We start from the raw sequence: 235622 nt of genomic DNA on the forward strand, positions 1-235622 counted from the left end.
GTCGTTCGAGCTGACATGTTGCTGCGGTGGTTGGTATGTGTGCTTGTCCTTCACGTTCGTATGAACAGCATGGGAGTTGGTATAATGAAATTTCCCTCACAGGCCAAACAAGTGCAGCTGCACAGTGCGAGCATGCAGACATTTATTATTGAGCAGCAGGCTTTCATTATTCATACCAGTGGGTTTCGGTGCATTCAGCAGATAAACTTCTTTGAGTCTGTTTGTTCATCAGACACTCTACTCATTGATGTTGGCACACAGACGTCTATGAATATTTAGTTGTGCACGTCTACAGTGGGATAAAGCATGTTTGCTAAATGAATGTCTAAAGCAATCTAAGCTTGGTAACAAAATACAATGTGGGCTGTGTCCCACTACTCACTCAGTATAAGGTTCATCATTGATCATGCTCTGAATGTAAAGTATCGTGCTGGACAGAGAGCCACTGTCGAGTCAGGGATTTCTTTTCATACACACAGAAAATATTTGATGAATGGAAAGCTTAGGTTCTCATCTTCTCCAAAGAGCTGTAGGAAGGAAAACAAGACAACAATGGTGTGTTTTATGGCTGCACGGAGACAAACACTTCTATAGCTGTTTAATTTCATGCATTAAGAATATTGCAATGGCGATATAAATTGTGATACATACGGGCACAGTTTTTGCTGCATTGTTAATTTTAATGAGAGAGAGAGAGAGAGAGAGAGAGAGAGAGAGAGAGTGTGTCTCCAACCGATAACCAAGGGATTGTGATTTTGCATTTTTTTGTCAGTATTGCAGTTGGTATTTGTTTTCCCGTAGCCTGAAGCAACTCCTGAAACTTGTTTACAGCTGCCAGGCAACATTATAACAGCCCAGAAGGCTAGCCAGCCAATGGATCCGTGCCATCTGAGTACCTGCGAAACATCTGAGTGCCAGCGTGCCAGGATGCTCACTTTGATCACTGCTGGCTGTGTGAAGAGGAGAGGCAGGGCATAGTGCTAAATGGCAGCCTTGCTTCACACCCCTGACACACTCTCATTGAGACTGCTTACTGTCCAACATGTGCATGAAAAATGGCCATGGACAGATTCGAGGGCCTAAACCACAGAGCTCAGGTGGGGAAAACTAAGCAGAAGTGAAAAAAATCAGCGTGAAAAAAGCTTATAACGCCACACAGGACAGCCTTTGTTTATGCGCAAGTTAGACAGAGTGACAGTGCAGTCAAAAATTCAGACTTATTGAGGCAGAGAAATAAGTTTATTATGTACCCGTATCCCTTGCCACAAGCACTCTGTAAGTTTCCCACTACCGGCAAACCTAGTTAGCATAGCTGTCTGAGCCCAACCTGACAGCACTAGTGCTGCAGGTGTATTTTTAGCCCGACAACAAGAGGTGTGTGTGTGTGTGTGTGTGTGTGTGTGTGTGTTTATAGCACCTCTCTGGTGAGGGCCTGCAAGGTGTCATCTCACCGCTGAAGGGTTGCCGGCTGGTACAGAATTTTAATTGGCAGGAAGACACACTGGCACATGCCATGATATGTTCTGCCAACGTGATCTGCTGTGATGGGTGGGGAGGACGGGTGAACACGGATGTTGTAGTCTCAAATGGAGGGGTGTGTGTGTGTGTGTGGTTATTTGTAGTGATACTGGCCTACTATTTGCATAGAGCTTTGGTAAGAACTTCTTCCGTCCTCATAGGTTGGTGTCAGAGAATTGTAACATGTTTGGTGTGTTCGTGCATGTTATTTTGTTCTGCACATGTGCACCAGGGACACTTGTACTGTGCAGAGACACCAGTTCTCCTCTCCTGTCAAATTTGACAGTCTGTTCCCACCAACAACAGCAAAGCATTGAGACTGAGGTAAGTTCAAAATGAAGTAGTTCGTACGACATGTCGTCTGACTGTTCTGAACAGCCACTCTCGAAGGTGGGGCAGAAAGCCTGCCATTGAAGAGAGACAAGATCCAATAATTAATCAAATGTGGATAACAGTGCACACTTTTGGACAATCTTTCCTCGAAGGAATTCACACCTTTGCACATACAAAAGTGACCAAAATAGTTGTGTGAAGAATTTTAAAAGAATGAGAGCTTAAGAGAGAAATTCCTATAATAATAATAATAATTATAATAATAAGTGGGCATACTTGTTGGATTGTAGTCAGAAGCAAAATTTCCAACATCAAAAAGGCATGGGGTTAAGAGGTTTTAGACGCTGTTGGAGGATCTGACCAGTGCTTCAGTTAAAGCATGCTGGCCCTCTATGCCCTGCGCAGCCGAGATGAAGGGAGGTTCCTGAGTGAGGTGGCATGACATCTGATAAAGCTTGAGTGATCTTCGGTTCAGCATTAGGCCGCCTTCCTATCAGTATTTTATCAATGAGTCCAAAAAAGTATTTTCTAACTTTCCAAGGACATCTGATTCAGGTTTAGCCACAGGAAGACAGCAAATTCAGCAATTTATTATCTTAATATGTGTGAAAAAAGTGTCTGTCCATTTGAGCTGTTTTTAAAGGGAATACAGATAAAATTCTAGCCTTATGTGCTAATGAGAGAGAAAATGAAAGAACAAATAGCATTTAAAAATTCATAGCTGCCTCATTAGAATAACAAAAATGATGAGCCAGACATATTATTCTTTTCCTGTTGAGCCTCAGCGGTTGCATAGAAAAGTCTTCTTAACCAGCTAAAGGAAACAGCAGTCTCCTCGATACATTTTGAATTAATTTTTTTCTCCTCCCTTGTTTTCTTTGGAAAGTGAGCTGCAGTAGCTGTCCTGCGCTGCATATCTGCATTACTGATTTAAACCAGCTGCTGGTAAGCTTTGCCAGTTTGATCTCTGCTCCCTCTGCCATTGGCTGCTGTGGCTCTGCCAGTTTCCCTGATTAGATGCCTGTGTTTTTATGTTTGCAGCTGTTCATGATGTAGGAAGAAACCAAGTCCACAGTTGCAGTGCACAAGTTCCCTGAATCACTGGAAAAAGGACAGAATGTTCAGGCCAATTTGACATGGAGAATGCAGCCATCTTCAAGCTTTGAGTTGGCTTTGAGCAAGGGTTTCAGGGAGAGAACAGCACATTATTGTGAATTTATTTTGTTTTAAGGCTTTGTTTCAAGTCCTAGAGCAACTTCCTTTTGAGTGAGTGTGTTACTCATGACATGTAATTCATGGCTTTTGATGCACACATTGGTCTTTTGCGGCTATTTCGTTTTTGACCCTTACAGGATACAGGATGTCAGTAACTAAAGAACAAACCTCCTGCAGTCGTGCTTATTATATTTGTGACAGCACTCAAAGGGTTTCTGCAGACCTTGAAAGTCTGGAAAAAGCATTGAATGCAGTTTCCTCAAAAAAAGACCTTAGAAAGTATTAAAAAGCCTTTTCTCTTGTCTTCCACAGGCAGTATTATTAGCTATAAAATATTTTGTTATCTGACTGCAGGCTGTTGGGAAGTGTTTTTCATTCATAAACTAGAAGATTACATCTAACGGAGTCTGCTAGGGTGCGCAATGTGTTGATTTTAGCATAACATTTAATTAACTTTAAATTATCTATCCATCCATTAGATGGTCTAGGTCAAGGTCACATTCACTTCATTAATTATATCATTAGGAATTATTGTTATATATTGCCCAGAAGTACTGAAAATAATTTGATATAATGATAAATAACGAAAGACAACGTCCTTATTGGTTTTTCATCACTGTCATAATGTGGACGGTACTATTGTGAAACCGGTATTAAATAGCATTCTATATGATATTTAAAAGGTCTTTTAAAAAGTTAAAAATTTGACTTTGTGAACCCTGCAGAATTCCTGCACTCAGTCTGTGAGCCTTCGGTTAGAACTCTTAATCTGTGCCTTGTGTTGGATTCTGTTTCATGGTGATCCAGAGAGAAAATCTGCTTGACTTAACTGCTCAGACCATGAATTTTACATCACTTAATGATGAGATCGCTCTTGTTTCACAAGGCAGAGGCCATCTCATTTCAATTCCAACCAGCTCCTTTGCTGGTTTGCTGCTAGTTGCTTTCTCTATTCCCCCTCTCTTCTTGTGATTTTCCAGTTTCACAGAACCAGCGACTGTGATGGCAAACTGGGACTAAAAATTGCATCGCTGCTGGATATTAGTAGTTCATATTCATGTCTGATAGGATCGTCTATTTGCTAGTTTTTTCAATTAATCACTCTTTCTTTCCATAATTTGTAAAAATGGATGTGTGTGTGTGTATCAAGTCTGGAGTCTCTACCAAGCCCTCCAAATAAAAAGCCCTTGACCTGCTCCATATTGAGGGGTCCTCGGCTATATTGTGTGTCAGTGTGAGTGAGTAAATGCTCCATTAGGATTCATTAGAGCCTCTAGTTGGACATATTGTCCTGAGTGCTATGACCCGCACCAGTGGAGGCCCCCTACTCTCAACTGGCACGTGCCGTCCCTCACCCTGCTTTGTACTCATACACAATGGATGAGCAATCCCTGCTCTCCCTCTTATTCTCTCCCTCCTATTGCATTCATTCATCAATTGCTATCACTGTTTTGACACATCACCCAGATCTTAGCCCTGTTCACCCGCTCCTCTTTTTGTCCACCGTCGTTGCCTTTGCCTCTGCCTCTCGTGGGACATTTATAAAATGACCAATGACATCCCACTGCAGCCGTTGCCATGGTGATAGGTGACAGCGGGAAGCACCACCCAAGATGTATGGACTGTAAACGTAGGAGGACAGTGGTAAGGGTTGTACAGAGAGAAATAATGCTGGTTAGCCCGTAGACTGGATGGAAAGATAAAAGAAGGAAAAGGACGGGAAACGGCAGGTATGTGAAAAAAAATTTGCGCAGTGATCATCCCTGATCATTTGATACTTATATATATATAAGTATCATAAATGCCCCATACAATTTCAGCCCATTGTGGATTATCAGCTGGATACCATAGAGGTCACTGACCACGATTGACCATTATGTAAAACTGCTTGTTATTCTGGCAAGAATAATTATAAAATAGCCAAGTTGAAAAGGTTTCCACTCACCCAGTTGTATATTTAACCTCCTAAGACCTGGCATCCACATGCGTGGACATCACATTTTGGGTTATACCATAATACTTAATTCTGCTTATATGGAAATTCAAAATTGTCCCCGTATGCGGAACCACATCATGTCAAAAGATGATGCTTAGTTTTTATACTTATCAGGTCCTCATAAGCCCAAATAGCAAAGAGAAATTAAGATAGAGCTTGGGTCTTAGGAGGTTAACTCTAATATGGTCTTTAAAAGTGAGCACAGTGCATATGGAGAGTTTTGGAAAGTGATGTGTTGGCAAAGTTACACCTGCTGTGTAAGACCGGTCAGAGAAAGTGAACAAATCGGCTGCACTACATGTGTGAAAAAAGGCTGTGTGTGAAAAATATTTGGTGAATATTGCGGTGGTGCTAAAATTTTAAATGTAAGTGTCAGATTTTACACTTTTTAGGCATTACTACAAACACACAGATTTTTGGGAGAACATTGTGTTGTAAAAATAATCTGAAATATTTGAACTTGACATGCTTGATTTAAGCTAATGATTCATGTCAAACACACATCGCTGCATCTCCTGAAAGGGACTCCTGACAGGCTGCACATTCCTGCTCAGACTCGGTTTGTGCCGTGTCGTTTGTTGTGTGCAAAGAGTTTCAAGTGGGATCAAATGGCCACTTTATATGCAAACTCTGTCTGCTATCCGGGATGATCTGAAAGGCCTCTGTCTATGTAAAACGCGTTCACCAGATAATTCACACAGCCTGAGTCAAAGGGTATCAGCTTGCTAGATGGCTACTTATTAGTAGATTGTTGTGTGTTACCCTCATATCAGCATCTTAGTCATGGCAGTAGTGGACTGCTCTTATAATCATCTCTTTTCCTATTTAGTTACCTATAGGTAATTGATTCCTCTGCAACACTGACATTTCTGCAGTCTGTGAAAAGTCCTGACACGTCAAAAACATAATGCCTTTATAATTTACTGTCTTGTCACACTACACCTGCTACACCATCTATTCGGCTGGATTTAGTCTCCTAAATCTCTTTCACTTCAGCTCATATTGAAGTACTTCAATGAGGCACATCATCCCACTTGTGCTAATATTTTTTTTCTTACTTAATCAGATAAGTATTATTGTGGATCTGAATGTGTTGGGGAAAAAAGCCTTGACATTAACTAGTCATGATGAACATCGTGTATTTATCTTAAAACCTTTTGTTTGGTGATTTCTTTGTGCTGCTGGGAAAGTGTTGCTTATTAAGCCCCTTTGCTCATGCAGCAGACCGTTGTCTAGTAATTCTACCTTGTTGTGCTGTCACGTTGTTATGGGTTTGTACATTTAAATGGGTTTGAGTTTAGTGTCCTCCAGTTTGTCTCTTTCTCTTGCTGTCTCTTTCGTTGTCTTCTTCTCTCTCTGTCAGAACCAAGATGATGTGTAAGCGATTTCTCATGGGAACCCATGAGAAATGACAGCACTATTCTCGCGGGAGCGGCGCTGTCATATGTCATCATGTCATATGGAAACCTCAGTGGACAAATGCAGCATGTATGTCTGTGTGTGTGCATGCGGTAGTGAGCGCTCGTGTGTGCCTCTGCGTAGAGAAAATCTTCCCTCCTGTGGACAGCAGTCCAGAGTTAACTTATGTCCAATCAGCGAGACAGCAAGTGTATGCTGCAGCCATTAATCACACACACAAACGTGTATGCATTGTGGCGAGGCAGTCTGCGGAAGCAAGGCAAGTTAACTGCGTTTACTCACTAATGATGTGTCAACAAATATCAAGAAAATGTAATTGAGCCTATGATACAGTAAAGGAAAAAAGATATGTGAATGTTTTTTCTGATACATTATGCAAAGAAACAATCTTGTAACCTTGCTTGCACGCACTAGATCCACAACAGGGACCAAAACAGGAATGGAAGAATTACCCCATAGCACAATTGTTGAGAATACAATACTCTTCCTGTCTCCTTTTTGTATGTGTGATGATAAACAAGAATTAAGCCAGATAACAGAAGTGAATTTTATGACTGATTATATAATCTGATTATATATATGTCTTTGAAACACAGAACCTCTTAACTGCTCAAAGCCTCTGAGCAAGGTGTTTTTGGTCACTCTTAAATCTCTATTTGAAACCAAAGGAAAGCCCACCCTGAGGAGCTTGGGCTGGCAGAATCAATATAATCACTCAACACCTATTTCTATGTACTTTTTATGTTATAGGGTTTAGAGGGTAGGAGTGAATGATGATTCTCTTTCATCTACCGCTGCTTTGTTTCTGACGCCATCATTTTTTCCTGTTATGTCTGAGGAAGTATTTGTTTTTTAAAAAGTCATGTATAAATAAAGGTATTAATCTGTGCAGCCTGTTTGACTCCCACCTCTGCTTAAAATGGTTGTTTCTCTGTCTGTGTCATCTTTCTTTCACTGCCCTCTGAAAGCCTAATTTTCCATCATTGTTTTTTCTTCCCCCCTTTAGATAAACCTGTCCTCCGTCACTCTCAGAAATAACTCTTATGACCCTGTAGGTAGGAGGAAGGTTGTTAAGAGGACAGCACATTCCTTTATGGGGGGATGAGAGAGGAGAGAAGCCTTGAAGAAGGAGGGGTGGGGCGATGGGTACAAAAACAGCGAGAACTTGCCTGGCAGATACATTTGTCATCATCTGTGTGTGTGTGTGTTGAATAAGCTAGTGTGCATGCATGGTAGAGAAATAAAGTTGTGACTGACTGATTTAAATTTTATTTGCTCTTCTATTAATCTGTCTGTTTCTCTCTGTACCCCAGAGAGATACTGAATGCGCAAAGTATAGGGAACACTTACTGTTCTCATAAAGTAACTCGATGAGCTGAATAAAGGTAAATAAATGCATTATTGATTTCAGATATTAAATCCACATTAATCCCAAAGGAGGGGATTGTTTACAGTGGAGCAGAATGCTTGTGCTATGAGGGAGTTGGGACGAAGATTGTGCAAAGGGATATGCAACTCAACTTTATTAGTTTATTATTGAATTAGTGATATTTTTATTGTTGATGTTTTGTACTTTAAAGGAGATTTTGTGAAATGCACTTATTTGCTTTCTTGCCGAGAGTTGGATGACAATATTGAAACGGCTAGCAGACGGCTAATTTAGCTTAGCACCAGCCATTTTTTAATTTGAGATTGTGGTTTGATAGCCTTTTTCTTTCTATCCTCCTGTTTTTAAGACTCTCCTGGACATACAGTAGATGTTACATTAAGTAGTGTTGGGCCTGTATGTTAAAGGTCAACACATTAACAATTGAGTTTACACCTCCGCCTTGGCAAGTGGTAGCTCAGGGTTAGCCCTCCATTACTAAGACTTCCGGAGGCTGTGGAAAATGTCAGCGCACTTTGGGTCAAGAGGTGTTCACAATCAGGAGGGGATGTGTTGCTCCATGTGTGTGGGTGATGGAGAGACTGTGGGAGGAATTAAAAGAGTAAGAGTAGAGAGGATGTGAGGGATTTGGTGCTGTGTTTGGGTTTGTGCAGTAACATCGCCCGCACATCTCATTCAAACCACTTTTAACAACAGCTTAGAGAGGTGCGAGTTCTCATTCTTTCCTTTTATGGGCATTTTTGCCCCCATTTAAGACGCTTCCAAGATGAATCACCTCAACAAAGCTTTTTACTGGGCTCCCTCTCTCTCCCCTCTAACCATCCATAGCTGGGCCACTTCCTAGAATAGCCTTCCTTGCCCTACATTTTTATGGATACGGTCAATAATCATGTTTATTCCTCAGTTACAGTAACACCGCTAAGAATACAGCAGGATATTAAAAGTACCAGACGTCAGTTAAAGTTTAATCAGTGCTTTAACAAGGCCTTACCGCTGTCAAGCCCGGTCAATCAGTCAGTCCATCTGATCTCTAGCACCTGATCTCCACATCACTGCACACACTCGCTCTAATTGAAAACAAGCCAGCAGCAGAGAGACATGGTGTTGTTAGCATGATTAACTGGTGTTGTCACAGAGGGAGTTGTGTTGGTAGATGGTGTTTTTGCTCTCTGTCCTATAATCACTCCATCTTCTTATTTTAACAACATATAGAAGTAACAAGATACCAAACAAGCTTGTTTTAATAAGCTAGAAGAAAGTTTCATGATATAACTGAATATTTTGGTATCTAGTAATAACGAGAAAATATGTCATAATAACTAACAACAACTAACTTGTGATAACATAAACTGTGCAAATATCTTTTGTCATGTTGGCAGAAATACGCTGCATTACACCATGAAATACACCATGAAATTTAGTGCAGATATTATTTATGTCCACTTCAGGATGTATTGTAATCACTTTGGTGATTCCTTAACGTTTGTTAAGGTGCTTATTAGCAAACGTTAGCATGCTAATATGCTAAACTAAGATGGTGAACATGGCAGAATGTTAGCATTGTCATTGTGAGCCTCATAACAGAGCTGCTAGCTTAGTTGACTGTTTAACAGTTTCTTGGCTTTTTAAGGTATAAAGGTGTTTTAACTGCAAGTAGACGCATTGAGTGCACCTAGTATTATTTCTGTAAATATATTCTGCTTCTGGATCATTGCAGCCTCTGTGTATTCTGTCTTTTTGGTGTTGGTTTGAATGGAGGAGAATTCGGCCTAAGCAGCCCAACACTGCAGCCTTAATGCCATTAGCATGGCTGAGTGGGCAGACAAAGTGCTGAGGTTTGTTAGCCTGGCTATGCATGATGAATAAGGACAAGACAGTGCTAAGTCAGTGAAACAGATGAGGCAACATGGCTGTTAGCAATGTCAAAACATCACTTCCCTGCTATTCTGTTGAATTTTACTGAACGCTCTGTCGTCTCGCTCTCTACCATGCTAATGTTTTTTCTCCTATTGCTCTGTTGTAATAACAGCTGCTAACACAGTTTTGTGTTCATGCTAATGCGGTTTTCTCTTCTATACCCTCCCCCCCCCCCCCACATGTCCTGTCCCCCTCCATCTGACCCCTGTAGGTAGTGGTGTCGCAGCAGAAGGATGCCGCTGGTGAAGCGCACCATCGAGCCCAGGCACCTGTGCCACACGGTGCTGCCAAGGAACATCAAGAATGAGCTGGAATGTGTGACTAACATCTCCTTGGCCAACGTCATACGCCAGCTCAGCAGCCTCAGTCAGTAGCACAAGGACACACACACACACACACACATACACACATATTCTGTCATACAGTTATTGGACGCACACAGCCCACATACTGTTCATACACACCTCTCCTCCCTGTAAGTCGATTAGCTGTCCATTCAGCTATTAGAGTCAGCTAATGCCTACTTCTCAGTTTTCATTCTTTTCTGCTTATTTCCTGGAAATGTTAAATACATTGCATCGGAACATTAGGGTATTCAGAACTACCTGACAAATCTGATGATCCTTAACATTCAGTCTTGCAGAGTAAGTTTGTGAGGAAACTGTGTAGGACTGTCCCGGATCAGGATTTCCAGAGTTGACTCAAAGTCGGGACTAGTGTAGGCTCACTCCTATATCTACCTGTGAGACCCACGTTTTAATGCTTCAGATTTCCACACTGTCAGTGAAAGTAGAAATGTGCATCCTAGTCATAGTTCAGTTATGAAATCCTAACGCACCACGTAGCATCTCTCCCTCCGGGGCTTCTGACAGCGCTGTCAGTTGAAGAGTCAGCCACACTGGGCGGCAGTAGAGGAGGTTGTACCCGCGTTGGGATCAAAAGCAGTTTAGCCGGTGCTGAGAGCGTCAGGAGCAGCCAACAGACACGAGTCACGCTGCCCTGCCTCGTGCTGTTGACGTCGCGCTGCCCTCCGTTTCCATTACCCTTCCCTACTTCCGTCACAGTTTTGTGGTTAGGCCATTTCAGAAAGGACTCGGTTTGGACTAAAGTTCGCAGCCTCCCATGCTATTTCTCCCGCATTGCTCTGAGTTCAATAAGCAGCCAAAAAAGAAGTGGAGTGATTTGACTGCCATAATGCAAGTCGACTCTGGAGGCTTCTCGATTGATGACTCGAATCATTGACTTTTAGGGGGCAGCCCTAAAACTTTTTACTATATTATTTCCCCAATTTATAACGATTGATCTGCTGAACTCAGGCCCTCATTACTGCGGCAGAAGATATTTGGATAAAAAATGTATAAAATAGTAAATGATTAAAGATACTGCAAATAATAGTAATAGTTCTTTTGGTATTGTGACAAATCATGCAAATGAACTAATGACTGATTTAAAAGATTTGCAGTTTACAGATTTCTAAAATCCACAGTAAAAAGCATTTATGTAGGTTTTACATGGTATTCTTGACAAAATTAATCTTTAAATATGCTCCATTGTTAATCACTTAATTTGGAGTATGTTTTGGTTGGCATTGTTCTAATGTAAAGCTTCGTGCTGGGAGGGGTAAGAAAACACAGTGCATACTGCTCCATATGGTCATGACTCGTGCTATGACATGAATCAACTCAGATTTATAGAGGCTAAGAAGCATGAAGGAAATGGTGGCCGATAATGGAAGTCATTGTCTACATTTAGCCCCACAGCAGTTTACACATTGAAGTAGGACAAAATGAAATGTGTTACTGTTGAAGCAAAAGTAACAGTTTTCCTTTTCAGTTTAATCTTTCCTGTTTTTCGAACTCACACAGCTGTCTTTGGTAAAACATCTCTGCACTCACATCTCCATCAGAGCAGTCAGCCTCCAACGTTAGCTTCCCTACGGATTCCAGTCACCACTGACACAGCGTTTCTCCAACTCAGTATCAGTAATTGCACTTCTGTAAAACTGTGATGCTTCACACAAAGGAAGAACAGCACCTTGCTGTGATTGCATCTGAGAGAAGAAGTTCAATTTTTTAAAACAAAATGACGTAAGTGTTGTAGTCAGTCCCCAGAGGCCGTTGATGTAAAACAGAACTAACAGCCACGTTAAAGTGAAAATGTTCTACCAAAGAGAAATGACACTTTGAATAAATTGAATGAATACAGTGTTTTTATCATTATTGCTGCACATATAATTCTTAATGACTTTGAAATACATATATTTAATCATACTTTCCACACTTTCCATTTTAACACTTGATTGGTGATTTTTGTTGAGTACTTCTTCATAAGTGTAAAAAACTTATTCTATACCTGTGTTTGCCTCTCTGTGTGTGTGTGTGCAGGTAAATATGCAGAAGACCTGTTTGGAGAGCTGTTCAATGAGGCCCACTCCTTCTCTTTCCGGGTCAACTCCCTGCAGGAGCGTGTGGACCGCCTCTCCATCAGTGTCACACAGCTGGACCCCAAAGAAGAGGAATGTGAGTACTGTAACCACACACACACACATTTACTCATTCACTCTCCCTCTTTCTTTAATTCAGTCACCTCTTTAGTTTAATCTGTGTATCTGTTACTGCACCAAATTGGATGTGCAATTGCCTTTGAGTGTGTGTGTATCACCCCCCTTTAATAATAATGGCTATTATTAAGGGAACAGGCAACTATGAAACAGTGTCATATTTCACAACCCAATAGTACAAACCCTCTATTAGAAACATTCAGCCAGACTTTCACTTTGGCTGGATGCTCATTTATCCACTAAAGGCTGTGTCTTTGTGAGGAGAAATTGGATCTGTGGTCAGGCTATATCTGTGGCGAGCAACAACAAAAAGGAATGCGATAATCGGCAGGACTGTCAGGTAAGCCAGGTTATCCTGAGAGAGGGGAGGCGGGATGACAGGATAGCGTAGCTAGAGGAGAGTGCAGTGGGTGCAAAGTAAAAAGCGAGAGAATCACAGCGGTGTAATACCATGCTCCAAGGCGCCGTATCGATTTCCCGTGGGCCAGCAGTGTGTTTACGGCTTTGCACAATGCTACTCTAACTGCTTCCTTGTCACTGACACAGAGTCAGTAAAATGCTCACTGGGCTGTACTAGCTGCTTATGGCTTTTCTGTAAATGCAGGCACAGGCTTTGGTACCTCTTTACAAGGCATTGAATTGTTTCTTCGTTTTTGCAGAATCATGGGTTTGTGTTTTAAACACAGTCTCAGACTCTTCCAGGTCCAGATTAGAGTGTTCAACCTAATCTTCCTTTTGGTTCTATCCTCCATTTCTTTCTCTTCCCCCTTCAGAGGTTTCCCTTCTTTTTGAATTGCTTTGCAGCCTTTTTTCATATTACCTGTCTTCTTCCTCCACCTGTCATTCTCGCACCATTCCCTGCTTCTTCTTCCTCCTCTCACCACCCTTTCTCCTCACCCTTTCCACATACTGCATCCATGCTAATTGAATAATTGTGTGTGTATGTGTGTGTGTGTGTGTGTGATCTAATTGTGGAGGTCTGTTGTGCAGGATGCCTCAGCTGGTAAGTGAGTCCATATTATCCTTGAGAGGTTGAAGGGCAAACACACACACACACACACACTGACGTACTCTTCCTCTCACGCACACAAGGCTCACTATCTTACCCTGCAGAGGATTAGATATTAACATTTATCTTATTAGATAGACATCTACAGATTTACTTGGGGAAATACCAAAGTAACAACAAAGCCGATCTTTGTACCGTTCTGGCATAAGGCTACTTGTTCATATTCATGTGATGTTTCTGTGTTCGGACACAGATTGTGAGTGAGTCTGTGTGCGCTTGTGTCTGCTGCATCTGTGCATGTGGTCCTGGGCTTTATCTCCCTTCATAAATAAGCCCGACTTCCCCCCCTTTAGCCCGAAGTATTAGCTTGAGAGACAGTGGATAAGGATCAGCTCAGTTGCAGTTTAAGTGAGTGGTGGTGGGGGGTCGGAGGGGAGGAGGAGAGTAAGAAAGATGGAAGGATAGAGGGATGGGTGCGTAATACAGGGCACTGCAGCAAAAGCAGTGGAGTGTAAAAGGATTGTACCGCAGAATTTTCTGGGCCAGGTTGAAATGGCCTCCTCTGCAGGTTACAGAGATTCCCCACTCAGTTCAACTCCTCCACACTCATGTATAACCAAATGAAGTTGTCTCTACTTCCCTTTCCTGACTACTATTCACTACTATTCATATGTTCATGTTCATATTCATGTAAAATCAAATGACTAGGTAGTGTAGTAGTGTGTGTCGACTGCCAAAACTTCAAGGGGAGAAGTCAGATGCATGTGACAGAAAGATGGACAGTTGTGGGAGGGGTTAAGCAAGGGGTTTGTTTCCCGTAAATGCCACCGTTCATCCCCACCCCCACACTCCTTTCTTACCCTCACTCTCTCAAACGTGCACTGCTGTACACAGTTTAAAGTGTATGCTTTTAGCACAAGCATATGACTTGCCTTGTAATTGTCAGTGTGGGTCTGTGGTTGGCATGAGAGGAGGAGTGAAGGAGAGGGGAACGAGTGCAGGCAGGGATGGAGCCATAAATCAGGACTGTAGAGGGATAAAGATAGGAGGACGGGGGTCGGGTAGGATGGAGGAGAGTGGGGCACACGAGTATTTTGCAGATACTATTCACAAAACCGCTCGCTAGCTTCTTTGAAGTTCTTTAAAAGCCTTAATGACCTGAGACCAACAGATTCCACTCTATCCAACTACTAAAATGTAGATCAAAACAAAATGTCCTGGAAGCATTATTTTTATATTATTGTTCATATTTGCTGAAATATTCAAACCCATGTTTAAACCTCACATTCTTTGTTGTAACATGAATTTAAAATTTAGTTTTATGTAAAAATGTGTTGTGATTGTGATTTCCAAAATAAAAATAATTAATACAGTATAGGGTTTAATTTTCTTAATTTTCTTGATGATTAATTTTATGTAACTTGTCCTTCAACATGGACTTAAATAAAACAGTGAACCAAGATGAGAATTGTCAAAAAACACTTGACAGTATATGCCAAACCTCAAAAACACAGCTGAGATTTCCAACACTATACATAATTAACTTTTAGTCAACGATTACTGTATTTCCAAATAATGCAGTTTGTATTCCACAGTTTACACTTGCCTTTCTCCTAATATGACAGCTGCACAGGGTTTTCTAAGTTTAAGCCTCCCTTCGCAGTTCAGACAGACTGTGAGGTGATGAATAGCAGTTGTGACTTCAGTATTGGGTATAAAGATTGGTCACAATCTTGGAATCTCTGTAAACTGCGCCTCCTTATCATCAGACAAGCACTGTGCAGCTTACATATATATCAGTCCAGAGCATACGGACACAAAGTGTAAGATGGTGGACGGCATGAAAGATGTTTAGCTGAAGGTCGTGGAGATGTGAGATGGGGAGATGTGAGATGGAGAGATGGTCAGAGTGATGTATGCAGTGTCACTGATGGTGCAGTGGCTGAGGTCAAAAGTGCCTTATCACATGAATTTATGCACTTTTGACCTGATAAACACGCATGAAAGCACGCACACACCTTGCCCACACCTATGTATCCTCAAGCCTTTAAAGAGTATCGTCCCTCGCTTTGCCCTTTAGGCCTTCACCCCCCCCCCCATACAGACACACACACACCTTCACTGTCTTTGTTGTCCTCCCCAGCCCTCTCCCATCTGTCTGATTGATCTCTGCTCTCCCTCCATCTTGCGTAGATGCTATTTGTGTGCTGTCAGGCTCTCTTTCCCCTATCACTCTAGCCAGCCAAACTAATGGCCTGTATCCCCTATTTAATGGCACCATTATATCAATGCACTGGCTGCAAGCCATTATGGATGGCCACAAAGCCACCCCCAGTCCCTCTGGACCCTAACAGTTTCTTTATGTACTCCTTAGTTTCTAACTGTTTCCCTCTTTTTCTATTAATCCTTCTGTGTCGCTGTTTCCATACTCCATGAGAGGTTTCTTCTTCCTCTTCTTCTATTGCCAATTTTCCTTTCTTCTGTGTGTGTGTGTCTCTCACGTGATATTTTGATCTCTCAGTATTTACTTTTCCTTCAAGTTTTTGTTTTTGTCTTCTACTGCTTGTTAACCCTCCTTGACTCCTGGTTTCTCCAGCACTTAGTACAAAACTCTACTTCTCTCCCATTCATCTCCATCTGTCTCCTGTCTATCTATTAAGGTTTATTCAAATAAGCTTTACTGGCATGACTGTTGAAACACTTACAAACACCTAAAGCAGTACCTCTACATACGGTATATATAATAGGTATTTTCTAAAACTACAAAAGGGCTGAAGTCTCTCATTTTCTCTAAAACTCCTATTTGTTATTTAGTATCTATGTTTTCCTCCGTGACTGGAAAGACTGTAGTCTGGAGATGTGAGATGAGTCATTTGCTTAAAGGCATTTAGAATTTCAAATGATCAGGTTTACAGATGTATACACATTCCCAGACACTGCAGAAAAGTATGTTCAAATGAGATTCAGTGCTTTCTTTTTCTCACACAACCTTTTATGGTAATATTGGATTTTTATGCTATTTTGTATCAACATAATAAAGTACCCTGATTTGTCAGGTATTTCATTTGTTGGATTTGACAAAAGCAGGCACTTCTGTCTGGTTATTTATCCATAAATTATTCTCTACTGTAATAGAAAATTGGCTATATCACACTGTGTATTGATATCATGATATGAAATTACATATACCCCTATTTATATACATCAGATATATCTTTCTGGCTCGTCTCACTATTTGGCAACCACAGGGACATTGGTATGACAAAATGTACGTCGTGCAGACTCCAGCGATTATGCAGAAGCAGAAAGTTATATTATCCACCCACGATGGGTGATGACCAGCAAGCAGATGTTAGAAACACTGCGATAAACCTTCTTAAGTCAAAACCAAAGAGATGAGGAGATGCATGCAGTTAATCTACTCACTTCTTAGCACACAGTAACTTATAACACAATTGCATACACTAATACAACAGCCTCATACTTATTGCAGGAGGAGGGCATGTGCTTTATGTATTTCAAGTCTTTCTTACTTTCTAACATTCAGTCTTACTCACAGCACAGGATTACAATGTTTATTCTCACACTGTGCACAACAAGGGAGAGGGAGAACATTCAGATAGATTCCAGGAGAGGACACAATGAAAGACAGAGAAAAAACAATACACAAGAGAAAGAAGAGAAGGATGGAAAAAGATGGAGCCTGAGAGAGGAAAGAGTGATTCAGGGCTGCAGGAGGAAGCATGCGGGAAGGCAACATTTGCATTGAAGTACAGCAGAAGAGAGAGCCGTGCCTGCATGTTAAAAACAGCTTGGCCTATGCCTTTTCTTATCTTCATTGGTTGTGTGTAGGACTGCATCTCTGTGGCCTAGTTTACACCTGGCATTAACATGCGTCTTGGGTGATCCGATCCGGTGGACAGCTCTAAGCCCCGTGCCTGGCCGGAAATCAAAAGAAGGAGAAGTTTGCAAAGACCTTGGCGCGCGAATCAAAGCAATACAGACTGAGTTTATTCCTTGGAGGGTTATAGGCAAACCAAATCGCCCAAAATGTTTGACGCACTCGTAATATATCTTGCACTAATGAGTATGTACTTCCGCTTGCGCAGAGGACGTAAGTTGAGTAGTAACACATTCGCGTACACACTACTAAAAGATTGTGGCCATATGTGGCCCAGACCACCTCCAAATGTGGTCTGAGCGATCCTCAATGAGCCGTGGGTGCATTCATACCTGTACTTACAACTGTTCACGTGTGATCAGGTCACCCAAGACGCATGTTGATGCTGGATGTACAGGATCAATAAGTGAGGGGATGAGAAGTGAGGGGAGAGGAAACACAATATCCATGAAACTTACTGAAGCTGAAGAAGGTGTGTGTGTGTGTGTGTGTGTGTGTGTGTGTGTGTGTGTGTGTGTGTGTGTGTGTGTGTGTGTGAGAAGTTCCTCACCTCTCTTTGGTTGAGGGTGTTTTAGCGAGATGCTATCTGTCTTCGAGAAAGATATGAGAGAGGGAGAGAGAGAGAGAAACTATCCACCACTCCCTTGCTGATAAGGAGCTTCACAGGCTGAGATCAGAGGCTTCTGCTGCACCTGCTGCTGCTCGACCTGACACACACACACACACACACACACACACACACACACACACACACACACACACACACACACACACACACACACACACACACATACTTACAACCACTCACTAACTCACTCATTCACTCACAAACACGTACACTCACATTTTTCTCATTAGCTGAATGTCTTCACTAAATGGGTGTAATTGGTAGTTCAGCTGAATAAGTGACATTTTGTAATTAGGATGTAGAACATCACGTTAAGATATCATCTGCGTGTGTGTTTGACTGATCCAGTGTGTGTGTGTGTGTGTGTGTGTGTGTGTGTGTGTGTGTGTGTGTGCCTTCTGTGTTTCTGCCCACATTGATTAGTGCAGTGTGCCTCTCTCAGTGCTCAGTGTTGCTTGGCAGAGGTTTATAGCCACCTCACTCTGCATCAAATTCATCCTGACACACACTCTGCACTGCCGCTCTCTTGTTTGTCGCTTTTGCGCGTACTTGTCACAGCATCTGACAGCCCCTCTGTTCTCCCTAAATGCTTTGGGGCAGCAGGACACAGTGCTCCTGCATAACATACAGCACTCAGCAACACCAAATTGTGACTCACCGGTCGGCCAGTGGCAACCTCTGGACCCGGCAGGGTGTTATGTGTCTACAGCAGTCCACTGTGTAGATCTTTTCTGTACATTTACAAGCAGTGAGAAGAGTGTTGGTGTCAGCTCCAGGTGCACTCTCCTGACCTTCACTCTGACCTCTCTGTGGGAAGGGGTCATGGCAAAAAGTGAATTGCCCTACAGGGATCACCAAAGCACCAAAAAAAAAAGCATCACTTTAATGTTCACATCTCCCACATCTTTATCCCTCACCCTCTCTAATCTTCTCAACTTGGAAAAAATCTTCAACTTCTTAGATCTCACCATTACTCCTACTTATCCCTGGCATTTCTCTCCTCTGTGATCACCGTGGGCAGAGTAATTGTCATGCCACTGCGGCTATGGCTTTGATTTTTTGCCCCTCATTGGTCACCTCTTACGTCGTTGATCTTTATTGTGCTGCACTCCCTGATACAAGCAAGAGTAAAACTTTGTCGTAGCAGTGTCACCATGCTCCCCAGAGCTCAGTACTTTTTTCCAATGAAATATCTTGTTTTAGTAAATAATGCATATGTCAATGTCATTGAGGAGTACACTAAGCAAGTATTTATAACTCTACAACAGTAAGTCCCAGGATTAAATAGAAAATGGAACGCTAATTTTGATAAACCACAACCTTTGAGGCAGGAGGACACAAGAAGACAGAGCGACCGCCCTCAGTTATAAGTACTGTACATAGTATGTGTTTGTCTGTGTGTGTAAGTTGCTGTTTAAATGGCTGCTAGAGTTTCTCCCCCATGTTGTGTTCGAGGATTTAACCACCCTCTGGTTCCTCTCAGGTTACTGCACGTCTCTCATGAGATACTTTGCTCATACCTTTCTGTTTTTCTCATAGAAGACTCTGTTTTTGTTGTCTCTCTTGCACTCATCTGCACCTCTCCTTCCTCTTTATTTGCATGTTTCCATGTTAGTTTTATTGTCTCTATATCTGTCTCTTCCTCGACTCCTCAATTCCCTTCTTCTCGCCATTTACTTGTCTGTATTTCTTGTGAATGTTTCCTTTATGTCATCTCCTGCCCTTTGTTTTACTGTGAGTGCCTCCCCTCTCTGTCTCTGTCTGTCCCGTTTCCATGACCTCCGCCTCTGTTGTGTCCGTGCAGTTTTATTATCTCCCTCTTGCATTCCCTGGCCTCCTTTCTCTCTCCCAGAGAGTTACTTACCAAACTCTGGCTCACTAATAGTGATAATAACGATACTTCAGTGCCTCAGGTTAGGTGGCTGGTCCTTTACTACAGTGAGAGTCTGTGGAAGTTATTAACCAGCTGTACTGCTGCAACGTAGAAGATCGGATTGGGGTAGTTTGTCCTTTTGTATAGTGAAATGACTTTGTTTGATTAAGTCAAGCATTCAATGACGGTCTTGATACCTCAGTCGTTCCATTTGTTTGGCTTAAAAGAGATCTACTTACTGTCATTTTGTTGTGTGTGTGTGGTAGAAAGGCTAAACAGAGAACTGTAACAATACTTTTTCTGTATGCCACATGACTTTGTCAGTCTTCCCCGGGGCAGCAGTAAAGTGTATCCATTTGTCATTCCCTCATGTATAATTCAGATCTGGTTGCAACGCTCTGGATTTCTTTCCAAGACTTGTCGTTTTCTCTTGGCCTGACCAGATTGAGGGATAGCATTAGTGTGGTTGTGTTTCTTCTTCCCCTCAGCTATTTCTCCAACCTGTTTTACAGAAGGCTTCAGCTGTGCTGCATTGATTTTCCTCTGTTATTCTTTTGCCCTCCGAAAATGTCAGCTGTTCCTGTATGAAAGCAGGACAATTACTCCCACAGCCTCTGTCTGACAGGCAACTTTAGCCTAGCCTAGCCTAGCCCAGCTTAGCTTTGGCGTCATGTGTGGTTTTGCTTTAGGGGGAATTGAAATTAGCCAATTAGGACAACAGTGTGACATTAGCCCAAGGGAGGATGATTAGTGGTTTCTTATAGGTTTAGTACTCCGTAATGTTGATTGTGACTGTCGGAGTGATGATGTCAATGTTGAGTTTGATGATAATAATGATGAGATGGAGCCAAATGATAATTATTGTGTTCATCGGAGACATGAGAGAGACAGAGAGTCTGTTGGTTGGTGTTGGTGTGTTTATCTGAACATTGTTGGGGAAGTACAGCCAAAGAGCTACAAGCATAAGTCTTAAATCAATTTGTCATTTTCTGTCTCTCACACACTTATGTGTATTGAATAAACAACCTGATTTAATAAGCCCCCCTCTCTCTTTTCTTTCTTCTCCATGCTTCCATTCCTTCCGCAGTGTCTCTTCAGGACATCACCATGAGGAAGGCTTTCAGGAGTTCCACTATTCAGGACCAGCAGCTGTTTGACCGCAAGTCGCTGCCCATCCCGCTGCAGGAGACCTTCCAGACATGCGAGCAGCCGCCACCCCTCAACATCCTCACGCCCTACAGGTCTGAATCCAGCCTATTTCACTATCTTCATGAAAAGTGTTTTTCTGGGTTTGATGGTTTTAAAAAAAAAGCAAATTGAGCTAAAATGTGCCTTTTAAAACAACCGCATTTTGTATGTGAAATGATGACACTTCAATAGAGATGATGGAGGAGCTGTTCCATTCTTTAAGAAAAACCTGATGTTACCGACAACTGGAGCCTAGCATGACGCTAACTACATGGACCTTTACATATATTTGTTGGTCTTAATCCTCCTCAGTCTGGAGAATGAGAAAACATAAAGAGGGACTGATTATATCCCACTGTGCAAAGCGACCTTGAACTGTGGCTGTTATTTGTGATGCATCACACCAAGAACATAGAAAAGACACCCTGAGCTTGCTGTAACCTCAAATGGATACAAATTTTGATTTTGCATGTACTGAAACACTTGCTTGTGCACCTTGGTTGGCTGGTATATTATTATTGGCAGGCTTGTGACTCTTTTACACCAGGCATCTCCCTTTGCTCTTGAGGTTGAGCCGAGCGAGCAGAATGATAGAGGGAGTCATCTGAAGATGAATAATCTATAAAAAGCTCTGCTGGCCAGCACTCCCTACCTTTTATTTCTCGGCCTTCTCACCCTCCTGCTTTCTCGCTTATTTTTTCCCCCCTCTCACTCCATTTTTCTCCTCTAGCATCTTACATGACCCATCTCTGTGCAATAATACCACCCTGACCAAGACAGTTTGAGAAGGTTACATGCCAAAAACAATCTTTTTATTTTGTGTGTGTATAGACACGTGTATATGCACTGTAGGGAAACCGGTGCAGGTGTTGGCTGTGGTATTTGTATCTGTCTGTGGGTGTTTTTTTAACCTCTGGGCCCTGACATGGCCTAGACCAAGTGAAAGGAAGGTGTGTGTTTCTGCCTCGCTGACGTTATTTACAAATCTTACTCTAAATGTCTTGTTTTGTGCTGGCTGAAGTCTACTTGTCAGTTTTTATTCAGACAAAGAAGTTTAATGGTGATTGTTGAATTAGACATGAAAACATGCACGTTGTAAGCTTAACAGTCAGTTTCCCAGCTGAACATACAAGCACAGCAAACCATCCCTGGATAAATAAAGGTTCAAATGTGACTGAATGTATTTATTTATTTATTTAGTTAGTGAGATTTTCATGTCCATTCAAGCCATAGCCGTGCTGGAACTGTGAGTCACGTAACATCGTCTATGGGAAAAATGAATGGGATTTGTACTTCTTTCCTTCCTTCCTTACGTACTTTTGCTCTCTTATCCTCATATCGTTCTCCTCTCCTCATGCTCTCCTCATTTGGTTCTTCTCTCCTTTCCTTTGCTCTCCTCCTTCTCTTCATTTTGTACTCTCTTCTCCTCGATCATTTTGCTCTCTTCTCCTCTCACCTCCCCTCCTCTCCACACATAACACCAGGAGGCTCCCTGGGACACCTCCCCAGGCTGTTATTTTCTCAGATCCACCCTGAGCACAGCTGCTGTGCTCTCTCTCTCCTTCCATCTCTCTCTCATACACACAAGCAAACACACACACACAAACACACGCCTCAAATATACACAGAGCGAATACCATGCATAATGATTTACACAAACACTCAGATACTACCCGCAGTGCACACGCACTACAGTGGCTCTCTCTCCACCCTTGCCTTATCCCACTGTTGAATTCTATTTTCTTCCCTTTGTGTGTTGCATATCATTAAACTTTCCACTCTTGCCTTTTTGAAGCTTTTCCTCTTCATGTTCTGTGTTCTTGCCCCTATCGGTGTCATCATCAAGTAATTGCCTCCCAGAGCACAGTGGCCGACACTGGGTGAAGGCGGCTACGCATAAGTTCAAGTTAGGACCACTGAATGGTCAGGATACACCAGATATTTCTTTTTTATTCCTTTTTAGTGTCAAAGGAAACCTGAAATACCCTTTTTATTTTTTTGTTTTTGTATGAGATGGCATTACTGAGTTGATTTGCATTACATGTTTGAATTTATCTGTGCTTTGCAGAATATAAAGGGTAAGGACAGGGGTCATTTAGATTCTAGTTTTCAAGTGCTTGAAGAACTATTGAGCGGAGTTTGCGAGGCTGAATGTTGCTACAAATTGTGTTTTGAATTAAACTTTACAATTGAAGGTGTAATTGAAGATGGCTGCAGTCTTTGACTGCCTTTTCACACATTACACAAACTAATCAGTTAATAATATACATAATATACACGGAAACACAACATGGAATCCGCCAAGAGAGAGAAAGTCATCAGCAAGGCAATTTACAAGGCTCATCCCCATATTGATATGAAATGACATTTCCAGACAGCTTGTGTATGATAATTTCCTTGTCTTTTTTCGTTTCCCTCCCTGTCATCATGATACTGTTAACCCCCTGTGACCACCAACCACAAAGGCTTCTGTAATGTGAGTGAAGTGAGTCTGCGGAGGCAAGGACAGGAAACAAGAAAAGAAAAACGATTATTATCAAACATTTCCCTCACTGTCCATTTTTTGAGGTTGTCTGAATTCGATTATTTTCTTGATTAATTAACCATTTTGTCCATAAAATGTCAGAAAATAGTGTAAAATGCCTGTTTTCCTGAAAACACTTGTTCGACTAACATTCCAAAATTATATTCAAATATTTTGTTTATTATCTTCTATGACAAAGAATATTCACATCTGAGAATCTGAGACAACAAATGATTGGAATTAAACAAGACTAAAACAATTATTTGACTGTCAAAATAGTTGCAGCTCTAGCATCTCCCAAAGGTCCAGACATTTTTTCACAAGATCTATGTGATGTTTTTATTTAACCTCTTAAAAGAAAGAAAACTACTCCTCCAGCATGCCAATCAAAATGTAACGAGATGTCTTGGTTTATTTTGGCCATCTGCAGGGATGATGGGAAGGAGGGTCTGAAGTTCTACACCAATCCATCCTACTTCTTTGACCTGTGGAGAGAGAAGATGCTGCAGGACACTGAGGACAAGAGGAAGGAGAGACGGAAACAGAAGGTATGAATAATTACAAGCTGATGGTCCCAGCGATGCACGGTACATTTTACTCTGGTTACTGCAGTAGATGGAGGGGCTTGTGATGAGCGGCGGGCTGTGAGTACATGAACGCCGAGGTTAGTAGGAAGACACAAAGTTGGAGTGAACAAGAGGCTTCCTGTGTTCTCCACAGATACAGATTGATGTGCCCTGCTTGAATAAACAGGGTGATTCACTGATAGATTCACAGGCCTGACTTCATGTAGTAATGTATTAATTAGCCACCACTCATAGATGAATCAACTCTCCCTCCAGTCAGCCTTCTAAGTTATTACTTGTGTGATCATTACATCTAATTAATGGGAGCATCTGCTGTTCACTTGCCCCCGCACTGTGCGTCACCTCTTTGCACAAACAAACACACCTCATGAGGAAGTACACACACGCAATCTGATGCTGCACAGAAGCACACAAATTAAATAAAACAGCTCTTGCACATCCATCCCTCTCCCGTATCAAATGCAGAGCTACTCAAAATAGAGGGGTTTCCCACCCTCAGCATCAGGAGCTCTAATCAGCACCAGCTTGCGTTTCCCTGCGTTGGAAGCAGGGCGTGCTCCACATTTTGCCCCCTCACAATCAATCAAAGCCTGTTACAGTCATGTCAATGAGGAATAAGGAGAGTGATTTAGAACGCAGGGTTCATGTGAATGAAGAGGATATAATTTGTTGGTTGTGAGGATTTTAATGACTGTGGGAACGCTGCAGAGAGGACAGAGGGCAAGTTTAGCCAAGAATTAGTTTTCTGGCTTAGTATTCATCACCTTTATGATAGCTTAATACACACACATGGATTTAAAATGAAACACTAAGCTCATTTGCAACAGCAGACAGGCCTTATTTGCTTCAGAAGTTTAGGTTGTTGCCGAAGCTCATGCCAATGATTTCATTCTAATTAAAGCCTCCGGTGGGCTCAGCTTGTAAAGCCATGCTCATTTCCCTCTTCACCACACTGGCGGTTAGACAGACCCCATGGAAAGGTCCAGAGGACATTCACAGGGAAAGCAGGATGGATTAGAGGAAGTACGCACACATATTTGTTGGTTTGTGTAACCATGATGGCAGATAAATGGTCTGAATGAGGATCAGGGCAAATACAGTGCAGAGAGGATAAGTGTGTGTCTATGGAAAGCATGTAGAATCAGCCACTGGAAGGGTGAGGGGTGGAAAATTAGAGTTATGCACACTCACATACATATATACATATATATATATACACTCAAATGGGTGAAATTTTGTGTGTAAATCATTGATGGATTTACATTTCATCACATAGCTCATTGAGTGGTTCTGCCACATCATCTTAATGTGCCTCTCAGTCATGGTGGTTGTCATGAAGTTTGTGTGTGTGTGTTTGTTGCAGTAATTATATACACCCTTTATACTCCACCTTTATTATTTCACCAGAAAGATTTCTTTCCTTCCAAACTTCTAAATATTTTTCATGATGACAGTTTCACCATTGTTAACTCACACACAGAGATATACACACAGGCATGGATATACACAGACAAATGCTTAAAAAAGATCTAAATCAACCACAATCTACCATGCAGCTGCAGCATCAAGGACCTGACAGGCCACGCCACCTGTCAGTCAGTGTGACGCTATCTGAGATTGGCTGCCAACACATTTTGTTCCAGCTCTCCCTCTCTTCCTCTCCTCCCTAATGTCAGTCTACACTCTGACTCTTGCAACTTCATGTTATATTATAATTATAGTTAATATTACAATAATTACAAATACAAATGGAATATGTATGCAAAACACATGTAAAAATATGACATGTGTTTTCTACAATGAAATTTGTTCCAGACAAGACTAATGTAAACAATAATTGAGTTCTCCACCAGCCTTATCATCAAGGATTTTTGAACATAGAAAATGCGTGATTGTTTTATATACTGTACTTTTTGTTGGACACACTGAATGGCAGTAAAGGTAAAAATCTTCTCCACCCTCCCATCTTATTAACACATTTAAAAAAGTCAACAATGAAAAGAAAAGGAAGGAGAGGAGGAAGAAAGAATATTAAAAGGGTAACCTTTTAAGAAAATGTAGATGAACATACATGACAGGCAGGATTGTAATGTAGAAGATCAATAATCAAAGGAGAATTCAGATAAAGAGATCTGTTTTTTTCTTAAAGGAATTCTAGCTTTGTGGTACTGACTCTTTGAAAGTTTTTCTAAATACATCACTCAGTGTATCCATAGAACCAGGGAAAGAAAGGGGGTTGGATGCCTTCCAGTGAGAAGCAAAACCAATTGACTTCAGCTGGTGTACAGGGAGACACGGTTCATGGGTTCAGGTCAAAGTTTCCTCTTACACCACAGAGGAGAGACAGCAAATCAAATATTTTAGCCCAGGGTGTCGAAGGACCAGATTGAATGACTCAGTGAGCAAAGTGATGACGAGGGCAGTCATGATACGCGGTTATAAATTAGACTGTTTTAACAGTACAAGTGTATAGATGTTTAATACCTCTTTTTGAGAGATTTATTCACCTACAGTAGGTCCAGTTTTCAAGCAACCTTGACCTTTCCTCATGCTAAGTGCCAGTGTTCTGGTTTGTATAATACGTCACAGAAAAACATCATGTTATGAGGATTAAAATTCATAATGTAATGTAATGTATCTCCTCGTGGAGGCTTGGGGTTACATGTAGAAGTGAACAGTAAAAATGTTCCTTACAGTGTCAAACATGTAAAAGTGGAGAAAAACTGTGAATTTGTGTGTGAATGTTGAAAGAGAGAAACTACTTGAATGTTTAAAACCAAAATGTCACCTGCAGTGAGACTACATTGTAATTGAATTCTCCACTACCAAAATTGAAATCTGGAAACCTGACAACAAGAGTAGAAATATTTAGTACAGTGTTACACATTGCACGTTATCCCCTACTTCATGATATTCATGGTATTCAATCACCAGGCATTTTCTTACTGAGTCACATCACTAATAGTTAGTCTAAATCCCCTTTTCACTCACTACGTTACACACAAGCACACACAGATTAGCAGCCAGTGATAAATGAAAAGCAGCACAGGGGAGAGAGAAGGGAAAAGAAGCCTACAGTGTCCTAATCTCATTAGCTCCTGTGTTAGCCTCGCCCTCAGTGGATTAGCAGTAGACTATGTGCTGAGCAGAGGGAGAGCGAGAGGAAAGTCCCAGGGAGAAAAAGAAGCAAAAGAGACGCAGAGAGAAAGTTGGCAAGAGAGCATTGCTGCCTCTCTTTGAAATCAGTGTTTGAGTCCACACTACATCGAGGTTTGTCTCTAGTGCCTGGATCCCCTGTGGAGACGCCCCTTTGGCTCTGCCTCTCCAACTCCTGTCTCATTATAGCACCCACAGGCTCAGGCAGCTGGAAATGCCTTATCGTCACAATGGAATATATTGACATTTAAATTTCAGTCTTTTTTTTCCTGTTTCATTTACTTGTCCAGAAGTAGGGAAATATTTTCTGAATTCCAAATACGGCTGCCCGTCCTCATTAAAACCAGGGGGTGTCCATTGTTGCAAGTTAATGAGATGGCTTTATTAATTAACCAACCGGCATAAAATGTTTTTCCCACGTTGTCACAGGTGGCTGTTGAAGAAATCTCCACCGATTTAAATGTCAAAGTACCAAATGGCTACAAGGCCTTAAATTTACAATGCCAATATCTGGTTTACAGTATCAGTAGGGATGAAGCTGTTTGTGTGGGTCAATAAAACCAGAATTTGTGTTTACAAGGAGATAATTAAGGTCTACACCCCAATAAATACAAAAAGCCTTTTTGTTACTTTTACTTGCTATGTTCATGGGATACCCACATAATCCTTGTGTGTGTGTGTGTGTGTGTGTGTGTGTGTGTGTGTGTGTGTGTGTGTGTTTGTGCTTAAATGAATAAAGCTGTCTTCATGCTGTATGTGTCCTCTGAGCATGAAAATAAAAATAACAAAAGAACTTTGTTTTGAGGGCCGTTTTGATCTCATCAATGTGAAAGACCAGCTCTTGAATTCAGATTGTTGAGTTTAGCTTCGCATGATGGTCACGAGTGGAGTTACAGTTTCAGATTAGATTCGATTCGATTTCAGATCTGTAGAAATATCAACTGTGTGCGCGTTTGTGGAGCTGTTTTCGTCATTATTTGATGACAACAGCTGAGAAAAAAATGGATATGCTCTACTCCTTTGATAATATATATGAATATTTTTGAGTTTTTTCTCGGCACACCAGAGCAGATAGATATGTCAATAGCAATAAGCAAAGAGCATTATGTCCAGGTCATTACTGCTTTCTGATACAAATTTCTAATGTTAAGGTGCCACAATCCTTTAACCCCCCCTTACCCCCCAGCGAGACGCAGAGATGGACCGAGGCTGACACCCTGAACAGTGCCACAGCAGCTGCATACATCCAAGGCTGCTCCACTGTCAACACACACACACACACACACACACACTTTTGTGTGTCTCTAGACTATGGTGGAGGTTCAGAGTATCGGAGCTGATCGTGCAGGTTCTTTATTCCTCAGATACCGTAGCACTTGAAGATAGAGAAATGGATTTCATGTTGACCTTTCAACATGATGCTTTGGCAACAGTGGCCTCAACTATCATTAGTAAAGCACAGTGGACAAATATCATTATCTTCCTGCAACAGAATATGCATGTTAATTATTCCACAACAGGCAGCCCTAATGATGGTTTGTTTCTGACCAGAAAGAAGCTCTCTAATGGCTGATTTCAAGGGCCGATTTTTTTGCTTCAACAGCACCTTTTTACACATGAGGATTGAGAAATGTGCTAAACGTGATTTAGACTATCAAACACCTCATTAAAGCAGCAATTTGCATGCAAGCAAAGACATGTATTCCCTAAATTAACTTTTGGTATGTACTCTACATTTTCTACTGGTCAACTTGTAATGCAGCGAGTTGAATTTGTGCCCAGTCAGTGAGAGGACATGCTCTGCCATGACATTGCAATCACTGTTGCATACACACTAAAGGGCCTGCACCATTTGGACACTTTGCTCAAAGAGACAGGCATCAAAAAGTGGTGACTTCAAACTGGATCACTTTAGCACACCTAATTGTGTTCTCCGTGTAGCTTGTTGGATGCTAGCGCCACTGTTTCAGTGTTTGTTAGTCATTACAGGTGCAAGAGCAGCCAATGAAAGTGAGGCAGGACAGTGGTTTTCTAACTTTGGATTAGAACACGTGTGCCAGTGCTGAAACCTATATTTGTGAACTCAGCCTGACAAGACTTTTTTAAGCCACACATGAATACAATTGAACATGTGTGTGATATTTTGTACTGTTTCAGTGGTATATAGGATCTCGTTAGTGCCCCAGGTGGAAAAAAGTTGTAGAAATAATGCTGGATTCTGGTCTAACTCTGTCTAACTCTATGCAGCTGGAAATCCCTTATCTTGTGTGTCCCAATGGACTCATAAGAGTCCTCTCTGAAACTCCTCCTCCCTTCCACACTCCCCCAGAGGTAAGACCCCCCCCACCCTGCCCGAGCATCTGCTCCCCATGAGGTAGCCTGCAGCCCTCCCTCATTCTCCCTCCTCTATCCACTCACCCTCTGGTTTGCTCTGGACTAGTGAGCCCCCCGACACCTCCACCCTGTTACTAACAACCCTCCAATATTTACCTGCCCTGACTGCATCCCAGTTCTACTCTTGGGATAGGAGCCGCTGAATATGTTTTTTATCCTCCTAGTCTGACTAGTTCTTGAGTGCATTTTTGCTCAATTACAGAATAAGGTGCTGAGTTTTAAACGCAACATGGCCTTACGCTACGTTCACGTCATATGAGATGGATAGTAGAGATGGGAGACACTCCCTTCTTTATGACTTGCGAGTGTTCACGTAATAGGACAACTGTATGATTACAGACTTGGTCGAGTGAGGGTATACTGCACATTTACAATATAACAATATCTCCATTAAATTTGAGTTTTATCGCCTTGAACATCAGACCTTTGCTGACATGGGGCATCGCCATTTACATGACGTTCAGGCACTTCTGTATTATGAAGCGTCAAGTCAGATACATTGGAGTTTCCCAGTCCTAATTACAACTTGGATGTTGACGGTTAAATGCTTTAAACGTTCACAATGTGTTTTGGCCACACTACATGTTAGTGTCTATGAAGTAGGAAAGGATACTATGAAAGTAGGGAATTTGGGACGCAGCCATGGAGTAGACTCTTCACTAACAACAACTCTGTGATTGTGGTTTTGAGTTTAACTGCACGTTGGCGTTGGTTTAGTGGTCAAACTAACACCTTCTGACACACGTTTGAACAGAGATGTCTTCCTCTTTGTTGCAGATATCAAATCAAATAGCTTCACATACACATTTGCTTTTCTGCTAATGAAGGTATCCGTGACTGCATTCAACATACTGTTCTTGATTAGAGCTTTTTTCCTTAGCTTGCTCGCTAAGCATATTCGATATATCCATGAGGCTTCATGATAATGCATAATACCAGAATGTTGCAATCCGAGTGACTGCACACCCAGTATTTTCTAAATTTAAATGTTTTAATTGCACACTGATTATTTTATTACATTCATCTGTAAAATCCATAGCTGTAGATAATTACTGTACAATTCTGTACAAAAATCCAATAGAGCAGCAGCAGCAGTGGTGGTGTGTGTATTGTGTGAGGGGTTTGTGTTGTTGTCAGGGTGGTCCAGTGGCCCTCTGTGTGCCTCCCTGTGGGGGTTATTTACCCAATAACATAACTGCAGTTCTGCTGAGTCTGTCACATTGAACATTCACACAAACATACAGAGACACACACACACAAAAAATTGCAAGTACAAGTGAGTATGAATATGTGCACAGACAGACACATGAGAATGCATTCTGCATATAACATAAATCTATAACTGCTGTATTACACACACTCACACACGCGCACAGTGCTTACACAGCGACACTTCCTCTGCCAGTACCAGTCCGCTCAGATGAAGGATGGCGACCCAGCAGAGGCTCACAGCCCTGTTAAATTAGCTACATTTATAGTGCTGTGACAAACACACACACACAGATATGCACTGTTTCTCATTTTCTCTCATACAAACACAGTGTACCTCCCTCCCTTGTTTACTCTGCTTTTTTTCCAGACTGTTTTCACGTTCACGTTGCTGCATTGAAACCTTCACTCTGTCGGACAGATGGTGGCGTTATGTGTTTGACTACTTTACCTGTTTCCTTGACCTTTCTATCTGTCTACCACCTGTCCTTCCTGCCATCCCATAACAATAGTCTATAAACCTCTGAGTAGTATGGCACGATGCACCTTTTGCAAATGTGCTCTGTAATGCTTCTTTAAATATTGCCAAGGCATGATGACCGCAAACCTTTCAGGAAGTCAGAGGTCAGGCAGACTAAAATTAATCCTCCAAATTATCTGGCAGAAATTGCTGAATTTTAGAGGCTCGGCACAGTTTGGAAAATGGCAGAGGACGATGAGTTAAAATATTTGACCTTCTGCTGCAGCTCCTTCAGCCTCAGCAGACAGTGTTGTCAGGGTGCTTTGCTGTCTCATGTTTGGAATAAATGATATTCAGTTTGTCAGCACAGATATATTAAATGTGCAGGAACAGAGTGGGAGGAGGTCGGATGTCTGAATGTGTGTGCATGTGTGTGTGTGTTTGAGCACGGAGGCTACCACTCAGCCAATACCTCCTCAGGGGTAATGGGCCATGATGAAGAACCTAATCAATGTGCATTACCATTAGTATTTATTCCCACGCTTGCTCTCAGCGGTGGCCGGGCAGGATCAACATCATTTAGCCAAACCAGAGGAGATGCTGTCCACAACCCACGTTGTGTTGAATCAGCCGCCTGTCAGCCAGCATGTTTCATTTGAAGACCAGCGTACACACACACACACACACACACACACACACACACAGAGTTATTGAATAAGCAGGGTAGGCCATCCTGGAGCATGTAAGTGACATAAAAGAAATGGATTAGTATTGGGCCACAGGCTGGAAATTATGTTTCAGAAGCCTTTTCTTTTTTTTTTGCCTCACCTTGAAACATTTCTGAGTGAAATGATTCACTACCACATACCACACGAATGTGTACACTCACAAACAAACTGCATGGTCTTTTCGCTACTAGAAATAGGATTGCAATAATTGTTTGATTCCTCAGAAGCTATAAAGCCAACAGGGGGAAAATGTTATGTTTTGTGTAAAGGCAGTTTGTAGATTGTATTAAATTTCTCCCATACTGTACTACTACTACTACTTGCTTAATACCTGATTTTATAATGACCTACACTTTAAGGATAAGTCTGGCAATATTCTGTAATTTTCTTATTATCAACAAATCCCATGAAAAGACTAAAACCAACAATGAATTGAATTGAAATAAGTGTTGTCTGTGTAGCCAAAGCCTGTTGTATCTTATTCCTCTGCGTCATAGAGCTCGTATGTTTTTAAATTTACATCTTCAGTATGAAACCAGAGTGCCACGGGCAGGCTAGGGAAGCTAACGTATTGCTAACACAATGCTGGATTTAGTCTTTTCATGGGATTTGTTGACAATAAGAAAAATATATATAACGAAATCAGCCTAATGCTTAAAGAAATGTGCTTTTAATTGAATTGTATATGTTAGAATTGCATATTCATTTCTATAATGAATGTATAAAGTGGCTCAGGATAACTAAGCTGATTGAGAAAGTCATTTCATGCATATCAGTATTTAGTTGAACTGTGAAATGCTCCCCTCTTCATTTTAGTGTTCTTGTGCTTGAACCTGTTGTGTGTTATTTTGATTTGACTCCAGCATGTGTGTGTGTTTGTTATGCATGTCATTCATCAGTGTGAGCTGTTGTTGTTGGTTTAACAGTTTTCCCTCACATGTAGAAACACACCTTTGTAGTTTGTCCTCCCATTCCAGTGAGATCTCTCTCTTTCTACCTCCGTTTTCTTTCTGTTTGCGCTGAAGCTTGCCTCTGTTATTTCCCAGTGTGTGTGTGTGTGCGTATGTTTGCACTGGACTGTGTGTGTGTCCTACCTGCATTGTGACGTCCCCCGAGCTGCGCACGTTGTCATTTTCTGTTTAACAGCACTTTTCTTTTCCCCTCTTTCCCCTTTGTCCCACCTCCTCTCACTGCCCGCTCTGTTTTTGTCCCGTTGACTGTGCAGCGGTGTTGTGCTCAATCCTGTGCAGAGTTGATTTTTTTGGAACCCCCTCCCCTCACCCCTGGTGCTTCTCTTGTGGTTTTTGTTCTTATAGTTGCAGGACCCCCGCATGTATGATCAGGTCTATAGGTACTTAGACCTTCCAGGGCAGGTATGTGGAAATACAGCGATTTATTTCAACACTGTGTGTGATTTCTGCTACAGCAGCTCGCTGCTCAGTTTCTTTACAATCGTGTGTGATGAAAGTCAGTCATGCTGCAGTCTGGGAGGCAGGGAGTGCTGTTTGTCGATGGACCTGAGTAAATATGTAAAAACTTTTTTTCAAATTGTCCCTTTTATTACTACTTTCTGAGTTCCATGCGTCAGTAAAAATATATGCTTTTATAATCAGTTTGATGTGGTCCAAGACAGTCAACAAGCACTCCCTGTTCCCAAACCTGTTCGACAGTATTTTTGTTAAACATCTGTGTGATTTGCCGCTTCAGAGAGCTAATTCAGTACACTGTCTATTAAGTCCTCATCACCTAGTTTATCACACGAAGACGCTTTGACAGTAGCTGCTATGTAAAATGAAGTTGAATTGTGGAGGCTTTGGTATATAGGTATTTATATACCACATGTACAGTTAAACAAACAGGGTGTAGCAAAGTGTAAATGGCCAGAGGGGCCAACTTAGATCCATGTTTAAATTAGAATTTAATTGTGTGTGAACAGTCATAAAATGCTTCTTTTTACTTAAAAATCTCCCTCACCTTTGCCTGTTGATATAGTGTAACAGGCAGTCACTGTTTGTTTTGTCTTAGAAGATGACAAATACAATTTATTTAACAGCAACTGATCTGTTATCTTTTCTCTCTCCCTCTCGTCTCCTCTCACCGTCCCACACCATCACTTCCACCATCCCATTCTGCCCCTCCTCACCCCCCCCCTACCAAAGCTGAAGGCGATAGACCGTCCACAGGAGCCGGAGAAGATACCACGGGCACCCCACGATCGTAAAAAGGAGTGGCAGAAACTGGCACTGGGTGCAGAGCTCGCCCAAGACATACCTGACGACAAACACAGAGAGGCCAACGGATCTGCAGGTTACCACGACAACAGGTATGTGAAGGAGTTGGAAATTGGGAGCAGCTGGGCTGAAATTCTCAGAGACGAACATTCAGGTCTTACTTTTAGGTCTTAAAGTGCTACTTAGCCTGTTATGATTTACCAGCAGGTGTCAAATGATGGGACTAACATGAACAGACATCCTTATAACCATGGAAATACAGAATGTACAGTATAACTTTTATTTTAAAGTATCAATGAGCTTCAGAAATACTGATTGGATAAACACAGATTTGACAGCAGGATGTAATCACTCGATCTACAAAAATTAATTGTGCCCACTCCACTGAGAACGAGTTCTTGCAATTTAGCGACAACGGCAATGATGAAGGTTCCTCACAGTGGTGATTGCATTTATTGTGCCTCAAAGCTCCAATGCCGCTCATATTCAATCATTTCCCTGCCAGTCAATGTGATTAGTATGAAAAGATTTTATGCAAATTGGTGGTTGTCTTGGATTTGTCAGTGCCATGAATGGGACTTAAAGTAAATTGATACCACAGTGAATGCCTGCTCCTAGATGTTATGACCAAATAGCCACTAGCTGCACCATGTTGGCGGCCCAGCAGTACTATATGATGCCACTTTCTGTATTTCATTAAATTTTCTGTGTTAAAATATCTAAATCACATCATGTCATCTCTAATTGTAAATAACAGGTCGAAGTGTTTCAAGCTTGTTTCCTAGTTACCTCCCATCTTCAACTAAAAAATACAGCAATTCTTTTTACACATGTAAAATGAATCTATATGTATTTAAAGTAAGCAGAGGGCTGTACCTGTGTGCACCACATTAACTTCTAGACCACCTCTGTGTAATGGCTAGGAACATTTACATCCATGACCTTGTGATACATTGTCAGTATTGTTGTCATTTACAATAGCTCCCAACCTGGGGGTAAATCATCTTCATCCTGTAGGATTTACAGGATAAGAAAGAAGAAAAAACACAGCCTGCTACACAAAATCATATTCATATTTTTATTACTTATCTTGCATTTTTGCTTTTTGCTTTTGAAATAGTGAATGTTTTACCTTTTCAAGCCTCTGAAACATTATTCAGATGAATCTGGGAGAAGGTTATAAGGGTATTTGTCTGTGCTCACCACTTAACATGTACAGTAAAATGTGTGATGCGGCTCACAAGTAGACATCACATTAATGTTGGGGGCCGTGGGGTAACAATTACGTAGAAGTTCTTGCACATCGTAAAGTCTTATAGACATGTGTCGGATCAGAAACTCAGAATCACAGTCACTCAGACCTTCATCAGGTGAAATTCATGATGAATGTGAATGAATTTTACGTGAAGACGAGGAGGACCGAAGCGCTGTAAATAATGTGAGTACAAGCTATCAACGGTGGTTCTCTCACAAGGGGCCATAAGGTTGAACAGCTGGGAGCCATGGGTACAATTGAACAACAGACAATAGTGACAATAGACTCTAAATAAAAACAAAAACCAGCAAGGGAACACGTGAGAAAATGAAAACGTATCTCTCTGCTCAGGGCTCCCTCGTACATGGAACATTTGGACGGGCCCTTCTCGCTGGCGGCGCTGCCCTACAGCCAGATGAACGAGCTGCTGAACCGTACCGGGGACAGAATGTATTCGCGGCCCCACGACCCTCCACCGCCTCCACCTCTCATGCACCCACTGGGAGAGATCAAGCCACCCTCTGTGATCAGGTGGGACAGGAGACAACTCATGACCTCAGTTTTATGCCCCCTCTGAAACCTTTTAGAAATACTTTATCGTTTTAATAATAGCAGTAGGTGCTCGCCCACATTGCCAGAAAGTTGCTGTAGCTCTGTTTTCCAACTTACCGCGCTGAAAAACAGATTTGAGTGTGAAGAATCGTTTGTAAATACTGTTTCACCTTGTGTCTGATTCACAAGCAGCACTCATCCCTTCCCCATCTCTTTGATTTGTTTGGGGGGGTTTTTATCTCCTTTTTTTCCTCTTATGGATCAATTGGTCGTTGTGAGTGGCATTCCATTACTTTTCTTTTTTTGGGAGTAGTTTTTTCGCTCTGTTAGAGCTCAGCAGGAAAACGCAGAGAGGAAGAAGGGATGGATGGAGTGCTAGATGGATGGGTAGATTGAGGTTTTGTGGACCAAAGAGCTGAAGGGGGAAAAAAAAGGACGAGGCTCAGAGAAGGGCAGGATCAATAAAGTGTTAAGGCCACTGAGCGTATTACAGGTTGTTTTTCTGCTGCGCACTTTTGCCGCATATGTCACTGTTAGAAGGGATGGAGAGATCAGAGGGAATGATTAAGGCTGTGGCTGCAGCACCAGAGAAATATCTCATTGATTTTTGCAGAAGTCCTTGCAGCCATCTTCTCCTTTTGCTCACTAACTCTTTCATCCCCACCTTCCTCTGTCGCCTGCTTTTATTTACTTCTACTTTTCAGTCTTTTGGTTCTGGTGTTTTGCTGTTTCTTCCCTTGTATAAGTTACTATCATTGTGTTCCATTTCTAATTTTCTGACTTTACGCCTTCACAACATTTAAAGAAGCACATCAAGGAGCTATTGGTACCGATACAGCCTCAAGTGTGTTTGGAGGAAATACTTATTATTTCCTCCCTCTCTCTCTCTCTCTCTCTCTCTCTCTCTCTCTCTCTCTCTCTGTGCTTTTTGTCTGCAGTAATTTTCTCCGTAGGAAGAAAATTGATTGTGAACATGTCGGTCTTTGTGTTGCAACGTCCTAGTTAGTAGCTCAATCCACCCACATAGCTTGACAATCAGTTAATGGCCAATACCGAGAACATTCTATCTTTAATGTACGAGTTACAGTAAGATCTAGATGCTTCTGCTTTCAATGCTCTCTCTGACACACAGCGTCCTTTACTCTCATATTGATATTCAGGTAGACTATCTTTGATTCTTTGTGATTTCCAGTATTTTGTAAGGGCTGGTGGGAGAGTTAAAGACCCCCTACAGGCGCATCATTACTCCATCCAAACATCTAAACCTCTCTGACGACAGTCATTTGAAAAGGCTACTGTATGTATGATTACTTATATCAGTGTCAGTCTTTCTAAACATGAAATTTAAGGTGTGCAGTGGGCTGAGCATGAAGACTTGCTGCACATTGTTCCACTGAAAAGAAAGAAATCATTTGTCTTATGAACCAATGTTGTCTGTTGAACAAATCAGAGCAAAACAAACTTTGATCTTCACATGAACTTTTTCAGCAATGCTTGAGCAATGCTGAAGGTGACTTTGTTTTAATGTTTCCAGCTGACTTGTTTTAAAAACAAGAATCTTGTTAAAGGGGTCTTAAATATTCACTTTATGGCTACATACATGATATGGCTTCCTCACCCGCTGATGGTCCATGTAGATGACATGGAAATAAAGAAACCGCATTGTTCTTGTATCGCAGTGTAGAGCTAGTTGGTCCTACTGTAGCATCTTAAGTACAATAAGGAAGAAAGATCACACTTGTTTAACTTTGCCTCGCTCACTTCCCGCTTCAGCAGTGCATTTCCCCGGGATGACCTCCTTTTCTTTCTTTCTCTCTCCTTCCCTCCAGTTCCAGTTCGGGTTTTTCAGACAGCAGACCCCAGTCTCCAGCCCGGACAGCAGGCCTCAACTCCAACACTCCTCCTCCACCGCCTCCCCCTCTTCCCCCTCCACCTCCCCCTTTACCCTCCACAGGCCTGCGGGGCACCCCTCCTCCTCCCATTCCTCCTCTACCAGTCCAGCAGCATCCCCCAGCCATCCCGCCTCCCCCTGCTCCTCTCCAGATCGCCCCAGGGGTGCTCCACCCGGCCCCTCCACCCGTTGCACCTCCCCTCCACTCCTCCTCCCCGGCCCGTCTCCAACAGGTCCTGGACAGGGGCCAACCCATGGGCTCCGGGACCCACTCGGACGGCTCCATCCTGCCTCCTCCCCCACCGCCTCCTCCTCTGCCCCTCTCCGGAGCACGGAGCTCCTCGCCCTGTCTGTCAGGCCCGCCACCTCTGCCGGCCTTCCCCTCAGCAGGAGCCATGGCCTCCCCGCCGCCCCACATCATGCACGATGTGGGGACCAAGAGGCACCATCCAGCCAATCTGCCACCCATCAGCGATGCACGCAGTGTTCTGCTGGAAGCCATCAGGAAAGGTGGGTCAGCTTCTCGAATTTGTATATTTACTTAATTGTCTATGATAGTGAATTGAATATATTTGGGTTTTGGACTACTGGTCAGGCAAAACAAGCAATTTGAAGACATCGCATTACATTATCGTAAACTAAAGTCTTTCCCTGCCTGTTACTGCTTCTTCCCACTCCAGGCATACAGCTGCGGAAAGTGGAGGAGCAACGAGAGCAAGAGGCTAAGCACGAGCGTGTTGGCAATGACGTGGCCACCATCCTGTCACGCCGCATCGCTGTGGAGTACTCCGACTCCGAGGACGAGTCTGAGTTTGACGAAGGAGACTGGATGGAGTGATAGCGACCAGAGGGATGGAGAAAAAGAAAAAAAGCAGCGTTGGCGGCAGAGGACAAACGTGTTCAGGTGCCCCCCCAACCCACACCTCGCCATCCTTTGTACTCTGGAAAGAAGCGAAATATCATTGTTGCCCACTTTTCCTCTGTCAAGCTTTTTTATCTCGTCATATCTCTGTCTCATTGTGGTTTGTGTTCGGAGGAGAATCTCCACGTCGCCCTCGTCTGTCTCTTTAGTGTTCCAAGAGAAATTTTTGCATTCATTCTTTTCTGCACTACCACATGACCTTGTTTCTGCTGGATTTCTTGTTATGAAATCCCCCATGTTTACTATTGTTATACATGAAATAACTTTTTTGAGGAACCATTTGTTTTTGTTTCTTATCTGTACGTCGATGTAAAAAAAAACAACAAAAAAAACTCAAGAAAATAGAAAAGGAAAAAATGAAGGCATGTTGCATTTATCCTTAGTTCTCAGCACCATTTTGCCACCTGGTGGCTGAACATGGCATTGAATGAATGCTGTTTTATTTTATCGTCTTTTATTTACCTTTTTTCTGAAGAAACATTAGTGGTTTTAACAGGCCAGTAGTTGCTGATATTGACCACTACATGAACAGTCACTCAGTGTGAACACCAGCTGGGCTGTCTTTTGTTTCCTCTCTTGTTATCAGGACTGACTTTACCACTTAGAACAAGCAAAAGATTGTGTTGGTATGTCATGTGATGATTGCTGTATGGTTGAAAATGAAGGAGAAGAAGCGCATGGCTGCTTTGGCCATGCGTGTGCATATCCATCCACTTACTAACTTTAACTTTTACCCCAGGGAAATGTATGCCAAGAGATTGAGCTTTTTTGTCTGTCCAGGTTCTAAGGAGCCACGTGTGCTCATGTTGACATCAGCCAATGTCAAAGACAAACACTGAGCCATTGGTTTTTACTATATTGAGCTCCCATCCTTTTCTCAAGTTCTTTGCCATAGAAATGGACACTGGAAGTGATTAGATGCTGTAGATGTACATCAGATTTCCTGCCTCTCTTTTTGTCCCTGATGAATATTCAGTGTGCCGAGGAAAACTAATGAGAGTCTGACCGACACCAGGTACAAACCACTCAACACCACTGAAGGCAGCTTTCCCCTCAGATCCTCCTTTACTGTGTACCTGCCCACTAACGAGAAGCCTTACCTCGTTTGGTTCTACAGCAGCAACTGTTGTTCAAAAGAATACATTTTGTGTGATACTGCCTTTCAGGCCTGGAAGAGAAGGATACATTATGCCTTGTTTTAGCTCATTTCAAAGAAAATGTCTGCCATCCTTTTCCGTTCGTTCGTTTGGTCTTTCTTCTACTTGCCTTATTGTTCGTACAAAACGTATCGTTGAGTTGATGAATGTATTGTGCTGTTACTACTTACTTGCCTGCGCTTGTATGGATTTGCTGTTTCTATGTTTGGGGGGAGGGGATGGACGGGGGGGACTGAAACCCTGGTTTAAAAAAAGAAAAAGATTAGATCAATACTGTATACCATGTAACTTATGTAACTGTTGACTGTAACAGTTTGCTTGAATTAATAAAAATCTAATGTTATGTTCATCTCCTCAGCTGAGTCCTGTTCTTCATATGCAGATAACTGAGCAACAAGTCGTTAAGCTCAAAACTGCTAAAGGCCAGGCTTGTACACCGTTAGCTGGATCATAGTCATGATTAAGAGGATCATTTTATCTGGATGAGCAGGTTAGCCTGGAGTAGTTTAGCCATGTTGGAAGAACAGAGTCCCGTCTGTATTTATGATGCAAGAACGTTTCATAAAATGTGGTGTTCAAAAGACAAATCATCATCATGTCAGTTAAATGTTTTCTGGCCCCATTCGTCTTTTAACAGTCAAACTTACCGTAGGCATTTATCTCTTTTGTGAAAGTTATTTTGTGATAATTGCACCAAGAGATTGTACTGTTGTCTGATATATTTTAAAGAAAAGAAGTCATTTTTATCTGAAAATGAGTTCATACCTTAAAATGTCTTTCCCATGATCCACCTAACTGAACAGCTCAACATATATTTTAAGGCAGCTTTGAAAAATCCAGGCTCATGCCAAATCATTAACAATCAAATCAAGCTAACTCACTTCCATGTATGAAGAACAGAGCCCTGGAGTTTATCGGAGGGGTTTTCCCAAATGATCCACATCTGGACCTGCGGAAGAGAAGAACCATTCTGACAGAAAATGCCTCCGTTTGTCAGATGTAGATAGAGAACTGGGGTTAAAATGAAAAGTTCACAGTTTCATGTGCCGTCACACTTTCACTCTCGCCTCCTTCTATTTCTGTTTCCCTCTTGTCTCATTCTCTCTTAAACTCATCTTTCTCCAGTTTCTTTCCACTTCTCACCCTGCTCGTCTTCTCACCTCCCCTCTCTCTCTTCCTCACTTCATGTTTATTATCTTGTCACTCTCGTTATTAATCTTACTTTTTGTCCTGTCACTCTTTATCCTCTAAGCCTGCAGTTTCAAAAGACGTTTTGGGCATTTCAGCTTTCACGTCAGGGCGGCACATGACATCTGCGTCTCAAAAACACGTCAGCTTTGGACTGCGTGGATTATAACTTCAATACATTGTGCAGAGCTCTCATCGCAGTTTGCAGCACGCTGGTAGGAGGAGGCTGATTAAAGGTGTGTTCAACTTTTTCACCTTGGAGGAAATGGCCGGATTTGTTTTCCTCCAACATTAAACTGTAGTCAACAGACCTGAAATAGCTGTTGCAAGTCATCATCAGCTGGTGTACTTTAGTATCACGCTGATGGCTTTTGCCACATTGGACAATCAGTTTTTACGGCTCCCTGCTTGAATAATGCTCACACAGAATACTCCGCCTGCCAGCTGCTCCAAATAATTTACTGTGAAACAAAAGCTAAATATTAGACTTAGAAGTGTTTTTGTATGTGTTCCTCTTTACTGTAATCTACACAGCAGCAGACTTATTGGAACTATTCCCCGTAATGGAAGTAGTTTGTATAGAAAGCAATAAACTATATATGAATCATTTATTTTTAGGAGGGACAGTGTGCAACCAGAGGGGACTCCACAATGTTTTTAATTACCTAATGACACCAAGTTTCCACTAATTTCTTTTCTGGAACAGACTCATACAGAAAGAGATATATATTTGCACATCATCTGTTTATTTTAAAGTAATATTGACACCATTTTCTACTGAGACTATTCTATCAAGGCGTTTGAAAGATTTGTAATGCGTGACCAAAAAAAACAAAAGAAAAGGTGATAACAGATACAGAATACATCAAAATGTATATAAATACTATATAAACATGGCTGCATCCAAAGCACTAAGAGAGAGAAGGCATGGCATGAGCAGCGAGTACTGAAATGTATTTACAGCAGAATACATGTAGGACTACTTCAGTCAGAAAGCCTTTGTATACACAAGACTGTTGACTATGAAAGTGGAAATAAAATAAGTTAACAGTTAGTTAACATTACCCAACTTTTGTGTAATTTCATAGTCAATCAAAACTACTTATTGCCAGGGTTATTTACACATTAATAATGTGCTTTAAATTCAAGCATCATACAAGTATTTGCAGCTTCAGAGAGTCCTATAAGACATTTAATGCTACCAAGCTCTATTTAAAAACAAAAATATACAAACAATGCTAGGAAAAAACTATTTATTTCCTAGTTTAAGTAACTACTAGGAGTAAGAAATACCAAAATCATTCTATTACTATAGTTATTCTTTTAGAATTTAGGAGTTTAAAACAGGATTAGCCCAGCTAATACAAATGAGCATGCAGCATCTAGTAACCCATTGATCAAGTAAAATGTCTAATAACTGCAATAAGTCATAATGTTTAAGGCTGTGGACTTGCCAGTCTTTTAAAAATGGCCCACATACTCTATCAAACAAAAATAACACATTTGCAGACATGGATCTGGAGGGATACCCCTCAAATCAGTTCTGTTGGAATCTCTGATAAAAGGATCTACCACGGCACCTGCAAAGGATGAAATCTCTTTCTCCGTCTCATCACTTAACTTTGAGGGTGTTGTTCTTCCTTCTGGGTAGCTCCTTCTGGACCTGACGGGCCCGCGTGCCCAAGCCCAGAGACTGCAGAGACTCGGTGATGAAGCGCTGAGTGGGAGAGACGCACAGCATTACCAGCAGCTTGGCGTCGCCACCTGGTGGAGAAGATGGAGAAGGGCAAGAGGAGATTCAAGATTGAGATGTTAAGCAACAATGGAAAGATTAGATTTAATTACATGCATTGTACATTTTGTATTGTTGCTTTTCCTTATTTTGAGTGATTCAGTGTTTGTCTTAGTTGGATGAAGACATCGTGGGGTTGAATCGTGAGTCTTTCCCAGAGGCAGGAGACACGGCAAGCATGAGTCATGGGTCATAAGAGAGAGAGAGTGTGTGTGTGTGTGTGTGTGTGCCTCACCTATGGCATCCTGCAGCAGATGAGTGAGTTTGCTGTTCCTGTAGGGGACGTGTGGTCTCTTCTCAGCCAGAGCTCCCAGGACGTCAGACAGAGCAGAGAGACTGCGGTTTATACAGGACACCTCCCACAGAGCAGCACCCGAAACTCCAGACATGCCTGGTACACACATACAAACACACATTTATTCATGTGCCCTACAGCTAACTGAACTGCTCAGTGAACAGTCAGTGGTTGTACTGGGTTCAGTGAACTCTTTCCTGCGTAAAGAAAGTTAATAAATAGGTCATTACAAAGGCCTCAGCTGTGGCTGTACTGTGAACCTTCATGTGTAGAGTAATCATTTGATATTTCATGGTTCAGATGGTTACAGAGAACAGACACAACACATCTGAGCAGGTTTAAATCTGCACGAAGCAGCATATTCAGCTCAAAGTAACTGGCAACTATTCTAATTGAAATATCAAACACTTACATAGCAATTATGTCATGTCATCAATCTCTTGTTTATCAGTACTGCCCGTCAGATTTATGATGCTTTATGTAAAACAACGCAAAAGGAATGAGCAAAGAGAAAGACGTAATTTTCCAGCTTGCTTTGAATGGAGCACTCACTGCTGTCTCTTAAGAATTACCTCATCAGAGTAAAGACGTGTACCCACTTGACACTTCACTTCAATGTTTAGCAGTAGTTTAACCAATCTACAGCATCTCAATTGGGCATATGCCTAAAGGCGTCTTTTGCAGTTTTGCATGTTAATATGGATATATCTTCCAGTACAAATATTGCCAGGTGCATCTTAAAACATTAGGGATACATTTTCTCATATCCCACATTCCTAAGTATTGAGCCCTTCTTACCGACACACTCGCTCCCCGCCAAGTCCACCAGCTGCAGCTTGGTCCTGAACGGAGCCTCTGAGATGCTGGGCCTGGGGGAAGGACATGGGGAAAGGGAAGGGGAGCGGCAGGGAGAGGAGGCGGAGCTTGCAAAGAGCTCATCAGATGAGTGGCGGGCGGCAGGGTTGGCACGGCGACAGCGTGGACTCCACCACTCCTTCTGGGTGGAGCGCTGCATGTCCTTCTTGGCACTCTGTAGCCTGCGAGCTGAATGGAGGGGTAATAAAGTCACAATGTGGGAATGTGTGGCCACTGGGTGTCATTTATGCTGACATGTGTGGGTCTGTGAGTGTGTGTGTATGAATGCGTCTCACCCAGGGCCAGTGCGTTGGGGCTCTTGGAGGAAATGGTGAGGGTGACGATGAGGTGAGAGCGTGAGGAGTCGGTGTGGATGAGGGTGGGACAGTGAGCCCTGAGCTTCAAAACGCTGCTGATGATCTGCATCACCTCAGAGGCGTTACACACAGGCCTGTAAAACATGTGAAACACATACACCATTACCTGGCATTTCATTTCTTAAAGCCGCTATAAATCTTATCATCATATAAATCATAACTAAGTAACTACTCACTCGTATGTGAGGGAGGGGACCTGGCTGGTACCAGAGGAGGTGGTGATGACGTCCCGGCGCTGGCCAGTGGCGTTGCCCCGCTCATCTCTGGCCAGAAGGTCAAACACCTCGTTGTTGTACACCTCCATCACTGACACCTCCACCGTGTGGCTCTCTGTAGGCTTCTCAGAAATCAGCCTGGGTCACAAACACACACAGGAACAGATACACAACCATGATAAAGAAAATAAGTTCATAACAATTATATTATTACAATAATTTACATTATTCCTGATGGATTGAAGGACTGAATTAGAGTATATTAAGTTAGACCAGATCTGTGGTTTTCAGCACGGCATAAAAACATTCCTGCAGAATTGAGTCATTACATATTGTAAATATCACAAATACAAAGGAATAAAAAAAAATCCTTTCTGTCTCACCGAAAGAGCTCAGCAGCGGCCTTGGGGATGATACCCTGCTGCGTCTCTTGCTGTGTCCCTGAGTGCTCCTCCAACGGCTGGGATCCCATCATGGTGTGAGTCTTCCCGCTGCCTGTCTGCCCGTACGCCATGATACACACATTATAGCTGCAGGGCAGGGAGAGGGAGAGATGGCATTCAATTCATGCTGCAGCTGTGTGTCGTGTATATCATTCAGTCTGTTCTTCATTCACGCAGGGTAGTGTTTCATAAAGAAAACTGAGTGACATGGGATTTATATAGTCACACTGTATACTATATATTCACACTCACCCGTCCAGCAGAGATGTGAGGAGCGGCTTGACTTCCTCAAACACGGCATCCTGGGAATCCTCTGGTCCATGCACTCTGGAAGAAACAAAGTCACCACAGTGAGTAATCATTAATTAAATGAAAATTGAACAGAATAAATGCACATTGCATCATGTTAGTGTTTGATTTTACCTCTCAAACTCAAACATTTTGTTGTGCACTGGAACACCTGTTTTTATGCAATTCACCATCACCGTGTCCTTAAAACAACAAACACACAAAAAAGTGAGGACACTGAGGCAGTAATAAAATAAATAAATAAATAAATAAACACGAGTCTGTGAAGCTCACGTCACTGATTGCAGAGACCACTTCTTCTGATGACGTAGAGCTGATAGAGAAAAGTATAGAATTGGATTATTTTTAGCTTTATCTCACCACAGTATTTCATGTTGTTAGTGACAAATCATGTGTTGACCTACCGCAATCCAGGGGTGGAGGACTGGACGTGGTCAAAGGGTAGAACTGGTCGCACCCTGCAGTGGACCCTGATGTTCCCTCTCATCTCCTGTAGCAAAACAAGAAGCTCAAACATCAGACCTTAGCAGATATGCTGTATTTCTTCATGAACCTCCTGTATTACCCATTATCTTCTGACACTTAACACTAAACATCTGTCCTCACCACCACTGTGTTATGGAGTTCTTTCCTCCTCTGCCTCTCTGCCCTGCACCTCTCCCCCTCCTCCTCCAGAGAGCGCTCCAGAGCTGCAACACGAGCTTGCAAGTCTGGGCAGGGAGAGCAGAAAGATAGTTACAGGAAAATAATCCAATCAAAGTTTAAATGTGAAGAATGATCCTATCGTTGTGTGTTAACAAACGAGATGAACACTGAAAAGCCTCCAGTGGCTGCATCTGCACTGCACTGGGCACCGCGTGCCACCGGGTCAGGTTTGTAGTGTAAAGTGAATAAATGGCTGTCTGTGCAACAATCGACTCCAAAGCCAGGGGCTTCTGTTCTGAATCTTTGAATTCAGGCCAAGTCCTTAATCCTGGAGCACACACCTGGCACCAAACACCTCCATTCACACAGGACAGGCTGAGACATTCAATAATAGACTGGATTGAACATAAATAGAACAGAACAGCGTACAATGACCAAGATTTTTGCTCTGTGTTTAAAAATTATTTGAAGTGTAAATTATTCTTAATGATTTCACATGACAGTAAAAATGGCTCAAATATCTTCTCTCCTTGTAAAATATTTCTGTACTTGCTTGGCTGTGTGGACATGTAAGATATTTATTATCTGTTCCCAGCAAATGTAGTTTAATGCATTAAATAAGAACACAAAAGAGTATCTGGGTGCTGCTGCTGCATCCAAAATAATAGTTTCCTAATCATGTAACTGAAAGCAGAAAAACAGCGCCAGGATGTGTCTCTGGGTTTGACACAATTATTCTACCAATGAGATTCTTGTTACTTGATGATGTAAAAAAAAATTTAAAAATGTACTGACTTCGCAAAGCTTTTGGAATGATGCATATTATATCTAATTTAGAAAAGATTTTTACTTTAACAGCCCAACAGAAGGTTAACCAACCCACCACACCAGCACAGCTCTGTAAATCATGAACTATACAAAGCTCATGTGACGTATGAAGTTCAAAATCAATTAACAGCCCTACAATGCAAAGTAGGAAATAAAATGCAACATAAGAAAAATCTCCCAGTAGTATAAATTATAACTTGGAGGTGTTGATAGTAATGTGAACTCACTTAACTAACATCAACAATAAAAAGCCATTTTGTTTGGAGCAGCTTGTAGCAGGCTTGTGTGGGCCAAAGTATTTGACAAGATCAGTTTTCACCAATCATCAGAGCCATGGTGACCAGCTGACTTATGGAACTGCATAGAACAGGACAGTCAACCTTGGACAACCTTGAAGGGCGGGGTGAGAGCGAAGAGGGGAGGGACAGTGTGAGAGGATTAGCAGCAAACACCTAATCAAGATACGACCAGCACGTAACCTGTAAACCACTTTTGAATGGAGAGACACACAGAGAGGGTGAAGCAGAACACATGATTAACAGGAGTGAGAGGTAGAAAATGTGAGACCAGAAGGGAGGGATCAAAAATAACGTTTAAATAACCTTGAATAATCATTCAAATAACTCAGGTACAATGCGCTGCAGAGTAGACAACTGATCCTTCAGAATCCTGACCTAAGGGCGATGTCAAAGATGCTACATCTATGTTCACCTAATGTGCCACGCCCTCAGATACTTACTCTGAACCTCGTCTCCACGGCGACCATTTAGAGAACAGCTGGCTTGCTCCACTTTTTCCAGTAGCTGCTTGCTCTGCTCCTCCAGCTCAGTGGCAAAACTCAAATATACTGCAAAAACTTCACTCAAGTCCTGCTTCACAGCCTGCCACCAACACAGAGAGGACAAATGAATTGTGTAGGGCTCTGTCTGTGTGTGTGTGTGTGTGTGTGTGTGTGTGTGTGTGTGTGTGTGTGTCTTTCTGAGTTTCCGTTCTAGTTTGCTCTTTGTTATTTTGGACGCTATTTAGCGAAACATCTCAACAAAACAGATGCAAATACAACTCACAACTAACATGTGCACACACACTCATATTCATGTCAGTGCATTTGTACCTGGACCTCAGACAGGAGGTTGGCAAGGGCTGACCGGGTTATCTTCTGCGCATTCCTCTGGTGCTGATGGTTCAGGGCCTTGGTCTCCTCGTCGTGGTCCCGACGGAGTTTCCCCAGACACTGAAAAGGACAGAACATCAACATACTTATTCTGCACCACTGTGCCACTTCATTCTTACTTTAGGCCGACAGTACTACAGACTAGCAGCTGAAATATGATTATCTCCCACTCGTGTCATGTGACGCTTCATTGCGAAATTGAATTTTAACACAATACACAAGTTTTTGTGAGGCTGGTTTGTTTGTCGACTGTTGAGTAGAACATAGAAACCAACACATCTCCCTAATAGATGGTTCGCTCCAATGTGCCACACAGCATGCAACATGTTGAGAGATAGCAGGGAACATTTCACATTACATTTTTACACACCACGCAATAGACCTTTCTCGTAGGTTATTTGATTGCCATTGCATGAAAAGCACAGGTGTGATCAATAACATTTATGATGTTCACTTTATCATAAATAAAGCCATGAGCAAACAAGCACAATAAACCCTGGACCTGGCAAACAATTAAATCATACTAATTACACCTGTGCTTTTTCTGCTATGACATGTCAAAATGTTAAAAAACCCAGTTAGACAAATTAATTTGTTTAATACTAGTTGCCTGCTTAAACGTAGTCTGCATATAACAGAGACATACTGTACAGCATAAGGAACATTTGGCCAATCAACTATAAACTTGGAAGATGTGGTGAGTAAAGCATGTAGGTGAAATTAGTAAACATCTGCTCTCTGATGGCATCTTTATCAGACAGTATCAACTATCTGTCCGATGCAATGCAAGCCTGTGGGTAAACAAAAGATGGGAGCCAGCGTTTTATAGGCGACTCGTTATTAAACTCATTATATAAATTGAAAGGCTTGGTTGATCTCCACTGTCCACCAGAATGCGTGGCTCCATACAGCGAATATAAACATAGAGTGGGCATCTTGGATACACATTCAAGTCGCATTAAATCACATGATCCAACTCCTAGAGAAGCAGAATAATCAGAGAGGCATAATAGCTTTGAGCCTGTAAGTAATGAATGGCAGAAATCTTCTTACCTCAGCAAGTCTTAAATGAAGAATAGCATTCTCTGTCTCCAGTTCCAGTATTCGCTCCTCTTTACTCTGCAAACAGAGAGAAACATGTTCCCACAGGACATTACAAATAGTCCGGGTTTTAATAATAATACTAATGTGTGTAGAGTTGTTAGGAAAACATCTCTAATAAACTAATCTCACATGTGGCATTCACTGAACTAGTTTACCCTCAGTTTATGCTCCAGCAGGTGCACCTGATGCGCAAATATTTGGTCCCGGTTTATAAAGAGAGGCATTTTTCCTCGAAGAAAAGAAGCTGGTGGAGAAGAGAGTGGATGGCCTCGTCCCTTTCCTTCTCAACTGATCAAGTCGTGTCCTCTCAGGTCTTATAATCCGATTAACGGCGGTCAACAACAGCTCTCTCGACTCTGCTCACCTCCTTCTCTTCCAGGAGGAAGGATGACAGCGTCCTACCTGGAAGATAAAAAAGGACGCTCAGGCAGGTTATTGCTATAATTTAGCAGTATTTTCATATATAACGCAAGGCCATATGATCATTTTTCTAACTTCTGAGAGTCCTATCCTGGTATTTCTGATTCAAAGTACCAGCTCAATGTGGCTGCTGTTGTTGTTGGGACTCCATAACTCACATGTCCTAATGAGATACAGCATGGCCGTTTGACTTCAGCACACATATGTTGTTAATTGTTGCGCTATTTGTGACTCTGAGAAGTAATTGGTGACACAGGTAGAGGGCAGCAAAGCCTCTGGAAGAAATGAAACATTACGAAGAAGAGAAACACTTCCGCACAGTCACAGTTTGTCCGTTTCATTTAAGCTGTCAACAGCAGGTTCTGTCCCAAAATGGCTAAATTGAAAGACAAAAGACGAGAGAAAATCAGTGTCGCCACTGAGGTAAGACGTCGGAACGTTGCCTTTAGCTAGCTAGCCAGTAGCTTAGCTCTTTAGTTTGCGCTTGCTACTGCATGTTAACATTGTCTCACGTTAAACTTACGCACATTTCGTTCATTCACTGTCCAGTCTAGTAACTCTTAATGTTGTCCAAGCTAGCTAAACTGCTGTCACCTGTAAATATTGTAGATTGACCGTTTGGAGGAGCGACGAGCGCGTTGCCAAGACAACCTGGAGAGGGCAGAGTTCAGGAGCAGAAAACAGGAGCTCTCCGACAAGGAAAGGTGAGCAAGATGAAGACTGTGATGGAGGTTGTGACAGTTAAAAAGACCACTTTCCGTCAACACCTCTACTTTCAAAGATAAGACCTAATGACTGACTTTCTCACTTGTCCAGAGAGTGACTACCCTCCTGATGTTACCTCTTGTCCTTGTCTCATCCTTTCTGCTCCACAGGCAGGAACTGGAAGATGAAATGGCAATCATGAATGAGAGGGTGCAAAAGTTAGGTAAGTCTATATCGATATTATTCATACTGTACAAATCACTGTAGGCCTTATATACAACAATATATAAAATACAGTATGATAATCCTCTGCTGTGGCTTGTGGGTTGGCGGTTTAATTCCCAGCCCCTCTGTCCACGTGTCCTGGACCAGATCAGAGTCTTGTGTGTGTGTGTGTGTGTGTGTGTGTGCGTGTGTGTGTGTTAATCAGTGAATGAGTGGAAAAATTGTTGCCATAATGGAAACCCTGTGAAGTCTGTCATTACTGCAATACGTCACCAGCAGAGCAATTGCAGGTTTTGTTCCTTTGTGAGGTTTCTGATGTAATTTTGTTTTTTTTCATTTCTAGACAAGGAACTGGAGACGTTAAGAGGAGAGAATCGGAAGAACATGCTGCTGTCAGTCGCCCTGCTGGTTATCAGCGCTTTCTTCTACTACGTCTTTTTTTACAATGAAGAGGACTCATGATGCCACTTGGTATCTTTTTAAAGGGAGCTAATGCTCTTAAAAGAACACCAACCTCTGGACAGTGTTGTCATGAGATAAAATATGGGGCCAGGAACTGTTGTGTTGATGAAGTACCTCCGTTCTGCCTCTAGATGGCATCATTGTCATTTCTTGATCTCCTCTGGTCATCATACTGGCTTCATCCTGCACAGTCCACGGCCTCTTGGCATCCAAAGTTGTTGTTTTATGCATGTTTGAACCTCAATTATGGCCTTTGCTTCATTTCTCATTGAAATCTCATGCATATCCACACATATTGTTTCTGTACTCTGTTAGTCAAATGTTCCTTTTCCCTCTCTGCCTCTCTTCCTCCTCAGACAGTTTTCTGTTCCCTCACTTTCTGAAGCTTTTTGCAAATGTCAGTGCAAGCAGGACTCTGTGTCATTACACAGGCTCATGTGAACAGACAAAAGGAAAGAAGGCTGCTGTCTCGTCTTAACAGCACTGAATTTGGATAGTTTGTGGTTATACTGAACTATCAAGTGACAAAATTGAATATTCATCAGTGTGTTTGACTTGCCTGTTGATTATCCCATGATAATCCCAACCCACATACTGGACATCAATACACTACTGCAGGTGACACTTATACAGTCATATTTTCATTGCTGTATAAACACCTGGCTATGTATTATGACTTTCAACATGAACAGGAATTAATATACAACAGTTTTTTTTTACTGAAATAACTGATTAAATATAAAGTTTGCCAGTGTAAGTGTATTTTATGGAATATATCGAAGAGATATGAATAAATCTGTGTGACAGTGCATGTCACATGTGCAGTTAAATGGATGAAACTATTTGATACACATGGTTTTCTTTTTAAGTGAGAGTTGTGCTGTATGTTTTGTCATTACAGCAAATGCAGAACCTGAAGAATGTATTTTTTGTTTTGATACTCATGCTGGCCATGCACTCATCTGCTAATAAAAGCTGAAAGATGCCAAACATGTTCACAAATGTCTTTTTAATACAGGTGAAAAATGAGGGAATGAGAATTGGGTTTGTTGCTTATAACTGAATCTGATCTGTTTGTCTGTTATTTGGTCTTATGTGTGGGTTTTTTTCTTCATGAATACATTAAACACTTAATATCAATTTTGGAAGCATATTTATTGTATTGTTTCTCTGTAATTCATAGGTTCATCATCTGCAGTGCATATAAAATCTATTTTGCGAGTAGAGTTCATTACATGACTCAGAGCTTTAACAGAAGCCCACATTTGTCATAATTGGATGTGTCATTTTTTAATGAAATTCGTTATTCTTCCTAAAACAAACTAGACCAACAGATACACAGCAGAACATTTAACATGTTGAGGGACCACACTGCTCAACGACACAGTCATGGTGTGAATAGTGTGGCACTAGGGGGCAGTCAGAGGACAAGACTGGAAGAAAGTCTTTTCTATTCTGAGAGGATTAAGAAAGATAATCCCTGATATTGATTCTCATCACTCTGTCTATAATGACTATCTTAAAGACCCAAGACTTAGAATCAGTTTTCTCTTCATTAGCCATGTTCCCGTTCAGGACTGAAATAGATTTAATGAGAGAAATAATGCTTTCACCTAGATTCTTCTGGTCAATCTGTGTCATGCAATTACAGGCAGAAAAAGTGTGTGAACTTCAAGACATTTTTAAAACATAATAATTTTATAACTGGCTCAGATTCCTATATTATAATTAACGGTAAGGCTGGCAAAATGTTTATTGTTAAGACTAAAACAAATGATGAGTTTGTTCGTCAACTTTCTCAGGCTGTCTGTGGTATTCAGCTCATTGGTTCCTACTGAAACTCTTTAAAAACAGTTGTGAATAAATAGTCTTTCTAAAAAAAAAAAAAGACAATTATTTCCTAAAACAGCTGGTCACTGTAGTTTTTAGCTAATGTTATTCAAATGGGAGGAAATGGTGAATTTGTTGGGGACTATTTTCATTCGCGGATTAATACACATTTGGCCTACTACAATAGTGGTGAGTATTTCTGGCAGCAGGACATTGTATGTGGGATTGACTCAAAATAAACTACAGTGCCCATGTTCATCATAATAAAGGAACATGTCACCCAGTGCAATGATGTGCACAGAGGAATAAACTATATCAGGCTTTTCCCACACAGAGAATACTTGTTAGTATGGATCAATTAATTGTTGGCCTTTTGTCTTTTCATGGGATGTGTTGACAATAAAAACAATATAGAATATAACCAGACTTATCATTTAATCAAAATGATTCCAGACTTTTTGCTTTGGATGCACAGGGGAGATCTTTGGTAGTAGTGGTAATTCAGTTAAATGAATGACAGGACAGCCCAGCAAATAATTGTTTGTTTGCCCTCCCTCCTACACACTCTTTTATCACCAACACAGTCCACGGCACGCCTATGCAATCTCAATCTCCCATCCCCAGAAGTGTAAACAAGCCCATTTTGTGATACTTCTGCAGGATTTAAAACCTGATTATGGCCACGTTGTGGTTGATATTATTGCTCGTTTAAACATATTTAAAATGTGCCCTTCAAAGTTGGTAACCTAGTCACATTTTAGTCTGAATATTTTGGTAAGTAACACTGTTGATTAGTGCTGTTTTTATTAGTGCTGTTGTTAAATTTTGGACTTGACTTTTGATTACTTTTATAAGTATTTACTCTTAAATGTATGTCATTTTGCTTGAGTATGTACTCCTGCACAGTCAGATGCTGACCTTGTGTGCAGTTTTGCTTCTCATGACACGGCGTGTTAAGTGGCCTCAAGTTATGAAAGTACATGACTCACAAAAAAATATTTTAGAACATGTCTGTCTGAACACCAAAATGCCAGATGTCACTTTGAATTCTTATGGTCCTGAAGCAGAATGATGTTTGAGCTCATCCGCTGCAGGTGAAGGTTCAGGATCTACACTCAGGTCAGATGGCATTATGTAAGTTTTTCAACAGTTGTTTGGTCATCTTTTAAAAACGTGTTGAACCTTCCTTGCTGCCCTTCTTGACATCATAAAGGTTTTAAATCAAACATTTGATCATATTTCACTTATATTTAATATTTGTGTCTTGTATGCCGTATATACATCTCTACACATGCCTGTCCGGCTACATGTGTATGCAGTGCCAACGCATTATGTACAGTTATTGTCCATCAGGGATCGAAGGAGTCAGATCTTATAAAATATACAAGTACGAGTACAAGCCCTGTATTCAAATATGGAAGAATTATCGGCAAAATGTACTTGTATCACAATTAAAATGACACATTATGCAGGAGAATGGCCTCTGTCAGTGTTATTTTATTATATGATTTATTACTGCATTAATTAATAATGCATCATGTTTTATAAGATGATCATATATTTTGTGTCTAAAATTTGCAAAGAGACCAGTGACTATACTAAAAAGTATTATAAAAAGTACAATATTTCCCTCTGAGATGTGGTGGAGTAGAAGTGTAAAGTAGCATAAAATAGAAAGTACTCAAGTAAAGAAACCTCAACATTGTACAATATTTGAGTAATGAGTAATCGTGTAGTCACATGGCCTTGTGTCACAGATGTGAATATTTTGTATATTTTTGTCCTTTCCAGTACCTGCTTTTTGAGATTTGGGTTTGACTTTACTTGTTCAGTGACTATGAACATTTCTTTTACCTTAGATAACTCTTACACACTCTCACACGTACAGCATTAAAAAATTATGTAGTGAACAATTTATTCTCATAAAACCATGACACATCGTTTTAGCTCGGTACATCTATATTTTTGGATTTAAAGCACTTCTGCGATCGTGCTCTTACAGCATTTACATAACTGCATTTTATGCATGAACCCAGCTGTCATCCTGAGTGACGTGTAAAAGTATCTTAAGCTTAATTCTTTGAAATTGCCAGTATTAAAAGCAGCTAATAGTAAGGAGTTAGGTCATCATGCCCAGATAATAATACAAGTTGTATTCCTGAGTCCATGGCTGGTCATGGCTGAATATATCCCATCTGCACCTAATTTCTACATTAGTCATCACAGCTGTAGTCAGAGTGGTGATGAATCTCTTGATAAGTAAATTTAGTAGGAGTTTCTCTTGAACAGAAGATGAGAGCAGAGTCAAATAGAGGGGGAAGATAGGAGAGTGACGGGTGGCAGTGTATCAAACAAGGTGAGCTGATGGTAGCTAATGAGGCTGAATGAAGGTGTGAGTAATGGAGAGCCAGGCCTGTGGAAGTATCAGACAGTAAGTGAACTGTGCACCAGAACTTTACAAAACTGACACGCTCAACTTCAGCAGTTTTATCAGCCTTCTTAAGCTTCTTATTATCTTCCAGGTCAAATTGACCTGTTTCACTCGGGGAAGTATTAAAGACATTTCATTCAGTATGCTACTTTCTCTCCTCGCCTGAGTTGTTGTAATGAACTTGTTAGACAAATTCACTTTTAAGCATAGCTGGGCCCCTGGCATGTTTAAATAATTGAAATCATGTTTCGGTCAATTTGACCTGGTTGCAAAAATTGGGGCTAAATAGGGGATAAAAGGGTCCAAATGAAGCCAGAATGTGTTCGATCTTTGATTGGCCACTTCTTACTGTGTTTTTCTCTCAAATATCTCTCCACACAAGCTCAGCCACATACAGTTTTTCTAGTAACGTGTAATCCCAAAGCCTCTCCTCTCTTTCAGTAATGAAACATGGCAAATTACAAATAATCATTGTGCAGTATGACAGGAGACTTTCATTTCCTCCCTCTTTTACCCTTTAAAGTGTGAGAAACAATAAAATAGTCACCTATAGTCTGTGAGGACCCTTCAGAAGGACATGGAGTTAATCCACTGATGGTAATCTCCTGTTGACCCTCGTCCATTCACCTGGCAATACAGTACGTCCTATACGGAGATGACAGGTCACATTGTATGATGTTTTAATTCATGTCATGATACACTGTGAATGTTTCCAACTTTGTGTTAAAATGTAAGCTTTTATGCTCAAGGCACCTAATACAATAGAGTACCTCTCACTCTACACAGGTATTTTATTTGTTTCTTTGTCACTAATTCCCTAGTTGATTTGACTCACGTTTCAGTTACTAACAGTAACCCTCACCCTGTTTACTTATTCACCCTTGCATCCATGTAGCTGTATATTCATTATGAGTCTTTAGACCCTACCTGACACCTGGCAATGTTTATGGTTCATGGATTTCAGACAACAATGTACAGTGATATTCCATATTGAAACACTTTGATCAAAACCTTGAATTAATTTGAATCTGCCAAGAAATTTTAATCACTTTGAAATAGTGGTAAAACAGCTTTTTACTTTCCATAAATACATCCATTAAGAGGGGTCATTCTTCCCTTTTTAACAACTAAAGTAAACACAATTAGTGCAAATACAAAGCACAAACCTTTAAACAGTGTATTGCTGTCAACATCACTTATTAAGTTCATTGTACCTTGAAAAATGTCCCTCACGCACAGTCACCACATCACACAGTGTTTTTCTGAGAGGCCAGGGGGAGAGGAGTTAATGTCCTCTGGGCCTGGTTTAGCTGGTCTCTCTCTCTCTCTCTCTCTCTCCTAGACACACTCACATACACACACACCTTCACAGAACTTCCCACAGCATTCAGGCAGCATATACAGTGCACAATACAGACAGCATACAGGCAGCACATGCACTGCACACCCACCCACAATCTGGTAAATTACCCATGACAAGTCCTGGTAGGTGCCAGGCTACTAACAAGCACACTCATACAGTACAATCCTGTGCCAACACGTGCACACACACACACACACACACACACGCACACACACACACACACACACACACACACACTCACCAGTGTTTAAACAGGCCACAGGCAGAGAGACGAAGGCAAATGACGATAACTTTCATTGCAAAGCAGATTTTATGTAGCCGGTGTGGGTTTGTCTCTGCTTTTCCAAGAGATAAAGCGTGTGTTTGTAGTGCTTGTCTGTGTGTGTGTGTGTGTGTGTGTGTGTGTGTGTGTGTGTGTGTGTGTGTGTGTGTGTGTGGACACCCCATACTGCTGCACTCTCTATGGGGAACAAAGATCTAACATGAATACCACTATATTGATATTTTTGCTTTTTTGTCTTTTCTTCTACCATCTGTAATTTATGAGATTACACAATCAATAACACCAAAACCTTTTCCATTGAGCTGATGGCTAGCTGAGTATGTAATGTTCCTATGGAGAGCATTTGCTACACCGCTGTAATTAATGTTATTAATGAGGGAATCATTCGACTGTGTACTTTGGTAATTGCCTGGAAAGCTGCTCAGGTCTGCACAGATCAAGTGTTACATAATTCAAACACTGCTACCAGCCCCTATTCAGTCTAATGGATGTAATATCAAAGTGAAGGACTACAGGCGAATGTCAGCGTTGTTGATATCAACCTCTGCAGGTTAGTTGTTGTAAATATATTTAATGACTTTTTCTTTATGAAATAAGCTGTTGCTATTGTTTGGGCTTTTAGCTGCATATCAGATTTCTGAAATATAAATCTGCTGCCCTGAAGTGGCCAAAAATCAGTTATTGCAGGTGTAAGTTGAAGAATAAACTTGAAGCCCAACTTTTAAGTGAACATGTACAGGAGCCCCTTAAAGTGCAATGAAAATACTGAAATCTTAACATCTACAATTCCACGCTAACAGGGAAAGCTCCATCTGCTGATGAAGATTATGCAATATGATCAAAAGCTCCAGAATAGCTACTAAATGGACCTTGAGGCAGGTTTGTTTTTTCAACGTCTGCTTCCCAGGTCAAGAATGAACTTTGACGATCAGGAATGTTTTTGTTGAAAGCACCCATCCCCATTCAAGAGTACTGCTGGAGTGCAAAGTTCAGGTGTGCTTTGGCATCAAAAGGAGAATCTACAGGTGTACCTAGTGTATGCCGCTGGACGGCAACCAAACCTAAAATCTCCCCAACTGGCTTGTATAGATTTGTATAAGTTTATTGTCACAGTAGTGCAATAAGAACTAGGGTTCATCAACATTTTTCCAATCAAGGGTTGAGCTGTCTTTGAGTTTCTATTTTCTGATCACTGTGTGACCATGAAGCAGGGTGTTTCTGCAAAAGACTTTTTCTTGAAGTGAAGTGCCTTCACCAGAAAATAAAAAAATCTTGTGTTGTGATTGTGATTGAGGTGAACATCTCCAAAGAAAAAAACAAATACCTTTTGTACAACCAGGTTGTAGGCACAATAAACTGAGACTGAAACTCATAGCTTTACCCTTCTAGTGCAGTTATATATCTAAAACATAGTCAATACAATAAGCCTTAAGCCTATTGCCGCAAGTTAAATCTATTAGCCCTGTGTACAAACGCATGGTTGCCTGCTCTGGTGGCTGACAAACAACATCTTTTGAGGTGGAGAAAAAAAAACGTGAACAAACACCTGCTCTCACAGCGGCCCGGCTTCAATGTGCCGTCCATTAGTGACCTCCAGCATCCCTCACCTTTCCCCCACTTTGTGATCAGCCTTAAACTGAATGAGGGCTTCACAGCTTTCACACTGGAGATTATTACAGTTGATAGTCCACACGAGGAGCAAGTGCAGTGACCCTATTTTGCTGTTGTGTGAGAGCTGTTGTGAGCTGTCAACAGAGACAAAACAAGAGTTCCACTTTGAAGCCATCATGAAAAGAGCCCACCTGAAGCGCACACACAACACAACAGAAAATGACAAGGGGGGCTCTGCATCATTATCTTCAGTAAAGGTGCTTTTGTGTTCTGGGCCAAAATCAAAGTCTTACCAACCTTTATTAATTATAGTTTGGGGGATCTCCATTTACAATGCATTCAACTGTACATGTGATTTTTTTTTTCCTGGGCGCTCAATCCAATAATTCACTTGAGTTTTAATTTTCAGAAGTTACATAACCATGCTAATGAAGCAATGGCATCGTCAGTATACGTAGGCCACGTTCAAAGTAGGATTCACCAAAGTTGATACAGTTTCAGCAGGTTGTGCTGCACAATGCAAATATGAAATCATGACTCAGAGGTAATGCAAAGTGTTGTGTGGGAACATAATCACAAGGGAATGTCAGACAGTGTGCGAGGGAGTAGAAAAGTTATTACAAGGAAGAGAAGGACAGAATACACACAAAACATTTCCACTGTGTCCTTGTAGGGAGTGTGTAGTTGATGCATGAATGTCTGTGCTAACAGATTTAAAGTTCACTAACAAATAGACCTTTTATTACAGCAGACATTTGGACTTGGTAGGAAAAGCGTTGTGTTACTGATAACATGAACAATGATTCTGTCGTATTCAAGTGCCCCAGTAAGCCATGACAGTGTGACAGTGAGCCTGCTTGCACAATACCAGGACATTTGAAACTGAAGCAGCTAAATGAAATTAAGCCATCATTATTTGTGCTTTTCCTACTGTGACAAAATATCTTCGCCTATCAAGCACATGAAGCTTGTTTTCACATCCACAGTGGATGTCCCTCAAAATCCAAGAATCAAGTAACTATTTTCCTGGCATTTCATTTAAAATGTTAATCAATACATAATAGTAAACATGTATTAATCATGGACATGTTGGTCAATATAATGTTGTATTCTGAAAATAAAAACATTTATTGAAAATTTAGGGCGGTGTGCTGATGTTAGTTTATAAAAGCTTGCCGTGTACTAAAACGTTTTACAAGGAGAAGATATCTGTCTGTGCATCCAGACACACCTGCGGGGATCCTGATCTGCGACAGTCTTCGCGTTCCTGTGTGGCACTCTGATGCCCTCAACCGCTACCTGTTTAAACAGCCTGGCAGATAAACTGCTGTGTTTGTAGCTGCCAGGTTCATTCTGTCTGTGCAGCGCAGCAGACAGGGAGAGCAGACAGACTTATCATCGCTCTTCTCACTCTGTCACACACACATACACGTGCCTGCGGCTGCTTCACTCTTGAATCATAATTGTAGATGCTGAGAGAGATTAGAAAACCTCGTCCAAACAACCTTTTCATGTTTAGTGCTTACACAGTAGAGTGCATTATATCTTATCAATGCAACCATAAACCGAGACTAGTAAGGTGTAACTTGCAAGACTGACTAGCCTTAATAGTTGGATGTACATTAGGTTACATTAAGAGGCAATCAAAACTGCTAAGCACAATGTGCTGTCTGTCTCTTTCTCTTTCACACACACACACACATACAGTGAGCAAACAGGATTCAAATGTGTCTAGGTATAAATTGAAGCTATTTTCAGGGGGAGAAGGAAAGCACTTGCTTTCTCAATGTGCCATTAGTCTCTTCAAACAGACCCACCTGCGCTCCGGAGGCTGGAACGAGGTGAAGAGGATGTAACAAACAAAAGCCAGTCAGGTGTGATGCGAGGACTCCTTCAGAGAAACGTGCTATTGTAAAGACATGTGATGGAGCCACAGCTGGATTTCTATTCCTTTATTCCTCATGTAGAAAATGTACATCAAAGACAATACCATACAAAATAGAAAAATGGCACACGGTACTCACAAGTTCAAACGTTTAAACACAATAAGGGCTATACAATACTGCTTTGGCATTTCAAAAAACACGGACCAAAGTGCAAGATTTTCCATTCCTTTTCTTATTTAAATACATTCACAGGTTTGTTTTGTCTTTTTCACAGAAGTTTCTTGTTCACAGCATGTCCAAAATCTCCTCCTAACTTGTGTTGAGACATAGTAAAGTGCAGATACAGTATGCATGAGAGACACGTTTGTAGCATCACACCCGCTTCGAGTTTGTAAAGCATTCACTGTCAGTTGTAAGCAGATTGTCGACAGTCACCGGATGGTTTGTCTTTTTGGTCTCTCTTTCGTCACACACTCACACAAAAAGAGCCCTAGCGCCTTGTTAGACTTCACTTGGTGACCTGGACCTGTAGGCCTTGTTGGTCTGAAAGCAGCCACAGAGAAGCATGTAGATGGAGCGCTGGATCTCTGTGTTTCTGTAGGCGTAGATGATGGGGTTGATCATGGAGTTGTAAGTGGCTGGCAGCAGTGTGGCATAGGTGTACACTGATGGATCGTCCCTCTCGCCTACCAGGCAGTAGATGGCAAAGGGCAGCCAGCTGGCGCCAAATGTCCCCAAGATGATGGCCAAAGTGGAGACCCCCTTCTTAGTGGCCACGTAGTGCGATGTGGCAAAAAAGTGCTGCTGGAGGGCGATCTGGTGGGCGTGGTGGCACACGATCTTAGAAATCTTGAAGTAGAGGGTCAGCATGAGCAGGAAGATGGCGAAGAAGGAGGTGGCCAGGAGCGTGAGGTTGCTCCGGGTCAAAGGGCGAACGATGCTGCAGGAGGCCGGCTCGTCCAGGCAGTTCCAGCCGAGCACCGGCAGCAGGCCCAGGAACAGAGACACCCCCCAGGTCCCCAATAACATCAGGTGTACGTACTGCAGCGTCTTCTCTGAGAAGTATGTCAGAGCGTTGTAGAGGGAGAAGTATCGGTCCACTGTTATGGCCAAAAGGCTGCTGATGGACGCAGTGAAGGACGCCACCAGGAAGCCTACAGTGATAAGGCTGATAGTCTCAGAGGAGATCACGTACTGAAACACAAAGTTCAGGATTAATCCCATGCCGGCCAGCAGGTCCGCCGTAGCCAGACTCCCAATCAGCACAAACATGGGAGTCCTTAGTGTGGGCATGTAGAAGATGATTGCTACCACTATGGCGTTTTCACACGCGATGACAGTGCCTGACATACAGAGCATAATGTCCCACGGGTTGATGGGGAAATCTAACGGGGCGGTGGAGAAGTCCAGGCTGCCGTTGTGATCTGGAGAGTCAGCCTCCATCCATGCGAGAGCTTCCCCAGCCACAGGGGTTGCCGAGGAATCGTTCACCACCAACGACTCGTTCATGTCTCCACGTTGTCGTCCTTTTGTCCTGTAGGCAGCAGGAGAAGTAGATTGGTTTGTTAATGACAACGTGAAGGTGAATTCTCTTTTCACTAGACTCCAGTGGAGTTGCCAAGGTTTCAGTGTCAATGCTTGCCCAATGACTCTTACAGCATTTGCTTGCCATTGCCTGTAAGTGAAGCTTAAACTGGGTCTATACTTGCTCTCTGAAATACACAAGTACTCAAAACTTGCAAAAGTTCAATTGAAAATGAAGCAGTTGTTGGCTCAGACTATAGTCATTTGTAGAAAAAGAAATGCTGTAAGGGTCATGCAAAAGTTACAAGGGAAAAAAATTATTTTTGTAATATCTATAGTATTTACTCAGCTCACTTTTAATTTGTGATTTTGAGTTGCACAGCAGAGACTGTAGTGATGGGTGATGGATTCATCTACAAATTTGGGGCAACTCCATTCTCCATACTTGTATTTGACATACGAAAGCCTTGCATTCGTCTAAAAACTCATTTAGATATCTCAAACAAAACACGAATTCAACCTTTAATGCTCCAATTTTGAGCTTACACAAACAACTGCCTGTTAGATGTTGGCTTTACCGTATAAAACCAACGGCATGGCACAATTTAAATTTTTCCCTTTAAAAGTTATTGTAATAACTGCAGCAGCGGCAGCAAAAGGCACAGGAGCTGTCCGTGGTCCTGAATCACAGCAACTCCATAGAAAACTAAATACCGACAAACACAACATCATTTATATCATCACTCTCCAAGTTTAACTTCTTCTTTACATGGTTTTAAATACTTTATAAAGACAGTGTGATTGTGGTGCTTAATAACTGTATAATTATTAGTATTTTTGTCCACTAAGGAATAGAAAAGTCTTGCTGTATTCCTCTAGATTATATCATAGGATTACTGCAATAGGCTTTTATTGCAAGGAACTATCTCTCTGCTATTTTGGAGGGTAAAGTCAAACAAACGTAATTGTTTATGCAAACGACATAAACAATTATTTGTTATATAATTGTCATACCGGAACACGGTTTCTGAAAAGTTAAGAATGCCTACCTCCGTGACAAAACGGTATGAGCTGAGATTCTCGCTGAAGTCAGAGCCCCTCGTCCGATGGGAGAGTGTCAAATGAAAAGGATGCAACGACTGTCCCCCTTTTCTCTCTCGCTCCTTTGGACCCTCTCAAGTGAAGCCCTTGATTTTGTTGTGCTTCCCGCGCAGGGGAGAGACACCCAGGGCAGGGGTGGTGTGAAGCATTGGCCGGTGTTCAGCTCGGTGAGGAAGGTGAATGTGAAGAGGAGGAGGGCGAGGAGAAGGAGGAGAGGGGACAGACCAGAGACTCGCGTGGAGAGCTTTAAAGCCGACTGACGTCACGGCAGAGAGAGAGAGAGAGAGAGAGAGAGAGAGAGAGAGAGAGAGAGAGAGAGAGAGAGAGACTTGATGCCAGTCTCTCTCTCTCTCTCTCTCTCTCCTGCATATTTCAGCGCTTTTTCACTAAGAAAACTGAAACTACAGCTTTTTGCACGCTCCTCTGACCTCTGCCAACCCGGTTCACCTCTCTCCCGAAACGCCTGATGCATTTTAATCTCAGGCAAACTGTTGAGGAACGTGTTCAAAAGCCAACACACGAGGTCCCAGGTGCAAGCATCATGGATATTTCACAATTCAATACAAAATCAGAGTTAAAATCAGCAGCCTTCAAAAAATGTATTAGCACCATAAATGTTAACAAGGTTTGCTGTAAAGTCAGCCGTGTGTTTTGTAAACCAACACATTAAAGGTAGAGTTTCACACTGAACAGGAGTGAGTCATCTTGTGAGTCAACTCCTAATTTCACTCCGTTTCAAGGGTGTGGCTTCAGTGGAGTGTCACACTGCCTTAATCTCAGAAACCTAAACATGGTGTTTATCTGTGGGATTCCCGCATTCCCATTTGTTTCAGTTCTTTTCTTTTTTATCATGTTAGCAAACTAAGACACTAAACTACAATGACGAACTTGATGGATGTATGCTTGACAGTTAGGTCTGCGTCATTGTGAGCATGTCAGCAAACGCCTAACAATGTAGTGAATTTACTGTTGTGCTACTGGCTGCACAGTGGCGCACCTGCACATCTAGTGAGGGCAGAAGATTATCACACCAAATGTCGTAGTGACTGTTCATTTGCTTCAACTGCTGTTTCAGCAGCCATTTTGACTTGTCATACAGCAGAAGATGCACAGATGCCACTAATATCATTAACAATAGCTCGCCTAAAAAGAAGGCAGCCATAATTACTGCAACAAGTTGCACCTGTGTTTAACAGGTCAAGAGGGAGAAACGCTTTGAGCCACTGTAAACACGTCGAGGGAGCTTATGTAGGCGTGCCAGCTGGTCTGGACCAAAAGGCTGGCTAACAAGCTAATGCGCTCTGGGAGAAGGTTTGCTCAACAATCCTATACACTATGCAGAAACCTGCGATCCTTCTCTCTGGGGAAGATTAACCGCCTCAGCTCAGCACCATGTACAGTGTGTGTGTGTGTGTGTGTGTGTGTGTGTCCAGCAGAAACAGATCCTGCTCAGTTTGATCACTTTCTAAGCACTGTGTGTTCTGCATACCTGCAACAAGTTACAGTATCTCTGTACACACCAGGCTCACGGTGTGATTCAGTGTGTAAATGTTCATCTAATGTTGGAACAAACATCTCGTTATACCCCGAGGGTACTGACAGTACTGCTGTTACTCTTTATGTCTTTGGCTACAGTCGTCTCTTCTTTTCCTCCGTCTGAAACATTCTGAATGTTCTGATCTTTTTCTTCTCATGTTCCTTTGATAGATTAACTCACCTTTATCTTCATCTATGCTCAGATTTGCCGAAAATTTGCTGATTGAGCAATTGAGTCTTGTTGGACTTTCTTTTTTGCTCTTTATTGTTTATGCCTCAGACGAGTTAATGTGCAGAGTTTTACTTTTATTATAAACCGAATCAACTGCTCAATGATGTGTGAAGCACACACGTTCAATCGGTGTGTGGAATTATTTCAAACCTCGTTGGATAAAAATAAATCTTCCACAACCCCTTTTCCCCCCTTTTCCATTAAATCATCTGTTTTGATTAAGGTCTGCTTCTTGCTTGGGTTGTGGCTGATATTGTGATAAGGCTGAGGATACTGTGATAAGTATGTTTAAGTTTGAAGGTGCATTGGGGCTGTACAGTAGAAAGAATACAGGAAGAATGAGTCCCATTATTGATCAGCTGGAGGGGCACGGACGTTATACAGTCAGTCACCAGGGGTTAAATTGGGATGTGTGTGTGTGTGTGTGTGTGTATATATATATATGGGGGGCGAAGGGTGAAGCAGGATGTAGGCTATATATACCCTCACTGGGTCTGTCCGGTACCCCACACACACACACACACACACACACACACACACACACATACATACACACACACACACACACACACACACACACACACACACTTCACGAGATGAAACAATAAGGGCTCCATGCGTAATAGCGCACAGAACTCCAGATTCGCCCCGGCGGCACCGCACAGTGGAATACCTGGCATTCCCCGTGAGGGCACGAAGGCTGGGAACAAAATAAAGAGGAGACGAAGGTTACGCACTGAAACAATACAACTAGGAGCAGAGGCGGGAAAAGGCAGCTCTCCATGCGCCGACAGGCAGGAGGGAGAGCGCATAAAACCATCAGCTGAACGAGACAAATAGTATGTTGTTATAACACTAAACGTATCACGCTATAACGTGAAAAATATCTTGTTAAAACAATAAACTTATCAAGTTATAACGTTTTTCGTTTTGGCGTGGCAGCAATATGCTTCAGTAATTTTGACTTATACTTTTGTCTCATAGCTGCTTTAAATTAAATGAGAAGTAAAGAACTGGTTGAGGACAGTTGTGATTCATATGAACATAAACAAATCTGAAGAAAATGACTTAATGACCAGTGAATGTGAAACTTATTAGGAGGCCTTTATTGTCAAAATGTCTTAATAGAGCTCCATTAATGGTGCAATGATTGATTTCTTATATAATATAATATTTATGGTTACCAAAACTCTTGTACTATGTCAGTGGATGACATGTTGAGAGACAGTGGGAGGTAGGGGGAGATTCAAAGCAGCATAGCAATATGGTAACCAGTTTTTGGTTTCCAGGCAACAGCTGTTTGGCCACCTTTTGTCAGTGGGCCGAGGGCTGGAGAGGGGGTTGTCTTCATTCATAAGCTAAGCGGTCACATGAAGTGCCTAGTGACTCATGTCAAAGACCTAGGCAGATACCCAACCACACACACAGGACTGAAATACATCTTAAAACCATTTCTAATTGTTTTCTATGATGGACTAAACGAAACAAATTGAATTTCCACCAAAATAGAAAAAATGCACCACTGGCGCCACACACACACACAAACATTCAATCTTTACTCTATTTTTGTGAGGACTACCAAGAACAAGCTGCCCCAAAAATATCAGTGACCAGATGCATTTATTCATCCATACCCATGTGTCCTGAGAGGTTTCAGCGTAATGAGACACCTGCCATTAGGGACATAAAAACATGAGAAAAACAGGGCCTTATATAAAAGACCTCTTTTCCCTTCAAAACAGCCCCCTTTGGGAGACAAATCCTGACCACCTACAGTCCCCCTTCCTGCAAACACAGACAGCAGGGCTCTCAAGAGTGCACACATGCTCTCATGTGCTTGTACACAAACATACCCTTTACCTTAATACCCTCATGGAGATATTTGATATATTAGATGTCTCCAATTAGACAGAGAAAAGACCATTAATGAAGCAGCAGAGACAAAGAAAATTCAAATTATGGAAGATAGTAAAGTGTAGGGGGCGCATATAGATTTTAGAGGAGGTTGAGAGTAAAAATGATAAAACACTGGGTGGTAGGAGACAAGTGGAGGTAGGAGGGGAGGCGTTTATGGGGACACATTTACTGTAAAGATGAACACCTCAATTTACCCACAAACGTCTACTTCTTACAACTGTATTCACTCTGGAACACTAACACACTTTATACACACACACACACACACACACACTATCTGATAAGTGGATCGCTCACAAAAGAAATGGTCATATAATCTGATAAATGATGTGACTGACCCTCTGTACTGTGCCCGCCACACTACAGATGTCATTGTGACCTTGATTTATTGATAATTACATGTGCTAAAAACTTTCTGATTGCTAATGGCCCAAATCAAATTAGTTTTAAACAGTGTTTAGAAATGAAGCACTGGTTGTAAACACAGGTAATGGATCTGAACAGAACAGAAAGGTCTGCAGCAGTACATGTCATCCTAAAAGGCCTTTCTAAAAACTACTTACACCGGGTGACTTCAACTGATTTTTTGTTTATGTCTACAAGCAGCCAAAAGAATGGTACTCTTTTGGGGAATTTGGGGATTTTAACAACCTGTTGGAGGAGTTTATGTTCAACAATTACAGTAATATCTTAGACAGAATCAGTGTTATCAATCACCATAATATCTATATTGGACAACAATCAATAGAGACAGGCACATTCATTAAAATACTCATATCTATAGAACTAAATCTAAGTGAATCATCATGTCAGAACCCACCCATAACGAGTCTGTGAGCCATTTCGGGTCAGGACCCAAAGATTAAGTTACAATAAGAAAAATGTTATTGTTGTTTGGGAAAATCGTATAAAAAGGGTTAGGGTTAGGGTTAGATAAAAAGATTAATGCCGGGTTCAGACGGCTGCCCGCAGATCTGAGAGGACCTTTATTATGAGATATGAATTGATAGAGTTATAAGGAGTTATAAACCTACATGTTAGGGTGATGGGACACCAATATGGTGGAGATAAATGAAAACATTGTCGCCCTTATATATGCTCTCTGCATTGAGTTCACTTCCAGGGACAGGACACCCCTGAGGGTCCTCAGAACCTCAGTGACAAGTTTATTGCTCTTCTGACGTGAAAATCTTGTGAGAAAATCCCTCCTGAGAAAACCACTTCAGAGAGCCTTATATGAGACCTGTAGTTTGCTGCTGAGTTTAATTTATTGTTAAAAAACAAGGATTTGGAGAAAGTAGGATCTTCTCTACTCACTGTGGAGTCACCTGAGAGGCTTCCAAGGGAAAAAAGGGGGACTGGAGCACGCTGAGAGGTGAGAGCTTCTCTTCACTTTAGGGGAGATGTGTTATTACTGGATTGTATTCTAGGTATCTGTAGTGCTCTCTTAACATCTCGCAGCACAGTAATGATAGTGCCGCAAGGTTTTAAAATATAGAAGATGGACGAAACACGTTCCTTCTTCTACATCCTCTCGAGTTAATCGGGTTTTAAATACAGAGGAGCAGTTATTTTTCTTTAATTCCCCTGCTGTTCTCTAACACATCACATGCTGAAGCACCACCCCCAACCCCCCCCCCCCCCCCGTCCTCAAGCTCACGAGGCACAGATGCAGAAACCAGTGGTCAATCAGTAGCCTGACTGAACGTGGATGTGCATTACAGGAAAGGCAGTCTTTATCACATTTCACATTTTCTGACACCTGCGGTTGAAAGTGGACTACTAAAAGAATGAATAAGAGGAGAGAGAAAAGTGTGATGGACAGAACAAAAGTGAATAGGGTGCATAATGGGTGAACAGGGTAAGAGAAAGACAGCAGAGGAGAGTGGGAGAGATGAAGAACATTACAGAAGCCGCGTGAAAGGACTAATATTCAATACCTGTAGAAAACAGTGGAGAACAACAGAGCAAAGACATAAAAGAAAAAACTGCAGTGTAGAAAACTGCTTACAAGCAACAGCAATCAAATCTGTCACATCATGTTAATAAATAAATGTTTAATTTAGAACTATTGTACACAATAATCAGCTAACATGTCATAAATGCAAATACAAAACAAAATCAGTGTGCAGTGAAGATCAAGGTATCAGTGTCCGCAGAAATTCTGGTTTAATCAAATCGCATAATGCAGTGTTCAAAATGTGACGACAAAAAGCCACTGACCTTAACTAAAAGACAAACAGGTCAAATTACCTGTTTATACCTTTACAGTACATGTATGACTTACATTGTTTTTGAGCGATAAAATAAAAAACAAGAACGTATATCCCTGTCACAGCTTTTTTAACAGATTTTAAAAGGTTTAACAGAATGAATACAAAAGAAACTCAAAGCACATCTGAGGTGGAATTTAAAGAATTGGTCATCATAATCTTACTAATGGTAACATTTAAGAATCAAAATATTTAAGGGTGAAATGTACATATAGTTAAATAAACATTCTTAAAAGAAGTGCAATTAAAATTGAATTGATGGAAAATAACACAGAGAACAAATTAAAAGAACCATAAAGGTAACCTGTAAAGGCACGTCTGAATGAATAAAAAACTGGATAACAACTGAAGCTATTAAAACTCAAATAGCTTTGATTTAAAAAACAAAAACAAAAACACAAAAACCAGCATAGTTTAGTTCAAATACAGGGCATATGGGTTGTTCATGCACCATTATCTTCATCATGGACTGTCTACTCCCACCAGGGGAAAAAAAAACATCCAAGAGGTGGGTAGTTGAAGCAAAATGGATTTACAAATGCAAGAAAACATCTCTTGCTCTGTCCTGTTGCAACAAACAAAAATCTTAAAGTCATGTCAAGTCTTGAAGATGGAATTTTATGCTGGATTGCATCTGATCATCTGCATTTGCATTTTTTTTCTGAGTCTGTTTCTCACATGTATCTGTTCTTGACATACTCCCTGTACATCAACATGTCCTCCCTGCACAGTACCCTCACCTGGCCCTGACCAGTTATCACATGGCTCTCGAACTCATCGCGGCTGTCTCTGTCGACCTGCGGAAGAGAAACGCTGTAGATGCTGTCCTCCGGGAAGCAGGACACGGGCTCCCTAAAGGGGGAGGGACAAAGAGGAGGACGGAAAAAGACAAAGGGACAGAAGTGTGTTCAAATGATGGATGTATTGAGGAACTCATTTTAGACAGATCACGTGGTGGTAGAAAAACTAGCCATGGCTGCTATTTATTAGTTGTCACTAGATCAAATAAATGTGCCGAGGTCTAGAAAAAAGTTTGAATCCAACCAACACGAACTTGTGAAAACCTGCAGGAGAGAGTGGGTCATTAAGAGGACTGTTAATGGAAACAACACGTGGGTGGCAGAGATGGGCGCCTTTACAGCTGAACTGCTCATATGTTCGTGGAAACCACACTCTAAAGCATGTCTCATCATCTTACGAGTGAATTATCAACTGCGTGCTTGTCGGGTCATCCACCCAGTCAGCTAGTTCAACAGCAGCTGAGGCCCCAGTGAGAGGTTGCTCAGACACATGGCCGCATTACAAGTGCACCTCCTTGATTATTGGCTGTATCAGAGCCACAACAGAGGCTCTGACAGATCAAAGAAGCCTTGAGATGAATTATGAACTGAGTAAGTGTCATCATGGAGTACTCAACTAAGGGTTTAAAGTAAATTAAAGCTATAACTAGACCTGCAAGCAGGCGTACCAACTCAGGGTGACCAAGAGTTTTTAATAAGTTTATCACATTTGTTTGTGTTTATGGACAAGCTGAAGCCAGGCTTCCATCCAGGTGTAGTGCAAAGTTTTTGTTGGTCATCAAGATGAACAGCTGAAAAACAATGTAGAAAACATGACGCAAATATGGCATTTGTGTTTCTTTCATGTATTAACTTGAGGAACGTTACAGTCTTCTCATCGCTCCATGCAAGTCTGATGCTTTCGTCTGCCGCTTTTTTTGCCTCTTCAGTGGACGTTTAAGTCACATGCTTCATGTACGTCATTATTTATTCCATTGCACTTTGTTGCATTTTGTTTTTGATACATCAACTTTTCCACCTCAGCTAAGCGTAGAAAACGTTTTTACGATATTTGGAGTTTTTACTTTCTGAATTTTCGGCACTTTCCACTGCGTTTGCTAATTGAGAAAGCGCATAAAAACAGGTGCTCATTATAATCTGAGGTGGAAACAAATCAACACACTTTACTTCTCAACAGGAATCCGCCGCAGTATTCATATCCTTTCTGCTTTTATCTCCACCAATGTCGTCGGCTTTGCCTACACCTGATGGGTCAATAGAGGAACTGCACAGAGGGGGGTGACAGACTAAAGGTGAAAACACGTTTGGGGTGCTGTAACAGCATCTTAGAATAGCACTGTTGCACAACAACAGACACACCTGCTGGACCTTGTGGATCTGACACGAGGGTAATGAATGGCCAGAGTGATGAAAGTGAAGAATGGTGACGATATGGGCAGACAAGGACAGATGCAAACTGAACAGGGATGAAAAGATGTTACGATTCCCTCCTGACTGAGCTTGCTCTTGCACACAGAAGCCAATATCTGTATGTCTCACCTTTTTCTTTGAGCAAACGTGTGTACAAAAAAAAAGAGTCACGTGTTCAAAGAGAGCCATAAAAAGTCATGCGTTTGCTCTAAAAGGTTATTGACAGCACTCTAAAAATAGAGTCGGAGGCCAACTTCCTTCAAGTCACCAGTTTCCATCTTATCTTTATTATAAGAATCCTAGGAGATTTCAGTTTTCCATGTATTCTCATGTAGGGTTAAGTGTCATGACATAATTCTGCCATTTAGTTTCCTGAGTGAGTGGTTATAATCAATAATTCTGCATCCGCCTCTTTTATTCCATTCATGCTTCTGCCTCTTTAATTGCACCTAATGTCTCTCTTTCTCTGCGTGTTGAAATCCTCTTTTATTGAACCTGAAACCTTTTCCTGCCTTTACCCTCTTCTTCAATTTCCCATGACCTTCAACCCCTCTTCCTCTGAATGACCTCAGGCTCTATCTGGCTTTCTAGGAAATGGCCACGACAAACCTTCTAGCTTGTGGTCCTCTTACAAAGCTGGTTGACAGTGAAGTCTTGTACAAAGAGAAATCTCTTCTCCACCAGCACACTCTCTGTCTGACCTGTGCTTTCATACAGCAAAACGCAGAGAAGATGAAGAAAAACGCTACCATGTGGATATATTGTGGATATATTTTTGCCGCCTCTTTGCCATTTTTCCATTCTGTACAGTTATCATTTCACCAATTTCTAGTCATATTCCATCCAGCTATGATGCTCACAGCTAAACCTCAGAGTCCATCTGGCTGATCTGAAAATGTCTTTTATCTTAGAATATTAGCTTCGCCAGACAAATCCGCAAATGCAAATTAGTTATCAACGGGCGCACACCAAAATGCCTCTGGATACAAAAACTACTCAGAGCAATGAAATGACTCGATTCAAGCCGGCTGATTGGCTGGCGTCACCTGCCAATCAGCTCGTAGCAAAGTCAGCTGGTCAAGTCAGCTCCCTCTCGTTTTTTTTATGTTTTGCAAGTAACTCACTATCACTATCCTCATTCATATTTTAAGACACTACATATTACATCCAGCTACAAAAAAAAGCTGTTCTCTCTGATATGATCAAATGAAAAAGTCCCCGTGGTGTTGTGCAACATTAGCAAAGCAGACATGTACAGTCTGTGTGACAGGGAGGGAGACAAAGGGGAAATAAGAAATAATGAAAAAGAATACATATCAAGAGGAATCCTGAAGAGGCATTTAGTGATTGAGATGTTGTCTGTGAGTGTGTGTGTGAGAGAGACAGAGATGGAGCAAGATAGAAAGAGAGCAAGACAAAGAGGGAAACTGCTTTTGCGTCTGTTCGGCTGCACATTGCCATCACACGTGTGGCTGAATTTTGAAACTGGGAGAGGAAAAAACACTGCTGGGTCTCAGCCACAGTGAGCAGGAGGGCGAAAGGGGAGTGGAGACTGACTGGGAATGACGGGAAGTAAAGGAAGAGTGTTTGGTTATAAGAGATGAAGATTAAACAGCACACAGCTAGAAGCCTCCCTGGAGACCACTGTGTTCACTTGTCCCAAGGCTACAGGAAATGTTGAGTGGTATTTAAAAAGGCTCGGATTATAACTGCAAACCAATATTACAACGTAATGCTTAACATTACACGTGAGTGAGGATTATTGAGTTTGGGTACATATGTTTGTTTGTTTTTTTCTGTGTGTGTGTCACATGTTTTACTCACAAGCAGATGATGTTTGCCAGATTTATGTGTTCAGTTCTTTCCACCCTGTGCTGGCTCTCGCCCAGATGTGCAAACCTGTGAAAAAAAACAAAAACAAAACACAAACAAACAATATGAAAAATCTTACTGTAAAATAAGTATATGCACATCCTAAACACACGTTAGTCTCTGCTACATGCTCCTCCCATCTGCATCGTGTGAAGAGCTGTTAAGAAAAAGGCAATTGGGTAACAGTGTAATTAATGTCTTAAAGACCTTTTAATTGTCTATTTTTCAATACAAATACACACAGATGAGCTTAACATGTCTGTTGAGATCTCAAATGTTCAGACCACATCATCATCAAATTTCCCCGTAGGTTTTATTTTTTGCACAAAGGCACAATAATATGCAATAATTGAGAGTTCCTCTCTGGCTCTTGCTTATGATTTTTAATATTAATGCTCTGATTAGCGGAGCTCTGGCTGCAGCTAACATCTCTGGAGCCATTCCAACTTCCAGCCTCAATAATGAATGCAGTCTCATTCTCATTATGTGCCACTACAGCAGGAGGATATGAACAACATTCTTCACTACAACTTTTTTTTTTTTTTTTTAAATCCCCCTGCTTCAATCACACCTCAAAACTGTGACTGCCATCAAAGTCAGAGATAGAAATTAACAAATAAGTCATCAGGTGTTTGTTTTTTTGTACATCTTAGCATACATTCCTTCACAGCACCTCATTACAGTCATCAATCAGTCAATTCATTTATCGTTATTGCATTATTCTATACCACATTTGTATCTGTCTGTATTTGCTTTCATCGCCACACGCAGAGATCATTCCTGAACAAGTTGCTTTCAGTACATCTGGACATGAGAGCATAGTTATAGAGAGCAAGGACAAACATTTCTGAGAAACATTGAGAGTCATGCTCCATATTCAAAATGCAACATGCCTGGTGTTTCAACTGGGGTTGGTTCCTCTTCAACAGCACATATTATTTCTCTGTACGAGCGATGAAAACCTTTGCAAAATGATGAATCGCGCAAGAAGCCTTTTTATGGGTGACAAAACATGTCTAGAGACCATTCTTTAACAAAGACGTTTAGCTCATCTCTTAGCATCTGTGTGGGAAAATGTAGTAACAAAAATTTTTTTTTTTCTGTTGTCAAATGTTATTGTTGCTATTGGAACTAGAATCTGGTGTGATTTGATTGTCATCAGTAACTCTCCCATAAAGTGTCCACACTGAGAGTATAACCTGTGATAAGGGGTCACAAGTTGACATGGCGTCATTTTAAAGGGTCACAAACCAAAAAGGTTGGGAACCACCTTTTCTAGACAACTACGTAATCTTGGGGTTTTGGGTGTACATTGCATACAGTTGTGTTTAATATCAAACATGTCGTTCATGTAGTTCAATTTTAAATTAATGGTCCAGACAGTAAATTACAGTAAATTTTTTGTGATATGCGTTTTATGAAATTCATGAATCCATACATTACGTACGTATTTGCTTAAATATAAAGTGCACATGTTTAACTACAAAATAGTAAATACTGCTTCAAAGACATGACCATACACTGACTACTAAAATAATACACTGGACCAGTTACCCTCAGTGTGTTTAGGACAGCCGAGTGTGAAAAAAAAGCTATTATAGCGCCAACAAAAGCATCACACTGAATCAAACGTGCAGTTCGGATCCAAAGAACAGATAGTTATGTTCAGTTTCAGAGCCTGGCGATGGCTATTCAATGTAGCTCATCAACATGGTTGGGAGGAAACAGGAAAAAAGGACAAAATGAAATAGAACAGACAGACAGAAAATGAAACTCAGGTACAAAGAGCGAGGTCAGAAGTGTGATGCACACAGCAGGGCAGAGTTGACAATGTCCCTTTTGCAAAATGACCCATATCACCCTGAGGGGGCTGCTGACACTGATGCTTGTTCCTCCCCTCTCTGTCTTTGGCACTGGATGCATTGTCCATAACAATAAAAAGGAAACAGTTAAATGGGCAGAGGCAGTCAGAAAATAAGGCTGGAGCTCTTTGGCGTTTGCTTCAACGTGGTACCAAAAAACGAAACATGCTAAAGTTTACTGAGAGCTGACGGCCAAACAGAGGCCAGATCGAGTAGGAAGGTATGACCTTAGACTGTAAATAAAGATCGATGACATGACAGCTCCCCAAAAGTGAAGCCAAAACACCTCGATCCCCCCTGGTGGTTGGCTGCAGTATAGGTCATAAACCCCGCCCGCTCCATGTTAGTGGATGGGACATGGGCCAAACTAAAAAATCATTTCACAAAGATGGTTCTGTTATTTTAGATAGTTCTTATCACGTTGATGTGTGTTCATTTTTCTGGTTTGGTTTTAATTCGTTATTTGATGCTATAAAAAAAGGGTGTGTGACGTCATGATTGACAGCTGTGACTGACTGTGGTGTGCTCGCAATTGGGTCGGGCAGGTGTATGAGCGGGACCTTCATACCGTGCCTCCACTCGCTGATCACCACTGTGCAGACTCTGGCTCCAAATGACGACACCAGCACAAGATGGCAGGGCCCGTATTTTTGTGGGAGGAAGTATTAATTTGATTTTACAACTATACCTAATATATATATATATATATATATAGTATACCTATACCTTCCTCACTTAGAACTGCGTTCTGTAGTAAAAGCATAAATTGCATGCCTACAAGTCAATTACTACTACATTATTTATAGAAGCAACTTAAATATCCAAACTTAAAAGATTGAAAAAGCCCTATACAATGTAGCCAATCATTTCAAAATACGTGCATTTATTATAATGTCAAATAATGCATGTATGGGCCAGCTTTGTGTCCATCACCTTTCATAAATGAGCAGGTCTTCCTCAGCAGGAAACTCAGCCAGATTGAGTCCATAGGGCTCCTTAACGGACTGCTGTTGGATCTCCTGAAGAGGTGAGAAGGGAAAGGTAAGAAGCTACAGGTGCATGTGACTGAGACAGAAAAGCACAAAATGGTTTTAAATAAAGTTTTAATATGACTTTAGAATGATTGTTAGGAATAATACAAAGAGACACATGTGAGAAGGTAAAGCTACTTGCTAACAGCCAGAGCTGCAACTCAAAATATAAAATCATACAGACAAGGTCATCAGGTTCAGCTGCTTCTCTTCAACTGATTTACTAATTAGGATGGCCCACAAAGTGTAATCCAGGCATCTATGAATGTAATTTGATTGTTGGTGTGTGATGAGGTGGTTTCATGTTCAGGGAGAGTGCCCTCCTGGGGTTCCTGCAGACGGTGTCTGAAGTTTGTATAGACATAATAATCAGTTTAAAAAACAAAACAAAGCTCAGACCGGCTCGAGCAGATTCTAAAAGGCTTAACGGAAAAAGATCAAGGAAGTTTAAAAAAAAATTAATCAGTTGAAAATAAATGGTAGCAAAATCAAGTTGGAAGATAATGAAATTATAACCAAAGGCCATTGATCATGAGGGTATGCTCTGGTAAGAACAACATGTAAAAAGAAAGACACGATTACACAATATATGAAACAAGAATGCAATAAACCAATCAGATTAATGTGGTTAAACGTGGCTTAATCACGTAAAACTATGATATAATGATGCAATGCTATTCATCGTACATAATGCTATGAAAACAGCAAGTAAAAAGAAAAACAATAAATATTTCCTAATCAGGGCATGCATGATTTATGTTTAAGTTTTTATGTTTCTTATGAAACAAGTCATTAAGCCAAATTAAGCCCAATTTATAAAAACAAATATTTCTGCATTTCTTTTTATAAAGGTTTATCACGGTTCCCTGTCAAACCAGTAATGATATTAAGTAGCATTGTGATCTATTAAGCTTTCAAATTAAGCACAAGGCTGATGATCAAAAAACAGCTTGGTGCAGCAGTGGTGTACGGAAAGACTTGCTGAACCTTGAAACAAACGATCTACAGCGGCAGAGCAAAATGAATGACATTCCTGTTAGCTAAGAACAAGACGATGAGGCTTCAGCGGACACGTGCTCAAACCAAAACCAGGCGACAGAAGAGTGAGAAAACGTTGTCTGGTCTGATTAATCTCAGTTTCTGTGTTCACATGCTGGGGGTAGTGCGAGAATTTCATGTAAACAGCATGAATCCATCTTGCCTTGTGTCGTGGTGCGAGATTGCGGGGACAGTGTTATATTGTGGTTGTGAGTGTTTTCTTGGCAGACATCGGACCATTTCATAACAACTGAGCATGATCCGAACACTGCGGTGTAATACATGTACACTTGGAAAAAACTTCTATGTTATGGTTTATGAAACATTACATTGTGATGCAGATACAATATCTTAAAAGTTGAAGAAATGTATTTTAGAAGCCATTTATAGACCAAATACAAATATGGGAATGTCTGTTTTTGGCTAATCCAGTAAATTAACAATTTTCTTAACAAGGATGATGATAATGTTGTTGTTGTTTTGTATACTTGGTATCTATGGTGATTTGTCAGTCACATGATATAACAGCCTCAGATACAACTACACGCTGATGGAGGCAAGATAGCCAAAAACGTTGAAGGGTCAATAAAGCACAGTATAGAGAAGAGTTGTGCGGCATTTTTTAATTTTGAGAACGGAATGAATGAAATCCCTGAAACATCTGTAAATGCAGTCCTGCTCTCAAATCTGGAATCTCTTTTGTCTCACAGTATATTTGGTAATATTACAACCATACATCTAAGGGCTCATAGCCGTAGACTAACCTAGCTATCAGAATTTTAAGTAAGATTTAACAGAGAGAAACTTTTTACTCTGCAGGTTGTTTAAAATGACAATACCCCTCTATTATTTCTTGGAACCAATCTTGGAGGTGTATTTTACTCTTTCTATAAACCTATAAGGGCAGAGAGAAGCTTGTTATGTAACATCATGCACAGGAGTGGCCGTAAAGCAGGCAGCTATGCCATTGTTCTCTTTGACTGTTTTCTGACACTGCAGCAATATGCTCAACATAATGAATTCAGTTTTCACTGTATTTGTATTGATCTGAGCTGCAGGGAGGGGAGAACGAATGAGGGTGTTCCAGGACCATGTCCAACAGCAGCTGTGAACACACACACAATCACAAAAACACACAGAGCCTCGCACAAACACAGAGTACATGGGAACACACACCTACTGCGGCATATACACATTCATATGGTGTGTGAGAGCACAGAAGAGTGTGTAAACACATACTTGCTTATACATACACCCACACACATTGTAAATCTATCCATGCTCATGCGGGAACACGTACGCCCATATTGAGGGGAATATGAAATGAGCATGTGTAATTACATGGCAAACGTCGTAATGATCTGATGTTTAAATATTTCAACAGTTCTGCGTTGTGCCGGCACCCTGGCAATCCATTCTCAGAGACAGGCTCGGAGGCAGCGACACGAGACGCATGGGAGCGAGTGTGTGTGCCTGACACGTGAGCTTGGCTGTCCAGCCCAGAAATATTCATGACCAGCTCCCTGCTCAAGGCCCCGAGAAGACAGACCAGAGAAAACCTACGGTACATACATCATAAATCAGGAGGGAGAGCCTTCGCCTCTAACTCTGAAGATCAAAAGTGGTCCTATTGAAATTTCTTTGCACAGATTTTCTGCTGGGTTAAATTGAGGCAAATTTGTTCTGACACAGTTTTGCTATATATATTTTTGCTATGTAGTGAATGGCAGCTGGTACAACATGCAGTTGTCATACGAATGGGAACTGAGAAACAGTTGCAATTTAAAACTACTGTTTCAAACTTAATTCTCTTTGTGGTACCGATACCCAAACAATACTAATACATTTGATTCTTTGATTATTTTGAGAAACATAGATCTATTTTCTACAAAACATTTTCATTTAAAGTAGTAGTTTTACATTTTGGGAAATATGCTTATTTGCTTTCTCCACTGTCATATCTGTCTGTTAAACATAAAGCCAGGGGAGGATTAGCTTAGCATAAAGAGTGGCGTCTTGTCATAAGGAATAATTACAGCACATAGTTTCCTGTTAAATCACAACTTGTTGGTTTTAGATTTCTATTTGTGATTGATTAAACAAATTAGATATAAGGCGTTAATTAGGCTGATTTTTGAATCTGAAGACAGAGCCATGCTAGCTGTTTCCCCCTGCTTCCAGTCTTTATGCTAAGCTAATCGGCTCCTTGCTCTAGTTTCATAGATAAAGCACAGATTTAAGAGTGGTATCAATCTTCTCATCTAGCACTCGCCGCCTCTCAAGTTCTCAAATGTCACTTATTAGCGCTAAACACAAGCTGCTTCATGAGAACTAAAAATAGCAAAGATTTTAATTAAATAAAAAACTACCAAATCAAAGAATAAGTAAACAGGAACATCATGGACAGACATGGAACATGAATGTGTACAGAAGATGCAATGTCTGACATCTTTATCACTGCCATCATTACAGGAGATGAAGTCCCTTCATTTAAGCACAGGGGGGGGGATTATGTTTGAAGAGCATGGGCTGCCTGATCCTTCAAATGATTGACTTGATGCCATCTGATCCACAAAGAACTGAATTACCCACAATCCCCAGGCGTTTGGACATAACATATTTGACAGTGGGAGAAATATAATTCTTTTCAAAGGGCTGCTTGGTTGTAGAGCCACCAGCCAACAAGGCACTTAGGACTGTGGCCACAAACACAGTCATCTTTTGGAAATGACAAATGTGTTTCTGGATGAGAGAGAATCCATCATTATGTATGTAAATTAGGGCAGAGGGGCAAAGTACAAGCAGAAGGAGTCACCTCACTCCTGCTGATGTCACGGTGGCGGTAAATAATGCCTGTAACCATAGTAACATTATGGCTGCTTCAATCAACAGTTTACACATCATTAGGGGCTCTTTATGCACCATGAAAGACATCACCGATAAACTGAGAAATTCCAAAAGGATGTCGCTTCCTGCTGCATTTCATTCATCCAACTGACACACTGACCTACTACCTGTGCTGATTAATGTGCTCCCTCTCAGTGCTGTGGTATGGCAACTGGGTCAATGGGGATGTAAACGTGCGACCAGTCCACCTGGGGCGTGAAATAGATACCGATATAGTGAAAACGGATGCTAGGAAATTGTATTCTATATATACACATTACAGCATGTGGTGAACTATATAGAGAGAGGCGCAGTATAGAGCTAACAGCAATAAGATCTGACATTTATCTTATCTGTGAGTGGGTACACGATTACATCCAGAGGAATATATTGAGTCAAGCATTTGTTCTTACTTTACTCAGTACTCTGGGGGGTCAAGAGTCTAAATCAGTAAAAAGAATACAGTGATCTGGCTGAGGGCACTAGCTTGATTTTGTTTTTCTTGTGTGCAACTTTACTGTTTTTGGATCACTCTCACAGCTCTCATCGGCCTTGTTTCTAGCCACAGCAGGCAGCTGTTAGCGACTAGCTGGTGAACGCAGTGGAGCATTTAGCTGGAGACATTTTTCTCAGGAGTTGATGAAGACCAAAACAGAGCTTAAAGGAGAGCGAATACTGGACTTTTACTCATTAGGTGAACAGAAACATGTTGATGTTGCTCCTAATGTTGAGTAGTGAATGTATAGATGCACCACCTGCAACAACGTTTTAGGGTTTGAAGCTGAATGAATATAGAAGAAAGGAAATAAATCCAAACTGAAAATGAACAAAGTCACAGATAACACAAAGACAGACTATTGACAAAAGAACATTGTGGCCAGGACACAATAAGAAGAACAAGAAAACATCTGTGGAACCACTGATCTCTTTTCAGATTTCAGCACTGATATTGTCACACGTCAACCTTGGCACAAAAAAAAACTCAAAGAGAAGATTAAATGAGGCATCAAAAAATTAAAGGCAGGCAAGACACCTGCAGGTCACCACATTATCAGCTGATGTCCTAAAAGCAGACAGAGTCCCACTGCACATGTCCTACATACACTCCTTAATGATACCTGGGCCTTAGAGGAGGGAGCCATAGAAGAACGGACCCTTCTGCTACGTTTCCCATGAAAGCAAGACAAGTGAACACAAACACAAGAAGGAGTAATGTTTCTACCAAATCCCAGCAAAGTCCTGATCACATTGGACAGAATAATGAGTGTGCTGCATAACAAGCTGCAGACATGGCAGGCTGGTTTCAGCAAGAATGCCTGTTGTACAGATGATGTTTTAACTTTCAGAATAACTGTTGAACAGTGTATCAAATGGGCACTTGTTCACCAATTCAGGGCAAAAGTATTCAATAATCAAGACAAAAAGAAGTCAGTGCTACAAATTGATATAGGACTCCACCAAATATGGGTTCTGATCCACCTTATGAATTATTTTTGTGGTTTAAAAAGTAATCTTTAGTAAGGGAATTATCAAAAAATTCAGTTCAACCAGCATATTAGCAACCGTAATTCCTTTTCCAACCAAAACCTAGCGAGAGAGATGATATGAGAGTGCAGAAGGGTATGTATCCTCAAGAGCAAGGCTGAGAGTAAAAACAGTGAGTTGGAGATAAGGAGCGAAGAGATGGAGGAAAAAAAAGGAGAAGTAATGATATAACACCACATCTCTGTTTAATTCTCCCTAAAACCAACATTAACACACGCCCACACCATTTAGACCCTCTTAGCTCTGGAAACCTCTGCCACTAAGGCTGATGAAGTTGACGTTTACTTCTTTGGTCTGACGCAAACAGAAACTCAGAACTAATTTCTTCATGGGGACTCAGGGGAGGTGGAGAGGAGAAAATACAATTAGGGTGACATACTCAAATTGGATTGCCAAACACTTTTGAGGCCCAAAATACAAGCAGGTGGCAACAACACAGCCTGAACTGCGATGACTTTTCCCTGAGGTCATTAGAGGAGATTACATATCCTTGAATTATTAGAGGATCTCATTTGATAGGCTGCTTTATTTCCTCTGTATTAAACAGTAAGGCTCAGAAGTGATACAAATTTGGATGTTGTTGTACTTGTGTTTTCAATTTCAATCTTACTGTGTATAAAATCTCATTGTTTCCTTGATGTGTACATTTGTCATTGAACATGTAGATCTATCTCCAGACATTTGTGTTTTCATACCTCCTGTGTGCGAGTACTCTCGCCAGACTCTGTTAGCAGTTTGATCGGGGTGGAACGCTGGGACACGGATCCGTCATCATCGCGGTCCTCCTCCGAGTCATCCTCCGACGTGCTGGTGATGGCCTCCTCACTCGGAGGAGGAGGCGCGCTGGCTGCAGTCTTCCTCTGGAGCAGCGTCTCCTCCTTACTGCTCTTGTTGCTGCAAATACCCACAAATATGCCGCTGTGACTTGACCAAGATAGGTGGCTAAGAAGATGGATGAATGGATGTACAGAAATGACTGAAAATAGCAATGTGGTGTGTGTGTCTCTGTGTGCAAGCATGTGCCCACACATGTTGTAGTAAGGTTCAGAGCCAGTGAGTCAGATACTTCATGTACTGCCATGTACTGTACTTTTCAACAGGCAAACAGAAGAAAAATCATTAATTGATACATGCAACCCTGATGCCCATGATGCATCAAAGATGAATCTACCCAAACCCGCATACACATACACACTGTCTCTGCCATCCACTTATTCAAAGTGCAAAATGTAAACTCTACATTTACAAAATGTCTAGGTGATTTTCAGTCACATTTTGATTAGTAACGGACTGAAGGCTACAACTACATTAAGTTAATTGGATTATACTATTATACAAGAACAAAACAAAAAAAAACAACTGATTTTGCCTTATTCTTAACTTTTTATGCTGTTTCTGTTTGTTTTAAATGTCCAAATAACAAAACTACACTTTAGTTATCAAGTATGCCAAGAAAATCAGCTCACTAAAGGTTCATGGAATTACCAGAATCTGTTCCTCAAACAATATTCATGTTTTAGCATCGTCAGAAAGACACCTGGACACTACTTTTGATATATTTCGTTATATAGAAGAGATAAGAATTGCATGACATTGAGCTAATATGGCTACAGATTCACCTTCCATACTGTAAGCCTTTTCTAGTTGGTTGTTGTTATAGGCCACCCAGTTCACCAAAGTATTTGGATAGAATATGTGGACATCAACATGTAGTGACAGATGAAAGGAAAGATATCTTCCCTCTTGGTGAACTGAATATTGACTGATTTTCTAAAAACTGTCCATTACATAAGAAGTTGATTTCTATGGCGGATGTTTGCAATCTTACCCTGGTTGTGACTCAACCTACAAGAATTTCTACACCCATGGATGGTGTTAATAATTCAGCCTGTATTGATCACATTTTCACTAACATCCATGAGCCGTGTTCACCAGCAGTATCAGTGGCAGTGGGATGCAGATATAATAATTTGACTGCTTTCACAAGAAAGACTTTTGAAAAAAAACGTATTTTCTTTTCGTTACTGTGTACTTTGTGGAAGCTAATGGGGATCCAAATAAAGAATTAAGAATAAAGAATAAGCATAAAAAGGATAACACTGACGTAGTACAGAACATGAGACAGCGGTCATGCTGCAATCATGTGGAGAAAATTACAGTATGAGCCATCAGCACATGAGGTTTCTAACCAGCAGGAAGCATTAAGGTATTTTGTAATAGTATGTGTGTGCATGAGTTGTTATTTAAAAACATATAGGCGCGCACACACACACACACACACACACACAGTTGTGTTCTAAACAGAGACAGGAAAAAATGACAGCACCTTGTTTTTGGTTACCTGAGAACACAGTGTCAAATGAAGCCGTGTGTATGAGGGCACAGTGACATGGGATTTATTACATCAAAAAAAAAAACATTACAAATGTGGACATGTACATGACCTAAGATGCACTCACCCCAGCACTGATTTCCCTGTTTCTTCTGGCTTGCGAACTGTGAACGGGCTTGGATCCACTCCTACTGTCTTGGGCATAAATTCCCTTCATGAACACAAATCAGAAGGAAACTCATTAGCTGACATCCTGCAGCACCAATTAACTCACTAACTTCAACCCTGTAGTAAGCCATAAAACATGTCTCTATATGTAGATTACAACCCAGTCCATTTGGGGTTTTCTTTTATGCCCTTTCATCTAAAGGGTGTTGTATGTGTGTGTATTCACCTTGCAGAGTTGGTCATGGCGATGCAGAATGTGTCATCAAAGGAGGTAAGTTCATAAGGTTTGAAGAATTCTGTGTAGATGTCAATACCCTCATCAAAGCGGTTCACTCTCTTCACTTTGACCTTCTTCATGGTGTCCTCACAGGGGACTGCATCCACACAGGAGCGCACAAACACAAAAAAACAGAAAGAAATAAGTTTACAAGACATTAATCCACACACTTAGAGATATCATCATGTATTGAAGAGATACCTTCATCATAGGCCACAGGAAGGTAGGACAGGATTCCTTCTGACCACCACAGTGTGTAGCTGGAGACAGACAAGATACACAAATGTGTTAAAACCTTCCAGAAAACTTTCCACTGACTGATGTGTTTTCTCTCCTGGGTTTCAACATAACCTAGATATGAAAATTGGCTTGGCTGGACCACCTACTGTACAACTCCTGAATACATCAGCCTTTTATTTAATACGCCCAATTTGAGTGAATGCACTGATTATGATTTAGTGTGTGATGTGCTACTTAGGTGAGTGTGAGAGTGGAAGTGCAGTGTGTGGCTGCAGAGCTTTATTCAGTTTCCAGTCATGCCAATTTCTTGGAATAAAGGCTGACCTAACTAACCATTGTGGCTACATAAACTGGCGGCATGTGGCAGAAAACTGGGTCTACTTTTATGTAAGCAAGAAAACAACTTGCACACTAGTATGCTCCCACACACATGCACACAAATGCCAAGGACAGAACTACTGTGGGTCAAAACTTACAATGAATAAAAAATAAAATAAAGTCATCATTGAATCATGAGTATGGACAGACCAAGTGACAAACCAAACAATAGCTTGAACAGAGAACGGCTACACAAACTAATATACACAGTATGACATACATATATGACACAAAAATCCTCTACATTGGCATCATACATGAATGCTACTTTTAAATAAGTACATACATAAATATTTGAGAGAAAAGAGGAATGTTTTTGTTAATCCTATTGTCAGGAACCAATTAATGTAAAAAGGCTGAGTAGTAAGAGTTGCCTAGTTTTGGAAAACACTCAGGTGTGGAAGAGTTCAGGTATCTCACAGGGCGGAGTTGACAAGGTATTTACAGCTCAGGGCCAAAGCTCTGTGACACTTCTCAGGTAAAGAGGAGGCTTGACAGCAACCAATTGGAATGACCACAAAGGCTATCACATAAAAATCCACCCACATGCTCATGTGAACAACCTCACCACTCATGGGAGACTTGTACAGCATGGGCTTTACAAAAAAGCATTTTCAGAAACAGCAGTGCAGGTGCTAATCTTTTGTGAGTGATTTACCACTGAGCTATTCAATCAACACAAACACACACACATTCAAACCATTAACATCAATTGAAAGAGGTATTTTGTGTGTATTTTCATGTCTCATCATGTATGTATGCAGTTTTTCAGATACAAATGCAGTATATAACTTCAGATGTCAGCATGTTTATGTAAGTAGGTTCTTATTTTGATTTGTGCATTTATGTAAAGCAAGTAGCTGTTAAAGTGTACAAATAGGTTTGTTTACCTGCGTCTGTCTTGGGGGAGGGCCATGGTGTTCCTCTGATGCAGGTAGAAGTCAGTTGGCAGCTCCCACAGGTGTGGCTTGGACTCTGATGGCTGGTAGACTTGGAGAAACAGGTTGATGGCATCCTGTCTGTCAGCATCTGGAGGAGCAACATGGACACAATAATGTGAATAGTGAAACACAAAGGCATAACAGATAAATAAGGGTCTGGCTGAGTGATTTTTGCATACTGAGAGAATATACACTAATCTAGAGTGGAAACAATGAGTCGATAAATACACACAAAATTAATCTTTAACGGTTTTGATAATTCATAGTTCACAGACATTTTCAAGCAAAAATACCAAACACTCCCAATTTCTAGCCTCTCAACTGTGAGGATGTTGTTTTTCTTAGCCTTACTGTATGTGATATTAAAATAAAAAAATACTTTTGTATTTAAGCTGGTTGATCAGGCAAAACAAGCTATTTGAAGACATCTTTAGGATTCTTTTTTCACAATTTTCTGACATTTTATGGACCAAATAATTAATTGATTAATTGAAAAGAATCAATAATGAAATAAATCTTTGACTGCAAAAAACTACATAAATATTCTGTTCAATCGTTCATTCACTAGCCTTTTCCAGAGCTTTCAGCTGCATCTCACTGTCTTCATCAGTGGATGGAGTTTGCTCAGTTATCATGGAGATGAATCAGCTGTACATACAGTACATTATATATGACCACCTGTTATAAGCGAATGATCAGTTCCATACGTACACTATATTGCCAAAAGTATTGGCTCACCTGCCTTGACTCGCATATGAACTTAAGTGACATCCCATTCTTAATCCATAGGGTTTAATATGAAGCCGGTCCACCCTTTGCAGCTATAACAGCTGCAACTCTTCTGGGAAGGCTTTCCACAAGGTTTAGGAGTGTGTTTATGGGAATTTTTGACCATTCTTCCAGAAGCACATTTGTGAGGTCACACACTGATGTTGGACGAGAAGGCCTGGCTCTCAGTCTCCGCTCTAATTCATCCCAAAGGTGTTCTATCGGGTTGAGGTCAGGACTCTGTGCAGGCCAGTCAAGTTCATCCACACCAAACTCTCTCATCCATGTCTTTATGGACCTTGCTTTGTGCACTGGTGCACAGTCATGTTGGAACAGGAAGGGGCCATCCCCAAACTGTTCCCACAAAGTTGGGAGCGTGGAATTGTCCAAAATCTCTTGGCATGCTGAAGCATTCAGAGTTCCTTTCACTGGAACTAAGGGGCCATGCCCAGCTCCTGAAAAACAACCCCAAACCATAATCCCCCCTCCACCAAACTTTACACTTGGCACAATGCAGTCAGACAAGTACAGTTCTCCTGGCAACCGCCAAACCCAGACTCGTCCATCAGATCGCCAGATGGTGAAGCGCGATTCGTCACTCCAGAGAACGCGTCTCCACTGCTCTAGAGTCCAGTGGCGGCGTGCTTTACACCACTGCATCCGACGCTTTGCATTGCACTTGGTGATGTACGGCTTGGATGCAGCTGCTCGGCCATGGAAACCCATTCCATGAAGCTCTCTACGCACTGTTCTTGAGCTAATCTGAAGGCCACATGAAGTTTGGAGGTCTGTAGTGATTGACTCTGCAGAAAGTTGGTGACCTCTGCGCACTATGTGCCTCAGCATCCGCTGACCCCGCTCCGTCATTTTACTTGGCCTACCACTTCGTGGCTGAGTTGCTGTCGTTCCCAATCGCTTCCACCTTGTTATAATACCACTGACAGTTGACTGTGGAATATTTAGGAGCGAGGAAATTTCAAGACTGGACTTGTTGCACAGGTGGCATCCTATCACAGTACCACGCTGGAATTCACTGAGCTCCTGAGAGCGACCCATTCTTTCACAAATGTTTGTAGAAACAGTCTGCATGTCTTGGTGCATGATTTTATACACCTGTGGCCATGGAAGTGATTGGAACACCTGATTTCAATTATTTGGATGGGTGAATACTTTTGGCAATATAGTGTACGTCTCATGATGACTAAACCATCTCCACAAGTACCAAGAAAACTGCAGACACTGGTGAAGACCCTGAGATGTGTTGGAAAGCTCTGGAAAAGGTTAAGAAGTGACAAGATTATTTTGTCAAACTAGTGTTTCCAAATTCAAGATATGATGCCAATATGTATTCTGCCACTGACAACAAGTAAACTACATTACCTAGTAACCACATCTCAAACTTCGACACAAGACCCAAGAGACACTTCACCAGCTATCATGTTGAGAAGAAAAGAGTACAGACAGCAAAGGTGCCATTAATGAAACATAGGTAAAGCTGAACTCACTCAGCCATGTGTCCTCCTCACATGAACAGGGACCTTACCAGCAACAACTCTCTGAACCACCACAGTGCAATATATTTGGCTATGGGAGCGTGCTAAGATAATCCCTGTGTGTGCATATGGCACGTGTTTTGCATGCTGCACAGTTCAGTGCCATTTAATACCTCCCCCAACTGTGAAGCCCTGTGCATGCTGCTAGAACAGTCACGTTAGATAATTAGAAACTAAATTGGCTTCTATTAAACCCTGCTGCCAAGCCTTTTCTCTTGGTAATGTTCAGCCTGACAGTCATTCAATACATCATGAGATAGTGAACATAGAATACACGTGCAACAGATGTCAATGACAAAAAGCTTTGTCTTACAAGATGTATTATGAATGAATGAAACGAACACATTAAAAAGGTCTGTTCAATGTCAGCTCACTATCCCTGCATTTCACTGTTCTCATCAAAGCAGGCTGTACTTAAGCACCGTGCTGCTTTGAACTAAATGCTAATGCCGGCATGCTAACATGCTCATAATGACAATGCAAACATGCTGATGTTTAGCAGATATAATGTTGACCATGTTCACCATCATAGTTTAGCGTGTTAGCATGCTAACATTTTTCTAATTAGCACTAAACACAGTGCAGCTGAGGCTGGTGGGAATGTCATTAGTTTTGCACTTTGCATTTGTTCATAAACCACATTAATATATGTACCAAATTTCATGGCAATCCATCCAATTGTTGTTGAAACTCGAAAGAACAAATTTCAACCTCATGGTGGCACAAGAAGAAAAGTCAGGGGATCACAAAAGTCATGAGGCTTCATCCTCTGGGGACCATGCTTGTCTGCACAAAATGTCATGGCGATCCATCTAATACTTTACGTTGTTTAATATTGTTTTCACCAGCTTTGTATTAAGAATTAGCCAACGCATTTATAGATTTTGTCTAAATGTTATGGTTAACCCATCAAAAATACAATTAAGGAGAGAACCTGAAATTACAGACTAACAATCACAGAGCAATACAGGCTCTGCAGGCCAGATTTAGAGTGTTTCAATTTAGTAAGATCAATTTGACTAAGGGGAAGTGGCTGGCCGAAGAGTTGTGAATCGTTAGCAAGTCTAGAAGGACATGAAAATGTAATCATGGGTAAATGTATGAAAATGGCTGTGTCCTGGTAAAAGGGGAGGTTGACAGTAGACGCTAGCTGGTCCTCAGACAACTGGATTAGGATGTTTTGCTTTACTTTGTCCTTATATATTCTCCTTTGGTGCCTTGCACAGAGTGAAGAGGCACAACTTAGCAACAGGGCAACATCTTGGTCAACCACTACAACTCATAAGACCTGATATAGGGTACTTGTGTGTATGATATTCTTTGCGTGTGTGTGTGTGCTGCATTACATGAGCCTCTCTCACTTGACATTTCAGTCTGAATAAACAATCTGCTACTTTCCCGGCTCGGCTCTGCGACCAACCAATGATCCCGTTTTTTCAAAATGAACTGAATGAGGAGTAAAAAGCAAAAACACAGAGAGGAGGTCGACTTAGTGGGTCAAGTAGTACAGCTCAATCACTCTTGGCTTAATACACAGTACACAACCTTCCTCTTCATTTCTGGGGCAACAAATGCCACCCTCAGTCACTGGTGTGATATGAAAACGCTTGTGTAGACCCATGCACATTTTCATAACCACACTGTACCTAACTACAAACCAGGGTACCATTTCAAATTATTAGAAATCCGAGTTGCAGGCATAGCAAAGCCACTTTATCAAGCACTGAATGGCAATTAAATCCTGGTTGCAAATTGGAAGAGAGAGAAAAACCATAAATTCAGCCAATTTAAACATTTCTTCAGATAATGATATCGGAAATCAAACGTCCTCAAAATATCATAACAATATGATTTTGTATGATGTGGCGTGAAAAGTGCTCTGTGTAACGTGCTGGGTCACATTTTCCACTTGCAAAGTTTACAGGAGGAGCAACCGATCTTAAGAGGCAATATGGCACAGAATGTGAATGCGGTTAAATGTGGCATACCCTGTAAGAGCTTACCGTGGTAAAGCTAACAGTTGGAGTCATTTAGCTTGCCTTTGCAGCCGTGGCTATTTCTTAGCTTTATGACAGACAGTTTCTTGCTCACATAACATATTATGTCAAACTGAAATAATAAGTAACATCAGCTCCATGAGCATGTAGTGACTGAAGAGCAGGGTCACACTGTTTGAAAAGTGTCAAGTAGTTTGTCTAAATGTTTTCTGAAAGTTTATTTAAGTCAAGGAGATTCCACAGGCTGAGAAAATACGTAGACTAAGGAGTGCATTATGAGGACCTTTTTTCATGTAAATATCAGGGGTTTTGTGTGCATCTATTTGTCTTGAACATGAGGGTTCAGGTTTCACAGGGTGTGGTGTACTGGCAAAGTCGGGGTTTAATATGGATGGATTTTGGGATGAAATGGATGGAAAAATGTGTGTAAGAAAAGCCAATACAGGTAAAAGAGGAATGTTTCGAACCTGTATGTGTCTGTGTAACACACCTGAGAAAGCATTGCTGTAGTAGCGTGACAGAGTCTGCATGATGTCTTTGGAGTGTTGTGTCCAGGGAGCGATCTTGCGGTAGGTCTTGACTCTGTGAACCAGCTGGGAGCCGCCATACTGCAGTGACAAAGTGTCTCCATGGTCTTCATACAGCTCCTCAAACAACCTGGGCCACAGACACACACACACACACACAACACACAAATACACACTTTAAAACACAGGCACTGGACAGGCGAAATGTGGTCCTAATGTTCATCTTGGCTCTTGGGGGTTGGGGTTTTGGGGGATTGAAACAGCAATTTGGTGATAAGGACACAATCAGACATGAAAAAAACATATACAGTACACATGCACACAATCACTAATATGTTGAATGGTGATGAATGGAAAATATATGATTTTCAAGTTTTACCTTACACAGTCAGTGTCAAACTGGAGTTTGGGCTTGTCAATCATTCCCAGTGCGTAAAGCTGATAGGCTAGTGCGCACTTCCCCACCATGAACTGGGCGGTGTTGGTCCGATCCAGACAGTCGACACAGTTGGTCCGCAACACGCCAGTCTACAACAACAAAAACTTATGAAACTCACTGACACAACTCCATTAAACTACAGGATGTTTATGTATTTATGAGAGTCACACACAAATTACATGAAAAGGCAATAAGTGACCTCACAGCATCAACAGCAAACTTATCTCCATGGATTCACCTCTCATTATGCAGCTGAATGCAGTTGCCATGTTTTTTAATGTGAAGCCTTATTTAAATAAACATTGCAGACAAAAGCTGTTTCCTTGGCCTAGAAATCTAAATGCCATGTTTTTATATGTGGGTTTATTACCTTATATGACTCAGTTGATTAATAGTAACCATTTATTTACACTACTATGTTTTTTTTCCCATTTTCCTATGTACAATTGCTGCAAAGGAGTCAGTAATTTGGGGAGAATATTCGGTGCCTTCAGAAAAACAGTTGTAACACGAAAGTTACACCAAACCAGTTTGCTATATGACATACCTGCACCCGTCCACTGCCTGTAATGTGTCCACCTAAATCTCCCCACCTGAAAAAATGACATTTAATTCAACTTAAAGAATAGAATACTGGGAACAGACAAAAAGCATTAAAGTGCACATGTCAATTCTACTCTTCTGCAAGCACATTTACTCATCTTTTCCCACTACAAGAGATGTGATGTGGCCACTGTAATAATCACCATTTCAAGGCTCAACATAATGGACTAGATACAAACATACAGTGCAGGCATCTAAACACATTGAGCCCCATCAGGACTCCAAGTACAGAGAGACAGAAAGAAATCATGACTACATGTTCTCATTTACAATATTGCATATTATGTGCAAACCCAAGCAAAGGATGTGGACAAAAAATATATATGTGTATATATGTATATACATATTATTATATATCATTATATATTACAACATGATATAAGGTATAAAGTAAAGTATAAATTACACATTTTAATTTGTTGTAAAGGAATATTGTTATTATTCACTGTATAGTAAATACAAAGCTAAAGCAGGTTAGGCTTAGCATAAAGACTGGAAACAGTCCAGAAATGTACAAATACGGAAAGTGTAAAATGACACATAACCCCCTTTAAAAACAGAATTTGTTGTTTTTACACCTCAATTTTTGTTAATTAGTGAGCTTTAGAGGTTGTTTTCCCCCTGCTTCTTTATGCTAAACTAAGCTAAGCTAACTGGCACTCGGCTGTAGCCTTAAATTTAACGTACAGATAGAAGAGTGGTATCAGTCTTTAAAATAAAAGCATTATAGATTTATGGTTTCAGATTTTAAAGAACAGACAAATACCGTTTCATGGTCTGTGTCTGGGTTATGTCTTTATTAGTACTTTTTCCCCCAGTTCAAAACGACTACTCCCATTCATCACTTTCTTTTTAAAGTGCTCTACAAAAAACAACAACAGGTGAAGTGCGAATAACTCTGTGAGGAAAGACTGCTTTTAAATGGTACAAAAAAAAAAGTTGTAGAAGGGTGGGGTTTTAAAGCAAAGTGTATCTCATTGTGGTATGAACTCAATGACCTGATTGAGGACCAACAAGCAGCTTTAGTTAAAGTATAAAATATGGTTGTGTTGAAGAAAGCCTGTCGAGGTGCAGAGGACAGACGAGAACAGTGTGATAAGGAAAAGACAATGTTAACAAATCTCTAATCAGATTCATTATTCACGAGCTAATTTATGCATGTGATGAAGGCTACAGGTACTATAATTATCAAAGTGCATCTACATAAAAGCTTATGAGGGTTTGGGTTGTGTGTGTGTATATGAGTATGAAGTGAAGTGTATTAAAAAGAATGTTAGCTAGGATTAGGTAATGCAAAGAGAGGGTAATAAATACTGACCGTGGTGTGGTCGTTGGGTTATGTAACAGAATGGTAATGTTGGGTGGAAGAGATTAAGACACGCAGACAATGGAGGAGCCATGCATTACAGTACATGGACGGCAATCTACTCAGCTCGTTAGCAGAAAACTCTCTGCGACACAACTGCCACCAGGCATAATTTCCATTAAGAATTCATATCTGGAGGGTTTCAAAATGAAGCAGTGTCGATAAATGTTTGATTCTGAATATGTATGAATAGAAAAATGGATAACGCACCCTCCATTACAAAAGGAAAGTCTGATAAGTAAATGAGGTAAAGATGGTGGTGTGGTCTAACATTTTTCTTACACTTTTTCCTCATATCACTGTTGCATAATCTGCCACCCTCTCACATTTTGACCTTTAATTAACAGTTTTCTTGATAACAACGAGGGTCCTAGCAAGTACCCAAAGATGTTAGTCATGAGCAGTTTCTGAATAAGTTTACTTTTAGTTCATAGTTGGCTGTTTGCTTACAGACAACCTCTATCTGAAAAGAGTGTTAGCTTCAGTTTTTAAACAAAGAGTAGGACAAGAAAAGGCTCACCTGTCGTCTGGTCTGATGGTGTGACAGTAGAAGTCGGAGCGATTAATGAAGAAACCTGTTCGCTTAACCACGTTCTCTGCTATCATACTCAGACGGTCCAGAACGTTGCACAACTTACTAAGAGAAAGAGAAATGAGAAGATTATATCAATATTTGATATCAACAAGATTGTTTGTGTTTCTGTAGCTGCCTTATAGTGATGATGCCTATTTAATTCATTGTAATTTCTTTCAATGCATTAACACAGGCCAACCAAGCCCAAATTCTGGGGATAGTCGCTCTAACAGGGTTTTTACACAAAAAGCACCAGTGCAACATTTCACAGAGCTAGGCCATTGTTTCAAATGGAGAGAGCAGCAGCTGCTGTTGTACGGTAAAGGTAAAAATGTCCTCTACAATGTTACTGACCTTGTTAACGCCATTTTTTTTCTTTCCATGTGAGTTTGATATTTTGATGGTTTTGAACCATCAAAAAGCCGAACAACACTAACAAAGCTGGCTTTTACGCAACTTTTAGCTCACTACATTGGCACATTTATTGTCACAACCTCTTGGTGTAACGGGCCATGTCCCAAGCAATGTAGTCGATGCAGTTGTCTGGAGGGAGGAACTGATTCAGGTTGATCACAGCTGGGTAGAGCTCTTCACTCAGAATCTTCTCATGTTTCCTTTTTTCTCGTTTCTGTAGCACAACAGAGAGACATACGTACAGTGTATCACATGAATGACCGATTCACCAAGGAGTTAAGAACATCTTATTTAAAAAGGTGTTAATGTACAGTTGTAACAGGATTCCAGTTGCTTGACAGGTCCCATGAGGACACCAGCACACATAGTCAGAAATGTGACTAGTTAGTTCTCTTTGATGCATTCACAAAGATCCACTCAGGTCTTCTCCACAGTGACCTCAGAGGAAAATAGAGCCGCAAAGAATAATTTACAAGATCCAAGCGGAGTTGGGCTTATGTAGTGGAAAGCACAGAACTGAGGATCAATGCTGTGGATAGATGAGGAATATATAACATGAGGTGCAGCTCTGCTGGATATTTGTGCAAATTGGATCTTATGCTGCAAAGGGTGAGATTAAGGGCTGAAATAGCTGTGGCATTTGGAAACTTGCAAATTAGTGCATATATTGATATATGGCTATGGTGACCATCATTCTTTATTTCATTCAAAATGCAGTATAACAAATTTGACACTGTTCTGCTAAATTGTTAATTTAAAGTAAGAGTTCTGCTTTGGCAAATTTTGCAAACAAACGTGGACTGGCAACATCTGTCTTACCAGTGCTTTGTCTAAATCTCACCTGATTGTTTGTGACATTTGGAAAAAGCATTACACAAAACCGATCCCAGAACACTGACAGCAATCATGGGAAGTAGAAAGTTGCTTTTTTTATGTAGTTATTATGATCACAGGCAGGAAAAAAAATCTAAGGCTACATTCTGCAAGTATGTTTTCCAGATTTAGAGAAATTGTGAAAAATGTTTCTAGCCAAATATATCTGCTGCCTGAGTAGATGGAAAGATATTTAACTCATCTGATAAGACTACTGTTTTATTATTTCTGAGGTCCAGATATTTAAATCACTGATGGAGGGAAGAAATTATCATAAAAAAAAAAGATGCAGTCTGCCTCTGTGACCTGTAGTCATACTGTCCATTAAGTTATTTCTCCATGAAGTTATTTCTCCACTCATTCGCTCATCGCCTTTTTGACTGACGACCCTGGGTGATAATGGGCTTGGATGCATCATTTAGCATCTCCATCCACACATCCAGCAGTGCCAAAGCAACACAGCAACCAGTCAAATTACCAATGCATTTCCTCTCCCATTCAAGCAGAACGTGTCATACAGTCTGGCACATATACACACACACACACACACACACACACACACACACACACACACACACACACACACACACACACACACACACACACACACACACACACACACACACACACACACACACACACACACACACACACATACTTTCTAGGCACAGATGAGAGACTAGAAATACACTACACGTGCACATATACTTACAAAAGCACACGTGTACTGTACGGATGTATAAACCAGCATACAAATGCCACAGTAATAATCATTATCGTTGTTGTACAAAAAGTGCTGTCACAGATCATGAATGATGATGCGAATCCAAACAAGTCACACATGCACATGTACATACAGGAGGGGGCTGGGCATTTTAATGGACAGGAATGAGCAGTGTCATTATTGTAATGTACATTTCTGTACAGTAAAAGGGTGTGTTTAATGACAGCATTCTTTCTATCAAAAAAAACATTTTGATCTTAAAAGATCAGCCTGATTAAATCAAAATGACTAAATTAAATATGATTTGAAAAAATATCTATGTGGGGAGAATAAAAGTCATCTCCAGCAGTCAAAAGAAATGGATTTAAGTTAGCTGGTTGGAAACTTGCTTGGCCATGTGTGCTCTTACTCTTCCTCTATTGACAGCGCTGCACCAACCCCAGTCGACCACCACTGAGAGATGGACTGTCATGATTTCATGGTCAATTGCCAATTCCTTCCTCTTTCTGTCTCTCTGGGATGAGAGAGAGGGTGTAGCGTATAACCAGGGAGTCCCCTCCCTTGCTCCCCACAGTCTGCACATATCACATGGCTGCAGCTTGTGCGGACCTCTGAGGTCTGCGATTGGTCCCTCGTCTCACGGCAACCCTTGGGAGTGACAACGTGAGCTTGAAACCCAAGCTACAGCGTGTATGGCTGCGTGCCCAAGTGTGTCCCTGTGTGTGTGTGTGTGTGTGTGTGTGTGTGTGTGTGTGTGTGTGTGTGTGTACACGAAAAGGCAATGCAAAAATGACTAGACTACTAGAGTACTGGCTAAAATGGGAAAATGTCTGACAGCGTTGCACTCAGGGATGAAGATCAGCATACAGGAACTCATGCAGCCTTTTGTTTACTTTATTGTGTGTTTTTTAAGATGGAGTGGCTTGAAGCACTTTATTAGCATCATACTTTTCAAAACTTCAGCATTACAATTTCTTGGGGTTTCATTATTTCTCATACTAAAATTGTTTTTCATGATTCAAGAACAGTTTGATGATGAATGCTGACTTTACAGCAACATCATGACCCCCCCGTGTGCATTTTTGCAGCGACATCTCCCCTTTCATCACTGCTGTGTGTGTTTTCGGAGCAATGCAATGATCAATATTCAAGTTACCATTTTCAACTGCTTGTAATCACCATCCACCGGGAAAGTCTCTTGATTATCAACGTCTCCACAGCAATAAGTAAGTTCCAATATCAATCCAGAGGTTGGCCAATTGCACAATCACAGCGCTATTAGATAACAACCTGTTGAGCAATTGCACAAACATTTCCTCCAAAGACACCTGAACAATCCATAAAGATCCACATCTGTAGCTTATACAATACTCACACAAAGAAGCCAGTCCTGCAAAAGAAAATTCTAACATTTTACAACCTGGATCTTATTATATCTCCATAGATCTCTATATAACTACAAGTAAGCAGTTTCCAGTAGAGCACTACTGCTTGGGTGTATTTGTTTTTTTTCTGTTACTCAGTTTCTACTTTATACTGAATCACTGCATTTTGTGGTTACACCTGGTCAGGAAAAGAGTCAAACTGTATATATCATTTGCCACAGTCCTTGAGGACCTCAAAGGATGTGTGTGTGTGTGTGTGTGTGTGTGTGTGTGTGTGTGTGTGTGTGTGTGTGTGTGTGTGTGTGTGTGTGTGTGTGTGTATGTGTGTGTGTGTGTTGAAGTATGTTACCTTGACCAGGTTGAGGATGATAATAGGAGAGCCAAAGCGCTGCAGCATCTGGTCAAAATGGAGGGCAGCTACATGGGCGTATGGGTCAGCTTGGTCCACTGAAAGAGAGGTCAAACTTTCTTTTATTGTTTAATATTTAGGGCATTCAGGGTATCACATGTATCACAAACCCAAGCTTCTTCACTATACAAGATAAGATACAATAAGAACAAGTAAAAGTAGGTAGATGAGGGAACTTGTTTTAATGGGGCCAGCCAGTCTGAGATACACATTGAGCAAACAAAGTAATGTCTGGTTTATGGTTTCATGCATTCACTTCCACTTCCATTCTTTTATTCATTCTTCATTTTAAAAATCATGTTTAGTGCCGCCATTTGCCACTCCTGCAGAGCCCCACACCTGCCGCCTGCCGTCAAATTGGACCAGTGAAGCAGCCAGAAGAAAGATTAGAGGAAATAGGTCAAATCATGCCAGTTTATCCCACACAGTTGCTGACTGATATCTCAAAACTAACAATACAAACACGAGGGCAAGCACGTAGTTTTCAAGTTCGCTCCATGCCATGTCGTCATCATTTTGTCCGGTGCACTTGTACTGAGAGTTTACGTCAACATAAAAACAGGACAACCTGTAACACTCTTATTGTACCTCGGGAGGGGAATGTTGATAATGACGATGATGATGAAGAAGAGTCACCTATTAAGGTCATCTCCTTCACAACCACGACATTTTACCACTTCAGGGCAGTCATAAACACATTATAAATCTACTTATGTAACAATGAGTTGTGCCAGTCATGGCAGGGACGAGGCAATGGGCGATGCATTGTGCGATATGTTCTCTGCATGCACAGACACGCTGCTGACCTAGATTTATCAAATGGATGCCATTCTATGCAGCCCGCTTCAAAAATCAAATAAATATTATAACTATATTGAACATGGGTTTTACTCAGGGTGATGGTGGACTATGAAAGCACAGACAGGTTTAAAGCCAACTGAAATTAGTCATCCCTTTTTGCAGTCCAATATAAAGTGTTTTTTCAATATATTCTTAATTGCCTTTTCATTATTAAAAAGGAAGAAAAAAACGTCTTTGGGGACAAATCAGAAGTCTGAGTCGGTGTGTAACTGCATGCGCTGACAGCGACCAGGACAAGACATGTGTCATTGTTTGTAAGTTACATAAGAATGAGACAAAAAAGCTGTTGTGGGTTCTTCAAAGTCTGTGGCTCTTCTGTTGTGTAGCAGGCTGCTGTCGAGCTTTCTTGCCGAGCGTTAGAAACAGCTAGCCCGGCACTGTTCAAAAGGTAACAAAACCTGCCAACCAGAATGTCTAAAGCTCACAAATTAAAATGTTATACCCTGCTTGTTCAATCAGTGCAAAAAACAAAGTGTAAAAAAAAAACACAACATGTTGCAGTTTTATGGGAGGTTATGTGCCAGACTATTTCTTGACCAGTGACACACATAAAGACAGAGTGTTATCAGTCTTTTTAGGAGCTGACACTTGAAGCAGAACATTACTGAAATGCTGACACTATTACAGAAGCAAACCAAACACCACAATGAATAATTTCTTGGAACTCTCTTGTTGTTTTCTTCATCTGCTCAAATATGTATTTGTGCAAACAAGCGATCTTCAGTGAAGGCAAAAGTATCATTTAATAAAGAGAAAGTGACCCAAGTGCACCAATACCAAGGGCAAACTGTGTCAAACTACACACAGTGAAATATAAACTGAAGGCGCACGAATTGGACAGCATTTGGGAAATGTCAGATAAGGACTGTCTTTAAGGATCAAAGTGGGAGCAGGATGATGAGGTAAGTTGATACGCAGAGGGATCTTAGGGACACGCTCGGTGTCTCTATCTCACACAAGTAAATGTCATCTGAGGATGAATTAAAGGGCAAACTGGGGGGAAAAGATTATGATTTAATACAGGCATTGTACACATGCAAGCACAAATGTCTTCCTGTGTATACACACACACACCAGAGACACACACAGCAGTCTCCAATGTCATCAGTCTCAGGGACCTGATCACCTCCCTCTGGCTCTGGTTTTATGTTTTTATCCTGCTCATAATGAGACAAGAGAATGGATACAAAGATGTGAACCAAGAGGAGGGCGTCCTGCCTTCACCTATTTTTTTTTCTTTTCTTTTTTTTTATCTATGTCGCAGTGGTTGAGAAGAATGGCCCTGGTATGAAGCCACTCTTATTTTAATGTAGTTTTTCCAATTACATTCTTCCTCCTTCCCTACAAGGTTATTTCTGGTCCTGGACAGCTGCTAGAATGAATACATTGAGCATTATAAACATAAATAGATAAAAATAAATAAATAACACCTACTGTGGTACTGAATGGCTAACCATTCAATGAGGATATAACCGTATCTTTTGTTTGTTATCTGTCTTTATGTATAAGAGCAAAGTGGATATGAGAAAGATGTTCCATTAAATCCTGGGCAGCTTTGCCAACTCTCTACCTTTTCCATTATAAAGCAGATGTTGGGCACCTTACACAGCAAAAAGCCCATCAATAAGCCATTTTTCCTATGATAATATACAACACATGATGTTTGATATCTGAAACTAATTATTCTGATACTAGACAACAAAAAAGCTATTGACATACAAAGTAAGAAAGATTTGGGGATTAGCAGGTGTTTAGAGTCTTACATCGTATCGGGGGTTTTGGCATCATGGTGGAAATGTCCTGGGACCAGTAGAGCGGGACTGAACCTCGCACCTGGACGTATGAGGAGTAACTTCCTGCTGTGAAAGACATAACTGAGGCGTCATGGGCGATCTGCTCGGTCTCAACCTCATTAGCCACATCTCCCTGGAAACAACAGAAAAACACAAAGAAACCTTGAAGGTTGAGAAATCAGTCTCACTACAAGGTCCATTTAGCAGCCGTTACATGATCTTCATCAGCAGATGGAGTTTGCCTAATTGTCATGGAATATTCAGATTTCCATTTTTTTGAGGAATTCTCATTCATGTAGAATTGGCAATCTGAATCTTTTATCATGTGCATCTGCGGATGAAGATCATACGATATAATCAAAAGCTCCAGCAGCTACTAAACTGCTGCTTCCAAGTGACAATAATGAACTTTTAACATCAGCTCTTGGAATGGAAATAGAAAATAATGTGAATGGAAACAGCAGTTGAGTAGCTGTTCTGGAGCTTTTGATCGGATCACATGATGTTCATCAGCAGATGGGCATGATAAAGAGCAACATGGACAAGAATCTTAAAGCGCTCAGAAAAAATGGATCTACTCCAAGAACTCCAAACTCCATGTGCTGTTGAAGATCACTTGATATGATCAAAAGCTCCAAAGCAGCTACTAAATGAAATGTGTGGTGAGAAACTCCCTTTTCCAAGGTCAAGAATGAACTTGGAATGAACTTTGAAGCTCAGCATGAAGTGTTTTTATCGAGTGAATCCACACTTTCACGGCAGAGACAGCAAGATAACCACAGGTGTAATTAATAACATCAATAAGGGCTGCACTCCCTTTAGCTTCACTAGTTTCAGGGCTCTGCCACTGAGCATGCTGACTCCCTGTCACAGCTTATTGATAAATCTAAATGGAACAGAGCCATCGTTAACAATATTGATTACACCTGTGCTTTTCCTGCTACAAGTCAAACTGTCTGTTGTGATAAATGCCATCAGACAGTACTACATGCTACAATGTAAAGTAGTTACAATTTTGTTTTAAAAGACTACTTTGCATTTGCACACAATAGCAGGAAACTGTGAAAATGTGTCCAACCTAGTCTCAGGGTGGCAGTCCAAATAGAAACAGGAAATCTATGTTTGCTCCAACAGTTCCTCCCTCCTCCCACCACACACCCACACAAACACTCATGAATACTCAAGGAAGAGGCAGCGGGTCAAATTAACTCCCTGTGATCAACCTGAGTCATCTCAATCATCCGGCTGGCCCTCAGCCCTGCCTCCACTATCTATTCTTCCCTGTTGCCCCGGCAACCGCTGTACCTCGCAGTTGGCTCCTCTTTTGAGGAAGCGGGTCCCGGCAAATTTGCTTGAGCGCCTGGCAATGAGAGTGATGTGAACCGGTCGGCCGTAGATCAGAAGCTCTGTAGTTGGTGGGTAAAGGAGGAATAATAACACACCACTGACAGCGTTACACAATCACCTGTTTACAAACACACACATACTTTACTTTCTCATACATCATAGTTCTTCATTTATAATATTAAATGTGTCTTTTTTGTAGTCTCTTATTTTCCATCAGAATCTGAACACACTCTTGAAATTGACCTCATTCACAAATGATTATTTATTTAGCTTCTTAAATCAGTGTAAAATAAACATAAGCACTATTAAATTATTATTAATATTAACTCAAAAATACATGTAAGTGAAAAAAGAAGCATTTTTCATTTTAAAATTAAAAGCAAACTCATAGAGACGCTGTGCTGTAGTCTGAGGTGTCACTCAGGTATGTTGCAATCTAAATTAAATCTGTGATTTTCGGAAAAGCGTGTTACATTAGCAAAGTGAAACAAACCCTTGAACAATGTAACATCAAGCAAACCACTAAATTGTTATTTTCTATGTTGGTAGACTTGCCACTTTTGAGAACTATAGATGCTATACTACAGGTACTATATAAGAATGATATATAAAAAAGTGACTTTATAATAGTATTTAGCATGTTCCTCAACATCTGTTGTGTTTTATGTGCTAAGTCATGACCTATGACTTTAACAAAATATTAAAAAGATTTGGTAGCATCATTTCAAATCACATATAATTTTTGTTCTGACCTACTGTATGAATAGTTTGAAAAAAAAAAAAAATTAATGAATCCTCCAAAACTTCTTCATCTGTTTCTACACACATGCTTTGCAATATTTTAATGAGGCCCAATGCCCCTTTTTCAAAATGTGCTCTTTTTTGTCTGCCTGCTTCAGCGTCTCCTCATCTGCTATAAATTCCTGGATTTACACAATCCACTGAGTCTCCTTTTATTGCACCCATCCGTCCTCTCATGCTCTCAGAAAAACAGCACTGAAGGCCAAACAGTTTCCAGGAATTGTCTAAACTCAAAACCCCCACACAATGTCACTGTGATAAGAGAGACAACAGTGTTGATGGCAGTACTGACTGTAAAGTGCACCTTATCAGCCTGCTGCAACACAAAAGCTACTGTACGAATATCAATTCATTAAAAATAAATTACTGAAAGGAAAAGGGCAACATATTTTATACTGCTTAATGTGATTTATTCAAGGGGATTTGATGGTAAATGATTGAAACCTGAACCTAAGGCAGACTTTTACCGTAATAAATCAGACTGTTTACTCCGGTCTAGTCAAACCCAAAGCCCCTCAGCAGCAGTAACCCATGCATCAATACTACAAAAGCTTCTCAAAACTTCAAAGCAAAAGCTGCAGTAGTACTGAAATAAAAAGACAAATAAAACGTACAAAGATGGATTTTGTCTTCAATCCAAAAAGAAAAAAAACTTGTAGCCTATCTGATTAAATATGCAGACAGCTTCTGCTTTTTTCCCTGCAGATAACAGATGGCGAGATTATCCAAGTGCCAGTGTTTACATACCTGATAACCATTGCCTAATTGCCATAATGCTTGTTTTGCTAAAGCCCGAAAAACACAAACACAAATTGCTTCTGCACTTTTGTGGTGAATCACACACTCTCGCTCACAGTGTAATCCACGTGCTCTGATGGAGGCTGCGTGCAGAGACAACATTGTGTCTTCTACTCGTGTGTGATCATTTTAAATCAATCAGTGCCAATGATGTCCCAACAAAGCCCCAACAAGGTACTATACATTTTTACATGCACATTTTTTTAAGTTTCTTTTTAAACCCAAAGCAACAAGTGGATCATGCCAATTAAAAAAAGCACATATAATAAAATGCACAAACAAAACTGACTTGACAGTGCTCAAAGGATACTGGACTGGCCACAAAAGCCATGGATTATATACATGAGCCAGTCATGATGCACTATGTCCTTGACTCGGTCCAGTAGCTTCCCATTCCACACGTACTTGTAGTACGGCTCGTTCTGGAGGCCGTAAACCACTGTGGAAGAAGAGTAGGAACACATAAAACCTCTGGATCATTTCACTGGGTCAGACCAAATTATCAGTCAGAAAGCAACAAATTGGGATTAATCTTATGTTATTGTATTACAATACACATGTCATATGTCACATGACAGAACACACCACCCAAGGCAAGTCAAATTATTTTTCAATGGATTTTCAATGGACTTCAGTGACTTCAGCAAACCTGCAGTAGAACGGATAATTGACGCCTCTGAGTGTGACAAATACATCAGTGACTTTCCACTTTTTATGGGCATTAATGGCAACAAGAAAAACAACAAGTACACTAACCATATCTTTCATTTTTTATATGAAGAGGCTTCTTCCGTACAACGGCAAAACACAGTGACTTAGCCAACACACACATTACGTCAAATTTGAGATTAAACCTAATTTTAGATATCTGTTTTACTGTATAGAGAATTATTATGCCATAGAAATTAGTTTTTAAATTTGCACAGCTACAAAACAGAGCTAAAAACCATAGATTGACAGCCACTATAAGTATAGGGCTCTTGCAGAGTGGTCTTTACAAGGTCTCCTCCAGCCAATAGAACAAACAAAAGTTATATACGGGCTACTGATTAACTTCCGCTCACCTTGCGTAGGCAAACCCTCATCTTCAAAGATGTCGAAGCTGTCCTGCTTGCTCTGTGTGTGAACCTCTTCCTCAGCGGAGGACTCTGGTGATGACCACAGTTCGTAGGGCCTCTGCAGCAAAGTCAGGTTGTACTGCAGTGAATGGCTCAGGTCATAGCTGTAGCTGCAGGGTACAACGGCAATATAATTTGTAACAAGTACTGTCCCATTATGAATTTAAGATTCTGCCAAACTACAAAAATAGAGTTTTATACAATTTCACCACACGTTGTACAATTGGAAATTGGAAAGTATATTCAATGTCAGACTGTCAGAAGTTTTGTTAGACTACAAATGCATGTACAATGAGATACATGCAAACCTAAACCTAAAAGATATCTTCCTTAGTTACTCATGAAACTGCCTCTCAAAAGTTCAACAAACTGACATGGAAGACATGAAAATCTTTGCATCAACGGTCACTGAAACATTCAAAACAGTCAATACACTCTTCAGGCTGTGTGCAGACTCCTTGTGACAAGGACACACTTGTTGAGATAGAAATCAGCAAATCGAAGGTCAAATAAACTTAAAATAGTTTCAGATGTTACCAGGCCTCATCCAAGCGCTGGGCATTATCACACATGGTCAGTCTTGTGTTGAGTTTATAACACCTTGAAGAAATCTAACTTTTTATTCCATACTGTCCCATATCACAATGTTAAGAAATCTTCATCATCAAACTCCTGAACCTGAACAGTAATTCGCTCCTTTGCACATTGCCTAACTTTCCACCAAATTTAGGTAAAATCTGTACCCTTAATCTTAACCCTAACCTTGCTGGTGTAGCAAGGCTCCTCAAGGCTTATATTATAGACATACATTATCTTATATATTCTATGAATATTAGTGATGCATTGTAGTAATAAATGACACTGTAAAACATGTACATGAGAATTTGGACTGAGTATTTGTCTTACCTGAAGTAAAAGTTGCTGGAGAGGTCCACGTTCTGAAAGATCCGCACATATCTAGAAGAGCAAAAACTCAGTCAGTTGTTAAACTGATTTCATTTTCTTTGTGCATAATCACTGATGATGACTGAGATAATACATTTATTACAGACCTTAGACAATAACGTTACAAGACACACATTCAATCTCTCTCTCTGCATGCTTTACCTTTTGCTGCTGCTGCCTTCACATTAATCTGATTGCATTCAATTCAGACTTGTGTCATGCTGAAAGTGTTACGCAAATGTCACTGGGTCCGACCTAGAAAAACCGTTGTGACTTTTACATAAAAGTGCGTGCGTATTCACACATGAGACCAACATGTTAAATACCCATCAGATTAATGTAAAGGGGTGCATGTCTGAAATTGAAGCATGACCGTATGCTGCAAATTGCAACACCTGCACTTGACCTCAAAGTGTGTTACAGACTGAAGAACAAGACAGTACCTTGCTTCATCAGGGTGTGTAACCCTGACCGAGTCATTGGGGATGTAGATCATGCTGGTGTCTTCGATTTTGTAGATGGAGTGGCCACCGATGTCAGCCATCTTTCTCCGCTTGGTGATCAACACAATGTAGTACCCCTCGAGGAAACGTACAAACCCTGTCAAGATACAAATTTAAAATCTTTTACAATAACTAGGCAAACGCAATTTACTTTCAGGGAACTTTTTTTGCACTTTATCACTGACATAACCTGGGTTATTCATGTGATGCCATTGAAGTTCAGAAAAAAGCTTCTGAGCAATTTGATTTGTAGGTCAACCTTTCTGCTGCCAGCAAATCAGCTACAGCTTTGACAATACAAACAACTGAACAACTCTATTTGCGGAGGTGGATCATGACTGTTTGTGTGTCACACTTCAATATATTACCTATGCGCTGCAATCCATTCAGTCTTACATAATTAAAATCTGACCCAGAAAGGCTCACGCAACATAGTCAATGATTGGCTTTCACCTTTTGATGGGCAATTTTCTCATCAGTGACATTCAGTACATAATAGATGGTTATGGATGATGTCTGTGTGTTGTGTTTTTTTAATGGTCTGTATATTATTAGTAATATTTGCCTCATCAAGGCCAATAGCTTATGTAAGTGTGCCTGGTAGACATATGCCTTCATTTCAGTATATTACTGCTAAAACAAATCTACTGACAGATGAATTGTGTGCCACAGATGCAATTTTACAACTGAATAAGAAGCCCTTGTACATTTGGACCATTTAGAATCCCAGATGCCCCAGTACCATTATGCTGCAAGCTGACTAGTGAAGTTGAAGATGTTCAGATTATGTTTCCAAAGAGAATGCTATAAATGCAAGTGCATAGCTCAAATACATGGCTAAACATCAATCCACTAAATTACATATTTCTCCATGTTACCAAAATGTCATCAATGCACTTTCTTTAATTATTGGAACAATATAGAGTATAGTTTGTGTAGCTCTGAAGGGAGCTTTCTTAGATCTAAGAAAATAACTGAAGTCAAGGTCAAGTCATAAGCTGGATATCTCTTGTCAGGCTTGGAGACAACATATTTTTACCAAAAGGTTTGTATTACAAACTGGAGGTATGGAGTTGCATTGCACTCCTAAAACAGTCTCACAATGGACAGTTAAAAAGAAGATCAAAATCGATGCTAAATTAAGCGTCACATAATAAAATAATTAGTCACCTAAGATATTCTTATCACTCTTACACTAGATATTTACATAGGGTAAATTACTGTAAAACATTCGGAGCTATCAGTCTGTTAAGGTCCAGAGTGTATAGGGAACAATGAAAAGCAGCATGGTAATGTTTCTGAAAAATACATAGCGTAGCTTTATAGCATTTTGTTATATGCTTCTCTGACTTCATTGACACCTCTGCTAAATGACTCCATAATTATTCTATCCAACTGTGTTACAGGATTCCTCCTAAACTAAAGATGGTTTTAGGTGAGCTGGTGTGTCCACATTTGCAGATATGAGGTATTTTTCCACTGCACAATGACAATCAACTGAGCTTGTGAGCTATAGTCTTGTATGAGAGCAAATTATACTTCCACAGCCTGCTTAATGTTCTGTCACTTGTAGCTTTGCTTAGTTAATTGTGTTTCTTCCTGTCAGAGATGGGTCAGACTGACAAAACTGGCAGAAGAAAGAGAATAAAAATATATTTACAATAATAGTACTCATTATATACAGTAATAAGAACTGTGCCAGGGCTCTCAGGATACACTGTACGCTGCATCACTTTTATATTCCATATAACACAGTGACAAATAGTGAACAAAGATGGCATTAGGGCACAGTTGAAAAATGAATCTAATTTATCTAAGCAGACGTCAGAAGTCAGAATCTGTCTGTGTCGATGTGACCGACCCATCTACAGCCTCAACGATGGTGCTAAATTATCTTAGATGTGTTACTATTATGACCTGAAAGGGCCTTGCCAAGACAAGTTAACAATTGCTAGCATCTTACTTTGCCAGAAATGGTATACAGCTCCACACATAAACACACACACCGGATGAACTGGAAAGTATGATGTCAGACTGTTGCAACTGTCATGTATTTTTGGCCACACTAGCGGCGTGGCTCAATGGATGGCAATGTCAGTCAGTCGGTCAGTCCACCATTTTTGTCCAGACAGAAATATCTCAACCCCTAGTGGATGGATTGCCATGATATTTTGTACAGACATTCATAGTCTCCAGAAGAAGAAAGCCACTGACTTTAGGCACATGGTAAGAATAGTATCTGCTCAACATCAGCATGTTAGAATTGGTGTTGTGAGTCAGTTAGTATGTTAAAGTTAGCATTTAGCTCAAAGCATCACTTAAGTTTCTCTGTTTATTTGGTCTGGTTTGGTCCTGCTGGCAGCACTGTGACATGATGGTTGGAACTTTGCACAAGCTCATCAAGGATGTATTTTAATCAGCGTGATTCTGACCTTAAGCAGTAAAATGTTTCAAAGAAAGTTGGTTTGTCACAGTCAGAGTTTGGTTTCATTTGATTCCAGCTCATTAAAGTGGTTTTGATTTGGATTATTTTTTTAAGGAAAAGGGCAGAAATTGAAAAAAAAATTAAAGCATTCTTCTGATCTCATCATGTCTTACAGAAATGAGGAGAACTGCATTCTTGCATTAGATAGTGTTTAGTGATCACTGTCACATGTATGAAGATTGTATGACACATTTTAAAAGGAGCAATTCATGCTGGAATCCACCAAAATCCACAGTGTCTGCATTGTTTTCTCCCAAACGTGTCTGTGACAGACAAATGATCTCAGATCAATACAGAGAAACAGACCCATCACAGGGAAATGATCAGGGATCAATAGTGACGGGTCCTGATTAAATTACCAAGACAGGTTATCTAGACAAATTCAAACCCTCCTCTGTTGTGTGTATTAGAATGTGTGAAATGTAGGTCAAGACTTGAGGCCTGGTCATGCAGTTCATACGAGAAACTCAAAGCTCTGTCACACCAGTTTCTTTCCATACAGCAACTGGGGTGGAAACCAGGACAAGAACACAGAGTCGTCTACACATGATCAGTTACACAAACTTCTCATGTAACAAATCTTGGTTTTAATATATGGAGCAGACAGACAGAACAAGTTGACCTGAAAAAATGAGAGTGACCTGTGTTGCATGGCTTAGGTTAACACAAGAAAAGAAAAGAGACTCTATACATGCTTTTAATAAAGTTTACAATTGTACTAAATTGTAAGCAGGTCTGTAGGGCAATATCCAACGCACAGATAGAGGAGATGGGCTTTTATTCTCTCCAAAATGAATCAAGAATGATGTGTCACACTGTGATTCAACAGTTTGCCATTTCACAGAAACCAGTTTTTTAATAAAATTTCTCTCCCTGTTTCTTAAACATTAAAAGAATTGTTGAAATAAAACGAAAGTGTTGGTATGTTGACATTAGTTTTAAGTAACACAATGTAGTTTATGTATTGAAATACAGTGCCTATAAAAAGTAGTCAGTCCCAAGTGAAAGTTTTCATGTCTTATTATAGCTGAATAAGAGGGTGTTTCATGTGGCTGTTTTGATACTGATCAATAGAAAAAGACCCTTTAATGCCGAAATGGAAACAGATCTCTACTAAATGATATGAATTAATTACAATGTAAAATACAAAATTGTTTTACTAGGCACGGTATATCACTATTACAGTTATAGGCCACTCTCCCAAACAATATTGTTACGGTTTCGTTTAACCTTATTTTCTAGTAAAATGGCCATATTGTAGTGGATTACATTATACTGCCAGATGTTCCTTTTATGTTGTGTTTTTCCATCTCCAGGTACATGTTGTCATTATTGAGCCCCACAATGGTTGCTATGCCAGTGATAATGAGAGTGGAGGGACTGTACTCACCCACAATGCCAAAGGCTGAGACAGCCCTAGACAGGCCCGAGGAACCCTTTTGGCCAATCTTGGTGCGGTTGCCAAGGTCCAGGCGGCCCAGCAACTCTCGAACCTCTTGTTGGTTGTACACATGCTACAGACAAAATCACATTTTTACCTTCCAACAACAGGAGAAAACAGGACATGATGTATTTCTTTCTCAAAAGAAAAGCTGCTGTTTATGGACTATTTTCTGACTAATAACTTAATTCAGAGCCAGTAAGGCTTGTACAATAGAATTATTTTCTGTGCAATAATAAGTAAATGACTTGCAGGCCTTGTCTAATCAATGGCCCCAAATTTTCTACAAAAGGGTTTAGATTGATCCTCAGTGAGGCAATTAAGACAAAAATAGATTTGCTGTTATTCAAATTCTTTCTGCAATATTGTAATGAATAAACAGTAGCTGTGTGTCTTCATTATTCAGTTGTAATGGGTTAGGTATAATACCTGCAGGAATGAGAGGCGTGGGGTGATGGATATTTAGTCATGGGTGCTTCATAATAACAAACACATCATAATCATAATCACCCACAACATGACCAAGCAAATCAACTCCCAGCTCATAGATCCTGGTAATGAACAGTGGAGAACAAAAGGAGGTGCGCTCAGCACTCATCAGCTAAGCTGTCATCCACAATACACTTGGGACAGGCTGAGTGATTGTACAATTTTACCCAAAGCGTGCTGTACTGTATTACATAAGCATATACATTAGCACAGTACCAACTCCGGTGGATACTCGGCACTTGCCTTATCGTCAATTATGACCAGGTCCTTCGGTTCTGTGCGGTCAATTTTCAGGACTCTGTGTTTGGTCTGTGCCTGATTGGTCCCCACCAAAAAATACCTCTGGGAAGAAACATAAAAGAATGAATGCACTATAATGATGATAAATTAATGTAGAGATGGCATCTACAACCAATTTTAAAAGAACACAATAGGATAATGTGTCTTAGAGAAGATGCGTTTTCAAATTTCAATAGACAGACAGCCTATGTTATTACAAGCCAGCTTTCTACAGTACAGTCCTATTGTTAAAGTCTCACTTTCTTCAGGCCTTTTCTGCCTATAATGTGCAACATTTTCTCTCCACAATGAGCCCTCCAAGTAGAAATTAATGTATCAGAGGCCTGTGAAATTATAAACAAAAGGCATCCAAGTCAGATATGTATTACATAAATGTATATGAGAATATAGGAGTAGCTACAGTCCAGACTACATGTGAGAACAGCAGATATTTGATCACAAAGCTACATTCTAATATGTTCCTTGTTAAGATTTATGTCTTCCTGGTATGATTTTTTCTTTCAAGTCATTATTTTTCTCACACTTGGTTGCAAGATGACTTTAGACTTCCTGTCCACTAAAGAGCGTTAAAATGGAACACCATGTATCAGTACAGTCCGCAACCATTAGAGCCATTTTGTCCTGTTCCACACGTCCAAGTATCCCATGAAGTCTTCTTTGTCCACAATAGTTAGACAGACAGTTTATCCACTGCTCAGCAAAAATAGGCTGACAGCGGTTCAATTAGAGATTATGATAACTCAACTGTGACAAATGTTTTCCTGCCTTCCTGTCTAAATGTTTGTGACTATTGCTGACAGCCACCAATCACACTGTTATAGTGCACCTTCATTCAACACTGGTGTAATCTTAGTCATTAAAAAAATGAATAAAGAAATGCATTGGCTAAACAAAACGACACGCAATTAGGAAAGTAGGAAAGAAGGATGCACAAGAACTTGTCTGTTTAGTGCACATATTTATACGTGTATTCATAATGTGTATAAATTGTATCACACCCAAACTAATACTTACAGGTAATTTTGTCAAAATGGCAAAATGTAATTAATATGACTGTCTAGACAATCATGATGCAAATCTCTATAATTGACATTATGGAGGTCATGGTAAATCAAAGTAGACTGTAGCATACCTGGAGGAAAATCATCATAATCACTCTTTGCTGCCATCTGGCGTTTGATGTGTGAACTTTATCAATGTTAAAAGTATAGATGAAGAACAGGCGTGCTCTAGTTACTTTCCTTTAAACAATAAAAGTATGTAAAGAAAACGTTTTTTTTAATCATCCTATTCTTACAATCAGCACCTTGTCTATGAAGTATATACTAATATTGACCAGGAAGCATCAGGAGCTCCAAAAAGTAACTTTAACTTGACAGAGATGTGATGTAATTTAAAGAGATTTTGATGGCTACCAGCAGGTTTAACTAATGGACAGACTGATCCGAAGCTTTAGGAGTCATGAACAGACAGTGATAATAACAGCATAAAGATCATGGCAGACTTACGGCTCTGGTTTCATACAGAATCATCCTCTGTATCCCACTGATGATGCTCGCTGACTGAGGCATTTTTATCCCTGTAGTCTCCAAATAGTCACAATCAAGAAGAGACAACAAAAGTGCTGCAGAGCGAACAAAACACAATATGTAGATCCATTACTTCATATCATAAAACACAGAAGGCATACGTAGTTAACCGTGATACTTATAGCCATTATGTGCATCTTACCTTGGCCCTAAGCATTTCCTAGCTAAGTAATGTTACTCACCATTAATTTAGCTAGCTTGCTGCGTTAGCCACAAATCTTCCGCAGGGATTATAATAAGCATCTCCTCAGGAAGTCAAAACGACTTCTTTGAACATTTTTAAAAAACTAAATATGTCTGTAACCTGCCCAAATATTTACGGCTAGCACACAAGAGAATGCAACATGAATTTGTTTTAGTCAGGTGACTGTCATGGAGCAATATTATGTCAACTGATACGGTGCCTCGCAGGGCCAAAAAGCTCGATGGCCTGAAAATGCGATTCATAATAGATGAGTTCGGTGGTCGTCTTTGCCTTTGCGTCTTTTCACTCGCAGGCTCGCCGGCTATAACGGCTACTTACTTTCCAACCATACAGTGGCTCACGGTAGCATTAGTTAAAGACATACGCTCCCTCTCTTTAGTTTGTCAGTTGCTATGGTAACCGTATTCAGCATAACATTGGATAGCAAACGTTAGGTTACGTAAAGCGAGGTAATGTGGTTAATGCTAGTTAACAAACGAAGATAAAAGTTTAAACGGGTAAAAAAAAGGATAAAATAATGCCCCAAAGCAACAGTAAGTTAACCTTTGTTGAATTGTGATAGCAATTACCTGTGGCTAACGTTGATGGACTTTTGTATCGGGACAGATAACGGCCGAATGGTTAACGAATAGTTTTACTGTTCTGTTTAGCTATTACTTGTAATTCTCCTGTGCACTTATGTTCAAGAAGGTCAAATACACCGTTTGGTGGACAACCTAAATGAAGATGAAGCTGAGAGAGAGAGTCTTCTTGCCAAACCAACCTGCTTCATCATAGTTGGAAGACCGGTAACACACACACACATAACACAACACAGTCAGAAATGGTTTCTAAGAGGTAGTCCAAGTGTTAGCTACACACACATCCAAAAATACTTGAAACCTACAAAATGGCGTGGGAATGAAAATGTAATGTGGACATAACTGACAGTATTAAGATTTGAACACCACTGTATATAGAAAAGAATAGAAATATCATCATTTCCTATTTCGATAACTATCCTAATTAGTTAAATATATGCAAGGGTAATGCTTCACCTCCTAATTTCACATCAGTCAGCGAAAATTAAATGATGTGTGTTTTGTCTGTTGATGAGGTAAATATGTAAATATATATGGAGCGTGAAGCTACTGTGTAAAAAAAAAAAGGAAATACAATGAGTATCAAGTATCAACAATGAGTAGTGATAGTCTAATTTATAAATATTATAGTAACAAATCAAGTGTTTAAACTACTGCTACTGTAAGAATGTGGGTTAATACTGAACATTGCTGAGTGCAGTTTAAAAGGTTCCATGTCTCCACGACCCCAACCACAAAGATTTTGGAGAGGATTGACACCAGCCCGGTGTCACTCAAACAATGACATTTTTTCCCCAACTACCTTCCATGTCATATGATCAAGTGACTCTGTATCAATTTTGTGGCATTCTCTGTGACAGGGTGTTGGCAAATTCACCTTGGCCAAAAAAGTTGCAGAGTCCTGGAAATGTATCTTAGTTGATGGTAAGTACAATTGCTATATTCCTGGCCTTTGACCCAGTATAATTCAGATGTTTCTCATCAGCTTATCATATTTCAGATACAGATCTGCTCAACACCCACATAAAAAATAAAACAAAGCAAGGCATCGAGGTGAGTATCATTTTCTGTGTCATAGGACAGAGAGGTTAACTGTCCCTTTTATGTCATGTGTTTTCTCATATATATATATATATATATATATATATATATATATATATATATATATATAATGGTCTTTATGAATTTGTTTTTCTGGCCATTGTAGCTCTTGAATATCTTATCTGAGGGGAGAAATATACCAGAAGACATTGTGCTCCAGCTGATTGTTGCCAGGCTTAACTCACCAGATGTGGAGCACTATGGTAAATCATTCAAAGATTATGTTATTGGCTTCAGCATAGCGGTCGTGTACGCAAATTGCACAGCAACCTGTCATTGAAAACACCACTATCGGAGCTCAGCCACTGCTTGTACTTGATAATACATGTATTGTAATACAGGGTATGTGCTGAGCTGCCTGCCATTCATGTCAGAAGAGTGTCTGAAGATTCATGAGCAGATTGAGCTGATCAAAAACCTCAAGCTAACACCTGATTTCATCATCAACATCAAGGTTACTCTTTTCTCTTGAAATGAACCTTTGAAACATTTTTAATTTTGAGTTGATTCTGATTTGTACATCTGAGATTGGTTTGATGATGAACTTAACCTCTTTCACCAGTGTGCTGACAAGGACCTGGTCAATAGGCTGTCAGGTCTGAAGCAGCACCCAGAGACAGGGCAGCTGTTTAACAGGGATCAGTGGAAGTGGGAGGAGGTGTTTAACAAGAAGAAGGAGAACAAGGATGAGGAAGGGGAGGATGAGGAGGAGCAGGTACAGCTCAAGGGAAAACACTTCTTGCCACTAGGTTTACCCTTTCCTGTCTTAGGTGTTAGAGTAATTACGTTTTGATTGTATTCCAATGATTAATAGAAGATTATTATTATTCCCTGCTTTCACCCATTTCATTATGTTGTATTATTTGGACACAGTAAAAAGTCTGATTTTTACTTTTTTTAAGTTTATTTTTTTCCAGTGAGTAACTCTTATCACAAACACTCAAACTTTAAACCTTAAACAAGAAAGCTGTCAATCCATGATTTTCTATTATACTAATAGGTTGGGGAACTGCAAAAGGATATTATTGACCAGATGGTGTGGACACCAGAGAATTTGCCCAGAAATGCTTTTCCTAGAATCAACATGTACCATGATACCATGCTCAGACCACTGGAGGTGAGTTACCCAGGGCTCCAAAAATTCTGAATGGCTTACACATTAATTAAGAAGTCCAATAAACATGTCACCGCCAACACAAGATGCAGCTATTAGTTTGGCTAATCATTTGAAATGAAGTCATCCATTTCTTACACAACATAAATTATGGTCTTTGTCTTTGGATTATGTGCAGCCACATGATACATTTCAGACAGCTCTGATGGAGCAATTGGGGTCATTGTTTGCCAGAGTGCATTGCCAAATTTCATCATCCTTTTAAGCTTTGTCAACTTTGGATCAGTGCTGTCAGAGATATTGCGTTTGTGTAAAAGTTTGACATTTATTTAGAAAGCCACCAGTATGTTTATCTCTTATGGGTTGCTGAATATGATGTATTATTCTGACTCAAAATGTTGGATTTCGGGCCATTTAAAAGTTGCCGTTTGGTGTTGCTGTTTAATCATGGCACCCACACCAGGTTAGCATTATTTTTTCAAAATGCCAGCGAGTGATGAGACGCATCATTCCACCATGTTTTCTAAAAATGGAGCCAGTGTTTCTGAGATACTGGACAAAGTTTACTATCCAATGTAGAAATATATCATTGTTTAATGTTTTGTCAAAATCAGACCAGTGACATCTAAGACATCCTTTGAGATGTAACCACTGATGGCCAACAGAGTAACACAGCCTGATCTAAAGACCCAGTTTCATATTCTGCTCTAAGTGAAATCAGATGAGGGATTAAATGAATTTCGCCACTGACAAAAGGAAAAACAGAGCCAGTAATTTGTGAATAAATTGATATTTTTTTCAGGACTACATGATGGACCACAACCCCCTCTACCTGTTGGAGCTGGATGGAAACAACACACCTGAAGAGCTACACTCGGTAAAGACATAAATGAACCTGCAGGAAATACATGCCATGTTTGAGCATAAATGTGCATGTTCAACTACCTCTGTATTCTGTGGACTGACTTTAGTTTGTTGAATGTTTTGTCTCTAGTCTGTAATGTCCCATCTTGGGTCCATGGCAATAAAGCGTGTCTCCATTCCAGTCCTCCTCCATCAGACTGATGATGAATTGCCAGAAGACGCTGACACGGTCTGCCATTAATGACCATATTCATATTGTACTACAAAACACAATCAGTTATGTGAATGCATAGAAAACATCAGTATTTCAAGCAACATATGAGCTATAAACACACAGGTGAAGCTGATGCCAGACTAAACGTACCTGTTGGTGGATTTTTTCAAATGATGCAATAACAGGTGTTTTACACATACTCCCTCTATTGAATCCACTCCTAATTTAACTAAAAGTAGTTTAATCCATCTGTTTTCCAGGAGGACCTACTGAGAATAATGTCCTCCTCCAGGGCAGTGGCCCCTGGATTTAGATGGAGAAGGAGCCGCTGGGGCAGAACTTGTCCTGTGGCTCTGAAGGAGGGCAAGGTCATTCCTGGCAAGCCTGAATTTTGTGTAGGGTGAGTGATCTTTTGTAGGCTGCGACCAGGTGAGGAATCTATCCAATAGCTTCAAGTGAGACTGGGTGAAAATGTCAACCAACTCTCATTTCAACCTCTATGCAGCTTCCAGGGCAAACTATACATCCTCTCATCTCAGGAGGCCTACCAGAAGTTTGTCACAAACCCCCGACGGTACTTACTCCCTCCAATGCCCAGGCCTCCTTGCAGAGTTTCCATTATTGGACCTCCACAGGCAGGGAAGAGCACTCTATGTAAGCTTCTAGCTCAGCACTACAATGCATTGGTGCTTGATATGGAGGTCTTGGTGCAGCCGGTTCTGGCCAAGGTTGAGCAGGAGAGGCTTGACAAAATCAAAAAGGAGACAACACAGGTCGCTATAGAGAAAATCAAGATGAAGATGGAGCAGGATGGCGGACAGAATTCGGGCAAGTTGATGATAATAATGATATTCACTATAACCTGTAAAGCTGTATTGTATATAAATTAATTGAAATAACTAACACAATGTGCCATAGTTTAATAACTATTTCACTAACAAATGTGTTATTTCACACATGAGGCCTTAAAAATACTACATAATATAGCATCATTTGTATTTTTTGAACATGTGACTTATACTGTCATACACAGAATTAATGTTAGTTATGTTAATATTTTATTTTATCAGATGAAACCAATGCTGTAAAGGGTAAGATGTAAAAATATTCTCATGCATGGATACATTTTTTAAATCTTTTAGGCTACATATACTATACATATCACAGATGGTAGTCTGGTCATGCTATTTTGTGTCCCAGAGTTTTGGAGTTCAGTGGGAGAGATTATGTAGCGCACAGGGCAGTATTTACCATATTTGTGTGCAAATGTTTTCTGCTGTTCTCAGTGACAGAGGATCATCCAGAGGTGCAGGCCATGGTGCTCACTGCGCTGGAAGAAGCCAAACATATGAGCACATCTCCCTTTGACCTGTATGCTGAGGTACTGGAGAAGCATATAAAAGAGGTATGTCAAAAATATTAAACACGGCAGCTGCATTTACACAAGCTTTTTGGTCCTAAAAAACTACCAGCATATTTGCATATACATAAATATACCACTACTATTTGGGACACTTAACCATCCCCTCTATAAATATTTTGCGACTGTTAGAATATATTTTTAATTTATTGAATTTATTTGTAAGAAACTATTGATTATTATATTTAACATAATGTTGCTATTTGACATCATATACAGTAAATATGAAATGTTTAAACCAAATTAATGAACCACCTAAAGTTTAACTAAGCATTTAGCTTGAGATGGGATTTAGTACATCTATAAACAGTTTGCAGTGGTGTAGCAAATAATTCTGATGTTACAGATTGAAGAGACTGACACTGAAGAAGCTGACACTGGTGCAGATGTCAGGACTGGCTGGGTGCTTGACAACTTTCCCAAGAATATTTCCCAAATGAATGCCTTACAGCAAGCTGGATGCAGGATGCCAGACATCCTCTTCTGTCTCAGAGACAGTGATGGAAATCAGGGTACGAGACGCAGAAACAATGCACCACAAACAAGTTTTTGTTTTATTCAAATATATAGACTTGAGTCTATATTTGAGTTCTGTCAGTGTTCATGCATCAGGGCACTTCAATGTGTTGAACAGTGTTGAAGAGATTGTATGAGATGAACAAGGACAGCGTGGACAAAGCAGTATGGAAGAGGTTGCAGGACGAACAATCTGAGAAGGAGAAACAGGCCTTGTGAGTGCAGGTGTTATGATGCTGTAAAACCTAGTGGGTTGTTCCATCTGAAATGGATTGTTTATGCAGCTTTTGTGTTGTGCTTAATTTCTCTCCATTTTAGAAACAAGAAGGAGCAAGAATCAGAGGCCAAGCCTGCAGAACTGCAAACAAATCTAGAGACAGTTGTCGAAGAGACCGAAGGTACTGTCTGTCTTTCTATGTAAAGCAGCCCAATTCAAAAAGGCTCCCTGGTCCAGTTGAATTTTACCAGCATTGTTTTTAAAGCGTTCATTAATTTCCTTTGCAGAAAATCCTGAACCAGCAATCCAGCAAGTGCAACAATTTGTGTACGAATGGGAGCAAATGCAATCCGCTTTAACTGTCGCCCACTCAGTACTGGAGATTGGCGGGAAAAGCCCAGAGGACCTTCTTCAAGAGATGGTCCTTCACATGGAGAGTGAGCAGTAACCCTTTTTCAAGTATCGATCGCAGTCTTGAATTTGTGTTACACCACAAACCTCATGTCTTTTAACTGGTCAGAATGGGGAAGTCAGGTTTCAAGTAAATTCATTTTTAAAATTATTTCAGTGTTTTTATTGTTTCATCTTAACTAATTCAATTTCAATCTTAGTAACACCAAACTATAATATACTTATGACAAATGTTTTTAAATCAGTAATAGAATTTTAATGATTTCTCCAAATCCTATTCATGATCTTCAGAACCCTTTCAGTATGTGTCCTGGGAGCTGTCAGCGGTGGATCTGGACGAGGAGGCAGAAGATATCGAGGCCTTAGCTGAGCTGGAGAGAGCTGAGGAAGGCAGCATTGACAATGATGCAGAAGAGGAGAAGGAGTCAGTCAGTAAACAAAGAAGTATTTTAACTAACGCATGAGTCAGTGATTTTTCATGAACTACAGGTTTCATATACTACTTATAACTAAAGAGACTGAAGATACTGACCCGTTTTACTGCTTTGTTGACAGTTAAACAAACTTTTAACAGCATCTCCTTCCTCTCAATGAAAACAGGGGGACACAACAGCCAAGAGATTATTAGGCGATACCCACCATTTCTGCCCTGTGGCCTTAAAAAGGCGCAACGTGTTGTGGCCCTGTACGGACAAAATTGCTGCCAAGTACCGTGAGAAGACCTTCTACTTCTCTAGCCTAGAAGCCAGGGACTCCTTCCTTCAGAACCCTGCACAATTTGTTGCACAGACTGAGCCTCTCAAGGTACAAGCTGACGCGACAAGAGAAAGAAAGAGTCATAATACGAAAAACAAAAATCCCTTACAAGCTTCTTATCTTCTTCTATCCCAGCCTCCTGCCCTGCGTATCTTTTTGCTTGGCACCCGAGGGTCAGGCAAGACCACTCACGGTGAGTGGCTCGCCCAGCAGCTTGGCATCTTCCATATTCAGTTCAGGGAGACACTGCAGATGTTAATCATGGCCAAGACAAAGAAGCAAGTGCCTTATGCTGATGAAGTAGCGTCTTCAAAGGAGTCTCCTGTGGACTTGGAGGCTCTGATAAAGGAAGCCAGGGGGGAGGGCGCGAAGGAGACTGAGGATACCTCTGCCAACATGAATGACATGGAGGTCAGCTTTGATAAACTTTGTCTGTACAGAAAAATGTCCAGAATTACAGTGCCTCAAATTGTGGTGAATTATGATATTTTGACACTGAATTATTGTGTATTTGCTTTTGTGTGTCTACAGCAGGAAGTGGTACTGACTGATGAGGAAAAGGCCATCAAAGCTTACCTGTCTGATGGAGATCCACTGACTCCACAGATCCTGGATATGGCTATCAAACCATACTGGAAACAGGAACCATACATGTAGTTGTACACACACACAAAAACGCACGCATTCTGCGCCTCCTTCTACCCTCCTTAAAGGAAATGTTTGACATTTTGGGAAATCAGCTTATTTGCTGTCTTGCTGAGAGTTGGATGAGAAGATTGATACCACTCTTACGTCTGTACTTTAAATATGAAGCTACTTGATTTATGGTGATCTAGCGCATAAAGACAGCTAGCCTAGCTTCGTCTAAAGGTAACAAAATCCATCTCCCAGCACCTCTAGAGGATAAAACTTTGTATCTTTTTTGTGTAATCCTCACAAAAACAGAAGTGTAAAAATGTAAAATCCCCATTTCCACTCTTTATGCTAAGCTAAGTTATCTGGCTGCTGGTGGTGGCTTCACGTTTACCATACAGAGAGGAGAGAGGTATGAATCTTCTCATCTAACTCTTGACAAGAAAGCGAATAAGCATATTTCCCAAAATGTCAAAACATTCCTTTAATAAATCATTATATAAATCTCTCAATCTCTCATTCTCCCTTTCTGCTTCTTTCACCTCTTAAAAACCCTGGCTCATACATGTATATACTTCCATACTTTTTTTATACATTTTATTTACAATGCATATACGTTCATTGTACATGCATTTTTTTGTTGTTGACCTTAACATACTCCACCTTGTAGGTCTACCGGTTTTATTTTGGAGGGCTTCCCTCACTTTTCCGATGAGGTGCAGTACATGTTGCAGGAACATCTCTTTCCTGACGTTGTGGTAATCATGGCGGTGGATGTCTCGGATGTTCAGAAGCGTCTGTTGCCGACATACGTGGAGAACTGGCGTGAACGTCGCAACCAAAGTGAAGCACAGCTGAACCTCCTTCGTGATCTACGTAAGAAGAACCGGGTAAGCAAGTGACAACTTGGTAGAATAATTTTTCTGTCAAATTTATTATATCAAGTATTATTCCTGCTGTTGACCATAGATTGTGTGAGCATCTGGCATAATTATAGCTATGTCTTTGGTACAGGAGGAGAACATTGCCAAGAGAAGGGCTGAACTCATGGCAGCGCAAGGCACTCTGGCAGCCAATAAAGTAAAGACAAGCAAACACATCATAATCCCTGACATCCCCTCTCCATCACTGCTTAACCCCCCCCCCTTTCTCTCGTCTCCAATTCCCTAACCCACCAGTTCAGGTATGGTGGGATTGAAGAAGACGATGAAGTGAATGAAGCTGCAGGCAACATAGAGGATGAGATAGAAGCCATGCTGGAGGAGGGGTTGCCTTTAGAGGAGGATCACAAAGACACTGACACTGAGACTGAGGTGGAAGCATCTGAGCGGCTGGAGATGGAGATAGAAGAGCGTTTTGTGAAAGATGAAAACAGCCTTGTTACTGTGATGGTACAAAGACACAAAACCCAATGAAGCCAATTACCTAGCCACACATGCACATTTGGTTCCCTCACCCATATAATTTCTGCTATTATTAAATATTTACTTTTGGGACAGTCAGGAGAGTTACATTAGTTACATAAGATTCATACTAGTTTTATGATAGTCTGAGATTTATCAGCCATAACAAACAAGATAATGAGGAAAACAAATGGTCATCGTTTTTGACTCTTTAAAGCTGATTGATACTTACGACATACGAATATTTTACATTCTGATTCCAAGAACACATCCTTTGACCTAGGATAGACACAAGTTGGAACCTAAACCTAATGTGACTTTATTCTGATTTGTGCTGTTTTATCATCAGAATCTCCTGAGTGAACAAAACATACCCAAAGTGTCAATCAGTGCATCTCGCCACCTACGGATCGTGCAGCGTCAGCTGCTCCAGAAAATCCAGCCCCTGCTGACCAACAGGGAGTCACTCTTCCAAAAATGCCAGCCCATCTCATGCAGCCTGGCACATAAGCTGCTGCTCTCCACTTACAAGCTCCACAGTGCCTTTGGCTGCTGGGACCCCATAAAGGTAAGCATAATTAACTATGCAACTATGTCTTTTTTAGCATCTGTGGGATGAGGTCATGATCTTTGTCCTTGATAAAAGTTCTAGAAGTTATTTCAAATACTAGCACATGTTGTCTCTTTTGTGCTGACATGTTAATCAGCAGAACTTTCCTGTACATAATGTATCGTAACATATTGTTTTATCCATACACATCCCCCTTCTACAGCAATACAAAGAGAAAGATTTGATCCAGCCTCTGCAGTGGCCTCTCAATACCACATATCCCCTGATCTTCCATCAGTATATCTACTTCTTTGCGTCCAAGGAGAACCGCAACACATTTATGCTGAACCCCTTGAAGTATCTTAGGCAGCTAAAGCCCACCCCTTCCCTTCCTGTTAAAATGGCTGTTGTTGGACCACCTAAATCTGGAAAAACCACTGGTAAGCCTCAAGACAGCTGGAAAATTACTCAAAGTTGTTTCTTTTACACTCTTCTAAACACTTATCTCTCTCTTCTTTCTTTTTTTCACGGTCTTCATTTCTGTCACTTTGCTTCATCTCTCCAGTGGCACAGATGTTTGCTCAGAAATATGGCTTGGCCCGGCTGTCCATTGGCGGTGTTACGCGTATGGTGCTTAACACTCAGGAGCACACTGATCTGGCTGTCCAGATGAAAAACCATCTCTCCCAGGGGCTCGTTGTGCCTGATGAACTGGCCATTCAGTGTTTGGAGGTGGCGCTCATGAGCTCAGTCTGCAGCACTCGAGGGTAAGCTGGGGGCATGTGTTCCATTTATCCGTTTATAGTTATTAAAGTTTCAAGGCAAAGACTATTCTTACATATGACTGTCAATAAGTCTCCACATGCTGCACTGTAATGTTATTCCTGCTTGAGGGTGTTTGTGAAGACAATATTTATTTGTTTGTCATTCCAGGTACGTGTTGGATGGCTTTCCAATGACTCTTAAGCAGGCGGAACTGATGGAGTCTCGGAGCATCATCCCTATGATAGTAGTTGAGCTGGAGCTGGACACAGTGGAGGTGCTGAAGAGGGGCCTTGTGGACAAGATGAATCCCAACAAGTTAGAGAACACACATCATTTTTAGTCTGAGAGCTGTTCAAAATTGCAAACCTTCAAAGTTAATGTAATAAAATGTGTTCCTCTTCTCTCCTCCTACTGCAGGCCTCACCTGATGCATGACAGCTCCGAGATCCTCCACATCCGTAACTCCTGTTACAAGCAGGAGGTGGAGCATGTGAGGCAACACTTCCAGCAACAATATCAGAACTGGATCCTTCTCGATGGCTTAAAGAGCCAATGGTGGATCTTGGACAGCGTTATAAAGGAGGTCAGCATTAGCATGAGCTATATCCACAGCTACCTGGAGAGGACGCACAGCAGTAAGTACTAGAAGCTTATTCAGGCATCAGCTCAGCAAGGCTTTGCATTGAACATTTTAATTTAAGAGGATGCATTTAATCTAGATCACTCTTTTTTACAATGTTTTCAACTTATTATTTATCCTTTTGATTGATAGCAGTCAGCAAGAATTGACTTACAAATGCAGCTGCAGGAATAAAACAAAAACAAGCAAAAGACAAGCATTTGTTCATCCTCCCCATGCATTTTAATTTTGCAGGGCAAGCAGCCTGCATCAACAGACTGTACATCACACCCAAGGAGCTGCAGCATCGCTTTGGAGAGTTTGGGCAGTACTGCCCGGTCTGCCTTGCTCTACATTACCACCTGGTGGACTGCTCAGAAATTACAGCCCTTGCTCATGCAGCTGAGTTCAGGGGACACTATTACAAGATGTGTGGCAAAGACCATTTAGAGGTCAGTGTAGTGTATTTCAAACTCTGTGCATTACTTCTGTCATTATTCAGTGGATTTCATTATTTAAATTTCACAATATGAAATTGTGCAGGATAAACAAAATACAAACATGTTTAAAGTTACATTTATGATAGCAGATTTAATGTGCAAATAAATTATGTTAACTGGGACTGAAAGAAAAAATAACATTGTTATGTTTCTCTCTCAACCACAGCGGTTCCTGACCACTCCAGATCAGTTTGTGACTCCTGGCTACCCACACACTCTCCCACAACCCCACCTGCTGCCAAGAAAGCTAACTTGGAGTCAGGTGAAGAACAGGTTCCCACAGCAAGTTGAGATGAAGGGCTTCTGCCCGGTCACTTATCTGGATGGGAAGCAAAGGTACACCGTTCACCAATCGAACTCTAACCATATCTCACTTGCTTGAAAGCATTATGTTCTCCTCGAGTTCCAACTCAATAGAGAAAGCTAGTTCTTCTTCTTTCTTTCTTCTTTTTGTCATGTCTTGAGAATACATTTCCTTAGACATGTCTTAACCCAAAACATAATTTTATTTCTTTACAGACAATGTTTACTATGTACTAGCTACTTTGTAACAGAAAAGTTTAAACAAATGAAACTTACAACTGTTGTTTCAAATCAGCCAGTGTGTGTTCGGATACAAGACTGGCATTGATTTATTAATGGTTAATAGAGGTTTTCATTTATCTGTGGAATAATGTCCCACAATTACAAGTTATTTTATTACACTATTCACTAGATTAAAGATTCCTTAGAAATCACATTTTGAAAGTACACAATGTAAAAAATGACAAGAAACAATTAAAAACAAACTATTGTGGCAACAATGTCTATAACCTACAGTACAGAATTTCACACTACATGCCAAGACAAACACTTTTATTTGTGTCAGATCTCTTCTTACTGCGTGTAACTCTTGACCATATTAAATAGTTTTCTATTCATAGAAACTTTATTTGTCTGTAGATACGAAGCCCTGGTTCGAGGAAAGGTGGAATATGCTGTGGAATACAGAGAACGTATCTACGTGTTCGAGACAAAGCAGAAACAGGACAAGTTTTTGAGGTGTGGAGCAATTTCTTTGTAAATTACACAAATGTTATGTCATGTTTTCTTTTAGGTCTATTCAGTTGTGCATATCAATAGTATTTGAGAATCTTGCTACTTTTAATAAATACAGTATAGTATTATTTGGCCATGATAAGTATCAGTCTATTGTGTGAAAGTTGGTGTTGATATATTATCTGTCAAGGATTCCTGAAACCTACTGGGATCAGAATCTGCCCTGTAAAGTTCCTCCTCTTTGTGAGCCTGTACCCCTCACCTCCCTTCCAACGTTGGGCTACATGGAACAGGTCAGGCATACACACTTGAAAAAATCACAGTATTCTGTAATAATGCTGTCTGCAGAGATTTTATAACATCAACATTTGACATATGTACATTTCTGAAGTCTCAGACATCTGCCCTGCTTTGAGTTAAGCCTGTATTTGTTTAGGGTGCAGCAGTGCCAGTCATCAAGGCCATGACAGCTGTTGGGTGTGCCCAACCAAAGTATCCCTTCCTCAGTGCACAAAGATCAGCACTCGTCTACATGGCCTTCTATCTGAAAGGTAAGCAGGATGTCGAGGTTGCCTTAGGTCAAAATAGAATATCATGTGTGAATTGCTTAAACTTAGTAAAGATGATGGTAACAAAGTATTATTTTATTTTGTAAAATTTTATCTAACTAATGAATGAAATCCCTTTTTTTTTTTTTAACAGCTTTCAACCCCAACAGCACAGACTACACCCGCCAGAAGTACAAAAAGAAGCTGGCCTTGTTTGAAGAGAACTGTGCCCTCATTCCCTACCTGAGCTCAACAATGAGCGAGAACTACATGCCTCCTAGTGAACGTCCCATTGACTTTGAGTTCAAACTGAATAAGTTCTTGGCCTTGGGAGACTCACCAGGAGCCAATGGTTTGCTGTAGCTGTGCCCATTTTGATCTTTAATCTGTCAATATAATGAAAGAAACTCCAAATGAAATGCACTACTTTAATGATTATTTATATTGATTGTATTTTAATAAAAATAGGCCTGGCACAGCAATGGATCAGTTGCAGGGCAAAGAGTGGTGTGGTGTGTGTATGCAAGTAAGCAATGACAATATGCATTGTAGCTATTAAGTCATAGCTAATACAATGTTTGTTATTTAAATTTGATTAATTGTTATATATTAAAGGTCACAGTAAAAAAAAAACAGAAACACCTATTTTATCCACGCAAGATTTCCTGAGGAGATCAATTTCTGGTTTTGCATGGAGAGTGTTTTGGAAAAACTAGCTCTGAGACTCAGTATTGGTGCAATTACTGGTGGAAGCTGATGAATTACCATTATATTTAAGAAGGTCAAAGTTGTCATTAGCATATTGGGTTAAGTTAATGAGAGGAACAACCTGCAACGAAGGTGCTGTGTGATTGTTGGGAATATTCACAACAACGCAACAATAGTAATACAATAGCAGAAGAATATGGTTTAAATAGGTCAGATTATGGGCCAAATATTGTGTGGGGTAATGTTCCTCCATGGATATTCCCAGTACCCAATGTGGACTCGCAATTTGTGGAGCAGAAGAGAGAATGGATTAAAAGGAATGTGGATAACATTGGACATTTGGTCCAAGATTATGTGAAGAGGAATTATATACTATATGTCAATATTTACTGATGGATCTAAAGATCCAGGGAATGGACATGTTGGAACAGAGGTGTACATACCTGAATTTGATGTAGTTACATGCAAAAGAATTAATGATAAATTATCAGTATTTACAGCAGGAATAATTGTTATAATCTTATGATTACAATGGATAGAAGAGGTCAGGCCTGAGAGAGTAATCATTTGTTCAGACTCTACTGCAGCTCTAAATGGTTTGAACTCAAAAGAAACAATAAGAGATGATCTGTTGATGGAAATAAATATGATAATGCGTAGAATACAAAGAGGGAATTCAAGTACAGTTTTGTTGGGTTCCTGAGCATGTTGGTGTGGAGGGTAATGAGAAGGCACACAAGTTTGCAAAGAAAGCTCTGAAACTAAATGATGAAATAATGAATAATGAAATAATGATTGTCCCTTTGGAAAAGGTGAGGCCAAATCATTAATAAGAAAAGCAGTGAGGGATTCGTGGCAGAAGAAGTGGGACACAGATACCAAAGGGAGACACTATCACAGTATACACAAATCAATCAAGGTGAAGGTTTTCAAAGGGCAGTGCAGAAGAGAGGAAGTGATTTTTTCCAAGACTAAGATTTGGACATACTGGATTAAAATCAACTCTATTTAATGGCAAAGTGCGAATCAGATAAATGTGATGTTTGTAATGTTCCTGAAGATGTTGAGCATGTTATTATGAGGTATGAGGTAGAGTTAGTAGCAAATATAATTTAGAGTGGAACATATTACAAGATAAGATATACGAGCTAGGTCGGGTATGGAATTTGGAAGGGATTTTAGGGATGGGTGAGAAAATGAGGCAATGTTGCCGGGCTCTCTTTATTTATCTTAAAGATACAGCGTTAGATAGTAAGATATCGGGTTTCTTTTTTTAAATTAATTTATTTTAATTAATTTATTTTATTTTTTCTTACTGCTTAATTTCTTTGATGTAACAAGAAGTACGTAAAACGCTGATGCTACACACTCCGGTACAGTAGGTGGCGGTATGCACCTATTCACGTCAGAAGAAGAAGAAGAAGAAGAAGAAGAAGAAGAAGAAGAAGTTGTATTTGCTAGGAATAGTCGGCGCGAATTCGTCAAGTATTACGGTGGTCCTCCCAAAACATGATGCGTGGAGCTGAAAACTAGGTAAGCAGTCACTCCAGAACATGTCATACCAGTTTTTGTAATTCCTTATAACGACGCAAAACAAACCACAACACACTCAGCTGGTTCCTGGCTAACGTTAGATAGTTGTTAATGTGCTGTTTAGCTTGTAGCGTTGGTAAGCCGTATAAGCTAGTTTAATATCTCAACCGTTACTTACGGCTGTCAGTATTTTCGTTTAGCTTGCTGCCACAAGAAATGTGACGATAGCAAATCATTTAGCTGAAGAACAAAGATCGCTGTTTAACGTCCAGATAGCAGCTTGGCTCTATGCCAATAACTATGGTGTGTGTTTTCTTTCAGTTTCCTTTACACCCAAAAGTAGGTTAAGTGCCCAAAATGTCTAAAAGGGAAAGCATCTCTGTCAGTGACAACCCCCACAAACGATACAGACCTGCGGAGGAGGCAGATGTGGAGGACGCAAATGTTAATGATGGTGACCAGGGTGATCATCTGCTGAATAAGCAGGTTTGTACTGTCACTGCCGTGTTGTAAAGTCAGTGTTCCTACACAGAAATTATATCTTTTTTTGTTTCCCTTTAATTCTGTTGCTCTTTGTTGATCCTCTAAGAATGTCAGAAAAAATAAGAAACTCACAAGGTATATATTAGATCTGTGTAATACATGTGGCATGTTTTGGAGAGAAGTGACATAAATACATAACTGATGTTTAGGTGCAATGTGCTGGTGAGGTGGTGAGTGACGCAGGGCTTGTGGAGAGCATCACACTGAAGAACTTCATGTGCCACTCTCTCCTCGGCCCGTTCACTTTTGGTTCCAATGTCAACTTTGTTGTCGGCAACAATGGAAGTAAGTGTAACCGCTCAACAAGTGAGGTATTCCAGGAAAGAGGATTTATAAAGAATTCAGATCACTTGAACTGAAAGCAAGATAAGCAAGATTTTGGTGCTTCCATCAGGTAAACAGTGTTTACAACATTTCAGACCCATTTCAGAAAGATTATAAGAGATGAGCACAGATACAATGAACTAATCAGTCATTTCCTGTGGTGTGATTTTGTTTTCATCAACTCCACACAATAAACAATTAGACATTGGTTTTGTTTGTGGTGGTGGATTTTGCTTTTCTTCTTTTATAATATTTCTTTCTTCATACTATGTGTTTAATATGTGCTCTGCAAATATCCATAATTGATGTGATCAGTGCTTGACGCCTCAATTCTGTTGTTTTTAGTGGTGCAAGCGCATTGATCATGGATCATTTTGTTAACCCTAAGTTGGATCTGTTAAATGACTTAAATCTAAATCATGTATTTATGTTAGCTTAAGTCAGGATTTTTATTATAGGTTAACCTTCTTTCTGGAATATCCTCTGTTCTTTTGTGTCTGTCTTATCTTCCATTTAGCTCTTTTGTTTATTACAGTGTCTTAATATTTTTTTCTGTGCACAAACTGCTTGTGTGACAGGTGGAAAGAGTGCCGTTCTGACAGCTCTCATAGTTGCTTTAGGCGGGAATGCACAGGCCACAAACAGAGGATCATCCCTCAAGGGTTTTGTGAAGGAAGGAGAAAGGTAAACCTTGCACCATCATGGGATATCATGGGATGTACTTTCTTCTTTGTCACGCTCTTTCATAGACAGGTTCAGGCAAAATTCAGTGAATATCCCGCCCCCACTCGGCACAAAAATTCTAGTGGGAACAAATCTCTCATTAAGGCTTCTTTGCTTACCAGTACTACACATCTGAGAATGCATCAAAGTTATATTGTCTTTTTCTTTGAGACAGTAGGACTCTCAAATTCCATCATAAATGTGAAATTGTAACCTCTATTAAAAGTTCACTTGACTCGCAATCAATTTAATGTGTGTTTCTCTGTTTCCTCAGCTCAGCCGATGTATCAATCACCCTGCGTAACAAAGGAAGGGACGCTTACAAATCTGAGGTGTATGGTTCAGCCATCATTGTGGACCTGAGAATAACACGTGAGGGGTTGAGAACTTATAAACTGAGAAGCAAAGCAGGTAAAGACCATGAAGAATTATAGATTACCCCCCCCCCCCCCCCCCCCCCCCCCCCCCCCCCCCAAGTATTTTGGTAAGACATTACTGCTACTACAACAATATATCATATTTAAGTAGTAATTTTAAGTATTAACCACCTTTTTAAACATTTATAAACAATTTATGACATCAAAACCAAAATACATACAGAGCGCAAGAACAAGTATGGTCATAGTCAATCATCAGAAAATCAATTGGCAACTATTGTGATAATGGATGAATCACTGATCTATTTTTTTCCACCAAAAAGTTTGGCCTTTTGATGAGTTGATGGTTCCAGCCTATTAAATGTGAGAATTTGCTGCCTCTCTTGTCATTGTAGTAACCTGGGTTATGAACTCTTGGTCAGACAATTTGATTACGTCACCTCTGGCTCTAAGAAATCTTCACTAATTTCTTAAGATTTATAGACCAAAGGATTATTGATTTTCCTCCTCTTACAGGTCAACTTATCTCAAACAAAAAGGAAGAGCTCATATCCATCCTGGACAATTTTAACATACAGGTATGAGCTATGCAAATCTTATTCAGTACAATGTTGTTTCGCTACAACAATATTTAATTCCCATGCGATAAACCTCCTGTTACTGTGTTAGTGAGAGGGAGTCATTATTAACTTGTTTATTTACAAAGGTCAACAATCCTGTGTCAGTTCTCACTCAAGAGATGAGCAAATACTTCCTACACTCCAAAGGAGAGGGGGATAAATATAAGGTATGTATGACTACATTTCTTAAATGAGAATCTTTTATCTCTTGTTTTGTGAACTTTGACTGAAACTTTGAATCGTTTCAAACTTGCAGTTTTTTATGAAAGCTACCCAACTGGAGCAGATGAGAGAGGACTTTATCTACATCAAAACCACCAAGCATGTCACAGAGGATAAAGTTGAGCAACATAGTGAAGTAAGAATCTACCTGACTTGTTCATATTTACAGAAGCTGTAACCGATATTTTACAATAACAATGTGTCAATTGACAATCTGAAAACAATGTGACGAAGTGAAAGGTGTCCTTCGTAGGGATGAACCTACAAAAAATCATCACACCAATTTGCAGCTCTGCTTGACTTAAAAATCAAGCGAGTTTCATCTCATTGTTTAGCTGTCCGGTCCATAAGTGTACTATTTTGGTCCACTCTCACAGCATTGGTTTCGACTGTTTTCAGCAAAAAAGCTCTATAAACTCACTGCACACTACCTGCCGAGCACCAAACATCAGACAGACACAGTTAGCATCCAGCTGATGAACATAGTGGAGCATTTAGCAGCTAAAGAGCCATTTCCCTCAAGAGTTGAGACTACAGTGGAGACCAAAAACAGAGTTAAAAGAGACTGAATATTGGATTTACATTCATCAGGTAGCCAGGAACACAACTCCAAATGAAGCATAATGTTGCTCTGTAACTGCTAGATGTGTAAATAAGCAACTGTTTGCTAACAAGTTCACCGTATCAACTTTCACGTTAAGGCTTAGGACTGTTTAATCCTTTGACTTTGACTGATGGTAAAGCATAGCTTATATGACCATATATGATTATTATTTGACAGTGCTTGAAAGACTTAAAGCGGAAGTACCTGGAGAAAGAGGACTGTTACAAGAGCCTGGCATCACTTGATGAAATGCACGCCAAGCTGGAGGAGTTGCAGAAGCAAATGGCTTGGGCTTTGGTGAGATCATTTTCTCCCAATTTGTTGCTCCCAACCCGCTGCCTCATGTCCCTATGAAACTAGATTAGTGCAATAATTACTAAAAATGATAATTCATCGAAATATTTTGGACTATGACTTAAATGTTGCAGGTGACTGAAATGGAGAAGGAGATGGAGCCAATGAAGGAGAAGCTGCGGTCAGACAGACGTGCTACAGAGAAATATGATGAGAAAGTGGAAGAATGGAAGGTAAGATGCGTCTGTTGTACTCACCATGAAATCAAGAGTTAAAAACTCCATATAACACAAGTGTATTTGATTCTCATCAACAACCAGGACTCATAACCCCTAAAGTCTAAGGATAACACAAGTGTCATGAAGTGTATGTGTGTTTTTAGTATAACTGTTATATATAACTATAACTGTTGAATAGCAACTACTTCTGTTTGATAGCTCACTCCACAACAGCCCTCTTCTGTGCTCTAACCTTTAACCCCCTACTTCTCCGATAATAATGCAGAATAAGGTTGAGGAGGCTGAGAAGAAGCACAAGCAGATCCAGGAACAGTTGGAGGGGATCACCCAGCAAGTCCAGGAGCTCCAGCCCAAATGCACTGAACTCAAGGCCGAGGCCCAGAGACAAAATACCCTTCTCCAGTCCAGCGAGGTCAGAGTTCAGACAATGCGTTAGTCAGTCAATGGGTTCACTTTCATATGAGCACTGGAAGTGATTTTAGGTTGTAACTGTTGGCTAAGAGAATGCAATAGAGAGATGTGACCTTTTTAAGTCGAGTTGCCTCAAATGTGATGTTCACTGGCATATGAGGCTTTGTTTACAGTGCTGAATGGTGTCTTAGCAACAAGGGTGTTCAGGCCTCCCAGCCAATTAGGTAGTTATGAACATGGAAGTAGGGGCAATGATTTATCTATGATATAGTCCAGCTATGGCACAGCAAGATATTTTAATCAACAGCTCAACATTGCAATTCCAGTTGCTAACATTCCTTTATTTGGTTAATGTGGTCCAGATAAAGTCAACTCAACTCAACTCAATGCATTTTTAACTGAAAATGTCTAGCAGAGTAAAAATCTGTGTGTCATAACTTCCCACATTGTCGTCTTGTCAGATACAATCTAGGGCAGAGCTGTTAAGAGTTGTTAAGAGTTATTGTTATCATTGTGATGCTTGTTGTGTAACTGACCAGTGTTTCAAATCTTCAATTATGTGTGTGAGCTAGGTCACTGTCCACAGATGCAAGGCTAACCTAAGGGACCTGGAAAAGGACAAGGTTCAGCTGTCTTCCAGGATAAATGATGTCAAGCTGAGGTATGACCTCATCTTGTTGTCATGTCCTCTGTATTGCATACAAGTTGAAACATTTATTTATGCTTTGCCTTCCAATTTTTGTTTTTTTTATTCCTCTAGCATCAGTCAAACAACAGGAGCAGAGAGCCAGGCCAGGACGGAGCGTATGGAGCAGATACAGGCTGAGCTGGAAAACCTGAGACACCAGATCTCCACTCTAGGCCAGCAGATTGACCAGTATCAGCACGCCTGCAGCGGTGCCAAGGAAGAAAAAGGAAAGATGAGGTAGGAAAATAGTAAATTACTAAATAACTGGGCACTGAAGATAAATTAATCATGCATGCGTTACCAGTGAGTGTTGGTTCCAGGGGTTGTTCAAGAACCTGCCAGACAGTGAGTTTTGAAGTTGAGTTGGAAGAAATGTATTGGGGTTTTTTTGGACAGGAAGAGAATCTCATTCACAAATCACACTATTATGTGGCCCTTCTGATTGATTCTGCCAGTAATTCAATATGTAAATACAACAGAATTGGGGGTCCCCTGGTCTTTTAGTCGAGACAGGCCCAATCCCCTTAAAATGTCTATAAACTACAAAACACTGATAGGTGGACCAGCCTAGATTATTAGCTCCTACTAGCTAGGAGAAGATCTATTGGTCTGTAGGATACATACTGCAGTGCACCTCTAACATAATGAAAACACCCAAATCCTTCTGCCTTCAGGAGAGAGCAGGAAACTTTCCAGAGGTCCATTGATGCCAACAGAAGGAACCTGCAGACGATGGAGAGCAGTCGGTCCAATCGCCTGCGCCGTTTTGGAGAGCACATGCCTGCACTCCTCAACGCCATCCAGGAAGCCCAGAAAAGAGGACAGTTCAAGCACAGACCTCGAGGACCTCTGGGTAAGACTCAGTGCCCAGTTGTGCATAGGTGAAAATGTTTGTCACAAAGGCCTTGACTCCTTTCTCAGCCTTTTGAATCACAAAATCATGCGTAACGAGCATAATGAAACACCGAAAGCTACAGTACACTTTGCCTGGTGGTATAATAAGATACATATATAATATGATGTGTTCTCCTTCTACCAGCTGTGCCAAAAGCCCAACCAAAACGCGACATCTGTCACTAGAATGCACTTCTAACTTGCCTTCTCTTTTCATATTTCCTTCCCTTCTACAGGTTATCTTATTAGCCTGAAGGACCCAGAGTTGGCCCTGGCTGTAGAAGTATGTCTTAAAGGCCATCTGCAGGCCTTCACTTGTGATAACCACGAGGATGAGAAGGTGCTGCAGGGCCTCATGAGCCAAGTGTTCCCACATGGCCGTAGACCTGCCATCATCACAAGCCATTTTCTCCCATGTGTCCATGATACAAGAAAGAGGTAAAGACGTGCAGGAAATTCACAAAAACATTTATCAAAAGCTTGTCTCAGTTTTACTGCATTGATTGGGGGGAAAAGCTTGAAGTTTCCTCCCTCACATAGAACAACAGCATTGGTCAGCTTAAATGAATGTTACAATATGCTGCGGGAGTGATTTGAGAAATTTCTGTGGATGTTTTTGACTTTTATTCTGCTGTTACAATTGGAGTACATATTAACTGAAATCAAGATGTGAAATCAAGCCAAACACAGGTGGGTCTGAGTCTATGATTTAAGCTTAAGGGATACATTTTGTATGCAGTATCACTCTAACAGTGCAAGAATATCTGAAAACTTTTAATCAACAGCAGTCTTGGTTTGTTTTGTCTTTGTGTCAGGGCCGTGAATCACCCTGAATACCCCTCTGTGCTTCAAGCTCTAGAAATTGAGGACCCAGTTGTGGCCAACTGCCTGATTGATCAAAGGGGCATAGAGAGCATTCTGCTCATTAAGGTAACAATCAGAAAAGTCCCAGTGACATGAGATATGTAGCCATGTATTTGAAGCTGATGTAACCTATCTGCCTTGACCGATTAGATATATCTTTTGTGTCACTCTACGTACAATGAGGGTAAAGAACACTGATCTCAGACCTGCTGTTCCTATAGTACGTTTATGTTTTAACCAACAGACGCTGGTGAGGTTTCCAACCGTTATATATTGTAGCTGGACTTGCAATACACTGGCCGAAACCCTGACAAGATTTGGTGTATTTACATGTTTTTTTATTGCGTGGTTGTGTGTGGTTGTGTGTGGTTGTGTAGAACCGTACAGAGGCTCGGAGGGTGATGCAGGGAAAAACCCCTCCACCGAACTGTAACCAGGCCTTCTCTAAGGAGGGAGATCAGATCTTCAGTAACCGTAGTTACACTGCTGAGCAGACCAGAGCCAACTACCTCTCAGGAGATGTTGAGGAGGAGATCAGGTGTGTGTGTTGTGTGTGTGCAGACTAATTTTACCTGATGAATAAATCAGAGTAAGAACTTCACTTCTGGATACCTTTGATCACAAGGGGCGTCTTCAGCTGTGACAACTGCTACGGTGTCCCTTATTAAATATTACCATGTTATATTCAGAAAGACAGTTTATAGATGATGGACTACAGTTATTATAGAAAAGATATGAAGGGTGTACATGTCACAGCAATGAGTAGTTGTACAAAGCTGTGCTCCTGTCTTCTGTTTTAATTCCTTCTCGGTCTCTTTGACCCTGTTTTCTCCTCTCTTGGTTCCCCTCTTTTCTCTCAGGCACCTGCAGAGGGAGATGGAGAACCAGAGAGGCCAGGCGGCTCGCTTCCAGCAACAGATGAAAAAGTTAGATGAAGACATCAAGCAGAACGAAGGGCTGCTGAGAAGAACCCACATAGAGCAGAAGACAACCAAAGTAACACTTTTACCTCTCACAAATCAGTATTCATCCCCATCAAATGATGGGGGCTTCTTCTGGATTTTCAGTTGCAATTCAAAATGGGGTTTTTTGCATTGTCAGATTTTGTCATTATTTAATAGAAACTGTTATTTCAAACAGATGCCTACATATAAAATAAACAGATGCCTTTTAGTTGGAAAAATGAAATAAAACAAACTGTAATTTCTAGTATTGTACTCTTGCGTGATTATGAATTTGCTCCTGAAGTTTGTGTATCTGTTCTAGGAAAAGGCCACAAAGCTACAGCTGGAGCTGACAGACCTACAAAATGTGGAAGAACCCCAGTCAGAGGACCTCAGGCCCCTGGTTTGTACAGAACACATCAATGCAATACAATAATCAGACCTGATTGACTGAAATCTCAGTAGATACACACAACCCAGAAAATGTGGAATTTTGCCTGAAGAAACAATAAACCACAATAAAAGTATGATCTCCAGGGAATTCACATTTAAGTCTGTAATATTTTTGCAGTCAGCAAGCACAGACGCTCCATGTGACTTGCTGCTGTCACCACTCTATTACAGGAGGAGGATCTTCAGGAGATCGTTACTAAGATCTTGTCCGGGCGCACAGAGTACGATGAGGCACGAGCTCAGATGGCTAAGCACAAGGCCTCCTATGAGAATGCAGATCAGGAGTACAAGCAGCACAAAGAGCAGATCAACACGGTCGCTGAGGAGGCCGACTCCAAAAAGGTAAAAAACTGTAGACCAACCCCAGGTGTTCCGGTGTCTTGTCATTGGGATAAAAGAAAGATTTAGATTAGCTTTACCCTTAGCTTTCATTGTAAGTAAACCTTTCAATTCTACTTGTGGGATTCCGAAATCTCAACATGTCAAACTAATGAAGCAACTTTTCTGCCTCCTTAGAAAAAAAATGTTGAATGTTATAAGCTTACATGGTGAGTCAAGTGGTATGTGAATATAGCATACATATCCTGTCAATACTTTTGTTTGAGGCTGTTTATAGCAGAGACCCGCACCTATACGGCAGTGGGCTACTGTGAATGCAAGATTAATTTCCATGTATGCATTTATTTTCCTTCCAAATCATTCTGATCTGAAGACGCACACTCAGCAGTTGTAGTTCTCATTCAGAAACTGGCTGATGATTATTTATGTGTTAACTGACCATATGTGTCAATGGGAACAGCACAAGTAGCACATTTAGCCTCATCTGTAAAATACTTGCTGTTTCAAATACAAGTTTAGAGCATTTGTCCCTGCAAATATTTACTGCAAAAGTCTTTCATTGGCACCTCCTTATTTGTTCTCATAAATGAGGTTTAATTAGATTTCCGATGGTGTCTCAGGTCATTGGAGAGTTAATGATTTGCTGGGATTTGCTTTTCCTGCCAAAGAGCTGCAAAAAGTTTTAAGTTTGCTTAATTACACAAAGGTCTTAATCAAGGGTTAAATTCGAGAGTCATAGAGCATATGTCCAAATTTAATCCAGCTGAAAAAAAAAATTAATTGTGCCAAAATGTTGCTATACCCTGGCCATTTGGGGATTATTCTCAGCACAGTCTCAGCTGCCCACAGAAGCTCACGTGGTTACTCTTTGTGTGCTTGTCCTTTGTGTCCTGCTACAGGAGGAGCTGACTAAGATTGATCAGGAGGTTATGAAGTGCAAGCATCACAAGAAACACTATGATGAGAAACGCAGTGTCCATCTCCGCAACATACAGACCCTCGAGGCCTGCCTGGAAAGCAAGGAGCAGGAACTTCAGGTATGCTATACAGAGATACTGTACTTCATTGCTGATTTAAAAAATTTTAATCACTACATGAAGTTTAAGATCAGAGAAATACTTTCATCATATGCACACAGCGACACAGTGTCGCAATATTCAGACAAAAGCAACACCATTTTTCTTTGGTTGTTTAGTAGCCTTGGAGTAGTGTTAATCTATAGCAGGGGTATTCAACTAAAGTTAGAGAAATGCACAGATTTGATTGGCTGAGTAGCATCACGTGGGCTGGCGTAAGTCGTATGCAATTGGTCTGTGAGTTTCTTGAGCCGCTAAACCAGCGCCGCAAAGACTAGAAAAGCTGCGCCGGCTAAAATAGGAGCGCCCCCATCAAAATTTAAAATCCCTTAATAATTTATTGATTATAGGTCCGGGTCCGTATAGGACGGCGTCTGGGTCCGGACTCGGGCCGCGGCCCGCCTGTTAGTGACCCATGATCTATAGTATACCTTGTTTTTGTAAGTTTAGATAACCATTAAATTGTTAGTTGTAGATTGTAGTTTCACTTGCATTGAGTCTCAGAAGTTGATGATTTGTATAACCCTGCGGTTCAGACATCGGTGGCCAAGGCCACAGAAATCTGTCCAGAGCGCCTGGAAGTACGACGGACAGCCCGGAGTCTGGACAGTGAGATCAGCCGTCTCAAGGTTAAGATCACTACCCAGCAGAAACAACAGCCGGACCGAGAGGAGGTTGTGAAGTATGTTACTCAGACTCTTGTATCAGATGATAATGTAGTAATTGACGTGTAGTGACACCTCATTGACACTATTATGAAATGTCGCTACGTACATATACATATTTGTATAAGCTGAAGTACAGCAACCCCACACATCAGTTAATTCATGTTGTTTCGTGTACACCTTCCTGTCTCTTACTCTTTTCCTACTCATCTTTCCCTCACCCAGGCAGTATCAAGAGGCTCTGGGGAACTACAAGAACATGGCACAGCAAATGAAGAACCTCAACAGCTTCATCAAAAGTCTGGATAGTGTTATGAACCACAGACTCCAGGCTTACGCAGAGCTCAGGAGGTATGCTATTGACATATTGTATCCTGGAAAATGGCCTTTACTCTGCCATTGCTGGAGAAAATGTGAAATTAAAAACTCTTTAATTTGGTTTTATTTAGTTACATTTCTCTTCAAGCTAATAGATTAACAATAAGACAGAAACCTGTGACACCTGCCCTTCCTTCCTTGTCCATTTGATCCCTTTTCTCTGCATCTCTTGGTGTCTCAGGTTCCTCTCGGCCCGCTGTAAATACTACTTTGATAGCATGCTGGCCCAGAGAGGATATACTGGGAGGATGACCTTTGACCACATGAACGAAACCCTCTCCATCTCAGTAAGAATGACGTTTTATTCATCAGTCAGACAACACTTGAGCCTCATTTGCCCTCTAAAAATGTACATTGAGGTGTTATTTTATGTAACATTTGTGAATTGTTAGTCACATGAGTTGTCTTTGATGTCACGAGACATGACTGCTACAGCTTTTAAGCCAGGTGGTGTAAAGTGAAATGCCCTCAAACAAACTGATTTCTCATCCACTCCCCTGCAGGTGCAGCCAGGCCAGGGAAACGTAGCTGACCTGAGTGACATGCGCTCCCTGTCCGGAGGCGAGCGCTCCTTCTCCACTGTTTGCTTTGTTCTCTCTCTATGGGCCATCACAGAGGCGCCATTCCGCTGCCTTGACGAGTTTGATGTTTACATGGTAATAAGAGCCAGTTTTTATTGATAGTTCAAGTTTGTCTGGATATGAGTGCACGCTGCCTTAATTGCAGGTCTCTAGTTTCATAGCATTAGAGAGGCATTAGTGGGGGAAGGAGAAGTTTGGAGAAAGTTCATATGCAGGGTCCTTGACATTGCATGACACTTAAAGAGACTGTATTTCTGTGTTTAGCCTCATTTATTACAAGATAACATGAATGTTGGGTTTTGTTTTGTTCAATCAGGACATGGTGAACAGGAGGATATCAATGGATATGATGCTGAAGGTGGCTGCTGGTCAGCTCTACAGACAGTTCATTTTCCTCACCCCACAGAGCATGAGGTACTCAACATCTCTGTTTGTATACTTGTATATCAAAGCGGTTAGACCACCCAGATGTGATTTATTGGCATAGTTACTGTATAGTAATTAAGTAAATGAGCTATGACAAAGTAATACATTCAGGAGTAAAAGCCATGTGAGTTTAGTATGCTGCTTCGTTTCCCACTGAAGCCACTTAACCACAAAGATCACAATGATACCTATTCTTCTTCTTTTCATCCAGTTCTCTCCCAGAGAGTAAAACCATCCGCATCCTCCGGCTCAAAGATCCAGACCGCGGCCTAAACAACTCGCAAAGAAGTCAAGAGGAGGACCAGTAGTGTTGCTAGCTGGTTCTCGTTCACATGAGGTAATGAGACCACTAGCAGGCGCTAAGGCCCTCCACCAGTCAGACACCAGGACAGGCCGCATCAGGGCAGAATAGGGTTTTATGCTGATTCACGTTTTCTGGGAACAGTTGTCATCAGTTGTTGCAGAAGTGCAGCCACATGTTGTTCTTTAGCCATAAATCATTTCATCTGTCTGTGTTCAAAAGCAATAACAGTTAGTTAGTGGTTAGTAACTGTGTGTTAAATGTTCTGTAGTACACTGAATTCAAGGACCAATATAGTGAGTAAGTATTTTTATCTCCACTGTAGAAGAAACTGTTAAAAGGCTTGAAAAAACAGGCACATTTAAGGAGTTGATGTTATTATAAGCAATATTTAATATTCATTAAACATGTTAAGAGACAAATTAAGTGTTAGTGGGGTTTTTTAAATGTAAATCTTTATGAAGTATATTTGTAAAGAGTTTTTCCCCCTTAAGTCTGCCTCGAACTGGAGCACGTAGTTCGAGTTCTTTAACAGGACACAGTAAACACATCATGGTGATGTCAGCTGTACTTCACTGGATGAAAGTAATTTAATTTGGATCTGCATTGAAACATTCAGCTTGATACCCTGAGACCTATTAAGGTCAGTCTTGTGAGGAGGAAGGATTTGCACCTTTAAGGGCTCTGGGCCAAATCCTCCACACTAGGCGGTCCACTGGAATGCACTTCCACTCATGCACAATAACGTCTGTTGACAACATACCTGACCTCTTGAGGAAAGTGGTACTTTTTATTGCATCCCTGAGAGCTGCAACAAGCAGACAACATGAAGCCCAAATCTCTTCCATCAAGGTTGTTTGACAGAAATTCAGCAGCAGCAGAGACTCTGAACATACGAGCAGCGAAATATCAGCGACATGTGGACTGTGCGGATCACCAAGAGAGTCTGTATCAGTCTGGCCACAATAACCAGCCAGTGGTGGACAACGGCAGACAAAATGAGAAGTGCCACAGAGAAATTCATTTTGCATTTCTGCCAGAGAGGTATGAGCCGCTGATGGATGAAGAGGCACAAGTCAAGGCAAAAGAAGAGAAGAAGAAAAAGAAAGAAATGTACAAAAAAGTAAAGAAGGTTGGTGTTCTCTTTACATTTTCATGAAATTTTGCATATACAGCGTGTGTATTCTTATGGTACTGTAATAGTTTCACAGTGGTTGAGTAAAAATATGAACCACAATTGTTTTCAGCATGAAATTAATCAGCCTCAATTGCAAAAAAATGTTTTAATAGATTATAAACTCTCAAGTAGATTCATCTACACAAATCTGTTGTTACCCTCATGCTATAAATGATCCCCATTGACCCCAATAATCAGGCTTAGCTTTGTGATTATTGAGGTGATGACTAGTTATAGAAGTGCTGCTACAACTGAATTGTGTCAAACTTGATCATCTTTTATCCCAGTAAAGACATGACTAGGTGAGCTCCTTAGACAACATCAGTGGTCTGTTTCCTGGACAGATTGCTTAATAACTCATACTCACGTGTGATTGATTGATTGATTGAGGAAATGGCTCACCAACCAAAGTTTATCAGGGACCTGGCACACTAACTTAAGTTGAACATTAACAGACTCTTATTAGTTGGTCGTGTTTGTGAGAAGTTAGGTAAACAAATCATAAATGAGTCACAGTTTAATAATCAGTCATTTACACTACAATAAGGAAGTAGGATGTAGTTTTTTTTTTCATTTGATTCTTGAAATGTTTAATGTTCAGTCAGTATGTGTATGAATATACTTAATCTGACTTTTGTCTTTTGTTGTAGTTTCAATTTGGGTAAGTTAAAATGTGAACTCCAATTGCTTTCATCAATCAGCCCTATTCAAATTATTCTAATATATTGACGATAATTGAAAAACTGAAACCAGCTAATGAATCTATGCAAATTGGTAGACTGAAAATAATAAAATTTGCCTTTTACCCTACAAATCATCCATGATAATATCATTTGCACAACCTCAAATCTTCTTTTCATTAAGAACACATGCAGTACAGTCTAACTGTTGTCATGACCTGGTGGGTCCCTTTGAAATAATCAGTTTTCTTACTTTACTTTTTACCCTGATTTCTAATGAAATGGCTGATGAACATATTTATTACCATAAGTTTATCAGTGACCTGGTGCTGTTGTCCATACTGAGCATTTACAGATTCTTATCAGTTATTCATGGCCTACATACATCTGTGAAAACATGCTGACAAGCTGCTATCAATACTTGAAGTGTGAAATTTCATTCTTGACCTTGGAAATGGTAGATGGACAAATAAATCTTTGATCAAGGTCCGCTAACTAATATCACTAATCTGTGTACTATTTGATAGACTGACTCAATAATCCATTTTAAGTTAGAGTAATAAGTTCAACTAGCGAGTCCTTTTTACATACTACATTGAGGAAATAGGATTGTTTTTGCTCTATTTTTCTAAAACATCTGACTTCCTGTATCCGCTTCAGCCGATCAGCCCTTTCCTGTCCAAAGAGTACAGGAGACAATAGCGTCTGAGGAACTTTTTGTTTATATTTTAGGGATAAAAACAGACTGCACCTCTCCTCCTGTCGTGCTATTGTTCTAAAGCACCACATATGCAGGTTTTCTTTAAACGGCTTCTGCCTGATTTCAGGGCAATTCTTAATTCCCATATTTTTTAACCTAATTCTGTCAGAAATCACTGACAAAGCTCTATCATCTGTATAATTTGGGAATTAGGATGATCATGACATGATCGTGTGGGAGTTTTGCAAGGGGAAACAATTTACCTTTGACAGAGTTGGTTACTTAGAATAGACGATTGCATTATTGTTAAAATCTACAGAATGAAAGATGATTGTTCGGCTGTGTGTTGTCTTTCAGAATGTTGGCAAGGCACTGCGCTCCACCTGGAAGTGTCTAATGCTTGGGCTGTACAATTTTGCCCTCGGCTACTCTACCCCGATCACAGTGGCTGCTACTTTTGTGCCTGACTTTCACTCAGGCAGAAACACGACCTGAGCTGAGCCACATGCATCTCCTCCAGTTTCTTTGCAGAGTGTACTGTGCATACCAGTAAACTCACGGACACCGACCAAAGACTTTTAATGTGTTTATAATGTTTGCGTATTTGAAATTGCATTTTCATATTTGTTTCCACAAATTGTAATCAAAATATGCTTATTGTGCTGTAGGTAACTAAGTGTTAAAGTTATGACATTATGACTCATCAAAGTAGGAAAAGCACAGGTGTTACTTCTAACATTAATGATTGCTCTGTTTCAATCATCCATCATTCATTTCATCATTTACACCTGTGCTTTTACTGCTGTGACATGTTAATCTAAATCATAATCTTTGGTCGTAATATATTACTATACTATGGCCCACTTTTTAACCAGATTTGCAGAAATATACAAGCTTAAGATCATAAAATTAGAGACAGGGTCTGTAAAATTGTTCTTTACACAAACCCAACGTTTTCTGTATGTATGTACTCCTTAAGCCTAAATCACATGTTGCTCATGCACTGATTAACCTCTGGCTTCGATACTGAAAAACGTAGGTGCCATTTTTCACTTGGAGAATATGTTTTTTTAATCAATAATCTAGCTGGTGTTTGCATGTGTGTAGAGGGATCATGTGGGAATGTGGCACCTGCAGCAGGACAGGAATGACTGAGGGGTATTTACTGTAGCTGCAGACATAGTGAATCAGGGCAGATGCCTCTTACAGGCAGGAAAGACTGAACAGGGGGGTGATCATCAGTGAAGTAACCTGAAAAAAGACGAGTAAATCGAGGCTGAAAGGATGTACACCCCCACAGTGGAAAACCAAGCCAGTCTCAAACATTTCAATGTTTCTGTACGTGTGTGTGTTTGTTCAGTTTTAAAGGTTTTGCATGTCATGATATTTGTAAGTTGTTTTGGGATAAAATGTGAATAAATTGTGCACCAAAATTTGTATTTGTTATTCTGATTTTATTTTCTTTAATAGGTTTCCTGTGTAAATGTCTTTCCTCTGCCAATACAGCCCGCCTTAACTCAATCACACAAAGTCAAGTACACAGACACACACACACACACACATACGCAAGATGAAGATATGAGACATAAGATCTTCTGGTTGTCAGAGCAATAAAAGGGGCCCAGAGGAAAATAATTCAGATGAAAGTGACCGGGTTGTTTGAAGGAAGATTGCGAGGGAAGAATTTAAGATAATGCTGTAATTCAGGACAGAAGATGAGCATGTGAGTAAGAATCGCGTTGACTAGACAGCTGAAGAAGATGGGAGATTGTAAGATGATAATGTTTATATACAGTCTATGGTCCCGATCCACTCCTCACACCAGTTGGTGGCGGTAATGCATAATTTTGTTGTTTGCCATCCGCCAAAAAAACTTCAAGACGAAGAAGAACAATTCTCAGTCGCTGCTGTGACGTAATTCTACTGCGACAAAAGCGCTCCATCCGCAGTCTTGACTTGTTTACATCGGACACCAGCCTAGGCTGAGCAGGGTTTTGTGAAGATGGCGGACCAGAAAGCAGAGAATATTAGCTCTATCCCCATCGATGGTTTCAGCAATTTAAGAATTACATCAGTATGGACGTTTCTCATGTCTGTAAGTAAAACTTCATTTCCTGACTCGAGGGGCTAGCTTGCTATGAGTTCTCTATTTCGGCTAATAGGTCGATTGTCTTTAATTAACTCCTCACTTGGAGCAGTTATACTCCGGTTGAATTAACAGCTTCCCATTGTGTGCTTTTATTTGTACTGTTCGTAGGTGCAGTGGTCGGAGCCTTGGCTCATCGGGCTGTTGGTGTTTCATGTCGTGTGTTTGTGCCTGACTGTGGTGACGTGCAGGTACTACAGAGCTCAGATATGTCACTTTCTGCTCATGGGTAAGTTAATAACTTTAAGTTTAACTACTTGATACAGTTTTATGTGACATATCTTTCTTTTTACATCCTGATTGCATGTAAAACACAGGTGTATTTCTCTGACACACAAGAGTAATTTACAGCTTAAAATGATACACGAGAGCGAAATTACTATCAAAATGACATAAAAAGCTGTGTACAGGTGATTAAAAGGCAGTACTCTAAAAAGCTTCTGTTTCTGTTTAGCCTAACCTGTGAAATGTGTTGCTGTGATCTGGACTAGCAGAAAACTGCTCTGTTGGTTTTGCACATACATTTCTGTACATATCTCAAAACCATTTAACAGTATCAGTAAATCCTGTATGACATGACAAAGTAAAGCATTGTGGCTAACAAACTGTATTGTTATTGGAGTGCGTATCATCAGTCTGTGTGTTTCAGTGTTCACTGACTGACATTACCTCTCTCCACAGCTGGCCTGGTTTATAGTGCTGAATATCTAAATGAGCTGGCAGCCATGAACTGGAGGTAAGACCATCCAGCAGAATTTTACTTTGTTACCTTCGTGTGTGGAATAATATGTGTGTGTAGAAGCTCTGTTGTTCTAAAACAGGGCACATACAGTAATTAATAAAATCTCCTTCAACTTCATTATTTTTTGCAGGTCCTTTTCGAATTTCCAGTACTTTGATTCCAAGGGCATGTTCATATCTTTGGTCTACTCTATCCCTCTTCTGCTGAATACAGTCATCATTGTGGTAAGCTTCTTTGTTTGTCCTAATCCTTATAACACAAAATAAAATGAAAACACTACCTAACACCTGCTCATGTGAATGTTTGGGTTGCACATTGACAGATGGTGTGGGTGTACAGGACCTTTTCCACTATGACTGAGCTGAAGACACTCCAGCTCAAGCGAAAGGCCCGCAGACAGCAGAGAGAGAAGAATGACTGATCCCTCTCCTTATGTCCAAAAATGGGCTTCATTGGGAGGAATTAAGAATCACTGTCTCTGCTAATCCTGAATTTTGGAGAAGGAAGGCAGATTCCTTCTTGTGACTGTAAAAGGATTTTTCGTTGATGTTGGTCAGGACTGGGTGTCTGTTTCGGGTAACAGCTGTTTGAAAGATGCTGCTGAATATACTGTACACTATGAGATTCACGAGGACCAAAGGATATTTACTGTTTTGTATTTAATGGTGTTTTAAAGTGTGTCAGAATGCACAAAGAAAGATAAAGTGTTTTTGAACGACTTTTATGTGACTCTTGACTCGTGTAGGAAGGACTACAATGGATTAAGCATAAATCCATGATTGGTCATCATCAATCCATTGAGTAAGATTAGGGGAGGGCGTGATGACATAAATTATGTTGATCTCGAGTACTTTCAAAAGTTTGGATCTCACAGGAAAGCCATGAGGTGTTTGTTTTATTCAGCAAACACTCAACAGGTTACTGTGGGCCGGACTCCCATCACAATCAAGTAGTGCTATGCTAGCCTAACTGGCTTTGCCTAACTTGTCTGACAGTTCTCACACAGTGTGGGGGGTTGGAGGGGGGAAGTAAGGTCTTATGACCTCCAACAGGGAGGCGGGTGGCTGTTTCATGATGTTTTTGTGCAAGACAGGTTTGAACCCTTCACGTTTCCTAGTAGGCCTTTTTCACAGCAGCCATTTTGAGTCGTCATAGTAGGAAAAGCACAGCCGTTACTAATAACATTAACAATGACTCTGTTCTATTCAAGCGTCTCAGTAAGCCACGACAGTGTGACAGTCAGTACGCATAACACATTAATGTTGTATAAACCTACCTTTTATACTCATAGCTTGTTATGTTATATTGAATTGATTATTATTAAGTAAATTAACTTTATTACAAATAACTGATTTATTTAATGTGCATGGATTATCTGCCAAATGCTTTGGCTCTACTAGTCTGGAATACACAGTATATGCATTTGTGTGTTTTTGAAAGATATATTTTATTTTGGGAACATTTAAATCAAGTTAAAAGCAAAGCAAAATGCGTGATCAAAATATAATTAAAAACAGGTAGAAACACAATCACACACACACACAAGCTGCTATAGGAATAAACACTGAAACTGCTACACAGCATGTCTGAAAAAGTTAATTCACCCCATTTATTTATTTTATATATAAGTGTCATTTTATGTATGATTACTGCAGTAAAATGTAGAGGTCAATACTGGAGTGTTTAATAATGTTCTCTCTTTGGGCATATTGGTGCACCACTAGAGGGCAGTATGGAATTAATGACATAAGACCGGTCCTGCTGTTCATGAGATCTGTTCTTTGGGAGACTTTTTCCTCAACTCACACTCAATTTATTAACTTTTTATCTAGCTGCAGAGAGCTGACAGGATGTCCTACCTTAACCTTACTGGTTGTTTATATTTCATTTATATCACTCCTTATTTGTTTTCCCAGATACATCTGATATATGTTGGTATGTTTTGCCTGCATTCATCTGTCAGAATCCATTAAGTGTGGACATGAGTGATCGGATTGTAGTCATCATCAGAAGCTATCTAAGAGGACGGAGAGGAAAGGAAATGGGTCTGTTGGGTATTGGTGGAGGTTTGTGATGGTGGTGAAGTGTCCTCCAAAGAGGTTTCCCTTGGACTTCTCTTTGGTGAACACAGGCAGGTGTCACAATATGTTACCACTCAATTGATGCAACCAGCTCAACTTCTCCAGACACTTGAGCCGTGTCTAAATGAAAGTATAAAAGCAACCAGACATGCTCGAGAAGTTAATTTTTCTCTGTTAAGCTTGGAGTGGACACTATTGTCTATTTAAATCTCCTGGTCTGATTGGTGGGAACGTTGTGAATATGGCTGCTTTCCTCCGGTTTGTCATGCGCAGCAGTACATTGCACAACACCCAATCAGCTGCAGTCCTGTGGGTGAAAACACTTTGGATAAAATAAAATAAAACACCTGTTAGAAAGAGGGTTGAGGAGATGACCGGAGTGTTCAGGCTGACAGGTGGGGAACAGTGCACGTGACAAAAATCATGAGACAACTTTAGGAAGTGCACCTTCTTCTCTAATGAGAAGAAGTAGATGAAGTCTGAGTGGGCACCAACAAGTGGAAAAACATACAATGATTTCTGTTATGAAAAAAATTCACATGACCATCCATCCTGCCTTGTGTCCAAGGTACTAATGAAAGTGACCCTTGACCCCTGTTTGATCTGACCCATCAGTAAATTGATAAAGTTACCAATGAGTATAGTAGACAGAGGCTAGTTGTTGGAAAATACAAAATCATTTTGATAACAGTAATAATGTTATAACACCACTTTAAGAAACATTTGGAGATTCTTTCCCAGAAACTGACATGTTTATCAAGGATGAATCATGTCAATACATCACTATATATATACACCGATCAGGCATAACATTATGACCACTGACAGGTGTGAATAACACTGATTATCTCTTCATCGTGGCACCTGGGATATATTAGGCAGCAAATTAACATTTTGTCCTCAAAGTTGATGTGTTAGAAGCTTTGAGCGAGTTTGACAAGGGCCACATTGTGATGGCTAGACAACTGGGTCAGAGCATCTCCAAAACTGCAGCTCTTGTGGGGTGTTCCCGGTCTGCAGTATCTATCAAAAGTGGTCCAAGGAAGGAACAGTGGTAAACCGGCTCATTGATGCACGTGGGGAGCGAAGACTGGCCTGGGTGGTCCGATCCAACAGACGAGCTACTGTAGCTCAAATTGCCAAAGAAGTTAATGCTGGTTCTGATAGAAAGGTGGCAGAATACACAGTGCATCGCAGTTTGATGCGTATGGGGGTGCATAGCCGCAGACCAGTCAGGGTGCCCATGCTGACCCCTGTCCACCGCCGAAAGCGCCGACAATGGGCACGTGAGCATCAGAACTGGACCACGGAGCAATGGAAGAATGTGGCCTGGTCTGATGAATCACGTTTTCTTTTACATCACGTGGATGGCCGGGTGCGTGTGCGGCGCTTACCTGGGGAACACATGGCGGCAGGATGCACTATGGGAAGAAGGCAAGCCGGCGGAGGCAGTGTGATGCTTTGGGCAATGTTCTGCTGGGAAACCTTGGGTCCTGCCATCCATGTGGATGTTACTTTGACACGTACCACCTACCTAAGCATTGTTGCAGACCATGTACACCCTTTCATGGAAATGATATTCCCTGATGGCTGTGGCCTCTTTCAGCAGGATAACGCGCCCTGCCACAAAGCAAAAATGGTTCAGGAATGGTTTGAGGAGCGCAGCAACAAGTTTGAGGTGTTGACTTGGCCTCCAAATTCCCCAGATCTCAATCCAATCGAGCATCTGTGGGATGTGCTGGACACACAAGTCCGATCCTCGCAACTTACAGGACTTAAAGGATCTGCTGTTAACATCTTGGTGCCAGATACCACAGCACACCTTCAGGGGTTTATTGGAGTCCATGCCTCGACGGGTCACGGCTGTTTTGGCAGCAAAAGGGGGACCAACACAATATTAGGCAGGTGGTCATAATGTTATGCCTGATCGGTGTATATATACCCAATATACCCCTTTTATTTCCCCTTAAGTACCTTTAATATTATCTTAGTATTATACAGTATATATTGTGCATAATCTTGTTGCAGCTCTTCCTTGAAGCTATATAATGTTTACACATATTTGTACATGTTTAGTCTTTGGTAACTCTGGGATCTCAGCTAGAGGATTCAGCAATGTTTGGCTGCACAGAATGAGTCTGTAGCCAAACAACTGAAGGGGAACTCCACCAATTTCACACATCAGAGCCTGTTTACAGGTCTTGGGGAGTACTACTGCACAAGGTTGTGTGAAGTCTTTTGTGGCTCCAGAGGGAGCTGCGCAAAATCTGATAAATTGCCTCAAGTGATGTCACTACATTAGCCGCTATTAGCTTAACACTTCCAAACTGTCTGCCATCAAGTTGCATTGTGGGTAATGTATGCACCATGTTTTGACAAGGAAGAGGAATGCATGCAATAAAAACAGATGTTTGTCAAATGTAACTAGTCAACGTTCATTTAATCCATATGAGGATTACGTCATGAACTGCTTATTTTAAGAGATGATAAATGATGTTATTGAGTTATTGCCCCAGCTCTTATGTATATACAAATCGTGTTTTTATTCAATAGGCATCACTCATTACATTGAATATAAACTAATTTATGTATGAAAAATATTTCAACTCTACGACAAATTTTTCAACTGTACTGAAGGCAAACACCTGCAGGCCACCCTCACAACTCCCAAACATCTGGCCCGGGTCCACAGGTCCGGTGAAGCGAGAAACGAGTGTGAAGCTTCTTCCTAAGGTTCTGTTTTAAACCCATAAAAAAACAGACATGAAGACTGTAGGATCATTGAGCCTGTCCTGAAATGCATTTTATTTTACTGCACATGAGGGAATGTGAACAAGCAGATGTTGTGTGTTGTGTGATACTGCCATGAGTTTATGTTCGAGCACAGAAAGGAAATGTGCTCAAATGATGACAGTGTTTGCCTGTCATGATGTTCTCTCGCTGTGTCTATACAGTTTATGTTGGCTTCTGCTGTGGCTCTCCACATCTGCGGTTGTATAATCTACTGGTAAAGATGGTTGGCCAGGACTCTGTGTTTATTACACTGTTATGCTAATTAAGGACAGTTTTCACCATTTTTCCACAAATCTTGTACCGGCTGTGAATATATTTGTGTACGGCAGCAGAGCTTAGATATAGATTAACTTAAAGCAAGTTTCATTGTACTAAAAGCTTTATTAAGATTTGAGGTGAAGATATCACAGAAAATTAGGCAGGCTAGATATATTCACATGGGTCTTAGTGGGGTCAATAATGTCATATGACCTCAATGATGACAACAGACCAGTTGTAGATGCAGTTTAATCCCAGTTTGAAACGTAATAAAAAACACTATAATGTGGTTTTATTCCAATATGAGGACAGTTTTAAATGTTTATTAATGTATTTGTCTCATCACATGAAGCATCTATGACTGGTGTATAAACAGGTAATTGCATGCTTGATAACATAGTATTACATACTTGTAATCATAGAGCTGTTTCCAGCTGCAGCACGCAATAAAGCTGTGATAAACTCACTGCATGCTACCTGCTCAGCACCAAAAACGGCAGACAGACATAGTGGGGTATGGTATGGCAACTAAAGAGGCAGAAATTTTCCCTCAGGAGTTGGTAGAGACCAAAAACAGAGTGTAAAGAGAGTGAATATTGGACTTTCTTTTGTCAATTTACAAAAAAAAGATAATACAGGAGAAGGACAGAAATGTGCATCACACACTAATATCATATATCATTTTATACGGCTGTATAATGATGGCAGCAATGTTCTACTGTGCTATCAAGCATTCATTAACTATTAATACACTAGTTAATGGATCTTTTATATGAGGAGTTGTTGACACATACATCACTAAACACCTAAAATGTCCTTACTTACTTGCTTAAAACTAGATTAGTTTGTGTTTTAAGCATTATTAAGATATTAAGGGGGGTAGGGCGTTGTCGGCGGTGTTCTGCAGCAGCAGGTTGAGTCACACTGTGACTGGGCATGCTCTGTAATGCAATAAAGAATAAAGAGAAAAGAGAGGGAGAGAGAGGGAAAACTGGAGTAAGTGATACAGAGTGATAGATGACTCACTCCGTGTGTGCTCACGAATGAGTCACTGTGATATATATGATTATATAGATATATTTTATGAGACAAATTCTGCATACTGGTGGTGTGTAAAGCCTGGTACTGTCTAATAAGGATTAAAATGAAATCACCAGTCATTACAGTAGGATATGCTTAGATATATATAGATATACTTATACATAGATTTTTAAAAATTCAATATAACTGAATATAAATTAATTGAACTTCTATTAACATATTTTACACTTAATCAAATACAATATGTCTCCAGGATACAGACTAAAAGCCATGGAGGGCTTGAACTCAGTGACTCTCAGTCTCACACTCAGTCATCGATCAACCTGTATCAATTACTACAGGACAGATGGATGATGATCGCCTTCTTTCATCATTGTCTGTAAAAGTAAACAAGTTTGTTTCAAGATAGCGAAAGCTGATTTGGAGAGCCGTACTTAAAAGTGGCAGTTTATTTAAAACATTGAGGTCCCATTGAATGATGTTTGATTTTAGAAACTTAGGCCGGTCTAAGGGTGAACCCTGGCGTGTAAGTGGTTTCTAGTTTCAAGATCGGTTGCTGGACTCAAGAGGTGCTGTGTTACCACTTTATGCAACAAATATTCCTCAAAACAGATGTGTGTACTTTTTTGGAAGAACCCTCATTTACTGTCCAGGAGTCCAGACGGAGAAAAGTAAAATACTCAACAATAAATTGGTATTGTTAGATTTATGTTTCAGGTGAGATCATTAGCAACATCAAACTGCTCAGGGTTCTTCCTCGACTTACTCAGTGACTGGGTCCTCTCTGTTACAGGTATCCAATGGCATTGTGGGAAGCTGCAAATCATATCGGGAACTCTATAAGTAATACAAGTCTTCTGCTATGGTCCTTGACAAAATTCCTACATCACCAAGATGGGCAACTTCTCCTTGATGCAGGGAATTACAGGCAGTAACAATGAGGTCGTAACGAATATTATCCTGTGGGCCTACAGCTATTGTTTGTTTCAGCCAGATGGGGGCCTGTGACTCCCTGATAATTTGCCAGGAAGTTATGCTATTAATTGGAATTATTTTATAGGAGGAATACCAATTCAACGCTGTATTTTCCCTATAATTGGTACCAAATGCCAGAGTTTATTCAAATAAACATTTTGGAAAATATTAGTAAATTACATACCTATAACATTAAGTCTTACTGCCCACAGTTTGAATATGGGTGTGGGCTTACCTGGCAGTTCCAATTTTGACAGTTTGTGCTCTGATGCATCATCATGTCTTGTGTTGTGGTTGTGGTTTTTCTTTCCCTGTCTCACACCAAATTCATCAACCAGAGTTCCCCTGTCTTTGACTTGAAGACTTGATTTAATGGTCTATCTGGACAAAGGGTTTGGTCCCACAGATGGATCCAGAGGATGGAAATATGACCCAGCCAAAAAAGAACCAGCAGTGTAGAGGTGATGGATATGGAGTGACAAAAGGAACTGGAAGAAAGCAGACGTTTTTTCAAAAGAGTAAAATGTTGAAATACAGAGAACCAATAAATGACACGTTTGTCTTTTGATAACAGAGGTCATTATATAATCTGAAGAATTTGAGATGTCAAAGTTTGGATATTAAGTTCATAGTGCAAGAAACTGCATTCAGTTTATCAAACTGGCAGATCACTGTTTAGTTAAATAGATTCTGCCAAGTGTGTTAGACTCCCAGCATAATGTCATAAATCCATGTGTGGACAAACACCCTTACATAAACACACAAAAGTATGTGAGGTCATCAACTGTATGGCATTTATCAAAGGAAAATTAAAGACAGTCAACATTACACAGAGTCCTGCCCAGTCCTAAAGGAGAAGCTGAATGAGCCGTGGATGGAGGATCTGCTGAATGAAATAAGCTTATTAATGTCCATTCTCACACATATCCGTCTGTCTGGACAACGTGTACACTCTAGGGACGGTGTCTCCATCGTCACTTATGCCAATTTGGAGCTTCTATCTGAAATGCATGAATCATAGCCCATTATTGTGATGAATTTAAGAACTTTGTCTCGGTGCTCAGAGGAAGAGAAGAGAAAAGGTTGAATCCATAGCTTTACAAACCTCCTAGTCCACCTTCAGTGATTTAAAATCGTTCGAATGCATACTTTAGATTAATTGACCATCTCATTGTTCATGCTATGACTCATCGGCCCTCATAGAGAGAGGAGGGGGGGGGGGGCGTGTTGGAGGTTGCCGGTGACGTCCCAGCATATTGCAACATAGATCCACTGTAATGCAGAGTGTCACCATGAGGCCCAATGGGAGGGTTTAGTAGCACTGTGGGTGGCGAGCCATGTAGGAAACCCTGAGGCTGTGTGTGCGTGTTGTCTTGACTGTGTAGAGAGACCTGCATACAATGGCCCCATCCCTTCTTTGCATACATTTCCATTAGCAGAGCTGACAGATGCTAACTGTCTTCTTATTTCTTATTTTATAAAACATGAGGTCAACTTAAAGGTTTGTTGAAGCATATTCCAGGTATGTGGGGCACAGTAACAAAAAGCAGATCTTCCCAACTCTGTACGAATTCTTTGCACCTGCATAATGAGCCATGTCTGCACACAGATGAACACAAACCAGGATACTGTCTTGTATACAGGGATTTGAATAACCAGGTTTCTCATGTTCCATGTAAACATTGTATCCCAAATAAGATTAAAACCACTCAGTATGTTTTGTTGGGTTGGATCACATTAGAAATGCGCCAGTATGAGAAAACACAATGGTAAACTGAGGGCAGAGTATTAAGATGTGTTGGCATTTTAGGAATGCTGCAAAGTTCAATGCCCAGTTCATAAGTTGTTGTCACCCAATTCACTCAGACTAACCTCATCTCTCTTGCATTGGAGATTCTATTGAGATTTCAGTCATTTAAATGATCTAAACCATTTTTCTCCCAACAATTGAGTGAGCGTGTAAAATGCTTAAAAAGACAAATGATGAATTTCATGAAAAACAACGTGCAAAACGTGATACAGCGCATCTTCATCATACGAGGACTCATCAGTCTCATGATCATCACACTGTTTTTTGAGTATGGAAAAGAGAGAGACGCAAGACGAAGTACAAGAACTATACTTGCACTGCTGGTTCTTCAACCTTTAAGCCTGACCACCCGTGAATGCATATTTCCATGAAGAGAAAGAAAAACTGAGGCTGAAGTTACGTTTTCTAATCAATTATCCTCACCTGAAGACATTTTTTTTTTCAGTACCATTAAATTACAATTACCCGTAACACAAGCCAAAGAACACATAAGCTCACACTAACATATTGAACACTGAAAGATGAAAAGAAGTACTCTGGGTGGCTGATTGTGTTGTCGAGGATAACATCTGGCTGAGAAAGACAGAAGATGAAGGAAGAGAGGAGGATGATAACAATGGTGGGGCGTCAGAATGTATCTATTTTTCTATTAAAATGTTGGATTTCTATAATCACAAGCCTTTGTTCTTTGCCTTCATTGCTGAGAAATGTCTCCTATATCTGTCTAGACCCATGAGTCATCCTCTTCGTCTGCGGTGCATGTCCAGGACTAACGTGTCACATCAGGAGGCTCCAACCAGCAAATTCTCAGATGGCTTCAGCTCGGTGAACCAGTGCACCATGTTCACCTCTGGTGGCATTTATAGATAAAACAGTTATAAATAAGACAGTTCATCATAAACTGCTTTGTTTGTTCTCTTATATTTTGCAAAAATCCATTTGTGAATGTGAAGCAGATGCAGGGGAGCAGGGTTTGGGGTCACAGCCGTCATCAAACTTGGCAGATTCATTATCCACAGATGTGGCTGTGTTCTTATATTACAAGAGCTCAAGTTATGAGAGTACTTACAAATGCACTTAAGTTTAAGCATTTGTCAGCCTGATTAGTACCCTTTCAATTCTCACATTTATGACTGTTTTACAAAAACAGAAAAAACAAAACAAAGACGTCACAAACTTTTTTTTTTTTTAAATTTTGTTTTATAGTTGAGTGGCAGCAAAGTTAATGGTGCAGTATCACCACATCAAGCTACCAGCAGAATAACTGTAAAATCAATGACACAGGAAGAACAGGCTGCAGCAAACTTACTGATGAACACTTGCATCTCCATCAGGCTCCATCGCCTACTTACACTTCTCCCATTAATACAGAAATATGATACATACTTTACATAGTTTTTCAGCTTTTTGAGTTTAAACTTAATCCAACCTTCCTGGACTCCTGACACATTGAAAGATTTGCAAGTGGACCTAAGACTACCCCTGATCTATATCATATCGGTGTGCATGCAGCCTAAATAAGCAATGAAAGTGGATTTTGAACATTAACAGGACCTCTAAAAGAAAAATTTAAAGGGTTTAAAAAACAGACAAAATCACACTGACCCCCTCACCTATAAATGATATACTACATACGTTATTGTGTCATCATGTAATAAAGGTGGAAAATGTATAACGGACTCATTCTATGCACATGTAAACGTAAAATAGTTGCTTGCAGTATCAAAGTTAATGGTACTATATGCAAGTTTTATTTTGCTTTAAGATAAGCAATGGAAGATTTTCAATCATGTTTAGACCACTTTGACAGGGTGTGTCAAAAAGCACAAAAAATAAAGGGTTTTTAAAAAAAGACAAAGACAGCACCACACTGACCCCGCTCTTATAAATCACACACTACATACAGGATAGTGCCTTCATGTAATAAGGGTGGAAAATATGTGGCGCACGCATTCTATGCACACACTGATGTAAAACAGTTGCACATAACTCTGCTCTGTCTATTCCACCATGTTGTCACTCTTCTTTTTACCTCCACATTTTACAACATGTACTCTCACCATGATTGGCTGTTTGGAGAAAACAAGATCAAGGCAGGATACTCTTGCTCAACATGACCTCTCTTCCGCACTGCAGGCAGAAACTGCTGAATGCCTGCTCTTCCTCTGCCTATAAAAGAGTAATGCACGGTGCTTTCTCATCCAGGTCCCTGTCAGTGTTGTCCTGAATCTGCTGAATTAAAGCTGAATGCTCCCTACTGATCACCAGGGATAGCCGACAGGAACTTGTCACAATGTTTGATCTTCATACAGATCTGGATGACCCACTCAGAGCGAGCAGAAACTACAGTAATGGTACATTGTGAGGAATTATGAACCTCACATCAGTAAAAACAACCCTTCTGCTGAGCCTGCCTCTAAGTCTAAGACTGTGTTAGAGTGGCTGCATTATGGAAGATAATTTTACCCAGAATTAAATATTGAAAATTGATGAAAAAGATAACTTAATATCTTTTTCCTTATCTTTTTAATTCCACATTTTAATTTGTGCATTTGTATTTAAACTTTTCTTTTTCATTTTAAAATTGCCATCAATTTGTCATGTTAATATCCAATTATCTTTTTTCTGTTTCCTAGTTCCTTTTAACATGTAATTATGCCCTAATTGTTCTGGGTACTAAAATATAACAATATATATCTACACATTTTGCCATTTTCTCCATTAATTGTCTATTTTCCCTGCCCTGATTTTAATTATGGGTAAAATGATCCTCCACAGTAATTGGTCACAAACGTTTTGCTAAATGGCCATGGTCAAATATCCAGATATGAACACTACCTTTTCCAAAACTGCATTTTGACTCAAACAAATGTTTTTTTAACCTTTATTTAACCAGCTAAACTGAGTTGACATCGGCTACCTAAAAAGACCAAAACAAGCAGGTACAGACAAAAACAGACCAAAACGGCACACACGCAAAATGAGTATAATTAGAACAATTGCCACTTATGGACTTATGACTTATGGATTAAACAAACAGGGTATCATGTGACCCTGGTAGGTGGCCTTAGTTACCTTTTAACAGAGCCAGGCTAGCTGTTTCCCCGTTTCCAGTCTTATGATAAGCTAAACTAACCGGCTGCTGTTTCCAGCTACAAATTTATTGTGCAGACATTAGAGGGGTAGCAATCTTTTTTAATTATTCATTTGAGTAGTTTCAGTTCCTTCTGAAAACTATTCCAAGTGGCTGTCTCTGTTTTAGCATTAGGAACGGACAGCAAAAACCCATCTTGGGGGCTGTGAAAGTGGTCACTTCCCCTTTAACTTCATCCCTTCATCCCTTCATCCATAATGCTTCTCGATCAATGTCTCCCAATCAGTCATGCTGTTTATTATCTTTCCTCTCCATGTTAACCCCGGTTGGAGCCATCCATATTCAAGAATACACCAGGCTTACACTTTGGCCAGTTTGCCAGTCCATCACCAACAAGGAGACAGACATTACTCACTGATATAGACAACCACATGTCTCGGGAATGTCTGGGAGGAGAGAAGATCACTATTCAGAGATTCAGTTCAAGCCTGAGAGAGGTGACAGTAACCACTGAGACACCATGTTTCCTTCTATCCCTCTTCCATCTTTGTCATGAATTCAGAATTGTTCCAATGTCCTCTGCTTAAACTTCAGATACCAAGAAGCATCAACAGGTCTGACAAGCGATTCTTTCAAACTTTGGTCTGAAAATAATTGTGAAGCCCTGTCTTTCCCTCCGCTGACACCCCTTTGCGTCACCAGCCATGTTTGCTGAGGTTCCCGTCTGGGATGAGGAGACTTTCTCTTCCTGACGTTTCCCCTGCAAAGACGTTTCTGTCACTGGGGTAATTTCCCTCTACACGACAGTGCTGTAGGTTATGCAAACACCCATAACCTATCACACCTCCTGAAAGCACCAAGGGTGTTCACCTGCTGGAGACAGACATGAAAGGAGAGATGAGCGAGGGACGTTGGGACCTCAAAGGCCAGAAAGAAAACACCAGAATCTTTTTTTCTTCTAAAGAAAAAATAGTTGTAATATTCAATGATGAGTAAGGATGAGACACTGTCTCCCTCCCCAAAAAATTTATTTACCCATTTATCAGCCCCTGCCTGGGGCTCATACATTGCACCTGATGTTCTTTGTCATCAAGTCAAAGAAAAATATTGGTTGTGCGCTTTGCCCACCCGGATACTATAATAGAATTTACAAGATAATAGCATTTGTGGGAAAACGGAGAGTGTAACTTTCTTTCCAAATTCAAATGAATGAATGCAGCAAGAATGATGTCATCGCTAATGTGATAAGCCAAAGCGGTTGTCTTAATACTATGAAACCTGTGACGGCATGTGATGACTCAGACTGACTAAAACTAAAAGAAGTTATAATCGAAGAGAAAGGAACATAACATACATTATCCTCATATCTTAAATATGTAAAACTGTGTTTGAGCAGTCTGTGCCCTATATTGCCAATGCATTATCGATGAATAAAACAGTCTTAAGAGCTTGTTGCTCATTTAATGATCCTCCATACCACAGCCTTTACACTATGCATTACAGTATATGTGCATTTTGTTAACCTGTACTTTAACCTGTATGAATTATTGATAATTAACAGAACTATTTCCTGTGCTGTGCTGGGTAAGATCTCCAGAGTCCACATGACCACATGCTCTGTTAAACAATATATAAAGCGTACTGTCATTCACCCGATTAAGATATTATACTTTAGGACAAAGAAAAGGAGTTACACTTCTCACAGTTTCAAAACAGGAGGTATGAATCAGTTTTTAGAGGCCTGAAGAAGTGAAAGTATCCATATTTCACCAAGAAAGAAGCAGAAAGAAAAGTAAGAAAAAAATCCAAATAATTTTGTGTGTTTTGTGTCTTGTTCATTCATCTTATGACCCCTCATATTTATATTGTGGTAGGGAGCCATTGAGTTCAGTGATTGATGAACATGGTATTAATGAACCATACGGCATAAATCTTCAGTGTTGCAAACATTTAGTTTTCACTTCAGCCATAAATCATTTTAAATTTCATACTGATACTCACAAAGTCTCACCACCGCAGTAGCTGTTCTGGAGCTTTCAATCATATCACATAACCTTCATCAGTAGATGGAGTTTGTTCAATTGTCATGAAATTATAGATGTTCAAATTTAAACTTTGAACTGTGAACTTTCCAGACTTCTTATTTATGTTGGCTTTAAGTAAAGAGCTTTAAATGTACTAGTGGAAAAAGTGAAATTTGAACATCTACAATAAACCTTGTGGTGAGATTTTTTTGTCTAATAACAACCTGTTTTTCAGCTTATTTGACTGACTAACTTGTTGATCATTAAAATAAATGTCATAAATGTATGAATGAATGACATGAGAGCTATCAGTGAACTAAAGGTAGTAATATGTGAGAATTTTTTTCAGTTTCCTTCTGGTTGTGATGAATCATGTGACATTCTGGTTCAGCTCCTGTCCTTTACTATCTCTCCTCTCACTTCATACTGCTCCCCTTTATCTCTTCAAGTCTGACAAATGTGAGCATCTTTCAAACAAGGTAAATGTTTATTGTTATGACTGTGAAACATGTGACTGCTGGCTTTGTAGAACGAGACTTTCAGGCAACAAGTTGTCAGACAGACAGTTTGTCTATGTGACGAGACACTGTCTTTGTCCTCCCTGCCCATAGTCTGCTCTCGCCTGGGCCTCTGATCTATGGGCACAAAGTGACTCCGCTTATCTGCCGGAGAGGAGGAGGAGGAAACAGACTTGAGGAATGGACTTACTCAAAAGAAAAAATGAGAAGTAAATGTATATAAGAGGAATACTAACAGAAAGCTGTGAGAAGAAAAGAAAAGCTGGAACTGAATTTGAAACTCAATAATGCAGAGAGATTCCCTTTGCCACTGCCCTTCGAAAAAGTCCTTTCATGTTGTAAAAATGTGTACAAAACTTTGGAGAAATGTTGGATGAGAAGATCAATACGACTCTCACATCTGTCCAATATATGGCTATAGCTAGCAGCAAGGTAAAGTTAAACCTCCAAAGATGACTTATTAATACATTATATCTGGCTTGTTTAATATGTATAAAAACCAGAATGTAAGAACAAAAATGAGTGGTTTAACAGGAGTTTATGTGCCGCTCTATTTCTTGTACGGGTGCAGTGAGTCTTGACTTTGCAACAGTTTAAGTACCAAAAATGTGTATTTATAGATGCTTTGTTATGAAATATTTTATCTTACACCTTATTCTTACAAAGAAATAGATCATAACTTTAAAAACACTGAAATATGATGCAAACTGCTCACCTTTATCAACCAATATCAGCTCTTTATGAGCCATCGGTGAAAAAGCTTTGTTTTACACAGCATATGTAGCCTAATACAATATGTATAGACAACACTCAACACAATAGACAACTGTATAGATAACACCAGTGATATATTTGTGCTTCAGGCAATGCATTTTTCATTTCTTTCTTGTTGCATTGCATTATTCATCTTCTCATAACAGATGCCATTTACCTGACTTCCTGAAGTGAAATGTTTATGTTCTTCCCTTTTTTTGACCTGTTCGTCAATAAATAATGAGGCATTTCATTGGGTTTGCACAGGTGGGGATTCCATGGCACGTTGCAGTGTGTTTTATAACTTCTCTGATGACATGAAAGACGATGGCGACAAGGACAAATAGAGAAAACCTAGACTCTTCTCAAGATACTTATAGAAAATGTATCACTAATTATCCGTGATATGACACCTAAAAAAAATTAGATGGCCCTCTGAGGAGCACCCTATCTACTATATTGTCCAATATATTTTTTGAGTGTCCAAATTATCAGTGTGAAATTTCCTTGTTGTCATTAAATTGTGTTTTGTGGTATCACATGAATCCCAGAATTTACAATATGCTCTGTTCTGTGAAGACACCTCCACTTCCTCACACTCATGTGGCCAGTTAGTGGTCAGTCCTTGTTGTCCCAATGTTTAATATGGGTCCATTAAAAACATTTTGAGATATCCCAATAACAGACAAGTCCACTGAGTTAAGTGATGGGATAAAACAGCAATAAAACCCATAAGAAACTAAGAAGATCCTATTTCCTTTGGTAAATACTACAGACACCGTACCTGCCAAAACAAAGAAAACATTGGAGCTCTTAAAATCCCATCATGCCTGAGCTCCTATCTGCAAAAGTTAAGACAGATCTGCTTGTTAATTATTTTGACAACTAAATAACAGATTACAGTGATTCTGAAAGAGAGCAGGAGCTTTAGTAACAAAGGATGCTTGATTTGCTAATGCTTTAAAACTCAGAGTGGCTCTTGGCTGCACAATCTGAGAGACAGAAAATGTTAATGCATGTGCACTCTTTCACCATGATGCCTGTGCATTGATTTATAATGTAAGGACAGACAAACTGAGCAAACTCGATTAACTGTAAATGCCAAACTACGGGCATGAACCAACAGTTTATATTATAAGCTGACCAAAAAGCTGCTCATATAATATATATATATATATACATATATATATATATATATATATATATATATATATATATGTGTGTGTGTGTATCTGTATATATGTGCTCCTCTATTTGGCCGAGGTGCCTTATAAATTTTGACAAGCCTTTAGGCAGAAGTGCTGAAGTATTTTTGACTCAGTGTGTGAGTGTCTGTCAGTATCATTCTTATTTTTACTGGCCAGTGTCAAAATGCAATCTATCATCATCAAAAACAGTGAAAATACATCACTTAGATTTTTTTTTCCAAGGCAGAGTCAGTAAAAAAAAAGATCATTGTTGCTTTCTTTACTGTCAGTGCCATCGTGGTTTCTGTTGCCGAATGTCTGGCTGAAGTTTACTTATGTTGGTGTTGCTGAAGAGGCCATTAGCTTAGACAGAGAGAGAGATGGTGTTTGGTCAGTGTCAGAGGAGGTCAGACATTCAGCCCAATGGATCAAGACACTTCACTATCTTTGAGCCACAGCCTGATAATGGTACTCCCTTTATCCTCCCCCTATCCATCATTACACAACACCAAGAGCGGAGCCCTATTAGAATGTGATGTGGCAGTTTAAACTGTTCAAAGCCAGGGATTTGGAGTGGTCCACCTCCTTAGTGTAGTCAGTCACCTTTGTGACCCAGCAGGTAGTTTTATTGCCATAAAAAATGTGTAAGACGAAATGCCTCAAAACAACCTTGTCCGGTCTCTTGGAATTTATGTTTATGTAGTCCTGCTTGTGGTTCGGTTTGGGCAACAAAATGACTTTGTTTAAAAGCGGTAGTTTTTCGGTTAAATGTCAATTAACGTTGTGTCTTATGCTTCAAGTCACTTTTGACTTTTTTAATATCTGAACCACAGTCTTTCTCTAAGTTAACCAGGTGCTTTAGTTGTGTAGAGTGGATACTGCAGGGAAAATAAATGCAATAAGCTGTCAGTGAACATTTTGCAGAAATTATGACAGTGATGATAGGTTGATGACAGTGCTCCAGGACCAATTATTAAAAATTAAACCAAAGACATCCCACTCTCTGACTGTCATGACCAAAGAAGATCTCATTAGAGACTCAGTGATTTGCATCAGTTGGACAACACTGAATTCTTTTGTGAAAGGTTGTTCTTACCATAGTAGAATTAACACCCCCGTGCACTGCAGCTACTGACTTTTCTGTATTGTACTTGTTACTTATATGGTGGCTGTTATGGTGGTATTCTTTTGAAATACTGGTTTAAAATTATACTTTCTTGGTCGCCTGTGTTTGTCATGTATTTTTTTGAGTGCAATGGTCTTAAGGACAGTCTTGTCTTACAAAATGCCCACTTAGTTTCCCAGAGAGTCAATACATCCAAGACAGGCATTATCACATGTGTATACTGGCATGTATCAAAGTGCAACGACAGGTTTGAAATATTTAAATTCAACATATCCCCTTTGATGTTTCATAATTCATAATATAGCCATCTCACATTACCCTGTGGTTTGCAATAGACGGCAAAAGTTTACACACAGTGCAAACAACTGCCATCTTTAATTGTTATTGAGCGTTAGTGATGGCAGCAAAAACAAACTTGACTATAACTCGCAGATCTAATTTCAGTTGAGCAGAAGACGCTGATAACAGACCCAACCTCTGGCTCAAACCTTTTCAAATCATTACAATGGCAGTTACTATTACAAATGCGCACATATTTAAACTGTTTTTCAGGGTAAGAAGCACAATTACCTCCTCTGCAACTAAAGTCAATAAAGACAAAGATTCCTGTTACTCCCTAAAATTCCTGCATGTAATTAAACGTCTTTGCTAGACTCCCTTGTATGATGATTTTGTCTTAAGTATGTCTCGATTCAGCCTTTCAAGTGCAAAGCGGAACACCTACACTTCGGTGACGTCCTTTGATTCTGAGGAGTAGACAGGGGCTGTGAGATGGCGGAAATTTATGAGATGACTTGTATCTAATGAATCATCTTGACAGAGAGGGAAGAAACCTCCCACTCTCTACCCCTTGCAACCTTTACACATCTCTCTGGGAGACAACATTTATGATCACTGTGTGTGTGTGTGTGTGTGTGTGTGTGTGTGAATCAAGTGAAGTAGGATAGGTTAGAAGAACCTGCGTAAATCGATGCCTGATGATTATCCACTGTTCTCTATATTCTACTCCTCTTAAAGTTCTACTTTCGGGGCTCGAGCTGGAGAAAGGTGGCCAGGGAATGGTCATCAAGTGGGAAAAAAAACAATTCAGAACTGGCAGAAAATGTAAAGGTACAGAATAAATCACTAATAAGACATACATAACTCAGCATTATGTTGTAGACCATGACCATGTAATGCTTTGCAAGTTGAATAGTTGAATGGCATGTCTAATATGAATATGGCTCTAATAGTAGTTGTCAAAATTAATTTAAAAAAATGTATGTACGTGAAGCTAACAGGCTTATGCTGGAGTGAAATAACCTTACATTTTTCCTCATCATCCTTCTAATAGCAGGACCAACTAATAGACTAATTAGCAAACATTTAATTAAGTTTGGGTATAATATATAATATATAAGTTGTTGGGTATACTTTTGTTGTATCTGATAGGAATGATGGCCACAACTGTACAAAAATATAACTTTTCCCAGTATCACAAAACAAATGAACAACTTTTTTCTTCAGCAATGGTCTTTTCCTTCAAGTGCTGTCCACTGAGGAGCCTCTATATAGGCTTCTCTGGCTTCTGCAATCACAGCACACAAATTGGACACAATAATGCCCTTTAACCATCCTCATTCCTCTCTTCCTTTATCTTGTTTTCTATCAATGCTCCTTATTTTGTGCCTTCTCTCTCACAGCATTTTTCCATCTCCCATTTGTTGTTTCAGGGTCTCTCTTTAGATTTTTGTTCATTTCACTTGGCTCTTTCTCTGTTTCTTTCTCTGTGGAAATATCAAAAGGAGTCAGTTTTGATTTGGCCTAATCAGCAACAGACGTATCTCAGTGCAAAGGCCGAGGAATATTAGAGAAAAAAGAATGATGTTCATGTGCAAACTCTTGTATGCATGATTCTGTTACTGTTAAAAGGAGAATGACTAGTGTGTGTTTTTCCGTATTTGTGTGCACATATTATGTCTGTGAGTACGCATACGCCGCAGACAATATCCAGTTTCATGCGTGTGGTCATGTTATCCTGCTCTGTCATCAGGACAAGCAGATGTAACGGGAATACAGCACACCATGTGAGTAGGTACCCATGAAAAAAGAGGATGATGGGAACTGTGTGTGTGTGTGTGTGTGTGATTGTCTTTCCGTGTCACATACCATAACCAAATAATATACTTAGCGTGCTTACAGTGTAATTGTTACACCGCAGAAGTCCATGAACAAACTTTCAACTGAAAAAGTTACGCCTCAGGAATTAGGGCTTACTGTAATGTCAGTTTTTCCCAACAGACAGATTAACAAATGAACGTGACATCCTGCCTTCAAACTCGTGAGGACCTGTTGTTAATTTCTTCTTCATTCCCCAGATGTAGGCGATGATTCGATGACGGAAGGAAACTCCGCTGATACTGACTTTTCACATAATACTCTTTATTTGCATCAAAGATCAGGACCAACAGGCATGCGCATCTTAACCTGGACAGCACCCGTAGCCGAATCAGTACTGCTGCCCTGAACACTGTTCAAGCTTGTCTTTTATACCTTTAGACATACATGGGGTCCTACTATAACACACAAGTCTGTAAACTTCCGTTCCCCAGAGCAGGGTCAGGAAAAGAGACCTCTCAGAATGACCTTTCACATACCAAGATCTCTCCTAAACAACAATAGATCTTATCTTTATGGGCCCCAACATCTGCTAGTTGTTTACCTGGAACATTGCATACATGGCAACTTTGTACTGCATATCATTTTACGAAAAGACTACTTTTATGATTAGTATCAAATAATACACATCAGACCCAGAAGTAGAAGTACCAAAAAACCACCAATCAGCTGGTCAGTCAACCTCTAATTAAAAAAATATTTCCTTATGTATAAACTTTGTGAGCTAACTTAGAATCAAACATGAACCTTCAATCCTTCAAAGGAAACTACATGCAATATAAAGTTGTTTTTTCAGTTCTTCATATCTTGCATTGGGCAAGTCCTGACCTGGCTGACCTGCAGCACCACCCAAAACCCCCAGTTCAACTTTAACCCACTATAGTTACTGCGGTTGTTACGCATAATATTTAATAAATATACAAAGGTTGTTGGATGCACTTTTCAGGTGTGTCCACTCTCTTTTCATTTCCATGAAAGTGGTTTAACTGGGTTAAACTGGCCTTATTTTAAACCTGTCTGATCCTTCATGTGGTTGCTCATTGCACTGTGTTGTGTCGAGAAGATTTACTACAAGCCCAACTACTGTTAAGTCTCCAACTTAACTTGCAGCTTAATTTGGACGCAACCCAAGATGGCCACCACAGAAATGGTAAGTATAATGTTATCATAACCAATATAAATGATGGCCAGAACTGCAAAAATGTGACCCAGGTTGTAAAAAACACAGAATTTTCTGTTAATAGCTGAGAGCCCACACCGATCTGGATTATCAATATAAGGCTGAGCAGATATCATGGTGGTCAGTTTGTCAGGATTTCTATAAAGCAAAGTTGTTGACATTTAGAAAAATACAGGATATTGCCAGCCTAATACTTTAAAGTGAAATACATCTTGCGGTTTCATATTCACTCCCAAATATTTTCAAGATATTTTTTATAACTCAGTACTGTGTAATAAAGAACTGTATTGCCAAATGGATAACATACAGTACAGACACAGGCAAGTAGTCTACAAATAGTTAATAAATCAGTGAAATGTAAGTGGGATAACCATGCGTGCTTAAGCAAAAATCCTTTCTGGAAGTGGCTGGCTACAAATAACTTGCTACTTTTTGTAATCCCTCCATCACATGGAGGCCTAACTGTATAGAGTGTCGGAGGATTATTACATCACCCTGATCTGGTAAATAATGTCTGGACTGTTTTTGTATTTCTACTATTTTGTATTTCTAATTAGTCCATAGTTCAGATAAGGACAAAGACTGGCTTCTCATCATCAGTGATGAGGGTTAGCTTTCTTGACAGTTTGAAGGTTTTAATAAAACCTTTGTGTACATGTGGAGTACACATAATGTCATCAAGGAATCATGCAGTTATAGATAATGGTATAAGTACTACAGTTCTTCCAAGGAACTGGCTCCCAGACTAGGGCAGCAGCTACAGTAACTGATCCACGTCTGAGTGCATTTTCCGTACAGCGATGGTGAGGCCTTTTCTTGAGAATACACTGTTGTCAAGAGTCTTCTGGGATTAATTATTTTCTCTGATCTAATACTAAATGTATTCATTAGAGGGTATCTCAGTTGTGTTTCTATTTAGAAACTATCCCTATACTTTGTATCTCTCACATTATGACTGTCATTTTTCATGCTCAACATATGGATGCATGCTGGCTCAAGAAAGCACACTTTCCAATATAATCCAATAAAAATCCATACCATTTATTATCCCAGGGGAAATTCCATTTACAAAGCGCTCACTCTCTCAAACATTTACAAACAGTGAGCTGATGCAACCTAAGTTCTCTCTCTCTCTCTCTCTCTCTCTCTCTCTCTCTCTTTATCCTCCCCTTGGTCTCTTTCTTTCTCAAGCTTTTAGATCCCATGGCAGCGATGTAGAGAGGTTGGGGCCCGGCAGGAAAAGTGTGTTAGTATCAATTGCTCCCATGGAGAAAGACATCTGGGAATAGCTCATTTTCCTTCAAACTGTTCAGCAACTGGATCCTGGCTACGAGACAGAGATGCAGTATATCTTATTTTTCAGTCATGCTGCAGGGCCAGCTCGTTATTTTGACCTTCAGGAGACGTTCGATCAGATGATGAGGCATGAGTAATCATGTGTGGATACCAAAGAAGAGAGGGATATTGTATGAGCAGAGTGCTGAGATCAGGGGCTACTGTCAGGATGCTCTCAGTGATATGGGATTCATTTCACCTTGTCATCTCGTTGATGTTCTAACATAAGTAAACATGGTAAATCTGCAGTTGCGGAAATTGGAAATTGGGAGACACTGGAGCATCCTGCCTAAACAAACAAATTCCACAGTGTTGTCTCATTTGTTTTGCAAGACTCCACTACTAAACCAACAAACTCTCCACCGCAGCTTTCACTCATCACGCCCTCACTGTCTTGCATCTTTGCAGTTCATACAGATGCGGAGAGGCACTTCAAAGTTTGCTGAATACAGGGGTGGAAAAGTAATAAGCTATTTGTATTAATGACATGCCGCAACCACATGCTCTCTCTGTCGGCCAAACGCAGGATCCCTATCATGTCTGCAGGCTCAAGGAGAGCTCCAGCACCTGATGTTCAGTCCAAGGACCGCAAACAGGCACTCAGCAGGATAATAATCTGATAATAGCAAACACATTAAGAGTTATTATGTATAGGCAGGCAAAATCACTGGATGATCAAAAGAAAAAGGCAGCCAACAGAGTGGAGAAACAGAACAGAACTCAGATTATTTCCTTCTTCCTAATGATTTTGTTTCGGATCTGACTGAGAGAACATGAGATCCAGGCCATACTCATAAAGCATTTTACAACAGGAGTACAACTTTATATTATTGGTGTAATCATTACCTCACAACTGAAGGTCTACTGGGCCTGTATGCACAAAGTATTGACTACTTGAATCAATGATTTAACTTGATATTAAAGAATATATGCAATGCACCGCTTACCTCTCAAACAAATGTTCCACTCACTTAAACCTATAATCTGTAATGTTGTCTGTGAAGGTTCTCAGACATTCAGGTCATGGAATATCTAAATATGCTAAGTCAAAGGCAACTGAACTTGCTTTCCACATGTTCAAACAATAGACGACTGATCATCTCGTATGGCATTTGTTCTGTAGTTTGATATTAAAATCGTAAATCTGCTGAATTCAGCTTTGGGGAATTTTGAGCAGCAAATTCACACTGTTGACCAATGGCAAGCCATCTGGATATTGCTGACCTTTGGATGAATGGAGAAAATGGAGGAAGCTAACGTAACCTGCACCACAGAAGAGGAATGATTTGCAGACCAGAGACAGGATGTTGTCTGTTGAATTAACAGTGAGAGCTGAGCGACTGAGCTAACACTTAGTAACTTTGCTATTTTGGAGAGCATTTTCCCCCCTTTCCATAACTCTTCATTAGAATACATTCCTGAGAATAAAATGCCAGGGGGAAGTAAACAGCTCAGTTCAGAGAAAATGAAAAGAAGCATGGAGTTTGTGACAGGTACGGTGGTTTACCAACGGGCTCCGCTGGTCGTCACCACGTCATTGAGCTTCTGGCATTACATCTTTCGTGAAGACACATTTCTGGTATGACCAGGCCTTTCTTTTTGTTGCAATTTACAAGTTTATTTTATTTTCTGTTGTCAGTTTCTTGATCTGTTGTGCTCTTTATAATTCTCTGTCTCTGTATAATTTTCCCCGTCACCATGATAACCAGTTTCTCAGCTCATGTTCGAAGGCAGCTGCTCTAAAAAAGTGCACATAGCTTTTTCAATAGAATGGATAATGCATTCCTCCAGAAAACAGGCTAATCAAACACTGCCAAAATAAATATTTTATTCTTTTGGATGACAGGGATGAGTGTGGTCTCCTTTTAATATCACATTGCCTCTCCGTGAGGACAACTAACTGGTCACAAATTATTCACAAATGCTTCCAGTGATTCATAAAAGAGTTTCAGTCACAATGAATAAATCTGCCACAAGCTTGCACATCGTGTTTCAAAGACAGGCGGTGTTTCTCAACTTTACAAATTGGGGTGCACACACAGATTTGAGTCAAGTATACCTCATCTTATAATATATGCTCACATCATTTTTGTGGTGTGAGCAGCATCGGTTGGGTCTCATCAAGACCGGCTGATGGGACTCCTCATGACCCTTTCTGTAACTACAACAATGCTGACTATGACTATGTTGGCAGAAATCAAGGGACCTGTTTGCCTGTTTGAGCTTTTAGGCCCAGGCTATAAAGAGCTCCATTAAAAGTGTTAAATAAATTAGTCTCAGAAATTTAGACTAAAAGGCTTAGTGGTTAAAAGATTTGGTGATCTGCTACAAAAACATAATCAAAATCTTATCGCCACTATTGCCAAAAGTAACAAGCCTGAGAAGGAACCAGAACATGACGTATTGTGTTAAATCTTCCATAATTGGAACTAGACAGTGATACTCTTTAGCTGGTTGAAGGTTATTTGACCAAAAATAAACATTCATTCAGCTTTGTGTGAGCAAACCATTCATTTCGGTCAGGTCACATCAAAAAAAACAAAATATACTTTCAAGAACAATGAGTGCTTCAATGCAGATCTGCACTGATTATGGTTGTACAATAAAATGTGTGTCTTATTCTATCTTTAATTTCAAGTCTGACCCACCAATTGAAGAGGAGGATATTGTGCTCTAACAGAAAGTGTCACGTCTAGATTAAACCTCATAGACAGATAGATTTTAGTGGGTTGATATATTTACTTTTGTCACATTTGCACTTAATGCACTAGATGTGAAGACATCTCCAACAAAGTCCTTCATCCCTTTATGTGGAAGAACATAATCATCACTGTCATGTAACTAATGCAGGAGACCGAGCTCTGAATTCTAGTCAGTCATTAAGCTAACACACAAGATGGAACCCAAATGACTCAACATCCCTTAATAATATTAGGGAGGGGAAACTGAAACTGTGTGTGTGTGTGTGTGTGTGTGTGTGTGTGACAGAGAGAGAGAGAGAGAGAGAGAGAGAGAGAGAGAGAGAGAGATATTGGTTTTCTCGTTCATTGTAATTATTCAATAATATGTAATTTAGCTTTGGCAGTAATGTAACCATAACATCAATGCCAATAAAGCTCATTTGAATTTGAATTCAATAGAGAGAGAATCTTCCAAACTGAAGTCATTTTTGTTGCTTTGGATTAAATCAAGTTGAACAATAGGAGCTTGATCTGGGCTCATCAAGGGACTGTGGCAGAATTAGGTCACTTGCTTGAATAGAAATTATGCTAGTAAATTTATTGATGCGCTAACTGAGACAGGGAAAATGCTAATTTCAGTGTAATTTCAACTTCAGCTGGATGCATTTACACCTTTTCAATATAACATCTGGCGAGCATGCGCCTCACCTCCCGAGGTGGTTTGAGCAATTGGCTGTCAATCCATCTTGAATGCTTCTTAGATGCATCTACACTTAGCTTTTTTAAGATAGCTAAGACAGCTATATCAGATTGAATGTGCTTGATGACATTATTTTATTACATCATTGAATATGTGCTTTCAAGCACAATTTTCAAACCTATGTGCTTTGTTTGTATGTATTTTCTCTCCCATTGATCCAAATGCAGGTGTCACGCTAACCCAATGAGCTGAGTTTGTGACTGAACTTCCTGCTATCCGTGCCCCAATAACAGTCCTGTAAAAGCCGGCGGAGCACAGGTGTATTTAATAACGCTAATGATGCCTGCACTCTATTTAAGTTTACCAGTGGCGGGGCTTTCTGGCATGGTTTGGATGGAATGGATCATTAAAGTTATTATTCACTCCTGTGCTTTTCCTGCTCCGACAAGTCACAATGTTTGCTGCACAGCATCATGTCACAGGGAATACTAGAATTCCTTCATTGTTGAATGCAGTACTGTTTGGAAGAATACTGTGTGGAGGTCACTAATATTACTCTGTATATCTCCTGTTGTACAGAAGTGCCTTAACAAGGAAGACTGTCTGACCTCAGTTCATTCTGGCTTGCAGTTGTTTCTGTATAATCATGCACGGCTGCAACACAAAGTAACAAAACTGAATTTTCTTGTCCTCCCAACAATAGTCTGACATATGAATTGACTAAGCAATGCTGAGCCCCCCACTCCTTGTCAACCGACAATAAAAAATGTCAGATCAACCAAAGAGGTGGTCTCCAACAACTTGTGGAACAACTCAGTGCCAAAGGTCTCTACAGTCATTGCATACTGCAAATCCCAGTTGCACCGACAGCTACAGTGTCAGTGTCCTGAGCAGTGAGATAGTCCACTATGATGCTGAGGAAATAATAGTTCCCATGTTGCACTTAAAAAGTCATCAATCATGCTCACTGCATGTTACTGTCAACTTTATGGATTCAAATATGGTTTGTGTGTGTTTACACAATTTGCATGTGTCCATCCCTGATTATGTGAGACACACTGAATGAGCTGTTTAAAATGAGGGAATGACTTATGTTTGCACTTGACCTGAATTGCCCTTCCAATTGAACTGACATGTGTTTTCTAGTTGCAGTAAGTAAGGAGTAGCCAGATGGAGATTGCACAAGTTGTGCTGACCACAGTCACCATCAAACCCTCAACCATAGTAACGCAACAAACACGATGGACACGAAGTCTTAAAGAACATTACTTTCACTCTCACTTTACCTTCCTTGACTCCAACCTCTAATATCAAACATGTGTATCTTATTTGGAGGAAAAGTGTTGGCTTTACATGTGTGAGTGTGTGGTTTTGAATTCCTATTACATTGCAATTATTTAAAAAAAACTAAAATAATAACGGGTATTGCATTTAATAGGGACTTGTGCATGTGCAGTTAATTTGTATTTAATTTATTTTAAATTTATTTTTATGTGCACAGATTCCCCTTTCCATTCATTAAGGAATCTTTAATGAGTAGTTCCCGAGTAAGTCCGAATTGAGGATTATATAATAGATATGATGCCTTACTAGAGAACAGAGATAATACATTAATGATTCATTAGGTATTGAATAGTTCATAGATATCAGTGAATCAGAATGACAACCATTTTCTTCTTAAGTCGTTTCTGATTAGCTCTGAAGTCACTCATTCATTACTAATTGCTTAATAATTAGTTACTCTGTTTGTGCAGCCCCCAGTAAAGTGGTACATTATTTACCTCTCTTAAAACAGAAACCCTAATGACCAGTGACATATGTGAAAACATGAAAGGGGCCACTCATAGTGACAAACCCACAGAGAATTATCACCTGTGCAGTTCTCCTCAGCGCAGAGCATTTCAGCCACATTTAGCTCATTGTTGTGGTTTTCCAGCCCACAAACCTCACTGTTTTGGTTCGCTCTCACCACTCATAGTGTCGGCCAACAACTCCAAATGAATCCTAATGTTGCTCTATATCTGCTCAATGTGTAAATAAGCAACTCTTTGTTAGGGAACACGTTAGCAGCCACAGCTTGTTTCCCCTGCCAAAAAATCCGTTATTGGAGGTTTTTACATTGTTGTCCCCCAGTGACACTGTTGAGTGCTATTAGATGCTTTAGTCATCAAGTTGCCCATTCATAACTACTGTATGTAATCAACATCAGTCATCGTGGTATGACAGTCATTTATATTTATACTTTTCTAACCTTTGCTTATCCAGAGAGATCTGCTACTTCAGGCAGTTGCTCTTCTTTATAGCATTACTCTCACTCTGTTGTCAAGTGTTTTCACATTGCCTCCATTCTGCAGCGCTGGATGAGGAACTCGCATTTCTTGTTGGCTCAGCTTTGCCAAATCCGCAACCCAAAACCTACAATTTTGCAATCAGGAAACATGAACTCATTTCTCATTTTGACAAAATAAGACGATGGCGCTTTGAAGTTTATGGACTATGAAAAACTCTTGGTATAATTTGTGGGGGGAAATTCTCCAAGTGACGGGATACTGAGAATGAAGCCAATTTCTTATGAAGTACACTTGTTGGCAAGTACATGTAAAATCTGTTCAGAATATCTGTTAGGGCGTCAGATCATCAGAAAATGCTTATGTGTCGTTCAGAAGGGCAGCTACAAACAAAGTATTTTAATTTGGAGAACCCCACAGCCTCTATATTGTTACTCCATGGATGTACAAAATGAAATAGTACATGAGGCACTGTATCGAAACATGGCGGCCCATTCATTCCAGGACAAACTGCTCCCCAAAAACAGATCTTTAACACATTTTAACATACTTCCTTCCTCTGTGCTCATGATGCATGGCATGTATTCCTGGTTCATATGAATGAAACAAAAAGGAGCTGTAGTTCAGTCAGGCACAGAAATAATTTTATACTGTAGTTTCATGTCCCACACTTATCCAATCATTCATTCTGCTCACTCCAACACTAACACAATGTTCCTGCTCTACCTGCTGCTTGCAATTTACCACCCTCCACCTACCTGGCCTCCTCCAGCATTAAAATGTGTGGTTTCAGGAAAGAAGAGGAGAAAAGTTGTACAAAGCCTTTTGTGGCTCCAGAGGGAGCTGTGAAAAAATTGCCTCAAGTGATGTCACTTGAGTCAGCATCGGTTGGGTCTGAAGACTACAAGTTTGAAAATGGAAAAAATCTGGGGGTGTGGAGTTAGAAAGAAGTGAGTTTAGCAGACCTCTGTAGCCCGCTCCTCATCTCTGCTCGAGGCTAGATTGGCCACTACTGGCATAACACATCCGAATCTCCAACTGAACTTTCTGCGGTTGAGTTGCATTGTGGGTAATGTAGACGCCAGGTTTTGACAAGGAAGATATAAATATATGGAGATATTATGGAGTAAAAATATACGGAATAAAAAAGACGATATCTCTGGTTCTGCTGCATCGATTTTGATCCTTTTTCAAAACCGTCCATCATGAGTTCGACAATATTATAGAAGTGCATGGCTGAATCGGTGGAGCAGTCTTTTGTTCTGTCTCTGCTGGGGGGGGGGGAGCTCAGAGGCAGTTTTGACTTTAGCCACTACCACACAATCAATATACAACACATCACTATCACTTGATTATTGTAGGAATAAATGCTAAGCTCCCATCCAATGAGTGATGCTCATTGTACCGCCCTCACCAACCAAAGCAGTACAAAATCTCACCATCTCAGCAGGTTTATTAAGCTGTCAAACTAACTTCCTTTTCTCTGCAGCTGCTTGCTAACCAGCTATAAGCTGTGTTTCTTCATGGCTGGCTAAAATGTCCATATTCAATATATGTGCAGAGTGACTGAACTGATACAGGATAACTTACATTCAGCTCAGGTTATAGCAAAGTAAAAGCCAACCATCTGCTGATCGGAGAGGAGAAGAAGAATCTTGAGCATTAGGAAGGATCTAATCTATCTATTAGGAGTATTTTCTCTAATCAGAAACAAATGGGGTCAGAGTCTTGCATGGATACCAGTGGCAGGACAGTGATATGACATTTTGGAGGGAGAAATAAGTGTGGTGGATACTCCATTTCATGCCTGCATGTACAAAGATGGAAGAGAGCCAGCGTCTAAGCTGGGCCTTTGTTGAAGTTAATAATGCCCAATTTTTTGTGAAAGACACAACTTCAAATGTGTTGTTTCTAGACATGATTGTATCTGTCAGATTAAAAGTTACAGCCATCAGCAGTGTCAGTTTATGTGACCCTCAAAAATGAAAATATTTTCAGCAACCTTGATTACAGAAGTGGGTTACTTTGCCGTGGCCAACATCAGAGGAGACCTCACTCTTTGACAAAGTTGAGAAAGTGCCCTTGACTAACGCCCTGAGGAAGTGAAATGTTCAACTTGGACAAGAAATTCAGGAAGAAAGAGGCACATTTTTGGGAGGACGACCACATCCTCCTCTAAAAAAAATTAATTAAAGTGTCTTTCAGAAGAAAAATATCGCAGAGTTGAGGAGGGAAAGGAGAATGAGACAATCAGTGTGTTGAAACCAGTGACGACCACACCGCACGTGTGAGGTTTACCACATGTGGTTTACTAAAAATCATATGAACATGACTCATTGACTTACACATACTGGACGACGTAATTTCACATGTGACTGTATCAAAGTTTATAAAGGTCATACAACTGCACGAGAATAAAAGGTGGGTTAAACAAGGTTATACGCCTGTAGTAATGTCATAACTTCTGCTGTTGTCAAACATGAGACGAGGATGATGTGCAGCGGAGATCTCCAGAAAATTACAGCAGCAGTCCAAAGTATGACAACCACCTGAAATAAATAACAAGCACAGTGACAAAATACACAGATAGAATGACCATTCTTCTTAGCTCACCTGCTTGCCAGACCATTTACAAGAATACTCTCAATTAAGACAACATCCAGCTTGCTTTGTTTTTACTGGCCATTTAAACCCATTTATAAATGATTACATGAGACTGAATTTATAGCTATTCTTACTAAACTGTCTGCTAAAGACTCAAGAGATCTGATGTGACCCATGTGGATGATCTGCTCAGCAGTCGTGGCCCTTTAACTGCATTGTGTGGTGTAAGTTGAGTATGTTGGTGTATTTAGCACAGCGGTGGCACTTTACTTTTCCAATCTATATGGAAAGATTTCAAGACTTAAATCCTGCTAAAGTGCTGCTTAAGTATTTGTTATTATTCACAAGAGATAGTACAAACATGAACGACATTGGGAGGATTTGAATGTGCAGTGATTGCAGAATGATGCCCCCTGCTGAAACTGCTGTATTTCATTGCAGAATACTTCAGTGAATTCAATATTTATTTATTCTGATATTCATTTGATGAATGATAGAATATTTGTAAATTACATAAAATGTCATACATCAAAAGTAGATGGTCAAATACACTTGTGTATTTAATTAAAATTAATGAGTGGACATTGGAGTCCATCTCTAATTTTAATGACAATGATAAACGTTATTGTTTTGTGTAGGAAAGTTGTATTCACTTTAGTCTTCTTAAGGCACATCAGGGATCAGGCTCTGCTCCAGATGTGCTTTCTCCCTGTATACACTTCATCAGGGTGGATGTATCCTCTCAGATCACTGCACCACCTGCTCCCTAAACTGACCAGTCATGTGTACTATGCCTAACTTTGCACTGGTCTCTGCTCATCAGACAGCAGCAAAAATCAGAATTCACCCACAAAGCTAGTCTATGGATGAAATTACCCTTTTTAAACCACACAGCTGTGCAGTGTCATTGGATATCTCATTACACCTCCAAAAAGGATAATTCTCCCTGGTCTACAAAAATCAACATAAATCACCAGGGAAAACAGATATCGTCCATACTTTTTTTCATCGTTTTGGTCGATGAAATTAATCAGCATAGTGCTCTGACAAAGAAAAAAAACCTGTCTGTCATTATACAGGAAGGCTCTACCACCAAACCTCTCCTGAGAACCTACAGAGCGTTGCCTGTTCAGAGAAGAGGGTTGGAGCTGGGTGACAGTGCGCGCTGTCCTTTCAGCACCGAGGTTTTACGCACGGTCACGCGAGTTCCTTTGCTATGAAAACACTGAGGTTTTGTCCAAGTAGTTAAAACAAACAGCCTGCAATGATCCGATAATGGCGTAACACACGACAAATTTGGGGACAGCAGAAGTTTATATCATGTTTTGAATGTTTAGGTTATGTTACTCTTTTCGACTTGTGGCGCCGCATTAACTGCATTTCCATAGTTTTGAAAGATGCTGTTTTCTCTCACTGTGTCTTCATAATATAGTAAACTACTCACGCGTCACTGGTCAGTCAGATTTGAGGGGGGAGCATAGGGGCCAATTGCACGCCCTGACTTAAAGAAAGCTGTTCCAACCACAGCAGGCTCGTACAAACTAATCTCCAATGAGGAGGAACCTTCTGTAAACCTTAACTATGCTGTGTGTAGTCGGTTGCTCTGACCAGAAACTAAAGTGCAATACGTTTTAAAAACCGTGCGTAATTAATTTCCAAAGAGTCATCCTTAAACAGCGCGTGATTGGGTTTCAACTCCCATGATGGATGTAAAGTGCGCAATGGCTCTAAACGAAGTTATGAGAATCACAAGAAGGATATGGGAGCATTTCCACTAAGATACCGGTATCTGCGCGGCACACTGGGCTGATTGGAAATTTCAGTGGAAGTATTAGTGGGGAAAACGCTTCCTGTTACTGCGTATAGCACAGATAAATGGAGTAAACGGAAAGGAGGGGGGGGGGGGGGCGCAGAAAACTTCACACGGCATCCAAGTGATGGTCAGTGAACTCAAGTAGTCTTTCCGCTTTCGGAGTGCCAGTAATGCGTCTTATTATCACAACAGACACGGCGGAGTAACCCACAAGGGACAGGTCACCGCGTCTGCGAGACAGGATAAAAAGTGAGCTTCACTTCAGGGCGACTGATCTGCTGCTTCAGCGAGGACGCACACGGGACTTCACGAGCTGTCTTCGCGAGGACCACAGAACCTTTGGTTTCTCCTACATAAGAGCAGACTTTAAGGGGACATATTCCGGACCGGACAGAAGCAGGAACCTAAGCTAAAGTTGCGCACAGTTCTTTGTTTCCATGTCCATCATTGTTGGACGCACAGAGCGTAATACAGTGTTGGTAAAAGGCTATAAAGACCTGAAGGTAATTACATTTTTATTATCCCATCACTCGTTTCTTCTAACTCGTGTCTTGCTGCTCTTGCTCGTGTGGTCTTGTGTATATGTATGTTTTTGCAAAGGAAATCTTGATTGAAGTTTCCTTAACAAATAAAAAATTGAAGCCACAATAGTGTCACCAATACATGCAGGCTACCAACAAACCTGTAGCCTACTTAGCCTATTTTGACTTATGGCCGGAACAGAATCAAGTGAGGGGTCTTTAAATGTTTGTTTTTTTTAAAGAATGTATAGCAACATTGGCTGAACTACAATACGGAAAACTTTGGTATCATCAAGAATATGATGCCGGATGTGTAACATATAATGAAGCAAAACCGCAGGAAATACATTTGGACAGCTTTGTGGGCCGCAGTCAAAGTCTGGTGTCAGACAGCAGTTGTACTTCACCGTGTTTTCAAAGGGTTCAGTGGGGGTCTGGATCACACCCTGGTAAATTATATGAGATACTTTGATTTGACTCTCACTCTCGATCTCCCTTGCAGGTGTCAGGTTAAACTTTCTTTGCCCCAGAGGTGTTGGAGAAGGACTTCACTTTTTTTTTCTCTCACTCCACACGGGAGCTATGAGCGGACTGCGCAAGCACTTCAACATGGGACTGGTGCTGCTGATGTGCACGCTGACTGGCCACTGCAGCGACAGCGCGCCCTCTGCGGCGGCGGCAGCCGGCAGGGACGCGCGGCAGGACTTGAGGCGGATAGTAGAGATCGTGAGACACGTGGAGGACAGCCGGGGTCGCCACGGCGCGAAAACGGAAGCGCCTTTAACATCACGGGCTGGAAGCTCTCTGGTGGAACCAAAGGATTTACGCAGCTTGAAAACGAACAGAGGGGAGCAGGTTGTCGGTGAGTGACGGCTTGTCTGGGCGTGACCCGTATGTTGGATCCCAGGGAGGATGGATGCTGTAGCCTATAATGAAGGATGTAGCCTACTGGAACATGTCTAATATTCATATTGCAGAGTCATTGTAGACTGATGGAACTAACACGGGATGAAGTTAAAGGGTTGCTGCACCCAGATGACCCAAAACATGTTCTAACTTAACTAAGTGCTATGTGGCCATGCGGATATTTGGTTGGAGGCAGACATTTAAAAAGAAAAGTAGGCTACCTGCATGGTAAGGAAGAAAATATGTTTATTGTTCATTATTTGGGTGTGCCAACCCTTTAATGATTCCTAAGAGTAGCCTATTTCTGGTTTCGTTTTTGTGGCTGTTTGCATCTCACTGGATATCAAACCAGCTTTTAATTCACCAAAACATCCCTGCTTTAGGTGATGCGATGCCCCCTGAGAAAATAGATGTTAACACTAGGCTTTAATAAAAATGCAAATATGTGCTATTTAAAGGCCGCTATAGGCTCAAACTTGCAGAGTTAAACCTGACACTCCTTTCTTATCTCTCCACAGTCGTATTCCCCAGAGATCTCAGAAAGAAGGAGAAATTCCTAAAACATATAACAGGTAAGGTTGGAAACGTGTGTTACTGGTGCTCGAGTGTGAAGAGTTTCATTAAGTCAGAGAGGCATTTTAGGAAAGAGACAGAATGTTATGGGATGAAGGTGTGATGGCTGAGGCAGTCCAAAATACAAGACAAGTGAATGACAGCCTTGCATAAAAAACAGATGTTGGATGCTGGAAATGTTCTTACAGCCTGCTCTTCCCTTTCAGGTCCGCTCTACTTCAGTCCCAAGTGCAGGAAGCACGTGTACAGACTCTACCACCACACCAGAGACTGCACAATACCTGCATGTAAGCTGCAATTACACTGGCCTTCTGACACTATGAGGAATGCCTCTCTTTGTTAGTGTTATGTCAACACACAATGTGAAAAGCATCCACTCATACGCATGTCTCTCTGTTTCGCCTTCTTCTTCTTCTTCTCCTCAGACTTCAAAAGATGTGCACGGCTCCTTACACGACTAGCTGGCAGCCCGCAGTGCACAGAGGGGTAGCACATGCAAGGTAATAAATTCACCTCTGATTCAAACATAAATGTTGAAGTTTAAAGAGAGGGTGTGTACGCAGGACATATGGTCAAAGTACTGGTTTGGTGCGTAGAGCATATCCCACTATGCGTGAAAAATGCAGGACAATGCAGAAAATTATCCAAGTTTCAAAAGGTGAAAGGTATGTGACAAGTTGGCAGTGGTGGAAGAAGTATTCAGCTCATCTAAGTAAAAGTAACAATACTGCGATGCAAAAAAAAGTCCTGCATTGAAAATCTTATTTAAGTAAAAGTACATAAGTATTATTAGCTAAATATAGTTAAAAGTATACAAAAGTAAAAGCGCTCGAGGCAAAAAATGGCCCCTGTGATTGTTATACCATTATATATTTCATTATTGGATTATTATTACTGATGCATTAATGTGTAAGTAGCATTTACTGTTGTAGCTGGTGGAGGTGGAGCTAATTTGATTAACAAGTAACTATAGCATAAATGTAGCGGAGATGAAGTATAAAGTAGCAAAAAATGGAAATACTCATACAAGTACCCTTAAGTACAGTACTTGAGTATATGTACTTAAGTACATGTGCAGTTTCTGAAATGTACTTTACTTGAGTATTTCCCTTTTATTCATGCACTTTATACTTCTACTCCACTACATTTCAGAGGGAAATATTGTCATGGTTACTTTGCAGATTAAGGTTTTACATACTAAACATGATCACTTTATAGAAATGATGTTTTGTTTTAGATTAAACTACCAGTTTAACAGTATGACATTACCTTGACCAGCTACAGCATTAACACCCTGCTTACACATTAATGCACCAATAATTACGATCCAATAATATATTCAGTAATGCAACACACCAAAAGGGGCCATTCTACATCATCAGTACTTTTACTTTTGATACATTAACACTATTTTGCTGATACTTGTAACGGAGTATCTTTACATTGTGGTATTGCTTGTTTTTCTGTCTGGAGACACTGAGACAGTTGCTCACAGTGGTGATATGCGTGCTGTGTCGAACACGCAGGGGTTCAGCAGCAGCAGATCTGTGGGAAATCAAGTTTCTTGATTTATTGTTCGTGATTCTTTTTTTTTTTTTGGAAAGAATTTGTCAGGTTCTGCCAAGTTGGAGACTGCGCTGAATTTCACTTCCTCTTCACTGCAGGTTAAAACCAGACACGAGTTATCCAGAAGAAACTTGGGAAAGAAGTGCCTTGGACAGTAATAATTCTGACCAGCCCCGACTGATACTAGGCACACTACTGCCTGTTCAGTGAGGTCTGTTCTTCTAAGGAGTGGATTACTGCCATCCACCGCTCTGGCTGGGCCTCGATGGTTGACTGTCACCATGAGGGAGCAACAAAAGACCAAGATAAAGATGAAACTGAAGAGTGGAGAAGAAAAAAGAAACAAGTGGCTGAGAGAAACAAACATGGGGCCTTTTTTCCCTGCTGGCATCCAAAAAGATGTTGCTAAAACAAACGAAGGAAAAACAAAAAAAAGGGACCGCATATTTTTATTTTGTTCATTTCTTTAAGGAAAGAGCAAAATCCAAATGTACTGTTTTTAGCATGACTTGCTTTCTGCGATTGGTTTGCTCTGTATGAGTGTTTCGGGTTGAGCCCATCCCTTCTACTGCACTACCCTTTACGCAGACCCCTGGCTGGCAGTCACGCCATAGTTTCACGCACTTGTGCTCACACCGAGAAAGAACTGTGGTTAAATTATTAATTGCATGAACATTTCTCTGTGTCTTTGCAAGACATGTTAAAAAACAAACGGCGGTTGTAAATCACAGCCCTCCTGTGGATCTTGGTAGAGCGTGATACAGTCTATATATTTATGTATTTGAGTTGTCATAAGGTTCCACTGTACATACTTAACGCCATGACCACATAAAACGAGAAATATGTACATACTGTAAAGCAAAGCATAAGAGGAATCCACCTATGTACCATAAATTAAAGTGACTGGGCATTTATCAATGGCAGTTAAATACATATATATATATATATATATATATATATATAAATGAAATATATTTAAATAAATTATAAGATTGGTACAAATATGAGTGGTCTTTGTTGTCTCATTCAGTATTTTCTCTTAATTTCCTGTCTTGAAATGTGGAATGTTCCTTAAATGACTGGACCGAGTCCAGTGTTTTTATGTTTTAAGTAGAGGTTACAGAAGAATCATTTTTATTATGAACATTTACCAGAATGGGAGTCAGCACCTTTCAGTCATAAAAATTCATACTGGGAACAAAAAGTTCAACTTAAAAGGGCCAGTCCACCAAACTACAAAACAATTACTATCTTATTATTTCATTTGTGGTGGTCACAGCATTGAATTGAATTGAGCAAATCTCAGACAGATTCTCTGTGAATGACACCAGACCCTGACTATACTACTACTACTACTACTACTACTATTCAACTGCTGCATGATGACTATATTTGGGGGCAGGTATTTGTTTAGAAACAACTTAGGACCTTTAAAGGAACAGTTTGACATTTGGGGAATTACATTAATTCCCTTTCTAGATGAGAAGATTGCTGCCACTCATATTCCAAGCAGCTGGTTAGCTTAGCTTAGCACAAAGACTGGAAATGGGAAACAGCTAGACTGGCTCTATCCAAAAGTAACAAAGTCTGCCTACCAGCACATCTAAAGCTCGCTGATTAACATGTTATATCTCTTTTGTTTAATCTGGACAAAAAAGCTAAGTGTAAAAACTACAACTTGTTTTACTAGTGGTTATGTGACTAATTCTTGGCTCTGACCAACTGCCAGGCATCCAGGAAGTTACTGGTCCCAGCCAAGAAATAACCTTGGCTATAACCCCTTACGAAAAAGCAAATTGTAGTTTTTTAAAGTAGATGTAGATTAACAAAGGAGATGTAACTTGCTAATTCATGAGTTTCAGAGGGGCTGGTAGGCGGATTTCGTCACCTTCAGACAGAGCCAGGCTAGTGGTTTCCACCTGCTTTCCATCTTTAACCTAAGATAAGCGGCTTGTGAGCGTAGCTTCATATTTCAGCGCAGACACGAGTGTGGTATCAATCTTTTCATCTAGCTCTCGGCAAGAAAGCTAATAAGGGTATAAGTATTCTGAACTTAGTAGCCATCCTTTGCTTGTGCCAGAGTGGATTTGAACAGGTGGTTTGGTATGCAAATTCACTCCTAGCTGTGCTTGTGTTACTTGGTATTATGGAACTACTCAGCCTGATGTGCTGTATCTCAATACTAAATAATGCACAGACTGGACCACATTATGTCCAAAAGAACCATTTTCTAACTCACCAGGTCCAGAAAATCTCCAACTTTTTGAAACCTTTCTCAAATAAGATCTGCTTCACATTCAAGTTCCTTCACAGTTAAGGCTAAACTACCTTCACAGATACACAGACAAAGAAACCATCCAGTCAACAGTTGGTTCATCAAACATTTGGCTCCATGGTTGTTTAATGATTTAAAGCCTTTTCTCAATGGCAATTCTACTGTGTGGAAATTACTCACACTAAATGGTCATGTGTATTGGAAATGATGAGTCCTCCCTTACGGGATTACCAACATTTAAGTAGCCAATGGTGCAAAGCACACGGCAAAGTTATGTGTCTACAAAGAGGAGGAGCGTTTAAGTGAAGAACAGATGTTGTTTTCTTATTTCTGTTTTCAAATATCTCAGATATACTTGTTATATATAATATCTTGTGTTAATATATCAGATAAAAGGAGCTGTATACCAAACAAAACCAAAAGCAGAGCCAAGAAAATAATCTAACCACCAAGTGTCTAACAATATATCCAGAAAGATTAGCATTTAGGCTAGCATTAACTTTGACCCCAGTGTTGGCCTTTGACCTGTAAACCTCAGAAATGTCCAGTCATGCATCATCGTCAGCACGATACCTTCACGAATACATACATCTCCAATAGCCGTAGTCATTTATACATTTTATTAATCACCCACATTTACAGTCTACAAACTTGTCCATGCAGCATCTCTCTAAATATACACAATGTGTGGTTTGTATAATTACAACACTGAAACAAAGTGTTCTGGTTCTGTCAATGACATCTGCAGGAGGGTTATAGTGATGAGTGCTTGTGTGATATAGAGCCATAGCCTATTCGGATGATTTTTCTTGTTCATCCGACAGATTCAGCAAAGATCATTTAAGGTGGGATGTTGTTAGGAGTTCATCTCCAGAAATGCTTTGCAGCAACGTACACACTGTTCGTACACCTTCTCAAAGTCCTCTTCTCTCCCCTAAGAGATAAAACATTAAAAAAGAGAAATTGACATAAGTTTCAGCCAAGTGCTGATAGCTGAATCATTGCACACATCTGTTTGATTGATCCATTTGTGGCAAAGAATTGAAATAAACTGATATCCAAAACAGCTGTAGATATGTTAAGGCCCATTCTGTGATATGAGATAAAAGATCCCTGACTGCCAATTGGCTTCAACCTTCAGCTTGAGCCCACACCCATATTTAGTAACATAGCATTTCCTAAGGTAGAAGTACACTGCCAAAAGTAGCAAGAGTACTTTTCAAAATCCTGCTTTGATGGTTTAAAGTGGTTGGCGTTTGCTGAAAGCTTGATAAGATTTTTATAGAAAAACCAAACTTCAAATTTTGTGATTACTATGATATGAACAGATCTGTGAATTGAGGCATTAGAAAGTGAATATTGAAAAAACAAAAAAACGGCCATCACAATTTCCCAGAGCCGAGTGTGACATATTCACATATCCCTCGTTTTGTTCAACCAACCAAAAAATATTCAGATTACTATTTTTAAATCCTCATATTTTTTGGCATTTTTGTTAAAAAATGATTAATCTGTTAAGTGGCCAAATTATTTTCTAAATGTCTAATTGTTTCAGTTCTAAATACAACTATGTCAGCCATGTGATACTAAAATAGCTGAAAGACTCTTTAACAAAACGACAAAGTCTGCAGCCATGCCAGCGGCTCTTTGAGGCTGTTGGCACAGCAGAGCTTTGAACTTAATGCTAACATCAGCATTTAGCAGGTATAATGTCTACCTTGCTCACCATCTTAGTTTAGCCTGTTAGCAAAACAAAGTGCAGCTGAGGCTGATGGGAATATAATTAGTTTTGCAGGTATTTGATCATCAAGTAAAGAGTCAGAGGGCCAAAGTTGTTACAATTCATCCTCTGGGGACCACGAACACCTGAACCAAATTCCAAAGCAATCCAAGCAATAGATTTCAAGATATATCAATAACAACAAAATCTCAATGGTAAATGGTAAATTATAATTATTAACGGTAAATTATGAATATAAACTGTCAATTGTGTCTAGTAATAACACAGAAAACACCAAGGATAAGTAAGGCACTTTGGTGTTTAAGTCACACTGTGAATTTGTCATTATAATCACACTAAACGGACAAAAACACTAATGTCTCTATTTATCCTGACACATTGACAGTGACTGTCTGGCTCCTCTTTGCTCACTTTGCTGTCAGGCCATGTGGTTGCTAGTGAGGGACCGCGATCCAATACTGTCTGGTGTCCAAACCACACTGACTGAAAAGAGCATTCATTCACGCTTTCTTTTGACAAAACGAGCTACCAAACGATACACTCGTGCTGATCGCGACACAAAGAAAAGTGGTGTTGAAAGCCAAAATCTGACAAAAACTAATGTGGTCAACCACAGCCTCTACTTCGGGCCACATCACTAATAATTTGATGACTGTTTTATCCGCTAAATGTAATACAGCACTGCAGATGGTCACAAATACATTATTATTATTATTATCCATAAAGACCACACAGGGAATTAGCACTTTTCGAGCTGCATTAGCATGTATTTAAATACATTATGAAAATGTAAAAGGTTTGAGCGACCCAAGTTAAGATCTTTCAAATGTAAATTGACAACTTATCATCACCAATCAAACTTTTAAACATTCCCCAACATTTACTCCCTGCACTGTTCCCACTCTTGCCTTCCTTACTCATAACCCTCAAAAAGATAAAAGGCAGCCAGGGATCCATGTCAAAATCATCTGGCAGGACTTTCAACTGCAGAGAAAGCACGTAAGGAACTAAACAGAGTGAGCGAGCCATGGAGCGTGAAAAGGCAATCGGAAAACAGAAAAGACTTCTGCTATTTGAATACTTGGACATCAAGTTGTGTAAAGGTGATTTATTGGTGTGTGTACCGGGTGGAATGTTTGAATATGATTACAATTTATTCAAATCGAGTGAGAAAGGAACTGACTGTGCTGCTGTTTCACTGTTGCAGTCCACACTGTTTTGTTTTGGTTCTGTTTATTTCATGAAAAAAGCCTTGACTTGATCCCATCTCTCCCCGTGGAGAGAACTGACACGTTCTGTCCAAAACCGCTGTGCTCCACTGTGCAACTTTCCTTTCCGTTCTTTTTCTTGTCTATAAAACCCTTCTCTTGAACAGGTGCACAGCCATTGCAAGAGGAGAATGTGACATTCTTCTGTGTTATTTCCAGACACAACTGACAGTTTACATTCACCATCAAACAGTTTACTGTAGTTTTAAAGGGCCTGAAAACCTATATTCTCAATCAGCACTTTTGAACGCAACTTTTCTATTTTGGTCAACTTCCATGAGAGATTTTCTGTATTTCTTGTGTCTGAGTCCATAACCCTGGATTGAAGTGGATGGTTTAGAAAACAGAGATGTCATGTAATTCTGTGCACCAATAAGAAATTAGCAACGTTTGAATCATAATCTGAAGGGTTGTTTGCTTATGTTGTTCAAAACTTTAACATTTATTGTTGCTTATTTAGTAATAAATACTTAATGCACTTACTTTCAGGGGCTTTAAATTTAAACTTCATACAAGAAAAAAAAACTGTTTCCTTTTTAAACTGTTTTCACTAGTATAGATGATTAGATGAGCACTGTTATCCCCATATTTAAACAATATCACGCCACTCAAAGATCAAGCATTAAGGAATCATCTTAATTATGATTAAAAATAACTGAACAGAATTTACTTGAAAACTTACATAATACGGGTCTTTGATGATCCGCTGCTTCTGAGGGTCATATGAACCAAGAAGCTCAATCTTTGCCTGGTTGTTTTTCACCAAGTTTGCTCTTCTTTCCAACTCACTGTGGAGACAAGAGACAACACGTAACTCCAGGAGAGCAGAAGAAAAAACAAGAAAAACCTTGAGGGTTTTTACATGTGACCTCTAGACCAGAATACAAATCAGCCCTTTTTAGATATAAGTAACGTTTCTATTGTTGTATTTTTTTGTCTGCCATTTAGATATGAGGTGGGACGTCTATCTTATCCAATGTGCAGAACTGTCATGTTAACAACACTTCCAATAATGGACAGAATATAAGAACCCCATGACAATGACATCCATGTGATTAACTTCCTCCAAAAGCACTAACAAACAATGGTTTGAGCTTGAATCTAAAATAACACCTCAACCTAGCCAATCTCAAACTACAGTAATACAATTCAAACTCAAACACGGGGTCAAACAATTAATAAACACTTTCAAGTTGACAACAATGAGAGGAGGTCTGTTAAAAGAAAACTAAACATAGACTGAGTACCTTTTATCTAGGACTGGGTCTCATTTTCTCAGTGTCGTCAGCTTAACATTTGTGGAGGAAAAAAATAATGTGGGAGAGAAAGGGGAGAAAAACTGCCCAAAGAGCAAAGACGAGGCATCCAAAGAACTCAGTAAGCTGCTTACAGATCAGATCTGCCATAGGCATGTGATCTCAAAATGATCCCTAAACGTTCAAAGTATCAAAAAATATCCCTCCCCCTGACCTCTGGAAAGAGCTTAAGAAAGGATATTGCTCATTAAGGGAGGCATTCACTTACACATTAGTTATAGCTCAATGTTACCACCATTTTCATGTGCATGTGAAGAAGTAGCACAAATCACTATCAAGACAGTTAGCACGACAACCTAGTTTGACCCCTTGCGAGGCAAATGTTTTTTTGATCCCAGGCAACGATTAATAAGTAAGACAGGACACTTAACACACCAGTGTTTGCAGCCACTGTGTGTCCAACTGTGATCCACATTCACAGAACTAACAAAAACACTGCTGCTGTGGGCTGAAATAACTGTACCTGAAATTGCTGTCATCCATACAGAGAATGTACTCAAAGCTCATGAAATCGTCCTTGGTCACCTGGAAGTGGGGGAGAAATGCAGGACAAAACAAATATTACTTTTGGCTCTGTGTGGAAACACAGCAGGGCCCGCAGAGCCTCTCTGCGGTCCCTCAGTGAGGGTTCAATCTTATGCTGCGAAGATCAATCATTTCCAACACAACAATAAAGACATTGAAATACACTTTTAAAGTTAGAATCCTTAAGATTTTCATGAAATCAAAACCTGTTTTTGATACTATTTGTAGCAGCATTTCTTTTTCAGGAATAGCCCATATATTTACATTCTGTACTTTTCTTGATATATAGAAGTTTTCATGGTTAGTGGCAGAGTCCGCCTTTCCAGCGCTGGACTCCTATTCCAAGTTACTGCTAATGCAATGCATGGGAGCCAAAGTGAGCCGTTAGATGAGAATTTAAACAACCAACTTTACTGTGCCCTGCTGTTACGTGGAAAACTACTCTCGCCGTGTGCAGCATGAAATCAGATTACTGTTGACTGACTTCTTTGTTAAAAGACCTTGAGTTTGTTTGGCTGCACTGTAAAGAGATACTGTACACCAGCATTTTTTGTTGATGTATTTCTGACAAAGTAGCTGCTCAGTGAGTTTTTGATATAGTATTAAACTGCACTTGCTGTTACAACGGTAACCATGGGTGTGGCCAAATCAACCAGTCTTAAGGAAAACAACTTTAGTATGATTCTGAACTCACAAAAAATTGGGTTATGAAACGGATCTAAGCTGCATATCTGTAAGCATGTGGAGGGGTGTGGTGCAAAGGGTTCACTGTGCTTAGTGATGATTTAATGGCACAAGAAGAAATATAAAACAGGCAGCACCCTGAATAGTTTCGAAGGGTTTTGCGAGTCTATTTACAGGAATGCCAAGGAGGAAGCGAGGGCAGAAGAAGACAAATGAGAGAAGAGGAACAAAAGAACAAGACATGAATAAAACTCCTGCAATGCTCCAGATGTTGAGATAGGGATACATTCAATCACAGAGACAGCTGTGGTCATTCATGTAACAGCAGAGCTGTAAACATATTATTAATGTTTTGAGTCCATGTTTATATTCCCAGAGTCTGGTTGTAGCCATTTGAACACTCTAACACCCTCTCTCTCACGCAGAGTGGTAATCTGTGGCGGTGGTAATCACAGTGGCTGTTGATCTCTCTGCTTCTGTCTACCTTGTGTTCTCACACTCTAACTGAAACAGTGGTAATCCCCTATCAAAAAAGGCTCATGGGAGCCCTCTCACAAAGCTGACAGAGACCTCGGTTTGATTTCTGAAATATCTGGCTGAGAGCTAGCTGGGAGGCGGTTACTGTAAATGAGGAATGAGCGGGGAGACACACATAGCATAGCTCAAGTTCAGCAAGTTCAAAAGATGATAAAACCCTGAGAAGATGTGAAGAGATATCGTAAAACTGTGTGAAAATAATCACTAATAGGCCATTTTCCTTAAAGGCAGTAGGAAAAGCACAGGTTTAAATAATTACATTTATGATGGCTGAATTCCATTTAGCAGCTTCAGTTTAAGGGTCCTGGTAATGTGCATGTTGGCTCACTGTCATGGCTTAATGGGACACTTGAATATAACAGAGCCATTGTGTCATGCCATGTGTTATAAACTATTTATTGTTTGTATATGCTATATATATGCTTATAAATGCTAAATGGGGGACTTAAAGTAAAGTGTTGCTAAGAAACAGTTTTGTTTCTAAATATTCAACTTATTTAGTGTCACTAAATATTTCTACTTTGGATAATTTAACATACACATACTATTACATACTACTGTACATGAACAACAATAATATGATATAATATATAGAAGTGCTAAGTCAAAAATCATAAGTGCTTAATTTCAAGAATCTATATAATCTATGACATCCAATGCCCAATGAAACAGCCCACAACAGGCTTAGGCTGTCTCTGGATTGTTTCATAGTTTAAAACATTGGCAATACTTTACTTTATCTAAATGTTGACTTAATGATAACATATTGATGAGTATGAAATAAAAATGTCAGCTCTCTTAAATCTGTTGGCAATTTCCGATAAGGCATTACACTCCCAATATTTTTTTAATGGATCAATTTGGAGCATGTTTGCTTTGTTAAACAAACATGTTTGTTTATGTGGGGATACCGTGGTCTTGAATACTGGCAGTGACAGAAGTTCAGCAAAGTTTACAGAGTAAAAAAATTTGAGGGGTAGGAAAAAATAGAGGGTGGGAGCAAAAGCCAGTGATAGAAATGAAAAGGGTGATAAAGGAAAAGAGGAAAGAGCAAGCTTGTCAAAGCTCATTGTGTGGATTTGGCTGGGTTTAAGCCAAGGACTGAGCCTCCCCATCCCCGCTTTGAGGAGATTAGATGAGGGTCTGACTGAATGTTTTGCAGACAGACAAACCAACAAGACGGCAGATCTCAAGCACAGGGTGAAACCCCCGAGTTCTCTCAGGGAAACATGAAAAGAGTGTTTTCAGGGCACAGGGGAGTTGGAGTTGCACTGAGGATAAGCCAGCACAGTACAAGGCGTGAAGGCCCTACATGGACAAACATCTTGGTGTAATTTTATGGAGTTACTTTTGTGTCTTTATCATGCAATCAAAGAGAGTGAGAGAAAAACTATCCACACAAATTTGTGATAAAAAAAATGCAGGTGGGACCAGCACACATCAAAATCCAAACGGCAGCTGGCTTGACTGCAGTCAAAAAGCAATCTACATGCACCAGTTCAAACACAGCGTTTTTGCTATTACAGAAACGGCATTGATTTTCTTTGCTCCTGCTCTGTCTTCTCCACAGACTTCAAAACGCCTTCTAATGTTTACCAACAGTGGATGTTACCAAGCTGTCCAATCAAGACTGGCAAAAGTCTTTTGTAGGTCCCACCCATGAGATTTCAGCTCAACATTTTGGATTCGCAAAACTTTTTGATTTGCAAACAAAACTTTTGGATGATATTTTTTTATCACACATTTGAGAGTGTGGATAGTTTTGCTCTCAACCTTTTTTTTTATTATTGCGTAATAATGACACAGTTAGATATTCCATACAATTTCAGGCCTAACATGGACACAATCATTTTATACAGCAGTATAGACACAGGGCTGGTCAACAGGCTCACAACCAAACATATTAGATAATAACACTACTGTTTCAAACTTCATATCAGAAAACCTGTAAAAGAATGAAAATGCCATTTTGAATTGAAAAATTATTAATTAACATGGACTTTATTACGTTTCTAATAATTATTTGGAAAAAATGGTTGAATAAAGTAGTAAAAAGTAGAAAGCCACTTAGAAATAAAGCACATTTTTAACTGCTCAAGTAGCACATAAATTAGAGGCACATCAAAGACACTAAATGTAATATTTAGTGACACATCTGTATTAAAAGCAAAAAAAGCAACAAAAGAAACATGATAAAAACAAGTGGCTTGCCAGTCTCATCGTCCCTGTAGGAGTATATTGGTTTAAGTGCAACTGTAAAGTAAAGCTGAAATGTGGCTTTTGTTCTGTCACAAGATTAGCTGCACTTACATATTTTAAGACAAAGTTTAAACCAGTATTGTCTAGAACAAGTCATGTCATCTCTTAGACCCTATTGTTGTGTCCTCAGAAGCTGAACCAGCTGCTGTGCTGTAATATTGTGTAAGTACATTTAAAATGTGAATTCTGAATTCAAGTGTAAGTCACGTGCAAAGAGGAGTTTATGTTCTATAAAGCATATCATTGTAGGGGCAAATTGTTCCACAATGCTATGTTAAGATTGTATTAATTTAGACTTGCTTTATATTGGACCAGTGGTTCCCAAGATAAAACGAAGGAGTCGCAAGATAATTAACAGGTTAGGAAAGCAGGAAAACACTTTTATGCTAATTTCTTCTGACTTTTTCTTTGCTTTCTGCCTGTAGATCATTTAAAACTTTCAAGTTAATTCAAATGAAACTATTTGAATCTTTGGTTGGACTGGCCACTACGCACAGACATTTGCATCCTGTAAGGAGAGCTCACAACAAAGCTTTGTTTTAAGGAGTCACAGGCCAGAAAGGTTGGGAACCACTGTATTAGACTACACCAGTTAATACACGTGCAAAAGTGCAAGTAGCCCACATAATTGTATTTGTCCGACTTTTCTCTAGCTGTTAAAGAAGAGCTCAACACACGATGCAATTTTTTTTACATTTGTGTTGGGGGTGTGTTCAAGCAGGGTGTAGTTGATTTTTAATGAAATTGGACTTGTGTTATTTGGTGTTCCTCTGAATCATCAATGTTGGCCAGACCTTACATTGAGTTCAGCTGCACATGTTCTTGCTTTGACAGAGAAATTGTGTGTAACTTAGCAATTTATTTGAAACAGGAAAAAGCTCCAGTAAGCTAAATATACGCTAAGTGACAAAGCAACAGCAGCACCTGGGTGTCTAGTAGGCATCATCTTACCGACATCACACTATTACACACAAACAACAATGAGGTGAGAGGAGCCACGGGACATCTGGTTGTACCTGTCGGGCCCTGTGGCTCGTCTCAGTGCCATGTTTCCTTAGGCAGGCCACACCGCGGTCGTCCGGTGAGCTGCCTATATTCCAGTCAGATGTGGCAGCACTGTCTATGACCCACTGCAACAACAGAGAACAAAAAAGGGGGCGCTAACTACTACTAAGACAGGTTGTAGAGGTGGGTGGTCGTACCTGCCTGGCGACATGCCTCATGGGCACATCGTGATTCTTCATGCAGGCTTGACCGCGGTAGTCTGGAGGTTTTCCTATCTCATAGTTGGAGGTGGCAGCACTGTCTATCCTCCACTTGGCAGAGCAGAGCACAGGGAACAATAAAATGGTAAAAATGATTCATGCTCTCACGTACAGGCAGGTGGTAAGTGGTACAGCATTTACAGGACGATGTTGTACTCTTGAGGACAAGATGTTCTGAAACACATCCTGCCCTCATTCATGAGGCTCATTTAGAGGCTACAGCAGGGTAACTCTTACGTATTTTTAGGCCTGATAATGATTAACTATTTTACTCCAGTTTAGACATCTTATATCAACGTATTGTATTTAGTATTTCAACCGCAGCATCACATCACCAACCACTGTCAATAACCAGGTGTTAAAATATCTTTAAATTTATTTTATGATCATCACCCAACTCAATCACTTTGGATAGGATTTTATTAAAATCTGTCACCAATAGCTATTAATTTCCCACTAATATTAGTCAATAACAATAATCAGTGGAAGCACGCTTTGAAAAATTGTCAGTAGTAATGCACAGTACATGTTAATTCTCCATGTGCTCGATACTTGACATACAACATACTCCCAGGAAAATATTTTCAAAAAAAAGCTCCCTTTTTAAATGTAAAGAAAATTGCCAATTCTCTAGCCAGTAATGTAATAATAATAATAATATGTAATATTCAGCCAATGACAGTAATGACCTGTATTATCATACTGTTTTGTATGATGTAATAATGAATTAATGACGACGTTACCTTATCAACAACTCCAGCATCTGTTGCCATCTTCCTGAAGACTGCTTCAGCGATGGGGGATCTGCAAATATTCCCTGTTCAAAAACCACAAACTCCATGACAAACTTTAATGCAATGTTTTTGAAAATTTAAATGAATTTCATTAACAGTTTTACAGTAAATTGTAACACTTGAGGTATTTAACAATGGTAACACACACACATTCAATACACAGTTTACACAATATTTTGCAATTTCTAAATATAGATGCACAGTTAAAATTATACAGTACATCTGACAACAATACAGCATGCTACAATTAACACAGCGCGAAAGGTTACATTATCTGTGTCCAAATGCAGATCACTGGTAAAAAAAAAAAATATATATATATATTTTTAATTTAATTGTCACAGTCAAGGAAAACTGCACCAACAAAACTAACTTTTAAACTAGTTCAGTAGAGTTCCACAAACTTCCTGCAGCATTAACTAACTACAGACCACTTTGCTGATAAGCGAGAGTCACAACCGAGCAGCTTTCACGATGGACTCCGACCTGTCATAACTTGATTTCCGGGGTGGTCACTGAAACTCCTTGGAAATATTTCTCAGCGTTACTACAAAACTATGATGTTTTCGATCACACCTGGCTGGACACCAACTGTGCATACCAGCAAATTAAAGTGGCTTGAGTGAAAAGGTTAAGTTATATGTATATATATTATAACGTTATAAGTTAACAGCATCGCACTCATTCATTTAATAGAGCGACTTAGCTAACGTTAGCTGAAACATTTCAGCTAGCGCTCTTAGGAAAACCTATCAACGCCAACATAAACTACTTAAAAGCTATAAGTTGGTATACTGGGTGTATGTGATGTTTGTTATAAAAAGTCACACTTTATGAGGATTATATGAGCTCTTACCCAAGCAAACGAACAAAACCGACTTCGTGTTAGTGGCAGCCATGTTGTTGTGAGGGGTCCTGTATGACGCCGCAGGTGGTGGCCAACTAGTGCCTGAACAAGAATTCTTGTTTTTTGAAAACCTTTCAAAACTCATGTGGATTAGATAAGTAGTATGAAAATGCTGCAGATATGATGATCATTATTTTAAGTGTTTAACACTTTATATTTATTTCTTTAGGTTTAGAGAAATCACTTATATTACCGACATATATGTACATAAGATATCCTGATTAGGTGCTCTTTTACTATACAAATGTTGTCAAACTTTTATTATTATGTTTGAGAGGTATTTATTTTACAGTTGGTAGGGGTGAAAAGTAACTACATACAGTCAGCATTCTACTGTTTAGCCTAAGATTTAAACGGTCATTGTCATTTTTGTAAAATATGATGCATTTTTGTAGCTTGAACTAACAACATTGACCAAATACAACATTAAAATGCTGCTTACAAATGAATGCATCAGTAACTGTAATCCAATAATATACATACAATAATAATACAATAACATACTGTAATACTCATTCTTCTTACAATATTTTTTTCTTAACTAATCCTTTGGTATCCAATAAATAGTACATTCATGTTTTGCTGGACAGGAAAGTACAATTTTGTGATGATTTGAAACATATGCGAATCTGGCTCACTAGCCCGTAATACTCACTATTATTTTTATTGCTAGATTAGTCAATACCAGCTTTGAAGTGATAATTAAAAAAAGTTACAGAGGAGAAAAAAGACCCTTTATCACTTTATAAAAGAGGTACTCAGATCCCTCATTGATGTGAAATGGAGACAAATCTGGCTACACTCAAACCATTAACAAGTGTAAATCACACTTAATGAAATCCACACTTTTTATCATGTCATATCATGAGTATAGCATTGGTAAATCTGGGTTTGAAGTCACCTCGGACTGTAAGAGCCCAATGGGCCCCTTAATAAGACACAGTGTTCCCCATTTATAGACTTCTGGAGCATTCCCATATTCTGAGTAATGCTTTGCTGAGTCATGATATGAAATACACAGGTCATGACCAAGACGAAGTAAAACATTTAAAACAACAGATTACTGGGTGTTGTACAACATTCTTTCTGCTAAAGAGTGTACTGCCCTCATGTAGCTGCTGTTAGCCCTGTCTCACTTTGCTAGCCTCTTAAATAGTGTGCACTGCCCTAAAGGTATTTAGCTGACTATATCAGCATCTATAGAAACAGAGAAAGGATTTCTGCCACAACTTACTTCCAAGGTGCATGCATGAAGAAGGGAAATCGTGAGAAGAGGTCAAAAGTCTAAATAATGGAAACACCTCTCTGTATATTGCAATACTGCTCAACAGCACTACAAACATCCTCCAAAATAATCATGAAGCTGAATCATCACCTTTCTAAAACATTATAACCTTCATGAAGGTAGAATTTATTACGTGACTGTTGTATTAGGCCACATTTCCTTTAGCTAGGTGAATTGAGTGTGTGTATGTATTCAGAATATACTTGTCTTGTGGAGAAACATGGTAGGCTTCATAATAAAATCCCCTTTTCCTTTCTTGGCCACTGTTTTGAGGATTTGACATATAGCCAGTCCCTGGTTGTCTTAGTTTGACTTGACAGTTTAATTTGCTCCAAATTCTGATGGATTCAAGAAATGCATGTTACAGATGTTCTTCTAAAGAACTGGCTATGGGGTACACTACAATTTGATGTCACAAAATGTATATCCACAATTGGCAGGCAATCCGTGTGGGTTTAATGCTAGTGTTTTTTAACATAAGTGGTTTTGAATGTTTGTCCTGTTATTGTAGTCTTAACAACATGTGTGCTACCAGGTAGGTAACTGCAGCTGCTAGATAAGAGATTACAATGTGTTTGGGTGCGCTCACATTTGAACATGTGAATGGAGGAATCAGCAGGGTGTTAGCAACAACACCACTTTTTCTGTACAGCAATGATTAGGGCTTAAATATAAAGGAAATGATTGTCCAGGAAGTAGATATACATTAGCTAATTAGCTAAGACAGATATAAATCAGAGCTGGTAGTTATGAAATCCAGGCTTATGTTTTATGGAGATGATCCAAGATTGCAAATCATTGCAGACTCCAGTTCTAACTTCATAATGTGAGATAATAATTCAAGACTTTAAGAGTTTGCCAGTCAAAGCAAAGACTCACAAAACATTTGTTTCTTCATGTATGGAACTCATTACTTTGAAAATTTGGTTCTGATATTGTAATATCACTGGTTTATTCCTGTTGTGTCGCAATTGTTCACCGCAGTGAGAGATTTTAATCACTTCAATATGAACATGACAAAAAGAAAAAGGATTTGTTGTATTTCATAAAGAAACTCCACTTTATGTTTATGCTCATTATCCTGCAAAAAATGATATATCTACTTAAGTGGGATTATCTTAAAATAAGTCTGGACCTGTTTTGAGTAGAAAAGGATTATGTAGTGGTGACTACACCAGACTATGTGACTACATTCACATAAATGTCATTTGTCTTGTCGTCATTAGAGATTTTATCTTTGATTTGGTTATTTCTGCAGTTTCTGTTGACCTCCAGTGGTTTCTCAAAAAGCAGCAAGCTCCAGGTTATGTGTCAATACAGCATGACATCACTGTTGGGTATAGTTACAGGTGCAACAGAGCACATCTCTGATGTCTGGTATCGGTTTACTCCACTCCATCGTTTACATGCACTTAAGTAGCCGGGTTACAGTCGGCTTTTTCCAGTAAGCTGATTTTGTAACTATCGAGAGAACTGGTAACTGAAATCATGGTAGTGGATTAGAGAAACCTGGTTTCCCCAGGTAGATTTCTCCTGGAGAATGCAGATTTATTGGCCATGTATACGGATAACCAGGTTTATAATCAGCTAAATCAGAAAGCACCATCTTCTATCAAATTTCTCTTGATTAGAGCATATTTTATATGAGGGGATTTTTTTTGGCATTAAACCTGAATTAACTGCCTCTTGGACAGTGCAACAAGCTGTTAAGTTAATACTGACATATCATCACCTTTTAAGTTGATACGTTGAACCTATAGGCAAATTCACTTTTTTGCACATTGACATGTAGCAACATTTAGCATTCATTTCAGTTATGTTTCTGTCCCAATATTCACCCTCGTTTTAGCTCTGGTTTGGTCTCCACTAACTCATGAGGGAAATATTTAGCTCTTTAGCTGCTGAATGCAGCCAGGTAGTCTTTAACTTTGTCTGCTGGCTGTTAACTTCACTAAAAACAAAATCAACGATGATGAGAGCGGTGACAGTGAACTAAAACAGTAGCTGCAAGACGTAAAACCAAAACAATGAGATGCTCAAAAGCTCAACAGATATGAGTGGAACTGCAGAGTCAACAGAGACCTCTTTCATTCATCAGATCTATTGTTAATATGAAAACATTGATTAGAGCAGCTTTTAATTTTGACAACTTTTGATGTCTGTTAATAAAATGTATTCTCCTCACTGTGTTAATTGGTAGTTGGTCTGTTACTGTCCTCACACCCACAGGAAAAATGTAAGTTAAAGGAAATTAAAACCTTTGATGAAAAAACACGCAGTTGTTTTCTGAAAATACAGTAAAATGAGCTTGAGATGAATAGACACTGGCTAATTGAGTGGGAGGTGACCTTATATTCCCGGTAATTAGCACTGCATGCATAATTACCAATTATCAGTTACTTTACGTAACACTCAAACAATAACTGCAAGCAAAAGATGCCTACAGCAATTATATCTCATAATTTGCAAGCCGTTTTTAATTGAGTCAGCCGGTTTCATTCACGTCTCAAGGATGGATGGTAATTATTGTGAATGACTCAATAAAAACACAATTAGCAGATGATGCAGTGTCACATTAAAGTGTAGAATATGTTTTTCCAACTAGCAGCACAAGTTGAGAATAAAATAAAAGTGACAGGGCTCAGGGGAAAAGTGACTAATGGTGTCAGTGTTCATGTTTTCTCTGCTCCCCTCCATCCCTCCCTGAGTCTGCTCCCTCTCTCTTTTTTCCAATTAAGCAGACAACATGTTAAATGATTGTAAACACTGCCACTGCACTTCGTTTCAACTCCAGCATTTCAAAAGAAGTCATGTTTCCTCTTGCACCCCTGGGCCAAAGAGCAGATAGGGAGGTGTGTGTATTTGTATCTGTATGTTTAACAGATACAGTATATTATAGATCTTGCTCATTAAAACCCTGATATATTTGGTTTGCACATGAACTCAGTGCCAAGACAGTGGTGATTATTATGCAGCAGAGAGACACTGCTTTATAAAAAATATAATTTTGAGATGCTTATTTTCGATTGCCCATTTTTATTAGTGACGTGGCTCAAAGTATGGAAATGTTGGTCTGTCAGTTGTTCAGTGAAATATCTCAACAACTATTGGATGGATTGCCATAAAATGTTGCACAGACATTCATGTTCTCCAGAGGATGAATCCTACTGACTGCAGTGATCCCCTGACTTTTCCCTTATCGTGATATTGACATTGGTTGTTTTGAGTGAAATGTCTTGACAATTATTGGATGCATTGACATGAAATCTGGTACAAACATTCATGTCCCCCCCTTACGATGAATTGTAACAGCTTTGGGCATCCCTTAGCTTTTCATCCCTGCCATTGACAGGTCAAAATCTATGACCAAATACCTGCAAAATGAATGACATTCCCATCAGTCTCATCTGTACTTGGTGTTTAGTGCTGATTAGCAAATGTTAGAATGCTAACATGCTATACTAAGATGTTGAACATAGTAAACATTATACATGTTAAACCTCAACATGTTAGCATTGTTGCTGTAAGCATGTTGATGTTAGCATTTAGCTCAAAGCATGCCTAAGCATGCTAGCATGGCTTTAGATTCTTAGTGTTGTTCAGACAAGAAACCAGTTTAAACACAGTTGCATAAGAATGACTTGTATTTCAAACGGCAGTACTGACAACTTAGTCAAATATCTTTCAATTCAGGACTATTTCATTAAAATGTTTATTAGTATTTATGAACAACATGTGTGTCCACCTCATATTTTTAATCACATAATCACATTTTAATTTTAATATTTTTAATCCTTCCATTCAAGAGAATAGATTAAAGCCTTTACACTTGTAATTCCTGTGAGGAATCATTTATATAATCTTGCATACATCTGTTCAGCACCAGGTTTCAAAATCTGAGAATTTATGATTAATTAGTAGCTGAGGTCAAGGAAGGATAAAGTACAAGCACACACTGCAGAATCCTCAAGTGAACTGTTCATTCTGATTTTAGGGAAGCCAATCAAAAGAAACCACACTGCTGAATAAATGCAATCAACACAAAAAACAGATGTGGTATGATAATTATGTGCAAACACTGAAAGAGATGCATAAATGGTTTTGAGAGGAAACAATAAAAATACTTTTAACTTATTGGTTTCTGTTGGCCTTTAGTTAAACTAAAAAGCAGAATGAGTGTCGAATGTTTTCTTTTTGATGTAATTAAGCCAAAGGCAATGAAAGACTTTGTTCTAGTGACTTTCACACTATGCATTCTAGTGCTGCCCTCTGCCTTTTGAAGTAGATCTGGTGATCTGGTATCTTTAGGGTTCAGTTTGTACACAGATGTTTCAGATTCTAGTTCAGTGAATGTTTCCAATAACACAAGGAAGCAGAGAACAGTGAGGCAGTTCTTACCTCCTTACATTCTTTTTCTTTCATTTCTATCTATTGCATTCAAACCTTGATCTTGCAGCTATCATAAGCCAAGATACAGCTAGATCGACCATTCATCCCTGCAGCGTTGGTCTAGTTTGGTTTCAGAGGGGCCACTAGTGAGGATCTACGTTTTTTGCTGTGGAAAACCCTCATCTGGGCCTGTGGTGAAACTGGGGAAAGTTGCCAAAATGTAGTCACCCACTCACTCAGCAACACTTGGTGGAAAGTGTGTGAAAATGCTGTGCAGAGCAGAGCCGTGCTGAAGTGAAAGCAGAGTTTTCTCTGTTGTTGCAACTTCTTATTCTGTTGCAAAAGTGTTTTTATATTGGTTAATAATCATCAATCGCACATTTACACACGTTGCATATCTGTTTGATCGGCTGCTTCAGCAGATTGAAGCACATGGGCTCAAATGATTGTAAAAGCACATTCTGTGGGTCCAGTTGCACATTATACAACACAAAACATTTTTTCTGCCACTTATTTATTGTGGAGTTCTATCATTTTAACAAGCAGTTGTCCCTTAAAATGGGACATGCTTACAAGACAAAGGACTACTGGCTGTCACTGTCAAGTTAGTGGTCTATGATGTTTTATGTGTTTTGAGTGTGTAACTTTTAGGATCAAATAAAACCTAGAAAAAAGTTTTTGACAAGCTAGGGGGTTTGATTTCAAAGAGCCGGTGGACTCATTCAGTAAGATACAGTTACTCAGCAAATACAAAACCAAAATCTTGATGTAATAACCCATAATAATCCGTACTATCCTCTTTGAGTCTTTAGAATTGCACAATATTGTGTTGATGGCTTTGACAAATAATAACTACAATCTACCTGTCTTTAACAATCCCCATGGGAGACATCATACACACTGCATGACTTAAGGATGAATAGGCTCGGGTAAACATTTATTGCACAACTCTTCCACTGTAATCAGCACCAAGCCTATTTGATGAGTCAGTGTCCCTGGTAAATGAGTCGATAAAAGATGTCGGAGAGTACTTTGTAAAGACAGAAACCAGTTTCCTTGGTAGGAGATAATGTAAGATTTTGTATTGTGTTGAGCAACACGTAAAAAGCCCACAATTCCACCAGGACAGGGGCGGGGGGGGGGGGGGGGGGGGGTGCAGCAGTGTCAGCTTTCACTGTTCTCACTTGTGATGGTATCAGGTGTACTTTGACCAAGTTTGTGTTTGGTTAAAAGTAGCCTTGCGCAGAATGGGTGGGGTAATGTGAAGTCTCCTGTTGTGATACGTGCTCAGGCAAAGAACGGGCTTGAATGGAATCTTTTACCTCTAACACTGGAGAGACCGCACGCTGAAGGATTACCCTTTCTCTTTGGATATAACTGATTTGAATGTTCATGAATTCCACAATGGACGCGACCAGTGATACCACTAAAATCCTGGAGAAGGGTCCTGAATACCTTCGAAAGCAAATGGAACTGGAGAGTGAGACAAAAGGACGTATGAGTGCTGTGGAGAGGCTCGCTGCAAGCAAACTCAAATATGTCAAAAGCCAACTGGTGGTCAACTCAACTCAGGAGCCAGTCATCAGTTTTGGATCAGCCTCTGTGAGTAGCACCGGGTCTTCTAACCGGAGCTCGAACCGTGGCGGGAATGTTGTCATAGGGAGTAACTCAACAGAGGCTACATGTGGTGCACAAAGCTGCTCTCCGGGGCAGGTACGTCGGTCCAGCTCCAAAAAACGACCAGACTCTCTTCTGCTTTACAGACAGAAATGTGAGTTACTGAGAGGGTCGGCAAATGACCGGAAACATCATATAACACGCAAGTTGCTGCTCAGCTCTGTGCAAAAAAATGTTCCGTTACCTGAGGCTGCAGATAAGGAGTGTGAAGCTGGGGGCAACAAGGACAAAATCACCACACCTGAGGGAACTGCAAAGGAATGTAGCTCACTTGAGGTTGCCTCTCAATCAGAGAAGAGGAGGAATGGAGTAGCACAACGACACAACACAGAAAACAGTGATTCTGGGACAAAGGTGACAAGTGGTGTCGTGAGGAAATCTGCTGGTCTCCTCGCGGTTCCTGAGTTTGAAAGGAGGTCTGGCAAAGGGGTCAGTCGTTCTCACTCTGACATCAGCTCCAGGTACTCCAAAAACTTTGCAGACTTTGATGCTTTTTTCAAGTACTGTGGGCTGGGCGGTGAGGTTATTGAGTCTTTGGGGAAGGAGAACTTCTCGGCGCGCTCAGATGAACGTGCAATAAATAGGCGGAGTCTCAGCATCTCTACGTCGGACGACGGCTTCTCAAGGAACAGTGGTGACAGCGAAGGACTACTGGAGGATGAGTTACATGAAAAGATACGTCAGGGGACGTCAGTTATTGAGCGCAATGCAAGGATTATCAAATGGCTGTACAGCTGCAAAAATGCTACAGAGACTGGAAAAAAGTTAAGAGACCTTGATTGAGATTTTTTTCTCTATAGAGGCCATGTACCTAAAACTGTTAGATACATAGATGACACATTTATCACATTGTATTTCAGACCAAAACAACAAATCAAAACACTGACTGACTGATAAAACACTGTGCATACGATATGTGTGTGCCAATTTCAGCAGACACTCTGTTCAAACTTGCATAAGACTTAGCTCCTCGCTGTCACGTGGGGGCCACAGAAAGCCCCACCTCACACACACAGAAACATAAAAACTGTTTTCCTAACATTTTCATCTTGAAAATGTATATTTTACTTGTAGTTTAATTTGATCAAACCATGCGTTCTGCTCAGATTAATCACACAGCTGCAATTTAGAATGCAATCCTGTGTTAAAGGTCAAAACAATGTACATATGTGCACACTTGAAGACACACAGAATGACAAATCAAGAAGAGATTAAAATGTTAGCAGCAGTGACATTCAGCAAAAATAAGCCACTGGCCAAAAATAATGAAACACTGGTATCTGTCATCAACTAAAAAACAAACTCTGTTAGTTCAATTAATAGTACTTTTAATACTTAATACTTTTGTTTAAATAAGTCAGTGCCACTTTCTAATAAGTCACCCTTAATAAACAGTTCACAGTGTAAGTTTTAATGGATTTATTGATAAATAATTTACTCATGATCCAAAGGTCAGGTTTGGGTTGCCAAGTTTTGAAAAATCCCTTTAGCTGGTGTTTTTCCTTTCTGTTTGGTAATAATGGAGTCACAAATGTTGTTAATAGATGCTTAACTAGTTGTTAATAAAGGATTTGTGGTCATCACTCAAAGAGATTTTTCACAATCTGGCAACCTAAACATTTTTCTTATTAATGACTTCTAACTGATCTGTAAAACATTAATAAATACAACTTATAAACCATTTATAAAATGTATTATTATTAAAAGTGGTAGTAATTCTAGATAAAGGCTTAGAGCACATTTCACACTCATATGCACGTTCATAAATGATGTTCCTCAGCAGGGCCTTTAGACCACCACAAGCATGAAAGTGCCCTTAAGTCATCATTTATGCAACCTGCCTCTTAAATTCATAATCCAATGAGTGTACGCCCCCATTTCTCTCCAGGTGAAAGGTATACATTCCATTATACACACACACACACACATACACACACGCCAAAGTTACTGATGTACAAAAGTGTCAGTAAGAGAGATCTGCTCCTTCCATGTTGTTGGGGTTGAGTGTTTTTTATTAACAGCAATAAAACTGGTAAAATCATTAAATCTAACTGCAGCTGAACAAAAAAAACACTTGTAGGATGTGGTTATTTTCCAGCCAGAGAATCAGCTGGTCCCTGAGTCCTGTGTGAGAGGAATGTACTTAATGATCTGATAGGCTTAAGTCCACTGACGCGTTGTAACTGTATCTCCACTTCCCTCCCAATCTCTTTGTCTCTTCGCCGCGTTCTCTCTCTTTCTGTCTTTTAGCCAACTTTCTATGCGGCCCAAAGCTCAGAGGCTGTGAGATGAGTGGGAAAAAAAGCAAAGGGCAGACTATTGTTGACTCAATGTGTTAAACGGAAACGCCACCCACTCTGTTTCTCTCTCACCCACACACAGAAACAAACACTATCTCTGTACCGTATATGTGAGTAGGTACACATCACTCAGGAGCACCCATGTTGTAGACACACCGTTCACTTCTCCAGAGACCTGACTGACTATTTTGCATGATGGCAAGTCACTCTCCACTTGTTTGTTCCCAGAATTTAAAATTACTTCTTAATATTCAGTTGATGATTCAGTTAGAAAGAAAAGGGCACTTAACGTTTCAGTATATATTCATAATATGTGGTTCAACCTGCAGAAATGTATCATACATGCACAATATGTATTTACTGAGTGAAAATGTACAATGCTTGCATTGCTGTAGGCTTGTAAGTGTCTTCTTTTATTGGGATTTTTATTATGTAAAAGTGTTACTGTGCTCTCAGATAATTTTACCATGTAGGCTGAAATATTACTGCCATGTCACTCCACCCCTTTACTCAAACCAGGTTCAATCCACCACTTTCTGTTTTGGTGCTGCCTGTGTAACATTGTTTTATACTGAAGTACTGTACACTTTGTAAAATTTCTACAAATAAAGTTGGTCATTATTTTTCTTACAAGCAAATTGTTGCTTAAATGTACTAATAGTAATAAGTTATGTGCACATGTCATCCGATGTTCAGGATAACCAATTTTGGCTGAGGATGGCTCAATGATGATGTCGAGATGTTGTCTTTTTTTTTAGTCAAGCAATATTTTGGGAGGTTTAATCCAGGATGTGTGTGTTGGATAACTCATTAATTGATATATATATCAATACGGCCTACAGTAGATGTCAGTGGGAATACAGTACAGCATACTGCTTGTGGTGATTTAAAATGTTTTGAATTTACTGTATGAGGCCTAAAGGTGGCAGTATCTAATAACAAGACTGAACCTAATTACTGTGTTAAAATCAAAGCAACTCTATATTAAAGGCCAGTCATACTAAACCTATGTGACTGCACTGTAATCACATATACTAACAATGCCCAGAGGAACAATTACCACACATAAGCCAGTCTGGATGGATGCTTGATATGTAATGCTATTTTTAGTTCATCTGAGGAAGACAAAGCAACAGGTTTTGCATCAGTGTTTTGCCGACAAAGCATAATATCCTGACATATCAGCATCATGACTTGGAGTTTGCATATGAAGACTTCTAACTTGACTTGCTCTGAAAGGCTTGAGACTTGACTTGGATTTTAAATGATTTGAGACTTGACCAATACAGAATAATAATAAATGGTTGGAATAATAAGAATGCAAGTGGTTAGAAAAATCACGTGACCATTAAACAGAAATAATTCTAATTCTCACAATAAAGATTACAATGATACTACTGTATATGCACACCAGAGCATGGAGTTCCCACAACAATATAACAGTGACCCAGATAAAATACCATAAACTACAAGGTCTGAAAGTGAGGCTTCTGATAAATAAAACAAAGTATTAGTATAGCACTTTAAAACTCTATGATTATATCTGTTTTAGAAACGTTCCTTAATAACCACAGCATCACTCACACAACTGTCCAGTCGTCCTGTTCCCATCCTCCACCTCAAAATCAAAACATAAGAACATGTGCGTAGTCCTCTGTCACGTGTAGAAGAAAGCCCCAACAGAAGAGAAGGGATAAAAAAAGAACATGATTTACAGCTGCGGCCAGCCAATCAGCGAGGCGACTCCGGGTAGCAACAAGATAAATACTGACGTTTCGTCCAATCAGAGAGCAGCAGGGGGCGTATGCGAATTCCAGTGTCCGCACTGTGTTTACTTCCGTCAATATTTCCAGCACTGCAGGCAGGAGAGAGACAAGAAGCAGCAGAGACAACAGAGACAGACCATACAACAAAGGAGTCGCTTAAGGTTTGTTTAGACATTTTGTAGGAAGTCACAACCCTGTTATAGTGCAGTTGATATTCTTTATGATGTTCCTGTCGTGATTATATGCGTTGAACCGACTGACAGCTTGTCTTACCTTCATTTTTTTTTTTTACCATTAAAACGACTTGGACTGTTTTGCTAACGCTGTTATTTTTTACGCTCAAGGTAAATGCGTCATAGTCGGTGTCAGGTGTGTTATTAAAGCAATTTGTCTCGGTATGCCATTTTGCATCTTAGTGTTTACCTGTGATATCGCGAAGAAATGCTGAATGTAGACAACATTTGTAGATGTAATGGCCCTCTTGTTTATTTGGCAGTTATTGTCAGACAATAAGCTGTAGTTGTAGGCTGCAGACTGAAGATATGGAAGCAAGAAAAAGCCATAATAATTAAATTTAACCACTCCTAAACACCTAGGTTATTGTTGATATTTAAATCTCACCATTGCATTGAAATGTTTTGAAAATCTGAATTCATGGGGTTTTATTTTTTGTCTTTGAAATGTCCAGAGGGTCATTTCAATTGGTGCAATTTTAAAAAAACAACAACATCAAGTTCAGATACAGGTGTCCTGTCTCTGAGGTCTGATAGGCTGATTATCCTCAGTAGCTCTGATATTCACGTTTGAATCTTTCATCTTGAATTTTGGTGTCTAACTGGTGTTGACTTAACTTCAATTTCAACATGAAATGTTGAGTAGTGACTACATTTCTCAATTGGATATTATGGCCTATCTTTTGCTTCCATTGAACCCAGAGCACAAAGATAAATCCTGCATCTTGTTAACTCTCAGGTGTTTGGATTGACAGCGACCCTCTCTGCTCACAGTCCCTCCCCCAGCTAAAATGCCTTTCCTAGGAAAGGACTGGAGGTCGCCAGGATGGAGCTGGACCAAGACAGAGCATGGTTGGAAGAGGATTGTCTTCTATGGACACGAGTTGGAGGATTCAAACAGAGAGATAGACTTGAAAGAGTAAGATAATAACTTGTTTACCTTTATCATATATATGGTTAATGAGTCAGTGCTTTATCATGTTAGATTAGCTGACTTGAATGTATTAGATCCTCAGTATACAATTGTGTATAAAACTAGCATTTCCCCTATAGTCCCCAGTAGCCTGCTCTCTCTTAGCATAGTACATAGTACATCCTAGGGCTGTGGTATCATATCTTGATGATATGATAATAATGTGTGATGTTTTCTGCTGCCAAAGTAATGACTCAGAGTAAAATGTAATTAAAAACTAACAACATGAGTTTTATCTGATGTAATTAATAGTAGAACACAATTCATTGACACAAATTTGATTACAGTGTTTTATACATGAAATATCTTGCTTACATTATGATATTGATTTTCAACTATATCTTGAAGCCCCTGCTTTACAGCAGTATATACAGTATCCTGCCTTCACCATTGGCTTTATTAATACTTAAATAAATTGATAACTGAAACTGCAACATGTAAATCCTGTCACAGGTTTTTTTTTTAGAACGTGCAATTAATGAACAGTGCCATCACTTCATCACAACATAAGTAAAAATGTACATAAAACAAATACTAATAATACCTTCAATATTAAAAATAAATGTCAACAGGAATTGTACCATTAGCAGATAGGTGTGTGTGTGTGAGAGGAAGGACGGGGGGGGGTCTGCACCAGTCTGTTTATGATCAAGCCTTACTGAAACAGTGAGTGGGCCGCTAGTGTCCAGCTGGTGCTGATAGGGTTAAGGGTGGAATCTCAGCACCAGTTGGTGCTATCTCCTGCACGTCACAGTGTCGCCCTTTCTATTGATCAACCGAACAACAGTTCCTCACAGTGCCACGTTAGCCACGACATCAGACAATAACTGATGACATCATCTGTTCAAATTGGCCACCCTCCAATTACGCAGCCTCAATCAGAAAGGCCAGTGACTTTATGTGAGGTACATTTGGCAGAAAGAAAGAAGAGAATTATGATACACAAGTAGTTTAGATCATGATGTGTCTTTTAACGTCAACAAACCTCTGTCACAAATTATCTGCAAACACTCACGTACCAGATAGGTGCTGGAAAGTTCAGTTTCAGCTAAGTATTAGCTGCATCTATCTACAGTGAGTAAGAGAAGTCTAACCGCTAAATGTCAGCCACCTGCTCTATTTGTTTTCTTCCTTGTTCATGTTGACTTCCTACATAACCCTCGCCCCTTTAGCTGTATTTCAGGATATAGTTTAAATATCCACAAATCCTTCTGAATGCTCCTGCTGCTGTGTGATGTCTTTTATTGGCTCTGTGGAGGCCGGTGCTCCACATGCAACCTGTGTAAAAAAGCCAGGCTATTGCATTCCTCACTTGTAATTCACTGTGGCAGAGTACTGTGCTTGCATGTGTGTTTGTGTGTATGCCTGTGCAATTGGATAAATGGATAGAGACGAGAGATTAATGTAGAGCTCATTCACCCTGATCTGTTGACTTTGCAGTCAGACGTGCGAAACCATGTCTTCACTTATGCTGGAGGAAAAAGTCAATTCGTGTCTAACATCCAAAAGCACGTATGTTGAAATCACCCAGATTGTGACTGATCATTTTGGTGAAGTAAATGTTTCATCCAGCTCCTGAAAGGTCATGAACAGAACATAGCCCTTGTGTTTGTCATTAGAATAAATACCCTGTTGCATGTAGTCTGGGAAAAAACCCAGTTTGATATTTGTTGCAACCATCTTGTCATTCTCTAAAGCCTTATAATAAACCTGTTTTAAGTGAAAAGAGTATTATTTTAAATGAGGCCCTTTTCACGAAAAAGGCACGACATCAGACAATAACTGATGACATCATCTGTTCAATTTGGCCGCCCTCCAAACACAGCCTCACTCAGAAAGGCCAGTGACTTCATGTGACGGAGGTACATTTGGCAGAAAGAAAGAAGAGCATTATGATGACCACTGGCAAAGTACACAGTGTTACAGAAGTAGTTTAGATCAGAATGTATCTTTTAACGTCAACAAACCTCCGTCGCGAATTATCTGCAAACATTCATGTGCCAGATAGGTGCTGGAAAGTTCAGTTTCAGCTTTTGACATCCAGTTTTGACCCTCACTTTACTGTCCATCTCTGTGACAGATACTTTATCTAACACTGTTTGAATCAATGTTTTAATTGAAAAGAGTATTATTTTAAATGAGGTCCAGAGATTCTTACTGTCAAGTTGAATGTACCATGGTCCTTCCACTTTCTCTTTAAAAGGGTAAATAGTAAGATATTCCCATAATGATGTTTTTGAGCCCAAGCATAGGTACTCAACAGTCTAAACAGTCAGAGATGTAAGTTTATCTACCATATAGACAAAGAAAAGCAGGAAATCCTCACGTGTGCTATTTTTCCTTTAAAAATTAATTTTCTGATCATTTCAGCTCTAGATAGCCCTATGTCCTCTGAGTGAAACTCCTCACAAGGATATGAAAAGAAGAATCTGACAGGAGGTGCATGGCTGTCTCCACCCTCCCTTGGACAACAGTGGTAGTTTGTAATGAGGACCGCAGTGCAGGGGGAAAGGCTATTTTGAATTTGTGATGAAAGGGAACAAAGAAAAACATACTCTTATTTTGAAGGTTGAAAGTTGTATCAGTTTAACTGTTCAGAGTTTATATTCTCAAACTCCAGCCGCCACAACCACAAATGAAGACAAATAGTCTGTTATGCCCTAAAATAAAACACACATTTACACGTATTAACAATTAGTCATTCACATATCAAGTAATGTGATGTAGTGGGGATAATTTTGATGTCAGTACCAATATTAATAACATGTTTTAAGGTATTATTTCCCAGTACAATCAGCTGACCCATATATCGTGCTGCCAGTTTGGTGCTCAACTTCAGCCAAAGGATTATCAATGCATGGACAGTCCAGCCCTTTTATCTCAGTCGAAGGTCATTAGAGAATTTCTAGTTGCAGAGGAATATCTTGGTAAATATTTTCTTTCATTTTATTTCATTTGCATTAGAAGAAATGATTGCAAGTTCTCACAATAGTAGTACTATCCCCAATTCCTCCCATGTGAACATATGACAAGTTGAGGACAGCAGCCAAAATGTTAAGATCCATTTAATCAGTAAAAAAAAGGCCACTTATCAACCAAGCATGCTCAGAGTGGCTTCCAGAAATAACAGAGATCAGATAGAGATCTCATAATGTTTTGCCTGTTTTCTGAGAAAAGACTGAGCCTCGTTAGACTGATCTCTCAGACTCTGATGTATGTCTGTTATCTGCTGTGTTTCCTTCATCATATCAGACAATGAATCATTATAATTTCACATCTTGACTCCAGTTATATGTGTCTTAGCCTGCTTATTGTTATTCCATTTCAACCACAATTTTGACCAGAAGAATTTATGAGCATTTCCTTTCTGTTTCTTCTCATTGGCTACATTTTCCATTAAGGATGAATTATACATTTTAACTCACACATTTGCTGGCCCTGTTAATCCCAAAATACTGCAGCACTTCAACTGCATCTGTAAACAACATCTTGCCAGGCAACAGAGTGATACTCTTTACAGTGGTTTGTAATTACACTGTATTTCAAGTGCACTGGTCACACATGTGACACATGTTATTCATAAATTCCTCCCATGCTTCCTCTGTCCAAACAGGCTCTGCAGTGACAACAAAGAAAATCTGTTTGTTGGAGACATGTGTGAGCTCGCCACCACAAAAAGGAAAAAGGACTTTTACAACAATAACACCAAATCTCAGTGTGAGTTTCATCAACACATAATCGAGAAAATAGTAAGGACATTACACAATACATTGCAATATAATACATAAACAGTACAAACTATAGGCTTAAAGATTAATAATAATAATGATCTTTACAATGGTAGTATTTACTGCAATACTATTGTGTTGGATTGGGTGCTCATCATATTGCATCCACCTGATATAGAGCATTAAAACCACACTACAATGAATAAGTGTTTTTTTCCCCCTTTTTTGCAGTTGTTTTCAGGGATAAATGGATTTACGTGCAGAAAGGGAGCACGAAAGAAGTGAGTGCTGCAGCTGTTACTACAATTTTCACACAAAGGATTTATTTGCTGTCGTTTGAAACCGCATAAATTATTTGAAATAAATAAATCTTTAATAACGTGTGTGTGTGTGTGTTTTCATGTCAACACACAGCGACATGGATACTGCACTCTTGGTGAAGCCCTCAACCGTCTAGACTTTTCCAGTGCCATTCAGGACTTGAGAAGATTCAACTATGTTGCAAAAGTGAGCGACGATGATCACACGTGTTGATTAAGAAGCCTTTTGAGAGTGTTGTACAACGTGTACAAGCGATCTTCCTCTAACCATCTTCCTCTGTCTCTCTCTCCCATAGCTTTTCCAGCTAATAGCCAGGTCTCAGCTGACCTCTTTGAGTGGAGCTGCCCAGAAAAACTATTTCAATATACTGGAGAAGATTGTACGAAAGGGTGAGGAGACCTGAGACAGAGACTGATTGCTCATTCAGTGGACATATTGATCCAGCAGACATTTTCACAGCTCTCTTTCTTGTGTCAGAGCTTGTTGTTGTACCCTAAACTCTGATTTAGATGTGTTAGTAGCTTGTTGTTTTAGTAAAAGTAGCTTTATATTTTACAGAAAGAACATTTCTTCACCAAATCATGACTGCTCTGAGCAACCAAAAGATGTTGTTTCTCAGACTACTGTTTAGTCATGGCAGTGTTATTGCACTGAATGCCTAACCACAGAACCAGTAGGACCAGTGTGCTCTATCATTATGGGGTTGTGTTGCCTGGTGGAGCAAAGTACAGATCTTGTCTGCCACATGTAGATGGTGAAACTTATATGGTAAAGTCCTTTAAAATCTTTTCAGTCTTTTCAATAAGTCTTCCTTACATGCAGTTGTAGGTATTTTTAGGTGGAAAAGGGAAAGATTTTGTCTCATTATGTTACATTTTGGCTGTGTTACATGTTTTCTTTTTCATCTTAAATATTGTCTCTTGTGTTTTTTGTTTTTCTTTAAACTTTTGCCTCTAGTTCTAGAGGACCAGTACAACCCGCGCCTTGTCAAGGAGCTGCTGCAGGACCTGAGTTCGACACTGCACAGTCTGACTATCCATGTTGGCAGGTGTGTCCTCGTGGGCAATGTCAACATCTGGTTGTGCCGACTGGAGACCATTTTCAAATGGCAACAGCAGCTCAACAACCTGCAGATCCCCAAGGTAGAATGTGTATTGGTGTTTGTGTGTGTTTTACTTGCAGGCATGTGTGTTTTACACTCTGGGCCTCAACACACCTCCTGGTCCAGTTTGAGCTGCCTGTATGTAAATGTGACATTTAGAAAGGGAAGTAGGCCAAAAATCCAGAAGGTAACCTCTGTGACATGGTGCCTCCAATTGTAAGCTGACTTTAATGAGTGAGGTACATGAAATATGGTCATTTAATGCTCAACTGTGTATGAATCGTAAGACATCACCCTCAGTGGACGTGATGTTAGGAATATTCCAACTGTTTTGCCTCCAGTTATTCTGTACAGTCCAGCTCTGAATTTAATGTGTTGCTCTTAATTGTCTCCTCAGCAAATGTGCAATAGCACGTCCTTCAACGACTTGCCGCTACACATGCAGAACAAGATCCTCTGCAAGTTATCTGATGCCTATGACATCATTAACCTGGGACAGGCCACGCCTACTCTGCATTTCCTCAGTGAGAACAGGACGCTGTGGAAGAATCTCTGCCACTTTCACTTCTCAGACAAACAGGTGAGAGAGTGACATTTTTCATTTTTATCAGATGTGGACAGGAGAAGGATAATTTGTAGCTAAATCTGTGATTTTAATGATAAGCTTAAAAAGGATATGCTTAAAACATCCTATAGTAGTTTATCTTTAAGCATCCAAAGGGATGGCTGCCCCAGAGGGCTGCTAAGTAGTTCACCTGCTGACCACTAGATGGCAGGATTGCCACAATTTGCTCTCTCTCTCTCTCTCTCTCTCTCTCTCTCTCTCTCTCTCTCTCTCTCTCTCTCTCTCTGTCTCACACACACACACACACACACAATCTCACACATTTTGTATAAACACAGACTCAGGATTGGTGTTAATGACAAATTGTACTTAATTATATCTGATTACACTTTGGTCCAGCTATAATTACATTCCTGTCCCCTGCGTTTTAAATGCTTGTTAAATGATGTTTTAATTGTGTGTGTTTTTGTGCAGTTCTGTAGGAATTTGGTCCTAACAAAGAGCGATAAGGTGGACTGGAAGCTGATGTATTTCACCCTGCAGAAACATTATCCAATGAAGGAGCAGTACGGCGACACCTTGCACTTTTGCAAACACTGTAGCATCCTCTTCTGGAAGGTAAACAAACACACTCGCAACCACATGCATGTCATGTAGGAAACACCATATGACTAACAAGTACTGTTCATCAGGCTACAAGTAAATTACAAGTTGTTCATTACATTGGAGGAAAACTTGTTTAGCTTATTGGTTGAGCTCTTGAGTGTTGTAGACTGAAGCGAGTGTGTGTACAGTAAATTAAACCTGCACGGTTCAATGAGATGTTTCTTACAGACTTGATATCTCTTAAACTGTATGTAGATCAGACATGAGAGTTTATCTAATCAAGTATCAAGTTTGTACCAGAGACATTGTATTTCCTTGGCCAAAGAGACAAAACATCCATTATCGTTTGGTACACTCAGGGAAAGTCTCAGAGACACTCTGGTCCAATCACACGGGCTCTCCCACACTCATACCTGTCTCTAGCATGCAGTAAGAAAGGCGTTCAATAGTAACTGAAAACAGTAAATATTTGGCTTCCTGAAATAAAAAAGAAAAATCCCAGATGTTGCCTCTCTACTTTGACTAATCACACATCAGTTTACTGTTTAAACTTCAGACCAGTGCAAAACATATCTCTATTATCAGAACAATGTTCTGATTATTCAGCCGAGTCACATATATAAGCACACATTATCACTGATGGTAATGGTAATCCTTGTTGTCCACCAATACAATAGATTCGGTGTACTCATACATACATACATACGTATATGTAGCAGTTAGAGGGCAAAGTCATTTGTTTGACGCATGAGGTCTGACCTTAAACCACGTGTAAGAGTTTAAGCTAATCACTTAGCATATAAACAAAATAACAGTACTTGGATGAAAAATCCTGCTGTTCCTGTAGCATCTGTTCCCCCCTCCTTGTGATTATTTACTACCTACAGTCTTGTTATCCTCCCTGACTGGGTCCCTATACTTTTTAACCTCTGCCCTCTGCATCCCTCTCCTTGCTTGTCTCCCTTCCTTCCTGCCTCTTCTCCTGGTCCCCCTTCTCCCTGATTCCTTAAGGATCGCCAACTGGCTTTGTTATTCAAGGTACTTTCTGTCCCATCATGCCTTTCTGTTTCTTCAGTTGCCAGTTTGTCTCATGTGTCCCAGATCATCTGACTTGTAACTCATCTTTGTCTTGTACTGTTCTCTTGATGTCATCATGTTTTGCTCGAGGTGTGTTTAGTAAACAGTGCCTCTCTTGCAGCTGACTTTTTATTGGCCTCTAACCGCATTCTTTAAAAAAACGTGTTTTTGTTGTTTCATAAATTCCTCTAAATGTTGAGTTCATGTGTTTGAAAGAAAGCTGTCATTTAGTTTAACATGAATGTGTCTCTGTGTATGCTAATGTCCAGGATCAGGTTGCACCAGCTATTTGTAAATCCATCTCTAAATGTGTGTGCAAAGTCCTTCCGTGTTCTTAGTTTAACTACTGGCTAGTTTCAAACTACTGCTTTACTAAATTTGGTAATTTAGTCAAACGTTATTGGTAAGTTTATGTAATGTGAGGTGCATTGTGTTATTTTGGAAATGTAAGTTAATGGCATTTAACTAAATCTGCCAAGTTTCTTAAACATGTCTAGTTAACAGACATATTTAGTTCTGGGCATATCTGGTTAAACTCTGCAGTGATGTTGGTTAATTCAGGTTATTGTCAACATTGTCAAAGAGATTGAAGCCTACATATTATCATTTTTGTGGTAGTTTACGTCACTAATTTAAACAACGTTTACAGGTCAGATATGCTGACCACACCTCTTGTATTCTTCACTCTAAAATTCACCTGAAAACAAGCTAGATATGTCAGTAAGTAGGTGTAATGTGAAAGTGGCTATAATCAGTACTTTTATATTAACAATTGATCAAATGACAACTTGTATGTGGAAGGTGTTGCTGCTATTTACAGCTTGTTTCGCTGCGCCCAAGGGGCCAAAACAATCCATTCTTGTAGGTTTAAGTGATCTCTGAGTAAGAACTAGTTTTAGTGGTGCAATCAGTTTAAACTTACTGATGCGTAAGTCTCCACTTGCATCATAATTACACCCAGTTTGAGCTTACTAACAGCTGATGCAACCAGCTCCAGTGTCCCACGTCAAGTTGCTGTATGTGAACTGTTTGCATAGCTGCTCCTCTGGTTTCCTGGTCTCCCTTCTCTCTAACAATGTGGTTGTTGACTGTGTTCCAGGACTGTGGCCATCCGTGCACAGCCAACGACCCAGACAGCTGCCTCATGCCCATCTCTCCGCAGCACTTTATCGACCTCTTCAAGTTCTAAACCCTCCATGTTGTTTACCCCTACTCTCGAGAGCGTGTACGGGACCTTGATGTCGTTTACCCAAATACAAAGGGCTTCAACTGAAAGACTTTTTCATGTCTTCATTTCCTTACGCACAAATGTTTCCATAGGACATAGAAGACATAGAAAAGATTAAATGTGTATGTTTGTTGGTTCGAAGAATGTTGGTGATGGGTGAAACATAAAAGGAGCTTTTTTGTTTTTCCTCCTTCTGCACAAATGTTTGTCTTCTTGTCAAAAAAAAAGGCTATTCCTTACAGAGAAAAAAGTATATGTAAATGTAATATGAATATGTGAAAGGATTCATTGGTAAAAGGAGTTGTAGCATGTTTATGGTAGGTAAGTGATGATATGTAATGTTTATGAGTTTTTAATTTAAATGGCGACAGGTAAATATTTACAGTGTGGCAGAATAAGATGACGTGTGTTAATGGTTTATTTAATGGGGTTAAACTATGCTGCTTTTTGTTCTGTTTTGGTGGTATTTTTCTGCAATAACTGAATGCATGTCCTGTTTGAGTCTCTGTTTACATGCTGTATGTCGTCCTTTGTGAATTCTTGCTGTGCTCCGTGTACATTGGAAACGTCGACACTAAGAAAATAATGTAAGACTTCATTAGCCGTAAAGTTTTTACAATCTACTTTTGTCAGAACTGTCAAGTGACAAACATTATTTATGGAAAAAAGAACGTTTTGTATCCTTCCTCCAACTTTTGTAATATTTCTTTGCTGTTCCAATGCTCTTGATGGTTCTATCATGACTGTTATGGGACAGGAACTAGTTATACAATAATTAAATATTTCTAAAAACCTGTTTCTGTTCTTCATTTTATACTGGGAGGGAATTGTTACGGTTTTAGACTTGACCTAATCGTAGTTTCCACTCCTTTGGTTTGGATATAAATGTGTTTCAATTTAAACCAGCAAGGAAAATTTGTCATTGAACTCGAGCAAAGTTTCATGATTAATATTCTTCCTATTAGACTACAGTCTAAATCTTTCTAAAGGCAGTTCAATGGGAAGTTAACTTGCTATGCACAAGCTGACATTATTTTTAAATTAGACTGGAAAATTGATAGTCACATTCATGTGCAAATTTAAAGATTTGGAAGGCAAAATGGTATTTTTAATCATTTCTGTGTTACTCCATTTTTTCAAATAACTTTACAGTTTGTTTTACAAGTGGCTGGCTGGCTTTAAATGCCTGCTGATGAAGAACTCAGGTTCAGGCTGCTTCTGTTTCGGCCACTCCATCAGTGAAAACCATCTGGGTGGTGAAAGCAAAGTCTGGTAAATTGAGGCATAGATTTACTCCAGACTGCAAAGTGTTGAAAGAAGGAGAGCCAGACAGTCAAACTTAATCTTTATTCTGCTTGAGAAAATGTGACCCCGCCTTTTAGTGAATAAATACAGGATACAGGCGTCCCTGGAAGCAGACCGGTATCTGTGTACACTTCTGGCTGCAGTGAAGCAGACGTCAGTATCAAATTCAATAAACAGATTAAAACAAAGAAGAGAGAGGCAAAGCCCAGTGGGAGGAGTTCCTCGTTCACCTAAAAGAAAAATCATTGTAGAAATGAAATGACTACATCCTATCAGTCCTATACACTAAAAACGAAGAGCATTAAAGAACCAACCAGCTTTATAATGTAACATACAAACACTTCTGCTGCTCCTGCTGGTGAAGCTAACGTCATCCAGGGACACTGGTTTGTAACTGGAAACCAGGAAGTGATTCAAAGGCTGGTGCAGCACAGGTGCATTCTGGGTTGACCCACCTGCATAGACAACATGTTTGTGCTCAGAGGATGATTTGGTCTAGTTCAAAGACATGATGTCCTTCTATTGATACAAGGCACTTCACAGGTGCATGGAGTCCCTGCTTTTCTTGAGAAACAAGTATACACAGAGTTTGACATTTATCTTTTCATCATTACAAATTCTATAAATATCATTCAGCATCAGATTTAAACATGTATCAGTCTATGACACTGTGGGGATTGCTTAGATTTTTTTTTTAACAACCTCACATTTATTGCCCCCACATACTCCCAACACAACAGAACTTCAAATCTCCTTTTCGATGCAAACTGTGATTCACTAAGACGTGTGTGTGCATGTCAATCCACAAACGCACTTCTCTCCTCTTACTCGCTGCCTTTCACACACACACACACACACACACACACATATACATGATTGCACAGATTTCAAGCCCATTATTGATGTATATTTAAGGCTTCAGACCCACATTTCTTCACTCAGATCCAGTGACTGCATAGACAAGAAAGGAAGTGGAAAAATAAAGTATTCAGTTCAGTTTGCATATTCTTCACTAATCCTACACCCTTGACAGCCACAATAATTAATAATATGAAAATCACTCTTCTCCTTTCTTGGCAATATCAAATATCTAAATGCCAGGCCAGTGGGTGTCACAGTCAGAATGGTACAGTAGTTTAAGGCTTTTATTTGTTGTAATTTAAAGTTTATGTCAGTGATTCTAAAGTGGCTGTCCTGACAAAAAACGCCCAAACTGACATATATTGACTTCAAAGCTAAAATAATAAGGACAAACTTCATGTGTTATGTATAGCATCTCAATACCAGTTGAAATTAACACCAGTTTCATCCAGAGCTAGGCTACAGAGACAAGCAAATATTTGGTTCAGGTCTTCATCCTCTTTATTGATGATACGCAGGTGTTGGTGGTGGTGGTGGTGGGGGGGTAAAGTTAAAATGGCTACTATTTAAACCCCTCCCAAGCGCTTTCTGACACAATCCCTCTGCTCATCCTGCTGATGCCGGCCAGCTTGACTTTTGCGCGGTCTGTCCAGCTGACGGCGGCTGAATCCTTGGAGTCCGACAGGTTAGCATAGCGGGAGGAGTCCTCCTCAAGACCCTGGCCCCCCCAGGAGGCCAATTCCAACGGGAGGCCTAGAGAGTCAGGGAAGGACACAGGCGAGCCCCCTTTCTGGCTGTTGTCCTCTGGGGCTTTGTCGGTCACAGTCTCATTTACGTTCTTCAGGCAAGGCGGCTCCCAGCCCTCCATCTTTTCCAGCTTTTTGGTGGGTGAGATCTGCCTCATCGTCATGGTAACGCTCTCCCAGAAACAGTGGCCCTTCTCTGGCTTGTCCTTCTTTTCCTTCTCCTTCTCATCATCCTTGATTTTCTTGTGAGACCTTCAGAGAAAAACAGGGAGAGGCAGAGAAACACAAACTTAAAAGCGGCTATTGCAGCGTATAAAACAACCAGTTGACCTCTCACATCTTAATTATACATAGGACTGACTGGGCGGGGTACGAGTGTGTATGAGACATCCCCATACAGCAAGCCATTATATAGGAATTCCCGGTTGTTTGTCACAGTTGGGTGATTAATTTAGGTTTTCCTCTTCATACATGTTCCACTTCCTCAAGGGGTCTGAAAGTTAATAACTGCTGGAAAATAAGGCCCTGTCTTATATATAAACAAATATAAGTGGTTGGACTTGTATATTGACACCAACATTTTTAGCACCATGTTAGTGTTGTTGAAAAGTAATCAACAACTTTCACTTCCTCCTCGACAGACTTTAAATTACACTCCCTGGCCACTTTATTAGGTACACGTATACAATCTAATGCAATCCAGTACAACAGCGCTGCTACATATCCTTCCTTTCCAAAGATTATAATGGCCAGATGTTAAACTTGAGATGTTAATTCAACCATATGTTTATTACTGAGGTTGTGGTTAGTGGTAGTTATGTACTGAACTGGATACTCTTCCCCCCTCATGTTTTTTAAATGGTGGGCAAAACATTAAAAACACCTCTCAATATAATGCATTCCAGTTCAACACCAATGCAAACTACAACCTCAATAATAAACGTAGTTAAATGAATACCTCTCTGACAGGGTCAATCAAAACATTATTATCTTTGTAAAGGTTGAATTTATGGCTGAGCTGTTGAATTGGACTGCATTAGACTTTACAGGTGTACCTAATAAAGTGGCCACTGAGTGTATTGAGCACAGACATTGCGAGGAATCTTATATGTTATTGACACTTTAACTTGTAAGCATTTTAAGGTTGTTCCTGGTTGAGAAACCACAACAAACTGTGATACGACTTCATACTTAAAGGAAGTTCAATGAATAATTCTGTTGGCAAGTAAAAACACAGTGAGCACACGCAGTAACATATTGAATGCAATGATGAAGTTGTTGTTTGTGTAACCTCACCCTCTGCGGTCAGCCAGCTTTACTCCCGTCAACAAGAAGTGCTCATCATCTTTAGAGGAGAACATCTTCTTCTCCCTCCTCTCTTTCTTGGACATAATCTTCTTCACCTTGGCCTCCTGACAGAAACCGGCAGAAAAGAGAGCATTTCATTTTGAATTGCAGAGCTGAAATGATTACCCTCATCTGTTGCATGTTAGCTTGTTATCTCTGATGCCTATTCTTCAGTGATTTATGCTTCCTGAAGAGGGTGATTTCATTAACTCAACTTCACAGGAATTTAGAAAAGGTTCAGATTGATGAATGTGCATTTTTTTTTAATTATGTTACATGTTTCATTTGCTCTAAACTAATGACACATGCTCTCCCTCAAACCTAAATCATCTATACATCCATTCATCATCCATTTTAAACCCCTCTTTTCACGTCAACATGAGGTAATCAGTATCACACAGGTAGAAGGAAAAAGGATTTTCTGCAACATCAAACATCCTTAGGGAAACACGGTAACATTGATACCACTCAGGTCTGTATGGTGAATGTGAAGCTACTGCCAGCAGCTGGTTAGCTTAGCTTAAAGACTGGAACTGGACTGGAAACAAGGGAAAACTGCTAACCTGCCCAACAGTAACAAAAGCTGCCTACAAGCACCTTGAGCTCAGTAATTAACACTTTATACCAAGTACGATTGACAACTTGTGGTGGGGGGGCGGGGGTCACTCCACTAGGAGGCAGATTAGTTACCTTTGGATAGAGCCTGTTTCCAGTCATTATGCTAAATTAAGCTAAAACGGCTGCTTGCTATTGATTCATATTTACTGTATAGAGGTAGCGGTATTGATCTTCCCATCTAACTTTTGGCAAGAAAGCGAATAAGTGTATTCCCCAAAATGTTGAACTACTCCTTTAGAATAAATTTATAATACTACAATCAACTGTACCAGGCAACTTTCTTATTGCTGTTGGACAAAGACCTCATAACTACAGATTCAGGGGTACAGATAGATAGATACAGAAAGCGAGAGAGCTTGAGTGGCATTGACTTGGCAGTAATATACGGCACATTCCAGTGGAAGACCCTCCACTCCCTCTGAAACTCCCCCAGACCCCCCCCTCACATCAGAATTCCCCCTGCCCTTGCAGCTTTCCAGCGAGCACAGATACCGCCCTCCACAGTGATTATGGAACAAACTTTTGGCTCAGTTTCTCTCCTTGCCTGGGAAGAATTCCCAATGTCAATTGTCAAGGTCATAACGTTTACTCCTACTCACATCCGTGCCTGCCTTTGCTTTACCGTGATCAAAATATTCTCAGTACTCACAACATTATTTGATGAATGCATCTGACCTTGGTGACCCCTGTACACGGCTTCTTTTGTTTGTATATTTTACCTATCGAGGAGGTGCTCAGTTCAAACCACAGGATGTGACAGCAGCTACAACAAGCAAAAAACTAGCTGCACATGAAAGCAATCATCTGTTCAACAAAACAGGAACACGTACAATAAGATCTGTCACCAGGTCTGAGATCAAGCTTCAGAATGTCACAGTTCAGATAACATGAACTTATACAGAACAGCTTGTCCTGCAAGCTACAAGAGCTCTACATGTCATCTAACACACACATGAGCATACTCATGACCCCACTCATGATCTCTTCTCATGTTCAAAACTATGTGACATTTGATGGATTTGTAAACACTTATACTGCTTATACTCCCTGATCCCTGACGCCTGATTTTGGTATCTCATATGGAGACAGGCACTGTTGCTGATAGACGAAAAAATCAAATCCTCCTTGTCTCACCTCTCATCTCCATGAACATGCCTTAGGGCAAGAATGCTGCCAGTTTCATGGAGTCATCAAAAAATATTTACAAAATGAAACTATTTCAACACCCTGTCTTTACTCTTTCTGTCTCTCCCCTCGCTCTGCTTCTTGTTCCCTGTGTGCCGCCAAGTGTAAACCGTGGATCAGATTTGCTGTAGTTCGAGCTTTTTGTAGAGGAGAAACCAGAGATGCCAAAGCAGATTGAGTGTATCCGTGTGTATATGTGTGTGTGCATGACCTGTAGCTGAATTCCAGCTGTGTATGCGCATGTATGCATGTGTGCACATACAGACGCCGGCCTGTTCACCATTCTCCTCAGCATTAACCTCCGGGCCTCTAGATCCAAAGCAGCTCAGTGGCCAGTAATCTCTCCGGCCAAGAAGTAGGTAAACCAAGCAGCTCACTAACGCTCGCTGTGTGGGGGAGCTTTACCTACAGCTCCACGCCTGGCAGAACAATAGCACTCTTATTGGACCAAATTCTTCCATCCATACCCCAGAGATGGAAGCTGGGAGATTAAAGAGGCATTTGAATTTGGAAATATTGCTAATTGTGGTTATCAGATACAAGAGTTCTGATCCATCTACGGCTTTTGTTGCCTGACATCTTTTTCCTTTTTTCCAAAATGTCAAACCATTCCTTTAGACGATTTATTGATTATCAAAATAGTTTGTCAATTCATTTGCTGCTCGATTAATCAACTAATCACTTAACTGACTTATTGTTTCAGCTCTGTTAAATATACAGCAGAAGCACCATTAAATGGGTTACTATAAACATCTAGAAATGGAATCAGCCTTTTACAGTGAAAGGTAACGTCCGCTTCTTTGTGTGTCCTAATATGAGCATAAAACAGCCGACGGTGGAAGAATTGTAGCCTTCCACAGTGTCAGAGCAGTCTGTGGCTATTTTCAGCCTTGTTTTTCTTCCACTGTGATTGTTCCCATCCAAAAGGCCCAGCTCCTCGAAAGAATGCTGCGTTTCCTTCCCTTCTCCAGCCCAGCCACCCGTATCCTCACAAACAGGACAGGTCGTGAAATATGTCCTGTGAACTAAGTCACCTACAGTAGCTATGCATACGGTAGGCAGCCAGAGGTTAAAAGACAATGTGAGTATGTGAGGGTTTACACTGAAGCTTTACACAGTCAGAAGAGTTCAGACACGACCACACCTTTGAGTAAAGACTTGTTGTCAGTACAGATCAGGAGATGTTGCATATCTCTCATGAACAAAAACTCAGGACATAATCTCACTCACGCACACATACATATTGTTTGGAGTCGGCACTGCAGATAAAGTTGCATGAACACACAAAGCCCACTTGTCCTCAAACCAACATCATAAAACCATTATTTACAAATACAAAGTTTACAGGAACGATGCCAAAAACTTTTTTCTACCAGACACAGTTTATAATGCAAGTCTAAAAATGTGCCAAACCTTGGATCTTGTTTTGGTATTCATCTGTGCTGAGTTTCAGCTGTTGATGGTTTAGCAAATTCTGGATTGGGTTGCTGCACACATTCGTAAATCCATCATTAAATGTGTGCGAAGTCCTTCCTAGATTCTTAGAAGTTACTAGTTTTGTACTGGTGATTTACTCAATCAGGCAGCACCTTTAATGTAAACACTTGATGTGATGTGTAAATTGGTTGCCAGGAAACATGCTTAGCGCTGTCCAATCAAGAGCAATCAACTATGTTAACATAAAGTCCCTGCAGGATCACAAGCTATAACATAAATGCTAAAAATAACAGTTTTAGGGGCCAAATTATATATTAAACTTTAGTCTTTTGTAAATGTAGGTATGACTTTCTTTTACTTATACACAAATGAATAAATAATATATATATAAATATGTGTGTTTCAGTGTTAGTAGAGTCATGCAGTTTAGAGTGGTAAGCTCAGTAAGCTAACCCACATTATTTGGTCATTCAGTCCAACGTTATGGGCATAACTTCTTGTAATTTGAGGTATATGAGTGTAATTTAAAAACTCTTTCATCAAACAGCATTTTAACCAAGTGTCAGGTCAGATGTGTTGACCTTATCCCATTATATCTTTTACTCTTTACTGAAAGGGTCATATGTTAGCTTGCTTTAGTAAAGAGTAACATCGCGACAACAAAGTCAAACATGGGCAGTCATACAGGTTGTAAACAAGCCAATAGTGTAGCCAGATCATCAAAACCACTTTATTTCTAGGTAACACTTAAAAGTGTGTGAACCTGATATGTCTGTATTGTCTGTCTGTGAGCACACAATTACAGAAAGTACAGTAGCTCAAAGTTGAATCAGGAAGTTGGTCTGTAAACTGGGATGATGTGACAACGAACAGTTTGGATGATAATTATACTGTTTGCTTTATTGTTTTCCTCAAAATTAGTTTGACTAACCTTAATTAACCTTGCCCAAGGGGTTGTTTAAAACTTGTATGATTATCTGACTGCTTGTGTTTCTTGGTTCTTTGTTATTAACATTATTTGCAGCATTGCCTGAGGCCTGTACTACGAGGCAGGATTTAAGGTTAGCGAGGTAAGTTCAGGTTTAACCTTGGGGTTTCAGTGTTACAATGGTGGTTCACATCACCATGGTAACTTATGCTGCACGCCTAACCTGCTCCGGAGCAGGTTATGTTCGCGATAACAGATCATCTCATATAAAAGCAGCACCTACCGACCAATCAATTATCTTGGAAAATGGCATCACCAGTTGTAGAAGATCCCGTGGAGCTTGGTTTGCGGATTGTGAGAGGGTCTCTTAGGAGGGCAGAGTGTTCAGAGACCAGCAAAGCCCTTTGGTTTTCCCTGACGGATTTTTATATGAAAGAAATAGATTCTGGTTGGAGCAAATTACTTATCTGTGTGTCAGCTTCTTGAGCCGTATGTCAAAGCCATTTCATTGTGCTTTTGTATCCCGATATCATCCTCCAGCGGAGCAGGAGAGACTGATTGAAGCACTAAAGCCTTGTACTTGTTGTACATACAGGATATGAAAGTAAGCCTACTTACTGCTTTGAATTATGTTTTTATATTTATTTTTTGTTTGCTCCCAAGTCTGTTTGAAACACTGGGGTTGCAGCTGACAGAACAAGGCTAAAATTGTCATAAACATCATAAGAATACATCTAAGCAACACATTAATTTAATGGAATACACAATGTAATCATAGTCAGATCTACTCGTGCCCAATGATGGGCGGTGATATTATAAATGCATTCACACAGTCAGCGATTTTTTGCCAGCTGCAGCTGTTTTGCTTTAAGCCTGGATGATGTGTTTAACTTCTTCGTATTTTTCTAATATAATATATATATATATATATATATATATATATATATATATATATCTTGCTCTTTGTTAGTAAAATATGCTGCTCTGATGCCAGTAGACGTGTCCATGTTTGCTGCAAACAACGCCCCTTTTATGTGAACATGCTCATGGCTAGATTGGGAAAACCTGGGTTGACTTACCGAGTTCATAACCACTGTCATGTGATCGCTTAGCAGGATTGTTGTTAGGCTTAGTGAAGCCAGATAACAAAAAGATATCCTAGGTATGTTTAACGTGCTTCGTAATGCAGGCCACAAGATGACATAAGACCCAAGTTGCAATAAACCAGAATTACCCTTTAAATCTTATCCCTAAACTGCAGTGACCCCACTCCACAGTTCCGAACTGTGAGTTTCAGGATAAAGACAACAGTACAAGTACACACACACACACACATGCACGAACACCATAACAACAAACAAGACAGTTATCCAGTGATAAGGCTAAAGATAAAGCCAGGGATGACAGCTGAAGGCTGGCGTGTTTACAGATAAACACTGCAGCCTCAGCAGTCCTCTGACCTTTCTGCTCCGTGAAACACTCTGTGGTCATTGGGGTAATTAAAGGATATGGACGTTTTTGGTGGCATTGATTCTTTTAGGGGTTACACAACCATGAGTATGATGTCATAAGTGCGAGCTTGTGCACGTGTGTACAGTCAGTGTGTGAGAAGATAAGAGCATGTTGGACGAGTGCATATCTTTGGGGGGTAACTGCCAGACGTAAAACTGTGTGAACTGAGAATACGTTTGGAAGCAAATAGTGTGTTTATGTCTGTGTTATGTCCAAATAGCTGTGAAGTTGTGCTGTTTACCTTGGATACTGCAGTGACAGCTTCCTCCTCCTCTTCCTCTCCTTCTATGTCTTTGTCCTGTGAGACACACACACACACACATACACACACACACACATATGCCAGCAGTGAGTTAACACAAATAGCAACCCCCGAACACAAACACACACCTTCCACACTTTGTGGCAGGGATATGTGTGTGTGGAGTGTGTGTAGGCTTTCCTGTAAAAGAGAGGGCAACCTTTTTAAAGCTGTAAGATAAACACGCTGTGTTTGGAGGGCAAGATGGAGGGATGGATGGATGGAGGACTGGGGAAGATGAGGGGAAGCAACTGAACTCAGAGGGCACATTCAAACAAAAGAGAGAAAAGAAATTCATGACCTACAGCATCAACAGTACATGACACCATTTGGGTAAATAAGTAGAGCTATTTTGGTTCCATTGTGCTTCAGCCTCCAGGGTTTTTTTTCCATTTGTCATATATCCTTTGTATAATATTTGTGTTAATGTTTCATCGTTATTATTGTTTTGTGTGAAGCACTTTATTGCTTTGTTTTGACAAGTGCTATAAATCTAATAACAATAGTGATAATGATAAATGAATACACTGAGCTGTAAGCCTGAGACTTGTGAGTTGGACTTAAGTCATAAAACTGAGGTTTTAACTTGACTTGGACTTAACTGCTGTGAGACTTTGCTTGTACTTTTTATTACAACTGCCTTCTTTTTTTTCTTCTTTTTTCCTCTCTTTTTAGGAAGTCACACCAGCCTATGTTTTATTGTTGAACAAACGGAAAGTAAATAAGAAGGAATAAAGTAAGCAAAACTTGTTGCCAACACAAAGTCCACAGTCTTATGACACAGTCATGGAAATATCTACATTTATATCTTAACTATTTTTTACTTGGCAGACTACTACACCCAAATCTAGACAGATTAAATCTGTGCACAGGACAAAGCAAAAACCCATATTTTTCTTACATTCCAACATTCATTAAGAAATCCATTTTGACTGATATGAACCGATGTCATCGACTTGCACTTTGTCTGTAAAGGCTTATGACTTGACATGGACTTGCTCCAAAAGACTTAAACATTAAATCATAAGAAGAGGGCAGCAAGAAGTCATCAGACGTGCAGCTGAGCCTGAGATTACTGAAGCTGGAGCCAGAATTCCTGTAAAATGATCAAAGCTGTAAGAACTTCTGACATCTAACGACTCCATGAGAGAGAGGAGGAGAAACGGCGGTTGGACATGTCTGAGCAAAGTCTGCTGGGTCTCCGCCACCTGAGCGGATCAAAGACACACTCGCACATACTGATTGCTGACTACTGTTAGAGCGTAAAAAGCATTAAACAACTTGGAACAGAGGGAGAGAGTGAGGGGAGGGGAGACTCAGGGAGAGAGTAGTGCTTTGGGGGGAAAAAAACCCTCCTAACAACAGAAAGCAAGAGTTCTGCTTTCGCACCTCAGGGGGCCATTTTTTTCTCCGTCTGTCTTTGACTGTGTCTGTGTGTAAGTGTGTAAATTTTAGTGTTGTCTTTAAAAAAAAAAGCAAGATTACTAGGCAATAAAGACGCACAGTGAATTTCAATCCAAAGTGTCTCCAAAGGCCATTGCACACCAACAATACTCCACATTCTCCAAGCACAGGGACTCTAGCACTCGAACACTAGACCAAATATATTTAAAGGAATCGTTAGAAATACACTTTTTCACTTTCTTGACGAGAGTTAGATGAGAAGATTGATACCACATCTGCACACTAAACATGAAGCTACACAGCCAGGATATGATTAGTTTAGCTTAGCATATAGACTGGAAACAGGGGGGAACAGTCAGCCTGGCTATTGCTGCATTCACACAATAACAGGAAAACCTCCTGTTTTTAGTGTTCTATAACAAGTGGAACCGGATACAAATAATTGTAACTGTGTATAGCTCCTTTTAGCTTTTCAGCTGAATCAATAGGTGTTGCTGTGAGAGGGTCCTAATATCTCTAACTCGGAGGCTGACGTGAACAGTTTTTCTCTGCTGCTTGTAATTATGATTTGAATATGACATGAATGTGGCATCTGTCCGAAGATAACTGGCCTACTAGCGTCTCTAAAGCTCACTAATGAACACGCTACATCTGATTTATTTACAGGAGGAGCAGTGACTTCCTGGGGTCTTTGGACAGAGCCAGGCAAGCTTTTTCTCCGTGTTTCCAGTCTTTGTGCTAAGCTAAGCTAACCATCCCCTGGCTGCAGATTCACAAACTATCTACTGCTTTAAATGTAAAAAGGTTCAAGACAATCCCGTTTTTTTCCCTGATGATTTGGTTTGAACTTATCCCCTTCAACAGATGATCCACTCAGCTTTACCTCTCTGTTCCCCCACCACTAATGATTTAGATGTGAGGCCGTCTGAAGTTTTTTGCTCAGACCTGATCTGTACTCTCGTGACTCTCATGGTTCCACTTCACAAAGAGGGCCCCAACGGCGGAATTAGAGTGGCGTTATTGAAGTACTCAGGTGTGTTACCGCTTTAAGTCGTAGACAGACAGGCACACGCACCTCCTGCAAGCTCCCAGCTGCCTCTCACAGCCTGTTGAACTTCAATAAAGAGTGAATGGTGAGAAAGCAAGCTGCGGCACAGGGCCTGTACTGTACTGTCGCCCTAGAGCACTGTGGAGGGAGGACAGATATTAACTTCAAATCCTGCATTTTCTCTCCTCCCTTCCCCCTTTATGCTCTCCCTGTTTTTCCTCTGTGTGTCTAAGGATGTATTATCCCTTTAAGCCTCTCTGTCTCAGTCTGTGTCTGTATGGGTAACGCTGACGGACATGTAAAAATCATCTGTTCTGCCATAAAACATAAACAGAGATAACAGGGAGTAAGTACAAATGAAAGAGATCTTCTCAATTCTGTATCTTGTAATGACTATGACATTTTGTTGAAGTGATCTGAGAAAGTACTACTACAAAGTAACAGAAGTGGGCTAAAGGTTAGAAAAGCAGACTTGTGGGTCACTGGTTTCATCCCTGTACCACCAGGATAAATACAGGTGGAAGAAAGTGAAAGCAGCGCTTGTGGTGCCCTTGAGTGAGGCCTCCGACCAGAACTGCTGCAGTGGTGAAGCCCAGTGGGGCCCAACAGATCAGACTGTGGTTGTTCTGAGCGCTTTCCAGGTGTGAATGTGTGTATTTCTGTTATTTTGCCCACCTTTTGCTCATATGATGTATATGTGGACAACCTACCCTCATATACACTCATATACTCTATTTTCCATGACAAAAAGATATATGATTCATTTAATTATTTCATAGATATTGTGTCTGAACATTACTAACATATGGACAAAACTGGAACAATTAATTGATTAGTCGCTCGTAAGAAAATGAATAAGTAACTATTTTGATAATCGATTAATCGTTTACGTCGACACATTTGCTGCTTTTCTTTGTGTGCTAAGATAGCAAACTGTGTATATTTGGGTTTTGAACAGTTGGTCACAGACAAAATAAACAATATGAATACGTCAACTTGTATTCTGGGAAATTATAATGAGCATTTCCCACAATTTTGTGACATGTTACAGACGAACAAACGATTCATCGATTAGTCAAGAAAATTATAGGCAGATTAATAGATACTGAAAATAATGACTTTCCCCTTACATTTCTCTGTATTGTAGCTTTAAAGTTGATTAAACATTTTTATAATTCAGTTTGACATGTTGGATTATGTTTGGTGACTTCAGGATCGTGATGCACAGATGCTCCAGACAGTTTGTCTTTCGCTGCCTCTTCACTGTGTGAGGTAGATTTGAACACGGGGAAGGAAAAGCCTGCATGTCCAGACTGTGTTATCATAACTTTTGATCCTGGCTTCACCCTGTATCACAGCTGGGCTGGATCTGCCTCTTCACTGTGTTTACGACATTTTATGATCCGACCCCTGACCCCTGGATGTATTTTATTGCCTTGGTGACTCGAGGAGACCTCCCTGATGACTTTCCCAGGAAGAGAAATTGCTGCTCTGATCTCTGATCAGCTCTTATTGTCAAAGTGGTTCTGGTGACCACTGGGAACAGAGTCACAAACTGAACTCAAAGCAGCTCTACAGCAGTAAGGCCCACACGCGTTGGTTCCCAAGGCTGAAGTTAAGAACAGCCAATAAAACCCAGCCGAGGGTCACAGATCTCCACATCATCACCACCACGGATGAAAAATGCTGGGAAATGGTGTTGGTTGATCTTCCCAATTGCCTGCTACATGACACATTTATACAGTGAATGCTGTATGGCAAAAAAAACCTGAGATGGTTTATTATCACAAGTTCTCAATGTTTTAAAATTTTAACTACTTTTAACTACTTCTGTGTTGAAATAAAAATTATCAAAAAAAACTATCAATGTCTCCTCTGGTATTATTATCTTTTTTGTTAATGTGTAGTTTTACTAATTCAAGCATTGTAACACATGTCCAATAGACATGTTAATAAGCCTGTGAAAGCTTGAATATATTGATTTACTCTCTCATAAAACCTGATTCGTTCCACAGTTTTATCACATGCACAGTAAGCTGATTAGACACCACATGATTTGACTGGTAACCTAATCTATGTCATACATGTTAAAAAGGATTCTACTACAAGAAGCTCAAGAAATCAGCTTGCTATTTCTTATGAGACAAGACTGCTGGATGCCTTTGTGCGTGTGTGTGTCTTATCATGGATCCTCCCCTATGCCCCCCCAACACCTTGACAGAGCCCAGCTGCTGATAAAGATGATACAGAGGCTCTTAGACCTCATACACTGCTACTCAGCTGAGAAATGTAGATTTGTACGGACTGTGTGTGTGTGTGTGTGTGTGTGTTTCTTTGTATGCAAGTGTCTATCATTCTCTTAACACAAGTTGTGAGCCGTTCCCTCTTGACACACACGCGATGTCTGTCAGTCCAAACTTTGATCTTTAAGTATTACAGGATACAAGTTGACACAAATGTATGTCTGAAGTTCTTTCTACTGAACTTTAAACTGTATCTATAACTATAATATTCCTGTTTTAATTCAACATCCTTTGGTTTTCCATTTGAATAGCATATATATATATATATATATATATGTATTTACAGTTTTACATTATCCATCTAAAATATCTTGTGTTCTATGGACTATGGGCTCTCTGTGGGTTATCTCTTCTTTGACCTCTCAGCAGTTTCTGTCACTCTCCTCCTCCGCTGACATGACATTTTGAGTTTGAACACTTGTCCTCCTCCTCCTCCTCCCTCTGCTCCACAATCTCAATTTAACAGCATGAGGTGTATTCTTGGAAAAAACTAATCCTGAAACAAGTGAAACGGCAGCTACACATTTCAGTGTTACACGTGAACACAGCAGTGAACAGTTAAGTCTCCTTACCTTGTAGGAGTGATGATAGTGCCAGGACATGTCGTCCTCCTCTGACGCATAATCCACCAGCACTTTACTCTTGCTTTTCTTGAACATATCTCCACCTGTCGCTGAAACAAGCCGTCTTGATCTTTTGAAAAAGTTACCTTCTTTGGCCAAAAAAAGAATAAATCTAAAGTTTACCCTGAACTCTTTAGTCCCGTTTTCATCGAAACACCACCGCAGCGCGTTCCGCTCTTTAGTTTATTTCTCCAGAAGCAAATCCAGGAGGTTTCTCTGTAAACAGCTTATTCATTCATAGAGGTGCCAGGAGCTGGAAGGGTCGAGTTGTTGTTTTTTTAAAATGACGTTCACTATTTCGTAAGTGTTCGGCGTGTGTTCGGTGCGTTTTTACGCAGGCTTGACCACCTGGTCCTCAAACCGTCGCTCCTCCCACATCCCCCCTTTCTCCGGTTCCTCGAAGTTGCCATGGTAGAAGGAGGAAGGGGTCATACGTCTCATCATCTCTGGCCAATGCAAGCATTGAGCGACGCATTCATGCAAAAATAATACAATAATACCTTTTAATAACTTTTTCATGCTCTGTGTGTGGAAAAAACACAGCTGCTGTCTGACACACAGAGAAACACTCTTCTCTCAGGGAGTCGCATTCTGTTTGATTTATATATACCGTACATACAGACCTATGCAGTTTTGAAGTAGCAATAAAACAATGTAGAAATACTCCATGACAAGAAAACATCTTATGTAAGAACAGACGAATTTAAGCAAAAAATAGAAGCATTTAAAATGCAGCAGAGAGTCGATCAAATGCATAGTAACTATAGCTAAGTATAAAGTAGCAAAAATGGAAATAATCAAATTACCTCATGGTTGTGCCTCAGTACTTATATATATATAATAAATATTCTTATTCTTATTACTGTCTCGATATGTTATACAGTACAGTATAATATTTATTATTTATGTTCATATTTATTATTTATGTTCATAATATGTAATTGTAATTGTCTTGCCATAATTTCCCCCGCGAGTGTATTTCTGATCAGTGTTTATCAACGGGGGATCTGCTACCTTTTTTTAAAGTCATTAATAAAGAAAGAAACAATCAAAATCTATTTATTGACTATTATTTGTATTCAGCCACTGTTAAAACAATGTGTGGCAGTATCAAGATGAGTTATTTTGGTCAAAGGTCTTCTCTTTATTTGTCTTGTTATTTCCAAGACAAATAAACAAAATCTTTTCAGCTTTCAGGGACTGAATAAATTCTTCAATGAAAGTACATGAAAGTCCCTCACATGAAAACAACTGGATCATAGGTTTATTATTCTTATAATAATAATTCTTATTCTTGTATTTACTATAGACAAAGACAGCTCCACAGTTCCGTATTGTCTGTGAGCTACACAGTGTTTCCTGTTTGGAGAACAAGTAGAAGTGTGAGTATAACATGTTATATAAACAGAAGACAGGGATTTTTAGAGTTTATGTTTTTCACTAAAATTGAAATCTCTCTCTCTCTCTCTCTGTCTCTCTCTCTAAGACCTGTGACGCCAGGGGAAACAAATGACACATTATGCTGGTGGGCTGACCTCTTAAAAATAGCCACAGTTTAGCACCAGTTAAGACCACTCACCTGATTCAAAGGTCCTTAAATTCCCATTTGAATGTCCACATTATACAGTAAGTCAGCGGGGAATGTGGATTGTTAGTGAGAACTTACAGGAAAAAACAAAAAAAACCACACCGTTTTCCGAGAACTTTACATCTTTTGTGAGAGATAAAGTTTAGAGACATCTGTGGTTTTACTCATACAAAGTGTTATGCAATGTTTCATTCAGTGTGTAATCAACATCTAACAATGTAATAATGCTATTACAGCAGCTTCAGTCAGCGCCAAGCAGCAGCAATCCACACCAGTACTGAGGCTCTCAAGCACCATTTCAATTTGTGGTGCAGCTATGATATTTTGTCTTTGCGCAGGTCCTTGTTCAGCAGTGCTCATGATGAATTGCTTTTATGTGGTTTGGTGTCAGCTCTTCATCAGTACCAGCTGATACAAGCCATAGCTGTCTGCAAGGACAGTGTCCATCACCTGTCAATAGGCAGGTCAGTGACCTTTGACACTGAAGGTCATCAGTGGGTCAACTGTCCATCTGAGACCCTTTCTGGAACATGCATTCCCACAATATCTCTACAGTGGTTATTTACAGTCTAAGTGGCCCTGGTTGCTAATATGTATGTCCTTAATCAGTCCTCTTGATTGTCTTTGCACTACAATGACCGGCATGTACAAATTAGAAACCCCTTGTGTTACTGGAATCCATGGATCTGTGAGGACAAAGTGATGTGTACTCCTTCATACTGTATTAGGAGGATGAATTATCCGCCAGATACTGTGTGTACCATAGAGCTAAATTATATTTGTGATCTTTTTCAGAAACATATTTGAGATCTACTGAAACACATTTTGGATTTGCTGCAGTTACCCTTTAATACTGTAATAAAACACAGAGTTTAGAGTTTAGAAAAGCACTGTTTTATCTTACTTCATGTTAACAGTTATCCCGGCTCATATTACTCTTGTATATTCTTATGTCATTAATGATCAAAGTTTTAATTTAGCTGATTAAATGAAGGACAATGGAGGTGAAGTTGTTGTATTTCAGCCATTAAAATGCCATAAAAACAAGATTGGAATACCAACCAGTCAAAGCCAGCAACTGCTCTGGGGCCCCAGACCCACGTGGCCCTAAAGACTCACAATGTGGAAATTAGTTTGTTGTAATTTAATGAATTTCAAATTTGTTCAATACTGTGTTCACCACTAAATTACATTATATACTAAACTGATACAGGCCTTTAATTTTAACGTCTTATTTTGTAGTGGGACCCAAGTTAAAATCTTGCTTACATGATCCATAAGTTACCATGGTAACCCTGCCATTTTGAATTTATAAGCACTATATAAACATTAAACGAATGGTCATAACACAGTATAGTTGTGTTTATTAATGTACAGTATTTGTCAACAATTATAACTTCTCCTGTGAAGACATATTATGTATATGTCCATATATGCATATATAGTTTATTATAACAACTGTGTTTTACTATATTGCCATTCATTATATCATTCATATAACACCAGCCTCCCCTTATGAATGCCCACAGGAGAAGTTGTAGTTGTTAAAAAAATACATTAATAAACATATCTGCTTACAACTACATTATGCTGTGTTATAAACCATTTGTTAATGTTTACATACTGCTTAAAAATGCTAAATAGGGTAAATAAAGTAAAGTGTTACTGTTCCTACAAAGTAATTACTGTTCACTCACTAAAGGGTCTATAGGGGCCCACTTCTCATTTTAACCATGGGGCCCTCTAGTGGGTTAATCCAGCCCTGCTTGACAAATCCAATCTGACGTACTGTATGTGTGTCACCATGTATTGTATGTGTATTGTTAAGGAGCATATAAGTAACTCTTACGTCAGCTGTTCTGATTATTGAGAGCGCAGGTCAGGCCTGGCAGGGTCAGACAGCCATGGTGGGACACAGCTGGGATTATCCAACCTGCTACGAATGTCTCACATGGACACACAAGTCCTGTGCAGCTTAAACTGTAGATCCAGGCCTGAAGAATGTCTAGGGCAGTGTACTTAACTTCTTAATTGTTTACTTGTTCAAGATGTTAGAACAACTAAGAAGTGTTATTTGGCAGAAAATGCGTTGCATTAACAAAGTCTCACAGAGAATTACCACCTGACTCTGCAGCTCCCTTCAGCTCTACAGAGCTTTATCGCAACTTTCAGCTCATTGTTTTGGTTTTACGTCCCACAAGATTACTGTTGTGGTTCCCTCTCACCGCTCTCATCAGCGTAGTTTTCAGCGAAAAAGCTCTCTACTGAACACCACCTGCTCAGCCTGGCAGGCAGACAACGTTAGCTAGTTGGTGAACATAGTGGAGCATTTAGCAGCGAAAGAGCCAGATATTTCCCTGTAGAGTTGGTGGAGACCAAAACAGAGCTGAAAGAGAGTGAATATTGGACTTACATTCACCAGGTGGCCAGAAACACGACTCAAAATGAATGGATAGATGTGCAACGCAACTGTTGGGTTACACGTTCGCCATATCAACCTAAAAGGTAATGATAAGTCAGTGTTGTGTTTATAGTTTGTTTCCACTGCCCCAAAGATACCAAATGAAACATTACTGTAGGTTCAATTAAAT

The 235622-nt window shown here is 40.1% G+C and overlaps 14 protein-coding genes across 19 annotated transcripts in view; 9 read left to right on the forward strand and 5 right to left on the reverse strand.

Moving 5' to 3' along the window:
• The first annotated feature begins 10018 nt into the window (after positions 1-10018).
• On the forward strand, positions 10019-38769 carry wasf1 (WASP family member 1). The gene is made up of 8 exons (XM_070925803.1): positions 10019-10151; positions 12170-12304; positions 20844-20997; positions 23899-24016; positions 34162-34325; positions 35840-36019; positions 37870-38441; positions 38612-38769. Exons 1-8 carry the CDS (start codon positions 10019-10021, stop codon positions 38767-38769), a joined length of 1614 nt encoding a protein of 537 aa, XP_070781904.1.
• A 4041-nt stretch (positions 38770-42810) lies between these two features.
• Positions 42811-49456, reverse strand: kif25 (kinesin family member 25). Its single transcript, XM_070926398.1, has 15 exons — positions 49388-49456; positions 49182-49247; positions 48069-48188; positions 47697-47838; positions 46091-46194; positions 45889-45974; positions 45758-45797; positions 45599-45666; positions 45428-45502; positions 45116-45262; positions 44694-44870; positions 44437-44591; positions 44084-44329; positions 43226-43381; positions 42811-42962 (listed from the first exon to the last, which is right to left on the reverse strand). Exons 1-15 carry the CDS (start codon positions 49454-49456, stop codon positions 42811-42813), a joined length of 1803 nt encoding a protein of 600 aa, XP_070782499.1.
• A 530-nt stretch (positions 49457-49986) lies between these two features.
• On the forward strand, positions 49987-52140 carry ccdc167 (coiled-coil domain containing 167). Its single transcript, XM_070926185.1, has 4 exons — positions 49987-50075; positions 50262-50356; positions 50528-50580; positions 50926-52140. The coding sequence occupies exons 1-4, from the start codon at positions 50025-50027 to the stop codon at positions 51042-51044; spliced, it is 318 nt and encodes a 105-aa protein (XP_070782286.1). The 5' UTR covers positions 49987-50024; the 3' UTR covers positions 51045-52140.
• An 8809-nt stretch (positions 52141-60949) lies between these two features.
• On the reverse strand, positions 60950-61957 carry gpr6 (G protein-coupled receptor 6). Its single transcript, XM_070926208.1, has one exon. It carries the CDS (start codon positions 61955-61957, stop codon positions 60950-60952), a length of 1008 nt encoding a protein of 335 aa, XP_070782309.1.
• A 7376-nt stretch (positions 61958-69333) lies between these two features.
• On the reverse strand, positions 69334-111895 carry fig4a (FIG4 phosphoinositide 5-phosphatase a). Its single transcript, XM_070925553.1, has 23 exons — positions 111833-111895; positions 110268-110366; positions 109485-109608; positions 105550-105706; positions 105068-105118; positions 104090-104271; positions 103354-103482; positions 101403-101503; positions 100068-100230; positions 97384-97481; positions 94133-94266; positions 93585-93701; positions 91643-91688; positions 91036-91184; positions 90620-90786; positions 85761-85899; positions 84454-84512; positions 84202-84349; positions 83935-84018; positions 82171-82369; positions 75909-75994; positions 73066-73140; positions 69334-69883 (listed from the first exon to the last, which is right to left on the reverse strand). Exons 1-23 carry the CDS (start codon positions 111893-111895, stop codon positions 69706-69708), a joined length of 2748 nt encoding a protein of 915 aa, XP_070781654.1. The 3' UTR covers positions 69334-69705.
• Positions 111896-112635: 740 nt separating this feature from the next.
• ak9 (adenylate kinase 9) lies at positions 112636-125977 on the forward strand. Its single transcript, XM_070925552.1, has 35 exons — positions 112636-112651; positions 112809-112906; positions 113560-113623; positions 113700-113752; positions 113907-114003; positions 114142-114254; positions 114363-114515; positions 114801-114917; positions 115717-115791; positions 115909-116007; positions 116253-116392; positions 116498-116820; positions 117279-117397; positions 117759-117924; positions 118047-118143; positions 118247-118326; positions 118433-118582; positions 118848-118984; positions 119157-119360; positions 119448-119723; positions 119844-119965; positions 120616-120835; positions 120960-121025; positions 121124-121336; positions 121698-121916; positions 122122-122338; positions 122464-122665; positions 122832-122978; positions 123081-123298; positions 123538-123734; positions 123949-124118; positions 124725-124823; positions 125011-125113; positions 125257-125371; positions 125523-125977. Exons 1-35 carry the CDS (start codon positions 112636-112638, stop codon positions 125729-125731), a joined length of 5094 nt encoding a protein of 1697 aa, XP_070781653.1. The 3' UTR covers positions 125732-125977.
• A 1565-nt stretch (positions 125978-127542) lies between these two features.
• LOC139302127 (structural maintenance of chromosomes protein 6) lies at positions 127543-139985 on the forward strand. 2 transcript variants are annotated; one of them, XM_070925722.1, is made up of 27 exons: positions 127543-127609; positions 127931-128095; positions 128302-128437; positions 129055-129160; positions 129474-129610; positions 130093-130154; positions 130283-130363; positions 130453-130554; positions 131200-131319; positions 131451-131549; positions 131821-131967; positions 132539-132627; positions 132727-132891; positions 133329-133507; positions 133785-133986; positions 134337-134478; positions 134790-134950; positions 135273-135408; positions 135679-135759; positions 135981-136151; positions 137048-137185; positions 137761-137906; positions 138115-138240; positions 138449-138554; positions 138771-138923; positions 139165-139262; positions 139486-139985. In XM_070925722.1, the coding sequence occupies exons 2-27, from the start codon at positions 127967-127969 to the stop codon at positions 139580-139582; spliced, it is 3309 nt and encodes a 1102-aa protein (XP_070781823.1). In that variant the 5' UTR covers positions 127543-127609; positions 127931-127966; the 3' UTR covers positions 139583-139985. The 2 variants fall into 2 exon arrangements, with proteins under 2 accessions (XP_070781823.1, XP_070781824.1); XM_070925723.1 differs by having other exon boundaries at positions 134364-134478.
• Positions 139986-140356: 371 nt separating this feature from the next.
• On the forward strand, positions 140357-142695 carry LOC139302722 (required for drug-induced death protein 1-like). Its single transcript, XM_070926437.1, has 2 exons — positions 140357-140707; positions 142490-142695. The coding sequence occupies exons 1-2, from the start codon at positions 140402-140404 to the stop codon at positions 142625-142627; spliced, it is 444 nt and encodes a 147-aa protein (XP_070782538.1). The 5' UTR covers positions 140357-140401; the 3' UTR covers positions 142628-142695.
• Positions 142696-144104: 1409 nt separating this feature from the next.
• On the forward strand, positions 144105-145739 carry tmem18 (transmembrane protein 18). Its single transcript, XM_070926071.1, has 5 exons — positions 144105-144227; positions 144390-144507; positions 144960-145014; positions 145151-145244; positions 145343-145739. Exons 1-5 carry the CDS (start codon positions 144135-144137, stop codon positions 145439-145441), a joined length of 459 nt encoding a protein of 152 aa, XP_070782172.1. The 5' UTR covers positions 144105-144134; the 3' UTR covers positions 145442-145739.
• Positions 145740-178541: 32802 nt separating this feature from the next.
• On the forward strand, positions 178542-179928 carry alkal2a (ALK and LTK ligand 2a). Its single transcript, XM_070926429.1, has 4 exons — positions 178542-178821; positions 179384-179437; positions 179645-179725; positions 179864-179928. The coding sequence occupies exons 1-4, from the start codon at positions 178542-178544 to the stop codon at positions 179926-179928; spliced, it is 480 nt and encodes a 159-aa protein (XP_070782530.1).
• A 3957-nt stretch (positions 179929-183885) lies between these two features.
• On the reverse strand, positions 183886-194593 carry acp1 (acid phosphatase 1). Of its 2 annotated transcripts, none has more exons than XM_070925762.1 (6): positions 194525-194593; positions 193618-193691; positions 192812-192925; positions 188068-188129; positions 186971-187076; positions 183886-184213 (listed from the first exon to the last, which is right to left on the reverse strand). In XM_070925762.1, exons 1-6 carry the CDS (start codon positions 194565-194567, stop codon positions 184136-184138), a joined length of 477 nt encoding a protein of 158 aa, XP_070781863.1. In that variant the 5' UTR covers positions 194568-194593; the 3' UTR covers positions 183886-184135. The 2 variants fall into 2 exon arrangements, with proteins under 2 accessions (XP_070781863.1, XP_070781862.1); XM_070925761.1 differs by lacking the exon at positions 192812-192925 and adding an exon at positions 192626-192739 and having other exon boundaries at positions 194525-194568.
• Positions 194594-201595: 7002 nt separating this feature from the next.
• Positions 201596-203300, forward strand: fam110c (family with sequence similarity 110 member C). The gene has a single exon (XM_070925974.1). It carries the CDS (start codon positions 201636-201638, stop codon positions 202707-202709), a length of 1074 nt encoding a protein of 357 aa, XP_070782075.1. The 5' UTR covers positions 201596-201635; the 3' UTR covers positions 202710-203300.
• A 2793-nt stretch (positions 203301-206093) lies between these two features.
• Positions 206094-235622, forward strand: part of fbxo25 (F-box protein 25) — a 43663-nt gene continuing 14134 nt past the window's right edge. The window contains exons 1-11 of one of the 4 annotated variants that reach the window (XM_070925575.1): positions 206094-206153; positions 206965-207144; positions 210812-210915; positions 211158-211207; positions 211341-211433; positions 211543-211636; positions 212205-212389; positions 212747-212929; positions 213389-213532; positions 214532-214558; positions 215697-216619. In XM_070925575.1, coding sequence (XP_070781676.1) covers positions 207017-207144; positions 210812-210915; positions 211158-211207; positions 211341-211433; positions 211543-211636; positions 212205-212389; positions 212747-212929; positions 213389-213532; positions 214532-214558; positions 215697-215786 — 1098 coding nt within the window. In that variant the 5' untranslated portion in view covers positions 206094-206153; positions 206965-207016 and the 3' untranslated portion in view covers positions 215787-216619. Of the gene's footprint in view, positions 206154-206964; positions 207145-210811; positions 210916-211157; positions 211208-211340; positions 211434-211542; positions 211637-212204; positions 212390-212746; positions 212930-213388; positions 213533-214531; positions 214559-215696; positions 216620-235622 lie in introns of those variants that run through there. The other 3 variants (XR_011598900.1, XM_070925573.1, XM_070925574.1) reach the window with 3 other exon arrangements.
• On the reverse strand, positions 217176-231660 carry LOC139302355 (testis development-related protein). The gene is made up of 4 exons (XM_070926034.1): positions 231393-231660; positions 226006-226062; positions 220034-220149; positions 217176-218989 (listed from the first exon to the last, which is right to left on the reverse strand). Exons 1-4 carry the CDS (start codon positions 231477-231479, stop codon positions 218554-218556), a joined length of 696 nt encoding a protein of 231 aa, XP_070782135.1. The 5' UTR covers positions 231480-231660; the 3' UTR covers positions 217176-218553.

This window comes from Enoplosus armatus, chromosome 19, assembly GCF_043641665.1.
Source record: "Enoplosus armatus isolate fEnoArm2 chromosome 19, fEnoArm2.hap1, whole genome shotgun sequence".
In the NCBI taxonomy this organism is placed as follows: domain Eukaryota; kingdom Metazoa; phylum Chordata; class Actinopteri; order Centrarchiformes; family Enoplosidae; genus Enoplosus; species Enoplosus armatus.

Excerpts from the sequence above, each read along its gene's own strand:
- LOC139302722 (XM_070926437.1), top strand. The coding sequence starts at position 140,402 with ATGAAGCCCAAATCTCTTCCATCAAGGTTGTTTGACAGAAATTCAGCA. Across the intron at positions 140,708-142,489 it reads TGTACAAAAAAGTAAAGAAG|AATGTTGGCAAGGCACTGCG; the intron begins GTTGGTGTTCTC and ends GTTGTCTTTCAG.
- acp1 (XM_070925762.1), bottom strand. The coding sequence starts at position 194,567 with ATGGCTGCCACTAACACGAAGTCGGTTTTGTTCGTTTGCTTGG. Across the intron at positions 188,130-192,811 it reads TGAGGCATGTCGCCAGGCAG|GTGACCAAGGACGATTTCAT; the intron begins GTACGACCACCC and ends CCCCACTTCCAG. Across the intron at positions 187,077-188,067 it reads ATGGATGACAGCAATTTCAG|TGAGTTGGAAAGAAGAGCAA; the intron begins GTACAGTTATTT and ends TTGTCTCCACAG.
- wasf1 (XM_070925803.1), top strand. The coding sequence starts at position 10,019 with ATGCCGCTGGTGAAGCGCACCATCGAGCCCAGGCACCTGTGCCACACG. Across the intron at positions 36,020-37,869 it reads AAGCCACCCTCTGTGATCAG|TTCCAGTTCGGGTTTTTCAG; the intron begins GTGGGACAGGAG and ends CCTTCCCTCCAG. Across the intron at positions 38,442-38,611 it reads GCTGGAAGCCATCAGGAAAG|GCATACAGCTGCGGAAAGTG; the intron begins GTGGGTCAGCTT and ends TTCCCACTCCAG.
- gpr6 (XM_070926208.1), bottom strand. The coding sequence starts at position 61,957 with ATGAACGAGTCGTTGGTGGTGAACGATTCCTCGGCAACCCCTGTGGCT.
- tmem18 (XM_070926071.1), top strand. The coding sequence starts at position 144,135 with ATGGCGGACCAGAAAGCAGAGAATATTAGCTCTATCCCCATCGATGGT. Across the intron at positions 144,508-144,959 it reads ATGTCACTTTCTGCTCATGG|CTGGCCTGGTTTATAGTGCT; the intron begins GTAAGTTAATAA and ends CTCTCTCCACAG. Across the intron at positions 145,245-145,342 it reads TGAATACAGTCATCATTGTG|ATGGTGTGGGTGTACAGGAC; the intron begins GTAAGCTTCTTT and ends GCACATTGACAG.
- ak9 (XM_070925552.1), top strand. Across the intron at positions 112,907-113,559 it reads TCATCATAGTTGGAAGACCG|GGTGTTGGCAAATTCACCTT; the intron begins GTAACACACACA and ends TCTCTGTGACAG. Across the intron at positions 121,337-121,697 it reads ACAGCCTTGTTACTGTGATG|AATCTCCTGAGTGAACAAAA; the intron begins GTACAAAGACAC and ends TTTTATCATCAG.
- fig4a (XM_070925553.1), bottom strand. The coding sequence starts at position 111,895 with ATGCCTCAGTCAGCGAGCATCATCAGTGGGATACAGAGGATGATTCTG. Across the intron at positions 103,483-104,089 it reads AGGTGAGCGGAAGTTAATCA|TGGTTTACGGCCTCCAGAAC; the intron begins GTAGCCCGTATA and ends CTTCTTCCACAG. Across the intron at positions 69,884-73,065 it reads CTGGCAAACATCATCTGCTT|GGAGCCCGTGTCCTGCTTCC; the intron begins GTGAGTAAAACA and ends CTCCCCCTTTAG.
- fam110c (XM_070925974.1), top strand. The coding sequence starts at position 201,636 with ATGTTCATGAATTCCACAATGGACGCGACCAGTGATACCACTAAAATC.
- ccdc167 (XM_070926185.1), top strand. The coding sequence starts at position 50,025 with ATGGCTAAATTGAAAGACAAAAGACGAGAGAAAATCAGTGTCGCCACT. Across the intron at positions 50,076-50,261 it reads AAATCAGTGTCGCCACTGAG|ATTGACCGTTTGGAGGAGCG; the intron begins GTAAGACGTCGG and ends TAAATATTGTAG. Across the intron at positions 50,357-50,527 it reads GAGCTCTCCGACAAGGAAAG|GCAGGAACTGGAAGATGAAA; the intron begins GTGAGCAAGATG and ends TCTGCTCCACAG.
- kif25 (XM_070926398.1), bottom strand. The coding sequence starts at position 49,456 with ATGCCTCTCTTTATAAACCGGGACCAAATATTTGCGCATCAGGTGCAC. Across the intron at positions 48,189-49,181 it reads TTCATTTAAGACTTGCTGAG|TGTCTGGGGAAACTCCGTCG; the intron begins GTAAGAAGATTT and ends TGTCCTTTTCAG. Across the intron at positions 45,503-45,598 it reads AAAATGTTTGAGTTTGAGAG|AGTGCATGGACCAGAGGATT; the intron begins GTAAAATCAAAC and ends TGTTTCTTCCAG.
- LOC139302355 (XM_070926034.1), bottom strand. The coding sequence starts at position 231,479 with ATGTTCAAGAAAAGCAAGAGTAAAGTGCTGGTGGATTATGCGTCAGAG. Across the intron at positions 220,150-226,005 it reads CTGTCACTGCAGTATCCAAG|GAGGCCAAGGTGAAGAAGAT; the intron begins GTAAACAGCACA and ends GGTTTCTGTCAG. Across the intron at positions 218,990-220,033 it reads AAGCTGGCTGACCGCAGAGG|GTCTCACAAGAAAATCAAGG; the intron begins GTGAGGTTACAC and ends TTTTCTCTGAAG.
- alkal2a (XM_070926429.1), top strand. The coding sequence starts at position 178,542 with ATGAGCGGACTGCGCAAGCACTTCAACATGGGACTGGTGCTGCTGATG. Across the intron at positions 178,822-179,383 it reads CAGAGGGGAGCAGGTTGTCG|TCGTATTCCCCAGAGATCTC; the intron begins GTGAGTGACGGC and ends ATCTCTCCACAG. Across the intron at positions 179,726-179,863 it reads AGACTGCACAATACCTGCAT|ACTTCAAAAGATGTGCACGG; the intron begins GTAAGCTGCAAT and ends TCTTCTCCTCAG.
- LOC139302127 (XM_070925722.1), top strand. The coding sequence starts at position 127,967 with ATGTCTAAAAGGGAAAGCATCTCTGTCAGTGACAACCCCCACAAACGA. Across the intron at positions 129,611-130,092 it reads TAAACTGAGAAGCAAAGCAG|GTCAACTTATCTCAAACAAA; the intron begins GTAAAGACCATG and ends CTCCTCTTACAG. Across the intron at positions 132,892-133,328 it reads GAAGAAAAAGGAAAGATGAG|GAGAGAGCAGGAAACTTTCC; the intron begins GTAGGAAAATAG and ends TTCTGCCTTCAG.